The sequence below is a fragment of the Oncorhynchus gorbuscha genome, linkage group LG25 (assembly GCF_021184085.1).
Source record: "Oncorhynchus gorbuscha isolate QuinsamMale2020 ecotype Even-year linkage group LG25, OgorEven_v1.0, whole genome shotgun sequence".
In the NCBI taxonomy this organism is placed as follows: domain Eukaryota; kingdom Metazoa; phylum Chordata; class Actinopteri; order Salmoniformes; family Salmonidae; genus Oncorhynchus; species Oncorhynchus gorbuscha.
The window spans coordinates 17730342-18018699 of NC_060197.1; the positions used below are offsets into that span (position 1 = coordinate 17730342).

A 288358-nucleotide genomic window follows, 5' to 3' on the forward strand; every position below is an offset into this window, starting at 1 on the left:
TTCTCCCCAGCCAGTCCTGTGAAGCTTTTATTAGTGTCCCACTGAGAGGCTATGAAGGGTTACACTGTGAGGGCCGGTGTAGGCCCAGCAGGCACTGAGAGCTAGGGGTTGGGGTAATTGGGTTTACACGGCTCTCATAGCAGGCTGCCTAGTCTGACACAGTGGTTTTTGTGTGTGTATGTACTTGTGTGTGTGGATGCGTTTTTGTTTGTGCGTGTGTGTGTGTCTCGTATGTGTGGTCAGTCCTCTCATGGCCTGCTGTGATGGGGGCCAGGTATCAGGGTGTTTGAAGTGAGAGTGTTATAGACTCATTGATCTGTGGCAGTCTCACAGGAGTTCATTGCTGAGACATGGAAACGGGAGGACTGCTACAATCAATAGACAGATAGAGCCCTGTGGCAGCCAGCAACAGTTTGGGTTCACTCTTCTGATCCAGCTTCTCTCTCCTCTGCTCACAGCCACCACCTCAGGAAATAAAAAAACACTCTTTCTCCATCTCTCCCACTCAGAGGCGGTGGCAGTTGGCCCTGTAACTGAAAGGTTGCTGGTTCAAATCCTTGCGCAGAGCAAGGCTGTTAAACCCCAACAAGTACTCCCCGGGTGCTGATGATGTTGATTAAGGCAGCCGCACCTCTCTGATTCAGAGGGACTGAGTTAAATGTGGAAGACTCATTTTTGGTTGAATGCATTCAGTTGCGCAACTGACTAGGTATCCACTTTCCCTTCCCTCATCAATGTGGGATATATTTAGTTATTTTTGGAAAAAAAATACTGCCCTTTTTAAGGCCCCAAATGGTTTGCTTACCCAGTTCTGCGTCACATGGCCTTATGATTCCTTCCGCGTCGCTGCATTGGCTCCTTACCCAGAGTGGCTGTTTCTCTTGCCCATTAGAATGCATTACCTGATCCCAGCTGTGGCTCTTTAGGACCCGAGACCAGGGATCAGTGTAGACAGGTACTATCCTGGGATCTGAAAGAGCGGAGCGGTCTCAAGGTGGATGGGAATGGAAGCTCATCGACTTGATAAAAAATGCAAGTGTAATCACACTCACAAAGAGTTGTCACCAATCTCCATTCAGTTTAGGTGTGAGCCGAGGACAGGAGCTGGCTGTGTGTGTGTTTATTGTGGGTCAGCGGGTCCCCACGGAACGCGGTAACCGCCTTCAATGAAGACACAGTGAAGCCTGAAAAACGGGAGAGAAGGGAGGAAACCGAACGTACTCTGCGGGTTGGAAAATCGGACAATTACCTTGCTTCATTGCCATGCCGGTCCAGATAGCACCATAATGTATGGGCCATATCAAAACAGTGAGCGAGACTGGGTGGATGAACAACTGTGGTCGAGGCAAAATATCTCTCCATCGGATGCCAGGGGAGAAGAGTGGAGCCAGAGACAATTTTTTATCTCCCCTGCAGTCATTTTTATGTAATAAGCCTATTAAAATGCTGTGGGCGTCTCATTCGTCCCTTGCCCCAGTGACGCATATTTGTCAGCGGAATTGGCTTTGCGGCGCATCCAGCATTATGGAAGACCCTTAGAGAAAACAGGGAAACATGTACTGGTTTCATGTGGTATATTTGTAATTACATCCTGTAAACAATGCCAAGAGAGGATAGGGTTGCCTGCCACAGACAGGGCTGAGTCTGGGGCCTGTTTTTTTCGGACTGTACTTTTGTGTGTGGAAAATGTCCTTCCCTGTTAAAGGAATAACAAGAGAAGACACCCTGAGAATAAATGAACAAGCAACATACATAAACCCACTCCAAAACCTTCACAAGGTTGATGAAGTTTCTTCAAAGTCTACTATAAAATATCTCACTTGCACTTGACACCAACATCACAATCTTCAAAATTCCCTCTTCCCATTTCTGGAAAAAAAAATCATGCTAACAAGCTAATATGAGTTTAAAACCACTGTATCCAAACATTCATACATATTCAATCTTTATCAATTCCTAATCCACATCACAGGTTAGTTACACACATCTTGAGACCTGCAATGGATTACATAATATTCAGTCATTATAAACTCATATCCATACAAGACCCATGTGCTAGTCAAAACGTTCCCCCTAGTCAGCTGGCTTAGTGAGTCAGGGTGGGACTGACATAGCACCTTTTGGTTCCACACAGATATATGTATTATACAGCAAAGAGACGAACCTCAGCCAGTTCATCAGAATCTGACAGCCACAGACACCTTACACCCACAGGGAACATTATAGCACTACCTGATTCACTCACAGCTCAGAGTTGAAATATAATCATGGCCATTCACAGCAACCACTAATGATCTTGGAGAGGTTTCTAAAAGAAAAGGCAGAGCCTCCCACGGTGTTGAGAGTTTAGGTGTATGTGTGTGGTTTCACAGTGGCAGATGATGGATGTGTGTGTGTGTGTGTGTGTGTGTGTGTGTGTGTGTGTGTGTGTGTGTGTGTGTGTGTGTGTGTGTGTGTGTGTGTGTGTGTGTGTGTGTGTGTGTGTGTGTGTGTGTGTGTGTGTGTGTGTGTGTGTGTGTGTGTGTGTGTGTCCTAGAGTTGGCTGATGTTTTGGCTGTAGGAAGCAGCATCTGTCTGATGGCAGTCTGGTGTATAATTGTAACGGAGCTAACTCATTATGATGGCACTCTCACAAAGACATTACCCTACACACTAAGGACAACCCACTGGCAGCATCCCACCCCGCTAGTGAGGGGGGCTACTAGTCTTAACTAAATAACTTCTAAATAGACAAACTGTTGCTTTGTGCCACAGGTGTGACACTTCCTGGGGAAGCAAAATCACTTAGCAACCTCTGATTGCCCATGAGTCTCTCTGCCCTCACATCGTATCACAGTGATATGCGGAAACAGTGATGCAATACTGACAGTCTAGCTAGGTGATTTCTACTTCTACACATTGTCTTCGGATGTCCACACAGAATATCAGTCACGTACTTGATTGAGGAATATAGAACAGATTCCTTCTTTTCTTTCATCTCATTGTGGGTATGGGTCTCCATAATCTTGGAAACCTGAACTAAGATCTTGCATAATTGTGCCAGATATCAGATACTCGCTAACAGTAAGTTCTGGGGGGAGATGCATCAAGTAAGGTACTTGACTGAGAAGGGAAAGCACCATGTGATAGCCTATATATCTTGTCAAAACTGCAACCTGATGCTAATTCTCATCAAATAAATGGGAAGTCAAATACGTGACAAATTGACTTTTTTTCAATTAATGTTATACTTAAAAAAAAAAAAAAAAAGCAGGACATTGTGTGGTTACAGGATGAGGGCTAAAGGGCCCAAACGCAGGACTTTCTAGCACAATTCGGGACAGTTGCTTGCCACGAGAGATTTGATCCTTCTATTATGGTCCCTCTTTCAACACCTCAGGCAAATAGTCTGATCAGCAGGCAGTGAACACTGTAGAGAGACACACAGAAGGACAGCTACACATGTATCAACATAATGAGTGTTCGTTTCCAGTCGGACTTTACGGTCCATATCACAGATGTAAAACTAATGGAATGCAGATCAAGATCCAAGTTCAGAAACTTTATTGCCCATTTTAGAGTAGAAATGGAGATTGGTATTTAGATTTCACGTGGTTTGGTGACAGAAACACTGGTGATGGGACTTGGAATGGTCCGTTAGTAGTGAGACAGTTGTTAATGCAATATGGAGACCCCGGCTTTAATAAAAATTCAACCCAGATGATGCTGCAAGGACCATACAGATTTTATTTTCCAGTCAGTCACACTGGTGATTCAAATAATATTTGAATAGGCCCAACTGTGCATGCACTGCCCATCAGGCAATCCAGACAGACGCAACCAAACACTTAACCATATTTACTTTAAAATATATACTATTGAAGTCACCTACTAATATTGTGTCTAGCAGTGAAAGAAAGCAGCCAACTTCTCTCCTTTTTTTCGTTATTTTTGAGGGGGAGATCGGGGTTATCACCATCAATTATCTCAGCCGCTCATTTGCTGACTCATTCCAAGAACAATTACTAGAGAGGAAAAAGGCAATAAATGAATGGACTTGTATTTTAATTAAAAGGGAGTAGGCTCTTAACAGTGGAAGGGATATTAAATTAGATAAACTAGAATTACACAGCCATGCCTCATTGGCAAAGTATAATGGAGCATAAAGTAAATGATGTGTTCAGGAGGAAAGCCATTGTTGTACTATATAAAGACCTCTACTGAAATTGTGGTGGTGGAGGGAGAGCCACCATCATGCTATATAAAGATCTCTACTGATGTTGTGGTGGTGGAGGGAGAGCCACCATCATGCTATCAAAAGATCTCGACTGATGTTGTGGTGGTGGAGGGAGAGCCACCATCATGCTATAAAAAGATCTCTACAGATGTTGTGGTGGAAGATTTGGGACCACTGTGTGTGTGTGTTTGCGCGTGGGTAAACCTCAAACTCCTAAATCTCTTAACAAAACCAACAGATTCAAATTATGAATAGCGTACCTGACATACATAGCCGCATGAGGCATGATCTCCTCATCACAGTTCCAGTTGCCGTGGCCTGTAGCTGGGATGGGCCGTACAGACCTGGTTACAGATCTTCTTCCCACTGGTCCACCTCTGAGATCACATTGCTGTGCTTCGGAACAAACCGGATCTCCCGCACACGGTGCACCTCCATGAAGGACATGTCAAACTGTGGAGGCAGAGAGGGGAGGGATGGAGGGAAGTTAGGGGAGGGAGGAATGGAGAGAGAGAGGGAGGGATGGATGGATAGAGGTAGGAATAAAGAGAAGGGAGTAAAGACAAGAGGGGATGGATAGAGAGTAGGGAAAAGAGGCAGAAAAGAAGGGGTCAATCAACAGTGCCAAAGATCTCAATCTTTCACTGCCCCAGAAAACAATCTCTTTATCCCCCCCATCACTACTCAGTTCTACTCCACAGACTGTCTGAGAGGAGAGGAGCGATTTATTCTCCATCAGACTTACTTTATGACTGGGCCTGGTTAGTATTCACACCAAGTTTCCCCTAAAAAGCTTTCTGTCAAAACTATGAATACACCTCGTGGCCTCTCACTCATTGTTTCTCTCCTTGGTGGATGGGCTATGCAGATATAACAGAGGTATAATGCAATGAACATCCTACCATCCCGCGTGTGCGTGTGCGTGTAGGAGGATGATGCAAGCTATCCAGAGCACTTTGTAGAATTGGGATATCACTTTGTAGAATTGGGATATTTACGAAAAGTGAGAGAGCAAGTGGGAAGCAAGAGCATGTCTGAATTGAGGTATACCCCGATTTAGAAAGAGCTGTGTCAGCAAACTAAACCATGAGGTGTGCAAGCAAAGTACAGGGAAACTCTCTCCCACTCAATCTCCATCTCTCTGTGAAAGCTGAGTAACCCATGACATGCAGTACATGGGAGTGACTGAGTGAGTAAGTGACTGAGTGAGTAAGTGACTGAGTGAGTAAGTGACTGAGTGAGTGAGTGACTGAGGCATTCTCCATCTCCTCCTGAACTCCTTTTGACTTTCAAAAGTTTTACTGGCTTGATCCATAATACATTACCAGAGATTAATATGGTTTGGAAAAAAATCTGCATTTTCTTAGCAAGTAACTTTGCTAAATCTTCTAACTTTTGGGGGGGAGGGGGTGATATACCCTTCTGATTGAATCATCTTACATCTAATTATCTTTTATGATTGTCAAAATCAATAAATAATAGCAAAACGATTCTCATTAACAACTCAAAGAGTTCCCTACATGGTCATCCTTGTTGGTGTGTCGTATGAGGTGTCAGAGGAAGTCGAGGCGGGAAGCTAGGATGAGGTCCGTGGTGCCATCAGCCAGGTTGGCAGAGGGCAACAGGCAGAGCCGGTCCTGACCTCCCTGGGGCCCTAAACAAAAATTCTGCTAAAGGGCCCTCCTACCTGAACCGTGAGTCATGTAAACCATTTGCCATTGCCACACAGTCACACCTGATCCCCCAGTGCTCCCACTACAATCCCCCCTCCTTTAAAACAGTTTGCTCCACCTGTCAATCTAAGAATAAGTAGACCTATACAGACAAAGGTATAAACAAACAATCTTAATGAATAGAATATTTTCTATAGAATCTTAAGATAAGTTAATATTAACGTGAACATAAATAAGAAATTGTAGAAAATATCAAACATAGAAAATAATCAAATATAACACTGAGCTTTGGCTCTGCTGCCTGGCAATTAGTCCAGTCCTCACAGTATTATACAATTAGCTTTGTCTATACAATGTAAACATAAGCCTATAGGCTCTGGCTGCAGCTGTATGTCTTAAAATAGTAAAATAAAACCTATACAGCTGTGTGATTTGCTTTGGCTATACAATGTAAACATAAACCTATAGGCTCTGGCTGCAGCTACATGTCTCAAAATAGTCAAATAAAACCTATATATCTGTGTGATTAACTTTTTGGTTCCCTCTGCAGTCTGGGCATTTCCAGCATCAGCACCAGTCTATCTGGACTGTCTGGAAGAAGTTGAGAAAGTATGTCACATAGTTAGTTAAGCAGTCATTTACACAAATGCACTTCTGCCATACAATCTTAAATGTCACGAAGAATGTAAACATTTCAATGTTTGAATTAAAATCTTACCATCAAAATATTCCTCTTCTGCACTTTGAGAAAAATCATCAATGATGTCACCATAGGACATGTGTTTCCCCACGTCATGATTTATGCTCATGATGGCCAGACCACACACACGTTCCTGTGACATGGAAGACCTCAGGTTGTCACATTGGACGACGCTGGAGAGACGAAGCATGTATGGGGAGTAAAACGTTTAATACAGAATGGACATGGAACGAGACAGTAACAGCGTCAGCAAACTAATAATACAGACAAAAAAAACAATTAATGCAGAAGCGGGAAACAGAGGGGGGAGCGGGAGCAGACGTGACAGTATCCCCCCTCTAAGGGCGCCACCCGGTGTCCCACCTGGGCGAACCGGCCGAGGCATGGCCGCTGGGGCAAGACGGTTGGGGCTTGGAAACGTGAGAGTCTGGCGAGCCGTGTGAGGCATGGAAGCCCGATGATCCGGCTGAGGCAAGACGCCTGTCAATCCCGCTGCAGAGGGGGAGCCCGAAGATCCGGTGGAGTGTGAAGTTTGATGGGAAGCTGCTGAGCCAACCGAGGCAAGGAAACCGCTTGAGCCAGCCAGGGCGTGAAAGCCCGATGTGCTGGCTTATGCACTCCCGGGTCCATCGACGGCGGAATCCACCCCAACGTCACCAACAAAACAAAAAGCAAACAAAAAAGACTCCTGGACCGGCCAGGCGAACAAGAACTGACAGTCCGGCTGAGGCCCGACGGGAACAGACCTGTCACAGGTAGCTTTTGATGAGCTTTAATTTTGAAAAGCTCCTCTCTGCTGATGCTACTGTTACTGGTAGGGTGACTGCAATTCTTAGGGCTATCCAAAGGTTAGACTAGAGTTCCTCCAGGTTTTTCTCACAGAGAAAGGAAAGCAGTTCAAAGGCAGTCATCTTATCTGATGGAAGATCAGGTACATTCTGAATCTCGTGTGCCAGATCCATTCCACTGAAGGTTAGAGTGTTTTCAGGTTCCATGCAGTGAACCTTTAAAGATTCACTGGACATCTGAGAGGCAGTGCAGAAGTTCAGCAGAACTCCATATTTGGTTTTCACCTGGTTGAGTGTTCCAAAACTCATGAATATCACAGCAGTGACATGAAGTAGTTGACTTGAAGGTTTTTCAGTGCATCAGTCACTGGTTCATCAGCGACCTCCTAGATGAAATGCCTCTTGCTGTTTCTCAGTCTCTTCTCTTTCAGAACATCCTCCACATTCATTTATTCAAAAATGCTTTTGGTTGTTGTCTGGGTCACAGAGAATCCAGTTTCCCGGTATGTAGTGGGGGAGGCCTTTGCATTTGAGATTAAATTCACTGCAAATTTACTGAATTGAGACATATTGGAGGAGCTTGTTCACCTTGTTTGTCATTGTCAGTATCTCACACCATACGACACAGCAAATCAATAAGCGGTAGGATCCAACTTCCTCTGCAAGCACTTGTGCTTCCACTTTGGCCACAGGATAGTTGATCATCTGTCTGGCTTCCAGTAATGTCTCCCGAACCTCAGAAGCCTGATACCTGATTGCATGAACACTTTGGAGCCTACTCTCCCATCTTGTGTCACTCCATGACTTCAGTTATGTTCACGTGTTTCTTAAAAACACTCTTAAATGTGAATCTCTGAATGCTAGGCTTCTGCATCTTTTAAAGATTTGGCAGCATCTGCAATGATAAGGTTTAGAGTATGTGCTCCACATGGGACGATTTCTTTGAGCAGTCTGGCTTGTACTCCTTGGTGCTTGCCCTTCATGTTTGGCCCCATTATCATAAGCTTGCCCTCTGCAATCTTCAAATGGAATCTTCAGCTCGTTCAGCTTATCTAAGATGACAGTGGACAGGTTCAAGCCTGTTGTAAACCTCAACATTCACAAAGCCGAGGAAGTGCTCCTTGATCTCAGGCTTTCCCTTTAAATCCACACTTCTCAGAATAATTTACATTTTCTCCTGGTGACCAATGTCAGGTGTACAGTCCAAGATGATGAAGAAGTACTTTGAGTCTCTTACTTGAGTCACTATTGCTTCCAGAATCTTGTCACTTACAATCTATATCAGCTCATTCTGTGTGCGCTTCCCAAGGTAATGAGCATGTGTCTCTCAATCTTTACTTTTGCTGGGAAGATTTTAAATAATGGGGTCAAATTTGCAAGTAATTCAACCACTTTCGGGAAGTTCCCATTATCTGATTGGAAGAGTTTGTCTGATGAACCCCTGAATGCTAGGCTTCTTTCAGCCAGAGACTGGGTGATACTTATTAAACGCGTAAGGACATCCCGCCATCTCTTTCTTTCAGCCTCCAAAATTGTCATTTGTATCTGGTCGAGAGTCTGTTCCCACTTCGACGCAGATCAAGTTCTCTCCACTTAATCATATTGTTTGTGTGTTCAGGATTACCCTCGTGGTGTTTCAGAATGGCGTTGATATTTGAGCAGTCATTCACGCCTTCCTTTATTATTTTATAGTCTTTTGTAGAAAAGAGCTTACAGCTAAAACAATACACAACTCGCTCAGCTCATCTTTCCCCCATTTGACAGCTGTCTCTGTAATACGCCTGAATGGAAACCTCTTCTAGACTTGTCTTTAGGGTAAAAAAATCCAGTCCTGGTTTGAATGGACCACTGAGCACTAACTCAGTCCTCATAAAGTCTGTTAAGACTGGGGGCCAATCTGCTGGGGCATTTTGTGGAGCAGAAACTGTTCTATTGCGGTTTGAGCTGCTAGTATCTGATGCTGGTTGTACACCTCTGGTTTGTGCTAGTACTGGCTGAGGCTGCCTGTACTTCATCTGGATCTGTGTTAGTACTGGCTGAGGCTGGATGTGGATTAACTGTGCTTGTACTGTCTGATGATCCAGCATCTCCTCTGCTGAGAAACGTAAGCATAGCACCTGTAAATTATAGATAACAATACTAGTATTAATTTGATCAGCTGCCCATTCAAACTGGCTCCCCCAGATTTCCTTTTATATATTTTCAAACATAAAATACTATATATACTATGGCTTGGCTGAGTAATATATGGTTATTATTTACTGAGGGATGTGTTTCCATATTGCCCAGTATGCCCAGCAAATCAACATTTTCAATTCAATATATAAATCAATAGTTAATGTCAATCCATTGCTTTCCATCTTGCATTAGTCCAGAGTTAAAACTTGACTGAGTGACTAGATAATAATTTTCTTGTTTTAAAATGATGTGCGCCGATGAGGAGTACCGTCACTCCCATATATTTTCTGGACTGGTCCCCACAGAGGTTGCTGCTGGAAAGCGCGAGGTTCATTTCGTGCACGCACATATGAACGCATGTTCACGCGCAACACGGTTATCTTTTACGAGCTGCAGTTTATAAACACCATTGTCCGTTGGCGTTTGTCAAACGTAATAAATAGTTTTATTTCACTCTCACTTTTGTTAGGCACAAGTTCACAGAACACAGCCTTGGAAGTGGCTGGCAAGCAAGCAAGACACAGACAGACCAAGAGATGCACTACCCAGCTAGGTTAGCAAGACAGACAGACTAGAGAGAGATGCACTGCAAGCTGGCACATCAACTTAACGTTACTGCTATTTGCTGACATCAAACTTGGAGAGGAGAGAACACAAGTTTACCTGATTGCTGTTCCCACAATTCACTCTCATGGTGTTTTGTTCTCTCTTTTCGTGACCAGAAGGATACTTCCACTTCATCCTCTCATCGAAGTTGTAAACATTGACACCCGCTTTGACACAAGGGGGAGGCGGGCCCTAGCTTAATTTGCAGGGTCCTACTTGCGTAGTGAGTGTATAGGGCCGCCCGGTTCTGGCAACAGGCCTCTTGGGCTGCAAGGACAGGCACAGCTCATGCCGGCAGCGTTGATTGCTAGGAACTTCCCCCGGATCAACCGCCATACACAATCACCGCTCGTCTCTATAAACACGAGGAGTTGATCGATTAAATGTGACATTCCTTTGGGGAAATTCTTCCTGCATTGCTGTGCCAGTAATGCAGGAAGTACCAGCGACTCACTCAATACGGAAGTATTGATAACGTGGATGCTACACTACAGGACTGTTTTGCTAGCACAGACTGGAACAGTCATCGGCTTCATCAATAAGTGCATTGATGATGTCGTCCCCACAATGACTGTATATACATATCCCAACCAGAAGTCATGGATTACAGGCAACATCTGCATCGAGCTAAAGGCTAGAGCTGCCGCTTTCAAGGAGTGGGAGACTAATCCGGACGCTTATAAGAGATACCGCTATGCCCTCAGACTAACCATCAAACAAGCAAAGCTTCAATTCAGGATTAAGATTGAATCCTACTACACCGGCTCTGACGCTCATCAAATGTGGCAGGGCTTAAACTATTACGGACTACAAAGCGAAACCCAGGCGTGAGCTGCCCAGCCTTTTGTGTTCGCTTCAAGGAAAGCAACACTGAAGCATGCACAAGAGCACCAGCTGTTCTGGATGACTGTGATAACGCTCTCGGTAGCCGATGTTAACAAAACCTTTAAACAGGTCAACATTCACAAAGCTGCTGGGCCAGACGAATTACCAGGACCTGTACTCAAAGCATGCTTGTACCAACAGTCAAGTGTCTTCACTGACATTTTCAACCCCGTCCCTGACCCGAGTCTGTAATACCTACATGTTTCAAACAGACCACCGTGTGTACTTAGGCCCCTCCTGTATTCCCTGTTCACCCACGACTGCATGGCCAAACGTGACTCCAACACCATCATTAAGTTTGCTGACGACACGACAGTGGTAGGTCTTGATCACCAACAACGATGAGACAGCCTATAGGGAGGAGGTCAGAGAACTGGCAGTGTGGTGCCAGGACAACAACCTTTCCCTCAACGTGAGCAAGACTAAGAAGCTGATCGTGGACTACAGGAAAAGGTGGGCCGAATAGGCCCCCATTAACATCGATGGGGCTGTAGTGGAGCAGGTCGAGAGTTTCAAGTTCCTTGGTGTCCACATCACTAACGAACTATCATGGTCCAAACATATCAAGACAGTCGTGAAGAAGGCATGTACACAACAGCCCAGTACATCACTGGGGCCAAGCTTCCTGCCATCCAGGACCTATATAAAATGCGATGTGAGAGGAAAGCGCATAAAATTGTCAGAGACTCCAGACACCCAAGTTATACCGCAAGCGGTACCGGAGCGCCAAGTCTAGGACCAAAATTATCCTCAACAGCTTCTACCCCCAAGCCATAAGACTGCTGAACAATTCATAAAATCGCTACCGGAAAATTTACATTGACACCCTCCCTTTTGTACACTGCTGCTACTCGCTGGTGGTTTGTTACCTATGCATAGTCACTTCGCCCCCACTTATTTGTACAGATTACCTCAACTAGCCTGTACCCCCGCACACTGACCGGTGCCCCCCCCGCCTTGTTATTGTTATTCTTATTGTGTTACTTTTTATTACAGCCTAGTTGGTAAATATTTTCTTCTTCTTGAACTGCACTGTTGGTTATGGGCTTGTAAGGGCTTGTAAGTAAGCATTTCTGTCACGGATCCCTTCAGAACTTTCATTGCGCACACCTGTCCCCTATTCCCACTGTTTGTATAAGTGTGCCCTTTGGTTTCCATTGGGCTGTTGATTATTGTTACAATGTCCGTTGGTGTGTGTGAGTACCTGTGCTGTGAGTTTTGGGCTTTCGTGCCCTTGTGGATTGCGCATATGATCACGGGTCTCGTCCCATGTGTTAATCATTGTGCGCGTGTCTTTATTCGGGGTACTCCTCGCTCTTTTGTTTGGGTTTCAACCCTGTGTTTTGTATACGTGTTTGTTTGGTCTTTGTCCCCGTGCTCTAACATGGCACACCGTAATTTGGGACGTAATTTTCAAAAACTATTACGCATTCCTGCGCCTGTCTCCTGAATCATTATTATCAACGTGACAATTTCACTGTAAAGTCTACACTTGTTGTAATTGGCGCATGTGACAAATAAAGTTTGATTTGATTTGTAGAATGCTAGTCAAATTTGTAAGTCGCTCTGGATAAGAGCGTCTGCTAAATGACTTAAATGTAAATGTAAATGTAAATATATACACTCTTGTTGACTCTTTGGGGTACTCTAAAATCAGGAACAGGGCTGGACAAAATATTATGTGTTATTACACTCTTGTGATGCCACTATAGGTAACACCCAGGTGAATCAAAGTCTTCTGCCATTCAATTAGTGGTTGAGTGGTTTAATGGGGGATATACAGTAACTCCAAAATGCCCGAGTGTTTTACAACATTATATCTGATCACAGGGGGAATATATGTGATCCGAGGCCATAAAAGCTTAATTCTTCTTCTTCTTATCTCATATAACAAAATCACAGGAGCTAAAACCTGAACCAACATGAAGTCCAAGGGGATTAAAAAACAAATCATTGGGTATGTGTCCCATTTAATTGGAGGGTAAATGATTAGATGTCTTAAAAACGACCAATCTGATTATCTGACAAAATTTATTGTGGGACTTGGCATTGTCTTAGCTCGGGAACCTCTCAAGTGTCCCTCACACATTAGTATTTTGGGAGGCTTGTTTTCAACGAGGCACCCAGCCGGTGTCTTGCCCCATTGTTTAAGCAGTTGTTGGAGATTTCCTTGCCAAAATGAGCGCAGCAAGTTCCCCGCCAACTCTGATTAGTGGGGTTCGGTCTCCCTCTGTGTGTTTTGTGTGTGCGAGTGTGTGTCCCAGCTCCACAGGAACCTGTCGCCTCAGCCAGCGCTCCAGCCAGCCTCGACAGAGAAGCCTGAAATTAACACCAATTAGAGTCCCAGGAGAGGAGAAAGGGGATCTCTCTGTGGCTCTCAGTAAACATGACTTATCCTCCTATCTGCTGCTCGGAATAAACAAATGCTGGATGAGAAGAGAGTTTCCCATTTCCCAATAGTGGGGACTGTAGTGTGTGTATGTGCGGTGTTAGTGAGTTTGGGGGGATAGATAATGGTTTGTGATGAGAAGAGTGGGCTGTGAGGAGTGTGTGTGTGTGTGTGTGTGTGTGTGTGTGTGTGTGTGTGTGTGTGTGTGTGTGTGTGTGTGTGTGTGTGTGTGTGTGTGTGTGTGTGTGTGTGTGTGTGTGTGTGTGTGTGTGTGTGTGTGTGTGTGTGTGTGTGTGTGTGTGTGTGTTCAACACGAAATAGTCTACTCTGACTGTCTGTAGGGTGTCATGGCAGTGAGGGAGAGACAGACAGACGAGGTACAGACATGGGGACAGGAAGGACATCATGCTTATGGCTGGATAATGGGCAGCTTTGTTAACAGACATGGCAACCGGGAAAAGACTACACACAGCACAGACTTACAGAGGGATATAACCTCTTACCCTTGTCAGAGTCCTCTTCAGCCATCTAGTAGACATGATCCCCTAAGAGGGGCTGCCTATTGTTGGCAACCTGCTCACAGATATGGCACCCAGTTCTGCACTTGACCTTGTCTCTAAGTTTCCCCAGGTTTGTCCTCAGCGGGCAGGAAAGTGACAGTCCCTTCATAATACTGATGGGTCAGGAACATCATTAGACCTGCAACAGAAGCAGTGCGTGGCTTTGGAAATCATGATGGTGACATTGTGTGAAATATTTAGTTTCTCCACTCATTCTTCCCTTTCTCTGTTGGTCATATTTGGAAATTGATTTTTTTTTTCAATTACATAACATAGTAACTAATAATAATACCATTCTTACATTGTTTGACTGCAATTGTAACTACATTTTAATAATGTGGTAATTACATTGTAATAACAATTATAACTCCATTATTTACCTGAGAGATCGTATCTGGAAGGCCCCATCCAGCACTTCCTTTCGCAGTCCGTCAGGAGGTCTCCGTAGAAACCGTATCCGAGCAGCGAGACTTACCTGAGGAAGGTGTTGATGTGACGGACAGAACACACGTCCATGAGTTGGGAGTCACCTGGAGGAGGAACAAACAGAACAGACAGAAAGGGCCTTATTCAACGGGTTGGAATAATGTCACAGAGCACTCAAAATAGAATAGTATTGGAGTCAGAGTCGGGGTGAATTCCAATTCAATATCAGTCACCCCCCCAGTAACAATGCTGCTAATCTCTGTTACTTTCTATGCATAGTCACTTTATAGTCACTTTAATAGTCACTCTACCTACATGTACATATTACCTCAAACACCTCGACAACGGGGCACCCGCACATTGTATATAGCCCTTCTATTGTTATTTACTGCTGCTCTTTAAGTTGTTATTTAAGTTGTTATGTAACGGCGTTCGTTTGTCGAAAGAGAGTCGGACCGAAATGCAGCGTGGTTGTTACTCATGTTCTTTAATGAATAATCGCGATACATGAAATAACTTAATAAATACAAAAACAACAAACGGAACGTGAAACCTAATTACAGCCTATCTGGTGAACAACTACACAGAGACAGGAACAATCACCCACGAAATACACAGTGAAACCCAGGCTACCTAAATATGGTTCCCAATCAGAGACAACAAGAATCACCTGACTCTGATTGAGAACCGCCTCAGGCAGCCAAGCCTATACTAGACACACCCCTAATCAACCACAATCCCAATGCCTACAAAAACCCTAATACGACAACACAATAAACCCATGTCACACCCTGGCCTGAACAAATAATTAAAGAAAACACAAAATACTAAGACCAAGGCGTGACATGTTGTTCTTATCTCTTACTTTTTTTTAAAGGTATATTCTTAAATCTGCATTGTTGTTTAAGGGCTTGTAAAGTAAGCATTTCACTGTAAGGTCTACACCGGTTGTATGTGACAAATAACATTTTAATCAATTTTTTTTTTTAGGCAGAAAAGAGGTGATATGTATCAGAGCCAAAGAAAGATATCATAGCCAATGGGTCTGTCTGGGTCTGGTCAATTAGCACTCACTACACAGTAAATGAGGGGAAAGTGAGAAGCAGACCCTGCCTGGCACTTGAGAGAAATGTTCAGTTTTACTTTGAAATCTCAGATTTTATATTATGGTAATAGGTCTCTATCGACCGTGCACTACCGTTTAGCCGGGGGACAGTAATTTCAGGCATATCTGTCACAGTTTGATAATTCACTATCTGTTGAGACGCACCGACGACACCAAGACAGACTGGTGAGGAGACAGACTTATTTCCTATTTCCATCTCGACAGCTAGACAGCAGACTGATGCTAGGGATGCTTCCCAAATGGCACCCTATTCCCTAATAGGCCCTGATCCAAAGTATTGTACTATATAGGGAATAGGGTGCTATTTGGGATGCAAGCTAGATGTTTTCAGCTGACTCAGTGAACCCTGACAGAGCAGAAAGCAGCCAGGGAAATCAGCCCTGCCGTTTACAGATGGACACAGAGATAAGTACGAAGATGAGTTATCTTCCTCTCTTCATCATTGCTTAGTAATCACACTCCTCCCTTTTCATATTGCTCTTATGAAGAATCTTTGACAATGACACAGCCGACTGACTGGTTTGCTTCTCCAATACTTTCTGAAAAGTTCTTGAATTTAAATGAAAACTTACTGTAGTGCAAAAGACAGGTTTACACTTCCTTATTTCTTACTCAAGTGAAGACATCTGTATGAAGGAAGCCTGGCTGCCTTGGGTGTGTGACTGTGTGAGCCAAGCATGTACTCATGATCAAACAACAAATCTTAGCACCCAGCCAAAATATTCACAGAAGAGAGGAAACTAGCTACTCTCTCAGCTAAATATATCCCTCTGTGGATTTCCAGATTCTTATCGAAGAGATATTTTCTGCAGTTTTGACTCACTTCCTCATTTGAATCTTTCCAAAGCTTCTCTCACTATCTCTGTCTGCCTAACTAACAGACTAACAGTCAAGGTTCAGTCATTTACCTGAACATAGTACCTAGAAAATATGTGATAAGACAATGTGTTGAATTACACACAGCCACTAGGTATCTAAGTAGGTTACCTGATAAAACTGGGGGAACTTGGATACTCTAACCAAGGCTGTATGTGTGCTGTGTTGCTCATATTAGTCAGTGAAAGTCTATTTGATACTGAGAGGTTTTGCTCGCTATCTTACCACATGTCTAATTAATAAATCATTCTTACTTTGAGTTATTATTATCAGCCTCAAAAATTATATAATGATTGATTGATAGGTAACAATATTTAAAAGGTTTATACAGCCTGAGCAGTGGCAGCAGAAGAGGCCACACTTGACTTCATGAAACCTGTCAGTGAGAAACCAACCAAGGCAAATGCACAACAAAAACTGTGATACTGTGAGTCCTTTTCTCTAGATATAGATGTCAACTGGCTTATACTTTGGTGACAAAACATTATTTCACCTTCATCTGACTGACTGGGAAAAGGCTGTAATTCTGGACCCCAGCAGCAGCAGGCACTTGATGCTAAGAAGTAGCATTAACCTATAGAATCACTGAAGCTATAGGAAAGGGAAAGGGGATACCTAGTCAGTTGTACAACTGAATGCCTTCAACTGAAATGTGTCTTCCGCATTTAACCCAACCCCTCTGAATCAGAGACGGGGGCGTCCTTAATCAACATCCACGTCTTCGGGGAACAGTGGGTTTGTCACGACTTCTGTTGAAGTCAATGCCTCTCCTGCGCTGGGTTATGGTAACCCGTATTGTTATTTTGTGTTCACTTTGCTGTCTAATATCTGCTCTCCTGCACCTGACTCCCTTACACCCATTTACGCATACCTGACAGGGTTAACCTAACCAGCCTTGTTCATGGGCAGAATGGCAGATTTTTACCTTGTCAGCTCGGGGTTCAATCCAGCAACCTTTCGGTAACTGGCCCAACGCTCTAAGGCCTAACCAGCTGTGATTTGATTCTCCTCCTCTATCTTCAACCTTAGGTATTGTGAAGTAATGGATTTTACGGTGGTGAAATATATTATTTTAAAAAGTGTCACGCAGCACAACAGGCCCCCTCTTAATGCAGTTTTGAGTGATAGAGTCTTCACAACCCCCCCGTAACTCAGCAACAGCCAGATAACAGAACATGGGAGCTGAAGTTAGCCACTGTGAGAGTCAATCATAGCCATGGCCACTAACAGTTATAACACAGTCTATGTGCTATAACTGGCCTTTACCTGACCTTCTCCCCTTCTTTCCTCTTCTCCTTTTCTCCCCCCCCCCCCCCCCTCCTCTCTCACCTGCAGGGATGATTCCAATGCGGAGCACACATGGAACCATGTCCTGGTTCGATTGGTTCTGGTCCACTCTGGAATCACTCTGGTTCCAGGCAGTGGACAACGTCACTGAACATCCCGTCCCCTCCCACACACACCACCCTGATCAGGGACACACACACCCACGATGCGTGAAAACACTACTTTGAGACCAGCCTTAGAGTGTCTGCTGGTTTTTGTTATTTCCCCTTCAATCTGTGTCCTATTAAGACCTAGACAACCAGGTGAGGGGATTTCCTAAATAATCAGTGACCTTAATTGATCAATCAAGTACAAACCCGTAAAAAAAACCACAGACACTCTGTCCCCCTAAGCTTTCATCTTAATGTTGTTGTTGCATTGATGCTGCCATTAATGTCCACTATGCTCTCAGCAGTCCCCTTTCCTCAGATATGAATGCATTGTGGTTGGACATGGACTGTTTTGTACGGAAATCTTCACTTAGTCTTTTGCACCAACAAAGTCATTTCTGACCGAGATAATAAAGTCTATGCCAGGTGTTTGAAGTGTCTTCCTGCAAGGTCTACAGCTCACCCCTCACATTGCTTCAGATCTACCTCCGTCTTCAAGTGATCCCTGGCATGATTGGCACTCTCCGTAACTATGGCAACAAGTTATATGGTCAGTATTAGAAACCCATGACGAATATCTCACAAGCTTGTCAAGATGTTGCACATACAACACAAAATAGTTAAGCCAAGAATCCTGCACACAGTATTTCTCCTCCCAATGTCTAAAATGAAAAAAAGGTGTTCCAACTAATGGTGAAATGCCCACACCAATTAAAACACCTTGAGCTATGGGGCTGGGTCCAGACTTAAGCCCATGACGGTTCTATGGTCGCGAGCTGCCAATACCCTAGACCAGGGACTGGCAACTCCAGTTCTCGGGAGCCTGATTGGTGTCACACTTTTGATCCAGCCCCAGCTAACACACCTGACTCCAATAATCAATTAATCATGATCTTCAGTTTAGAATGCAATTAGTTTAAATCAGCTGTGTTTGCTAGGGATGGGGAAAGGGTTAAACACCACTCCAGCCTCTGAGGACTGGAGTTGCCCATCCCTGCCCTAGACGATCCTTGATCTTCCCAACCTATGTGATGCCTCCCCCTGCCAGTACCCTAGACCCCTCAAACTCAACTCTGGACCTCGAAGCCAGTTCCAGTACTCGTTTTCATTATTCCCCTCTAATCAGGGTTCACGATTTAGACCTGGCATAACAAGTGGGTGCAATTAATTATCAGGTAGAACTGAAAATCAGCAGGCTCAGGACCTCATAGGGTGAACGTTGAGTACCCCTACCCTAGATGATCCATGATCTTCTCAAAGCATCCCACGAATCATAGATGTGTTTGGAATGGATTCTCATGTTTATCGACTATCACAGCTTCCATTAGTGTTCCCTTGATGGATGGTGCTATAAATAAAACCATATTCTTGGGAGTGGTTGGTGGGTATAGGCTGTTTGCCAAGTCAACAAATAAATATTTGCCGGCCATAAATGCTCATTTGTTATTTAAATGTTAATGTAGGCCCTATGACAGTAAGTCACTGATCACGTCGGTGGAGATGGAGGCTCGGGAGAAGAGTGGTGCTGCTCTCTGCTCGTAAAGCCGCTTCCCACGCTGTTTTCCACCGTAGGGATTGATGTACACTAGCAAGCGTTTCGGTCGGCTGCCTGCAAAGTGAAGAAGAGTCTGGTTTGGTCATTAAAACAGAGGACTCAACATTTAGTTTAACGGATGGTAGTCTGTGACTGTCTGACAACTTCATGAAGTTTTCATTAACCAACAAAACTTTACAGAAATGCTCCGTCATCATCAAACTGAATTCCTCTGACTGATTCTCTTAATGTTCTATGGGAATAAATTGTTGGGATATTGAAGGCTAGATGAGCAAAAAGCATTGGAAAGATACTTCTTTGTAAGATGCTAAATAGTATGCTAATGGTTTGGGTAAATGGTCCCACTTTACACAGACACCACATTTATAGGGTTAGGCCTTCATAGATGTTTCACAAATTATGAACCTTTAAAGTTGGCGTTTGTTTAAAATAGAGCCAGTAAAACAGTCTGCATTGAAAGAGGACATACTGAGTAGTGATAGCTGGTTTTTGATGGTCTAGACCCACTGTTGACGCTGTGCCTCATCCAAGCAATGGAAGATGATGTCTACACCGCCAGCAGGGATGTTTGGTCTTCTCCATGGACTCTATAATTAGAAAAAGGTAAGAGAAATAGAGAAAGAGAGAGCGATAAAGACAGAGACTGAAAAACTGTAAAAAGTCCAGAAGGATTCTATCATTCCAACAAAAAAATGAATTTCTGTCTTGTTAGGGTAGATTAAACAAAACAAAGATTTCTGCCTCCACAAACCATCCCATGCCAGATGATGTATCCCTCCCCTACCTGTGAATGCAGACGGATACAACAGAACTTTATGCTTCCTTCGACCATCGTAGTTTGTTTGGTTTTCTTCTTTGGTCTCTGGCACCAACTATCTCAGACACCAGGAGAAAATGATGGTCTGCTGTAAACGTTAAGAAACAGCACAGAAAAACAGTTTAGTGGCCCATAATAACACATCAATTACAGAAAGGACAGTTTGACCTGCGGTCAGGATGAACAATTCAACGATAACAGAGATATGATATTAAAAGGCAAAGATAACCTGGGGTTAACGTGGGCATATTTTTAGGGTCATATTCCCAGTGGTTGTATGACTTAAATCAAGGAACATTGTATCTGTCTTGGGACCATGTGAATGCTTGGAATGAGCCTTCCTGTTTTGTTGACTTTCCTATTAACAGGCTGTGGGCACTAAAGTTTGCGTCATTGGATGCCAATAAACATCTCATGTGACTGTGACATACTGGGGGAAGGGTGACAGTGGTTATGGCTTTGTTCAAGGGAGTGGAGGGTTTAGACCAGGCACTAGGTGACGTTAATCATCTACCTCATAGTCATACACAGTTACCACCTAACGCTGACATACATAAACGTCTAGGTCTACAGTACAGCCTGACCTGCGTCATGATGAAAGCTTTTGGAGGAGGTTAGCTGACACCATGAAAATGATAGAGGGCAGCAAAAACAACACTTGAAGAATGGGTGTCAAAAGTCAAAAGTTATATCTGTTTGGGAAATATGTTCTGACCATCCTCTCAGGAATATAGTTGATTGAAACCTGCCATTTGTGTGTGTTGTACCTTTTAGTGTTGTGATATAGGCAGTCAACCAACTTACACCCGCTCGGTCAAGTAGTATAACAATTGGTTCTATTTTTATTTTGCCTTTATTTAACTGGGCAAGTCAGTTAAGACAAAATTCTAATTTACAATGACGTCCTACACCGGCCAACGCTGAGCCAATTGTGCCCCGCCCTATGGGACTCCCAATCACGGCCGGTTGTGATACAGCCTGGCTTCGAACCAGGGTGTCTGTAGTAACGCCTCAGGCACTGCGATGCAGTGCCTTAGAACGCTATGCCGCTCTGGAGCCTATATCTAGTCATAATATCACACATTATTCTCAACATAAAGAACAATGGAGCTTTCGAAACATTCCAGTACTGACAATACTAAACAATGCGAAGGGCGGTGTTGCTTGTACATTCTCCAGTATATCAACAGGAGAGGTTATTCTTTAGTCACATGTGGACTCTGATTAGTGAAAGCAGAGAGATGGGATGGGTGACTCGAGGTTTACAGCCCGTCATAATCATAAGGTCTTGGGCTGAATCTGTTGTATCACTGTGACGCTATGGCCCTATGTATGACATGATGGAATAAACCAAACTTTGATTCACTCCACTAAAAATATAATTAAATACATTGATCAAACACTATGCTAGGCTCCTATTTTTTTGTTCAAACAGGTCAAATAAGAGAGGTGCCTGAGAGTCAGTCAGGCCGTCTCTGGGGCACCCCAGTATGAAGACGACAACCCTCACTAAACTGGGTAAGTAGAAAGTTCCACTGGAATAATGGCTGACATTCCAACGGACCCAAAGATGCTCTGCCTTTATATGGCATAACGCCTAAGAACAACAAAAAAATCTGGTCAGCAAGAAACTGTCAAAGTGAGGATAAGTGAACTACAGTGTCACGTGTGCATTGCCCGGCCTCAATCTTCTGTGACTGGGTCTTCCTCTTCAAGATATGTCAGCATTAGGAGCTGATGATTATAGAGCAGACCCAATTTGCGTAAAGCCTCTAATGCAGGCGGCTAAGTAAGGACGGCCTTGAATCACTGGCTTGCACAACTGACTCACCTACCACGCTGAACACACAACCCAATTACTGTTGCTGGACAGTATGTGACCTGACCTGTTGGTGTGACACAGGTTAGAAAACACAGGAGCTTTTTCCACACACAATTCACTGGTCTGGCACAGCTATAACCAAGAGAAGTTGTCTGACAACTACTGTGTATAGAATGCACAGGATTTCGAGATTGGATTGGCACCAAGACCTAACTGGGACCCAGTGTTTTTATAGTCAGGTCATATGGTCAGAAAAAACAACTTAGTCCTAATGAGTACAGTCAAATATAACCAAGCGAAGAAGTGTGAATATTGTCTCATTATATCTGGCTTATACAAACATCCCAAAGGGGGAATTGGCAGTCCTCCAGCTACAACTAAAATATAAAACAAATCCATAAAAAGGTGAGCTGTGTAAAACAAAGCATGTTTTTTTAAATAAAGTACCAACAAAGCAGTTTTTAACCTCAAACCCATTGCTACTTGGCCTGATAATGGGATATTACAATTTCTAAATGATAACCTTCCTAAGTTCTCCTATGTCACCCCGCTCCTCTGCACACTCCACTGGCTTCCAGTCAAAGCTTGAATCATCTTCAAGACCCTGGTGCTGGCCTACGGAGAAGCAGGGGGAACTGCACCTTTTTACCTTCAGGCTATAATCAAAACCTACATTCCAACTCTCTTGGCCCTCCCACCCCTACGGGAGGGCAGCTTCTGCTCGGTCAAAGCTCTTCTCTGTCATGGCACCCCAATAGTGGAACAAGGCAAGCTTCCCCCTAAAGTCAGGACAGCGGTGTCCCTGCCCATCTATCGATAACATCTGAATGCCACCTTTCCAACAAGTCAGTTCATCAAATTTCTGCCCTGGTCAATTGTAAGTGCTGTTATTGTGAAGTGAAAATAATATATAATAATAATATAATATATGCCATTTAGCAGATGCTTTTATCCAAAGCGACTTACAGTCATGTGTGCATACATTCTACGTATGGGTGGTCCCGGGAATCGAACCCACTACCCTGGCGTTACAAGCGCCATGCTCTACCAACTGAGCTACAGAAGGAAAAGGTCTAGGAGCAACAGTTGCAACGCTCACTACTGAGTTCCAAACTGCCTCTGGAAGCAACGTCAGCACAATAACGATTCGTTGGTAGCTTCATGAAGTGGCCGAGCAGCAGCACATGATCACCACGCACAATGCCAAGTGTTGGCTGGAGTGGTGTTAAGCTCACCGCCATTGTACTGAAGCAGTGGAAACGCATTCTCTGGAGTGATGAATCACACTTCACTATCTGTCAGTCTGACAGATGAATCTGGGTTTAGCGGATGCCAGGAGAACTCTACCTGCCCCAATGCATAATTAGTAAACAAAGTTAATATCCGTAAAATCACTATAACTAAATGGTTATAGTCTACCATTATTTGTTATTTTCATTATCCTCCCTCCTCTTGAGGGAGAGAAAGTAAAAAATATACTAAAGGTATGTGTGTTTTTGGTAACGGAACTACACAGCACAAGGTAAACAATTTTTACATAATGACATATAAGTGTTGATATTAGTTGTCAGGGGTTTTACATCAACATTATTGTGTTTGGATGTATTTCTGATACCATTTAAACTTTTTCTGGTAGATTCTATGATCCCTTTTCCCTCCATTCATCCAGAAATCAAAGCCTTTACTTATGCTTAGTTTTACTGGATGGAAAATGGTTGAGAAATGTATCTGTTATGCAGGTGAGTGAGGACCCAAAAGCGACTTAACAGAAACAGAGTTTATTCAAGTCCAAACAGAAAATAACAAATCCTGAATCCTTAACAGGAAATGTCCAAACGGGGATAACATAAATCCTCTAGTTTGTAGAGGGGAATAACAGGATAAGCGGCCACAGACTGCAGGTCCCTTCGGGTAGGGGCAGGCCGTAGCCGACAGAGACACCTGCTCACACGCAGCATCTGATGAAGGCAAAAACACGACAGGACGGAACAAGAACACAGCACAGCAAACAAGGATCCGACAAGGACAGAAGCAGAAACAGAGAGAGAAATAGAGACTTAATCAGAGGGCAAAATAGGGGACAGGTGTGAAAGAGTAAACGAGGTCGTTAGGAGAATGAGGAACAGCTGGGAGCAGGAACGGAACGATAGAGAGAGAGAGGGATAGAGAGAGGGAAAGAAACCTAATAAGTCCAGCAGGGGGAAACGAATAGAAGAGAAAGCACAGGGACAAGACATGACAATATATGACAATACATGACATGTATCTATGCCTGCATTTTCGAAACAATACAGACTCTTAGCTTTCATTTGACACACAATTTGATATGCACCTATGAACTTCATCTGTTGGTGCTCATGGGTCCTTTTCAATGGAAATGCCCTAATGAGTTATTAGCCAGGTTAACACCCCGACTCCCCCGGCCTTGTTTAGTTTACAGATAAGGACATTGACCCTTGTCGTCAGTGTGCTGGTCGAGGGTATGAATCTGTATGTTTGATATTGCTAGGTGAACATTGACCTAAGAGCTTTAGAGGGTTATTAAATGACATTTGGTTCCACTTAGAGAAAGGCCAATGGCAGTGTGCAATGTGCACAGATCCCGTTGAAGGAATCAAAATCGACAACATCCGGTGCAGCTGGAGCGTTCCAAATTCAAATGACAAAATCGTAATATTAAACATTCATGAAAATACAAGTGGGCTCGCTATGTTGCTTTGTATTTTTGTAATTTTGAGTAAAGTACGTTGATTACTCATATCTGCTGTCCTGCGCCTGACTCTCTACACCAGCTACACACAGGACCGTTACATTATACATTTACTTTTACTCTATGGACAATTCCTTCGACCTCATGACTAGGTTTTTGCTTTGACATGCACTGTCAACATTGGAACCTTATATAGACAGGTGTGTGCCTTTCCAAATCTTGCCCAATCGATTGAATTTACCACAGGTCTGAATACTATTTTTTATTTTTACAAATTTGAAAACATTTCTAAAAACGTGTTTTTGCTTTGTCATTACCGGGTATTATGTGTAGATTGATGAGGGACAAGCATAATATTTGAATAGGGCTGTATGGTAACAACATTTTTTTAAGTCAATGGTTCTGAATACTTTCTGAATGCAGTGTAAGCAGAGAATGAAAGCTCTAACAATATTCAATGATTACATTTCTCTAAAACAGGCTACAGGCTACATGTGCACCACCAAGTCAGAACAGTAGGCTTAGTTATGAGGGGGAAAGGGACCAAATTATTAGGGTGAGGCACATGGGCTGCTAACAGATTACTACACAACATACAATTAGTATTACTTTTAGTATTACTTTCTTAGCTACAGTATATAAATTCAGCAAAAAAAACATGTTCATGATTTTTAATAAAAACTGAACACAAGAACAAAAAATAACAAAACGGAACAAACAAAACAGTTCTGTCTGGTGCAGACACATAAAACAGAAAATAACTTCCCACAAAACACAGGTGGGAAAAGGCTACCTAAGTATGGTTCTCAATCAGAGACAACGATAGACAGCTGCCTCTGATTGAGAACCACACCCAGCCAAACACACAGAAATAGAAAACATAGAACACAAAACATAGAATGCCCACCTCAACTCACGCCCTGACCAAACCAAAATAGAGACATAAAAAGGATCTCTAAGGTAACAACGTTGAGACTGGTGTTTTGTGGGTATAATTTAAGGAAGCTGCCAGTTGAGGACTTGTGAGGAGTCTGTTTCTCAAACTAGACACTCTAATGTACTTGTCCTTATGCTCAGTTGTGCACCGGGGCCTCCCAATCCTCTTTCTATTCTGGTTAGAGACAGTTTTCGCTGTTCTGTGAAGGGAGTAGTACACAGCGTTGTATGAGATCTTCAGTTTCTTGGCAATTTCTTGCATGGCATAGCCTTCATTTCTCAGAACAAGAATGACTGTTGAGTTTCAGAAGAAAGTCCTTTGTTTCTGACCATTTTGAGCCTGTAATCGAACCCACAAATTCTGACGCTCCAGATACTCAACTAGTCTAAAGAAGGCAAGTTTTATTGCTTTAATCAGGGCAACATTTTTCAACTGTGCTAACATAATTGCAAACAGGGTTTTATAATGATCAGTTAGCCTTTTAAATTATAAACTTGGATTAGCTACCACAACGTGCCATTGGAACACAGGAGTGATGGTTGTTGATAATGGGCCTCTGTGTGCAAATGTAGATATTCCATTAAAATCTTGTCGTTTCCAGCTAATAGTAATTTACAATATTAACAATGTCTACACTGTATTTCTGATGAATTTGATGTTATTTTAACGGACAAAAAATATGTTTTTTTTTTCCAAAAACAAGGACATTTCTAAGTGACTCCAAACTTTTGAATCGTAGTGTAATTAGTTTATTCGATAAATAACAGTCAAAAGATTAATGAATGTAAAGTCACGACAGTGCCTTTGCATGATAGGCTAGGGCACATATCAAACTTCTCATCCGGTCTTGCTTGACTGATAACCGACATTAGGCTGTGTATCTCTGAAATATGCCACATCTCATCACATTTAGATAAGGAGGAAGGTTCACAGGTTTGTGAGGGCAGGATTTATCAGGCCATCAATGGTCAAGAAGAGTATTCTCAAATGAGTCTGATTAATAGTGATCACGTTACAAAAATGTGCCTGTGCCTTCTAATTGCTTTGTAATATATGCCAAGTTTCTCTCTCAGAATATCATAATGGACCTGCAACTTTGACCTTCTCTACTTCCACTCTGCCTTTCTGCAATTTCTCTTTGATGGATTAGTTTCCTCCCTCATCCAAGGGGCTCTCCATTTTTATGTGGCCTTTTTCAACTTCGCTGGAGCTATGGCATCAATGGTTGTCCTTAATTTGCTATTAAAGTTATCAACCAAATCATCACAAGAGGATTGCAGAATAAGTGGTGGAGTATTATTCATACACTCAAAATCTGTAGCAACTTCAGAGGTAAGATTACGTTTTAATAATGCGTTCAGTATTACACTGTGCTATGGGCAACAAGGTACTAAAAAATACAGGGGTGATTAGATAAAGCAACATCAACAATAGAGGATATGTCAGTTGAAAGCCCCTTGGTAATAACCAGGCCCAGAGTATGGCCGCGTTATTGGTGGGCCAAGTAAACATGTTGGATAAAGTACATAGAGCTCAAAAGATTCATAAATTCAATGGCCTTAGAGACAGTCTCTTTGTCAACATGAATATTAAAGTCGCCCAACACAATGATTTTATCATAGTACTCAAGGACAAGAACTGGAGTACTACCAGACCCTGTCTGTCTCTAAAACTCGATGTTGCTGGAAAAAATCCTGGAACCCCTGCAGTTAGGATGAGTCTCTTTTAAAAAGTGCTGGTTGCTCCCACATCAAATCAAAGAGACATTCCTGTCGTTGGAAAGTTTCTATAGGTACTCGTTCAGGGCAAAGAATCGGGTAAAATGTTCCGAATCCCTTCAGTAGCACTGGAGGGGGCCAGAGATAATTATTTTCTTCCCTGTGCTAGCGAGGGTGTTTAAAAATGTTTGCAGTCCTCCCTCAGTTCCTCAGATCGCCTAAAACGAAGATTGTTAAAACCTATGTGAGTGAGGATGGTGTCAATATTGGGGTAGTTGGCCAGAACCGTGGGCAAGAGGGAGTTGACGTCATGGACATGGGCTCGTGGGTGACAGTGGACCTTTGTTGATCCACAGTTCAATAGGCAGGCCAAACTTTCTCACCATCGAGTTTCCCATGATGGTGGTCGGGATGGAATCCGATGGGGAAGAGACCTGCTGAACTGCGGTGGCTGTTGTGGAGTGTGCCACTGGGCGGCCACCGGCTGTTGGTACATACCCAGGATCCGTGCTGACTCCCGGGGCTAGTAGATCCGTCTCAAGTGGGGGAAAGCTGTTTGATAGCTGGGTCAGATCTTCTCGGATAGATGAAGAGTGGCCAGATTGCCTCCCCGATCTCCCACACCTTGGGAGTTTCCAGTCTCCCATGGGCTGCGGAGTTGAGTTTAACATCTGTCTGTTGGATTGGGACAACGCCACCCGACTCGTCAACAGCTTTGCTATAGGAGGCGGTTTGCCTGGCTTACAGCAAGGTCGGTGTACTTAGAAAGCAGTTTATCCTTTTCTCACAGCCGAGCGAACAGCCAGAGGATCTCTTCCCTAAGCTGCTTGATGGTGGTGCATCTTGACAGTGGTGCAGACAAATCCATGTCTATTTCCCAGTTCCACCTTATCTTCATTGTGTAATTGTGTGGAAAACATCTGACACCAGCTGTGGAAAAAACACCGGTGGGCTAGCACTGCTAGCGTTAGCCTGATCTGTTTTCATGATGCCTAGCAGCTAACTGCTACTTAACAGGAATCCGGCAGAAAAACATACGGTTCCAGCCATAAAGCCTGACCGCGTTGCGGGAATCGGAAACTTGCGGAAACTTTAGCTATGATTAAAAATTATTTAATTAAAGAATGTGAAATGTCAGAATAATAGTTGAGAATGATTTCATTCAGCTTTTATTTATTTCATCACATTCCCAGTGGGTCACAAGTTTACATACACTAAATTAGTATTTGGTAACATTGCTTTTGAATTGTTTAACTTGGGTCAAAGGTTTTGGCTAGGCCTTCCACAAGCTTCCAGCAATAAGTTGGGTGAATTTTGGCCCATTCCTCCTGACAGAGCTTGTGCAACTGAGTCAGGTTTGTAGGCCTCCTTGCTTGCACAAGCTTTTCAGATCTGCCCACAAGTGTTCTATAGGATTGAGATCAGGGCTTTGTGATGGCCACTCCAATACCTTGACTTTGTTGTCCTTAAGCCATTTTCCAACAACTTTGGAGGTATGCTTGGGGTCATTGTGCATTTGGAAGACCCATTTGCAACCAAGCTTTAACTTCCTGACTGATGTCTTGAGATGTTGCTTCAATATATCCACATAATTTTCCAACCTCACGATGCCATTTATTTTGTGAAGTGCACCAGCCCCTACTGCAGCAAAGCACCCCCACAACATGATGCTGCCACCACCGTGCTTCACGGTTGGGATGGTGTTCTTCGGCTTGCAAGCATCCCCCTTTTTCCTCCAAACATAACGATTGTCATTATGGCCAAACAGTTCCATTTTTGTTTCATCAGACCAGAGGACATTTCATATGTCCCCATGTGCAGTTGCAAACTGTAGTCTGGCTTTTTTATGGCGATTTTGGAGCAGTGGCTTCTTCCTTGCTGAGGAGCCTTTCAGGTTATGTCAATATAGGACTCGTTTTTATTGTGGATATAGATACTTTTGTACTTGTTTCCTTCAGCATCTTCACAGGGTCCTTGTTGTTGTTCTGGGATTGATTTGCACTTTTCACACCTCTCCTTCCTGAGCGGTATGATGCGTACTATTGTTTGTACAGATGTACGTGGTACCTTCAGGCATTTGGAAATTGCTCCCAAGGATGAACCAGACTTGTGGAGGTCTACAGTTTTTTTTAGGTATTGGCTGGTTCATTTAGATTTTCCCATGATGTTGAGCAGAGGCTCTGAGTTTGAAGGTTGGCTTTGAAATACATCCACAGGTACACCCACAATTGACTGAAATTATGTCAATTAGCCTATCAGATTCTTCTAAAGGCATGACATCATTTTCTGTAATTTTCCAAGCTGATTAAAGGCACAGTCAACTCAGTGTGTGTAAACTTCTGTGATACAGTGAATTATAAGTGAAATCATCTGTCTGTAAACAATTGTTGGAAAAATGACTTGTATCATGCACAAAGTAGATGTCCTAACCAACTTGCCAAAACTATAGTTTGTGTGGAGTGGTTGAAAAATTAGTTTTATTTACACCATCCTAAGTGTTTGTAAACTTCCGACTTCAACTGTATTTTGTGAATCGTCCAAACCTCTGATATTTTTTTTATATATTACTTTTAGGCCAATTTATGCCACTTGCCCAACGCTCTTAACCACTAGACTATCTGCCTCTATGTACAGGAAATTCTCATCGCTCTGACTGTTCATGTTATTCCGTGTTTAAGTGCTAGTCTGAGCTAGGAAACTAGGAATGTCCGACTTGCTAACTGCTTTTCGTTAATCACGTACTGCGTTCAATGATGTCGGACATTTCCTCTTATTAAAAAACCCCAGAAGAAGCTAAATCAACAGCTATTTAATTTTACTAGGCAAGTCAGTTAAGAACAAATTCTTATTTTCAATGACGGTCTAGGAACAGTGGGTTAACTGCCTGTTCAAGGGCAGAACGACAGATTTTGTACCTTGTCAGCTCGGGGATTTAAACTTGCAACCTTTCGGTTACTAGTCCAATGCTCTAACCACTAGGCTACCCTGCTCTAACCACTAGGCTACCCTGCCTTATCTTTAAAAGGAAGCGTCCTAATAACCAAGGCTGAAAGTATCTCTAGGCTAACATATGGCGCTCTGTTTTTAGATCTTGACAGTAAAATAAACAAGGAGATAGACCAGATGCTTTTCAGCTTTCTGTGTAGAAACCGTACCCATTACACCAGGAAGACTGTTGTAATGAACACTTGGTGGACTGAATTTTCTGGACTTTACTACCTTAAATAATACTTTTAAGATCAATTGAATAAAACAATTCCTAAGAAGACCTACTTCTATGTGGAATTTTATTCCTCACCATGTCTTCTTTACTTTAAGTGGCCTTAACTTCATGTTGGTTTGCAATTATAATATTGACAAAGTTCCAATGAAACTTTCTGCTTTTCATCTGCAGGTTTTCTTGTCATGGTCATAATTTATAAGCATAATTTTTCTCCACACATATATTATATATGGAATAATTGGGATATATTGTATAAAAATACTTATTTGTTTTTAGAATATTGGTTCCGAAATAATATCCTCTTGGTGAGCCATCTTCTAAATGCAGAGGTTGTTTTACTTAGTTATAAGGAATTCTTATCACTTTATAAGTTCCCTGTAACACCTAAAGATTTTGCAATTGTTTTAGATGCCATTCCCTCATGTGCTGCTTTATTATTCAGGAACATGTCAAGACCTGTCCCTCAAAGCCTACCTTCCATTAATCCTGTTGACTCATCAGTAGGAAAGCTTTTTTACCTTTTGGTCCGTTCAACAACAGAGCGATACAAACCTTGTTTCAGTAGGATGTTGTATCCATGACCTTATGTCATGCCTTATTGGAATGGTTTCATTGATAATATCTGTTGGGAAAAAGTTTGGATGTTGCCACACATACCTACTTGTTAACAAAATTGTTCATAAATATTATCCTGCCAACCACTATATGAAGAAGTTTAAGGAAAACAAACTCAAATTGTACCTTTTTGTAATCACCACCAAGAAACGTGTTGCATCTTTTTTTGGCATTGTGTTCATGTAAGGAAACTGTGGAAAGACATTTATAATTGAACACATTTATGAAGAGTTTACACTATTATGGAGAGATGTACTGTTTGTATTCTTACCTACGATAGAAATAAGATGAAACTATTTTATGCAATTAATGTAATTATTATTTTGGCCAAATATCATATTCACAAATGTAAATTTACAAACAAAACACCACCCTTTCTTACCTTACAAAAATACATTGAACTATATTTTAAGACAATTAAATACTCTACTAACAAAAAAGCTGTTAGAATTATAAGTGTATGTATGTCCCTTAAGGTCCTTGTGTAATGTGATATTGTACCCCCTAGCCCAATTGTCCTTTGTATATTATTTATATATGCGTGTGTTACTACATGTACTTCCTGTATTGATTTGTTGTTAATAAAAAAATAAAAGTCGGACATTTTCCGAGTTTCCTATTCCGACTACCATGATAACGCAACATTATACCTCGGCGACATTTGCCGCGTTCACAAAGCTAGTCGGAACTATGAACTTTGGAAATGCCCGATTTGCTGAATCGTTCAACGCGGCACGTAAATAATTTAAACCAGGAAAGTAGTCGGATATGTCCGAGTTTCTAGTGTAGATTAGCACATAAAAAAATGTTATTCATTTTTACATTTGTTTGATTTAATACCAATGTTGAAAAGTCTGTATACATACAATAAGTACATAGACAATGATACCATATGCTAGGGGTAACGTTACAACAAATTACAGATTATACAAAGACCTTAAAAGAAACACACATACTGATTGTTTTAACAGCTTTCTTATTAGAATAATGTAGAATAGTCTTAATGTACTGCTCGAATTCCTTATAGAAATCACGGAAGAGTGTTTTTTTTATTAGTGAATTTACATGTATGAATGTGAAACTTTGCCATTAGCACAATTAGATTTATGAGGTAAAATGCTAGTACGTGAATTCAGAAACTGACAATAGTTGAAAACTGACCGCGTCAACCGCGTCTCAAATCACTTTCGGTAGATCGTACTTGTGATTGGGCGATGGCTAGGAAATGTGAAACGGACCAATCCCTGCAGGGCTTGCTCAGAGGAACCCAGATCCAACATGGCGGAGGGAACTGGGTGTAAATAAACACTCGTTAGACGTTTTAAAAGCTATAGCTAACAACACTCGCAATTTTGTGTATATGACATATTGTACCGGGGAAGTAAAATGTCAACTGACGGAAACAAGAAACAATTCTGGAAAAGAAACACAGCTAAGGTCCCTGGCAGGTTAGTGACGTGTTCCTTCTTGTTAGCTACATTTACTCACTGCTTGATAGCTAGCTACGTTGCACAATTGAATCTGAAAATGCATATCACACTGACTGTAACGTTAAGACATAACCAAGAATGATTTCTTGCTTTATGTTATACTTTATGGGGTTGTCAAACGTGTGCATGTGACAGTGAGTTCAGTGAACATATCAGCAGCCATTTGCTAGCTTAAGGCTAGTATAATTTAGTCGGATAGGTAAACAGCTAGCTTAGCTAACCAGCCTAACATTCCTTGCTAGCCAGTTCGCTAACTTGCTAGGGTTTTCATTTAGCTAGCTAGTAGCCTTTTCTGATTGAACTGACTCGTTGTCAGAGCGTATTGTAAACACACCAACAATGAAATAAGACTACTTATTGAACTTCTTTCTGATGTGTAGCCATGTTTCAAGTAACTTCACATTTAGATTAGCTAGCTAACTTACATGCTCATCAAATAATGAAATGGGGCATCACATTGCCATCTTCTGTTGTTTTCAAATTAAACCTGAGTAAACCAAAGTTAGTCTGCTCATTCATGCTCTACGACTTTGCTCCTTATTGGAGTGCACTTTAACTGAATCAAGGCATTAGTTTACCTTCTGTAGCTCAGTTGGTAGAGCATGGCGCTTGTAACGCCAGGGTAGTGGGTTCGATCCCCGGGACCACCCATACGTAGAATGTATGCACACATGACTGTAAGTCGCTTTGGATAAAAGCGTCTGCTAAATGGCATTTATTATTATTATTATTATTATTATATAGTTGACAGAGATGTGTTATCCACTGTTCACTATAACACACTGTAATACAGTAATACATTCATTCAATAGATTTCTTGTCAAAGCATAGCAATTGGTCACTGTGTTTTCTTTCCTCTCCACAGCATACAACATGTGTATGGGGCTCAACATCCTCCTTTCGACCCTCTTCTGCATGCTAAGTAAGTGTCTGATTAGTTGTACTGTATAGGCCCAACAGTATGTCTGAGTCACAGATGGCACCCCATTTCCTTCTAGTAATGCACAATATAGGGAATAACGTTGGGACATATTCTATAATATTGGGACATATTCTATAATGGTGACTGTTGGTCCTTTGGGGATTTAAGATGGTCATTCAGGTTGAAGTAGTGAACGTACCTGAAAATCCAGTCAATAAACTGGGTGTGTTTAGCACTTTCAGAAAATACTGAGGCCGACGTTCAATGCTATTGTAACTTCCTTAAGCCTCATACAGCGACATTCCGTTTTGGTACCAGAAGTACATTCATTTCCAATGGATCTCTGTGTTTTCCTTGCAGCATTGCATTTCAGAGGCAGTTTCAGTGCATTCTGTGTGGTGCATACATTGTATTTATCGAACATATGCATCAAATTGTATGGCTTGACAGAAATGGTAGCAGAAGGTGAATGTTGAACTTTTGCACAGATATCCAGATGATGCTTCATACCATTTTGTGCGTTGACGCTGTCAGTGTGATCTATGCGTTAAAGCTATTGTAATTACAGAAACACTGCATGTCCTAGTTTGACTGTCTTTTTAAGCACCCGTTTGACTTGATTGAGAATAGGGAATTATGTCCGCTCCACTTTAGCCTGGCTGTCTAACAGTTTAATCAACAATAGCTACATCGTTGCCTTGCCAAGACAACAGCAGATTGGCTAAAGGGCAATTCCACGGTAACAGAATTAAGCTTTGACTGAGTTTCTTTCACTTTCAAATGTATGCCAAACAAAAAACATTGATTCAAAGTTGACCTGACCATACAAATCTATTCACAATGACTATGGTAACGGAATTACGGTAACATCTCCCTTAGGTTTTTATGAGACCACATTTTCCAAGAACTGAAAAATATCGGTTCTGAATTAAGATTCAAAGATGTCTGCAGAAAAATTGTGGTGTCAGCTATGACATGGCACCTTGTTTGAATTTGTTTTATTTTGGTTATTGAACTACAGTCAGTGAGTGGGATTTACACCCGGTAATATAAGTATGGTAATGGCATTACAACATGGCTCCTTGATCTGTACTACACAGAAATGCATAATTATGGATATGATATTGTCCTCATATTTTACGAAGCACAGAAGAGGACAGTCCAATACAGCAGAGTTCAGTAAAGTATAGTACTGTATTCTACTGCCCTAATATTATACTGTACTATTGTATTGGACTGTACTCTATTGTGCTCTACTCACTAATCTGCACTTACTTCTACGATACAGTTGGTTCAGATTTGGTCCAGTCCGTTTTGTCTGGGTGTTAACTTCAAAGGCCAGGGTGTCCTGACCAAATGTGAACTACTTTTCAATGTTCATGAACGCCCGGTGCTGGTCGGTGCTCAGTGGGTGAGGATGCTAGTTAATGTAAATGAAAAGAGGGAAAGAGAGAGGGGTCATGGGTAGGTGTCAGTAAGACATTAACTGGGACTCAGACTGTTTTAACACTTGGTTAGACTACCAGACGACAGAAAGACAAAGAAATTAATTTTGAGCTGAACATAAGTGTGCCAGTGGAAGGGAGGACAATAGAAGGTGACTGTGGTTTGTGACTTATTATTTCCCATTGTAGCCAATTCAGTTGCAGGTATTCCATTACATCATTTTTTTCGTGGGGTTATATGATTATGAGTTTTAATTACATAATAATTAGTAAACAAAATGTATATCAGTAAAATGACTAACTACTGGTAGGTCTACCATTCCTTGTTACTTCTGCTAACTTTCATTGTCCTGCCTTATGAGGAAGAGTAATTTGAAAATATCTTAAAGGTATCAGTTTTTGGTAACAGAAATACAAGGTACAAGACAATATTTCTTAAACTTACTGAAGGTAAGCAATTTCTCCAATACTAATATGATATTAGTTGTCAGGGGTCTATACATCAACATTATGGTCTTTTGATGTATTTCTAACACCGTCGATTACTTTTTCTCGTAGATTTTTATCCCATTATAATTATTATTTAACTTTTTACCCCCCAATATTTGTGATATCAAATTGGTAGTTACAGTCAAGTCCCATTGCTGCAACTCCCGCACGGACTTGAGAACCGTGTGTCCTCTGAAACACGACCCTGCCAAGCCACATGGGTCTCCCGGTCGCGGCTGGCTGCGACACATCCCGGGACCAAGCCCGGATCTGTAGTGACGTCTCAGGCACTCGGGAGGCCCTTTTCCATTTGATTATCCAGAAATCAAAGCCTTGACTATGCTGAATTTTTAAGATGGAAAATGGTTGAAAAATGTATCTATGCCTTAATTTCCCCCAAATATATAGCTTTCAATTGACACAATTTTATATGTGCCTATGAACTTCACATGTCGGTGCTCATGTGTCCTTTTTGATGGAAATTCCCTAAAGCAGAGACAGACTGATACCTAGAAGGGCTTATTTCTCAGGCTGCCTGGCACCGACTATATTTGTTTATGATCTGTCTTATCACCATTTGACATCTGTTTAGATTAACACACACAGATCCAAGTTAGGCCTAATCAAATACTCTATATACGTAACAGTATAATATTCTCTCTGCTGGCTCTCTGGGCTGTGCAGTCCAGTCTAGCACAGTTCTGAATCTCCACCCATCTGCTCACATACCAGTATACCAAGTATATTCTCCCAACTGTTGGTTGTGGGTTGACAAGGAGGGAGCGGAAATACACGAAGCAGCTGATCTTCAGTAATAGGCTTTTGTTGCTTTGCCATTGAGATTAAAGTGCAGCAAGTTTAATCATGTGGTTGATGTCCACAGAGGGGTTTATTTCAGTTACTTGTTATTGTTAGGCTGAGTTCCATAGTTTTATCACCTGTCAGGAGTGGGCTAGTGACAGGCAGAGTCATATTGAACTTGGCTTTGCTTTTGTTATGCTAATGCTTGGTTTTGAATGAAAATAATTAGATGGAAAGGAAGGGTCCCCCCTCCCTCTCTTCTTCCACATGCGCTGTTTTTCAATCTTTGGTGCACACCTGAGTTTCATGGACATGAGAGGAAAAAGGATACATTTCAATAGACTTTTTATTACATTTTCCCCCTGAAGAAAACATCTCTCATACACAAAGGAAGGTTTTCTGTGAGATTGTATTTTTAATTGATTTAATCTCTTCGCAATGATTGTGTACCTTTTACAATAACCATTTTGAAATAATTTAAATAGATGCTGACTCATTGATTGTCCTTGTGGAATGGTTTTGTGGTTGTCTAATTTCTCTCATTATCGTCAGTCAGTTATTTTCAACATTGGCTTGCTGCGTCAACGTGAGAATATCCATCCGTAGCCTGTCAATATCAAAGTCGCACCTGCAGTCTGACTAATATAACTTAAAAAGCACCCGTGCATTTTTGGAATTTAGTACAAGATTATGCTCTTTGGCTAAAGTAGGCACTTTTTGACAAACTGTATTTGGCATTTGAATCTTAATGCCATCTAATGGACAGCAAGGTTGTTTGAAGTTGCCTTTCCAGAGTGAATTTGGCTCCCTGTCCTAATCTTTCATGGCCCTTCTGTTCATCCTTTCTAAGTTTTACACCTGTCCTTCAAATCACCATTATTACCAACCCCTTCCACCTTCTGCAAAAATAACATGCATTTGAAAATACATTAATCTTTTTGGTGCTTTTTGATGTCTTTTTAATGTTTTGGATGACTTCTAGTACCCTAAACTTCTCCTTATGTTTCTCCCTCTCAGTCTAATCAAAGCGGGCAACAAGCCCCAGACGACACCGGGAGGGAAGCCAAAGAAAGCCACCACCTTCCAGGAGTTTGAGAGCATCACCAGCGATGCCTGGGACGTGGGGGACGACGACGACGAGCTACTCGCCATGGCCGCACAGAACCTCAACATCGAGGTCGTCATGGAAACCGCCAACAAGGTGATTCTGTGATGTAAAAACATACACAGCAGTCAGTCATCCTTGGGTGTTTCAAAGGCGCTTATTATGCACTCATATGTCCTTTTTATGTTAACATATAAGCCCTTATAATACATTCAGCTGTTTGTAAGGAGTTCAAAAATGTAATGTATTGTTATTATCATTATGCAGGTTATCGAGAACCACAGCAAGCAGCAGGAGAAGCAGAGACAGGACGATGCCGAAGCGTCAGAGCTGGAGGAGAGAGAGGAAGAGGACGCAAATGAAGAAGAGGTGGAAGAAGAGGAAGAGCAGGGGGAGGAAGGAGAGGAATCAACCCCTGAGGTGTCGTTTGCCTCTGAGCCCAGCCCGCTTGGCGATGGCAGACTTGTGAAGTCACTGAGTGAGGCCCCCATCGGATCACCTAAGGGTAAGTTGACATCTGTCGCACGTTTCTCACTTCTCGGTCTCGCTCTCCCGCTCTCTATCTCTCGTCCTCTCTATCGATCAATCAATCAACAAACAGACAAACAAACAAATGTAAGCTTCAGGTGAGGTGACAGATGCGACTCTCAACTTCCTAACTGTCTCCAGTCTCCACCCACTCCTTCTATACACAATATTTCCTTTCTCCTTGCCTCTGCTCTGAGCCTGTTAGGCTTTTCATGTTAATTTGTAAGTGTAGTAACGGCAGCAGAGGGTGGTGTTTGTGTTGTGCTGTAGGGAATGCCTGCCTGCTGTCTGGTGGTGCAGGAGATAAGAAAGCAGCCCGTAGCCGCCCTAACACCAGTAGTTATCTCCATGGAGGAGACACTGGCTGAGCAGATACTGTCTCGTGTCTGCTCCATTCACCTGTGTTGTTCAGTACACACACACACACACACACACACACACACACACACACACACACACACACACACACACACACACACACACACACACACACACACACACACACACACACACACACACACACACACACACACACACACACACACACACACACACACACACACACACACACACACACACACACGAAGACAGATGCACGTGCACACACATACATACTGCCCCCTGCTCACACACTCCTCTTCCTCCTGTGAGAGACGACATATTATCTCTGATTGTTCTGTTCTCTATTATTGAGTCAACTGTAGTGTTTGGGTAAATTATAAATCATGGTGATAATGCAGTGCCTGTTGAGCTACCCCCTCAATTCTTGTTCTTTGTCTGCATGAAGTGATAGTACTCACACATTCCCCTTTGCATGCTGTGTTCAAACAAAGCTGCCACCTTGAGCTCAACTCATCACATAAAACCGCAGTGTTCATTTTCCTTTAGTCACATCACTATAATCTTGTTGTGTCTATCTGGTAGCTCCTCTCTACCCACTTCTATGCTCTCCCGTCTGTCTAACCTGGCACTCCCCTGTCTCCCTGCCTCCCTACCTTCTGATGTGTTGTTGTTGTCTGCTGCTGTGGTCTGTCTCTGTGGACCCAGCTGCCTAGTCCTATATTAGATAATGGCCCACTGCAAGGCTTTCATTAGGCTTCAGCACCCAGCCTGCACTCAGGCTGCTCTCAGCTAATGGACAGACAGACAGACAGACAGACAGACAGACAGACAGACAGACAGACAGACAGACAGAGAGCGAGAGAGTGGGCTGACCTTGACCCTGCAGCACTCTACACCCTCTCTGGGTCCTCCACTGTCCTCTACCCTCTGCTGTTGGGAAAAAACTAGACTCTGCCCTGTAATTGCCTGTATTCGCGGTTTTCTGTTGCTGGAATGGAGAATGGTGGTATTTGTGTGTGTCTGTTTGACGTGTGACTTCAATGGGTGCTCTCGGAGGAAAGGTGCTTCCAACAGGTGTGTGTGCGTGTTTGTCTGTGTGTTTTTGCGTGTGACCAAGTGTGTGTGCATCTTTGTGTGTGTCTGCGTGTTTATTGTTCTCAGTATCTGTCCCCTCTCTCTGTTTATCCAGATGTGTCGCTCCACAGACAGCAGTCCCTGCCCCACCGGCCCACCATCCCCATGGTGGCTCGTATAGCTGACCAGAACACTTCCGGGACCCCAGCCATGACAGAGAGAGAGGCCTCTCGCCTGGACAAGTTCAGACAGGTCCTGGCTGGACCCAACACTGACCTTGGTATGTTTCTGGATATTAATTACAGATCTAAGATCAGACGCCTGTAGGAATGGTGGTCATAGGGATCATTGAACCCACAACGTTTGAAGCTCTGATATGTGCTTTGTGTAGGAACGTTACCACTTAACCACACAGGTTCACCCCAATCCTGAACTAAACCATTTGGGGGGAAAAGATATCTGATCCTGTATCATTGCTTTGAGTTACAACACCTCTCTATCTCACCTTGCTAAGATAAAGACATCCTCTTTTAAAATTTTTTTGAAAACACCATTCCCAGCTCTGTGGTATTGAACTCCATCTGAGAAATCAAGCAGTGAAACATCTGCGGTGTTCTAACGATGCCATATGAATAGCTGAGGGGGAACTAAACTCTGCCATCTGGCCAGTGGTCACCATGCATAATCCAATGGATTCAAATGATGATTTTAGTTTTTACTTGCTCGTTCTTTAGCTTACTTCTACTGTACTTCTTTGAGATGTTTTTTATTTTATTTATCCTTTATTTAACTAGGCAAGCCAATTAGAGCAAATCTTATTTACAATGACGGCCAAACCCCGGACGACGCTGGGTCAATTGTGCGCCGCTAGATGTGATGCAGCCTGGATGAGATGAGATGGTGCTTAACTTGTGATGCAAGGCCATAATGGGGTAACGGCAGTAGCTTTGGTATAGTTCTTCTATGGGCATTTATATGGCCGATTTGAAAGTTTTATTGGTTATGCTTTCAACTTCTACGGGCTATTCTGTGGAGGATTTTAAAGTTCTATGGGTGATTTGAAGGAGTCTATTCGCTCTTTGACTCTCACTTGTTCTCCTATAAGTTTCAAGGTCTTGTTCTTTGTCAGTCCCCTAATCTTGCAGCATCTGTCTGTCTTATCAGCTCCGTCCTGGAAAGGCATGGGGGCAGATCGCTAGTGAGTTGCATTGGAATTGCTCAGGCGTGTACGCGAGTGTGTACGTGTTGTCAGACTCACTCTTAGCCCTCTTGTACCCTTGATGATTTTCCCTGCAGTCGTCTTTTGTAATGCTCTGAATGTCCTGTGTGATTGTGTGTGTGCTGTCTGTTCCGCCTCAATGATTTCAGCTTCTGTCGTTCTGCCTGAGCCAGAGGTGAAGGTGTCTTGGTGAGGTTATACCTGTGAGGGAGTCAATGCTATTGAGTCATTGTGATAGCGCTGATTCAACCCACTAGCTGTATCCATTTAGTGAGGCTTATTGTCACCAACTGTCTGTCTAGTCTATACAACCTGAGGTGAGCTACAAGTCATGAGGTGGTTCAGGGTTGTGCAGAGACATATGTGGGCGTAGGAGTGGGGTAAGTGACGCGCTGAATGTCAAAAGACCACGTCCGATTTTGAAAGGCAAAGACCATAACAGGTTCACCTTTTTTTTTGCCACCTGTTCCTTTTCAATAGACACATTTAACCTGGACAGCTCATGACTAAAGAAGGGACCACTATATAGAGCTCAGTTGATACACAAACAGTGGCAAGTTTTTTCAAGTTTTAATGTCACATGTACAAGTACAGTGAAATGCCTTTCTTGCAAACTCAAAACCCAACAATGCAATAATCAATACCAGGTGAAATAAGAATATGAAATACACAAAGTAAGTAAGCATACAATATACTGTTCAGTTCTAATACCATATTTACATGGGCAGGGATACTGGAGTGATGGAGGTAGATATGTAAAGGGATTAGGCAACAGGATGGAAGATAAGATAAACAGAGTAACAGCAGTTTGTATGTGAGCGGGTGTGTAGAGTCAGTATAAATGTATGTGCATATTATGTGTGAGTGAGTGTGTGTGTGTGTGTGTGTTGGGGTGACAGTGTGTGTGAGTGTGCATAGAGACAGTGCAAGATTGAAATAAAAGGTAAAAAAGATAGTCTGTGTAGATATCTTTTTATAGCTATTTATCAGTCGTATTGCTTTGGGAGAGAAGCTGTTCAGGAGCCTGTTGGTGTCAGACTTGAAAATAGTCTATGGCTTGGGTGGTTGGCGATTTTCCTAGCCTTATTTTCACACCACCTGATAGAGGTCCTGGATGGATGGATGGGAGCTCGCCCCAAGTGATGTACTGGGCTGTCCGCACAACCCTCTGTAGCTCCATGCAATTGAGGGCGTTGCTCTTGCCATACTAAGCAGTGATGCAGCCAGTCAATATGCTCTCAATGGTACAGCTGTGGAATCATTTTTTTAACTTCCAGAGGGGGAAGCAACACTGTCGCGCCTTCTTCACGACTGCGCGTGTGTGTGCTTGGACCAAGTCTAGTGATTTGGAAGCAGAGGAACTTGAAGTTGTCTACCTGCACCACAGACACCCCATTGATGTGGACGGGGGCGTGCCACCCCCCCCCCCCACTCTGTTTCCTGTCCATGATCAACTCCCCGGTCCTGCTGATGTTGAGGGAGCAGTTGTTGCTCCGGCACCACACTGCCAGGTCACTGACCTCCCTGTAGGCTGACTCATCATCGCTGGTGATCAGGCCAACTACCGTTGTGCTGTCAGCGAACTTGATAATGGTTTCATGCGTGGCCACACAGTTGTGGGTGAACAGGGAGCACAGGAGGGGATTAAGCACACACCCCTGTGGGGCACCTGCATTAAGGGTCAGCGTGGCAGAGGTGATGTTGCCTACCCTCACATTTACATTTACATTTAAGTCATTTAGCAGACGCTCTTATCCAGAGCGACTTACAAATTGGTGCATTCACCTTATGACATCCAGTGGAACAGTCACTTTACAATAGTGCATCTAAATCTTAAAGGGGGGGGGTGAGAGGGATTACTTATCCTATCCTAGGTATTCCTTAAAGAGGTGGGGTTTCAGGTGTCTCCGGAAGGTGGTGATTGACACCGCTGTCCTGGCGTCGCGAGGGAGTTTGTTCCACCATTGGGGGGCCAGAGCAGCGAACAGTTTTGACTGGGCTGAGCGGGAGCTGTACTTCCGCAGTGGTAGGGAGGCGAGCAGGCCAGAGGTGGATGAACGCAGTGCCCTTGTTTGGGTGTAGGGCCTGATCAGAGCCTGGAGGTACTGAGGTGGCGTTCCCCTCACAGCTCCGTAGGCAAGCACCATGGTCTTGTAGCGGATGCGAGCTTCAACTGGAAGCCAGTGGAGAGAGCAGAGGAGCGGGGTGACGTGAGAGAACTTGGGAAGGTTGAACACCAGACGGGCTGCGGCGTTCTGGATGAGTTGTAGGGGTTTAATGGCACAGGCAGGGAGCCCAGCTAACAGCGAGTTGCAGTAATCCAGACGGGAGATGACAAGTGCCTGGATTAGGACCTGCGCCGCTTCCTGTGTGAGGCAGGGTCGTACTCTGCGGATGTTGTAGAGCATGAACCTACAGGAACGGGCCACCGCCTTGATGTTAGTTGAGAACGACAGGGTGTTGTCCAGGATCACGCCAAGGTTCTTAGCGCTCTGGGAGGAGGACACAATGGAGTTGTCAACCGTGATGGCGAGATCATGGAACGGGCAGTCCTTCCCCGGGAGGAAGAGCAGCTCCGTCTTGCCGAAGTTCAGCTTGAGGTGGTGATCCGTCATCCACACTGATATGTCTGCCAGACATGCAGAGATGCGATTCGCCACCTGGTCATCAGAAGGGGGAAAGGAGAAGATGAATTGTGTGTCGTCTGCATAGCAATGATAGGAGAGACCATGTGAGGTTATGACAGAGCCAAGTGACTTGGTGTATAGCGAGAATAGGAGAGGGCCTAGAACAGAGCCCTGGGGGACACCAGTGGTGAGAGCGCGTGGTGAGGAGACAGATTCTCGCCACGCCACCTGGTAGGAGCGACCTGTCAGGTAGGACGCAATCCAAGCGTGGGCCGCGCCGGAGATGCCCAACTCGGAGAGGGTGGAGAGGAGGATCTGATGGTTCACAGTATCGAAGGCAGCCGATAGATCTAGAAGGATGAGAGCAGAGGTGAGAGAGTTAGCTTTAGCAGTGCGGAGCGCCTCCGTGATACAGAGGAGAGCAGTCTCAGTTGAATGACTAGTCTTGAAACCTGACTGATTTGGATCAAGAAGGTCGTTCAGAGAGAGATAGCGGGAGAGCTGGCCAAGGATGGCACGTTCAAGAGTTTTGGAGAGAAAATAAAGAAGGGATACTGGTCTGTAGTTGTTGACATCGGAGGGATCGAGTGTAGGTTTTTTCAGAAGGGGTGCAACTCTCGCTCTCTTGAAGACGGAAGGGACGTAGCCAGCGGTCAGGGATGAGTTGATGAGCGAGGTGAGGTAAGGGAGAAGGTCTCCGGAAATGGTCTGGAGAAGAGAGGAGGGGATAGGGTCAAGCGGGCAGGTTGTTGGGCGGCCGGCCGTCACAAGACGCGAGATTTCATCTGGAGAGAGAGGGGAGAAAGAGGTCAGAGCACAGGGTAGGGCAGTGTGAGCAGAACCAGCGGTTTTGTTTGACTTAGCAAACGAGGATCGGATGTCGTCGACCTTCTTTTCAAAATGGTTGACGAAGTCATCTGCAGAGAGGGAGGAGGGGGGGGATTCAGGAGGGAGGAGAAGGTGGCAAAGAGCTTCCTAGGGTTAGAGGCAGATGCTTGGAATTTAGAGTGGTAGAAAGTGGCTTTAGCAGCAGAGACGGAGGAGGAAAATGTAGAGAGGAGGGAGTGAAAGGATGCCAGGTCCGCAGGGAGGCGAGTTTTCCTCCATTTCCGCTCGGCTGCCCGGAGCCCTGTTCTGTGAGCTCGCAATGAGTCATCGAGCCACGGAGCGGGAGGGGAGGACCGACCCGGCCTGGAGGATAGGGGACATAGAGAGTCAAAGGATGCAGAGAGGGAGGAGAGGAGGGTTGAGGAGGCAGAATCAGGAGATAGGTTGGAGGTTAGGTTTGAGCAGAGGGAAGAGATGATACGATGGAAGAGGAGAGAGTAGCGGGGGAGAGAAAGCGAAGGTTGGGACGGCGCGATACCATCCGAGTAGGGGCAGTGTGGGAGGTGTTGGATGAGAGCGAGAGGGAAAAGGATACAAGGTAGTGGTCGGATACTTGGAGGGGAGTTGCAATGAGGTTAGTGGAAAAACAGCATCTAGTAAAGATGAGGTCGAGCGTATTGCCTGCCTTGTGAGTAGGGGGGGAAGGTGAGAGGGTGAGGTCAAAAGAGGAGAGGAGTGGAAAGAAGGAGGCAGAGAGGAATGAGTCAAAGGTAGACGTGGGGAGGTTAAAGTCGCCCAGAACTGTGAGAGGTGAGCCGTCCTCAGGAAAGGAGCTTATCAAGGCATCAAGCTCATTGATGAACTCTTCGAGGGAACCTGGAGGGCGATAAATGATAAGGATGTTAAGCTTGAAAGGGCTGGTAACTGTGACAGCATGGAATTCAAAGGAGGCGATAGACAGATGGTTAAGGGGAGAAAGAGAGAATGACCACTTGGGAGAGATGAGGATCCCGGTGCCACCACCCCGCTGACCAGAAGCTCTCGGGGTGTGCGAGAACACGTGGGCGGACGAAGAGAGAGCAGTAGGAGTAGCGGTGTTGTCTGTGGTGATCCATGTTTCCGTCAGTGCCAAGAAGTCGAGGGACTGGAGGGAGGCATAGGCTGAGATGAACTCTGCCTTGTTGGCCGCAGATCGGCAGTTCCAGAGGCTACCGGAGACCTGGAACTCCACGTGGGTCGTGCGCGCTGGGACCACCAGATTAGGGTGGCCGCGGCCACGCGGTGTGGAGCGTTTGTATGGTCTGTGCAGAGAGGAGAGAACAGGGATAGTCAGACACATAGTTGACAGGCTACAGAAGAGGCTACGCTAATGCAAAGGAGATTGGAATGACAAGTGGACTACACGTCTCGAATGTTCAGAAAGTTAAGCTTACGTAGCAAGAATCTTATTGACTAAAATGATTAAAATGATACAGTACTGCTGAAGTAGGCTAGCAGGCAGTGGCTGCGTTGTTGACACTACACTAATATAGTCGTTACGTTGAGTGTAATAGTTTCGACAGTGCTGCTATTCGGGGGCTAGCTGGCTAGCTAGCAGTGTTGATTATGTTACGTTGCGTTAAAAGAACGACAATAGCTGGCTAGCTAACCTAGAAAATCGCTCTAGACTACACAATTATCTTTGATACAAAGACGGCTATGTAGCTAGCTATGTAGCTAGCTACGATCAAACAAATCAAACCGTTGTACTGTAATGAAATGAAATGAAAATGTGATACTACCTGTGAATGCGACCGGGTTGTTGAGTTCTATTCAGAAGACGTTGGCTAGCTGTTGTCTAGCTAGCAGAGTCTCCTACGTTAAGGATGACAAATATCTGGCTAGCTAACCTCGGTAAATTAAGATAATCACTCTAAGACTACACACTCTAAACTACACAATTATCTTGGATACGAAGACAGCAAAGACAGCTATGTAGCTAGCTAACACTACCCTAATCAAGTCGTTCAGTTGAGTGTAATAGTTTCTACACTGCAGCTAATCGGTGGACGTTAGCTAGCTGGCTAGCTGGCTAGCTGCTGGGCAGAGCAGTGAAGACTACGTTAGGACGGGTCGAAATACGATAATTACGCAATTATCTTTGATACAAAGACGGCTATGTAGCTAGCTAAGAAGAAATTGCTAAGATTAGACAAATCAAACCGTTGTGCTATAATGAAATGTAATGAAAAAGTTATACTACCTGCGGAGCGAAGTGCCGATGCGACTCACCACCTGAGGTTGTCCCATCAGGAAGTCCATGATCCAGTGACCTTGGGTGTTCAGACACAAATTCATAAGCTTGGTGACGAGCTTGGAGGGGACAATGGTGTTGAACGCTGAGCTGTAGTCATTCTCACATAGGTATTCCGCTTATCTAGGTTAGTGAGGACAATGTGGAGTGCAATTGAGATTGCATCATCTATGGATCTGTTGGGGCGGTGTGCAAACTGGAGTGGGTCTAGGGAGTCTGTGGTGAGGGAGTTAATGTGTGCCATAACCAGCCTCTCATAGCACGTAACGATTACAGAAGTGAGTGCTACAGGGTAGTAGTCATTGTGGCATGAAGCTTTAACGTTCTTAGGAACAGGATTGATTGTGGTCATCTTAAACATGGGGATTACAGACGGGGACAAAGAGATTTTGAAAATTACTATGAATTTGCCTGCCAACCTTTCTGTGCATGCTCTGAGCACGCTCCCTGGAATACCATTGGGGGCTGTGGATTTGAGGGTGTTGACCTGATTTAAAGACCCTTCTCACGTTGGCCTCTGTGAGCGAGATCACCAAATCCTCTGGGTCAGTGACACCAGGCTCAATGTTGTTGTCAAAGCGTGCACAAAATTCATTGAGTTCGTCTGGTAGAGCGGCATCGTTGGGCAGACCATGGTTGGGTCTTCCTTTGTAATCCGTAATGGACTGTAACCACATGCGGCGGGCGGCAGAGTCTGTGTAATAGGATTCCACCTTATTCCTATATTGTTCTTTTTCTTGTTTGATGACTCTGTGTAGGTAGCGGGCCTTCTTGTACTTATTCCTTTCTTTGACCGTAGCATCAGGGATGTCTACAATAGCTCTGTGTGCGGTAGCCCTGTTTAGTTTAACGACAACCTCTGTGTTAATCCAGGGCTTTTGATTGGGGAAGCAGCAAACCCTCACCGTGGGTACAACGTCGCCGATGCATTTTCTAATGAAGCCGGTGACGGAGGTGGTTATCTCGTCAATCAGCACTAGCAAAGCAGTCCTGTAGCATAACCTCTGATTCTGGTGACCATTTCTCAACAGAGTGAATCACGGGTACTTCCTGTTTGAGCTTCTGCTTGTAAACAGGAAGTAAGTCACAATCTGATTTGCCGAATGGCAGACAAGGTAGGGTTTTGTTCTTGTGGGTAGAAAAGCAGTCGTCTAGGACTTTATCACCCATAGTGGCTTTGGAGATGTGTTGATGGAAGTTGGGCATCACGTGTCTTCGTGACGGCAAATTAAAATCGCCAGCAACCAGAAAGGCAGCCTCTGGGTGTAGGTTTTCCTGCTTGTTTATAGCCTTGTACAGTTTGTTAAGCGCCAGCGTGTTCTTTTTATTGGCCTGAGGTGGAATGTATACAGCATTCACGACAACAGCTGAAAACTCCCTCGGGAGGTAGAAAGGTCGGCATTTGACCATCAGGTATTCCAAGATAAATGAGCAGTGGGTCAACACTTCCACCGAGCTGGAATTAACATATCAGTTGGACTTGATGAAGATGCAACCCCCCCCATCAATTTCCCCGACTCCACTGTCCTGTCCTCCCTGTGAATGGAGAATCCATCGAGTTGGATAGACATGTTTATGAAAAACAAAGAATATTGCAGTTCCCCCTTACAAAAATGTACAATGGGAATAAAAATGGCAGGAAAATACCATGGTACTTGCACAAGTACCATGGTATTTTCCTGCCGTGGTAGTGACCAAAAAGCATGAAATTTTTTCAATTGGACTTGCTACCTTGGTACAAATAACAATGGAAAAAATACTATGATTTTGTACTAGCATACATGAATGCATGGTAGTTGTTTACAATGTATTATGATGTATTATGATGTTGTGTGTCCCACCGTTTTTGGGGGGAAAGTGACCAAAAACATAGTAAAATATGGTACTTGGCTAGTCCCGTGTAGCTCAGTTGGTAGAGCATGGCACATGCAACACCAGGGTTGTGGGTTCATTTCCTACAGGGGACCAGTATGAAAAAGTGTGAAAATGTATGCTCTCATTACCTAAAGTCGCTCTGGATAAGAGCGTCTGCTAAATGACAAATGAAAAATGTACTCACGTGATGCAACATTGACTACTTCAAATGCAAAGCGTATGCCTAGTTCCCTCTTAAACCCCTTTAGCTCATAGTGAACCACAACACACTTGGTCTAGTCATGTACCCTCTTAAAACTTGGGACCTGGATAGAGTATGGTGAGAAGAATGCATTCTGAAACCTTGAAGAATTAAAAATGTTAGTTTCTGGTACTTCTCTCATCAATACAGTTTTCAGTTGGCTCTCTCTCATTCAACTGACTTGGCTACTCGTATATGATTCTAAATAGCCAACATACACCTTATATACAAAAGTATGTGGACAAATTCAAATTAGTGGATTCAAATTAGTGGATTCGGCTATTTCAGCCACACCTGTTGCTGACAGGTGTATAAAATCGAGCACACAGCCATGCAATCTCCATAGCCAAACATCGGCAGTAGAATGGCCTTACTTAGAGCTCAGTGAATTTCATCGTGGCACCGTCATAGAATGCCACCTTTCCAACAAGTCAGTTTGCAAAATTTCTGCCCAGCTGGAGATGCCACGGTCAACTGTAAGTGCTGTTATTGTGAAGTGGAAATGTCTAGGAGCAATAACTGCTCAGCCGCGAAGTGGTAGGCCACACAAGCTCAGAGAACAAGACCGCCGAGTGCTGAAAATCGTATGTCCTCAGTTGCAACACTCACTACTGAATTCCAAACTGCCTCTGGAAACAACGTCAGCACAATAACTGTTCGTTGGTAGCTTCATGAAATGGGTTTCCATGGCCTAGCAGCAGCACACAAGCCTAAGATCACCATGCACAATGCCAAGTGTTGGCTGGAGAGGTATAAAGCTCACCATAATTGCACTCTTGATTAGTGGAAATGCGTTTACCGGTGTGATGAATCTAGTAGTAGTCTGACGGACAAATCTGGGGTTGGCGGATGCCAGGTGAACACTACATGCCCCAATGCATAGTGCCAACTGTAACTTTTGGTGGAGTAGGAATAATGGTCTGGAGCTCTTTTTCATGGTGTGGGCTATGCCCCTTAGTTCCAGTGATGGGAAATCTTAACACTACAGCATACAATGATATTCTATACGAATCTGTGCTTCCAACTTTGTGGCAGTTTGGCTAAGGCCCTTTCCTGTTTCAGCATGACAATGACCCTGTGCACAAAGCGAGGTCCATACAGAAATGGTTTGTTGTGGAATAACTTGACTGGCTTGCACAGGGCCCTGACCTCAACCCTATCGAACTCCTTTGGGATGAATTGGAATGACGACTGCGAGTCAGGCCTAATCGCCCAACATCAGTGCCCGTCCTCACTAATGCTCTTGTGGCTGAATGGAAGCAAGTCCCCACAGCAATGTTCTAACATCTCGTGGAAAGCCTTCCCAGAATAGTGGAGGTTGTTATAGCAGAAAAGGGGGGACCAACTCCATATAAATGCCCGTGATTTTTGAATGAGATGTTCGACGAGCAGTTGTCCACATACTTTTGGTCATGCAGAGTGTATACATTCTTATCTCATAGATACATTTTAATGATATAATTCTTATTATTCACTGGGTTGTTAAAAACATGAATGCTGATTGGCTGTCAAAACATTTATTTTTACTGCTCCAGTAACGTTGGTAACCAGTTTATAATAGCAATTAGGCACCTCAGCGCTTTGTGGTATATGGCCAATATACCACGGCTGCGGGCTGTATACATGCACTCCACGTTGCGTCGTGCTTTTGAACAGCCCTTAGCCGTGTTATATTGGCCATATACCACACCCCCTTGGGCCTTGTTGCTTAAACATATCCCTAAAAACACCAAGTTACAATGTTTCCCTTTGTCTATACTATGTGTGAATGTTCGTTGGTCCTGTCACCATGACTATGATAGGCTAGCTTGACTGAAGCTAACTTTACCTGATGTTATCTTCTATGCTAACGGACATTAATTAATTAATTAAACTATCAAAACATCATCGGAAAATGACAATTGGCTATATTATTACAATCAGCTTAACTTGGTGTTTCATACCCTATGCTTTATAACTCTCACACCGTAATGGTAACATTTAAAATATTTTGTTTTTCTGGTGGTTCTCTCACTGACTCACTAACTAGGCAGTCTAGCGCAGGAGCCACTGTACCGAGAGAGAGTGTGAAGAAACCACTAGAGCGAGCAGCTCTCTCTGTGGGCCAAAACAAGCACAGCACCCCTTGACTATAACTTCTGTAAATTATTCCAAAATTCCAAAGATAAGGCTACCAGATCTCACATTCTCCCACATTTCAGGTTGGCAACACAGGGAACCCAAATATGAGCAACAAAAACAGTACTATTAATACAGAAAGTATTTCCCCTTTTTCACAGCAACAGTTTCCCTTTTTCTTTGACATTACAGATAAACTAGGACCAACAATGGTAGCCTGCCTCTGACTTTATTAGAAATTTGCCCATACAGGTAAATAAATTCATCAATATAATGCCAACCAACCTCTTTTGACCTTGTGGGGTTTATTTATTTAAAGCATAATTATATTGTACAACGGTAAATCACAATTAATAAAGATGGTACCGTATGATAATTTTTGGTTGAATTTGTAATGCAGTTTCAAACCATGCTATTTCAATGAGGCAATACTATGGTATTATTTAGGATCATTGCAGTACCATCATACTTCAAAGCTAAAACCATGGTACATTTCCATGATTGACTATATCATGGTATAAGTGAAAGTATCATAGTAGGACCATGGTATATTTTTGCAAGGGCCGAGAGTCTCGTTTGTAGCAAATCTTAGATCGGAGGTCATGTATCTTATTATCAAGTGACTGTAGATTAGCCAGTAGAATGGAGGGAAGAGGTGGCCGGTTTTCCCTTCGCGTTAATCTCACCAGGATCCCCCTCTCTTGCCTCTGTAACGCCGGCGTTTTCCCTTTCGGGTAGCCCGAAAATTACAGAGAGAGCCTAGGGCAGATGAGTCGAATTAGAAGCCGGATTAGGGGTAAGTAACTGCCAATCTGATGTTCAAGAGTTCTTGTCGGTTGTAAGAAATAATAGAGGATACATTTCATGAAAATAGAGTAAAAATAAATGACAAAATAATCACAAAATAGCACAGTTGGGTCTAAGCTTGCGAAACGGCAGCAATCCAGGATGGCGAGGTCATACGAGGATTTAAAGCCATCCATATACCGATGCATGTCTTCATCTGTCTCTCTATTATTCTAGTGTCCTGGGATGAGGATGAGAGAGATGGATGGAGGCCGGGTCAGGCAGCAGGGTACAGTCAGTGATTCTAAGCCTGTCAACATTGATTATACCAGGCCTGCAGTCGGGATCTGCTTTTTAAATGGAGTTGTCGCTCCTTTATTACATATCCAAACTGACTAGTGTTAGCAATATACGTTATTCTTCAATAACACAAACTCCAAAGCAAATCAGGGGGAGAAGAATAGGTTTATTTGAGAAGGACAAATCAAGATGTTATGCTGGGAGGTAGATGTTCAGCCTCTCCTCTCCTCAGGTTTTCTCCACTGAACAAAGGAACAGGATGCCATTTATAGCCCCCCATGTACCGAATGTGGAAGACAACCACATGACTAAGCCTAGATCATCTGGAATGTAATCATGATATTTAGCGCCTTCAGTCCTGATCTTTTGGATTAGGTTAGTTATTTCCTCAGAATGATCAGGAATATAAACACAGTATTCAGAAGATAATCAAGGGCCAAACGATTTTGCATTGCCACAGACGAGATGGCAACCATCTCAGCTGTTATTAACTCAAGACTCTCAGCTGTACTATTAGCTAGGATTTCCAAAGAGCTAGCCTTATTAATAACTTCCCATGCTATTTTAGAAATACCATCAGTGGGAAAATCAATCGCAGAGAATCTCTCCGTTTCTGTAATCCCACATTTATGACTGTGTGAAAAAAGAGAATTCACAGAACATCTTACCCTAGGGTACGACATATACCAAATAACACGACCCTTGCCTCAACTTTGGTAACCAGGAATAGGCATAGGATCTGCAGATAAAGTAAGTCCCATTAGGAGCTATCATGCCATTATTGATGATATTACTGAAGGTATTGGCATAAAAAGTAGTCATAGTGTTACTACTGAGTCAATTCAGCAGACGTTAGACATTCCGCGACCTTAGTACCGTCACAGGCAGATAGCTAGATCTGTTGTCTGATCACACTTACTGTCCTATTTTGACAAACGCATGCGTCCTGGTGCAGTTGATACAAATTCCTAGAGAGTGACCTATTAAAACATAACCACCCAACAGGGCCATGTGTAATAACTAGGTAAGGTGGTCGCTGATTAGTGTCATTGGTAATCTCAATTGATGGAAGGAACTGCAGAACTAGGTACTCTCGCATGTTGATACCCAACATTCTCATCCAAATTATTACCAATAATCACCTTATGCCAATTAACATCTCTCCATATACCCAATATTTCACTAAGGTTAAAAGGAATAGCCTTTCATGGAATGCCTGCCCTTGATACGTTTTTATTTGACCTTTTATGTAACTAGGCAAGTCGGTTAAGAACAAATTCTTATTGACTACTGTGGTATAGTGTAGAGAGAGGGCTAGAAACGTATTGACTCCCCCGTGTCCCTCATCCTGCTGATGCATCGCTGTGTAAGAAATAGAAACACCACCTACTTCCTGTATCATTTCAGGTACAGTCGAGGGATATTGCTGCAGCCTCGGATGATGGATTCTCATAACCTGTAACGAAGGAAACAAAAAAGTGAAAGGACCAGGTCCTGGTTTCAAGAGAGATTGACATTTCACCTAGATATCCCTAATATGACGACTGCGGTGTACAACATAAAAGCTTATCAGGTTCTGATCATCTTACGATGCTTCTTCACCCGAGATTGATTACCAGTCGGGGGACCAATCAGTTCTTTATTCTCCAGGCCCTGCTTTGTCATCGATATCGACAACATTGCAATGAATGACATGTGTCAATCGCGATTTTTCCCTGAACTTTTACTGCTGACCTCGTTATGAGCGAACTTTGATAAGGACCTTCCCATGTTGGCCCTAATGTGTCTGTCACATATTTTTGTACCATCACACACTGTCCCGGCACAACGTCATGTCCCCCTCGGGGGTTATTCCCCATTAGAGAGTTGTATGCAATAGTTAAGCATCGTCTTGTTCAAGTAATGTGGTATCTGTAGGATACATCCGAGTAGCTGGATTACATGGTGTCTTTTCAACTATACCCATGTCCCATAGATCTTTTTACCCACTACTTTAGTAGCATCCATAGCTTCCATGCTAGTGGGATATTGTTTTGTGCAAGGTGGTGCAACACCTGACAAGCACACTGGTTCCATATCCAAAGTTCCACACTCAATGTTCTTCGTAGTCCAAATAGCATGATTCTGAACTATAGATTCCTGCATAATTCTTCATTGGACCAATAGAAATTGATAATGGTTTGGTCTGTTTCATATCTGTCTTCCTCTTCCCCCTACTCCCGTTGCTCTCATCTTCTTGCCCGTGTGCTGAGGACATATGTGTTTTGCTTAAGATAAGGGAAATACAGTGACTTCAGCACCCGTATCTACGAAAACAAATCTAATGCAAAGTTAACCATCATGTTCACGTTTATTCCATCCGATTTCATATATACACCAGCTGAGATGGGATGTAAGAGGGAGTTTATTAGTTTACCTCCATAGCATCTCTGCTGCTGAGCCGGAGAGAGCTTCTTAAATGTCTCCATAAGTGTCATTGGGGCTTTTGTCCTGTTTCCATTTTCCCTTAAACGGACTCTTCTTCTCCTGGCCACTTCTCATAAAATCCCGTTTTCTTTTCCAAGATTCTCGTTGCCAGTGACCAGAAATCCCGCAATAAGGACATACTCCAGGTTTCTCTTTTGCTGAACAAATAATGTTGTTGGTTTCACTCGGAACCTGCACAACTCTGATAACCACGTCTCGTGAATACTTAAAAGTTTTTGACCATTCATCCAACTGTTTTGGAGATGCTGATTTGTGTGTGATCACCGTCTCTAGAGGTTTGTCTTTACTCCCTTTTACAGCCTGTGTTCTGGTTGGCCTAAGACATCGTTCGTCACTGCTGTCAGAATCTGTTGACTCAAGGACAGGCAGTCCTGACCAGTTGCTTGAAACCTGATCTGCCATGCCCAATTCAGTGTGAGAATAGATGGAGGGGACAGAGAGCACACAGGTGGGGTTCACGTCGGACTTTTTCACCCGTGTCTCCTGCTCTACTTTGAAATGGCTTTTTATATCACGAGACAGTCAATTTTATAATCTCTTTCATGCTCACATCCGAAAGAGCTGTTCCACCCTTTCCCAGAGTGGTTTTCTCACTTAACAATAACATTACATTAACGTCAAAAGTTGTATTATGTATATATATCTCTATGTTTATATATACAGTTGAAGTTTGAAGTTTACCTACACACTTAGGTTGGAATCATTAACTTGTTTTCTACTTTGTGCATGACACAAGTCATTTTTCTAACAATTGTTTCCAGACTGATTATTTCACTTATAATTCACAGTATCACAATTCCAGTGGGTCAGACGTTTACATACATTGAGTTGACTGTGCCTTTAAACAGCTTGGGAAATTCAAGAAAATGATGACATGGCTTTAGAAGCTTCTGATAGGCTAATTGACATCATTTGTGTCAATTGGAGGTGTACCTATGGACGTATTTCAAGGCCTACCTTCAAACTCCGTAGCTCTTTGCTTGACATCATGGGAAAATGAAAACAAATCAGCAAAGACCTCAGAAAAAAAATTGTAGACCTCCACAAGTCTGGTTCATCCTTGGGAGCAATTTCCAAATGCCTGAAGGTACCACGTACATCTGTACAAACAATAGTACACAAGTATAAACACCATGGGACCACGCAGCTGTCATACCACTCAGGAAGGAGACGCATTCTGGGTCCTAGAGATTAATGTACTTTGGTGTGAAAAGTAAAAATCAATCCCAGAACAACAGCAAAGGACCTTGTGAAGATGCTGGAGGAACCGGGTACAAAAGTAGCGGTTTGCAGACTACGGTTTGCAACTGCATGTGGGGACAAAGATCATACTTTTTGGAGAAATGTCCTTTGCTCTGATGAAACAAAAATGGAACTGTTTGGCCATAATGACCATTGTTATGTTTGGAGGAAAAAGGGGGATGCTTGCAAGCTGAAAAACATCATCCCAACCACGAAGCATGGGGGTGACAGAATCATGTTGTGGGGGTGCTTTGCTGCAGGAGGGACTGGTGCCCTTCACAAATTAGATGGCATCTTGAGGATGTAAAATTATGTGGATACATTGAAGCAACATCTCAATACATCAGTCAGGAAGCTAAAGCTTGGTCGCAACTCGGTCTTCCAAATGGACAATGACCCCAAGCATACTTCCAAAGTTGTGGCAAAATGGCTTAAGGACAACAAAGTCAAGGTATTGGAGTGGTCATCACAAAGCCCTGACCTGTCGGCAAGAAGTGTTAGCAATTTATGTTATTCTTCAGTAACACAAACTTCAAAGCAAATCAGGGGGAGAAAAATAGGTTTATTTGAAAAGGACAAGTCAAGATGTTCTGCTGGGAGGTAGCTGTTCAGTCTCCCCTCTCCTCAGCTTTTCTCCACTGAACAAAGGAACAGAATGCCATTTATAGCCCCCCAGCCTAGCCTGGGGTTGACCAATCAGAAGTCCTTGCAGTACCACTGGGCCAATGGCCAGATAACCAGTATTCTGCTCCAGACTCAATGTACAGAACGTAGCTCTGAGTTCAGGAGTGACATTTCACAGATTCTAAACGGCTGTTTAGAACTGAAAACCAACTCCTATTTACATTGACAATTCCCTATTGACCATTAGTGTTATTTAGTTTATAGTACTCTCATCCTCTCATTCTCTGCATTGTGTATTTATCTTCAAAATAGTCTTATACTAGCCAGACACATGGTGCCAGCGATGAATTTAATTCAGAGGCCATAATTAAGAGACAGAGAGAGAGGGAGATGGATTGATTGACGGAGAGAAAGAGAGCCTATAGGGAGCGAGTGAACAGACAGTGTGAGACGTGTTGACAGAGACAGATGGTTGTGTTGTCCAGTGGTTGAGGTGGCCGACCTGGTTTTTGTCCTGGTCTCCCCTCTGACATCACAGCATCTGTAGCACTACATAGCCATTGATCAGTCCTTTCACTACCAACGGAGCTCGCTTAAACCTTCATCTCTCACACACTGTCGCTCTTTCTCGCTCAAACCTCATCTCCTCATCCCTTTCTCAATCTCACAGCTATCTATCGGGGGAGACTCTGCCCTCTAGTGTAGAATGACTGCTATGACTCTTGTCCTTGATGTTGGGGGAAGTGTGTGTGTGTGTCAGGTAAGGTGTGTGCATGCGCTTCTTTCTTCAGCCTGATGGATTACAGCCTCGTTTGTGGGTCTAGCCCTCCATCATGTTGTGATTTGTCTCCAGAGTTGTGTGTGAACAACTGACTGACTGCTCCACTCTCACCTGTTTAATGATTAGATGAGTCATGGGAGAGAACAGGGCTGAAACCCTTAGGCCTAAAAGGGAATCATTATTTTTCTTGTCATTCCCAGTTCCCATGCTCCTAATTTTCTTTTCAAAATCTTTGTGATAATCAGGTACTTTAGTTTTTCCAGATGTAATATTTAGTTTTTGTATCTAATTCAAGAAATCATCAGCCATCTGTGTTTGTGGGTGGGTGTGTTTTCATGTTTAGCACTAGTGCAGTCTGTCTATGTCAGGATTTCTGGGTTTCTCCAGACAGAGCAGTGAACCTTGCAGAGGTAGGCAGGCTGACAGCGGAACAGAGCAGGCTTTACAGCACTAAGGCCAGATAGACCATGGCAAGAGCAGGCAAAACCCATTTATCATCACTGAGAACGAGAATATGAATGGATCTCATTCACAGCCTCTCATCTCTTTCATTTGAACTCTGTCTCCCCTTCTCTCTCCCTTTTGCTGTCACTTTCTCTCTCATTCTCGCTATGTCACCTGTTTCTGTCTCCCTCTTTCTAAAGAGATTCGATGTGACATTTTTTTGGGATTATGTGGCTGCAATACTTCCAGTTGATTTGGGCATCCAATGTATGGGACATTGCAACTTAATATTTGCTAGTCAGCCTGCAAAATAAACACTTCTACGATAAATATGACTAATCTAGAAAATACAGTATATATTTCCTGAAAAACGGTGGACATAATTCAGCTCTATAAAAAGATTTGTAGCCTAACATAGTTGTTTGATTTTTGATATATACTGAACAAAAATATAAACAACAATTTCAAAGATTTTACTTTTACTGTTCATATAAGGAAGTCAGTCAATTGAAATAAATAAATGTGGCCCTAATCTATGGATTTCACATGACTAGGCAGGGGCACAGTCATGGGTGGGCCTGGGAGTGCATAGGCCCACCTGGTCGGGAGCCAGGCCCAGCCAATCAGAATGAGTTTTTCGCCACAAAAGGGCAACAAAAAGGACTGAAATACTCCTCAGTTTCATCAGCTGTCCGGGAGGCTGGTCTCAGACGATCCCGCAGGTGGAGAAGCCGGATGTGGAGCTCCTGGGCTGGCGTGGTTACACGTGGTCTGTGAGGCTGGACTTACTGTCAAATTCTTTGTGTTGTGACAAAACTGGACATTTTAGAGTAGCCTTTTATTGTCCCTTTTATTCATAACTACATTGTTGAATGTAAGTGACAACCTTATACTACTACATTACTAACTAGCCAGCTAATTATTCTGTGTCTTAACCAGTCTGATTTCATTGATCTGTTGCACGTTATCTTGAATGGGACAAGTCAGCTGCAACACTTTTCAGGTTAGGAAAGTTGGAGCTAGCGTTTTCAAATTGGGCATGCTGGCTAATATAGAAAAACCTTCAAAATCTACTATTTTCCTTAAGTTATCAAACAACATTTTTACATTGCAATAAAGTAAATGGTTTAAAGTGTCAAAAACAATCAATCAGATTATTTTTTATTTTTTCCCCCAACAGAATTGGTGCGACATCTGAAGGCTTCTCGTTGGCCGCCTCACATATTGAATTCTTTTATAAAATGTTACAATGTTTTACATCAAGGGTGGTCAACCATTTTAGAAAGCAGTTGCTCAACCTGACCTTGATAAACTGACTTTGACGTTTGAGCAGGGCTGGATCAAAAGCCTGAACACCCAGTAGATTTCCAGACCGAGGGTTGAACACGTGTTTTATACAGTTGCCTAACATGTATTTTACTGTGTGTGTGGGGGGGGGGGTTGTTAAGTGCCTTGCAGAACGACAGTAGGCTACATGTGATTAGAGATTAGCCTCCCAGTGTCGATACCCCAGGGTTGTGTGAACGGAAAAAAGTATGAGCATGTATGCACTCACTACTGTAATTTACTCTGGATAAGAGCGTCTGCTAAAAAAAGACAAAAAAAAAAGAAATGTATACTTTCGTAGAGACGCCTCCAATTGTTGGTCTTGGAAATTTGGTTAAAAATATGGAGAAGTCATGAAATTCCATCTGTCAAAATGTTTATGTACCCGGTGCTTTACGTAATAGGTTGTATACAAAGTTAGCATTGAAAATAGCCTAATTTTGGGACCCAATGAGGTCACAGAAGTCACCAGGCTAGGTTTCTTCTGAACCAGAGGGGTATACTACAAAGCAAAGTCCATGGGGTTAGCAAGCTACCTAAATATTTACATTTTTTTGGGGAAATATAAGATTGAAATGGGTGGGCACGTTCTAATTCAGGGGTTCCCAACCTAGGGGGCACCAACGTGGGTAGGTGCGGAGCCTTCCTTGATTTGCCCGAGGAAAATGCGACTCTGCACATGGGGATATCTTTTTGATTTGTCTCTGACATTCAGAATCGGAGATACGACTCTATAAAGTGGAGGAGTAAAAACAAATTAACTTTGCATGGGAAGTATTGTTATACAATGTGTGACTCTGTCGCTATCAATTCATCTAGTCAATTTCTGTTAAACATCATGTATAATTAAATTGAGGGTTAATATAAATGATCATAAAACACATTTGGTAGCGGAATACAATTTGGTTAAATCTGGTCTGCACTTTATTTTTCTTATCCATTTATAATTGTAATGTATTATGATAGCCTACCTAAAATAAATCATGAGTCTGTTTAGACTATGTAGAATTGCATTAAATTAGCTTCAAAACAAAAGTTTCCTACGTCCCTCAAATTAAACAATCAAGCTGAAAGTATTTTTAATAAAGGCTATCTCAATAAACAATAATAATAAGAACGCTGGGAGGGTGTGACATTTTTCAAAGGTGAAAAAGGGGCCCTGGGGGAAAAAAGGTTGGGAACCCCTGGATTGATTGATTCAACAACTTAAAACGCATATATAAGTTGAGCTTTCTTATCAAAGATAGCTGGCTAACTCATTGATCCTGCTTTGGAGTTTACCCAACTGAACCTCCCTGGCCTCAGGCAGGGGTCTAGCTAAGCACTGATTGATAACTGATAAAAATACTGTGCATGGGATGTCTGAAATGGCACCTGGTCAAAAGTTGTGCAATATAGGCCTATGACAAATAGGCTGCCGTTCCAGACACAGACATGAATCATTATCTTAATCTAACCTCCTTTTTTGGGGATAAAATATATCCTCTTTGAAAGAGGAAAGTTAGGCTAGTTCTGCCCCTCCCTGCCTTCTGACTGAAACATTTCTATTTATTATGGATCCCCATTAGCTGCTGTCAAGGCAGCAGCTACTCTTCCTGGGTTCCAGCTAAATTAAGGCGGTTTATACAATTTTTAAAACATTACAATACATTGACTGTGTGCCCTCAGTTGACATCAGAACTCAAAGTGGCATCTAATTCAACTCAATTCTGACATTTTGTTGAAAATGATGTATTGATGTATTTCTCCAGTGTGTATGAAAATTAGATGAAAGTATGATCCTCCAAAATATGGTTTTCTATGAAAAAGTCTTAGAGTTTAGGTAAGTTGTCTATTAAGACGATCATACAATGATGAATACCCTGGAGAGTGGACCGTAGAGTAGGAGCGCAAGACACTCATCCCGCAAAAACATTAACAGCATCTCAATTTTGCAAAGTTGAACCACTATAGTAGCTCAAGTTTCTGTCTGGTGTGGTACAGCATTTCACACACCTCAGTGTTCATTTAAGACCAGAGGCTAAATGACAAGTACTGTGATGATTATGTCTCTCATGGCGATGCCCTAGGCCGAAAGCTGCTCAACTGTAGCTGGTCTCACCAGGCAGGCCCTCAAGTGCCAGTTGTCTCCCTCTTCTGATTGCTAATTCCTTTGTGTGTTATTACTTAGCACACAAAGTCAGGTGTATGGTAACCAATACAAGTTGTTTTTGTTAAGGCTACTCTGAAGTAGGCCTAAGTTCCTAACTGCTGTAGAGCACCAACTTGAGTTGCTTTTAGTGTGTTTGTGTCCTTTCGACTTTATCAACAGCTTTTCATCCCCATTGGAGGAATCCAGACTTGAAAGGCCTCTGGCCACCAACGATGGAATTTTTCCCCAGTTGAACTTATGCAGTACTCAGTGGCTGACGAGCTTCTTAGGAAAGTGTGTCTAAAAGCTGCTGCCTATTGGCGAATGGAACGGGTGTGCTCACATATTACCTTAAAAGACCTTCGCTTGAGAAACGAGAAAAAAACGGCAATAGTACTGTTTGTCCATTTTGAGACGCTGTATACATACACTTCCTCAAAATAGTCTGAATTCATCTAAGATTACTCTTTTTACATTTTAGCCGAGCAGATAATAGTCGCACAATTTTACATCTAACTGGGATGTTTGTTGCAGTACCTCTCAATGAAAAAGTTTGCATGAAAACCAGTCGTCATAATATTCAGTGCATTCGGAAAGTATTCAGACCACTTGACTTTTCGCACATTTTGTTACGTTACAGTCTTATTCTAAAATGTATTAAATACTTTCCCTCCCTCATCATTCTACACACAATACCCCATAATGACAAAGGGTAAATAGGTTTTTAATAATGTTAAGAAATGTAATACAAATAAAAAACAAAAATACCTTATTTGCATAAATATTCAGACCCTCGGCAATGAGCCTTGAAATTGAGCTCCAGTTCATCCTGTTTCCATTGATCATCCTTGAGATGTTTCTAAAACTTGATTGGAGTCCACCAGTGGTAAATTCAATTAATTGGACATGATTTGGAAAGGCACACACCTGTCTATATAAGGTTCCAATGTTGACAGTGCATGTCAAAGCAAAAACCAAGCCATGAGGTCGAAGGAATTGTCCGTAGAGCTCCGAGACAGGGTTGTGTCTGCACAGATCTGGGTACCAAAACATTTCTGCAGCATTGAAGGTCCCCAAGAACACAGTGGCCTCCATCATTCTTAAATGGAATACATTTTTAACCATCAAGACTCTTCCTAGAGCTGGCCACCCGGCCAAACTGCAATCAGGGGAGAAGGCCGTTGGTCAGGGAGGTGACCAAGAACCCGATGTTCACTCTGACAGAGCTCCAGACTTTTGCTGTGGAGATGGGAGAAACTTCCAGAAGGACAACCATCTCTGCAGCACTCCACCAATCAGGACTTTATGGTAGAGTGGCCAGACGGAAGCCACTCCTTAGTAAAAAGCACATGACAGCCTGCTTGGAGTTTGCCAAAAGGAAGCTAAAGGACTCTCAGACCATGAGAAACAAAATTTCTCTAGTCTGATGAAACCAACATTGAACTCTTTGGCTTAAATGCCAAGCGTAAGTTCTAGGGGGAAACGTTGCACCATCCCTACGGTGAAGCATGGTGGTGGCAGCATCATGCTGTGGGGATGTTTTTCAGCTGCAGGGACTGGGAGTCTAGTCAGGTTAGAGGAAGAGATGAACAAAGAAAAGTACAGAGAGATCCTTGATGCAAACCTGCTCTAGAGCGCTCAGAACCTCAGATTGAGGAGAAGGTTCACCTTCCAACAAGACAACAACCCTAAGCACACAGACAAGACAACGCAGGAGTGGCTCTGGGACAAGTCTGTGTCCTTGAGTGGCCCAGCCAGAGCCCGGACTTGAACCCAATAGAATATCTCTGGAGATACCTGAAAATAACTGTTGTGCCAAGCTTGTAGCATCATACCTAAGAAGACTTGTGTGTAGATTGTGTGTAGATTGATGAGGGTAATTTAAAAAAAAAGATTTCTTTAGAATAAAGCCGTAACGTGACAAAATGTGGAAAACATGAAAATGTATGATTCACTAGATTACAGTGTGGTTCAATGGCAGCCATGCAGAACTTGGTCTTCCCATAGTAGAACAAAGACTGGCTGTGAACTCCCCATGAGCCAAATCACAACCAATATAGAGATCTGGTGGCCTGCCTCAAAACTGGCACTAAAACATTTTATTTTACTCAACCTCATTAAAAAGCTGGCATCACACACACTTTAGAGACGAGGGAGAAGTTCAAAAGTTTTTGAAAGTGTCATCTGAAATTAGAATATTGTACGTTGTTAACATCATGAGAAAAGTAGGATCGTTTATAAGAAGTAGGGGAATTTATAATGCAATCAGTTTAAGAAGCCAACCACCTCTCTCTGCAGTGACTTTGAGAGGCCGGGCTAGGGGGGAGTTGACAGGGTCCTTACTGTACCATTCACTCCCCAGTCATCTGCACTATATCTCACCATGGATTCGTCCCAAATGGAACCCTATACCCTATATATGCCTAGTGTGCTATATATGCTTGGGTCAAAAGTAGTGCACTTTATAGAGCGTAGGGTACCATTTGGGATGTAGAGTACATTCCATCGTCCAGAATCCAGGTGGTAATACGGAGGAGTATCTTTTTACAAGACTCCTATTAGTTCACGAGCCTGTCGTCACCAGCTGCTTGTCTCTTCGTCCTTTACCTGAGTTAACAGCACTGTACTCTGCCTCTCACACAGACAGACATAGTGCTTAAGGTTTAGAGCATCAGCTAAAACTTTTACAGCGCCGCATAAATGCGTCAGGCCGGATGACATCCCTGTTAGCCATGATAGTGATGATGTGGAGATAGGCCCTAGTTTATCTGCTGGGGATGTTGTCTTGGGCCCCTGCGTTTGAAGAAAAGGGGATCTGCCTGCCACTGAGATTGTAGCCTCTCCGCCTTTAGTTTTACAGGCCTACACAGGCCTACATCAGAGTGTATCGGGATGTTGCTGGGGATTTTTCTTAATTGGGTTGTTGTCGGCCGTGATAGAAATAGGCCTACGGGATCTGCGGTCACTGTCTGATATTATAGCGTATCACTTTATTAAGTAAGTGTTTGTTTTGTGTTGTTGACATGCTTTTATTCAAGAGAGGGCTATGTTTTGGTGTTTGTTGAAAATAGGGGGCTGTAGTTGATTTGTGGCAACAGGGGAGTCAGTCAGAAGAAGTTGAGTGAGGTGTTTGCTTATTGATGGGTGTTTTTCTACGCTTTTTGGTTGTGTGTGAGTCTGTGAATGTGAGCTGTGTGTGAGGACCTCTTGGCTGTCTGTCCGCCCCATTGCCCCCTCTCCGTCTGAGTAGTGTTTGAATCGACCATGGCTCCGGCTTCCCAACTGACTACCTCACTCAGTCAGCACACAGACTGACAGCTCTCATCTTTCCTGATAAATGGCCTGTCTTGCCTTTTCAATATATTTTATTATATTCCTCTTTTTCACACACACACACACACACACACACACACACACACACACACACACACACACACACACACACACACACACACACACACACACACACACACACACACACACACACACACACACACACACACACACACACACACACACACACACACACACACACACACACACACACACACACACACACACACACACACACATGATTTGGACCCAAATCCAAGCACTTGACTCTCCAGCTGGAGAATGAAACGACACAATCTGTGTTGGGATTGTACAGTACATTATAAACATGGCCATATTTTTAAGGTATTTAGCATCCATTAATTCAACTTCACCCATAGGGATACAGTTGTTACAATGCTTAAACGGGGGGTACATGATGTTACAAAGTACCGGCATGGCCACAAGTGAAACTGTACTGTAGCCAAGACCTGTCCGGTGTGACCTCATGAATAAACCATTAACTCTAGTCTCAGGACTGGGATAGGATAGGAAGTGGTCTCGGGGAGAGAGAGAGTCTATGACATAACATAGTGTTTCCCCTGGGATTTTTCAGCAGCGGTGGGGGGCCGGGGGGGCATGGCCAGTGGTGGTTGTTTTTAACTCATTTTATTCTGCAATTCTACACCCCCCCTTTTTCCCTTTTTTTTGTTGTTGTGTTTTGCAGTTTTAAAGCTAATTTCCAACCAATTTTACACATTTTGCATGGGGCAGAGTATTGCTGTTTTTAAAGGTTATTTCCTGCAAATCTACACATTTTCCATGTCTTAACTATCTGTGTTTGTGATTCCAGGGTTCGAAGCCTGACTGAGTAACCCCCCCCCTTAGAAGAAATAGGCCTACAGTATATTCTATTTGTCATTCGTAGTCTGCGCTGGCATTATCATTTGACTTGGCCTCTATTACCCTGTCCAGGATACGCCTTTCCTCTGTTTCTCTTAGATTAGCCTCATAGCTCAGACACAATCACAATGCTGACTGGCGTGCTTCACACTGTGCTTTCCCCTCATAATTTCACACAGGGCTCTGAGACTTCTGATTTGATTTAGCTCTGGGTTCACGTCTCCAGGGACCTTGTTCCACGTCCCCAGGGACCTTGTTCCACGTCCCCAGGGGACTTGTTCCACGTCCCCAGGGGACTTGTTCCACGTCCCCAGGGGACTTGTTCCACGTCCCCAGGGACCTTGTTCCACGTCCCCAGGGACCTTGTTCCACGTCCCCAGGGACCTTGTTCATCTAGTGCTTCAGGCTTTGCTATTTTATTCTAATGAACATGTGATACATTCTTGAAAAAGCCATGTTTTCTGAGAAACAAGAGATCTCCGGCTCGTAATGAAACAGCATTTGCAATTTTAAGACATGGCTCTAGGAAACTCAGCACGGTTGTTGTTTCCTTCCCCATGTAGCAGGAGCTCCGGATGGAATTTCCTCATCAGTTATCTGACTGAGTCAGCTAGGGAGAGGATGTTAAAGGGACATGCAGACCGCATCTTAAATTACATTCTATAACCTTTTATAGTGCACTCATTTTCAACTGTTAGTGTACTTTTTTCAATCAGAGGGGACCCATGTAGTGCAGTACTTTTGACCTAATCCCTATGCGTGAACAGAATGTAATTTGAGATTTTCCCAGTTTGGATTTTTCCAGCTGCGGCCACCTTTGTCAGTTTCGAGTAGCGTTTCAAAGTGCAGCGAGCACAGAGGGTGTGTTCCGTCATGTTCGGTGATATTCCTCCTGTGATGTATGGCTGCAGCAGGCAGATGCTCTCACACTGCTGGCCAGCTGGTGCCAGGTAAATGTCTGGCCTCCAGCCCTCCCAAACACTGAAGCCTTGCACGTAAGGCCATGAGAACGGTTGTCTTTGGAGATCATTGATGCCGAGGAGAGAAAGTGTATAAGGCTGTGTACGACTCTCTCTCCCCACCGTGAGGTTAATGTCAGTTACGATTGCACACTTCAGGAGGAAGGCGAGATCATTGGGACGCGACCATAGTGTTCTGTGGGCTGTGATTCACTATAGAATCTATGTATGTCAGTCGAGACCCTGGAGATACAGAGAGGAAATATGGATCAATAGCTATGTCCTATAGGCAAGCCTTTATCCTATGCCTACCGTCACTGTGTTGTTGATTTTATATGGTGTATATCTAATAAATGCTTGATTTCTTGCTCCCTTCTGAAAAATGTTATCTTTTAATTTAGTATTTTTTTAACCCAGTTTCCTCTCCAATTTAGTGGTATCCAGTTGGTAGTTATAGTCTTGTCTCATCGCTGCAACTCCTTTATGGACTCGGGAGAGACGAAGATCGAGAGCTGTGCGTCTTCTGAAACACAACCCAACCAAGCTGCACTGCTCCTTGACACAATGCCCACTTAACCCGGAAGCCAGCCACACCAATGTGTCGGAGGAAAAACCGTACGCCTGGTGTGTCAGCATACACTGCACAATGCCCACCACAGGAGTCGCTAGTGCGCGATGGTACAAGGACATCCCTGCCGGCCAAACCCTCCCCTTACCTAGACGGCGCTGGGCCAATTGTGCACCGTCTCATGGGTCTCCCGGTCAGCTGCGACAGAGCCTGGACTCGAACCCAGAATCTCTCTCTTAGATCTCTGTGCCACTCAGGAGGCCCTGAAAATGGTTTTGAATCTCAATGGAAATTAAAATAATTTAAAAAAGGATAAATAAATGAAAAACGAACATGCTTAAGTGGCGATGGTATACAAAGCATTAGTGATAGGCTATACAACGTATTAGTAATTGTATAAGTGGATGCTTGATTTAGCCAATGGACTAATCAAGGCCTTTCCTGTTTAGAACATGCCAACATTTCCCATTGCAATATCTGTCAGTAACACAATACTCTATTGCGTTTGTTTTAGAACTGCCGGGCAAAGTAATTTGGAACTAATCAATATGTCTGCTGTGTTGTACCAATTTCATGCCAGCGTTCTGAACAAGAGTCGAGGTTAGGCCTAAGTCGGAGATGCTTCTGTTTTTACATGGAGGGAGGTAGAGTGGGAGGGATGGATGGGGAGGTGGTGTGGGGGAGGGGAAGAGGAAGCGATGTTTTGCCTGCCGGTGTCATCTCATTTACACTCAAATCAGTTTCCCCCGCTCTCCTAACACGAGTGAAACAATGCACAATATGCAATTACACTGAAGAGATTCTTGTTGAATTTGGATTGGAATAGGCAAGCGGAATGTTAATGATACATTCCTAAACTTTAGTTCGGCTGAAGCGAGGCTCGATGCATGGCCATTTGTGAATTATGGCTGAATGACACCGGTGAAGGTCTTCTGTGCGTCCCAAATAGCATCCTAGTATTCCATTTTATAGTGCAATATTTTTTTACCATGGCCAATAGGGCTCTGGCTAAAAGTAGGGTACTGTATAGGGCAGGGGTCGGCAACAGTTGGCCCGCGAGCAACCGTATTTACATTTTATTTAGCTTTACTGTCCCGCCAGTAATTCAGCCCGAAATTAGTTTAGTTTAGGAAATCAAGTATTCTCAAGTATTTCCACGAATACAAAAAGAGTTATCGTGTGTCAATATAAGCAAGCTATGAAATGATTATTTTAAAATAAAATCTATTTTTAGGTTGAGTTGTGTTCAATTTGCAGAGCGTAAATTATTTTAATTATGTTCCATCCACTCCAACAAAAATCTTCTCACAGCTGAATCTAGTTGCAAACTATAGCAATACTGAGAATTCCCTGCAATTCAATAGGATCTCCATATCTCTCTCTCTCTATATATATATAGGACAGCGGAGTCAATCACCACCTTCCGGAGACACTTGAAACCCCACCTCTTTAAGGAATACCTAGGATAGGATAAGTATTCCCTCTCCCCCCCCTTTAAGATTTAGATGCACTATTGTAAAGTGACTGTTCCACTGGATGTCATAAGGTGAATGCACCAATTTGTAAGTCGCTCTGGATAAGAGCGTCTGCTAAATGACTTAAATGTAAATGTATATACAAGGGCTCTCTGAGTTGAGAGAAGGTTCAATGTCATATCTCTATCTAAAGGTTCCTATAGTTTAGTGCACAGACTAATGCAAATAATTGTAATTCTGTACCTCATGTGCATTCACTGCTATATGCATGTATGTTCAAGGACTCTCATCAAGTGAAGAGAAGTTGTTCATGGTCATATTTCTTTAGGTTTCTGTAGAGTAGTGCACAAACCATAGAACTATAAAGTTATGTACAAAGCAAAACTATTCAGCTAGCAAGTCCCTAATCAATGTCATACTTTTATTTTGTGATAGGAACGCTATCTAGCTCATTTCTGATTGTCCTGTACTGAATATGTAAATGTTCCTCCTATGTACTCAGCAAGTTTCCTCTCAGTCTTTTTGTTATGATAATACTCATCATATCTACAGTAGTCAATGGGTAGAGTAGCCAGCAAAGGGGTCCATGTTGTCAACAGGAAATGGAAATAAAGACCTTTCCTCTTCAAATAGGGGTGTTTTTATGCCCGATTTAGCACCGTCCACTCTCTGAGTTTGAAGTATGCAGTGGACATATTGTGAAAGTATCCAGCGTTAAACCATGGCTGCATCCATCCCAAATGACACCCCATTTCCTATATACAGTAGTACACTGCTTTAGACCAGTGCACTAATGGGCCCTGGTCAAAAGTGCACTACATTGGCTGTGTCCCAATTTGCAACCTATGTGAAGAATCCAGCATAAACAATTTTCTTTGTGGTTTTATAGACCCAGGGGGAGCTCATCTTTCCCAATTTAAAAGTCCAATTTGCACCTCTCTGTGAGATGTATTCACATTAACGCTCGTGGGCCCCAGACCCCGGCCTCCTGACAATGTGGTGGGAAACCTCTTTAAACCCATCAAATTCTAATGTTATGGAAGTCAGAGACAGTGAGGAGAAGCTTTGGGTTTGGAATTTATTTCCTGGCACCCCGATGCCTGTATGTGTTGGATATCAGGGAATGTGGGAAAATATACAGCAATTCAGAAATCTGCATGCTGTTGTCTTTCAAGGAAATATGTTTTCATCTAGATCGACCATATGTTTTGGGTTCATTTTCTGGCATCATGATCTCTGTAGGTGTTGGGAATTCTGAATATTTGGGGGAAATAGGCTGTACAGTAAATATGCATGTCGCTGTCTTTCCAGGAAATATGTTTCCCCCCTGAAGCAAATGCTTTAGGCTGATGCTGTAGGCTTAGTAGTGGAATATGGAATTGTTGACATTTGTGTTTATTTAATTATTCTCTTTTCTTTTGCTTTCTTCAGTCAAAGAATATCAGTGGTCTGTCTTGTATATTCTTTGAAAGTGTCATAATGTAATTCTCTGTCTGTTCCCCTTTCAGAGGAATTACGAAAGTTGAGCTGGTCTGGAATTCCTCGCCAGGTTCGTCCAATCACATGGAAGCTCCTATCGGTAAGTAAGGGTGTTTTCACACACAGTCCTCTTTTAAAAGAATGTTCTCAGTCGTCTTTAAGTGTGTTTTCACCCTTGATCCCTTTCAGACAATTTTTGTGAACTCTGTCAATTTTCTGTGTGTAGTTTGAACACTCATAAAGAACTCAGACCCCTCAAAAGAGAAGAGCCCCCGATGCGAACCGAACTGAGACCATCTCGAGGGGGGGGGGCTTAGCCTACCTAGGGTGTCTAATCAAATGTACATGTTAATAGTATCTTCTGATTACAATTATTATGTCCCATATTTTAACTAAACGCAATCTATTAGCTTCCAAAATGTAAGTAGGTATATCTAGCTGCCGATAGCACATTCTGATTAAATGGCTTGTTCAGCACTTTGTAAAAACCCAGAGTGCATTGAGTGAATGTTGGAAAATGATCTTGGTTCTTTAACATAACAATGTGAATCCAAAGAGGACTCGGTCCACAAAATAGGTGAAGTGAACTGGCAAAAGAGTTGTCCTCATTCAAAGTTTTTACCCCAGAGTTCACATTAAAGAGGACTATATGTGACCCCCCCCGCCCCCGAAAAAAAGAAACCATCTCAGTCCAATTTAATGATCTTTCCCTTGTGGCTATGACCACATCACAGCCATGATACTATTGTCATAACACATGGCGTCTCATGTATTATTGCTTAGTTACTACAGATGGTTTGGAATTCCCATTGTTAGAGCCTATCCTGCCCATGATATACAAGGCAACATGCACATGGCCACATTCATAGAAAGTGCCATTGTTTACATGGTTACCTAGCAACGCACTACTAATTTTACAGATCCACTTTCTCATCTGCCTAGCCGTGCAACTTATAAACTTTATCTCCACTGTAAAAAGCATCTAGACATTTGCAACATTGAAATTCGATCTTCACTGTGCTATAATAATGAACCTGTTGGGAGTCTGGACGAGACAGACAGACACATTTTCTCAGCCAGTTGAAAATCATGGAATCTGCATAGTTTATATGGATATATACAAACAAATGTCAATAAAATAACTATTGAAATGAAATGCAGCTACTTTGCTATCTTTCCAGCTTCAGTCTAAAGTGATTGTGTTAGCTGTGTAGTTGGCCAGCTAGCGATGGGGGTGAGGAGCCTCCATATCAACCCTTTTTTTGCCATAGCAACCTGCAAAGTTCTGGAATGTTAACCAGCTCTCGGGTGACTTTGCTTTACATGGCAGTCAGTATGAATAGAGCTAATGACCAGAGAATGCTTAAAATTGCACTTGGACAACTAGCGTTAGTGACTATAGCATCACATTTTGTTGAACAATTTATTGTTTGGAAAATAATCTTGCTTTTTAATGCTAGTAACCTGTTGTATAAAAGCAATTCTACACCCGAGTCCATGTGTTATGACATTTTTACCATGGCTCTGGTGGCTGTTGTGGCCTCGTATTATTGCTCAATTACATAAATGCTGTAATTGAAAATGTAACACCCAATGTAGGCTACTGCCCCTTTAAGAGCCTGCATTGATTTTGTACCATATGTTGTGATTGTCACCAAATATGTTCTCTTCTCACACTATTCAAACCTCACAATCAAATAAACAGCTTATGAAGCTCTATAGATCACATATTGCAAAATAATTATCTGAACATTGTGTCAGTACAAAACTCCACACACATTTTGGAATTTCTGTGCATTCATGACAATCGCTAATCAATTTTAAAAAACGGCACACGTTTCTTCTGTGAACCTGTACATCATCGTCTCTCTTTTGTGGCACCAATGTGAGGGGTTATGGCAGGGGAAACGGTGTTGCAGTAGCCGAGTCGAGAATAATGACGAGAGAACGTGTGGAGCTTTGTGTTCACATTCAGAGGCTCTTTTGAGTTCCTTTGGAGTGTTCACAAATTGTCTGAAAGGGATCATTCATTTTGTTAACAAAAATTGTCTGAAAGGCACCATGTGTGAAAACACCCTAAAACCATCTTGTCAGTTTTCTCCCAGGCGCTCTCTCTGGCCCTCGCTCTCTCACTCTCTCTGGCCCTCGCTCTCTCTGGCCCTCGCTCTCTCGCTCTCTCTGGCCCTCGCTCTCTCGCTCTCTCTGGCCCTCGCTCTCTCTGGCCCTCGCTCTCTCTGGCCCTCGCTCTCTCTGGCCCTCGCTCTCTCTGGCCCTCGCTCTCTCTGGCCCTCGCTCTCTCGCTCTCTCTGGCCCTCGCTCTCTCGCTCTCTCTGGCCCTCGCTCTCTCGCTCTTTCTGGCCCTCGCTCTCTCGCTCTCTCTGGCCCTCGCTCTCTCGCTCTCTCTGGCCCTCGCTCTCTCGCTCTCTCTGGCCCTCGCTCTCTCGCTCTCTCTGGCCCTCGCTCTCTCGCTCTCTCTGGCCCTCGCTCTCTCTCTCTGGCCCTCTCTCTGCTCTCCTCGCTCTTTCGCTCTCTCGCTCTCTCTGGCCCTCTCGCTCTCTCTGGCGCTCGCTCTCTCGCTCTCTCGCTCTCTGGCGCTCGCTCTCTCGCTCTCTCGCTCTCTGGCGCTCGCTCTCTGGCGCTCGCTCTCTCGCTCTCTGGCGCTCGCTCTCTGGCGCTCGCTCTCTCGCTCTCTGGCGCTCGCTCTCGCTCTCTGGCGCTCGCTCTCGCTCTCTCTGGCGCTCGCTCTCGCTCTCTGGCGCTCGCTCTCGCTCTCTCTGGCGCTCGCTCTCGCTCTCTCTGGCGCTCGCTCTCGCTCACTGGCGCTCGCTCTCACTCTCTCTGGCGCTCGCTCTCACTCTCTCTGGCGCTCGCTCTCACTGGCGCTCGCTCTCACTCTCTCTGGCGCTCGCTCTCACTCTCTCTGGCGCTCGCTCTCACTCTCTCTGGCGCTCGCTCTCACTCTCTCTGGCGCTCGCTCTCACTCTCTCTGGCGCTCGCTCTCACCCTCTCTGGCGCTCGCTCTCACTCTCTCTGGCGCTCGCTCTCACTCTCTCTGGCGCTCGCTCTCACTCTCTCTGGCGCTCGCTCTCACTCTCTCTGGCGCTCGCTCTCACTCTCTCTGGCGCTCGCTCTCACTCTCTCTGGCGCTCTCTCTCACTCTCTCTGGCGCTCTCTCTCACTCTCTCTGGCGCTCTCTCTCACTCTCTCTGGCGCTCGCTCTCACTCTCTCTGGCGCTCGCTCTCACTCTCTCTGGCGCTCGCTCTCACTGGCGCTCGCTCTCACTGGCGCTCGCTCTCACTCTCTCTGGCGCTCGCTCTCACTCTCTCTGGCGCTCGCTCTCACTCTCTCTGGCGCTCGCTCTCTGTCTCGCTCAGTCTCACTGTCTCGCTCTGTCTTGCTCTCTCACGCGCTGTCTCCTCTCTCTTGCTCTCTCACGCGCTGTCTCGCTCTCTCTTTCTCTCTCACGCGCTCTCTTCTCTGTCTCTCTTCTGTCTCTCTCGCGTGCTCTCTCTTTGTCTGTCTCTCTTTCTCTCTCCCTGTGATTCATGGAGATTAATAACGCTCTTTACCTCCATTTAGAAATTAATTGCCAGGCACAAATAATGTATTCACGATACAGAATGTTTACTCGTTATGCTATTGTTGCAGTTTACAGTGACCCAACTATTGAGTGACTTCAGTCTGGTGATCACTTCAGTGTGTGGCGCATTACTTTGAGTGGTGTGACTTTCACATTAATTGCTGTGTGTAGTTAATGTCCCACAGACAATAGCTCATTAAATTGCCTAGGGGTACGGCAACAATTTTTGTTGTCAACACAAATTAGTGTCAGAGGTCCCCAGTTCGGTCTGAGTGGCTGAGATGCAGTGGTGTAAAAGTACTTTAGTAAAAATACTTTAAAAGTACTACATAAGTTGTTTTTTGGGGTGTCCGTACTTTACTATTTTTCACAATTTTTTATTTTACTTCAACACATTCTTACAGAAAATAATGTACTTTTTACTCCATACATTTTCCTTAATACCCAAAAGTACTCATTACATTTCGAATGCTTAGCAGGATAGGACATGGTGTGTATTGGAAACTTTAGGGATGTAATGGGTTACAGTACATTGCACTCTATCTGTGCTTTGCCTCTAAATGGAAGCACCTATTATTTTGCTGGTGATGGTGGCACATTGATACAATATGGCTATCAGATTCAGATTATTCATCAATAACCCAATCCAATATCAGGTTGTGCTGTTGGCTCTCAACGGCTTGGTTTTCTGGGATATTTGATAGGTTCCCTTAGACACCCAGCCTTGTCCCACCAAATGTGTAATATAGGCCTATACTGCACAACAGACACACGAGAGATGCAAGTGATTGTGGTTTGAAAAAAAAATGGAAAGGGAGGAGACAGAAAGAGATGTCTAATCCCTGCAACATGCCATCCCTATCCTCCCCCGAAGGATCCTGGGATATTTGAACACTCCCCTGACCTTTAAATCCTCTCTGTCAAGATGCGGTCTGCGATAGACAGGAGAGGCTCTGAGAATCTATTCTCCACCCTCTACCGCTATTCCATAAACTTGGAGCCACATAATAAAACTTCACTCTCGGCGCGTCCCCTGTGACCTTCTCTGCTCCCGACCGTGCCGTGGATATTCAATTTATTCCTTTCCAGAGGCTGGTTAGTGCTAGCTGTATTACCACCTCTGAAAGAGACAATCAGGCATTCTATGTTGTTAATACATTTTAATGCTGCATCACCACCCATACTATCCCCCCCCCCCCCCCCCCCAGTTGCATTTTATCACCTGACTGCACAAATTATACATAACTGTCTCAATCATTATTAGGAAACGGAAGTAATTATAAGGTAAGAAAACAGTGAATGAGCCCTTTTTATATTCTCGTCATTCTACCTCTCCCTGGGTGATATCTCTATACGCTACAGTTATGTTTAGACTCATCTCTGTCTGTCTGTACCATAAGACACAGAGAGAACTTCAGCTTCCGGCTCTGTGAAAAATAATAAGTGTTTCTGGAATAATGAATAAGAAGCTTTTTAAAGAAGAATCGTCCACTTGGGTTCCAGTGCCTGGAGGGAGTCAATTAAGTGGATTTTCGGTGATAAGAATGGCTAAGCCGCCCGTAGCAATGTGTACACTTTCCTAATGGAGCGGAATTGTTAAATGTTAAGTGCTGGTAAAGTAGCAGCTAACTGGCTTTGTGGTATTGATGTGGCTGCAAGGCCAGATGTGATATATAGCCTAGTGTAGGCCCCATAGTCAGCACAGCATGTTAGCTGTAGCATATAGGCCTATGGATCATTCTATATCAAATCGAGGGCCTTTTCCAAAGCCATTTTTTAATTAGTTGATTTTCATATGCAATGACCCATGTAGAAACTGTATATAGAAAATCATATCTCTGCACTCAGTGCCACTAAACCAGAAAAGTAGCAGATATAACCAGCTTAACTCTAGTACAAACATAACTTTATGACCATTGAGATGCATGAGTCATTTAGTGTCTTGCTTGGGTGGGTGAGAGGCACCATGCCATTGAGTACTTCTCCCCTCAGCCCAGGACTATGTCCCATTTCAGGCTACAGGAAGCCCTGGTGCCTCAGTGTTTGCCATGTTGAGACTGGCACACTGATGCTGGAGGTGCCAATGAAGGACAGGGTAGACAGCAGGTGATAGAAAGGTGCTATCACGGCCCGTGTCTCTGAACGGTCTCTGGTGAGGGACAAACACCTCTGATTTTTATGTAGAAAGTTTGAGAAGCTCAGTTCAGGTGGCTTTTTAAAAAGGACTACTCCAAACCGAATGAAAATAAAATTATACTGGCACCATATGAAATATAATTTCCACCTCCAGAAATTAGCCTAACATATTGAGAAAATGATTTGGTACAACATGGTCCATATTATCAGGTATGCTATTAGCAATAAGCATTATCATCTGTAGCCCAACTGATGCAGCATAGTGGCTATAAATAAATAAGCTGAAGCATGGGGTTGCCTATTTGCATTTACCCTATTGGGCTAATCATTAGCTAGACCCGAAATGTAATCTTTTAACTAGTTAAAATTCATAAATAGGATGCTATGTCCCCCAAAAACTTGCATAAACACAGTGAATTTAACCTAACAGGTAGGCCTACATTAACTTGGTAACCTAGCACCTGGGCTAACATGCCCCCTGCCTGTACTTCTCACAGAAACCATCACCATTTTATCCCCCAACACTTTCCCTGGTTGCCACTCAACTAAAAATGTAAAGAAAATAAATAAAATCAATCCAAATAAACAGATTTTGAGGTAGGGTGGTGTTCCACGCGCTGTGTCACAATTAAATGACTGCACAGAAAACACTGACACACACACACACACACACACACACACACACACACACACACACACACACACACACACACACACACACACACACACACACACACACACACACACACACACACACACACACACACACACACACACACACACACACACACACACACACACACACACACACACACACACACACACACACATATCTAGTTCACCTGTCTCACCTTCATCTGCCTATGGCTCGCTCATCTGTCATCCTGACTCAGACCCAGAGCTCGAGCTCCACTCAATCACCCCACATCGATGCACGCTATTGAACCCCCTGTGTGGTGAGGGTTGGTATGTGTGTTTCTGTCTGTGTTCTTGGTATCCTTCTTCTGTGTCTGTCTCATCTAGCCCTGTGTTTGTGTATCTGTGATTTTGACATAAGAATTAAAACAGCAGGGAATCATCTTTAAACTAGAGCGACGACTCGTCAGGCCTCTGTGGGAGCAGAGGGGGCTGCCGTCACCTCTTGAGGCGCTGTTGTTTTCCTGCAAAATCAATTCTCTTCATCCTGCTGACTTCTCACAACCTACTGCGCACACACACGTACTGTTCAGACTTGAGCAACCCTCCCCAACACTCTACTAAATAGACATTTTTTTTGTTTGTCAGTTCCTCGCTAGAAAATAAAGATTTCATTTAATCCCTAAATTGATTCCATAGGCTTCTTTTTTTCAGAGGGAGAGCGGTGGGAGAACAGGTTGTTTGTGTCAGGTGCCAGCCCATGGATTCACAGAGCGATTAGTGGTGAAAGGAATCACCAGCAAGTTAAAGGGATCTTTAGATGTTTCTTGGCGGGCCAGCTGTAATACAGTAGCCTACTGACTGTCAGCACCTCATAGTTTTACACTCTCCTCTTCCAAAACTTTCACAAGGGCCCGGCTATTGATTCTTCTAATTTTCACAAGTACAGATGTAGTCAAATATATTGGCACCCCTGAATTATTCGGTTCTGTTCTCGAAACCAGTTCCAACCCTTGGCACAGATACCTCTGAACACAACCATAAACCCCCCCCCCAAGCAGCTCCCCCTGCCTGTGTTTCTTACTGTGTAGTTTTAAAGACTGCGGCATGCTGTAGGAGACATTTACAAGCCTATAAAAACCTTGATAAAGTGCAGTGCCTCCCTCGGCTGTGTGTGTGTGTGTTCTCCCTTGTTGACCCTCAGTTCACCCTCCATTAACCTTGGTGGAGGAAACTTTCTCTTCCCTTTATTATGTAAAGTCTGGCAACAGCTGGGGAGACAGCAAGGTGCTCCAGCTCATCTCACAGCTTTTTCTATTATTCTCACAACATCCTCTCCAAAAATAACACCTACAAGGCTATGTACAAACACTCACAAAATAAAAAAAAGAGCACAAATTCACACTTTATAGTTTGAAAAGTAAGTTTGATGAAGATTTGCTTGGATTTGACCACTCTCCTCTCCCATCTTCACTAATGGGGTTACACGGTAGGATTAGGGGTCGATTTTTAATTGGACAGGAGGACACCTCATTTTAGGAATGACACTTTCATTTACCTAACTGTGGTTTGTGTGCCTGCCTGGCTGTAGAGAACATCTGCTCACAACTATGACAGTCCTGACTCCAAAGGAAGAGGCAATCCTCCTGAACCTGCTTGGAACTGACAGCTCGCATTGATCAACATTTTATTACTGTTGACATATATTTTTGTAGGTGAAGAGGAGAAAATTCTAATATTTGATGTGCTCTCTACTGTATCCGGCAAACATACTGCCAGCCCACCTCCAAATTACTATAACCCGTGTGTGACTCACTCAAACTGTGTTTGTACTGTATGACGGAGGGATTTCAACTTTCAAAGGATTCATGTTCTGACTTAACCACTGCTGGAAAGTCCAACATGTTCCATCAATAAAGTAACCCATTTCTCCTCTCTCGATTCACGAATCAAACTTCCACTCGCATCCTGATTTAATGGAGTTTTCAAAGGGATTTAACCCCCACCAAACATAGTTATGCACTGCATATCTCACAGCAGTAGCACTCGGATAATACTTCCGAGTCTCTTCAAATACTTGACCTTCCACTGTCACCAACAATAGAATACCAACCCTCACCTCCTCCCTTTACAGCACATTATAAAGTCAGTGTGATTACATGGATATATGGTAATGGCCCTTACAGCCAGTGCTCAGGGGGCTGCCTGGCACACATACGTCTTGTTAGAGCCATTTTGTTGGGCCGTGGGAGTGAAGAATGGGCACAAGCCTCAACTGCTCCAGAGATGAATGGTTTTCTGGGGCTGTAGATTTCCAGGCAATCAATTACTGAATCACTATAGGCCTAGTCTACACCACCAGGACTTGTCTTTTCTGTCCCAGACATATGGTGTATACTGTAGCTAGATACATTTTCACTGGAGGAGAGGGAGAAGTGTGTGTGTGTGTGTTCAATGTTATGCCACTGTTAGGACATTAACCCTCTCTGCATTAATCTCTGCCCATCTGTTATTGAATGTGGGTTGATATTATTCTCTTCATATGACCAACAACCTGAACAGTTCCCTTTTCAAGTTCTCTTGGCATACTGAAACATTTGCTCATGCAGTGGAAGTGTGTCAGTAGTACAGTGCTCTAACAGGTTGTGTCCCAAATGGCACCCTCATCCCTACATAGAGTAGTGCACTACATTTGCCCAGCGTGAGGCCCACTGGAGCGCAGTCCATTTAGCAGATTTAAAGTGATTGGAAGTTACTGTATCCCTAACGTAGTTCTCACGATGTGTGTAGGTGCATGGGTGTGTGTGCGTCTAGCCTAGACTAGTGTGTAAGCTGGGCTTGTGAGAAGTCATTCTCAACTACACACAAGGCTAGCATGCCTAGCGTGGGCTGGGTTTTTTCCCCCAGTGAATTTATTCAGTCTAGTTATTAGGCTTGGGTGGTATCCAGATTGTCATATCTTCACACAGACCTTGTGCCATACTGAGATATCGGGTAATACTGGCACTGGACACAAAGGGCGCTGTTTTTAAACCTCACTGAGGCTCTGTAATCCAAAGGTGAGCAGTTAGAGGTACATTTAAAAAATCCATAGAGAATGACAACTAAATGCTAATGAGTGCATTGCAAACATTTTTTACAGTCTCTGAACTAAACCATACAAGTAAACAAGCAACTAAAAAAAGTTACTCACAGTTTTCGCCATGCACAAAACAAATCTAAGACAGCAAGGCTCTTAATCGAGCAGGGGTTTCTCTGCTGTTACCAAGTGAAGCTTGATTTTGGAAGAATCTAACCATTTAGCTAGATAGATAGCTAACTAGCTAATACATTGTCAAATCAAATGCACAACTGCAGAGCGTTTAGCACATTTTAGTGCAAACTTGAAAGTTGTGAAAATTCTGTGCGACTTTTGGCACACTTTTACCGTGAACACTGACACTGTACCCGCTTTAAGTTACAGGTATAACAGTGGCCAAGTAGGCTACTGTGGCTATTTTATCATAATATGGGCCTATCAGAGTGGCCTAGCATAAAAAACAATGGAGAAAATGCATCACATAGCATTTTAACATGGAAATAGCTGTCCTGTATTTCATCCTACAGTAGCAGCCAATGTGTGGTGTTCAATGTAGGCCTACATTCCATCAGACTTTTGTAGGTCAAATCAAATCAAATCAAATTTATTTATATAGCCCTTCGTACATCAGCTGATATCTCAAAGTGCTGTACAGAAACCCAGCCTAAAACCCCAAACAGCAAACAATGCAGGTGTAAAAGCACGGTATTGATATTCACCTGTTTATCCACTTGTCTTTCAGACAAGGAGGTGACTGAACATGTTGTGTTTGACTCAAGAAACCACTTTACCACATAAAATGCAATGTTTTTCTCATACCATTATTACAGAGATTCAGGCAAATTATGCTGCCTATTGGCTATAACTTATTCAAGCCTGTCTAAAAATACAACACTTGCCCTTGCAGAACAAAAGCTCTTTATCTGACTTGCTTTTCAAAGATGGCAAAAAAGGCACTTGTTGTGCTCTTGTAGGAAGCAACTACTCCCCCATTGCTGACTAGCAATGAGTTATAACTGGGCTAATAACTCACTTACTTGCAAAGAATATGAACAAATGCACACACCTGGCTACATGCAGCTGTTGGTTTGATCGCAAAACAAACGCATCTATTCACAACCACTCATGCTGTAAACACAGTCCAGTGCAAAGTGAATGGCACAGATCCATATATGTCAATGGTCTATTTACATATAGGGATACTGCAGCCCTGATTGGTTATGGTGCACCGGTCTGTGTAGAGTATGGGCCTGAGTTGTGCCAGTTACAGAGGAGGAACTTCCTGATGCAATTAAGGCCTTGAAGTCCGGGAAAACTCCAGGGCTAGACTGCATAAGCGGTTAAGGCAAGCTAAGGTATCAAACATTTTTTGATGTGCTCAGAGGACCGTTATTAGCGTGTTTTAACCACTCCTATAAAAATGGTAGATAATCAGATACTGAACAAGGTCTGATTTCACTAGTACTGAAACAGGTCCCATGTGGTAAATACAGTGCATTTGGAAAGTATTCAGATCCCCTGACTTTTTCCACATTTTGTTACCTTACAGCCTTATTCTAAAATTGATTCAATTGTTTTTCCCCCCCTTTCCCTTTTGGCAAATTCCAAGCGGGCCGTTATGGCTTCCGTCTGGCCACTCTACCATAAATAGCCCCATGGCTTGGTTTTTGCTCTCACTGTCAACTGTGGTACCTTAGACCGTTGTGTGCCTTTCCAAATCATATCCAATCAATTGAATTTACCACAGATGGACTCCTTTCGGGCAGCAGGTAACTTAGCTTATAGGCATCTTGGGGCATTAACCGAAAGGTTGCTGGATCGAATCACCGAACTGACAAGCTAAACATCTGTCATTCTGCAAGGCAGTTAACCCATTGTTCCCCAAGAGCCGATGACGTGGATATCGATTAAGGCAGTCCCCCCCACCTCTCTGATTCAGAGGGGTTGGGTTAAATGCGGAAGATACATTTCAGTTGAATGCATTCAGTTGAGCAACTGACTAGGTATCCTCCTTTCCAATCAAGTTGTAGAAACATCTCAAGGATGATCAATGGAAACAGGAGGCACCTGAGCTCAATTTCGAGTCTCATAGCAAAGGGTCTGAATACTTATGTAAATGAAGTATTTCTGTTTTTCATTTTTAATACATTTGCAAAAATGTTGAATCCTGTGTGAAGATTGATGAGGAACAAAATGTGTTTAATCCATTTTAGAATAAGGCTGTAACAGAATGTGTAAAAAGTCCAGGGGTCTGAATACTTTTGAATGCACTGTATAAAGATCCAATCAATAAAACAAATTGGAGGCCCCATACACTTCTGTGTTGTGATGCAAAAATTTGCATAGCGCATAGAATTTAAAAGGTATTTTCGGATATTATTCATCCCAATCAGGAAGTTTTTTGTTTTTGTTGACATGGACAATAGATTTGAAATAATATAAGACAAGTACTGGAACAATTGAACACAATGAAAAATCAAGGGAACCAGCCTGGTATTCGAAGCTGACATTGAAAAAGCTTTTGGTAAAGTACGACTGGAATTTATATATAAATGCCTGGAATTTTTCCATTTTGGAGAATCTCTTATACAACGGGTTAAAGTTATGTAAAATAGTAAATATTGTCTACTTCTCAGAAAGTATTAAACTAACAAGAAATATAAGAAGGTTGTCCACTATCGGCATATTTATTTATTTTTTGCCATTGAAGTATTAGCTATTTAAAACAATAATATCAAGGTGCTAGAAATCCAGGGCTTAAATACAAAGGTGTCATTGTACGCTGATTGTTTTCTGACTGTGTACCTGGTACCCCCTGTATATAGCCTCTATACTGTTATTTTATTGTATTTCTATATTCCTATTATTGTTATTTTTTTTATTTGATTTATTTTGGTTTATTTTTAGTAAATACTTTCTTAAGAAAACTAATGTTAACTGCATTGTTGGTTAAGGGCTTGCATTTCACTGTAAGGTTGTATTCGGCGCATGTGACAAATACAATTTTGATTTTCATTTTCATTGAAATCCACAATAGAGGATCTAGATATTTTTTCTAACCTCTGACGAAGGCCTTGAGGCCGATATGTCCGATATGTAAAGCTTAATAAAAGGCAGTGATACTAGCAAGAGCAGTGTGCAGGTTTCTTATTTTTTCTCATGTTATTCAATTGTTACCATGCACCTGCAACAAAGATAGCGCAGATGTGCGAGTGCCTTTTGAATAGAAAGTTAGCAAAAATAGATAAGCTATTGCTACCATGGAACGGAAATACCTGTCTCTTTGTGGTAAAATCACCCTGATTTAACTCTTTTGTCATATCCCAGTTTACCTATTAGCTTATGGCCCTGCCTATACCTAACAACTTGTTTTTTAAATTAAGCAAAAAATGTAATTTTCTTTGGAATTGCAAGCCAGACCAAATTAAACTGGCATGTTTATATAATGAATATGAATTTGGAGGGCAGACATAGTTAAATATTAAACCATTAGAGGCTTCAGTCATCCAAAAGTTATACTTACATCCAAACTGGATCCCTGGCAGACTAGTAAGAATGGCTCACCCCTTGTGGCCTTTTCCCCTTTATTCATATTACAACCTCGCACTTTCGATTATTTGAAAATGAAATCATCTCCAAAATATCTGTATTTTTTAACAAGCCATAGAAAGTTTAATACACCAGAAAAGACAGAACAATTATTTCAACAAATATTATTGTTAAACTCAAATATGCTAACTGATTAAAAACAATCGATCAAAACAGTATCATTTTTTGTAAATGATGTCACACATGCAGCTAACAAGAATATATGGAAATGTCTGCTCTATCAAAAAATTGCGTCCAACTAATTGCAGCATTACTTCAAAAATGGAAGAGGGAAGATGGTAAGGAATCTGTCTGTTGGCCCTGCATTAAAGACCAAAATTGGTTAAAGAAAACTGAGATAAATAAAAAGTATACCAGCTTCATTTAAGGACCAAAACATTGGCAGCTGTGCCATATAGATTTTCGACGGACTGGTTCCATGGTACATGGTTCATAAACATATTATTTAAATTTTTTATTTAACCTTTATTTAACTAGGCATGTCGGTTAAGAACAAATTCTTATTTACAATGTCGGCCTAGCAAAAGGCAAAAGGCCTCCTGCGGGGACGGGGGCTGGGATTAAAAATAAAATAAAAATATAGGACAAAACACACACCATGATCAGAGAGACACTACATAAAGAGAAACACAAAACCAGATTGAAAACTTAGTTCAATTTAAATTATTATACAAAATTCTTGCAACCAATAGAATGTTATATATGTGGGGAGAAACAGCCACCCCAGCTCTACAGATTTAGCTGTGTAGAGAGAGAATCATTTAGTACTATCCATATGTAGCTTGTTTTTGGTCGCAGGTCCAGGAATGGCTGAAGAATTGAATTTACCTGGAGTTAACTCTGCAAATAGCACTGCTGGGTGATCTGAAAAGTCAGTCAATCGATCAATAATATAATAATACTCTTACCAAAAATATTTATCTTTTAATTTATAATCTGTAAAAACTATGAGAATAGAAAGGTTCAGAACTTTTGTTGAACATCACATCACAGTATATGGCAAATCAAAATCAAAACTGGATGGTTTTCAGAGATAGATGGGAGGGGTTGAGAGTAGCTGGAGGATGGGACTAAAAACAAACTAAAGATAAGTCATGTAAGATATACTGTGTTTAAAATATTTATGGTATGTTTAATCTGGAAATAGAATCCTAAGTGTTGTTGTCCATTTAGTTTACTCCAATTAGGGGAGTGGCTCGGGAAAACATATTTTAAAAAGGAGTGGAACTGGCTTCGCGGTACAGTGTTGAGTTTGAAGGACCCTATGCTATTCTAACAGTTCTGGTGTATTCTTCCCAGGGGTACCTTCCTGCCAACACAGAGAGGAGAGAAAGCACGCTACAGAGGAAGAGACAGGAATACTTTGGCTTCATAGAACAGTACTACGACTCGCGCAATGACGAGCACCACCAAGACACATACAGACAGGTAAGCATGCTATCTATGACCACACACAGTCACATTCTCTCTCTCTTTCTCAGTCACTCTTTCTCTCTTTCTCTCCTCCTCCCCCATGTCTTTCTGTATTCCTATATCCACTGAGCCATGCACTCATATATTAAGAGCAGTCTGTCTATCCTAAGCTCAGCTCCTCCATAGTTCATCCATTCCAGTAGTGGGTAAATATAATTCCTCAGCCATCTACAGTTAGAATGGGCTGTCCTGTGGGTGTAAATCCCCAAGCCCTCTTACCAGGCCCTTCCCTTTGTCCCCGATGTGTTCGTTCCCCCGCAGCCCAGACTAGCCAAGCCACTGCCTGTCGGCGGCCACGAGTCTGCATTACAGATCCAGTTATACGGTGATAAGTGGTTTTCCATGCTGCTCTCTTCTCATACATAGCAGTGCCACTATGGAGGCTAGACAAGAATGACCCTTTCTCTCCCTCTCCCCCAAAATTCTCTCTCCCCCCCTCCCTCCCACCTTTGGTGTCAGTCTCTCTCTCTCCTTCACTCTCTGTTTATCAGGGGAATCACTTCTGCTGACACACACGTGTTTTACTACCTTAAAAACAAAATCTATTCAAAGTACAATTTTCCCTAACCCTAATTGTATAACACCAAACCTAACCCCTAATCTTAAAATAACCTTTTCCCTAAGAAGGGGGAATTGTCCTTGTTTTAATATCCTTTTGGAGATTTCCGGTACCCACGAGGTTAGTAATACACACCGCATGCACGCATGATATTTACTATGCGGTGTATTGTCGATATTTACTTTGGTGCGTCAATATTTACTATGCTGACATATACACCCGTTTCCCACTAGAGTAAGATGAAGAGAGAAAAGTCCTCTCTTTGCCTTTAAGAAAATGACTGATATTTACTTTAAAATGAGAGTTTTAGGCTTCCAGCAAACCGAGTAGAAATGTAGTCTCAGCAGGGAGTCTTGAGAGAGTCCTTCTCTCCACTGATCTCAGTTCTGTGCTCAGTGGCAGAGGATGTTCTCTGGCTGATCACAGGCTCCCTGCTGTTCCCGAGTCAGCGCTCAACTTCCTGACATTGGCATTGCAAGACCTCTGTCTGTCTGTCTGCCTGACCTGACGGTCAGCCTCCTGTGACTGTCTGTTCCCCAGTCACTCTCTTCTGTAACTCCTCTCATCTCCCTACAGTAGTCTGTCTGTCTCTCTGTTTTTGTACATGAATCTCTCTCCTTGTCTCTGCCTCTCTCACTCAAGCTCTCCCTCTTGCTCTAACATTCTCTTTCAATCAATCAATCAATGAAATGTATTTATAAAGCCCTTTTTACATCAGTGGATGTCACAAAGTGCTTATATAGAAACCCAGCCCCAAAGAGGAAGCAATGCAGATGTAGAAGCACGGTGGCTAGGAAAAACTTTCTAGAAAGGCACTCCCCGCCCACACTCTCAGGAGGGTACTGTCAGGCACTCTCTCACACATCTACAGTAGTTTTTAGAGTTGACATGTTCGAATCTGTCAGAATTTTCATATTTTCATTTTCAGTCAGACTTCTGTACTGTTTCCTGTTGAATTGTCTCATGTTGTTGTGCGTTTAGCGGAATGTACTGTTTGTGGCAAAACAGCAGGTTTTTTTCCCTCATTTAGGGCTGGGGAAAAACTCCACTGGATATCTGATCAATTGAGTGTGTTGACTTATTTCCTTAGTGTGGGTGTTTTGTGCACGGTCCGTGCGTGTATGCGTGAAGACTGAGTATGCGTGTGGGTGTAATGTGTTTGTGTTAACTGTTTTCTCCACGCCACCAGGTGACAGAGGTAAGACTGGTTAAAGGGGCTGCCGGCCAACCCTCACTGGCCAGAATGACACCGGTCCGGTTCCCGTCTGGTCTGCCCTGTCTGTGTTTGTCCGTCTGTTTGCAGGCTCCAAGTTCTGAACTGGTTGCCGGTGGTTCTCTGGTTTGACGAAGCTCTCCTACACACATAAGTGATGACATGGTGTATTTGCTTGTGCCCTGCACTGACCCACTGTGGTTCTACAGAGAAAACAGGGTTTGGTTTGGAGAGCTTGTGAGACACACTACCCCGCCACCCAGTTCAGAATTATAGCCTAGGAGCTCCAGTTCTCTTCAGTTCTCTGCCGACAATACACGCCCTGGACCCTCCATCCAGTGAATCCACTAACCAGCTCTCTCTCTCTCCTCTCTTCCCTCTCTGTGACGGCGTATTATAACCTCGGCTGCTCTTCTGTTTTGTGATTCCTCTCTCCTCTCTGCAGATTCACATTGACATCCCGAGAACCAATCCCCTTATTCCTCTCTTTCAACAAGCTTCTGTCCAAGAGGTGAGACCTTCTTTACAGAACACACTGACTGCCCTGCCTAACCTAGACCTAGCTAGTGTATGACATCCTGTTCGTCTTATTATACATACAGACACACACTGCACCATGCATGCAATGCATGCACGTATTCTCAAGCATCCTCTTGACTACTGAAGAGTGGAAACAATCTGGTGTAATGAAAGGTTCTCCCGTGTGGTTTTTCTGTTTTGTTTGCACTCTGGTATGAGTCGTTTTTGCACTCTGCAATGAGTATTTTAGAAAACAGATCGTTTTTGTCATTGGCTATAATGGAACGTGTTTGCTTGTGTGTCCTGGATACGTTTGTTCAGTATTTGCGAGTCACACCCCTCTTCCTCAATGTCCTCTATTGGTCTCTACCTCTGTTCCCTTCCCAGACCACACTCCTACCTCAGTGCTATGAGAGAATGCTCATGAATGGGCCAACCGTCCTCACATACACCCACCCCAATATCTATTTTTCTTAATTTAAAGTGTCTCCCTCTTTCTTCGTGTACCTCTCTTTCTCTCACTCACTCCTTTGCCTCTTTCTTTGTCCCTCACCTCTTTCTCTCTCTAGCTGCCCCTTTCTTCCCCTCTTCCTACTCTCCTCTTTCCTTCTTCCTACTGTTTTATTTTTTAATTCCTCAGACACTCTCTCCCTATGCTGCTCTTTTTCCTCATCTCTCTCCCTTTCCTTGCATGCTGGTGTATCTGGCCACAGGCCTGTGTTGAAATATTTAGAGAATTTAATTGGGAATCATTTTTTATTTCTGTCCCGAAATAACTTGTGGTGGTGATGCATGTGACCGCAGAGCTGTCTAAAAATCACACATTTCAGTCTCTCTTAGTCTGTGTACATAGTGCCTATAGAAATCTACATCCCTTTTGAATTTCTTCACATTTTATTGTGTTATTGTGTTATACAGTGCATTCTGAAAGTTTTCATACCCATTCCCTTTTTCTACGTTGTGTTACATTACAGCCTTCTAAAATGGATTAAATAAGTAAAAATCTCTTCCTAAGGGACCTACAGCACTGGACATAAACTTGGCCTCGGTGCACCACTATGGCTGTAGACATGCTGTTCACACATTAGCAGGGATGCTAGCGCCAGAGAGAAGAGCACGTGTGTCCATTACATACATTTCTGTCCTCATGATTTCCCTTGAGGAGGCAATGTAGCAGCGTGGGTGGGAAGAGGAGAAGGACGCGGAGGGTGACGGAGGGGTGAAAGCCTAATGCTCATCCAAGCAAGTTGTGCTTTTATGCATGATCAAATTAAAATAATTCCGTGATGGTGCACTGAATTATGCACAAGCTATTGGATGAAAACATAACTCATCAGTCCTATGATTTTTAGTAGCCTGTTGTCCCTTTTGTAAAATGTTTTTTTCATCAGAGCTGTATTGTAAAGCTTGCCATGTCCCAGGTCTGCAATAGCCAAGCCAACTCCTCGCTACTACATTTTTGGGAAAAATAACATGGAGACCTGGGACCAGGCTTAATGACCACTCACTGTCCTTTATTCCCTGTGCTTGTGGCTTGATGGGCAGCCAGTTCACTGCATAAACATAACACACTAATGTCTGGACCTAACCCTCACACACTGACACTGTTCAACACTGTCCTCTCCTGATCACACACGGACCACTATCTAATCAGTTACCACCACGAGGTCAACATACCTCATCTGTTACTCTGCTGCGTGTCATTTTTTATTGTTGTTGATCAATTCATTTTTGATTACAATATTTTATTATGTTGGCAGAGTCTTTCAGGCTCTTGAATCTCCTATTGGCCTCTCTCCCTAACTCTCTTACACTCACTCTCTCTGGCCATTGATTTCCTCCACCTGGTTTAGTGTCTATTTTCCACCCTCTGATGGGCTTCTGACGGACTGTGGGTGCTCTGGCCATGGATTCTAGCTGCAGGGAGATGATGGGTGAGAGAGAGATGAGGAGCAAGAACATGGGTTGTTTCAGGGAGTGAGAGGACAAAAAGAGAAGACAGACGGTGGGTGACGAGAGAGGGGGTGTGTGTGGAGGGGAGAGCATTAGCGTAGGAAGGAAAGGGAGGTGAAGGGGAAGACATGGATGGGGAGGAGAGAAGGAAGGGTGTGCTGTAAAAGGGAGAAACTCACATTAGCACTCCGCCTTCACTCCCCCTCCTTCTCCTGAAAGCAGGGGGACAGCAGTAGGGAGATGTGAATCCCATACATGTCCATGTAACAGCGTTTTAAAGGGACAACGCCAAACCATACTAGCTAGCATAACGCGCCAGCATCCCAGGCAGCCTACCAACATGTTTTTGGAAGCCGGGGCGATCACAATTTTGAGAAATGTGTTTTATTTAGAAAAATGACAGAAACATGGCGTCCGAGAAAGTGCTCTGCATGTGTAATGCATTGCCTGACATGTCAGAACTCCGGCACAGACTTTCAGGGGCCAGACGAGAAGAGGGATGAGAAAGAGAATGGAAATCCAAGGCTGTATCCAAAATGGCACCCTATTCCCTATATAGTGCACTACGTTTGACAGGAATGCTATGGGACCTGGTCAAAAGTAGTGCGCTATTTTGGGGGGGGGGGTGTAGTGTGCCATTTGGGACGCAGAGTGTTGTGTGGTTGATTTGTGCTGAACTTCAAGCCTCCTTTAATTCTTGGGGGATGACAGCAGCAAGGTGGAACATTAAAACCGAGGCTGTAACGAAGATGGAGGTGTTTGCCTTCCAGAAAAAGATTAGAGAAAGAAGAGAGGAGAAAATTAAAAAGTTTGTGAGCGAGTTCAAAGTTCTCGATCCAGCAGTAGTAGAAAGACAGACGGGTCCAGCACGGCGATGAGACATTTACGTTGATGTTGTCGTGTGCACGCTTCAATTCCATGTCACTGCTCACCGCATATGCATGTCCTATGACTAATTTCCTCACTTCTCTAACACGATCAAACCTTTATGTCAATTTTTATAATTTAATCTGATATTGCTCTTTGATTGACTGGTGGGCATGGGATGGGGCTTTTCTCGGTTGGCTTGAAACCGTCATGTGGCGTTGTTAAAGAAAGTCAAATATATAAAACATAGAAGTAAGTCTACATTATTCACTGTTTTACATGGATTTGTCATCTGTATTGTGTCTGTTCCTATTTAGGTATATCTTAGATGGAGAGATGGCTAGATTGACTTTATCGTCCTTGAGAGGGACTTTGACTTTCACATTAAAACAAGCAAGCTTACTTATTCCTCTCAGTTTACAAATATTAACAAGATAGCTTGCGTATACTGATTCTAGAAAGTAGCTTCAATTTGCTTCTATGTACTGTGCTCTATACATAGTGTGTGTGCTGACCTGTGTATTCCTCTGTCTGTCCGTCAGATCTTTGAGCGTATCCTGTTCATCTGGGCGATCCGCCACCCGGCCAGCGGCTACGTGCAGGGCATCAACGACCTCGTCACGCCTTTCTTCGTCGTCTATGTCTTTGAGTACATCAGTGAGTCCCTCTTCCTCCGTCTTCGTCCTCGCTCTTTGTCCTCCCGTTTCTTCCTCTGTCCTCTTCCTCCCTAATCTTCCTCCCTCCTCTCTTCCCTTACTCAAGGGAATAGCCAAAGCCAAAGACTAGATAGTATGCCGTTTGTACTTTAGTGAGTCCCTCTCTTCGAGCCGCTTCTCTCATTTAAGGGAATTGTCCTCTTTTTTTGCTTCAATCACTGGAGTAGATAGCCAAATACTAGATAGTAGCGTCCACTTCCCTCACTCGAGAGAATACCAAGCCATGAAGAGATCCTAATTTAAATGTTTTAATAGGCTCTCCTCTCACAATAGAGCTTGCCTGGGTCCCTGCTGTATGAGTTTATGTGGTGCAAATTATTTGTGTTATGAATGTTTCATTAAATTGATGACTATGTTCTCTTGTGCTGTGTAGACTGAACTGAGCCGCAAACATTGATTTGCAGAGAGTAACGCATCTCAAATGACGTTTGTGTGCATGGGGGGGGGGTGTATGCACGTGCTTGCACTCTAGTGTGTTTGTGCTTGAATAAATGGCTCCTCTGCCACTCCAGGGGTTGCTCTAAAGGCATGGTGAGAAGTTGGGTTGTGAACCCGAGGGATTGCAGCTGTTTTGTATGCTGAAGCGTGAAACAGAAAATAGTTATTTCTGTTGCTTTTGACTCCCCGCTCTTTCCTTGTCTCTGACTCAGACCCTGTCTCTCTGTCGGTCTGTCAGATACCCAAAGTCTCCTGGCCTGCTTCGCTTTGTTTATATGCATCTTCATGTGCTGCTTCTGATGAGCCTTGAAAGCTTACAAAGCCAACAAACCTTCAAACGTGCTCCGCCTGACACGTAACACGATGGTTTGATGTGCTGTCTGTTGCTTTTCGCTCGTGTTCTTTTGAGAGGTTAAGAGAGCGAGAGGGATAGAGTGATTTTTGGGCGTTCATGCTGGGGAATGAGCAGGCTAATTACCCTTCTGTCTGAGGCTTTCTCTCATGCGCTCGCTCGCTCACTCATTCAAACACACACTCTATCTTGTATACGCACACACAAACTCAGTTCAACTTTTGATGGTGCTGCGTCACAGCTAGCTGGCAGCCATTTGTTATTTCCCAGTATTCTACAGAGCCTAATGAAGGCTGACATTGGAGTGATTGAAAATGCACGTTAAGTAAAGTTTGATTTTATCCCTTTCATTCATTTGTCAGACCGCGTGAACATCGCAGTCTGACTTTATTTAACGTGCTCCCTCTCTCTATCACTTTGGCAAGAAAATAAAGAACTCTCCATCACTGGAGAGAGAAGAAAGAAGTCAGAGGGTTGGAGATTTCAGAGTAATTGAAAGCTGTTAGTGTAGGACATCTCTCTCCGAGTCAGATTCTCGCTGTGTGTGTGTGTGTGTGTGTGTGTGTGTGTGTGTGTGTGTGTGTGTGTGTGTGTGTGTGTGTGTGTGTTTTGTGTGTGTGTGTGTGTGTGTGTGTGTGTGTGTGTGTGTGTGTGTTTTTGGACTTGGCTTTAGTCTCCTGATCTTGTCAGAAAGCTCCACTGACTAGCAGGCCCTGTCTCTCTTTAAAGGAAGTAGATGGGTTTGTACACTCCTAATCACTTTTTCTTCAGTAGCATTTTACAAGGTGTTAGTACAAACTCTTGGGGGACATTACTGTTGAAGGTAATGCTGCTTTCTGTTTTAGCTGATTCTCTCTTATTAAAGGAGGAGGGTGAAAGGAGGTGTGCTAGTGTGTGTTTGGATCTGTTTGTCTGTGTGTGTGTTGTTTTTCAGCAGAGTTTGCAGTAGTTGCAGCCATATCGTGATTCGTACTCACTGGATTGTGCTGGTTGAATACCTGTGTGTTAAAGATGCATAAAAAAAAAATATATATATATTTTTTTTACTTTTTACATTTATTTAACTAGGCAAGTCAGTTAAGAACAAATTCTTATTTTCAATGTCGGCCTAGGAACAGTGGGTTAACTGCCTCAGAGGCAGAACAACAGAGTTTTACCTTGTCAGCTCGGGGATTCAATCTTGCAACCTTTCGGTTACCAGTCCAACGCCCTAACCACTAGCCTACCTGCCGTCCCATGATGACTGGGATGTAATAGAAAGGCCAGTAAGTCATGCTGTGTTGTGCCTGCTGCTGTCAGGTACCATGCATTATAGTGCTTGCCAGCTTGTAGTCCTAAAACCCGGAAATTAGTTACCTCATTCAGCTGCTCCTTCTGGGAAAATGTATGCGGAAAGATTCAGGTTTTTGGGATGAATGCAGAACATAAGGGCTTTAGTTCACACAGGCTTAGGAGATCTACATTTTTTTCTATGAGATATCAGTCAGTTAGCATGACCTTTATGAATTATGAAGCCTTTATGTGCTTTATGTACATTTTTAACATAATAACATAAATGCTTCAACATTCACAAAAGGTGATTTTAGCTGAAGGAGATTCTCATAGAACAAAATCTCCTAAGCCTGTGTTTGGCAGACCTTCTGCGTTTATCCAAAAACTCATAGGCTTTGCCCAAAAATACACCATTGCTGTTGCTCTCTATAGAAGAATAAACCTTTTTTCCGCTCTGCTACACACACACTCACGCACACTTATGCACATACACTTTTGAGAGATGTGTGTGTATGTTTGTTTGCGGGTAGTCAGTAGGCCTACACAATGTAGCTGTAGCATGTTGGCTATATGCTTTTCTTTTGAAGTGTACTGTAATACACTGCTTAACCTGTCACCCTGCTTGACCACTTGGGGCAGTATTGACTCTGTTTAATCTACCTTCAGAAAGTATTCATAGTTAGAAAATTGTACATCATACACTACAGGTGGGGAACTATGGTGAAGTAATTCTGCGTTGAAAGTTGATAAACGTTTGATAACTCCACTTTTGATTAAATGGCTATTGAATGTTTTGGTACACCTACTGGAAAGCTCTTCTTTGTCTACACCCATTCAGTATCGTCTACACCCTCTTAAGCTTTAGCCCGACTTACCTATTTAAGGATTCACATGTGAGGCCATGTGCTAAACAGAGTAAGGTAGTGTAGGAAACAACCAAAGATTTCAAGAGTGAAAGTAATAGCAAAAATACACTTTATCTAGTCCAATAGATGACTGTAATCACCCCCAACTAGGTTCAATGTTACCTAGCTAGTTTTGTATTCTGTACAGGCTTTCTTTTCACTCTGTCAATTATGTTAGTATTGTGGAGTACCTACAATGTTGTTGATTCATCCTCAGTTTCAATTCATCTCAGCCATTCAATTCTGAAGTTTGTTTTAAAGTCACCATTGACCTCATGGTAAAATCCCTGTGTGGTTTCCTTACTCTCCGGCAACTGAGTTAGGAAGGACACCTGTGTTTTGTAGTGGGGTACAGAAATGGGGTACTCATTTCAAAATCATGTTAAACACTATTATTGCAAACAGAGTAATTATTATGTTTTGTGCTGCTGCTATGTTGTGCTGCTGCCATGTTGTGTTGCTACCATGATGTCTTGTTGTGTTGCTACGATGCTGTGTTGTCATGTGTTGCTGCCATGCTATGTTGTTGTCTTAGGTCACTCTTTATGTAGTGTTGTGGTGTCTCTCGTGTCCTGATGTGTGTTTTGTCCAATATATATATATATATTTTTTGCCCCGGTCCCCGCAGGAGGCCTTTTGCCTTTTGGTAGGCCATCATTGTAAATAATTATTTGTTCTTAATTCAATTGCCTAGTTAACTAAAGGTTAAATAAAAATACATTTGTTACTTGTTAAGCACATGTTTACCCCTGAACTTATTTAGGTTTGCCATAACAAAGGGGTTGAATACTTATTGATTTCAGACATTTCAGCTTTTGAAGGATTTGTGAAAATATTGAAAAACATGATTCCACTTTGACATTATGGGGTATGACAAAATAATTTAATTCAAGCTGTAACACAACAAAATGTGGAAAAAGTCAAGGGGTGTCAGTACTTTCTGAAGGCACTGTAACACCAGAGAGAGGTGTTAAAGATGTGAGGAAGTTGAGTGACATGCTGTGTCAAATGTGAATCACAGTTTCCTCTGTCAGGGAAATTATTAAGATGGCCACCTGCACTAGGTGTTTTTCTCTCTCATCAACACCATCTAAATATGTCTATCAGACAGGATCAAGGCTGCTGTTCCATCTCTGACTTCTCGCCTTGCCTTCGCTCTGTAACAACGCTAAACTATCGCTTTTTTTGTGTCTCTATTTTTGTTCCTTTGTTGCTGCTAGTTTTCAAACAAACGTCTATCTTCCTTCCTTTGATGATGCAAGAACTAAGACGTTGTGTTTCATGCAGAAACCAGTGGGTTGTGGAGTATGCCATTTGCAGTGAATAGGCCTACAATTAAGTAGCTTATAGGCCTAGGTCTGGAACGTTTTTGTAGAAACACTAGCCTACATTTACTGTAATACAACGTTAGGTATTTTTTAATGTAAATAATCAATATAATTGAAGACTGGGTGATCTCTGTTCAATACAGGAGGAAAACAAACTGTAGCTCGCTTTCTGGTCACTCCCCTCTATCTAACAGTACACTTCAAGTGACCCTCGTTCTGTACTTTTTCATTACACAAAGGAAAAACCTCAACAAATTTCTATAGACTGTTGACATCGAGTTGATGCGATAGGAACTGCAAGAAGGTCCCTTAGAAATCTAGATTCCCAATGAAAACCCATTGAAAAATAAAAATAAAAATCTGAATGGTTTAACCTCTGGGTTTCGCCTGCTAAATAACATCTGTTCTACTCACAGACATGATTCAAACAGTTTTAGAATCTTCAGAGTGTTTTCTATCCAAATCTACTAATAATATGCATATCTTATCTTCTGGGGATGAGTAGCAGGCAGTTGAATTTGGGCATGCATTTCATCCGGACGTGAAAATACTGCCCCGTCACCAAGAAGTTAAGCTTTAGCCCCACTCATCTATTTAAGGATTCACATATGAAGCCGTGTGCTAAACAGAGTAAGGTAGTGTAGTAAACAACCAACGATTTCAAGAGTAAAATGTGAAAGTAGAGGCAATGTGTCAATACGTGTCAAATACACATGAGTTCAGAGGCCTTGCTTTAACAAAGTTAACCATTTTCACTGTAGTGTCCAAAACGTCTTTCAAGCTGTCAGGCATTCCCTTGGCAGCAAGAGCCTCTCGGTTGATGCTGCAGTGTACCCAAGTGGCGTCAGTAGCAACTGCTTGCACGCGTGTTACCACTCCACTATGCCTCCCTGTCATGGCTTTTGTGCCATCAGTACAGATACCAACAGGAACAGCAGCTACATACATAGTGGAATTCCCGCGAGAGAGTAACGGGTAATGTGATTGGATGTTAATTATTTGACTAGGCTACCTATATTGTGTTTCGCTGAACACGAGATGGTTTAATTTTATTTTTGGCAGTGAAACGAGGCTATTCAGGCGAGGAAGATTTTGTGAAGATTATTTTTTAAATATGTAAAAAAAAATGTGAATCGCATTTTTTATTTTGATTGGATGAAGTTCAGGAGGAGAGGACAGATGAGCTCCGGTCTTTTTCTGATTGTCAGTGTGGAGACTGGAGAGAGAGGATCCGTGCTGTCAGAAGGAAGCTGCACGTGTTTCCTGGAAGATGACCTATGATAGTACTGCTGGGCTTCATACAGGAGCAGTAGTGATGTCAGTACAAAGTCGATGGAAAAGCATAATATAACTTGTGCCTGCCTCTGTGTGAGTGAGTGTAGGGGTCCGATCAGGAGTAATAAAGGGGGCTGCAGCAGGCAGTGTGTCAGTGGGCAGAAGGCAGTGTGCCAGTGGGCAGAAGGCAGTGTGCCAGTGGGCAGAAGGCAGTGTGCCATTGGGCAGAAGGCAGTGTGCCATTGGGCAGAAGGCAGTGTGCCATTGGGCAGAAGGCAGTGTGCCATTGGGCAGAAGGCAGTGTGCCAGTGGGCAGAAGGCAGTGTGCCATTGGGCAGAAGGCAGTGTGCCAGTGGGCAGAAGGCAGTGTGCCAGTGGGCAGAAGGCAGTGTGCCAGTGGGCAGAAGGCAGTGTGCCAGTGGGCAGAAGGCAGTGTGCCAGTGGGCAGAAGGCAGTGTGCCAGTGGGCAGAAGGCAGTGTGCCAGTGGGCAGAAGGCAGTGTGCCAGTGGGCAGAAGGCAGTGTGCCAGTGGGCAGAAGGCAGTGTGCCAGTGGGCAGAAGGCAGCGTGCCAGTGGGCAGAAGGCAGCGTGCCAGTGGGCAGAAGGCAGCGTGCCAGTGGGCAGAAGGCAGCGTGCCAGTGGGCAGAAGGCAGCGTGCCAGTGGGCAGAAGGCAGCGTGCCAGTGGGCAGAAGGCAGCGTGCCAGTGGGCAGAAGGCAGCGTGCCAGTGGGCAGAAGGCAGCGTGCCAGTGGGCAGAAGGCAGTGCCAGTGGGCAGTGGGGCAGAAGGCAGCGTGCCAGTGGGCAGAAGGCAGCGTGCCAGTGGGCAGAAGGCAGCGTGCCAGTGGGCAGAAGGCAGCGTGCCAGTGGGCAGAAGGCAGCGTGCCAGTGGGCAGAAGGCAGCGTGCCAGTGGGCAGCAGGCAGCGTGCCAGTGGGCAGCAGGCAGCGTGCCAGTGGGCAGCAGGCAGCGTGCCAGTGGGCAGCAGGCAGCGTGCCAGTGGGCAGCAGGCAGCGTGCCAGTGGGCAGAAGGCAGCGTGCCAGGCAGCGTGCCAGTGGGCAGCAGGCAGCGTGCCAGTGGGCAGCAGGCAGCGTGCCAATGGGCAGAAGGCAGCGTGCCAGTGGGCAGAAGGCAGCGTGCCAGTGGGCAGCAGGCAGCGTGCCAGTGGGCAGCAGGCAAGAACACCATGATGGTGTCACGCCAAGGAGTTATGGCAGAGAGGTGAGGGGAATGAATGTAATAATGAAGGGAGGAATGAGGTGGGCATTCAGTCCTGTCTGTCCAGAGCTCTCAACTACCTCAAGTCCTGCCTGCTGGTCCTGGCATTGAGGGGAAATAGAGGGACAGTGAGTGACTGAGACGGGCTGAGAGCAGAGCAGAGGCAGGGATTGGAAGAGGCTGTGAGAAGGATAGAAAAGAGTGGAAGTGAGGGGGGAGAAATCAGAGGGAGAAATCCCCCTTATTCGGATCCCCATTAGCTGTTAATTTTTATTTTATATTTATGTTTCTACTTATACTTGCTACCATGATGAGGGATAATCCTGAATGAGTTGTGAATAATAATGAGTGAGAAAGTTGAAGACACAAATATCCCCCCAATAATGCTAACTTCCACTGTTATTGTAGTTGTGAGAGGTTAGCATGTCTTGGGGGTATGATATTTTATTTACAATTAAAGTTACTCCAAAATTACGCTTGGGCACAAAATAATCTGAAACACAACCAAAAAACAGAGCAAATGCATCCAACAAATGTGTAGAGTCACAAGCTTGATCAAGTCATTGTGTGCTATGGATATGGGATCAAATACTTAACTTTATACTACTTTAATTCACATAAGGGAATTTGTCCCAATACCCTTTTCCCCCTAAAATGGGTGGACTATATACAAAAAGTGGTGTAAATACCCTCAAATTAAAGCTGACAGTCTGCACTTTAACCTCGTAGTCATGGTATCATTTCAAAGTGCTGAAGTAAAGAGCCAAAACAACAAAAATGTGTCACTCTTCCAATACTTTTGGAGCTCACTGTGTCCTAAGTGAACCATCACTTATATCAAATTTTATTGGTCACATACACATATTCAGCAGATGTTATTGAGGGTATAGCGAAATGCTTGTTTGTGTTCCTAGCTCCAACTGTGCACTTCTTAAGAAATTGAAAATGATACATTGTGACAGAGCTGTACAAATACATTACTTATCAGGTTTGGATTCAGAATAATAAACCAGACATATAGCCAAGCTCTGACGGAGTCTACACTGTAAGCCGACGCATAGACATGAAGGTTGGTTTTAATAACAGCAACAGAACAGTGTGAAAGAAGACCAAATAAGCTAAGTGAAGATAATCTACCTGCTCTGTTAGCAGTGCTTTCCTAGCAAGTTGTTAGCATGGCTGGTCGGTTTACAGTCTGAGACCAAGCTGACACTGGGCATCTCTGACAAACTCTAAACGGCGCTAATGTTTAAAAAAAAAAGTTTTATTGTGTGTGTCACTCTCAGCATCTGACAGAGGGATTGGGGATTGTAGGCGGAGCAGTCAGGGAAAAACCATGTCGAGAGGGGAAGGAAGGAATACACAGTCAGCCTAAATGATAAACCATGTAGACGAGAGAGAAATACACATATTGAGCTTCAACAACAGCCCTATTGGACTACTCCAAGCAAGCTAAAGATGATCCCTTCCTACTAAGCAAAGAAGCGACTGAAGTCAACAAGCTGTGATTGTGAGTAGTGGGCCTATATTTTGTGATTAAAATGGGAGACTTTTGATGTAATGAATCGCAGTCATAATGTCACTCTTCTTTTTACTTGTCTCTCCATCAGAGTCTTGTAGCTTTAGCCAACTACTTTGTCAGCTACTACCAGGCTGGTTTAGTTTATCCATGTTTAAGTGGTCCGTATCGACTGCGTGAGTATCATGCCTACTGTCTAAAGACACACCACACAGATCCCCCGCTCAACCCACAGACAGCGCAGACACAGACCACTGGCCCTCTGCTCAATGAACAGACCGCACGACGGAGAATCACGCCTACTGTCTGTCAGTTTGGTCTGACTGTGGGTTGAGCAGAGGGCCAGAGGTGTGTCTGTGAATGGAGCACTGGGTCAGTTGGGGGTAGTCTATCTGGTGTCTGTGGGGTGAGCGGAGGTTCAGCTGGCTGTCTGTCATTTGGTCTGTGGATTGAGTTTAGTGTCAGTGGGGTGTGTTGGTTCTCTGTCGTGCTGTCTGTTGATTGAGCGGGGGATCAGTGTGGCGTGTCTTGTTGCTGAGTATTTAATGAGTATCGGTTTGTTCGCAGTCTCCCATCGCCAGGCGCTGATTTTAACGCTTAGCTGATTAACGTTCTTTATTTGCTCTAACGAGACATTAAGTAATTGCCTCTGCAAGGCCACTGGCATTCACTGGAGGTTTCCCTCCCTCTTTCCTCCTCTGCTCTCTCTTATCCCCCTCTTCTATCGTTCTCTGATGGAGTTCCCCATTGACCCAAGTTTGTGTCTAGTAGACTGATGTGGAAGGCAGGGAACAGTGCACACACAGTACTTATTGGCAGTAGTAAAGAAATGTGCATCTGAAGTAGGCCTAGCAATTAGAAGGAAAGACTCTTAACTTTAGTTTTGTTTTTGCCTCTTGCTCTGTTATTTTAAATAGGGTTATTTAGAATTTGTTTTGGCTTGAGCCACTTTTTTTCCGACTTGGGCTTTTCATCTATATTTATTTATTACACACTCCTCATATTTCTAGTTTATTTAAATTTTAAATCATTTTTGTGAAATATAATATACACTATCATACTAATAAGTACAGTACTTGGAATAGTTCGTATCACGTCTTGAAATATTTTCTTCTTTAAGATGATGGAGAAGCTGACTCATTATTCCAATGGCCAGGAACTGAAACACTAGATCTATTTTGAGACTTTCTCCACACATTTTCTCATCATTCCTGATTCCATAAAATGCACTGGAGCCGAGAATGGTTCTGAAAAAACTCCTTGTCAAGATGTAATACATTTTCCATGAATAATAATCACGGTTATTGAATATTTTGGTATTACGTTAATTCCTCTACTATAAAAAGGCATAAATTGGATTTCTCGCCATGAAAAATGGCTCCTTTATCATTTTGTCATCCCGCTAAAATGCACTTGACATGATGCAATTGAGTGTCATCTTTTTTTAAGATACATTTGTTGTTGAATAATCTTCCACTCTTCTGATAGTAATTCAGATTGTAGCTACTGCACATAAAATCAGCAAAAAAAGAAACGTCATCTCACTGTCAACTGCCTTTATTTTCAGCAAACTTAACATGTGTAAATATTTGTATGAACATAAGATTCAACAACTCTGACATAAACTGAACAACTGAGACATAAACTGAACAACTTCCAGTGATGTGACTAACAGAAGTGAAATAATGTGACCCTGAACAAAGGGGGGGGTCAAAGTGTCAAAAGTAACAGTCAGTGTCTGGTGTGGCCACACACTGCAGTACTTAATGCAGCTGATCTCCTCCTCATTGACTGCACAATATTTGCCAGTTCTTCCAGTGAGATGTTACCCCACTCTTCCACCAAGGCACCTGCAAGTTCCCGGGCATTTCTGGGGGGAATGGCCCTAGCCCTCACCCTCCGATCCAACATGTCCCAGACGTGCTCAATGGGATTGAGATCCAGGCTCTTCGCTGGCCATGGCAGAACACTGACATTCCTGTCCTGCAGGATATCACACACAGAGCGAATAGTATGGCTGGTGGCATTGTCATACTGGAGGGTCATGTCAGGATGAGCCTGCAGGAAGGGTACCACATGGGGGAGGAGGATGTCTTCCCTGTAACGCACAGTGTTGTGACGTTGTTGTCGGTGATGCCGGTGATGTCTGTTGAGGGCCTGCCTTACAACAGGCCTACAAGCCCTCAGTCCAGCCTCTCACAGCCTTTTGCAGACAGTCTGGAGGGATTGCACGTTCCTGGTGTATTTCGGGCAGTTGTTGTTGCTGTCCTGTATCTGTCCTACAGGTGTGATGTTCAGATTTACCGATCCTGTGCAGGTGTTACACGTGGTCTGCCACTGTGAGGATGATCATCTGTCCGTCCTGTCTCCCTGTAGTGCTGTCTTAGGCGTCTCGTTAGTACAGACATGGCAATTTATTGCCCTGGCCACATCTGCAGTCCTCATGCCTCCTTGCAGCATGCCTAAGGCACGTTCACGCAGTTTTCATAGCTGTGACCTTAATTGCCTACCGTCTGTAAGCTGTTAGTGTCTTAACAACTGTTCCACAGGTGCATGTTCATTAATTTTTATGGTTCATTGAACAAACATGGGAAACTGTGTTTAAACCCTTTACAATGAAGATCTGTGAAGTTATTTAGATTTTTACAAATTGTCTTTGAAAGACAGTGTCCTGGCTGAGTTTATTTATCAATTAACATCCCACTCAGCCTCGTAGACCAACACTACATCCCAAATGGTGCCCTATTCTCTATATAGTGCACTACTTTTGACTGGGTCTCATAGGGTTCTGGTCAAAAGTAGTGCACTATGTAGGGAGTAGGGTGCCATATGGGTTAGAGCATAATATCTCCCATTCTTACATTTTTATATATATATTTTTTTACCTTGTTTTTCTCCCCAATTTCGTGGAATCCAATTGTCTCATCGCTGCAACTCCTGTACAGCCTCGGGAGAGGCGAAGGTCGAGAGCCGTGCGTCCTCTGAAACACAACCCAACCAAGCTGCACTGCTTCTTGACACAATGCTCACTTAACCCGGAACCAGCCGCACCAATCTGTCAGAAGCAACACCGTGCACTTGGTGACCGTGTCAGCGTGCACTGCGTCCGGCCGGCCACAGGAGGTTCTAGTGCGTGATGGGACAAGGACATCCCTGCCGGCCAAACCCTCCCCTAACCCAGACGACACTGGGCCAATTGTGCGCCGCCCCATGGCTCTCCCGGTCGCGGCCAGCTGAAATTCTTGGACTCGAACCCAGAATCTCTAGTCGCTCAGCTAGTACAGCGATGCAGTGCCTTAGACCACTGCGCCACTCGGGAGGCCCCCATTAACTATACTTCCAATGATTTCTGTGAGACTGCAAATTCATTTCTTAATGGATTCTTCCGTATTTCACACTCTAGAAATGATCCCTCTTCTTTTCCTCTTCTTATCCTCCTCTTTTCTCCTTTAGTGGCAGCTCATCTAGAGTGATGACTCTCTGTTTATCTCTGCCTCAATAACAGGTGAAGTCGGTGGGGATAGTGTTAGTGTTATGTTGTGGTAAGTTTCAAGTTTTGTCACGTACACAAGTACAGTGTAATGTCTTTCTTGTAAACTCTTAATCAAGTAAGCAGTAAGATGTTCACATTGTGTGTAGACTATAGTATAGCTATACATACAGTTAGAGCCTAGTTCTCCCCATATTAGAGGTCTTCACGGGACTCGGGACACGGGACTCGGAAATGTGCCTGGGGCTTTCCCACCCGTACATGTTTTTCATAAATACATTTAAAAAACCTATAGAATCGTTCCAAATGGACTCGTGGACAACTATAAACGTTCCATATAGACCTGGTCGGATCCAGACCCAATCCGAGTGAGGGAAGCAGAAGAAAAGTCATTTTTTAAGCTACTTTTTTTAACCGGAGCTGATACAGAGCGAAAGGAGGGATACAGAGTGAATGGAGGGGGAGAGAGGTGCCTCTCTAGCAGATGGGGGAAGGGCCATACTGTGAGCAAGTGACACAGGGAGCAGGGAGGGAGAGATGAGACACCAACCAACCAAGCACACTTGGTTTAGTACGCTAATAGCTGTCATACAGCTAGATTATCAGATATGATTACTTAGTACCTGTCTTGACTGCATCAAACTGGGAGAAGCTAGTTAAGATAGCCTGCTCGGCTAATTAAGGCAGCATCCCACAGTTACAAATGACAACCAGTCCATTCAGAATATTAAGCAGCAGCCTACCTGTTGGCTTTTGGTCGTTGTAGCCTATCCTTCTCCTTGAACTTATCCGTCATTTTAATTACATCTTCCATTGATTCGATATCTCAAAAATGTTGCAACACACGAGGCTCTATGACTATAGCCTATTTCCGCTTTGATGACTTATGATTGGCCAACAACGACAACAAGCTACACGCGCCATGCTCCTCTCTTGTGTAAAGCAATAGCAGCAGCATAAGTTATAGAATTTCTCTCTCTCTACTGCAGCAGTCGAGGTTGGATCTCTACGGGCCCTTTTGGACAAGTCAGTTACCCAAGACCTGTGACAATCATATCAGCTCCTACCCAGACCTGTGAAATTATTTAGAATTCTGGATCCAGAACTGTTCGGGTCCCGGATCGGGTATAGGTCGATCCGCGAAGACCTGTACCCCACATCTGTCCAATTTATATGTCTATCATCTATGGCTCATGTATTTCTATGTGGCAGTGAGAGCCCTAGATACAGTACTGGTCCACTAGCCAAGCAACCAGCAGGCCGCAGAGAGAACAGCAACAACATCTCTGTGCATCTTTAATGACACTCAGTGCCAGTGCCATTTCAGATACAGCCATAGAAACAAATCTGAAATGCAGCTCTGCTCTCCTCTGCTCTGCTGCTGTACCATCGCCATGGTTACGTGATTGCGGCGCAAGCGTTGGACGTTGGTAGGTGAGTCGTACTGCTGGGTTGGTTGGCTGTAGAGGAGAAGCAGCTGTGTGTGTTGGCTGACTGCGTGGGCTGGGCTGGTGCTAGTCTAGTCCAGTGCAAAGCCTATGGCCGCAGGCAGTTATTTTCATCCTCTAGCTTGTGTCCTTTGTAGGCTATCATATGTTTACTATAGGAGGAAGCCACGCACACACACAGAGTGCATATCTATTTGTTTATTACCACACAATGTGTATTTCCATAAATCACAGATGGATTCACAATGCTCTCTCGCCTCTTTCCCTCACACTGTGTAATTACGCTCCCAGCATCACTTGTTTCTCAGCATCACTTGTTTCTATCTACTAAAACAACTTTGCCAGATTTGACTCTCATATTAATTATCCACTGTTTCAATTACCTACCTGAGAGGAATCTATGTGATAATCATTAACCAACACTAGGTTTAAGAATAGTTGGCATGTGTTAGTCAGGTTGGGTTAATCTAAGTGAGATTACTGATATCTGTGGCTTGTGGCCACTCTTGGCTCTGTGAAGACTATACAAGATGATATTGACACATCTAGATAAGACATACAGGCTTTCATAGACTCCATAACCATCTCTCCACAATGTTGTCAGCTAAGGGAAGCCTGATGAAGAAAATTCAGTTGTGAATGTAACACGTTTAGGGCAAAAATTTATTGTGAAAAACAAATGTTTTTAGACAAACAATCTGGGTACTCGGACTAGGTTGAAGATATACAGTATCACTCAGTTTGGACACCTACTCATTCAAGGGTTTTTCTTAATTTTGTACTATTTCCTACATTGTAGAATAGTAGTGAAAACATCAGAACTATGAAATAACACATGGAATCATGTTGTAACCCAAAAAGTGTTAAACAAATAACAAAATATATTTGAGATTTGTTTCTTCAAAGTAGCCACCCTTTGTCTTGATGACAGCTTTGCACACTCTTGGCATTCTCTCAACCAGCTTCACCTGGAATGCTTTTCCAACAATCTTGAAGGAGCTCCCACATATGCTGTGCATTTGTTTGCTGCTTTTCCTTCACTCTGTTGTCCAACTCATTCCAAACCGTCTCAATTGGGTTGAGATCGGATGATTGTGGAGGCCAGGTCATCTGATGCAGCACTCCATCACTCTTGGTCAAATAGCCCTTACACAGCCTGGAGGTGTGTTGGGTCATTGTCCTCTTGAAAAGCAAATGATAGTCCCACTAAGCACAAACCAGATGGGATGGCGTATCGCTGCAGAATGCTGTGGTAGCCATGCTGGTTAAGTGTGTTGTCAATTCTAAATAAATCACAGACAGTGTCACCGTCAAAGAACCATCACACCACCTCCTCCATGCTTCACGGTGGAAACCACACATGCGGAGATCATCCATTCATCTACTCTGCGTCTCACAGAGACACGGCAATTAGAACAAAAAATCTCAGTTGGACTCATAAACCGAAGAACAGATTTCCACTGGTCTAATGTCCATTGCTCATGTTTCTTTTCCCAAGCAAGTCACTTCTTCTTATTGGTGCACTTTACTAGTGGTTTCTTTGCAGCAATTCGACCATGAAGGCCAGATTCACGAGGTCTCCTCTGAACAGTTGATGTTGAGATGTGTCTGTTACTTGAAATCTGTGAGGCATTTATTTGGGCTGCAATCTGAGGTGCAGTTAACTGTGATGAACTTATCCTCTGCAGCAGAGGTAACTCTGGGTCTTTCTTTCCTGTGGCGGTCCTCATGAGAGCCAGTTTCATCAAAGCGCTGGATGGTTTTTGCGACTGCATTTGAAGAAACTTTTAAAGTTCTTAAAATGTTCCGGGTTGACTGACCTTCATGTCTTAAAGTAATCTTTGCTTATTTGAGCTGTTCTTGCCATAATGTGGATTTATAGGGCTAATAGGGATATCTTCTGTGTACCACCCCTGCCTTGTCACAACACAACTGATTGGCTGAAATACACGAAGAAGGAAAGAAATTCCACAAATTAACAAGGCTCACCTTTTTAATTGAAATGCATTCCAGGTGACTACCCCATGAAGCTGTTTGAGAGAATGCCAAGGGTGTGCAAAGCTGTTATCAAGGCAAAGGGTTTGATATGTTTTTATTTTTTTATTTTACTACATTGGATATGTGTTATTTCACATACAGTAGGGCAAAAAAGTATTTAGTCAGCCACCAATTGTGCAAGTTCTTCTACTTAAAAAGATGAGAGAGGCCTGTAATTTTCATCATAGGCCCACTTCAACTATGTCAGACAAAATTAGGAAAATAAATCCAGAAAATCACATTGTAGGATTTTTAATGAATTTATTTGCAAGCAAATTATGGTGGAAAATAAGTATTTGGTCACCTACAAACAAGCAATATCTCTGGCTCTCACAGACCTGTAGCTTCTTCTTTAAGAGGCTACTCTGTCCTCCACTCGTTACCTGTATTAATGGCACCTGTTTGAACTTGTTATCAGTATAAAATACACCTGTCCACAACCTCAAACAGTCACACTCCAAACTCCACTATGGCCAAGACCAAAGAGCTGTCAAAGGACACCAGAAACAAAATTGTTTGACCTGCACCAGGCTGGGAAGACTGAATCTGCAATAGGTAAGCAGCTTGGTTTGAAGAAATCAACTGTGGGAGCAATTATTAGGAAATGGAAGACATACAAGACCACTGATAATCTCCCTCGATCTGGGGCTCCACGCAAGATCTCATTCCGTGGGGTCAAAATGATCACAAAAACGGTGAGCAAAAATCCCAGAACCACATGGGGGGACCTAGTGAATGACCTGCAGAGAGCTGGGACCAAAGTAACAAAGCCTACCATCAGTAACACGCTACTCCACCAGGGACTCAAATCCTGCAGTGCCAGACGTGTCCCCCTGCTTAAGCCAGTACATGTCCAGGCCCGTCTGAAGTTTGCTAGAGAGCATTTGGATAACCCAGAAGAAGTTTGGGAAAATGTCATATCGTCAAATAAAACCAAGATATAACTTTTTGGTAAAAACTCAACTCGTCGTGTTTGAAGGACAAAGAATGCTGAGTTGCATCCAAAAAACACCATACCTACTGTGAAGCATGGGGGTGGAAACATCATGCTTTGGGGCGGTTTTTCTGCAAAGGGACCAGAACGACTGATCCGTGTAAAGGAAAGAATGAATGTGGCCATGTATCGTGAGATTTTGAGTGAAAACCTCCTTCCATCCGCAATGGCATTGAAGATGAAACGTGCCTGGGTCTTTCAGCATGACAATGATCCCAAACACACCGCCCTGGCAACGAAGGAGTGGCTTCGTAAGAAGCATTTCAAGGTCCTGGAGTGGCCTAGCCAGTCTCCAGATCTCAACCCCATAGAAAATCTTTGGAGGGAGTTGAAAGTCCGTGTTGCCCAGCAACAGCACCAAAACATCACTGCTCTAGAGGCGATCTGCATGGAGGAATGGGCCAAAATACCAGCAACAGTGTGTGAAAACCTTGTGAAGACTTACAGAAAACGTTTGACCTCTGTCATTGCCAACAAATGGTATTTAACAAAGTGTTGAGATAAACTTTTGTTATTGACCAAATACTTATTTTCCTCCATAATTTGCAAATAAATTCATTAAAAATCCTACAATGTGATTTTCTGGATTTTTTTTCTTCTCATTTTGTCTGTCAAGGTTGAAGTGTACCTATGATGAAAATTACAGGCCTCTCTCATCTTTTTAAGTGGGTGAACTTGCACAATTGGTGGCTGACTAAATACTTTTTTTGCCCCACTGTATACAATGTAGAAAATGGTAAAGAAAGAAAAACCCTTGAATGAGTGGGTGTGTCCAAATGTTTGACTCTACATGCCATCCAAGTTGTCACAGACTCTAAAATAATTACTACACAATTTTTCCCAGTTAAGGTAAGCCGGATAAAGCCTCCTGCAGGCTGCCATTAGCAACTAAATTATCCTTATGTGTTCTGTGTGCAATTTTAAAATAATTGGTTCAGTTACATCGCTATGCATATGATCTATTAGAAGCAATTATTGGTTCCATGATTGTTTTTCCCAACAACAAAAAATGTCACACAAAGATTGCAGACTGGAAGCTGTGGTATCTGAACGGCCAATAAGAAGCCGCTTGGCAGATGTAGAGGAGGGGAGGACCTGTGTTAGGCTGATAGTGGAACAGACTCATGGAAACGCACACACACTAAAATCCACCCTTCCACACTCAATTGGGGAATGGGGAAAATCACCATGTATAATGCCTTGCAAAGGTATTCACCCCCTTGGTGTTTTTCCCTGTTTTGTTGCATAACAACTTGTAATTTAAATAGATATTTATTTGGATTTCATGTAATGAACATTCAGAAAATAGTTCAAATTGGCGAAGTGAAAAAGAAAGAAGCTTTTTTCCAAAATAAATAAATAATTAAAACGGAAAAGTGGTGCATGCATATGTATTCACCCCCCTTGCTATGAAGCCCCTAAATAAGATCTGGTGCAGCCAATTACCTTCAGAAGTCACATAATTAGTTAAATAAAATCCACCTGTGTGCAATCTACGTGTCACATGATCTCAGCATATACAGTATATCACAAAAGTGAGTACACCCCTCACATTTTTGTAAATATTTGAGTATATCTTTTCATGTGACAACACTGAAGAAATGACACTTTGCTACAATGTAAAGTAGTGAGTGTACAGCTTGTATCACATTGTACATTTTCTGTCCTCAAAATAACTCAACACACAGCCATTAATGTCTAAACCACTGGCAACAAAAGTGAGTACACCCCTAAGTGAAAATGTCCAAATTGGGCCCAATTAGCCATTTTCAATCCCCGGTGTCATGTGACTCGTTAGTGTTACAAGGTCTCAGGTGTGAATGGGGAGCAGGTGTGTTTGGTGTCATCGCTTTCACAATTCCTCATACTGACTGGTCACTGGAAGTTCAACATGGCACCTCATGGCAAAGAACTCTGAGGATCTGAAAAAAATAATTGTTGCTCTATATAAAGATGGCCTGGGCTATAAGAAGATTGCCAAGACCCTGAAACTGAGCTGCAGCACGGTGGCCAAAACCATACATCGGTTTAATTGGACAGGTTCTACTCAGAACAGGCCTCGCCATGGCCGACCAAAGATGTTGAGTGCACGTGCTCAGCGTCATAACCAGAGGTTGTCTTTGGGAAATAGACGTATGAGTGCTGCCAGCATTGCTGCAGAGGTTGAAGGGGTGGGGGGGATCAGCCTGTCAGTGCTCAGACCATATGCCGTACACTGCAGCAAATTGGTCTGCATGCCTGTCATCCCAGAAGGAAGCCTCTTCTAAAGATGATGCACAAGAAAGCCCGCAAACAGTTTGCTGAAGACAAGCAGACTAAGGACATGGATTACTGGAACCATGTCCTGTGGTCTGATGAGACCAAGATAAACTTATTTGGTTCAGATGGTGTCAAGCGTGTGTGGCGGCAACCAGGTGAGGAGTACAAAGACAAGTGTGTCTTGCCTACAGTCAAGCATGGTGGTGGGAGTGTCATGGTCTGGGGCTGCATGAGTGCTGCCGGCACTGGGAGCTACAGTTCATTGAGGGAACCATTAATGCCAACATGTACTGTGAAATACTGAAGCCGAGCATGATCCCCTCCCTTCGGAGACTGGGCCGCAGGGCAGTATTCGAATATTATAACAACCCCAAACACACCTCCAAGACGACCACTGCCTTGCTAAAGAAGCTGAGGTTAAAGGTGATGGACTAGCCAAGCATGTCTCTAGACCTAAACCCTATTGAGCATCTGTGGGGCATCCTCAAATGGAAGTTGGAGGAGTGCACCAGCTCCGTGATGTCATCATGGAGGAGTGGAAGAAGACTCCAATGGCAACCTGTGAAACTCTGGTGAACTCCATGCCCAAGAGGGTTAAGGCAGTGCTGGAATATGATGGTGGCCACACAAAATATTGACACTTTGGGCCCAATTTGGACATTTTCACTTAGGGGTGTACTCACTTTTGTTGCCAGCGGTTTAGACATTAATGGCTGTGTGTTGTTATTTTGAGAGGACAGAAAATTTACACTGTTATACAAGCTGTACACTCACTACTTTACATTGTAGAAAAGTGTAATTTCTTCAGTGTTGTCACATGGAAAGATATACTCAAATATATTTACAGAAATGTGAGAGGTGTACTCACTTTTGTGATATACTGTATACACATGTTCTGAAAGGCCCCGGAGTCTGCAACACCACTAAGCAAGGGGCACAACCAAGCAAGCGGCACTATGAAGGAACTCTCCAAACAGGTTAGGGTCAAGGTTGTGGAGAAGTACAAATCAGGGTTGTGTTATAATTTCTTTTTATCAGAAACCTTGAACATCCCTCGGAGCACCATTTTAAAATCCATTATTTAAAAAATGGAACGATATGGCACCACAACAAACCTGCCAAGAGCGGGCCGCCAACCAAAACTCACAGACCAGGGAAGGAGGGCATTAATCAGAGAGGCAACAAAGAACCCAAAGATAACCCTGAAGGAGCTGCAAAACTCCAAAGCGGAGATTGGAGTATCTGTCCATAGGACCACTTTAAGCCATACACCCGATAGAGCTGAGTTTTACTGAAGAGAGGTGAGAAAAAAGCCATTGATTAAAGACAAAAATAAGCAAACATGTTTGGTGTTTGCCAAAAGGCATGTGGGATACTCCCTAAACATATGGAAGAAGGTACTCTGGTCAGATGAGACTAAAATTGAGCTTTTTGTCCATCAAAGAAAACGCTATGTCCTCACGCTAACACCGCACATAACCCGGAGAACACAGTGAAGCATGGTGATGGTAGCATCATGCTTTTGGGATGTTTTTCGTCAGTAGGGACTGGGAAACTGGTCAGAATTGAAGGAATGATGGATGGCACTAAATACAGGGAAATTCTTGAGGAGAAACCTGTTTGTCTTCCAGAGATTTGAGACTGGGATGGAGGTTCATCTTCCAACAGGACAATGACCCTAAGCATACTGCTAAAGCAACACTCGAGAGGTTTAAGGGGAAACATTTAAATATCTTGGATTGGCCTAGTCATAGCCCAGAACTCAATCCAATTGAGAATCTTTGGTATGACTTAAAGATTCCTGTACACCAGCAGAACCCATCCAACTTGAAGGAGCTGGGGCAGTTTTGCCTTGAAGAATGGGCAAAAATCCCAGTGGCTAGATGTGCCAAACTTATAGAGACATATCCGAAGAGACTTGCAGCAATAATTACTGCAAAAGGTGGCTCTACAAAGTATTGACTTTGGGGGGGTGAATAGTTATGCACACTCAAGTTTTCAGTTTCTTTGTTTGTTTCACAATAAAAAATATTTTGCATCTTCAACTAACATCAAGGCGGTGGCCCGTTCCTGTAGGTTCATGCTCTACAACATCCGCAGAGTACGACCCTGCCTCACACAGGAAGCGGCACAGGTCCTAATCCAGGCACTTGTCATCTCCCGTCTGGATTACTGCAACTCGCTGTTGGCTGGGCTCCCTGCCTGTGCCATTAAACCCCTACAACTCATCCAGGTTAGCCCGAGGTTCAACAAAACCCCGCTCCTCCGCTCTCTCCACTGGCTTCCAGTTGAATGCCGCTACAAGACCATGGTGCTTGCCTTGGAGCTGTGAGGGGAATGGCACCTCAGTACCTCCAGGCTCTGATCAGGCCCTACACCCAAATAAGGGCACTGAGTTCATCCACCTCTGGCCTGCTCGCCTCCCTACCATTGAGGAAGTACAGTTCCCGCTCAGCCCAGTCAAAACTGTTCGCTGCTCTGGCTCCCCAATGGTGGAACAAACTCCCTCACGACGCCAGGACAGCGGAGTCAATCACCACCTTCCGGAGACACCTGAAACCCCACCTCTTTAAGGAATACCTAGGATAGGATAAAGTAATCCTTCTCACCCCCCTTAAAATATGTGATGCACTATTGTAAAGTGGCTGTTCCACTGGATGTCATAAGGTGAATGCAAATTTGTAAGTTCTGGATAAGAGCGTCTGCTAAATGACTTAAATGTAAATGTAAATGTTCAAAGTGGTAGGCATGTTGTGTAAATAAAATGATACAACCCCCCCCCCCCCCAGGTTATGAGGCAACAAAATAATAATGCCTAGTGGTTGGAGCATTGGGCCAGTAACCGAAAGGTTGCTGTATCGAATCCCTGAGCTGGCAAGGTAAAAATCTGTTCTGCCTCTGAGAAAGGCAGTTTTAACCCACTGTTCCCCGGGCGGCCAAAGACATGCATGGTTCTATTTTGGAATTTGTGATTGTAGAGCTGCAGCACTAGTTTTACCAGCCCTCTCTTTCTAATCTGTAGGCAAAAGGCTAATGAACCCAGATGATCACAACACCAGGCTCTAGGGATGTGTGTGTGTGTGTGTGTGTGTGTGTGTGTGTGTGTGTGTGTGTGTGTGTGTGTGTGTGTGTGTGTGTGTGTGTGTGTGTGTGTGTGTGTGTGTGTGTGTGTGTGTGTGTGTGTGTGTGTGTGTGTGTGTGTGAGCGTGAGCGTGAGCGTGAGCGAGAGAGCGATGGCGTGTGCTTGTGCGCTGCATATATGTAGGGCTGTCCCTGACTTTATAAATCTTGGTATACCGAGTGTCATCTGTTCTTTCAACCAATCAATCAATTGGTCTAAGTTGTATCACTTGTAGGTTTTCATATATAGACATCCTATGTGTTTTAATCAACTATATGCACTGAGCTTGTCTGATGCTTTAAGTGCCCTGTTTGATAAATAATTAAGACTCACAAATGACCTGACCACAATTGATTTGATTGTGCTGGGCAGGACTCAAACTGGCTGTGTTTTAAACAAATGACAGCGAGTGATAGTGTGACGAGCACCCATTGTCGCTCTCTCCTCCCTACTGCACCGTCCACCACAGAACATTAACAGTGTTTATTGCGTTGTGGGTTTTGCTGAAGCTGCAACATAATTACAGCCATTTCTGACTGAAAAGTTATCTTGCCGAAATCCCTCATTTGTTTAGGAAAAACATTCCCTGTGCCCTCAACCCTTGCTTTCTTTACGTGAGGCATATGCATCGCATGCACGTGACCAATAGGGTCTGACCTATAGCATATCATAATCACATCAATAAATTGGTTATAACAAATGCTGAACACTGTAAAACATGTGGCAGCGAAATAGATGCGAATGACATGACAAACTCGAAAGGGGGGGAATGTTTGGTTGCTCAGGGGATAAAGGGGAAGTCAGATGTGTGGAATACATTTTAGTAGTTGTGTAAAGCATAGCAAATATTAAAAACAGCCGAATTTGTGAAATTGTTTATCCGACATGTTGTGGTCTCGATCGACCAACAGCCTATCGATCAAACAATCGACCGGTTGCGTGCGGCTTGGTGCTATTAAACAAACACAGATCCTGCTTGTGTTCCCTGTTTATCTTATTTCTGTATATATATATATATATATATATATGTGTGTGGATGATTTATAAAGCCAGGCACATTTAACTGCAACAGCTATCCAACACGGGGAGAAAGCGCATTTGTATAATATTTTTTATTTGTGTGGCACCATTGTTCTTACCTAATAATAACCATATACAATTTCAGTAGCACATGTCTTAGACTGATGGACCGTGCCACCCAACAGCCTCCACAGTGGATCAGTACACTCGAATCAGACAGGTGCCTTGTAGGCTACACCATGACCATTTTCTTTATTTTTTCTTTATCTCGATTGACCAACAGCCTATCGACTAAACAATCGACCAGTTGACTTATTGGGGTTCAGCCCTAGTGTGTGTATGTGTTTGCTTGTTCCTGTGTACTAGTGTGTGTCTAGCCATACACCTGTATCCCGCTATTAATGGTCAAACACCTTTATCTCACCCTCCCATGGACTGGGCTTCACCTCGTATGGCTGCATCCCTGTTCTCTGGCCCTCTGTTCTCTATTGTCCCTCTTTCTCTCTGGTTCCTGTGTCCAGTCAGTGTGATGTTCAGTGCCTGTGTCCTCGCTCCTGCTCTGTCTCTCTGTCTGTGTGCTTGTGATGCTCAGTGGCCATGTCACCTTGCCTCTGTAGTGGCTGATCACAGGCTACAGCCCCTCTCTTTCTCCTGACGATACGCTTCGACAGATGGCATGGTCCTATCGTTCCAGAGGGAGGGAGAGTGTGTGTTTGTGCAGAGCTTGGGACTTTTCACTCTGCCTATTTAACCCTCATAATCTGACTGCTTACCTATAATGCCCGTAACATACTCTTACTGACACGTTCTTCCTCTCAGCAAAAGGCTCTTATTATTGCATATGAACTACACCTTGGGTTTGTGTGTCATGTTGACTCATAGAAATAGAACTCATTCAGGCTTTGTGGCGTCTACTACTGATGACGTCAGAAACTGAGTGGTGGCCCCGTGACTTGTCTTAGTAAAGAGTGTGTAGGGGAGAGATGTAGAGTGAGTGTGTGGCTGAATAAAGCAGAGAATACTGTGTAGGTGACTCAGATCTCCCAGTATAACAAAGGAAATCATTTGCTGTGCTTCCTTCGTAATGGAAATGCACTACTTTAGCATTGTCCCAGGCTTCAGTTCCTCCAGTGACCACAGGGGGAGCTGTTGATTTGTGGAACAAGTAGTACAGACGAATAGAAACACAGCGCCTTCTTTCTTGTACCCTTGTTCATGCATAGTCTGAGTTAGCCCCAATTCCACATCAACCCCCTTACCCCCAAGACACCTGTACACACTCCTTCCTATACAAGTGTCTCCCCTACCCTCACCTCACTTGAACAGAACAATGTTAAACTGGCCATTAAGACGACCTGGGGAGGGTCTGATTTGTATTAAGGCAGTGGTCACCAAGTCGAGATCTACCACTCAGATAAAAAAAAAACGACTTAATAAAAATAGCTCTGTAGGAATGAGGTTTGTGCAGCAGGTCTAATATGATTGGCCTGCCAATATTGTTCTTCTCAGACCATATTATATTTCAAAACTCGTGCTTGTTGCATCACTTGCTAGGCACAGCTGAGCATAAATTGAAAAAAATTGCTTTTTTATTTTACTGGACTTGATCTGTATCTGATGGTCAGTCTCAGCGGAGGAAAGGAGAGAGCAGCAGAGTGTCTGTCTCTCATGACCCCTGCACTCTCTTTTCCTCTGGTGAGACTGAACAGAGGGGACAGTCTTCCACCTGATGGGGCAACTGGAGTCGCACCACTTTATTTCTGCCTCATGCACGAATTTATGGTGTTTGCATGACCAGAACAAGTGAAATATTCTTCGATATTAAAATAGACACGACAAGCTGCTAATAACAAAAACGGAACATATTGATACACTTGGATACTTCATTCTTTGCAGCTGCAGTGCTGATTGTAGCACAAGTGGAAGTAGGGATAAGCGTATTTTATGTTTTGTAAAAGTGTTGGAGAAAAAAACTGTGACAGTGCTGAATTCTTTGATAGTTTCGTGGAAGCTGTAGGCACGTTGATATGAGCTCTCCTGGTCTGCCGGATAGACGGAGTTTGTCCCTTCAGACAAATTAAACAGTTAAAAATGGGAAGACTTCGCCCATCCGGGGTGCAGGGCTTCTGAATCAAGTGGACCTACTGACAGCAGCGCAAGACAAATAGAAATAGATAGAGAGGAGCGCAAGGCTATATCGTTGGCTTTTCTACAGACATTTTTGGTGATCGACCAGTCGATCGCAATCGACCGGTTGGTGACCACTGTATTAAGGGCTCATGAAAAGGCTCTCCCCAATCTATCCATCCAGCCATTCCTTCTCCCTGTCCATATTAGAGCCTGTCTTCAGCAGTTTGTCTCTTCTCTCTTCTCCCTATTTACCTGAGGGCGGCTGCTGCTCACCTCCCCTGGTGTTACCTGTCAGAGTAGCCACTGAGGACACTCAAACGTAATAGGCGGCTGGCCAGTGATGTGTATAAAGAGAGAATGGTTCGTCAGGTGTGTGAGAGTAGTAGAGTGTGATTAATCAGTATCATCTCTCTCTAGTGTTCCACTCTGTTGCAGTTGTCAAGAATGTGTCAAAACCTACATACAGCCCTCCCTAAAAGCCCACACCATATCTGTCACACACACCTCATGTTCCCCACGCCTCACCTAATCAATCGGGTTATATGTTCATGATCCCATATGGCACCCATCAGCGTGATAACAAATTATATTACACCTGGTCTATATTAACCCAGGTCGACACATGATGGACATGTAGAGGTAATTAGAAGGACGTATGGTTAACAAGGCAACAAATTATTCTATTTTTTCATTTGCTGTATGTATGGCTTATAGGTATTCCTTATGGGAAACATGTTGCGCATGAGAAGATGCATATACAGTTGAAGTCGGAAGTTTACATACACTTAAGCTGGAGTCATTAAAACTCGTTTTTCAACCACTCCACACATTTCTTGTTAACAATCTATAGTTTTGGCAAGTCGATTAGGACATCTACTTTGTGCATGACACAAGTCATTTTTCCAACAATTGTTTACAGACAGATTATTTAACTTAGAATTCACTGTATCACAATTCCAGTGGGTCAGAAGTTTACATACACTAAGTTGACTGTGCATTTAAACAGCTTGGGAAAATTGCAGAAAATGGTGTCATGGCTTTAGAAGCTTCTGATAGGATAATTGACATAATTTTTAATTAAAAAAAAGGAAACCTATTATTCTGACATTTCACATTCTTAAAATAAAGTGGGGATCCTAACTGACCTAAAACAGGTCATTTCTGCTTGGATTAAATGTCAGGAATCGTGAAAAACTGACTAACACAAATGGGACAGGAGATATGCTTGTTCAAAGTCTGGAATTTGGTGTCTGCGATATCATATGTGACTAAAAGAACATAAGTATTAGGGTTTAATATTTTCCAAGTATTTTACAAATGTTACATCCCGGGAATAATTCACCTTTCTTCCGGGTAACCCGGTATTTCCCGCCAAAACCGGAAGTGTCATTGAAAGCATTATAAATCATATAAATATGTCTGGATTTTATTAGAGCTTTCATCAGCATGGAAATTTTAACCTGATGCTTCCCGAGTCTGATGAGACTTATATATTATATATTATATATTATATATTATAGTATATATGTAATATATTAAATACACGGCATATATATTATATATTAAATACAAATATATATTAAATATACTACTCAAAAAAAAAAAGGGAACACTAAAATAACACATCCTAGATCTGAATGAATGAAATATTCTTATTAAATCGTTTTTTCTTTACACAATTGAATGTGCTGACAACAAAATCACACAAAAATTATCAATGGAAATCAAATTTATCAACCCATGGAGGTCTGAATTTGGAGTCACACTCAAAATTAAAGTGGAAAACCATACTACAGGCTGATCCAACTTTGACATAATGTCCTTAAAACAAGTCAAAATGAGGCTCAGTAGTGTGTGTGGCCTCCACGTGCCTGTATGCCCTCCCTACAATGCCTGGGCATGCTCCTGATGAGGTGGCGGATGATCTCCTGAGGGATCTCCTGCCAGACCTGGACTAAAGCATCCGCCAACTCCTGGACAGTCTGTGGTGCAACGTGGCGTTGGTGGATGGAGCGAGACATGAGATGTCACAGATGTGCTCAATTGGATTCAGGTCTGGGGAACGGGCGGGACAGTCCACAGCATCAATGCCTTCCTCTTGCAGGAACTGCTGACACACTCCAGTCACATGAGGTCTAGCATTGTTTTGCATTCGGAGGAACCCAGGGCCAACCGCACCAGCATATGGTCTCACAAGGGGTCTGAGGATCTCATCTCAGTACCCAATGGCAGTCCGGCTACCTCTGGAGAGCATATAGAGGGCTGTGCGGCCCCCCAAAGAAATGCCACCCCACACCATGACTGACCCACCACCAAACCGGTCATGCTGGAGGATGTTGCAGGCAGCAGAACGTTCTCCACGGCGTCTCCAGACTCTGTCACGTCTGTCACGTGCTCAGTGTGAACCTGCTTTCATCTGTGAAGAGCACAGGGCGCCAGTGGCGAATTTGCCAATCTTGGTGTTCTCTGGCAAATGCCAAACGTCCTGCACGGTGTTGGGCTGTAAGCACAACCCCCACCTGTGGACGTCGGGCCCTCATACCACCCTTATGGAGTCTGTTTCTGACAGTTTGAGCAGACACATGCACATTTGTGGCCTGCTGGAGGTCCTTTTGCAGGGCTCTGGCAGTGCTCCTCCTGCTCCTCCTTGCACAAAGGCGGAGGTAGCGGTCCTGCTGCTGGGTTGTTGCCCTTCTACGGCCTCCTCCACGTCTCCTGATGTACTGGCCTGTCTCCTGGTAGCACCTCCATGCTCTGGACACTATGCTGACAGACACAGCAAACCTTTTTGCCACAGCTCGCATTGATGTGCCATCCTGGATGAGCTGCACTACCTGAGCCACTTGTGTGGGTTGTAGACTCTGTCTCATGCTACCACTAGAGTGAAAGCACCGCCAGCATTCAAAAGTGACCAAAACATCAGCCAGGAAGCATAGGAACTGAGAAGTGGTCTGTGGTCACCACCTGCAGAACCACTCCTTTATTGGGGGTGTCTTGTTAATTGCCTATAATTTCCACCTGTTGTCTATTCCATTTGCACAACAGCATGTGAAATTTATTGTCAATCAGTGTTGCTTCCTAAGGGGACAGTTTGATTTCACAGAAGTGTGATTGACTTGGAGTTACATTGTGTTGTTTAAGTGTTCCCTTTATTTTTTTGAGCAGTGTACATTTTTTGAGCCCAACATTAATGACATTTAACGAGCCCGATCCCCCCCCAAAAGTTCAAATGATCTTGCTGTTACCCAATACATATATGATATAGGCTACTGCACATTACGCACGACAGAAAAAGAGAAAATTTCCATAGATGTAGCCAGCAATATGCTCTCTTGAGTACATAAATGAAACCTGCTCCAGCACCAGGAATTGTGCACATCGTTCAAATAATGCTAAAGCAGAAGATAACATGCCACTCTGGTTCAGCACATTGCCTTCAAAGTTACAAGTACAGGCTAGCGAATTGGGATTTTAATTTGGAAATATATTAGGGCCTATTTGTATAATTAGTAGGCTTACGCATACAGTATATAGCTTTAATAATATTTCCCCTAATGTTATTAGCCTACCTCTTTCTCTCTCTATCGTTGCTTCATTCATTCCTCGCCTTTCAACAGGTAAATGCAATACGTTTTGTTGTCCTCATCTTCATCATTCTAATAACGTCCTTTAATAATATAGGACTGGAATTAGAGGCAGATGGCTTTCACTTCTCTTCACAAACATTGAATGTTTATGGGCCTGAATAAATAACTGCTATAGTCTACCGCCATCGCAGGTTCGCTCTTCTTTTGGCTGCCGTGTTTAACATTCATCAAAAATTAGCTTGTGTCCCTCTTCGAATTGTCTATTGGTATAAGAAATGCAAAAGAGCTAAGTAGTGTTTTTTTAATGAGAGGCCAGCGGAGCACAGGTGCTTGCGTATTGCGCATTAGACAGAGGCTATAAGCTTATCATGCATAATCCATCATTATTTAGCTAAATAAAAGGCTAATACCGCATTGAATGTATTACCCGAAAGAAGTAGGCTAGGACATCTATATATAGGATTGTATATCAATCAAGAACAGGATTATCTATTTTGGATGCAATTTAAATAGAGTTAATGGAGAGAGCGAGAAAGACTGAAAGTGCTCACACGTGCATTGATTCAAAGCAACAATTTTCAAGTGATAGGCTGATTACAAAATCTGCAGCGACAATTAAGAAATATATATCTTTGCAATTACAAAATAATATGATCCCCCCCGAAAGCCAGATGGAGATGGGTAAATTAGACAAGACTTCAGTCTTTATATTACCTATCAGAAGAAAAGAAAGTTACCATGATGAGATGATTGGTCTACATGCATTGTGAACTGCGTTGCATACGGCGAGGGGCTGTCTGTTCCCACCCTGAGTGTTGATTCATCATGCAGAGGACTTAGCAAAGCAAGATTTAGACATGACATATCATTTAGCAGGTCCATTTCACGCTATGCTGTTCATATAGATAATTCACTGGTTTCTCAGTTATTCATCCTGGTCAAAGGGAGTGGTTTTGGGCAGTAAATCTCGGTAACCGGGTTCCCACCATTCAACCCTTGTATGTATGTACACTACCGTTCAAAAGTTTGGGGTCACTTAGAAATGTCCTTGTTTTTGAAAGAAAAGCAAATAACATCAAAATAAGTACAGTGTAGACATTGTTAATGTTGTAAATGACTATTGCAGCTGGAAACGGTAGATTTTTTAATGGAATATAAGCGTACATTTATCAGCAAACATCACTCCTGTGTTCCAATGTCACACTGTGTTAGCTAATCCAAGTTTAGCATTTTAAAAGGCTAATTGATCATTAGACAACCCTTTTGCAATATGTTACCCACGGATGGACTTCATTGCTGATGTAGAGCTTCATAATCTGGCTTTTGAAGATATTATGCATGGTTTAGATGATAGGTCTATGTGCAGAGAACATACTGAAAGAGTAAGATGGCACTAAAATTGTTATCAGTATTTTTTTTAAATATAGATTAGTGCTGTATATTTGAATGACTGTGGAGAGTAGATGTAGTTGAATGACTATGGTTGTAGATGTAGTAAGAAGCATCAGTCTGCATAACCACAGCAACTCGCCCAAGCCTCCCCCATTTCTCCTTCACCCAAATCCGGATAGCTGATGTTCTGAAAGCGCTGCAAAATCTGGCCCCCTCAAATCAGCCGGGCTAGACAATCTGGACCCTCTCTTTCTAAAATGATCTGCCAAAATTGTTGCAACCCCTATTACTAGCCTGTTCAACCTCTCTTTCGTGTCGTCTGAGATTCCCAAACATTGGAAAGCTGCTGCGATCATCCCCCTCTTCAAAGGTGGAGACACTCTAGACCCAAACTGCTACAGACGTATATCTCTCTTACCCTGCCTTTCTAAGGTCTTCGAAGCCAAGTTAACAAACAGATTACCAACCATTTCGAATCCCACCGTACCTTCTCCGCTATGCAGTCTGGTTTCAGAGCTGGTCATGGGTGCACCTCAGCCACGCTCAATGTCCTAAACAATATCAGAACCGCCATCGATAAGAGACATTACTGTGCAGCTGTATTCATCGACCTGGCCAAGGCTTTCGATGTTGTCAATCACCCCATTCTTATCGGCAAACAGTCTTGCTTTCTCAAATGATTGCCTCGCCTGGTTCATTAACTACTTCTCTGATAGAGTTCAATGTGTCAAATCGGAGGGCCTGTTGTCTGGACTTCTGGCAGTCTCTATGGGGGTGCCACAGGGTTAAATTCTCAGGCCGACTCTCTTCTCTGTATACATCCATGATGTCACTCTTGCTGCTGGCGATTCTCTGATCCACCTCTACGCACACAACACCATTCTGTGTATTTCTGGCCCTTCTTTGGGCACTGTGTTAACTAACCTCCAGACGAGCTTCAATGCCATATCTCTCCTTCCGTTACCCCCAACAGCTCTTAAATGCAAGTAAAACTAAATGCATGCTCTTCAACCGATCGCTGCCCGCACGTCCAGCATCACTACTTTGGACGGTTCTGACTTAAAATATGTGGACAACTACAAATACCTAGGTGTCTGGTTAGACTGTAAACTCTCCTTCAAGACTCGCATCAAACATCTACAATCCAAAATTAAATCTAGAATCGGCTTCCTATTTCGCAACAAAGCCTCCTTCACTCATGCTGCCAAACACACCCTCGTAAAACTGACCATCCTCGGCGATGTCATTTACAAAATAGCCTCCAACACACTACTCAACAAATTGGATGCAGTCTATCACAGTGCCATTCGTTTTGTCAACAAAGCCCCATATACTACCCACCACTGTTACCTGTACGCTCCTGTTGGCTGGCCCTCGCCTCATACTCGTCGCCAAACCCACTGGCTCCAGGTCATCTACATGTCTCTGCTAGGTAAAGCCTTGCCTTATCTCAGCTCACTGGTCACCATAGCAGCACCCAACCATAGCACGCGCTCCAACAGGTATATCTCACTGGTCACCCCCAAAGCCAAATCTTACTTTGGCCGCCTTTCCTTCCAGTTCTCTGCTGCCAATGACTGGAACGAACTGCAAAAATCACTGAAGCTGGAGACTCATATCTCCCTTACTAGCTTTAAGCACCAGCTGTCAGAGCAGCTCACAGATCACTGCACCTGTACATAGCCCATCTGTAAATAGCCCATCCAACTACCGTATCCCCATACTGTATTTATTTATCTTGCTCCTTTGCACCCCAGTATCCCTACTTGCACATTCATCTTCTGCACATCAATCACTCCAGTGTTTAATTGTTATATTGTAATTACTTTGCCACCATGGCCTATTTATTTACTTTTTCTACAGTATTATTGACTGTATGTTTGTTTATTCCATGCGTAAGTCTGCGTTGCTGTATGTGTCAAACTGCTTTGCTTTATTCTTGGCCAGGTCGCAGTTGTAAATGAGAACTTGTTCTCAACTAGCCTACCTGGTCAAATAAAGGTGAAATACTTGTATTTGTATTTTTATAATGTAAGTAATGTGTGTGTGAATGGGGGTGGAGAGGAAATTGACACATTAACAGGTGTTGTTAGAGAGACCCTCCATGAAGCGCTGAGAACAACCATCTGTACCACTACACTTCATCAAGGAGAGAGACTCCCCAGGCTCTCTTCATGAACATCATTCTCTTATTTTTTTCCCAGTTTAATAGAAGGCCCCTGCTGTGATGCTGGTAGACCCAATTCACTCTTATTTTCTCTCTCTCTCTCTCTCTCTCTCTCTCTCTCTCTCTCTCTCTCTCTCTCTCTCTCTCTCTCTCTCTTTCTCTCTTTCTCTCTTTCTCTCTTTCTCTCTTTCTCTCTTTCTCTCTCGGTACAGAGGAGGAGGTGGAGAACTTTGATGTGTCCAGCTTGCAGGAGGAGACTTTGCGGAACATCGAGGCTGACAGTTTCTGGTGCATGAGCAAGCTGTTGGACGGCATTCAGGTACATGGATTCTCCTTTCCTTTCCGCTGTTTACATTCACTGTGTGCCTGTGTGTGTGCGCTTGTGTGTGTGTGTAGCACCGCCCCAGGAGAGAACGGTTAGGCGTGTGTATATTTATGTGGAGTAGTAGTTCCAGGGGTGCAGTTATGATGTGTGTGTGTGTGTGTGTTGATTTGGCCACAAACATGAATGCATACAGGTTTAGTCACAATAGGTTCCCCTGTGTGTAGGTTAGTTGCTCCCTCCCACCTTCCCCCTCTGTTCCATCTCTTCAGTATTAGAGTGTGTGGTACATATTTTCTTTCTGCACTGTTGCCGTAGCCAAATACAGCCTTTTACCTGTCAGCCTGGTGGCGGGCAGCGTTAAGCATATCACCCAGGGAACTGGTCCGCCTCCTCACTTTCTCGCTCTCTTTGTCGCTTATTGATTTACAGCCATAACATTAGAGCCCCGTGTGTGTGAGTGCGCCCATATGCGTGAGCATGCGAGTGTGTGTTTGGCCTTGATGTAAATGGCCCCATACACAGAGTTAGCTAGGCAGTGGAAGAAGGCAGGTAGGTGGCAAGGCTATATTCTCCATACAGCCATTAAACAGTGTGTTCAGAGCGGAGTGTTGCTACTAGCCACATGCCCGACACTGCTCCCGGGTGTTGCCCGCTTCCACCGGTTTGTCTCGCTGTGGTTTTTTCTAAACACTCGCTAGGGATGAAATGTTGTGTAATTACACCAGGGTGTGGAAGAGGATTCGATTTACTCTCTCAGTCTCTCTCTCTCTCCCTCTCCCTCTCTCTCTCTCGCTCTCGCTCGCTCTCTCTCCCGCTCTCTCTTTCTTGCGCTCTCGCTCACTCACTCACTCACTCACTCACTCACTCACTCACTCACTCACTCACTCACTCACTCACTCACTCACTCACTCACTCACACACACAGATTGCCTGTTTGGCATGAAATACAATTTGTAGATCTTGCCAAAGCAGTATAGTTGTACAGCATTTCAGTAAATACAATGAGGATAATTAAATGTATTTACTTAACCTTTATTTTTATCAAGGAGTCATACTGAGACCAAGGTTTACAGATGAGCCCTGAATGACATACATGACAGAAAATACACACATAAATAGAAAATGCAAGCAGAAAGAAGAACACGGTCATAAAAAACAAGCGCTTTCATCAGTGATACGGTCCTCAATCAGCTTTCTGAATTGCCCTCGAGTCCCCAATATATCAAATTTAAGAACATTTTGAAGATATTTTTTTTTTTTTAAAGATGCAAGAACTTAAAGCTGATTTACCGAACTCAGTAGAGACCGGGTGTGGTAACTAGTATGTCTAAAGTTTAGTAAAGATGTTGGGACTGTTTGTTAAGGGGATTTATAAATTAAAACATAGAAATGTATCAACCTACGTGACATCAAAGAGGGCCAGCCAACTTTCCGGTAGAGAATGCCTCGATGAGCACTAAAATTGTCACCCAGTAATATAGCTCTGTGCGCTATGATGAACAGCAACTAACTGCTTTAATGAAGTGGCAGCTGTGTTCATATACAGTTGAAGTCAGATGTTTACACTTACGTTGGAGTCATTAAAACTCGTTTTCAACCACTCCACACATTTCTTGATAACAAACTATAGTTTTGGCAAGTCTGTTAGGACATCTACTTTGCGCATGACACAAGTCATTTTCCCAACAATTGTTTACAGACAGATTATTTCACTTATAATTCACTGTATCACAATTTCAGTGGGTCAGAATTTTCCATCCACTAAGTTGACTGTGCCTTTAAACAGCTTGGGAAATTTTCAGAAAAGTATGTCATGGCTTTAGAAGCTTCTGATAGGCTAATTGACATCATTTGAGTCAAATGGAGGTGTACCTGTGGAGGTATTTCAAGGCTTACCTTCAAACTCAGTGCAACCTCAAGTCTGTTTCATCCTTGGGAGCAATTTCCAATCGCCTGAAGGTACCACGTTCATCTGTACAAACAATAGTACGCAAGTATAAACACCATGGGACCACGCAGCCGTCACACCGCTCAGGATGGAGACTCGTTCTGTCTCCTACAGATGAACATACTTTGGCGTGAAAAGTGAAAATCAATCCCAGAACAACAGCAAAGGACCTTGTGAAGATGTTGGAGGAAACCGGTGCAAAGTATCTATATCCACAGTAAAAGTCCTATATCGACATAACCTGAAAGGCCACTCAGCAATGAAGAAGCCACTGCTCCAAAACTGCCATTAAAAACCAGACTACGGTTTGCAACTGCACATGGGGACAAAGGTTGTACTTTTTGGAGAAATGTCCTCTGGTCTGATGAAACAAAAATAGAACTGTTTGGCCATTATGACCATCATTATGTTTGGAGGAAAAAAAGGGGAGCTTGCAAGCTGAAGAACACCATCCCAACCGTGAAGCACGGGGGTGGCAGCATCATGTTGTGGGGGTGCTTTGCTGCAGGAGGGACTGGTGCACTTCACAAAATAGATAGCATCATGAGGACGGAAAATGATGTGGAAATATTGAAGCAACATCTCAAGACATCAGCCAAGAAGTTAAAGCTTTGTCGCAATGAGTCTTCCAAATGGACAATGACCCCAAGCATATTTCCAAAGTTGTGGCAAAATGGCTTAAGAAACACAAAATATTGGAGTGGCCATTGTAAAGCCCTGACCTCAATCCGTTAGTACATGTGTGGGCAGAACTGAATAAGTGTGTGTGAGCAAGGAGGCCTACAAACCTGACTTAGTTACACCAGCTCTGTCAGGAGGAATGGGCCAAAATTCACCCAACTTATTGTGGGAAGCTTGTGGAATCAAACCTGAAATGTTTGACCCAATGTAAAAATTTTAAAGGCAATTCTACTAAACACTAATTGAGTGTATGTAAACTTCTGACTCACTGGGAATGTGATAAAATAAATAAAAGCTGAAATAAATCACTCTACTATTATTCTGACATTGCACATTTTTTAAATAAAGCGGTGATCCTAACTGACCTAAAACGGGGACTTTTTACCATGTTTAAATGTCAGGAACTGTGAAAAACTGAGTTTAAATGTATTTGGCTAAAGTGTATGTAAACTAACTGTAGACGTTGCCACTGTAGTCTAGGACTGATAGAAACATCAACTGAATATTCTGTGTTCTACTGTTTAGCGGTTGGCAGTGCCTATTTCTATAGAAGAAGCCCATTTTTATTTTGTATTTATTTATCTTCCATTTTTGCAGGTATTTTGTTTTAGGGGGTACTCTCAGCTTCTTAACTTACTCATCACTATGCTTTAAAAAAATAATGAAATACAGTTCATTTGAGTAGTAATAATAATTGTACATATAATCATATATACAGGTACAACACTACTGCTGTTGTATTGTGTAATCTTCAATAGATACCTTTTAAGATTATAAAAGAAAAAGACGGAATGGGAAATAAACAACCAAATGTATATGCATGATGGTTACACTATTTATTACTTATAAGTTATATATAATGTAAATACTACATGGAATTAATGGTCATGGGATGACTCTTAGGCTATGGCAATCATATACATACTGTATCTCTCGTTCTCTCGCTCGCTCTTCTCTCTCCCGCTCTTTCTCTCTCCTCTCACCTTGCTCACCTCGCTTACTTCTATCATCTCTCTCCTCTCATCGTCTTTCCTGGCCTCTTTGTATCTGTCATTCAGAAGGCGGTCTCTCCTCTCCTTCACTCCAGTCTCTCTCTACTCCAGAGAGGGCCATTTGTATGCTGGTGACTCACCTCTCTTCAGAGGTAGCAGTGCATTAGGATGCACTCCCAGCCAGCTACCCTTTTGTGCTGTTTTGTCCCCTAATTACCGCAGTAACTTATGTGTACAAAGCTGATTCGCACAGGCACTTATGATTTTCTTCATAACTTCACAGTATACTCAGTTATAACCCAGGAATATTCGTACTTAACTTTTACACAGTGCTTAGAGGTGTTTGTGTGTGTCTTTGTGGGGCTGTGTCTGTGTGAGAGAGAGAGACAGGGACTGCCTTTGATTATTGCAGTAGAAAGGAATGCTTACTTTGAAGATTATCTGACACCATAGCATTCTTACATCTCCACGGAATGATATAAGATCGTGATGAACATATCATAATAGGTATTAAGCAGTAAACAACATTTTGTATCACAGCAAATTGCTTTTTTGACATTGATCTTTGGACATTCAAGGACAATACAAAGGATGGCTAACAACACTAAGAATGTGTCCCATATGGCACCCTAGTCCCTACATAGTGCACTACTTTTGACCAAGAAGTGAACTATATAGGAAATAGGGTGCCATTTGCGATGCAGCCTCAATGAGGCTAACAACACTAGATGGCATTGCTCCTAGTATAGAAAGCAGACTGCTATTATTGAAATCTTCGTTTCCTAAAAGCTCTAAAGTAAAATTCACAATAACATCCAGCTTTCAGACAGCTTTCTATAGCTTTCTGCCCTGAAGGCAGTACACCACAAAAACACTGCTTCATATAGCAATGTACAATACTCAATGTGTATCACTTGTCATATTCTCTTTCATTTTGCACCAGCATGCATCAGAATCAAGCATGAGACTAGCTAACTAACCCCATCTTCTGTTTAGCTGTTCTTCTATTGGTCTCCCGCACCACTTGATGCCGTTTACATGTCACAATGACCTGTGTGGAAGCTAACATGCATTTCTTTAATCCTTGCTGTTTATGTTGAGCATTAGGTTTAGAGACAGATGGAGAGACTTTACAGGCTTTGATTCTGCTCCCTAGAGGCTCTTCGTATGGCACTCAATCAACGACACAACAAGACCACTCCTCTCTCTCTCACACACACACACACACACACACACACACACACACACACACACACACACACACACACACACACACACACACACACACACACACACACACACACACACACACACACACACACACACACACACACACACACACACACACACACACACACACACACACACACACACACACACTTGGTGAACTCACACAGCTGTGGGTACACTCACACACATCACCAGCTGTTGTGTTTTGATGACTGATATGTGAGCGGTGCAGCCTAAACCCCTGTGATTCGCCGAAGCGGGACAAGGCACCACGGTGGCGTTTGCTTAACGCCGACCTCGGACCCCTGTGTTGGGCCCTGGGAGACCCCATCTCTGATTAGCACGGCTAGGTGATCTGTAAACAGATGTATGGTGTCAGAGAGGAGAGCAGCTCTCTCAGGGAGGGAAGGGGCCACACAGCTTGCTTGTGAAGCTGGTTATCAGAGTTGGAGTCTTTTAGTTGGTGTTTATTTGACCAAAAGACTAATAAAGTTGCTCTAGTGAAGTGCACTCACCTACAAACACTTGGATTTTCTCTAGGAATTGATCATGTAATTGTATTCAGTAGCAAGACAAAAGAACTGACATACATCCTTAGAAAACACCCTATAAAACATCCAAACCCAAAGAGGGTAATGGCTTTCTAGACCCCCCACTCCTCTGCTATTTAACCCCTGCACTCCCCGTCTCCTCTGTGGCTATTGTAGTAGTGGGTATCAGAGAGAATAAGTTAACGGCTGGGACAGGATGGATAACAAACTAGCTAATTAAGGTGCGAGAGGTGTTCAGGCCCGTAAAGATTGTTTAGAAACCATTAGGGGCAAAATGACGTGCCCCTACCCCTCTCTGCCACACACACATAATTAGATATAGACAAGGTCACAGGAACCACACAGACACACACACATGCACACACACACCCTCTCCCTGGTGCTCCTGTAGGAACTGCTGCTGTCGACAGAATGTAGTAGCATTTACGCTGGGACAAAGGAGCCAAAGCACGCTTTTATTAAATTTCCTAAATAAATAGGTCCCTTATGGGGCCTTGTCGCTAAAACACATTCAGTGATATTAATGAGCCACTTGTTTATATAGCCTATTTTTAACGTGCTCTATAGCTAACTTAACAGAGAAGAAATTGGAAGCATTTACCTCAGAGCCCCTAGAGATTAGTGGTATAAAACACTGTGAAAGCCACTGTGAGAGTAGTATCAGATCTGGAATAGAAAAGGCTTTTCTTTCTGTAATATATTAATAAATTCCTCTCGGCTTGAACTTTAAATGGAGCTTAAATGATTTTCCAGCAACTAGGTTACTTGTCGTTACAATGGCCTTCTTTTTAATTGAGCTTTTCTGTTGTGTTATAAAACTAGTATTGGCGTCTAGTTTTACATGGTTGTTTAAAGTGCCATTTGTTCAGTCTTTCCGAAATCTTCTTGTCTGTCTGGATTAGCTGTTTACCATTTTTTTTCAGTAATCTGCTGCACTACTTAACTAGATGCAGATAGACACACAAACATACAAAGAGGTTAAACACTGGCTAGCTAGCTCCACACACTAGGGTTGGGCGGTATCCAGATTTCCATATCTTCATATTGTCCTTCTCTCACCCCGGGATTTACAGTATTAATGGATTAATACACAAGTAATATCACATTTTCATGGCGGCTGCTAGCTAAATATGCTAACGAGTGCAAACAAAAATAAAGAATTGTAAAGACAGGCAATCCAGCTCATAAATTTGTACATAGGTTTGTACATAGAAGCTACCAAATTATATTTTTTGTGAGTTTGGACATTTACAAGCAAATATGAACAAGCGATATTAAAAATGAACAAAGTTTTGACGCATGCTTGTCTGAAGGAAGAACATTACTGGCTCTGGAGCAGCATGTGTGCACGCTGTGTCTTTGTCAAGATGGCAACGGCAGTTATACAGATATCGCATCCAAAGGGCTTTGACTATGCAAACACAGCAGAAAGCTAACACAATATGAGGCTCTGTCACCTTATTAATTCAGCAACTTACTTGCTAACGTGACCCCTAAGTTTCACTTGCTAGTTAACGCAGAATTCATTTTTTTTCACGCAGGAAAGAAAGAAATAAACACACAAGAAATATCTTGCTGCGTTTTTTAAACGCAGATCTAAAATTCTTTGTATTGTAATTTCTGCTCGGCATCACACAAATGTTGTGCTTCAGTTGCACTTCTCCACGAGGATGAGAATTCATTCGTGAACAGGCATTCTTATCAGCAGACAGCGCTCTAACTGATGTTTAGCTACTTTTCTCCAGTACTTTTCTCAGTGTAGCCAGCCCACCTTTCTCCAGTTAAATCCAAGATGAACTTTAAACAAAACTTTAGGAAGTGTATCTGGCTACATTCTTTCTATGAAAAACATTAGAAACAGGATGACCATACATCATTTTTGCAACAAAAAAAACCTTGCCTTTTCATCATTAGCTCATTTACTTGTGTGGCTGCCAGCCAAATAGCGTTTGCACTTCTGTTGTCATCTGTTGAAAATGAAGCTATTTTCTGACGAATGTGTTGCGCTTATGTATTTTTATAGCAGCGATCTACCTCCCCAAGCAAAGTGAGAAGAATTAGAGCACCACATTGAAGCTGCCCATCAACACCCGTTCGGGGTGGTGTTGTCATCATGTTTGACAGTCTCCTGGAGGGGAAGATGTCTTTCCAAGAAATGGCCATATCACAGCCTGCTGATATGGACAGCCCCATCAAGAGGATCCTCCTGGATGATGTATTTTGGGAGAGAGTGGTAAGCAGCCTGAAACTCCTGAAACCTATAGCGTTAGCCATTGCACGGATTGAGGGAGACTTCCTGTATGATGTTCAGAATCTGCTTGCAGATGTAAGCGAAGAAATCCGTACTGCCCTGCCCACTTCACTGTTCCTACAAGCAGAGGAAACGTGAAGACCTCTGCCTGAAGCCCATCGTGCCACAGTGTCCATGTTGGACCCCAAGTATGGCAAGAGCATCCTGTCTGGTGCAGAGATCAACAAGGCTTATGGTGTCATCACTACTGTGTCTCGTCACCTTGGCCTGGATAAGGGCAAGGTTCTTGGCAGTCTGGCGAAGTATACTTCCAAGCAAGGGCTTTGGGATGGAGATGTAATATGGCAGTTGTGCCAACATCACCCACCTGGTGGAAGGGACTTTGTGGATCTGAGGCATCATCCTCCAAATCCCACCAACATAAGCCGCCTCAGAGCGCAATTTGACCTTTTTAGGGGAGCACACACACCAAAGCACGCAACAGGCTGACCAATACAAGGGTTGAAAAATTGGTGGCCACCCGGACAAATTTGAGGCTTTTTGAGCCTGACAACGAGCCATCCTCAACAAGGTTGGACACAGTTGACAGTGAGAGGACATTTCTTTTTTTTGAGTTTTAATCAGTAATATCTACAGTTGAAGTCAGAAGTTTCCATACATATAGGTTGGAGTCATTAAAACTTGTTTTTCAACCACTCCACAAATTTCTTGTTAACAAAATATAGTTTTGGCAAGTCAGTTAGGACATCTACTTTGTGCATGACACAAGTCATTTTTCCAACAATTGTTTACAGACAGATTATTTCACTTATTATTCACAGTGGTAAGACGTTTACAAACACTTAGTTGACTGTGCCTTTAAACAGCTTGGACAATTACAGAAAACTATGTCATGGCTTTAGAAGCTTCTGATAGGCTAATTGAAATAATTTGAGTCAATTGGAGGTGTACCTGTGGATGTATTTCAAGGCCTACCTTCACACTCAGTGCCTCTTTGCTTGACATTATGGGAAAATAAATCAGCCAATACGTCAGAAAAAAAATTGTAGACCTCCACAAGTCTGGTTCATCCTTGGGAGCAATTTCCAAACGCCTGAAGGTACCACGTTCATCTGTACAAACAATAGTACACAAGTATAAACACCATGGGACCACGCAGCCGGCATACCGCTCAGGAAGGAGACGCATTCTGTCTCCTAGAGATGAACCTTCTTTGGTGCGAAAAATGAAAATCAATCCCAGAACAACAGCAAAGGACCTTGTGAAGATGCTGGAGGAAACAGGTACAAAAGCATCTATATCCACAGTAAAACGAGTCCTATATCGACATAACTTGAAAGGCTGCTCAGCAAGGAAGAAGCCACTGCTCCACAACCGCCATTAAAAAACTAGACTACAGTTTGCAACTGCACATGGGGAAAAAGATCGCACTTTTTGGAGAAATGTCTTCTGGTCTGATGAAACAAAAATAGAACTGTTTGGCCACAACGTCCATCGTTATGTTTGGAGGAAAAAGGGGGAGGCTTACAAGCCGAAGAACACCATCCCAACCGTGAAGCTCATGGATGGCAGCATCATGTTGTGGGGGCGAAGTGAGAAGAATATATGTATGGTGGACATTCCTGCACTCAACATGCCAATTTCACACTCCCTCTTGTGGCATTGTGTTGTGTGACAAAACTGCACATTTTAGAGTGGCCTTTGTTATTGTCTCCAGCGCAAGGTGCACCTGTGTAATAACCATGCAGTTTAATCTGTTTCTTGATATGCTACAGCTGTCAGGTGGATGGATTATTATCTTGGCAAAGGATAAATGCTCACTAGCCAGGAGAAGCTTTTTGTGCATATGGCAAATTTCTGGGAACTTTTACATTATGGGATATACCTATGTGAGAATGCTGTTCATCGACTACAGCTCGGCATTTAACACCATAGTGCCCTCCAAGCTCGTCATCAAGCTTGAGACCCTGGGTCTCAACCCCGCCCTGTGCAACTGGGTACTGGACTTCCTGACGGGCCGCCCCCAGGTGGTGAGGGTAGGCAACAACATTTCCACCCCGCTAATCCTCAACATTGGGGCCCCACAAGGGTGCATTCTGAGCCCTCTCCTGTACTTCCTGTTCACCCACGACTGCGTGGCCACGCACGCCTCCAACTCAATCATCAAGTGTGCGGACGACACAACAGTGGGAGGCTTGATTACCAACAACGACGAGACGGCCTACAGGGAGGAGGTGAGGGCCCTCGGAGTGTGGTGTCAGGAAAATAACCTCACACTCAACGTCAACAAAACTAAGGAGATGATTGTGGACTTCAGGAAACAGCAGAGGGAACACCCTCTATTCACATCGATGGAACAGTAGTGGAGAGGGTAGTAAGTTTTAAGTTCCTCGGCGTACACATCACAGACAAACTGAATTGGTCCACCCACACAGACAGCATCGTGAAGAAGGCGGAGCAGCGCCTCTTCAACCTCAGGAGGCTGAAGAAATTCAGCTTGTCACCAAAAGCACTCACAAAAACTTCTACGGATGCACAATCGAGAGCATCCTGTCGGGCTGTATCACCGCCTGGTACGGCAACTGCTCCGCCCACAACCGTAAGGCTCTCCAAAGGGTAGTGAGGTCTGCACAACTCATCACCGGGGGCAAACTACCTGCCCTCCAGGACACCTACACCACCCGATGTCGCAGGAAGGCCATAAAGATCATCAAGGACAACAACCACCCGAGCAACTGCCTGTTCACCCCGCTATCATCCAGAAGGCGAAGTCAGTACAAGTGCATCAAAGCTGGGTCCGAGAGACTGAAAAACAGCTTCTATCTCAAGGCCATCAGACTGTTAAACAGCCACCACTAACATTGAGTGGCTGCTGCCAACACACTGATTCAACTCCTGCCACTTTAATAATGGGAATTGATGGGAAATTATGTAAAATATATCACTAGCCACTTTAAACAATGCTACCTAATATAATGTTTACTTACCCTACATTATTCATCTCATATGTATACGTATATACTGTACTCTATATCATCTACTGCATCCTTATGTAATACATGTATCACTAGCCACTTAACTATGCCACTTTGTTTACATACTCATCTCATATGTATATACTGCACTCAATACCATCTACTGTATCTTGCCTATGCCGCTGTGTACCATCACTCATTCATATATCTTTATGTACATATTCTTTATCCCCTTACACTTGTGTCTATAAGGTAGTAGTTTTGGAATTGTTACCTAGATTACTCGTTGGTTATTACTGCACTGTCGGAACTAGAAGCAACAAGCATTTCGCTACACTCGCACTAACATCTGCTAACCCATGTGTATGTGACAAATACAATTTGATTTGATTTATATCAGGTTTATTTTTGTTCAGTATGATTTGGCAATCTAAAATACTTTTGCTGACATGGGCTAATTGGCTGACTATCAGTTACTGACATAACAAGAGAGAAACTGGTGATGCACAAATAAGTGTTTAAATTGCACCTTGTGTATTGTACTATTCGAACTCGCAACAGTAAGTTGAGACCTGGGGGGAATTGATCCTTCAAAAGGAGGCCCATCCCTGACATAGCTAGAGCGGTGGATTAAGAGCAAGGTTTGTGTAATGTCTGTCTCACAAGCAACTGGAGAGACCACACACAGACACTCACTTGACTATCTGCTGGGTTAGCTGTGAGCTAAAGGGTCCCTGCCGTGGGAGGCTGGTGCATCCTGCTGGTGTAGCCGGTGTTGAGGCGATGTAGTGAGAGGTGCAGTGGGTTGCTATCCTGTTATTACTGCTCCGGGATGTTTAAAATGAACCGTGACTCATAGCTTCTGCCCGGGTTCAGCTTGCTCCTGTGTGTGTGGGGGTGGCTGTGGTTAGAGCCTAGGGAAGGGTGATGCCAGTCTTTGTTTGGGGGAATATCTCACCCTAGCGCACCCCTGCCAATTAGATTCATTCAACTGTGCCCAGGAGGAGGCGGGGGAGACATGGAGAAGAGCCAGAGCCAGGGAGAGGGGAAGAATAAGAGTAAAGGAGAGGGAGAGCAAGGCTCCAAACATTTTCAGTTGGTGGCACCAGTCCATAATTTGGTTGCACCCATTTTTCTTCGCAGCGTCACGTGATAGAGCAACATTTTATCATCTTATAAAGTTATTCAGTTCTTTATTAAAACGTGTAATCGACTACTGAGATGGTATTCAATAATACCATTTTTTCCCTTTTCATCAATTTTCATCTATTCATGTTTCAACCTAATCCAGTGGGTCATGCATTTTGGGTAGACAATTAAGCTGTTATATTTCACTGTTAAACCAACTCTAAATATACTGTAATAACCACTAATAGCCATATATTAGTCTAAAAGTTAATGTAATCTCCAGTTAATGTAATCTTAATGTAATCTGCAGTTGTAGCCTACCACCCAATGAGGCCTATGCAATCACAATGGCCAATATGCATTTATCACACTCTATCTCAAAGCCATATCAAATCTCTTGGCTGTAAAATAGTTGCAATTGAGCTGATTTTTTTTAAAGTACAGAAAGCTGAAAACCTCCTTAACTTTGACAACAGGATCGCTGTGTTTTCCCCGATATTGGATTTTAAAATGTTATACAATCAGAACCACTTTTTTTCCCTCCCAGAGCAGGCAGACACTTTCATTATAAGAATCATGAGGATAATTTACTTTTCTGTTTGACCAAATCCTGGTTTTAGCCTCCTAAAAATAGGAGGTGACCATGTAAAAATGTGCAGCTCAGCCAATTCTAAATTTAGGTAGGATAATGAAACAATGGGGATGTAAGGAGAAACATTGGGAGCGAGATTCAGGTTGAGGGAGGGGGAGGGAGAGTGGCAGGCAGGAGGGAGGCTGAGGCAGGAGAGACTAAGCGAATGGAATGAGACGGGGAGGGAGTGATTGGGACCTGGGGAGGCAGGGGGAAGAGGGAGTTTTTCTGGCTGACTGCGGCTCTCCCCTACCTTTTTATTGACAGCTGGATGCCTCTTTTTCAGCTCCGCTAGCTACTCAATCACACAGCTGATAGAGAAGCCTGTCACTCATATTCTCCTTGTTTCTGATACACACACACACACAGCCAGCACTCACACTCTCTATTCAGTCCTTTTGCTGACACATCTAACAAATACTCAAACTATAAGACACATGCACATTTAAGTACCTTGCAGACCCCGTTAAAATATGTGAGAGCACTCACAATCAATGAGTCCTAGATTTAGAGAGGTAGGGGGAGAAGAGGACAGGTTCTCAGTGTGAGTGAGATCTTTTTCAGTTAAGCCCATGATTGCTGATTGTTCCCACACAGTGAGGAGCCAGGTTATCCCTGAACACACACTCACACACTCACACAGCCATCTGCCAGTCGGAAGCCGGGGGCGATAGATGGAGAGAAGGTTGATGGAGGTGCGTCAATAGGGCTTTGTCCTCCTCCTCCTCCTGTGTGTTTGTAGGGGTCTGTGTGTGTGCATACAGCCCGGTGTTCAGCAGGTCTATTGTGACTCAGGGTTATCTGTAGCTGTCATCTCAGCAGCAGACGCCTCCAGCGACAGACAGACAAACAGACAGCCAGGCACACTTTCTATGTTGTTCACTTTGTTGATAGGCGCCGACACACACAATAAATAGCCTAAGTCTCCAAAGATTGTGTTTTACATTGTTTAGCCACTAACAGAATAGAAAGGGGAAGAAATGGCTGCCCTGAAAACCTCATTAGCCATGCATCGATCGCGAGAGTCTTGTCATTCCTGGGATGAAAAAGGGAATAGTTGTCATTGTTGGTGAGGGCAGAGACGTGGCAGAGACAGACAGTGACCCAATGGCTCAGTTTTTAGTTGAGAATAACAGAACAGCGAGAAAATAAAAGAAGAAGAACAAAGTGTGGAATGTGGATATTTCCTGCCATTGCCTCAGAGGATCAAAGATACGGTCAAATACTTTATCACAGACAATATGGCTTTGTGGAGATATGGGGAGCGAGAAAGGGAGGAAGAGAGAAGAAGAAGCGAGGGATGGTGTGATGGAGAAAGGGATGGAGAGAGTGTGATTGAGAACGAGGGCAGTACAGAGAGCGAGGGTAGTACAGAGAGAGAGAGGGCAATAGATTTATTTATTTTTATTCGTTATTTTACCAGGTAAGTTGACTGAGAACACATTCTCATTTGCAGCAACGACCTGGTGAATAGTTACAGTGGAGAGGAGGTGGATGAATGAGCCAATTGTAAACTGGGGATTATTAGGTGACCATGATGGTTTGAGGGCCAGATTGGGAATTTAGCCAGGTCACCGGGGTTAACACCCCTACTCTTACGTTAAGTGCCATGGGATCTTTAATGACCTCAGAGAGTCAGGACACCCGTTTAACGTCCCATCCGAAAGACTGCACCCTACATACACAGGGTAGTGTCCCCAATCACTGCCCTGGGGCATTGGGAGATAAAGTGAGAGAGCGCTAGGGAGGGGAAGAATCAGATATGAGAGACAGCATCACACTGTCTTCATACTGAGCTGGACAGTCTAGATCACAGGGTATCATCTGAGTGCTATGGGTCAGGTTAAGTGTACCATATTCCTTACACTTGCGCTGTGGCCTCACTCCGTACTTCCCCAGTGGGCCAGGTATTAAGCATGCTTAGCCTGTTAGAGTTACTAGTTACCTGTCCACAATTGTAATCGGTAAGGTAACTTTTGGACTTCCCAAACTCAGTAATGTAATCAGATTACTTTCAGATAACATTATATTACTAATTCAACATCATCTGTTGCTGGATAAATCAGCGTTTAGAGTTTACATAGCTGGCCATAAATGGATTTTGCATTTGGGTTGGTTATGTAGACTTCTTCTAACCCATTGCTTTATTCTGCAGATATTAATACGATTTGGCCATATCTTTACATTAAAAACCAAAGTCTGTCAGATTTCCAGTCATTACAATTCATTTAATACCTGTTGGTCTTCAAGAATAAGACTTGGACATATGGAATTATAGATTACCCCAATTGTTTTACTTGCGCATAACCCAAAAACGAAAGACTTATTAGCCAGCCCTACTCTGTTGTTTATGATTTTGTTGTCATGGAGGACTGATTGGGCTCATTGCTTTGATTTGAAAAGTTAACGCTGCCCTCGGAGTATCATGTTTTGCACTACCGAAAATTACAATATACAGTACGTGAAAAATGAATGCCATAGATGCATTTACTACATATTTATTATTTATGTTTTTGTTGGTGACACTTTGATGTCTCTCTAATTTGCAGCTGTTTAAGAGTTTGTGCATGGGTCCGTTATGCCCTCCCTATTTACGACTCTCTGCATGAAGCAGTGCTTAGAGTGGACCAGAGAGACCGGTACAGTAGCTACTTCATTAAAGCAGGGGATCTTAAAGCTGACGTACTTATTGGTGCCTGTGGGCTCTGGGTTAGTCTTAATACATGCTTCAAACTGGCCTACTGCTCACTCTCTTAACAGGTAATTGCATTTAGGGACAGAGAAAGAGGGAGGGAGAGCGATTAAGCATATTATGGTCTGTTGACCCGGGGACATGGCTACTGCACGTGTGCAGATGGAGCCAGAAAGTCTCAATCCCTACTCTCTCTAATAAGTCAGACCGTAGCCCATCAAACTAGATATGATCTCACTGTAGTGATTTCAGGGGATTCAGAACACTCACTGTTAATGTGGTTAGGTTAGGGAGATTACTGTCTAGTCTGGCCCTCTAGCTCTACTTTAGGAAAATGGACTGACTCCTGCTGAATGGAGTTAGATGAGGAGTAGAGGTAACTCAAGGGAGCAAGGGATGGAGCGAGGTAAGGAAGAAACGAAGGAAAATGCCTTGACCCGGTACTGCTGTGTACTCCTGAATCCATGCCAGCTATTGAAATATCATTTATATGTGTCAGCCTTCGTGAAATCCTTGTCACATTTTACATAGTGCATTATTTTCTTGAAGTAGCTTCTTTATAGCTGGGCTGTACAGTAGCACTGGAAGGTCACAGTGAAGGGAGAGGTGATGGTAGGCCAAGGTTTCTATCTCTCTCGCTCTCTATCTCTGCCCCCCCACCCTCTCTATCTTTCTCCATCTCTCCCCCCTCTGTCAGTAGTGTGTTGTATCCAGAGGCACTCCTGTATTCATGGCCACAACACTCAGGCACCAGAATGCTCACTGCAGGATGCACAGCTGAGCCTGAAGGTCGGGCAGCAATTGTTTATCGGTTAATTTCTTGCACTCTCTGTCTAAAATGTCTTGCGCTCTCTGTCTAAAATGTCTTGCGCTCTCTGTCTAAAATGTCTCGTCCTCTCTGTCTAAAATGTCTCACGCTCTCTGTCTAAAATGTCTCGCGCTCTCTGTCTAAAATGTCTCGTGCTCTCTCTCTAAAATGTCTCTCGCTCTCTGTCTCGCTCTCTATCTAAAATGTCTGGAGCTCCCTCGGTCTCACACACACACACACACACACACACACACACACACACACACACACACACACACACACACACACACACACACACACACACACACACACACACACACACACACACACACACACACACACACACACACACACACACACACACACACACACACACACACACACGCAGAACACACACACACACACGCAGAACACACACACACACAAAACATTTGTAGTAACTTAAACTTAGTGCTCATGATTTTATCATTTATAAATTCGTAAATGCATGGTTGATCCAAGGCCTGTTGTGAGGTTGCTGCTTTTTGTCCCCGAAGCCCTTAATCAAATCATACATTATTTGATTACTTAAATGTACATTAGGATCAAAACTGGGATTGTATGTACATGTGACTTGCTCCACTATGTTAAGTCCACTTCCAATGACAATTTGTACATTAGGACAAACCTCAAACACATGTGACTTTTCAATTTCCAATTACTGTTCGCCTATGTTATTAGCACACCCATATGCACTCTCTAAATGGAGCTTGTTATATAAAGTTGATTGTACATGTGCCCATTAGATGGATACCATCTTCACTATGCTATAAGGAGACATCATTAGCTCTTCAAGAGCTGTCATCTATTCATACTGTGGCTAAAGGTGACATCAATGGATGTATAATGGTCTCAGTACTTTAAGAGGAACTGAACCAAAAAACGACTTCTCTGGTTGAAAAGCGGCCTATGTGGCATCGGTAGTAGTTGTCATGACTCAGACAGTGGATGAAAGGACCCATCAGCTAGGCAAATGTTTGAAGATAGCCAGACCCCCTCTCTCCCACAGAAGAGGGGAAGGGGGGCTGTGCCGTTCATGATACATTAACACTGGATCGAGTGGTGCCGAGTGGCGCAGTGGTCTAAGGCACTGCTTCTCAGTGCTAGAGGGATCATGACAGACACCCTGGTTCGAATCCAGGCTGTATCACAACCGGCTGTGATTGGGAGACCCATTTCCCTAGCGTTGTCCGGGTTAGGCCGGTGTAGGCCATCAATGTAAATAAGAATATGTTCTTAACTGACTTGCCTAGTTAACTTCTTGAAGCTAGTGGGCACTATTTTTATGTTTGGAAAAATAACGTTCCCAAAGTAAACGGCCTATTTCTTAGGACCAGATCCAAGAATATGCATATACTTGACAGATTAGGATAGAAACCACTCTAAAGTTTCCAAAACTGTCAAAATATTGTCTGTGAGTATAACAGAACTGATATTGCAGGCGAAACCCTGAGAAAATTCAAACCAGGAAGTTGCTTCTATTTTGAATACTCCATGTTCCATAGCCTCCCATTGCTCCATTTAAAGGGATATCAACCAGATTCCTTTCCCTATCGCTTCCTCAACAGTCTTCAGACATAGTTTCAGGCTTTTATTTTGAAAAATGAGCCAGAACAAAACATTGCGTCAAGTGGTCACATGAGTTTTGCTCGGGCAACAGAATTTGGACAGCTATTGTTTTTCCCTCTCCTACTGTGAAAGACATTTGCGGTTGATATATAATCGATTATATATTTTAAAAACAACCTGAGGATTGATTATAAAAAAACGTGACCGCTCTTTCCTGTGGATTTCTGAACATAATGCGACAAACAAACAGAGGTATTTGGATATAAAAATCATCTTTACGGAACTAAAGGAACATTTGTTGTGTAACTGGGAGTCGCTTGAGTGAAAACATCCGAAGATCATCAAAGGTAAATTATTAATTTGATTGCTTTTCTGAATTTCGTGACCTAGCTACTTAATGCTTAGTGTACATAATGTTTTGTTATGGTATCAATAAACTTACACAACCGCTTGGATTGCTTTCGCTGTAAAGCATAATTTCAAAATCTGAGACGACAGGTGGATTAACACAAGGCTAAGTGTGTTTTGCAATATTGCACTTGTGATTTCATGAATATTATTATTTTTTTAGTAATATTATTTGACTGTGGCGCTATGCTATTCAGCGGTTGCTGATGACAATTATCCCGCTTAAGGGATGGGTACCGTCAAGAAGTTAAATAAAGGTTAAATACATTTTTAAAATCCACCAAAGAAAGGCCTTTGTGAACAGAAGACATTTGCCGCCATTAAATAGTACCCGCAAAACACCATTCTCAACGTCAACAGTGAGGAGGCGACTCTGGGATGCTGGTCTTCTAGGCAGAGTTGCAAAGAAAAAGCCATATCTCAGACTGGCCAATAAAAATAAAATATTACGATGGGCAAAAAAACACAGACACTGGACGGAGGAACTCTGCCTAGAAGGCCAGCGTCCTGGAGTTGCCTCTTCACTGTTGACGTTGAGACGGGTGTTTTGCGGGTACTATTTAATGAAGCTGCCAGTTGAGGACTTGTGAGGTGTCTGTTTTATCAAACCAGACACTAATGTACCCTTCCTCTTGCTCAATTGTGCACCGGGGCTCCCACGCCTCTTTCTATTCTGATTAGAGCCAGTGCTGTTGTGCTGTTCTGTGAAGGGAGTAGTACACAGCGTTGTACGAGATCTTCAGTTTCTTGGCAATTTCTCGCATGGAAAAGCCTTGATTTCTCAAAACAAGAATAGACTGACGAGTTTCAGAAGAACGTGCTTTGTTTCTGGGCATTTTGAGCCTGTAATCGAACCCACAAATGCTGATGCTCCATATACTCAACTAGTCTAAAGAATGACCGTTTTATTGCTTCTTTAATCAGAACAACATTTTTCAGCTGTGCTAACATAATTGCAAAAGGGTTTTCTAATGATCAATTAGCCTTTTGAAATTATTAACTTAAATTAGCTAACAACTGTCATTGGAACAGAGGAATGATGGTTGCTGATAATGGGCCTCTGTACGCCTATGTATGGGGTGGCAGATAGCCTAGTAGTTAGAGCGTTGGACTAGTAACCGAAAGGTTGCAAGATCGAAACCCCGAGCTTACAAGGTAAAAATCTGTCATTCTGTTAACCCACTGTTCTTAGGCCGTCATTGAAAATAAGAATTTGTTTGTAACTGACTTGCCTAGTTAAATAAAGGTACAATGTTAATGTTGTAAATGACTGTCTCCACTGTATTTCTGATACATTTTATTTTATTCTAATTGACAAAAAAATATATTTTCCTTCAAAAACAAGAACATTTCTATGTGACCCCAAACTTTTGAACGTTAGAATATATATTTAATTTCTTATCCGAAAGAGCGGTGGTTCATGTACAAAGTATTATTATTCCTTTGAGCGTAAGTTCCATTTTAGTAGGAGGGAACTTTACCTACCCCTCCCTCTCCATGTGTAACAAGCCGTCATATCTTGTTAGTCCACTAGGGACTTTTATCTCATGTCAGTGTGTTTTGTGTATTCTTTGTTAATATTTTGTTGGTAAATAAATTATTTAAATCAATTTGTTTTAGTACTGAATATTCAGAAGGGCTAGCGTTCTTCCGGATCCAATGATTATGCCACGTTCAGAGTGAGATTGAGGTAATAATTGACTGTTATTGATGTAAGATATCTATATATCTTTTGATTTTAATTCGGGCGAAGGTAACTCGTTTAACAACTTCTTCCGTGGTGCCCCAAATTCCTAATGAGTTAATTGCTACATGATTAATTTAATTGAATAACACTTAAACATAGTTAGTTGATAAGGTAAATAACAGTCATCACGTTGATGATTGTCACATCACGACATAGTCATAAACATACATTCTAGTCTCAAAACAGTCAAATGTAGTAATGAGGAGGAGAAAAACAGATGCCAAATCAGTGAGTTCAGCCACCCTTTAAGCCCTGCTGTCTGATATTTGCATTTAGACTGTAAATGTTGCATTTAATCCCCTGTCAGCATGTGTTTATTGGTTGAGAGGACAGCGCAACTCCTGATCTCTCATGTTCTCCCTCTCCCCATCTCTCTGTCTCTCAGTCTGTCCGTCTGTCCGCCCCCTTCAGAATGGCCACAGGGTGATCACGAGCTGTGGTAGCTAGCACTTGAGATGAGACTGTGTATGCTCTGTGTGCCAGTGTCCCTCAGCTAGTATACACAGATGTTTGTTCATATGTCATCATTACTATTCCTCACACACATCCTCTTTTTCTTTATTGAAGTACAGTTTGGTACAACAGTCTTGTCTCTGTTTTTAAGTCAAATCAATAATAGTGCAGCCATCACCTCTAGTAAGTCAGGCCTCACCTTACTGTGAAATTCATCTCTCTCTTTCTCTCTCCTCTCTCTGCTCTCTCACACACTCTCTTTTCTCTCACATTCTCACTCTCTCTCTCTGCTCGCTCTCTCTCCAATCAAGGACAACTACACATTTGCCCAGCCTGGGATCCAAAGAAAAGTCAAGGCTCTGGAGGAGTTGGTCAGCAGGATCGATGGTGAGTGCTTTCTCTCCCTTTCGCTTATTCTCCTGTCCTCTCTTGTGGTCCTCTACTCTCCTGTGGTCCTTTCCCTCTTCCTCTCCATCTTTCTCACCCCTCCCTCCCCTTGGCTTGTCCTCTCCCACTTTCTATCTCCCTCTTTCGATCTGTGTGGTTTCCAGGAGGGAAATCCTGTCTCTGAGCACACCCCTGCATCATATCTCTCTCTCTCTCTTTGTCTGTCTGACCATATCTCTCTTCCTGTATGTCAGAATGATGATTAGTCTGTCCTTCTGTCATAGTGATCACGCGCGCACACACACAGACCCTGACTGCTGTGTGTCATCCCCAATCAGCGGCGGGTCAGTGTGGCTTTTAAGAGTGGTGGCTGGCTGGCGTCTGGTCCGCCGGGGGGAAGCAGAAGCCACCAGAGCATGAGATCCTCTCATTACTTTAAATTACTGAGGTGTAATCAGAATTCACTGGCCATCCTCTCCTCCCACCATGTCCTCACAGAGCAGGATAAGGCCAGGGTGGAGGGAGACCGGTCCCTGCACAGCACAAAGCCAGATCTAGACTCTAGTCCTAGTCCTATACTCCTATACTTTCTTAATATTAGAGAGTTGTAATCAGGATTCAGTGGACATCTTCTTACAGAACAGGGACAGAAACCGAGCCCTGCACTGCACACAGTCAGCCCAGTTCTAGACCCAGATTCAACACCTAGCGCTATACCCTATTGCCAGATCCAGCCCAGACCCCAGGCATTTGTATTCCAAAACGTTCTTATATTTTCTTTCTTCCTGACATCTCTGCTCAGTTTGGACTTGGCTATATTTAACAACCAAATTTATGCAGGGAGGGAAATTGAGTTGGTCTTTTTGGACTAGATAAATGTCTTTAGGTCGCAGGTTAGATTTACCCTCTCTGGAGTAAGAGACTGTTCTTAAACAGATATTGAACTTTACCAGTCCTCCTTGAGAACTTCAGTTATTTTTCTCTTACTTTATCATTTTGAGTTTCCAGTGTTGTTGCCTTCATTTTCTTGATCCTACAGTACATGTCTACTGTAAATTACCGGTAAATACTTATGAATGAACCATACCTTGCCAGGTATTTATTTCTGTGATATTTTTAACAGCTGTTGGGTGGCATTTTCTCTGTTGATTTGTAACAGAGAAGGTAGCCTAGCGGTTAAGAGTGTTGGGCAAGTAAACAAAAGGTTGCTGGTTCAAATCCCTGAGCCAACTTGGTGAAAAATCTGTCAATGTGCCCTTGAGCAAGGAATTTAACCCTAATTGATCCTGTAAGTAGCTCTGGATAAGACCGTTTGCTGAATGACAAAAACATGTTTGTTTTTTAAATTTCCATTTTTTTATATATTTTTTTAAACAATTTAACATATTGCTCATTAATTCAACACGCAGCTCCTTAAAGGTTTGAACCATAAAGACACACCTATACACGCGCACACTTATACGCTCACATGTCTCCTTATAGGTAGAACCAACACTACAAGCAAACTCTGTACTCATTGTAATTAGAGACAAACATTTTCTCCTGGGAATTATTCTAAGAACCCCAAATGTGTTAATTCTTCTGATATTAAAATGACACCCTATCCTCTATATAGTGCAATCCTTCGGACCAGATTTACTCCAGACACCCGAACAGGCCCCCATCCCCGTCATTCACAGGAGAAAGCGACGGAAAAGGTATCGCGGAAGGAGATCAGGGTGCCTTGTGAGGATCCGCCGACGAGTGGCTAATCTGCCTTTGCCATCGGTACTATTGACCAGCGTACAATCACTGGATAATAAATTGGATGAACTAAAAGCACATTTATCCTACCAACGGGACATTAAAAACTGTAATATCTTATGTTTCAACGAGTCGTGGTTGAACGATGACATGAATAACATACAGCTAGCAGGTTATACACTGTATCGGCAGGATAGAACAGCAGCCTCTGGCAAGACAAGGAGTGGTGGTCTATGTATATTTGTAATCAACAGCTGGTGCACGATATCTAAGGAAGTCTCAAGGTTTTGCCCGCCTGAGGTAGAGTATCTCATGATAAGCTGTAGACCACACTCTGCCTAGAGAGTTTACATCCTCTACTTTTTGTAGCTGTCAACATACTACCACAGACCGATGCTGGCACTAAGACCGCACTCAACGAGCTGTATACCGCCATAAGCAAACAAGAAAACGCTCATCCAGAGGCTGCGCTCCTACTGGCCGGGGACTTTAATGTAGGGAAACCTAAATACATTTTTCCTAATTTCTACCAGCATGTGCAACAAGAGGGGGAAAAAAATCTAGACCACCTTTACTCCACCCACAGAGACTTGTACAAAACTCTCCCTCGCCCTCCATTTGGCAAATCTGACCATCATTCTATCCTCCTAATTCCTGCTTATAAACAAAAATTAAAGCAGGATGCACCATTGACTCGTTCAACAAAAAAGTGGTCAGATGAAGCAGATGCTAAGCTACAGGACAGTTTTGCTAGCACAGACTGGAATATGTTCTGGGATTCTTCCGGTGGCATTGAGGAGTACACCACAACAGTCACTGGCTTCATCAATAAGTGCATCGATGACATCGTCCCCACAGGGACTATATGTACATACCCCAACCAGAAGCCATGGATTACAGGCAACATCCACGCTGAGCTGCCCAGTGACACGAGCCTACCAGAAGAGCTAAATTACTTCTATGCTCGCTTCGATGCAAGTAACACTGAAACATGCATGAGAGCATCAGCTGTTCCGGACGACTGTGTGATCACACTCTCTGTAATAACATGTTATTACATCACACTCTCAGTAATTTTATTTTACCTTTATTTAACTATTTAACTAGGCAAGTCAAATTCTTATTTTCAATGATGGCCTAGGAACAGTGGGTTAACTGCCTGTTCAGGGGCAACGACAGATTTGTACCTTGTCAGCTCGGGGTTTGAACTTGCAACCTTCCAGTTACTAGTCCAACGCTCTAACCACTAGGCCACCCCAATAACATGCAGACCACCATAGACCCTGTGCACAAGAGCACTAAGGTATTTGATATTTTATTAGGATCCCCATGTGAGTAAGACCTTTACAGGTCAACATTCACAAGGCCGCAGGGCCAAGCGGAATACCATGATGTGTACTCCGAGCATGCGCTGACCCACTGGCAAGTGTTTTCACTGACATTTTCAACCTCCCTGTCTGAGTCTGTAATACCAACATGTTTCAAGCAGACCAACATAGTCCCTGTGCCAAAGAACACTAAGGTATTTGGTATTTTATTAGGATCCCCATTAGCACCTACTCCTCCTGGGGTTCACATAAAACATAATACAGAATGACATAATAAAGAACATCAACAGCTCAAGAACATATCTACGTACTTTTTTTTAAAGGCACACGTAGCTTACATATCAATGCATACACACAAACTGTCTAGGTCAAATAGGGGGAGGCGTTGTACCGTGAGGTGTTGCTTTGCCTGTTTTTTATACCAGGTTTGCTGTTTATTTAAGCAATATGAGATAGAAGGAAGTTCCATGCAAAAGGCTCTATATAATACTGTACGCTTTCTTGAATTTGTTCTGGATTTGGGGACTGTGAAAAGACCCTGGTGGCATGCCTGGTGGGATAAGTGTGTGTCTCAGAGCTGTGTGTAAGTTGACTATGCAAACAATTTGGGATTTTCAATACATTAATGTTTCTTATAAAAAGAAGTGATGCAGTCAGTCTCTCCTCAACTTTTAGCCAAGAGAGACTGGCATGCACAGTATTTATATCAGCCCTCTGACTATAATGAAGAGCAGAATGCGCTGATCTGTTCTGGGCCAGCTGGAGCTTAACTAGGTCTTTCCTTGCAGCACTGGACCACACGACTGGACAATAATCAAGATTAGACAAAACTAGAGCCTGCAGAACCTGCTTTTTGGAGTGTGGTGTCAAAAAAGCAGAGCATCTCTTTATTACGGCCAGACCTCTCCCCATCTTTACAACCATTGAATCTATATGTTTTGACCATGACAGTTTACAATCTAAGGTAATGCCAAGTAATTTAGTCTCTTCAACTTGTTCAACAGCCACACAATTCATTACCAGATTCAGCTGAGGTCTAGAACTTAAGGAATGATTTGTACCAAATACAATGCTCTTAGTTTTAGAGATGTTCAGGACCAGTTTATTACTGGCCACCCATTCCAAAACATACTGCAACTCTTAGTTAAGGGTTTCAGTGACTTCATTAGGTGTGGTTGCTGATGCGTATATGGTTGAATCATCAGCATACATGGACCCACATGCTCTGTTTAATGCCAGTGGCAGGTCATTGGTAAAAATAGAAAAGAGTAGAGGACCTAGAGAGCTGCCCTACGGTACACCACACTTTACATGTTTGACATTAGAAAAGCTTCAATTAAAGAAAACTTAGAGTTCTATTAGATAAATAGCTCTGAATCCACGATATGGCAGAGGTTGAAAAGCCATAACACATACGTTATTTCAACAACCGGCTATGGTCAATAATATCAAAGGTTGCACTGAAATCTAACAGTAAAGCTCCCACAATCCTATTATCAATTTCTTTCAACCATTCACCAGTCATTTGTGTCAGTTCAGTACACGTTGAGTACCCTTCTCTGCTGAAAGTCTGTTGTTAATTTGTTTACAGAGAAATAGCATTGTATTTGGTCAAACCCATTTTTTTCTAACAGTTTGCGAAGAGCTGGCAGCAAACTTATAGGTCTGCTGTTAGAACCAGTAAAGGCCGCTTTACCACTCTTGGGTAGCGGAATTACTTTGGCTTCCCTCCAGGCCTGAGGACAAAGACTTCCCTCTAGGCTCAGATTGAAAATATGACACAGAGGAGTGGCAAAAGAGTCAGCTACCATACTCAGTAGCTTTCCATCTAAGTTGTCAATGCCAGAAGATTTGTCACCATTGATCGATAAGTCATTTTCCCACCTCTCCCACTCTAACTTTACACAATTCAAACTTGCAATGCTTTTCTTTCATTATTAATATTATTTTTTGCATGAATACAATTTCTCACTGTTCATTGTTGGCATTTCCTGCCTAATTTTGTCCACTTTGCCAGTGAAAATATCATTAAAATAATTGGCAACATCAAATGGTTTTGTGATGAATAAGCTTTTGATGAATGATGGAGTTGAATTTGTCTTTCTGCCCATAGTTTCATTCAAAGTACTCAAGTTTTTTTTCATCATTCTTTACATCATTGATCTTGGCTTCATAATACAGTTTCTTGTTCTTGTTATTTCTCAATTTGCAGTAAGTAAGCCAGTCAGATGTGCAGCCAGACTTATTAGCCACTACTTTTGCCCCATCTCTTTCAACCATACAGTTTTTCCAATTCCTCAAGCTATGGAGCCTTAACAGTTCTAACAGTCAGTTTCTTAACAGTTTATCAATAATTGGAAGAAACTATTTAATAAATTAATCAAGTGCAGCGTCTGGATGCTCCTCATTAATCACATCAGACATTTTTAATATCATCCACACAAGAGTCGTAGCAAAATATGTTGTATGATCTCTTATATACAATTTTAGGCCCAGCTGTTGGAACTTTGGCTTTCCTGGATATAGCCACTATGTTGTGATCACTACATCCAATGGATACGGATACAGCTTTAGAACAAAGTTCTACAGTATTAGTAAAAATGTGATCGGTACATGTGGATTATCTTTTTCATGTAGTGTGTAAACACCCTGCTAGGTTGATTAATAACCTGAACCGGATTACCGACACTGGTTACAGTAAGAAGCTTCCTCTTCATCGGACAGCTTGATGAAACCCAGTCAATATTCAGGTCCGCAGAAAGTAGATCTCTCTGTTTACATCACGTACACTAGTAAGCATTTCACACACATTATATAAAGCACTTGATGGCCTTTAGCTACACCCCAAAAGAAAAGGCTTCAGGTGTGTCAAGTGAACCTGCAACCACAACACTTCAAAAACACTTGACATATGATCTTCTCTAAGCATGACAAGGATATGGGTCTGAATATATAGAGCAACACCTCCCCAATAAGCATCTTGTATAGATGGTATAGCTTTGTATTGCTACTGCTGTATCATCAAATGAATTATCTAAGTGAGTCTCAGAAATGGCTAATATATGAATGTTATCTGATGTTAGCAAGTTATTGATTTCATGAACCTTATTTCTAAGGCTGCATATATTAATATGGGCTATTTTCAGTCCTTTCCCGGGCAGCTTATCAGAGATAGACATAATACTGAAAAGCAAACAAAGCAAGATAAAAAATATATACATTCAGCAGTCCATTAATCAATTGGTGTGTGTGTGGTGTCGGGTTGAAAATACGAAACCATAGGCTTGGCTCTCTCATCCCTGTCTAAATGACTACCGACCCATAGCACTCATGTCTGTAGCCATGAAGTGCTTTGAAAGGCTGGCATTATCCCAGAAACCCTAGACCCACTCCAATTTGCATACCGCCCCAACAGATCCACAGATGATGCATTCTCTATTGTACTCCACACTGCCCTTTCACACCTGGACAAAATTAACACCTATGTGAGAATGCTATTCATTGACTACAGCTCAGCGTTCAACACCATAGTGCCCTCAAAGCTCATCACTAAGCTAAAGACCCTGGGACTAAACATTTCCCTCTGCAACTGGATCCTGGACTTCCTGACCGGCCGCCCCCCAGGTGGTAAGGGCATCGCATCCGCCACTCTGATCCTCAACACGTTGGCCCATCGGGTGCCTGCTCAGTCCAATCCTGTACTCCCTGTTCGCTCATGACTGCCCGGACATGCACGACTCCAACACCATTATGAAGTTTGCCATTGACACAACAGTGGTAGTCCTGATCACCAACAATGACGAGGGAGGTGGTCAGAGACCTGGCCGTGTGGTGCCAGGACAACAACCTCTTTCTCAACGTGATCAAGACTAAGGAGATGATTGTGGACGACAGGAAAAGAAGGACCGAGCACACCCCCATTCTCATCAACGGGGCTCTGGTGGAGCAGGTTGAAATCTTCAAGTTCCTTAGTGTCCACATCACCAACAAAAGGGCACGACAAAACCTATTCCCCCTTGATGTCATAAGGTGAATGCACCAATTTGTAAGTCGCTCTGGATAAGAGCATCTGCTAAATGACTTAAATGTAAATGTAGGAGACTGAAAAGATTTGGCATGGGTCCTCAGATCCCCAGAAGGTTCTACAGCTGCACCAACGACAGCATCCTGACTGGTTGCATCCTGCCTGCTATCCTGCCTGCTATCCTGCCTGCTATGGCATCCTGCCTGCTATGGCAATTGCTCGGCCTCCGACCGCAACGCACTACAGGGGGTAGTGCGTACGACCCAGTACATCACTGGAGCCAAGCTTCCTGCCATCCAGGACCTCTATACCAGGTGGTGTCAGAGGAAGGCCCTAAAAATGGTCAGAATCCAGCCACGTTAGTCATGGACTGTTCTCTCTGCCTCTGCACGGCAAGCGGTACCGGAGCGCCAAGTCTAGGTCCAAGAGGCTTCCAAAAAGCTTCTGCCCCCAAGCCTTAAGACTTCTGAACATCTAATCAAATGGTTACCCAGACTATTTGCATTGCACCCCCCCCCCCACCTACATGTATATATTACATGAATTACATTGACTAACCGGTGCCCCCGCACATTGACTCTGTACCAGTACCCCCTGTATATAGCATTGCTATTGTTATTTTACAGATGCTCATTAATTATTTGTTACTTTTGTTTATTTTTCTTTAGGTATTTTTCTTAACTGCATTGTTGGTTAAGGGCTTGTAAGTAAACATTTCACTGTAGGTGACACATGTTTGGGGCATGTGACAAATACGATGTGCTAATTGGCTGTGGTTAAATACTTTGCACACGTGTTCGTTCGTGCGCGTGTGAGTCCTGGGTTCAAATACTATTTATGGTATTTTAACTACTTTTAAAGACATTTGGAAGTAAGTATATTGATATTTTTTGATATGGGAATGGAAAGTATTGGCATATATTTGAAAATACTCAAATACATTATTCATATACAATTTTTTATACATTTTTTTCAACCGGTAGTCATGCTGAGACCAATGTGTATTTCTCAGTTGAGCCCTGCATTAACACACATACACATTAATAATGCACATCAATATTCACATCAATACACTAAAATAAAAACACAATCATAGAAAACAATCAGCCTTTTGAATTGCCCTAGAGGCATCAATTCATAACCTTTTTGAGAACCTTGGACAAGGAAGCTGCAAAAAAAAACTAAAAGCAGATCAAATATAATAATTTAACAACAATTCACACAAATATAGAAGCTTGAAGCTTTCCACCTTCTCCACTGTGGTCCCGTCGATGTGGATAGAGGGATGTTCCCTCTGCTGTTTCTTGAAGTCCACGATTATCTTCTTTGTTTTGGTGATGTTGGGTGAGAGGTTATTTTCCTGGCGCTACACTCCCAGGTCCCTCACCTCCTCCCTGTAGGCTGTATTGTCGTTGTTGGTAATCAGGCCTACAGCTGTTGTGTCGCCTGTAAACTTGATGATTGAGTTCGAGGCGTGCGAGGCCATGCAGTCATGGGTGAACTGTGGGAGTACAGGTGGAGGCTGAGCACACATCCTTGTGGGGACCCAGTGCTGAGTATCAGCGAAGTGGGGGTGTGTTTTCCTACCTTCCCCACCTGTGGGCGACCCGTCAGGAAGTCCAGGACTCAGTTGCACAGGGTGGTGTTTAGGCTCTGTGCCTCAATCTTAATGATGAGCTCTGAGGGTACTATGGTGTTGAATGCTGGGCTATAGTCAATGAACAGCATTCTAACATAGGTATTCATCTTGTCCAGATGGGATAGGGCAGTATGCAGTGCGATGGTGATTGCATCGTATGTGCATCTTTTTGTGGCAGTAAGTCAATTGATGTAGGTCTAGGGTATCAGGTAAGGTAGATTTGATATGGTCCTTGACTAGTCTCTCAAAGCACTTCATGATGACAGAAGTGAGTGCTACGGGGCGATAGTCATTTAGTTACCTTGGCTTGGGTGCAGGAACAATGGTGGACATCTTGAATCATGTGGGGACAGTAGACTGTGATAGGGAGAGATTGAATATGTCAGTTAACCTCTTGCTCCTACCTGGCACGCAGGCGTCCCATCTAGAGCTCTGGAAATGCAAATGCGCTACGCTAAATGCTAATAGTATTAGTTAAAACTCAAACGTTCATTAAAATACACATGCAGGGTATTGAATTAAAGCTACACTCGTTGTGAATCCAGGCAACAAGTCAGATTTTTAAAATGCTTTTCGGCGAAAGCATGAGAAGCTATTATCTGATAGCATGTAACACCCCAAAAGACCCGCAGGGGACGTAAACAAAATAATTAGCATAGTCGTCGCTACACAAACCGCACAAATAAAATCTAAAACATTCATTACCTTTGACCATCTTCTTTGTTGGCACTCCTAGATGTCCCATTATCACTATTGGGTCTTTTTTTTCGATTAAATCGGTCCATATATAGCCTAGATATCGATCTATGAAGACTGCGTGATAAACCGAAAAAAATTGCGTTTCATAACGTAACGTCATTTTTTAAAATTCAAAAAGTCGACGATAAACTTTCACAAAACACTTCGAAATACTTTTGTAATGCAACTTTAATTATTATTATTATAACTTTAGGTATTAGTACACGTTAATAAGCGATAAAATTCATCAGGAGGCGATGTAACTTCTATAGCTTTCGGTCTCGAAAAGATGTCTGGAGAGAGCTCGACCAAAACATCCGGTCGGAGACCGGAGGGAATTGATTCCCTTGATTCAGTTTGACCAAGAATCAAAGCTGAATCAAATGTCAAGACTCTAGACATCGTGTGGAAGTTGTAGGCACTGAAACCTCGGCCTCATGTAATTCGGTTCACTTTGAATAATTCCTGGAAGTGGCGCAAGGATATTTATTTCCATTTTCAGTGATCAGATTTTCTTGCACTTTTCGATGAAACGCACGTTCTGTTATAGTCACAGCCGTGATTTAACCAGTTTTATAAACGTCTGAGTGTTTTCTATCCACACATACTAATCATATGCATATACTATATTCCTGGCCTGAGTAGCAGGGCGCTGAAATGTTGCGAGATTTTTAACAGAATGTTCGAAAAAGTAGAGGGTCGACTGAAGAGGTTAACTTCTTGACGCTACCCATCCCGGTACCGGGATAATTGTCATCGGCAACCGCTGAATAGCATAGCGCCACAGTCAAATAATAGCCACAGTCAAATAATATTACTAAAAAATATTAATATTCATGAAATCACAAGTGCAATATTGCAAAACACACTTAGCCTTGTGTTAATCCACCTGTCGTCCCAGATTTTGAAATTATGCTTTACAGCGAAAGCAATCCAAGCGTTTGTGTAAGTTTATTGATAGCATAACATAACATTATGTACACTAAGCATTAAGTAGCTAGGTCACAAAAATCAGAAAAGCAATACAAAAAAAAGTTTACCTTTGATCTTCGGATGTTTTCACTCACGAGACTCCCAGTTACACAACAAATGTTCCTTTTGTTCCATAAAGATGATTTTTATACCCAAAATACCGACGTTTGTTTGTTGCGTTATGTTCAGAAATCCACAGGAAAGAGCGTTCACGACAACGCAGACGAATATTATATTCCAAATAATATCCATAATGTCCACAGAAACATGTCAAACGACTGGAGACAATCTTTGAATCAATAAAGAGTGGTCAACAGTATTCTCTTATCCATACCCTTTACCACATCGTTCAACACCAAGGTTGCATTAGGGATGGTGCTATAAACCGGCATGAAACCAGACTGGTGAGCACTTAGAATACATCTCGTAGGAAGGAAGGATTACCAGAATATAGATTTCAGTAGAAAATCACTATCAAACTATTACTCTGATCAGAATTGGATCTGATCAGAATTGGTTTACATTCTGAGTAAATTGCCTATATTCCAATTTTCTATAACAAATTTCTATTAATAAGTTATATTTATACAAAACGAGAACAATGTAGACCGAGCTAAGAGCCTCACCAAAGCACCACAAAATATCCGGTTAGAAAATGTAGTTTTGATATGAATATGACCTGGCCTATGAAGCCACACTTCAATGTAATTCATCCCAGATTTCTCCTGCCATGCTTTTTCATGATCACAGTCCAATAAATGAATGTAATAGAGTTCTGGACTTTCTCAGAAAGTTTTATTGTTTTTGAATAACCCCAAGGCTTTATGGTAATAACGAGAGAGACAGGGGAAACGATAGCAATATATACACATCTAATGAGAAATTTGAACAACACCTTCTTGTTGAGCAAAGCATTATAAGACAGACTTTATGCATATGAGGCCCCCCAAAAATAATTCCTTGCCATTGTGAACCAAACAACCAAAAGCTTTATAAACCAAATAAAATATCATAAAAGCATTAAGACAAATTAAAATTATGAAGAGTATTTTCCAAAATATTTGAGTGTTTAATATCCTAAATGAGATGAATTATGGAAGTCGGAGTCTATGCTATTCTCAATCCAATGAGGAGTCAAAAACTTAGGCTTCAGCTGAGGAATGCTTATGAAATTAAATGAGTAGTTGACCTATGCCTATTTCCATATAATTCTAGCAATGTACTTACAATGCATATAGTAGCCTAGGTTTAATAAGAGAAGAGGATGAGGAAAAAATGCTAATCAGTTTATAATTTTCCAGCTCTGAGGATAGCAGAGTTGCTCTGCAGCCCGTGATGACATCCCAGCACAAGACGCACTGCTAGCGAGGCTCGTTGACTGTGTCACTCGCTCCATCTGCACACTTTGGCAGACAAAGCTAGCCAGATAGGCCTAGGCTACTACACATCTCTTTCGTGTCACAGCTCCACCAGAGTGAAATAAGCTATTCGAAAAGATTTGGCTCAGCTAAATGTATTTTGCCAATGTCATGATACTTCTCGTCCTTCCAATAGCATGCCAGCAAATGCGTAGCAGTCTTTCTTTCTTTAAAAAAATTGAATAAATGAGTTTGTACGTTATTTTGGATGGCTGCTAGAGGGAGATAACATCGTCTATGGCAGGGATGTCAAACATTCCATGGAGGGCCTATTGTCTGCTGGTTATAGTTTTTTCCCCTTTCAATTGAGACCTAGACAACCAGGTGGGGAATTCCTTACTAATCAGTGACCTTAATTCATCAATCAAGCACAAGGGAGGAGCGAAAACCCGCAGACACTTGGCCTTCCGAGGAACGAGTTTGACACGTGGTCTATGGGCAAGCGCATAATTTTTTTCCATATCACTACTATGTACTTTACACATTTTCAGTCACACTTTTGACTGATGGTGTTACAGACCTTTTATTTTGTGACTTCAGCTTTCAGACAAGTAAAAAAAGCTGTCCTACTTGTTCAAAGGACAAGTGGCTAAAAAAGTTAATGTCAAGCCCTGGTTGTTGAAAATGAAAACATATTCACTAGAAGTTGACTGATCTTCCAACGAGCCAAATGGCGGCTGGGAGAGGGAATAGTAGTCGACTGACTGCCCAGGGTCGATTTAACCAGCATTTCTTAAAATAAAAAGCCTGGAGAGATAAAATGGGGAAAGCATCACTTGTCTTATTTTTCTCAGTAATGATGCCAGTGTCTGACACAACTTGCTTATGCAGGGAAGGAGATGAATTGCCACGCTTCACTGCATTTTCCAAAATGTAGATGGATCACCAGCAGAGTCTGTGATATAACTTAGAAAGTAGCTTGATTTAGCTTTCTTAATTTAGGAAGTACACCTATTTTTACATTTCCATTTATTTATTTCCATTTTTTCCATTTATTTCTACATTAGGAAGTACATGCACTCGAACCAGGTCTGTTTGGTATTTTAAATAATGTATTTCGAAATATGTTTGTGAAAATACTTTAAAGTAGTAGGCTATTTATAGGAAAGTATTTGAAAATACTTGAATACTTCCAATATTCCAGTTGATTCAGGCCACAACAACTTAAATACACAGGAAATAACAAATAATCAAATACACGTGCGTGTGCATATCAGTTTGTGTGTTTGCCCATGCATGTTTATGTGTGTGAGTATGTCCTCGTACATGTATGAGTTGGTGTGGATTGATTTCCACCTCTGCGTAACTAGATCCATTAGGGCTGTTCCAGGGGAGATGTTATGCAGCACCACTGTGCCAGCTCTCTGCTAGCTGATTAAACCTGACACAGGACATGGCTCCAAGGGGGTCATTTTGGGATAATGGCACAGTGTAACAACAGTCCTACAAAGCCCAGAGTGACTTAAAAATAACCACATAACCACCATTCCACACTGGAATTTACATTTTGAAAAGAGGAAATTGTTCAGAGTGCAGAGAACAGCAGGGCACAAGAAAGAAAAATAGAGAAAAAGGGGAAGAGAAAGGAAGAGGAGGACATGGAGCCAGTGAAGAAGAAGAGAGAGAAAAAGGGAAGATGGGAAGAAAGCATCAGATTCAACAGCTGTGGTGAGGAGACAGATCAGTGCCCTTGCTACATTCCCTTCCTTCAGAGACACATATCAGCCTTAGTCTCTTGCTCTATGTGGTACACAACCCAGTTTGTATTTGATCCTATTACCACGGTGTATTTTTCCCCTACCACAGTCTCTGATGTTATAAGGTTGTGTGCTAGCCAGGGCTGGAGGTGTACCACTGAAAGATGGCCTTCCCAGATTGGTGCTACTTGATGGGCAGTGGCCCTGATGTTCAGACATGTACCTGAAGCACACCTCTGGCTCCTCAGCCATATGGCTCTACTCTGTCAGGTGACAGAAAGGAAGGAGCTATCTTAGCACCACAGGGACATCACATAATCTGACCAGCCTTCCCTGACATAATGTCTGTAAGCACAGCGGAGCGTCTGGACGCGACAGAGAAAGATGGGAGTGGAAGGAGGGCGCGGAGGTGGTGTGAGAGAAAGACTTAAACTGTCCGTCACTCGTGATGCCATCAGCAAAGACAGATTGTGGTCATACAGCTGAATAGCCACATCATGCTAGAACAGCAACCACAATATCTGCCCAGACTACATTGTATGAAGAGGTATTTTCTAATTTGGCCCCTGTAATTATATTAGATACTAATGATGCTGCATTTTGTAGGGCTTCTCAAGGTGCCTTACGAGTTGACAGTGTAATGGTGAATTGATCTCACCTTGCATTGTCCTTTGCAGTGATGCTGATAGATTAAATTACATGCATAGCAAATATGTGATGACATGAGAAACTGATCCCCACCTGATGATGATGATAATACAGAAACTGATCTGTGTTGTTGTGTTATACGGCCTCCACAGAGTCTTGTAATTCCTTATACCTTGGCTGATCCAGTCCAATTTGACTACATGTGATGGAGGGGAGAGGTGGTGAAGTGGTGCTGATCTCACCCCAGTGTCTGAGTGCATAAACGCTTCGTCCTGTCCTACCCTGTGACTCGTCTGCTCTGTATCAGCGGCTCAGGTCCGTCCTTCAGTCTCTCCCTGCCTGCCCTTCAGCCCAAACACTGCCAGCTCACCTGCCTTTATCTCCCTCAAACAGAGAGCAAAGGAGAGAGAGAGTAGAGCGAGCGACTAGAAAGAAAAACACAAACACACCGTGGGGAAAGAGAGACCAGAGAGAGAAGAGGAAACAGAACAGAGAGGAATAGAGAGAGAACAGAGAGGAATAGAGAGAGCGGGAGGGCACAGCCCTCCCTGGACCCTCAACCACCCACACTTGCCTCTCAAATCGGCAGGGGTGGAGAGAGGAAACGGTTTGGCACGATGCCTCAAGAACTCTCCCTTTTCTCTGCCTCTGTGTAGCACTAGGTCCATAGAGTACAGTAGCCTATATAGCAGAGAGCATAGTCTAGGCTGGAAGACCTGGAAGACCAGGTGTGTTGAATTTATGCAATCACTGAACTGATCAATTAGCTCAGTTGGTCAGGTGTGGTGCCTAGATGGAACAAAATCATACAGTACCTGTGGCACTCCAGGAACAGGGTTGCATACCCCTATTCTAGTATAACCAGGTCTCTGCTTACCGTACTATCTCATCTGTACATCTCCGAGCAGAGAGGCAGTGGGAGCCAATGGGTCCTGTCCCCCTGTAGCAGTTTCCTGCTTCCTCGAGCTCTGTTATTACAGGCCTGCATTATTACGGGGGAGGAGAAGTGGAGGGATGAGGGGTGGAGGGGTACCTGCTGTACTCCCCCCTCATTGAATATCTAACTTTATACTATATTATTTATTGCAGACTTCCACAGAATGTGAAGGAGCAGGGAGCGTATACTTTATAGGCGCACTGAGGCAGATGAGTATGTTGGAGATTCGCTCCGATTCCGTAATGTGTTCGAGGTTATTCAAGCTTGGTATATTCAAGGACAGACAGTTGTATAAGAGTTGATTTGCCAGGATGATATGGCGATAGCTGGTATGAAAGACGTCTGCTTTTGTAACAGCCTGGCTGCCTCGTGACCCATGTGACTACACAATGAGCTGTGTCTTTGAGAGCTGGTGTCAGCCATGCTACTCTTGTAAGGGTTCGAAAAGAACATTGCATGCCATTCAGACATTCATGCCTTTGTACGTGTGCACTACATCTAAAATATGTAAGTCCCTCTGGATAAGAGCGTCTGCTAAATGACTTAAATGTAAATGTAAATATAGGCTACAGTGTGTAGAGATGTATAGATTCCAGCTGAAGAGGCTTACAGGGTTAAAACGGAATATGAAGAGTACATTTTACCACTTCTGACTAAGACCGGGGTTGCGTGAACCCTAACCGTGTGTGGGACTGTGCGTCCCTCAAATCTCCTCTTCGTCCTCCACATGGCATTCCTCTCTTCTCTCTCACGGCCTAATCTCCTCTCCACACAACACAGCAGGAGTAATACACATCTCTCCTCCTCTCTATCCTCATCCTCCTTTGTGTGGGGCTGTGTTTCTCTAAAAGACAGAGGCTGGTGTGAGGCTATTACAGAAATGGGAATCAGATCACACACAAAGCCCCCCCCCCCCCCCACAGCATCGATCTCCCTCTGTTCCATTTCCTTTCTCCTTCTCTCTGCCTCTCTCTGGGCTTTGTTTACGTTTGACCGACTGATGCAGGGACGCGGCAGCTTGTCTCCTCTCTTCTCTCTCTGCTCTTTAGAAATACACTCCCGTGGATGGATGGATGGATGGCCTGGGCCGTGTGGAGCTATAGAAAGGAGTCGATGCCAATGTGTTCACTCACTATAGCTTTAGAAATCAGTCACTCATGCCATTGTGTTCACTCACCGCACAGTAGCCGCCTAGGGTCACTGCTGTCTGTCATTAGCTGCCTGACCAGGGTGTCGTGGTGGTCGAGATTGCACATTTTGTTTTGTGCTTTTTTTTAACAACGGGGTTCATAAGTTGATTGATGTGTTGATTAGATGGGTATTAACATGTTATATGCTACAAGGAGTTTGTGAAGAGTAGAAAGATGGGCTCCTGTATGTGCAGTACAGTATGGAAGCTATGTACTAATTTAAGTTATCTATATCTCTTTGAAGCAGAGATAAGGTGGTGTGTGTGTGTGTGTGCATATAGATGTGTGTTGTGTTCGTCCCTCCACGTGATCGATGACAGCCCCCTATCTCGTCCTGTCATCCCCCATGTTCCCCTACTCCGTCGCGGCCCACACTACCATCCTAGCTCTCAGGCCCTTTAAACAGAACCAGGCATGGAGATGAGTGCATTCACAGTTCAAATGAATGCGCTGAGGTGGTAGTGCACAGGGTGTGCTCTAGATAAATGAGGAGGAGAAAACGGTCACCTTCAATCCAGGAGAGAACGGACGGGAACAAAAACCTAGTTTAAGCCAAAAGGGGAGGTCGTTTTTTTAATGCGTTTAGCCTACCACAGCTAAAGATATCTTTTATGCTCACTTTTCATTTTTCTACTTGAGTTGATGTTACAGGTGACATTAGTCAGTGAGTTAGACACCGTTTTCCGGAGGTGTTGGGAAATGCAGACAGGTATTGAGGTTTATGTCCATTTAGTTATGATTGGCTGCTCCATCAGTTGGACCGTTAGACTGTTGAGTGGTAGTGTAGCGTGAGATGACTCTTGTCAGACATAGAACACAAGGTAAGTTAACTCTCTAGTCACTTAGTCCTGATCTGGATGCGGAGATCCTCCTAACCTATTGATCTTTTCTCTGAGGCCCTGGGATTCCCCCCTTTGACTCTATAGCTAAAACAGAGCCGTCTCTAATCTGTGGAACTCTTCACCTCTCCACCCCTGGCTGCCCCTGCTCCCCTCATTATGCAATTAATTTAATCCCCTCTACTCAGGAGCCAAAAGGCAGATCCGTCGCCGGGTGCTTTCAGTAACAATCAGGGGTTTCGCTCTAACTAACGACACATTATTAAACGATAGCCCCATTTTCTTATTGTGACACTAAAGCGTGTGATTTCTACCAAATGTTCACCGGAAGCTACAGTCTATCTGAAATATTAAAGCTGATCTAACCCCTAAAATGAATTTATATATATATTTTTTTTATGTGTCTCTCTGTAAGGTGTGTACATTGTTCCTCATCTCTCTCTCTCTCTGTTCCTCTCTCTCTCTCTGTTCTGTGTGAATACAGAATACATTCAGGGTTCATCAGCATGGAAATTGCTAAAGGTGAATTTATTTATGCAAATGAAGGAGAAAAACCGCATGGTTTCTGCACTCTGAATCATGTACATGTAAGACTCCCATGGTTCGATTGTTGAGGCAGAAGTATGAATAGAATTAATGGAAAACAGTTGACTAGTGTATCTATGAAGAAAAACCTTGTATGTTTCCTTTGTTTGAAGATGTTAGATGGTATTATTCCGTGTGTATGCGCATGATTGTGTGTGTGTTTGTGTGACTGTGCGTACTTCCCTGCGTGTGTCTTTCACACACTCTCTTAAGTATGCCTGTGATTACAGGTCCATGGCAGAGCTTTATGTTCTGACGTCAAGTCTCTGCTGTGAGGATTCAACCTGCAGTCACCCCACCTTTGATCTCTCTGCCTCTCCTCTGAGCTCCTCTCATCTCCTCTGGACCTCTCAATCCACCTACACATGACCTATTGATTCACACAGGGCCACAGAGCTTTGCTTTCCTCTACCGTTTTAGCAGCTCTATGCATATTGCTATATTGTTTACCATAAAAGCAACTCAAATATGCATTAATTCATTGGCATCAAAAAATAATGTGTTTATTGTGCTTTGAAGAGATTTGTGAGAGTATGAAGGAGTTCTTCTTTATAGCTGGATTTGACTTTGATCTTGGACACTGGAGTCCCTGGTCGATGGTTTAAATCATAGTCGTCAGTGCTGTAACCCTGTGTGTGATTGAAGGATGTACTGAATGACGCGTTCCTGATGTTGTGACAAATGCCATCACTAAGAGCACAGAGAGAAAGAACTGGTAGCCTGGCATACAAACACTGTCATCCTGGGATATAGAGTACAGACACACCCACACACACACTCAAGAATATAGGATACACCATTTTGTGGTTTGTCTTATCAATCTCCTTATGTAATCAACTTTGCCTGACACTGAAACATGACAAGGACTACAGCAGAGCTGTCACAGACGCAAAAAGACACGCTGTTTGTATGCCATGGAAAATGACTTCTATAGAGTACTGTCAGAGTACTGGAGGTCTGGTAAAGTAATAGAAAAAGCTCAGCAGAAAAACGGAAAACGTAGCTAAGAGGGAGGGAGAGGGGGGGAAAGAGAGAAGTAAAGAAAGAGGAGAGAGATGAGGGACAAAGAGCGTGCACGAGAGCGGGAGAGAGAATGCGGAAAAAGAGGGTCCCTGCTCAGATGTAATTATTGGATAGATGGAGGAGAGCAGAAGTCAGGGAGAAGTGTGGAGCTCAGCAGAATGCATCTCAGTGCCATCACTTGTCTTTTCTCTGACCCCTGACCTCCAACTGTCCTCCCGCAACCCAAATCTACCTAGCAGGCCCTGCGCTGCCAGTCGGAGTCTGCCCAGATGCTAAATTCGCTACAAAACTCTCTACTAAACAAACAGTCCTGCTAAAACTTGCATCTTCTTTACCATATTATAGTCTGACTACTCGCAAACAGAATTCATGAGTTAATTACCACTGACTTTGATTTTGATCTGGTAAAGTACTTTTTGGGGCAAACAATTTCAACCACAGGCTTGACTGAATTCACCCTCAACCAAAAAAAAAAAGCAGTTGCTTCCCTCCTCCCTGGGTTTGTAACGGTGTAAAATAATGTTCTCTATTGCAGAAAGAGAGGGAGCAGAAAGAGTGGTTCCGTAGTACTGAAGCAAACATTAATAATCTTACTCTCTCTTCCTTCCCCAGCTATAGCAGCTGTTCCTCTCTCCTACTGGCTCTAGAACAGATAAACAATAACTAACTAATTAACTTCCAGGGGACCAGGAGGAACTCAGACAACTCTCTCTCACTCACTCACTACTCAGTCTCTCTCTGTGTCTCACTCACTCACACTCTCTCCACTCTCTCACACACACATAGTAGGATGGTTTCTCTAATCTTCTTAACATTAGTCTTAGCCTGGTACCAGATCTGAGTGTACTTTAGCCAAGCCATCTCCTCTGACTACATGTGAGAAGTTTAATTTCAAGATGTTTTATTTATTTATTTCCTCTAAAGTGTTTGTTACTGTGATTTATTCACTGTTAATGAGGGTAGGCCTAAGTTGTTTACGCAGGAGCATAGCTATGTGATAATTAAACTGTGGAGACGAGAGCGAAAAAGGGGAAAGTGTTCACTGTTTACCTCACCCTCTGAGAGTGTTTGTGTGGGTGTGCGTGCGAGAACGAACTAATGTGAAGTGTCTTGACATGTGTCGGGTGACAAACGAAGTGAATCGTGATGGGTACAGCAGGGGTCACGTTGATGCGTACTTTTCTCCGGGTAGTTAGAATGCAAGATGAACTTCATGCAAAACTTTAGGAAATGTAGCTGGCTACATTCTTCTATGATAAACATTTCTGTTTGGAATCGATGGCCATGAATGGTTTTTGCAAAGAAATACCTTGTTTTTTTCCCTGTAAGCTAACGTACTTATGTGTGGTGAAAATGAAGCTATTTTCTGCTGAATGTGTTGCATTCATTTATTGTGTGTGAAGAAAAACTAGTTGCACTCCCCTGGTCACTCTGTTGATGCAAACAAACTGATTAGCTGTGTCAGAGTCTCAGATTTATGCACACTAGAGGTCTTCGCAAAACCACCTGTACCCAAGACCTAATCCGGGACACGAGTCGTTCCGGACACAGAACTGTAAATAATGTAACGGGTCGGATCTGATATGATTGTTGCGGGTCTCGGGTATGTGTCATTTTAACTGACTAGTCCGGAAGGGCCCGTACAGATCCCGAATGTGACTGCTGCAGTAGAGAGAGAGAGCGAGAGACATTTTATCATTTATGCTGCTGCTCTTGCTTTTCACAAGTGGTGTGTGATGCTTTGTAGCTTGTTGTTGGCCAATCATAAGTCATCAAAGTGGCAATAGGCTACATTCATAAAGCCTTGTGTGTGGCAAAAGTTAGGAGATACACTACATGACCAAAAGTATGTGAACACCTGCTCCTCGAACATCTCATTCCAAAATCATGGGCATTAATATGGAGTTGGTCCCTCCTTTGCAGGTATAGCCTCTACTCTTCTGGGAAGGTTTTCCACTAGATGTTGGAACATTGCTGCGGGGACATGCTTCCATTCAGCCACAAGAGCATTGGTGAAGTTGGTCACGGATGTTGGGTGATTAGGACTGATTCGCAGTCTGTGTTCCAATTCATCCCAAAGGTATTAAATGGGGTTGAGGTCAGGGCTCTCTGCAGACCAGTTCTTCTTGACAAACCATTTCTGTATGGACCTCGCTTTGTGCACGGGGGCATTGTCATACGGAAACAGGAAAGGGCCTTCCCCAACTGTTTGCCTCAAAGTTGGAAGCACAGAATCGTCTACAACATAATTGATGCTAGTCCATGGAAACCCACTTCATGAAGCTCCTGACAAACAGTTCTTTTGATGACATTGCTTCCAGAGGCAGTTTGGAACTCATTAGTGAGTGTTGCAATCGAGGGCAACACTTTTTACTCGCTACGCGCTTCAGCACTCGGTGGCTCTGTTCTGTAAGCTTGTGTTGCCTACGACTTCGCGGCTGAGCCATTGTTGCTCCTAGACCTTTCCACTTCACAGTAACAACACTTACAGTAGACTGGGGCAGCTCTAACAGGGCATACATTTGACAAGCTAACTTGTTGGAAAGGTGGCTTCCTATGACGGTGTCACGTTGAAAGTCACTGAGCTCTCCAATAAGGCCATTCTACAGTGTTTGTCTATGGCTGAAATAGCCGAATCCACTAATTTAAAGGGGTGTCTCATACTTTTGCGTATATAGTGTATCTAATCAATGGAAGATATAATTAAAATTTCGAAATGAAAAGTTAAAAGAGAGGTATAGAATACAACGACCAAGAGCCAACAGGTAAGGCTACTACTTAATATTCTGAATGGAGTTATTTTTAAATGTTGGATGAGAAAGCGCATGTACTGTACCCTCAACCCTTAAACTAGCTTCTCCCGGGTTTGATGCAGTCAAGACTGGTACTACTTAATCATATCTGTTGATAAATACCCTAGCTGTATGACAGCTATTAGTCTACTATAGCACAAGTCGGCTTGGTTGGTTGCTGTCTTTCGTCTCTCCCACCCTGCTCCCAGTGTCAATCGCTCCCAGTAATACGCACGCTTGCACGCAACACACACTGATATAATGCTGTCTTTCTCCCTAGCTCTATAGGAGCTTTAATGTTCGTTGAGAGGTCCACTGACAGCTATGCAATTACTGCTGTATTGTTTGACCGCCCAGCCATAATCGGTGGAAAGAGAATTTTGTGTGCGCTGTGGATATCAGAAGATTATCAGCGGCTGTCCATGTGAACCGTGCATGTGTGTGTTCATCAGTGTCTGACGGGCGTGTGTGTGCATACTGTATGTGCGTGCGTTGATCATTGTTTGACGGAAGTGTGTGTGTGTTTCAGTTTAACGAGTCTGTGTGTATTCGTGTGTTTCAGAAACGGTGCATGTCCACATGCAGCAGTATGAAGTGGAGTATCTCCAGTTTGCCTTCCGTTGGATGAACAACCTGCTGATGAGAGAGCTGCCGTTACGCTGCACTATACGCCTCTGGGACACCTACCAGGTACAAACACACGCGTACGTACGCACACATACTGTGCGCGCGCAGGAACACACACAAAACACTCACATGCATTCACACAAATTGTCACATTTCACTCACTCACAGCCGCAACGTGTGTGTATTATTCTCCCATTGTGTTCCTTCATAAGACCCTATCCAGCGGAGGTCATCCATCTCTGTCAGTCCTCTCCTCTGTGGCCTGTGCCTCTGGCTCTTTATCTCTCAATCTCTCTCTCGGTCTGTCAGCAGCTCAGAGCAATGAGCCCGTGCCTCAACACCACTGAACTATTACTAAACAAAAGCCTTGTTAACAAACCATCCTTTATAACTCCCCGACTTCTTCCCATCCCTCCCCTCAGATTGTACGACCTAGCTAGCCTCTGAAAGGCTGCAGTAGGACAATGGTGCAGAACTCTGTGGCTTGGCCCTGAAGGGCCACAGTGTCTGCTGCTTTTCTGTCTGACTATAAACTGACGGTTGACTTCTATAAACTGGCGGTTCGTCAATGACATGAGTTGATCCATGAAGTATCGCGGAGATAAAAATGACTGCGGCACTGAAGGACTGGTTCCATGTAGGAAGCAGGTGTATGTGTCCTGCATTGTGTTCCTTTGCCTCAGCAGTGCATCATCTAAGGTAGCCTGTTATCTTTTTTAAAATTTTATTTTGTTTTATTGTACATGTGCTCCAGAGGGAGCTGCTTAAAAGCTAGTACACCCTAGGCCACAGATAGGTTATCTAACAAACATCTCTCCTTTGTTCCGCCACGTACCGGTATAATACACCATGCTACAGCACAGCACTGAGCCAGGGAAGGCGTTTTGTAAGGACATAAAAACACAGCACCCTCTCTCTATTCTACTTCCTAATTAAACCATAAAGTGTTACTGCCTTTGGTTATCTCCCAAATGGTTACTCCCTATGTCTGACCAGATCCCTATGGGTTCTAATCAAAAGTAGTGCACTATACACTGAGTATGCAAAACATAGACTGACCAGGTGAATCCAGGTGAACGCTACGATCCCTTATTGATGTCACTTGTTAAATCCACTTCAATCAGTGTCGATGGAGGGAAGGAGACAGGCTAAAGAAGGTTTAAGCCTTGAGACACGGGTTGTGTTATGCGTGCCATTCAGAGGGTGAATGGTTCAGACAAAAAATGTAAGTACCTTTGAATGGGGAATGGTAGTAGGTGCCAGGCGGACCGGTTTGTGTCAAGAACTTCAACCCTGCTGGGTTTTTCACGCTCAACAGTTTCACGTGTGGATCTAGAATGGTCCAAAGGACATCCAGCCAACTTGATACAACTGTGGGAAGCATTGGAGTCCATATGGGCCAGCACTCCTGTGGACCGTTTCGAACGGGCCGTTATCATGCACCTGTCGGAACAGGGACACGATAAAAAAGACGTCATCCGTTTGCACTTGAATAGTGAATTCAGGACGCTTTTCCTGCAGTTCATTTTCTTGCCAGCCAGGTAGGCTACTCCAGTTGTATATTAAGCAGTGTGCTTAATATTAGGAAAGTTTTAAACTAAATATATAGTAGGCCTAGCCTATAGGAAGCTGATGGGATCCTTCTTTTTTTTAATAGAGGCCATCAAATCTCTGTTTTCTCAATTACATGGCATAGTCTATAGAAATGTTGCACAACATGGGTTTATAGGAACACTTATTTAATTCCAGGCATCAACTTCTGGCCCTTCTTTGGGCACTGTGTTAACAACCCTCCAGGCAAGCTTCAATGCCATACAACTCTCCTTTCGTGGCCTCCAATTGCTCTTAAATACAAGTAAAACTAAATGCATGCTCTTCAATCGATCGCTACCTGCACCTACCCGCCTGTCCAACATCACTACTCTGGACGGCTCTGACTTAGAATACGAGGACAACTACAAATACTTAGGTGTCTGGTTAGACTGTAAACTCTCCTTCTAGAACCATATCAAACATCTCCAATCCAAAGTTAAATCTAGAATTGGCTTCCTATTTCGCAACAAAGCATCCTTCACTCATGCTGCCAAACATACCCTTGTAAAACTGACCATCCTACCAATCCTGGACTTTGGCGATGTCATTTACAAAATAGCCTCCAATACCCAACTCAACAAATTGGATGCAGTCTATCACAGTGCAATCCGTTTTGTCACCAAAGCCCCAAATACTAACCACCATTGCGACCTGTACGCTCTCGTTGGCTGGCCCTCGCTTCATACTCGTCACCAAACCCACTGGCTCCATGTCATCTGCAAGACCCTGCTAGGTAAAGTCCCCCCTTATCTCAGCTCGCTGGTCACCATAGCATCTCCCACCTGTAGCACACGCTCCAGCAGGTATATCTCTCTAGTCACCCCCAAAACCAATTCTTTCTTTGGCCGCCTCTCCTTCCAGTTCTCTGCTGCCAATGACTGGAACGAACTACAAAAATCTCTGAAACTGGAAACACTTATCTCCCTCGCTAGCTTTAAGCACCAACTCTCAGAGCAGCTCACAGATTACTGCACCTGTACATAGCCCACCTATAATTTAGCCCAAACAACTACCTCTTTCCCAACTGTATTTAATTAACTTGTTTATTTTGCTCCTTTGCACCCCATTATTTTTATTTCTACTTTGCACATTCTTCCATTGCAAAACTACCATTCCAGTGTTTTACTTGCTATATTGTATTTACTTTGCCACCATGGCCTTTTCTGCCTTTACCTCCCTTCTCACTTCATTTGCTCACATTGTATATAGACTTGTTTATACTGTATTATTGACTGTATGTTTGTTTTACTCCATGTGTAACTCTGTGTCGTTGTATCTGTCGAACTGCTTAGCTTTATCTTGGCCAGGTCGCAATTGTGATCCTGGACAACACCCTGTCGTTCTCAACTAACATCAAGGCGGTGGCCCGTTCCTGTAGGTTCATGCTCTACAACATCCGCAGAGTACGACCCTGCCTCACACAGGAAGCGGCGCAGGTCCTAATCCAGGCACTTGTCATCTCCCGTCTGGATTACTGCAACTCGCTGTTGGCTGGGCTCCCTGCCTGTGCCATTAAACCCCTACAACTCATCCAGAACGCCGCAGCCCGTCTAGTGTTCAATCTTCCCAAGTTCTCTAATAATAATAATAATAATAATATATGCCATTTAGCAGACGCTTTTATCCAAAGCGACTTACAGTCATGTGTGCATACATTCTACGTATGGGTGGTCCCGGGGATCGAACCCACTACCCTGGCGTTACAAGCGCCATGCTCTACCAACTGAGCTACAGAAGGACCACGTCTCTCACGTCACCCCGCTCCTCCGCTCTCTCCACTGGCTTCCAGTTGAAGCTCGCATCCGCTACAAGACCATGGTGCTTGCCTACGGAGCTGTGAGGGGAACGGCACCTCAGTACCTCCAGGCTCTGATCAGGCCCTACACCCAAATAAGGGCACTGCGTTCATCCACCTCTGGCCTGCTCGCCTCCCTACCACTGAGGAAGTACAGTTCCCGCTCAGCCCAGTCAAAACTGTTCGCTGCTCTGGCTCCCCAATGGTGGAACAAACTCCCTCACGACGCCAGGACAGCGGAGTCAATCACCACCTTCCGGAGACACCTGAAACCCCACCTCTTTAAGGAATACCTAGGATAGGCTAAAGTAATCCTTCTCACCCCCCTTAAAATATGTAGATGCACTATTGTAAAGTGGCTGTTCCACTGGATGTCATAAGGTGAATGCACCAATTTGTAAGTCGCTCTGGATAAGAGCGTCTGCTAAATGACTTAAATGTAAATGTAAATGTAAATTGTAAATGAGAACTTGTTCGCAACTTGCCTACCTGGTTAAATAAAGGTGAAATAAAAAAATAATAAAAAACAGCTATGAGGAGCTGACTCAGTGCGCATCAAGTAACCCTATTCCACTCAAATTCAGGGTCTCACAAAGTGTTTGATTTGAATTTTGTCGCATTTGCATTCATGCCAGAGTGATTAGAGAGACAACAGGGTGCTGAGTACCCACTATTAGCCATTGGTTGTTGGCAAGTTTGGTAGGCATCAGAGTGCCGTTTTGGAGAAGCCTAGTTACTGTCGTAACTCCCCTGTGGCGATCTGAAGGATCAGGTTACAGTGAATCCACACTACAGCATGATCTCCCTCTCTCTCGTAGAGGGGGAGAGCAGGAAGTCTGCTGTTTTATGGGCGGTCATAAAATACGCTGCCTCTATGCTCTGTAGTGTTCAAGATTTGAATGTAAACGGTGGAACACAGAGAGACACTTGGACATCAACAGCTTGAATAATTAAACAATATTTATATTTTTGAGAATGTGGGAGTGGTCCGTGGACACTTAAGGGACAGTCATGTCGAGTGTGTTTCATTTGGTGATCTCATGAAGGACAGGAAACACACATACAGTTGAAGTCGGAAGTTTACATACACTTAGGTTGGAGTCATTAAAACTCATTTTTCAACCACTCCACAAATTTCTTGTTAACAAACTATAGTTTTGGCAAGTCGGTTAGGACATCTACTTTGTGCATGACACAAGTCATTTTTCCAACAATTGTTTACAGACAGATTATTTCACTTATAATTCACTGTATCACAATTCCAGTGGGACTGAAGTTTACATGCACTAAATTGAGTGTGCCTTTAAACAGCTTGGAAAATTCCAGAAAATTATGTTATGGCTTTAGATGCTTCTGATAGGCTAATTGACATCATTTGAGTCAATTGGAGGTGTACCTGTGGATGTATTTCAAGGTCTACCTTCAAACATAGTGCCTCTTTGCTCTGGATCATGGGAAAATCAAAAGATATCAGCCAAGACCTCCACAAGTCTGGTTCATCATTGGTAGCAATTTCCAAATGCCTGAAGGTACCACGTTCATCTGTACAAACAATAGTACGCAAGTATAAACACCATGGGACCACGCAGCCGTCATACCGCTCAGGAAGGAGACGCGTTCTGTCTCCTAGAGATGAACGTACTTTGGTGCGAAAAGTGCAAATAATCCCAGAACAACAACAAAGGACCTTGTGAATGCTGGAGGAACCGGGTACAAAAGTACCTATATCCACAGTAAAACGAGTCCTGTATCGGCATAACCTGAAAGGCCGCTCAGCAAGGAAGAAGCCACTGCTCCAAAACCGCCATTAAAAAGCCAGACTACAGTTTGCAACAGCACTTGGGGACAAAGATCGTACTTTTTGGAGAAATGTTCTCTGGTCTGATGAAACAAAAATAGAACTGTTTGGCAATAATGACCATCGTTATGTTTGGAGGAAAAAGGGGGTGGCTTGTAAGCCAAAGAACACCATCCCAACCCGTGAAGCACGGGGGTGGCAGAATCATGTTGTGGGGGTGCTTTTTTGCAGGAGGGGCTGGTGCACTTCACAAAATAGATAGGAAAATGATGTGGATATATTGAAGCAACATCTCAAGACATCAGTCAAGAAGTTAAAGCTTGGTTGCAAATGGGTTCTCCAAATGGACAATGACGCCAAGCATACTTCCAAAATTGTGGCAAAATGGCATAAGGACAACAAAGTCAAGGTTTTGGAGTGGCCATCACAAAGCCCTGACCTCCATCCTATAGAAAATGCGTGGGCAGAACCAAAATTCACCCAACTTATTGTGGGAAGCTTGTGGAAGGCTACCTGAAACGTTTTACCGAAGTTAAACAATTTAAAGGCAATTTTACCAATACAAATTGAGTGTACGTAAACTTCTGACCCCCTGGGAAAGTGATGAAAGAAATACAAGCTGAAATAAATCACTCTCTCCTATTATTCTGACATTTCACATTCTTAAAATAAAGTGGTGATCCTAAGACACTGAATTTTTACGAGAATTAAATGTCAGAAATTGTGAAAAACAGAGTTTAAATGTATTTGGCTAAGGTGTATGTAAACTTCCGACTTCAACTGTATATATATTTTACATAAATGTATATTATTTTATATATATATTTGTTAATATATTTTATCATGCACATCTCATTCTCTCTTTCTGTCTCTCTCTTTCACACACACACACACACACACACACACACACACACACACACACACACACACACACACACACACACACACACACACACACACACACACACACACACACACACACACACACACACACACACACACACACACACACACACACACACACACACACACACACACACACACACACACACACACACACACACACACACACACACACACACACACACACAGAGAGTAGCTCTGGAGTGGCCCTGGCTTTTTACTTGGTTCTACTAATCAGCTACTTCCTTAAGGTCGTATGAGGACTTTAGAATTTAGCTGGTGGTCAAAACTCTCCAGCCTTATCGACGAGCCACACAGAATTTGTGCGCCCTTGGGTGTGTGGTCTGACAGCGGCCGTGGCTTTTATTTTGTTTACCTCAAGGCTTTAGAGAGAGGGAGGAAATTATGAAGGGAGAGATGGAGGGCTTCCTCTGTACCTCTGTATCCACCACTATCAGACCCTGCCATTGATTTAGATGCTTGTTGACGTATGTACTTTGTTGTTGTGTGCTCTCTTGTTAGGATAACACCAGGATTCAATAATAGCAGGATATTACTTATTGCGTCTCTAAAATGTGTGTCTACATTATGGGATGTAGAGGAAGCTGACCCTCCTCTCCTGATGACTCACTTTAATTACCGTGGCATCAACGTCTTGGTGGGGCGCTCTGAGGGTAGAGGGGTGTAATTGTGTACCTATACACTTGTTCTCCTTCAATTACCGTTCTACCCCCTTTATTGACTGGGAGAGAACACACACACACACACACACACACACACACACACAGGCAAAGTGAAGGTTGTAGATTCAGTCAGAGAGCATTATGACACGTAATAATAAAGCAAGATGGCAGGAGAAGCCCCTTAGTGGCAAGATAAAGTCACTGACCATACAGTAAGTGGTAAGCCTGTAAACTCTCATGACGTTGTTATGAAGTTTAATACACTCTCAAGATCACTGTTCTGACTGCTTATGAACTCACCCAGTCAAATTCCCAGGTCGTAATCCCAGAGAGCAGCAGTCAGGAAGGCCTCAAATGTTCAGTTTTTATGAAGTCAACACTGAGCTGCTGCCTACCAAAAATTAATTGCAAAATAAAACTCAATTGATTTCTACCTATGAATTATTCGTAGTAAATCACATAGCCTACTTTCTCTAAAAACACTTCTGAGCCGTGGCTCTGCAGGCCCTGGCAGAAATGAAGTATGTGCTGCCTGTACTATGGATCCACTGATGATGGGTTGGGATAAGGAATAACTGTCTAGACTTCATTCTTGCTGATATGAGTTTTTGGAGGTTTGAGTGGTGAATGAGTGGAGTTTTTCTAATCAATGGTCGGGCCTGCAGGGAGTGACCGTGACATGAATTAAACCCTGAGTGGTTGACCTTTTGGGCTAACAACCTCGGTTGTTCCCCTCAGTTATGACCGTAAGATCACTGCCAACAACCTGTCTACAGGGACCTCTCAATCTTCCACTTGGCTCTTCATCTCCAACCCCCCTAGACACACACACACACACACACACACACACACACACACACACACACACACACACACACACACACACACACACACACACACACACACACACACACACACACACACACACACACACACACACACACACACACACACACACACACACACACGCGCACGGTACGCATACTCGGCACACACTTGCACGCACGCACACGGTACACATGCAAGTCTCACACCCACACACACTCTAAAATGTAGGGAAATGATAAAAAGCTGTGTCTTCTCTCTCATTGAGAGAAAATGTCTGCTACTGCATCAGTGATTAAAGACAACCCCTGTGTTCTCAGATGTGTGGTTCTGCCATCGTGGGGGTTTATATCCAAGTAGGGTCTACAGTGTAGAATTGATCCCTTCCCCAATCATTTTGAGTAGGAGGAAAACAACTCGTGAATGGGGCCATTTTATGTCTGGGCACAAAGGTAATGTGCAGTGCCTTCAGAAAGTATTCACACCCCTGAACTTTTTCCACATTTTGTTGTGTTACAGCCTCAAATTTCAAATAATTACATAGAGATTTCATGTCACTGGCCTACACACTGTATCCCAAAATGTTAGGGATTATGTTTTTAGAAATGCTTACAATTTCTAAAACATTTAAAGCTGAAATGACCGAGTCAATAGGTATTCAACCCCTTTTGTTGTGGCAAGCCTAAATATGTTAAAGAGTAAAAATTAGCTCAACAAGTCACATAATACGTTTCTTGTACGCACTCTGTGTGCAATAATAGTCAACATTAGTTTTTTAGTGACTACCTCATCTCTGTATCCTACACATAGAATTAGTCCAGTAGTTAATTTCAAACACAGGTTCAACAACCAAGACCCCATTGGTAAATTTTTTTAAAGCAGACATTGAATATCCCTTTTGAGCATGGTTAAGTTATTAATTACACTTTGGATGGTCTATCAGTAAACCCAGTTACTACAAAGATACAGGCGTCCTTCCTAACTTAGTTGCCAGTTAGGAAGGAAACCACTCAGAGAAGCCACTCAGGGATTTTACCATGAGGCCGATGTTGACTTTAAAACAGTTAGAGTTTAATGGCTGTGATGGGACAAAACTGAGAATGGATGAACAACATTACTAATCCACAATCCTAACCGAAATGACAGAGTGAAAAGAAAGAATCATGTACAGAATAAAGCATATTCCAAAACATGCATCCTGTTTGCAATAAGGCACTAAAGTAATACTGTGAAAAATGTGGCTAAAAAATAAACTTTTTGTCCTGAATACAAAGAGTAATGTTTGGGGAAAATTCAACACATCACTGAGTACCCACTTCATATTTTCAAGCATGGTGGTTGCTGCATCATGTTACGGCTATGCTTGTTGTCGGCAAGGACAAGGGAGTTTTTTAGGATAAAAATAAAAGGACTAGATCTAACATTCCTTGACATTTCTGCTGTCAGCATGCCAATTGCACGCTCCATCAAAACCGGAGTCATCTGTAGTATTGTGTTGTGTGATAAAACTGCACATTTTAGTGTTGCCTTTTATTACCCCCAGCACAAGGTGCACCTGTGTAATGAGCATGCTGTTTAATCAGCTTCTTGATATGGCATACCTGTCAGGTGTAAGGGTTATCTTGGCAAAGGAGAAATGCAAATATTGTCCAATCCAGGTGTACAAAGCTCGTAGACTTACGCAGAAAGACTACCAGCTGTAATCGCTTCCCGAGGTGCTTCTACAAGGTATTGACTCGGGTGTGAATACATGTAAATGAGATATTTCTGTATTTCATTTTCAATAAATTAGTAAAATGTAAAATGTTCTAAAGACATGTTTTCACTTTATTATTATAGGGTATTGTTTGTAGATGGGTGAGAAAGTATATTTAATCATATACCAACAAAATGTGGAATAAGTCAAGGGGTCTTAATAACTTCTGAATTCACTGTATGGTTTATATAGTAACCCAGTAACTAAATTGAAGACTAGGCACTGAGATTAACTTTGAAGTTTAGGCTGTTGTAGCAAGGTTGAGAAATGATTATCAATAATTATACAACTTGAAAAAGTATACCATAAAAGAGAGTTTAAACAGATTAATTTCCTCAACAAAACCAAAAAATAGAATGCAATTTTTTTTGGTGTGCCTAAACAGCCGGAAAAAGACTCCCCGAAGTCTAAAACGAATAAAAACATCACAAAATCTCGTCAAAACACACTATATATACCAAGGTATGTGCATACACCTTCAAATTAGTGGATTCGGCTATTACAGCCACACCTGTTGCTGACAGGTGTATAAAATCGAGCACACAGACATGCAATCTCCATAGACAAACATTGGCAGTAGAATGGCCTTACTGAAGATCTCAGTGACTTCCAACGTGGCACCGTCGTAGGATGACAACTTTCCAACAAGTCAGTCCGTCAAATTTCTGCCATGCTAGAGCTGCCCCAGTCAACTAAGTCCTGTTATTGTGAAGTGGAAAAAAATCTAGCAGCAACAACGGATCGCCACAAAGTGGTAGGCCACATAAACTCACAGAACAGGACCGTAGAGTACTGAAGCGCGTAGCGTGTAAAAAATAATCTGTCCTCGGTTGCAACACTCACTACTGAGTTCCAAACTGCCTCTGGAAGCAACGTCAGCACATTAACTTTTCGTAGGGAGCTTCATGTAATATGTTTCCATTGCTAAGCGTCAGCTGGAGTGGTGTAAAGCTAGCCGCTATTGGTCTCTTGAGCAGTGAAAACATGTTCTCCGGAGTGATGAAACAGGCTTCACAATCTGGCAGTCCGACGGACAAATCTGGGTTTGGCGGATGCCAGGAGAACGCTACCTGCCCCAATGCATAGTGCCAACTGTAAAGTTTGGTGGAGGAATAGTGGTCTGGAGCTGTTTTTCATGGTGTAGTTCCAGGGAAGGGGAAATCTTAACGTTTCAGCATACAATGACATTCCAGACAATTCTGTGCTGCCAACTTTGCGGCAACAGTTTGGGGAAGGCGCTTTCCTGTTTCAGCATGACAATTCCCCCATGCACAAAGCAAGGTCCATACCAAAATGGTTTGACGTTCGGTGCGGAAGAACTTGACTGGCCTGCATGGAGCCTTGAACTCAAACCCCATCGAACACCTTTGGGATGGATTTGAACGCCGACTGCGAGCCAGGCCTAATCTTCCAACATCAGTGCCCGACCTCACTAATGCTCTTGTGGCTAAATGGAATCAAGTCCCTGAAGCAATGTTTCAACGTGTAGTGGAAAGCCTTCTCAGAAGAGTGGAGGCTGTTTTTGCTGCAAAGGGGGGACCAACTGCTTATTAATGCCCATGAATTTGTAATGAGATGTTCGATGAGCAGTTGTCCACACACATTTGGTAGAGATTGTGCATATACACTCCATTATTGAACTGTTTCAGCTGGGAAGCATGCGGACGCCTTAACTCACCATGAGGAAATCTCAGTAGTGTCCGAATTAGCCCACTTTCACACCTTAATATTTAATCTCCTGCTGAGCCATTATGGCCTTTTGACAACACAGCAGGACCTCACTGTCTTTGTCTGTTGCTCTCACTGGGGCATGTTTGTCTTGGAGACCTCTGCTTCTCGCCTCTTCTTTTCCTTTATGCCTCCCCTACATTCTCCATCAGACTGGGAAGGTTTATACTGTATTTACAAAGGCTGCTCTCGACATGCTTCCAAAGATAAATTCGGTCACACAAGGATAAGAGCGTCTGCTAAATGACTTAAATGTAATGTAAATGTGGTTCAGAGGGGATTTCTTTACATTATTGGTTATTGTGTCAGGAGGATGACATAGTTCTACCTTTCAAACCTGAGAGTCTGTACACGTATACGTATGTAGAATGTCATGTATAGAATGTTGTCCATTGAGTGGCAGCATAAGTGTGCTGTTGCACAGTTCGTGCTTGTTTTCATGAACGCCAGAGAAAGTGCAAAGCAATGTCAGAGCATATGTAGTTATTGGTTAGGCTGGTGTGTGTGTGTGTGTGTGTGTGTGTGTGTGTGTGTGTGTGTGTGTGTGTGTGTGTGTGTGTGTGTGTGTGTGTGTGTGTGTGTGTGTGTGTGTGTGTGTGTGTGTGTGTGTGTGTGTGTGTGTGTGTGGTCAATGTGAGCCGCTGAGCCTCAACAGGGCTGTATTGTGCCATTAGAGCAGCAGTATGTCAGGGGAGGGTTTAACCTGTGTTGAAATTCTCTCTCTGTAGTCAGCCCATCTGCTCTCCAACACATCCTCCATATGTAATGCCATGTGCCCGTATGCACTCACAAGACCTTCTAATTCATTATCGTCGCCTGCTTTAGTTGCTTTGTAAATGACACACATATGCGTGTAAATTACACAGTCTAACCACATCCATGTGGGATTATTCGATTTGTATCAGGTTGGTATTGGCCATGCCATGACTGCCGTGCCATCGTGTGCGTTTGTTGCATGACTGCCATGCTGTGTAGTCATTGGTTGGGTCCTGTATCTGCTCTCACAGGTAGTTACTGTCACGCCCTGACCGTAGAGAGCGTTTTTTGTCTCTATTTTGGTTTGGTCAGGGTGTTATTTGGGTGGGCAGTGTTCAATGTTCTATGATTTTCTATTTGTTTGGCCAGGTGTGGTTCTCAATCAGAGGCAGCTGTCTATCGTTGTCTCTGATTGAGAACCATACTTAGGTACCCTCTTCTCCCACCTGTTTTGTGGGAAGTTAACTTGGACTTTGTTCAGGGCACGTAGCCCAAAGCTTCACGGTTTGGTTTTGTTCTTTGTTTTGTCGGCATCATTTCTAATAAAGAGAAAATGTACACTTACCATGCTGCACCTTGGTCCAGTCCTTCAGCCAGCCATGACAGTTACCGTGGACAGACCTGGAAGTGGAAACGCCTGCAGCCAGCCCTAGGGCTATTACCATGTGTGTCAATATGTGTGTGTGTCGCGTTAATGCAGGCAGGATCAGGACACGGCATGTACAGCCCTTAGGGGTTCTGCTGCTGACCGCTAAAGTACTTGTGGTGGTTCTGCCACACATCACAGGTCAAATGTCAAACAGGCGACATAATGCAGCGGCCCTCCACAGCTGTTCACACAGAGAAGTTAATGTGTGAATTACCATTGTATTACCAATATGACTGGCAGGACTGAAATATAGTAAATATGACTTTTGAAGGTGGCCTTTGAGTGTGTGTGTGTGTGTGTGTGTGTGTGTGTGTGTGTGTGTGTGTGTGTGTGTGTGTGTGTGTGTGTGTGTGTGTGTGTGTGTGTGTGTGTGTGTGTGTGTGTGTGTGTGTGTGTGTGTGTGTGTGTGTGTGCCAGAGAGAAAGACAAAGTGTGTGTTTGCATGTAATGGATGTTCATTCATGGCTTCTTCTCATACCCATACCACACACCCACAATTACCTCACTGTTCCTAAAACCCCTCACACACACATTCACACTGTTCCTACCCTTCCTTCCCTCCACGCTCCACTCGTCCCTGACAGAGGGGTGTCCAAATTATCCTTGTTGCACAGAGCATGAAATTAGCAAGTGGCTCTGTGTGAATGCATTAGCAAGGGGGTGTTAGGGAGCAGAAAGCCCCCCCCCCCTTTGTGTAACCAGGAAGATAGAAACACGGTATGCATGGTGCAGAATGTCTGCCGCTACATAGGTCTGGGAGTTGCCAGGGACCTGACAACACGATATTATCACAATATTTAGGTGCCGATACGATATGTATTGCGATTCTCCTGATTTTATATCTATTGCAATTCCATTTCCCCCCCAAAATATTTCTCAACACATGTCCGCTGCAGAGGAACAAGCGAGAGCCATGAGAAAACGATTTGTGCTCAGTCATGGAAATGAGTGCTGAAAACAAATTGGCTCTCTATTTTTTTTTAAAAAGGAGAACAAGCTGTGAAGGAAAAATACTGGAGTTTTGGTACGATAATGTCAAAAACGATACGATATATGGTCAAAAATAATATCCCGATATGCAACCGGATACATTTTTGCCCCCCCATCACTACTGCTACACTGCTCCATTGTAAAGAGCCCCAAGGCAGGGAGGTAGATTCCCTCCTCTAGAACTATGCCTATGTGTGTTGTTGTCGAGCAAAACTGTTTGTGGAAGGTATCATATAGGCCTATTTGGCAGGGAAACTGTGAAGCGAGCTGTGGCCAATTGCTTGTTTCTGTTTGTTTTCTGTTTGGTTTTCTTTAATAATAGACGCAATGTTGTCCGTTTGCTGCTTTTCATGAAATCATGCGTACCTGTTCTTTATATGGCCAGAAACAACTTTGTTCATATGGGCAGAAGAGAGTTAGGTTTAGGCAGAACTGTGCTAGCTGTTGGAACGGTTCACAGCATATCTGCCCTATTCATAGGTGGCGTCTCCAATAGAAGCTTCCCCTAAAGAAAATGACAAAAACAGTATATAATTACTTCTGTCTTTCCAAAAAATATATTACAATCCTTCAAAACACTACACCAGAGAGGATGATTTTGCCACAGATTATCATTAGCTTATTTTCGAACAATAGCTGCAGATTCTTTTAAATCACAAGGCCAGGGCATTTCCTAAAGGCGTGTGAATTGGGCACCGCGCATAACATGTCAAATAGATGATTGTTGATTTGCGGCTGTCAGTGAAATGCATCTAAAATAGGCCTAGGTCTATCGTAATATTTCAAAATACAATCGCTGGAAAAACACAAAAGAGAGGAGACAAAGATAAAACTAGAACCTGTCTTTAGGGAGGCCATAAAATTTGCTCAACTCGCAATAAGCTATTTATTGAGCGAACAGTAGGTTATCTTATCGGGAGAGCATCAGCCATATCCCCGGTGAGTGCGCATATTCACTGTCTTTATCATTGGGTGAGTCCGTGCTCCTGAACAGTTTTCTTTTAGGGCAATTACCTCATCTGGGCTTGATGGACGTCAAAGCCTACGACATGTGTCTCCCCTTTTCATCGGCCTCAATTAGATGGATGCGTTCACGACAATGTCGTTCTCACTTTTTCAGTGTCGGCAGAGTAGTCTGCCCTGTCATTGTTGTGTATTGAACAGGCTGCTATTATCTCCGGTCGTGGAGAGCAAAGTGTCGTAGAATGTCTGCATGAAATATCCTACAAACAGTGAGTCAGTTATATTATTAGCCTAATTTCTGGACTATCCAATCTACTCATCACATTAGGGACTAGTACACTATCTTACTGAAAATGCGATGATAGATGCATGGAATACTTATCATTAAAGATAAAACAAACAAAACATCATTTTTGTTGTTGTTGCTTCCCCGAACTTGAAACTCACACGCTGCCAATGGACCTACTCTAACTTGAAGTGTGAGTGTTATCCTTGGCAATGGTATAGCCAACATTTGTCTGTTCAGATTTGTATTTATTTATTTTCCTATATTTTGGTTGACTATATTGTCAGAGATTGCTGTAATGTTTTACCTTATTACGTTATGTCTATCCAGAGAGGGAGAGAGAAGGAAAGAGAGAATGACAGATGGAGACTGCAGGGCTTACAGAGAAGTAATGAGAGAGATGGAGAGAGCGCAACAGAGATATTGAGGGAGATTGAGTGAGGAAGAGCGAGTGTATACCTCTGCAGGGCACAGGAACGGCAAAATGAACCTCGGGGATGTGGCCCCAGCCCCTTTACCCCTCCCCTCCAGGCCCCCAGGGGCCTCCTAATGATTGGCTGATTGGTGACACAGAGAGCCAATCCCCAGCAGGCACAGACAGGGTTAGAGGTGGGGTCAGCCACACGGCCCCAAGCATCAATACTTAATCTGTTCTGCTCTCTCTAAAAAACAGAACTCTGCCGCTTCGCTCACTCCATCTCTCTATACCTCTCCTCTGATGCACCGCTCTCTCAATCTTTCTCGTCCTCTCTCCTTCTCTACACCGTTCTCTCTTTCACTCTATCCCTCTCCTCCACGGCCATGTTCGCTTCATCCCTCTGTCTCTCTGTCCTTTTTTTCCTATGCTGTAGACATACAAACACACTGACAAGCTTTCACGTGTGAGGACACACACTGACACACAGAACCCAACACGCACTGTAAACACCTTGCTGTGCTTCCACATTGCTCTGGTCTGCAGTATGCTGCAGCATTTCGCCAAGTACTAACCCCCTGTGTGTGATGTGTTGCTGCTGAACTGACTCTGCACACACACACACACACACACACACACGCACACGCACACGCACACGCGCACACGCACACACGCACACACACACGTCCTTCCCATGGATGTCCTCTGTCTCACTCAGGATACAGCAACAGGCCTTTTGTATATTTGTTTTCTCAGCAGGAGTTTTTCCCCACACACAGGCACACACACATCACCCACTACCTCAACTCTCCTGGTTACTCTCACCTTCAGGGTTTGAATCCTGGTTATCAGTTTTCCACAAAGAGCCGACGTTTTTAGTCCCACATCAAATAGGACTAGTTAAGGTTGTGATGAGAGACAAGACCGCTTGCGATACAGTTTGGAGCGCCTGACTCCCTGACTCTGCACCTCTCTCCTGATCACATAGAGAACCTCAGTACTGTACACCATGTCTGCAGGTCAGGCCCACTCAGACAAACCCATGCCTGTCTTCTCCAATACTGTGACTCTTGACACCGGGACTGGCACCAGGAATAACAATAGGGAAGGAGATGGAAGCATACTGCACACTATAGAGAAACTTGAAGTCAGTAATTATCAGAGGGTGTACTGTAGTCTTTTAGTGTGAAGACTTATATGGAGGATGAGGTAGTCTGTATGAAAGGCTGAGGGTGGAAGATAAAGTTGAATGGGGGGATATTGAGCGAGAGCGTGAGGTGAGATATAGACCCAGATGAAATGTTGGAGAACATGGGGCTGAGGTAATCACAAGCGATTGGTGATCACGCTCTCACTCCCAGAAGTCCCTCTGTTAATAAAGTGTGTCGTGTGTGTGTGTGTCGCGTGTGTGTGTGTCGCGTGTGTGTGTGTCGCGTGTGTGTGTGTCGCGTGTGTGTGTGTCGCGTGTGTGTGTCGCGTGTGTGTGTCGCGTGTGTGTGTCGCGTGTGTGTGTCGCGTGTGTGTGTCGCGTGTGTGTGTCGCGTGTGTGTGTCGCGTGTGTGTGTCGCGTGTGTCGCGTGTGTGTGTGTGTGTCGCGTGTGTGTGTGTGTGTCGCGTGTGTGTGTGTCGCGTGTGTGTGTGTCGCGTGTGTGTGTCGCGTGTGTGTGTCGCGTGTGTGTGTCGCGTGTGTGTGTCGCGTGTGTCGCGTGTGTGCGTGCGTGCGTGTGCGTGCGTGCGTGCGTGCGTGCGTGCGTGCGTGACTGATTCCTACCCATCAGCTGGTCAGATTAAAGCCGTGAGTGTAGACCAATAGGCAATCATCAGCCAGACCATAACTCACTCTGCAAAACACTTCACTCTCTCCCTCTTTTACTCACTCACTTTATCTCTGTTTTTCTTCCTTCGATCTCTGTCAGTTTATCTGTTTCTCTCTTTATGCCTCAGTCTATCGGTGTCTCTCTCTCTCTCTCTCTCTCTCTCTCTCTCTCTCTCTCTCTCTCTCTCTCTCTCTCTCTCTCTCTCTCTCTCTCTCGGTCTCTCTCTCTCTCTCTCTACTACTCCGCCCTGTACCCTCTCTCCTGTCCCCTGCCTGAGTGATTGACAGGGAAGATGAGGTGTGTGTTCTGCCATGTCTTAGCTCTCTCTCTTCAATCTCTCCCTCTATTTTCTAATTCCACCACTCCTCCTCCATCTTCATCTCTCCTTCTCGAGAAGCTGAATCCCAGTTATATTAGCGTTTTATGCAAGACCTTTCTCCCAATCTAGCCTACATTCCACGCTACATGTATTGGCTAGTCTAAACTTATTTAACAGACATGTCCTTATTGAGTGGAGGGGCTGAGGGAGATACCGAGGGGCCGAGGGAGATACCGAGGGGCCGAGGGAGATACCGAGGGGCCGAGGGAGATACCGAGGGGCCGAGGGAGATACCGAGGGGCCGAGGGAGAGAAAGAGAGGGTCTGAGATGGAGAGAAAGAGAGGGGCCGATGGAGAGAGAGAGGGGCCGAGGGAGGGAGAGAGAGAGGGGCCGAGGGAGGGAGAGAGAGAGGGGCCGAGGGAGGGAGAGAGAGAGGGGCCGAGGGAGGGAGAGAGAGAAGTGCTGAGGGAGAGAGAGAGAAACGGAGAAACAGGCTGAGGGAGGGATGGAGAGAGGGAGAGAGAAACGGGCTGAGAGAGGAAAAATAGGAGAGAGAGTGGCTGAGAGGGAAGAAGAGGAGAGAGTGAGAGAGAGAGTGGCTGAAAGGGAAGAATAAGGGGGAGGGAGAGGCTGAGAGGGAAGAGGGAGAGGCTGAGAGGGAAGAGGGAGAGGCTGAGAGGGAGAGGCTGAGAGGGAAAAGGGAGAGGCTGAGGGAAGAGGAGGGAGCCTGAGATGGAAGAAGAGAGGAGTGGCTGAGAGGGGAGGAGAGAGAGAATTGCTGAGAGGGAGAGAGGCTGAGGCTGAGAGAGGCAGAGTTTGGCTGAGAGGAGAGGCAGAGTTTGGCTGAGAGGAGAGGCAGAGTTTGGCTGAGAGGAGAGGCAGAGTTTGGCTGAGAGGAGAGGCAGAGTTTGGCTGAGAGGAGAGGCAGAGTTTGGCTGAGAGGAGAGGCAGAGTTTGGCTGAGAGGAGAGGCAGAGTTTGGCTGAGAGGAGAGGCAGAGTTTGGCTGAGAGGAGAGGCAGAGTTTGGCTGAGAGGAGAGGCAGAGTTTGGCTGAGAGGAGAGGCAGAGTTTGGCTGAGAGGAGAGGCAGAGTTTGGCTGAGAGGAGAGGCAGAGTTTGGCTGAGAGGAGAGGCAGAGTTTGGCTGAGAGGAGAGGCAGAGTTTGGCTGAGAGGAGAGGCAGAGTTTGGCTGAGAGGGGAGGCAGAGTTTGGCTGAGAGGGGAGGCAGAGTTTGGCTGAGAGGGGAGGCAGAGTTTGGCTGAGAGGGGAGGCAGAGTTTGGCTGAGAGGGGAGGCAGAGTTTGGCTGAGAGGGGAGGCAGAGTTTGGCTGAGAGGGGAGGCAGAGTTTGGCTGAGAGGGGAGGCAGAGTTTGGCTGAGAGGGGAGGCAGAGTTTGGCTGAGAGGGGAGAGGAGAGGCTGGCTAATAGGAAAAAGGAGAGGCTGAGATTGGCTAATAGGAAAAAGGAGAGGCAGCGATTGGCTGAGAGGGAGGGGCAGGAGAGTGGGAAGAAGAAGAAGAGGAGAGAGTGGCTGAGAGGGAAGAGAAGAAGAGGAGAGAGTGGCTGAGAGGGTGGCTGAGAGGGAAGGAGAGAGAGGGAAGGAGAGCGTGGCTGAGAGGGAAGGAGAGCGTGGCTGAGAGGGAAGACAGGCTAAGAAAGAACTAGAGTGCAAAGATGTATTTTGGGACGGCAGGTGGTTAGAGCATTGGGCCAGTAACTGAAAGGTTGCTGGATCGAATCCCTGAGCTGACAAGGTAAATATCTGTCGTTTTGCCCCTGAACAAAGCCGTTAATCCATTGTTCCCCGGTAGGCCTTCATTGTAAATAAGAATTTGTTTTTAACTGACTTGCCTAGTTAAATAAAGTTTACATTTAATCCAAATAAATGTTTTGAGAGCAAAGGCACAAATTTGGAAGGCATAAAGGACAAGGAAAGTCATAGAGAGAGAAGGAGAAAGAGCATCCAGTGCCTTTTCTTTTATTGTGGTCATTTATTAAGGTCCCATTCCCCCGAGGAGCAGTGAGAGAGAAACAATTAAAATGATCCACGAGTAGACGCTGCTGCAGTTAACTGACACTTAAAGGAAAACTCCACTTAAATGAACTTTGTTTTTATTCATTCTTCTTCTTGAAAACGTGACTGCTGACATGCACAACATTTTGGGACTGTATCAATCTAATTTTATTTAGCAGATGTTATTGCCGGTGTAGTGAAATGCTTGTGTTTCTAGCTCCAACAGTGCAGTAGTATCTAACAATTCACAACAATACATACCAATCTAAAAGTAAAATAATAGAATTAAGAACTAAATAAATAATAGGATGTGAAATGTAGGAGTGGCATTGGTTTCCGGTGGTATGTAATAGCACAAAAAAAACTCTTTGGGTTAAAAATGTCAGAAATAATGAATATAAAAAATACTGCAAAGTTGCTTCGGAGCTAAAAGCGTCTTACTCCGTATCAACAGTGGACTAATGAAAAAGATACCAAAATATAGTGTATTTTTTCCTTTAAGGTGTACCCAGGCATCACTGCCATGTATAATTCTAATGATGTATGATTACACCCACTAGTCTAGTTTACCATTTAATACTGTCTGCTTATTGAAAGTGACCTCTAGTAGGAAGTTAGAGCGGTTGGATGATGAAGAAAGACTCAAAATGAATGGTATGGAGTAGACTCCCGAGTGGCGCAGCGGTCTAAGGCACTGCATCTCAGTGCAAGAGGCGTCCCTGCAGTCCCTGGTTCGAATGCGTCACATCCGGCCGTGATTGGGAGTCCCAATAGGGCGGTGCACAATTGGCCCAGCGTCGTCCGGGTTTGGCCTGGGGTAGGCCGTCATTGTAAATAAGAATTTGTTCTTAACTGACTTGCCTAGTTAAATTAAAGGTTATAAAGGAATAATAATTGATAGTAACTCATGTGAAGCTACCATATCACATGCTTCATAATTAGAGGTTGACGATTAATCGGAATGGACGATTAATTAGGGCCGATTTCAAGTTTTCATAACATTCGGAAATTGGTATTTTTGGGCGCCGATTTGCCGATTTAAAAATATATATATATATAGATTTTTTTACACCTTTATTTAATCTTTATTTAACTTTGCAAGTCAGTTAAGAAAACATTCTTATTTTCAATGACGGCCTAGAAACAGTGGGTTAACTGCCTCGTTCAGGGGCAGAACGACAGAGTTTCACCTTGTCAGCTCGGGGGATCCAATCTTGCAACCTTACAGTTAACTAGTCCAGCGCAATAACGACCTGCCTCTCTCTCGTTGCACTCCACAAGGAGTGTTACGCAAATGCAGTAAGCCAAGGTAAGTTGCTAGCTGGCATTAAACGTATCTTATAAAAAACAATTAATCATAATCACTAGTTAACTACACATGGTTGATGATATTACTAGATATTGTCTAGCGTGTCCTGCGTTGAATTATAATCTGACTGAACATACAAGTATCTAAGTATCTGACTGAGCGGTAAACATTCATTCAAACAGCACTCTCGTGCGTTTTGCCAGCAGCTCTTCGTTGTGCGTCAAGCTGTTTATGACTTCAAGCCTATCAACTCCCGAGATGAGCCTGGTGTAACCGAAGTGAAATGGCTGGCTAGTTAGCGCACGCTACTCGCTCTGAGCCTTGGGGTGGTAGTTTCCCTTGCCCTGCATGGGTAGCGCTGCTTCGATGTGGTGGCTGTTGTCGTTGTGTTGCTGGTTCGAGCCCAGGGAGGAGTGAGGAGAGGGACGGAAGCTATACTGTTACCCTGGCAATACTAAAGTGCCTTTAAGAACATCCAATAGTCAACGATTAATTAAATAAAAAATGGTATAGAGGGAAATAGTCCTATAATTCCTATAATAACTACAACCTAAAACTTCTTACCTGGGAATATTTAAGGGTCATGTTAAAAGGAACCACCAGCTTTCATATGTTCTCATGTTCTGAGCAAGGAACTGAAACGTTAGCTTTCTCACATGGCACATATTGCACTTTTACTTTCTTCTCCAACACTTTGTTTTTGCATTATTTAAACCAAATTGAACATGTTCCATTATATACTTGAGGCTAAATTGATTTTATTGATGTATTATATTAAGTTAAAATAAGTGTTCATTCAGTATTGTTGTAATTGTCATTATTACAAATACATAAAAATAAAAAAAAATAAAAAATTGTCCGATTAATCGGTATCGGCTTTTTTGGTCCTCCAATAATCGGTATCGGCGTTTTTTCATAAAATGTACATAGCATAGATGTGTTGGAATTTCCATGCAGAGAAGTGATTTGCTTAGCTGTTGGCTTAGTCGATGTTCCCTACACAGCTATATCCATATTAACAGTCTGCACTCTGCAGTGTGTCAAACCTGTGTATGTTTTAACCTCAATGTGAAGGGAATGTTTCCACAGCCGTACCTCCAACAGTTAGTTACCCTTGAAGAGCACTATCCCTGTCCTGTCTGTCCTGCCTGTTTATTGGCTTGAGGAAGGAACACAGCCATTGATTTTCATTACGTTCTCTCCGTGTCTGGCATAAATGACGGCCAGTCGCCCCTCGCTGTGAATACGCAAATATCACCCTCGCCCTGTGCTTTGCTTCACTGTGCTGCGCCACTGAACTGCAGCACGCCAGGCCCGGAATGGAGAATGTAATTTTTGAACAACCCCCTCTTCTCCAGTGAGAACAGCATTAGTCCTGACTATTTACTCAGGAAAGTGGGAATAAGTTCCTTTCCTTCAGAGAGTCTTTGAAATGGCGCTGCGTCTGTAAGAGACGTCCCAGGGAAGTTTTGTAGACACACTGGTGGAACTAATCATAAGCTGGCCCAGTCCGACCCAATGTGGTTATTGGGTTATTGCTTAGTGGGAGCTGGTCTCTCGCTCCCAGACACACACAGTATGCACACATTATATCTCTCTGCTCCATCTCTCTGCTCCCTCTGTTTGATTGTTGATTTTGGCTGAGATAATATGCAAATATACATACAGTTGAAGTCAGAAGTTTACATGCACATAGGTTGGGGTCATTAAAACTCATTTTTCAACCACTCCACAAAGATCAAAACTATGGTTTTGGCAAGTCAGTTAGGACATCTACTTTGTGCATGACACAAGTTATTTTTCCAACAATTGCTTACAGACGGATTATTTCACTTATAATTCACTGTATCACAATTCCAGTGGGTCAGAAGTTTACATACACTAAGTTGACTGTGCCTTTAAACAGCTTGGAAAATTCCAGAAAATTATGTCATGGCTTAAGAAGCTTCTGATAGGCTAATTGGCATAATTTGAGTGAATTGGAGGTGCACCTGTGAATGTATTTAAAGGCATACCTTCAAACTCAGTACCTCTTTGCTTGACATCATGGGAAAATCAAAAGGAATCATCCTTGGGTCCAATTTCCAAATGCCTGAAGGTACCACATTCATCTGTACAAACAATAGTACGCAAGTATAAACACCATGGGACCATGCAGCCATCATACCTCTCAGGAAGGAGATGCGTTCTGTCTCCTAGAGATGAACGTACTTTTGTGCGAAAGGTGCAAATCAATCCCAGAACAACAACAAAGGACCTTGCTGGAGGAAACGGGTACAAAAGTATCTATATCCACAGTAAAACAAGTCCTATATCGACATAACCTGAAAAGGCGCTCAGCAAGGAAAAAGCCACTGCTCTAAAACCGCCATAAAAAAAGCCAGACTACGGTTTGCAACTGCACATGGGGACAAAGATTGTACTTTTTGGAAAAATGTCCTCTGGTCTGATGAAACAAAAATAGAACTGTTTGGCCATAATGACCATCGTTATATTTGGAGGAAAAAGGGGGAGGCTTGCAAGCTGAAGAACACCATCCCAACCATGAAGCACGGGGGTGGCAGCATCATGTTGTGGGGGTGCTTTGCTGCAGGAGGGACTGGTGCACTTCACAAAATAGATAGCATCATAAGGGAGGAAAAATATGTTGAAGCAATATCTCAAGACATCAGTCAGGAAGTTAAAGCTTGGTCGCAAATGGGTCTTCCAAATGGACAATGAATCCAAGCATACTTCCGAAGTTGTGGCAAAATGTCTTAAGGACAACAAAGTTGAGGTATCGGAGTGGCCATCACAAAGACCTGACCTCCATCCTATAGAAAATGTGTGGGCAGAACTGAAAAAGTGTGGGCGAGCAAGGAGGCCTACAAACCTGACTCAGGTTCCAACTTATTGTGGGAAGCTTGTGGAAGGCGACCCGAAACGTTTGACCCAAGCTAAACAATTTAAAGGCAATGCTACCAAATACTAATTGAGTGTATGTAAATGTCTGACCCACTGGGAATGTGATGAAAGAAATAAAAGCTGAAATATATCGTTCTCTCTACTATTATTCTGAAATTTTTACCAGGATTAAATGTCAGGAATTGTGAAAAGCTGAGTTTAAATGTGTTTGGCTAAGGTATACATAAACTTCCGACTTCAACTGTATGCAGTTAAGTTGACTGGATGTTGAGAGTTTGTGAAGACCAGTATTACTGTAAGCACTTGAACATATTGTTCCATTACCATTCCTTTAGTTCTTCAGTCTGTTTTAAGAGCTTTAATTATCTTCCCCTAGATAGCCCTTTAGATGAGGGCTATCCAGGGCTATAGAAGAGGGCTATCTCAGACTCGCTCTCTCTCACTTTAATTCCCCTCCTTTATTTAGCCCTGTAAAAGCCGGCCTGGAAATGTAATGAGCGTCTGAAAGAAGGCAGGAGAAAAAGTAAAGGGCAAATTTAACAGGGATTTGTCTTACAGCTTCTAGTCCATTGTAAATTCTCTGATTGTGACAGAAAATATTTAATATCTTCTGTCTTTCTTTCTTTTTCCTGTCTTCTCTCGCTCTGCCAGGCAGTAAGTGTCCAAATTCCCACTCTGAGTGTAGATTTGTCTTCCTATCAAACATAATGTCAAGGTAGAGTAGGCCTAAGTGGAGAGATGTAGATGCAGTGCACTGGGAGGATGCTACAGTATTATCTTCGCTGTCGCTCCACTGCTGCTAACGCCTGATATGTTAGAAAATGTGTTTTGTTGTGTAATTCTCTCTCTCTCTTTGCAGGCTGAACCAGAGGGATTCTCTCACTTCCATCTCTACGTGTGTGCTGCTTTCCTGGTGCGATGGAGGAAAGAGATTCTGGATGAGAGAGATTTCCAGGTAAGAGAGAGAAGGATGGAAATGTATGTTGTCATACCTACATCACCTTTTTCTGAGGTTCTGGGTGAGAAAAATACCACACTTAATAGTGGTGTTTCCATCACTTTATATTTGAAAGAGTGAGTGAGGTCTCACTCTATTCCCATGTTGCTCTATTTAAAAAATTGTGTAATTTGGGCTTTGGTCATTTGGCCACAGATGGTGCTGTTTAAAAGTAGTGCACTGTTTATACAGGGAATAGAGTGTCATTTGAGACTGTGCCACTAAGTATGAATGTGAGTCCCAGTAGGGCTGAACAGAGTGTGCCAGCCAGTGTTCTCTTCCCCCCCAGCACATCCCAGACCAGCACCACGCTCATCATTAACTACAGGGATCAGGGGTCACAATGGCTGCATTAGTGGGATGACAGCAGCAGCTGCTGCAAGGTGACATTGGCATGAGGCAGAAATCAGACTTTGGGCCCTTTCCCCTAGTTCCTCTCTTCTATTCTCTCCGTTTCTCTTATTGACGGGTGTATCTTCTCTTGTCTTCTCTCAACCACACTCTGAAGAGTTTTAGGTCAATGAGTGCTTCTTCAACTTTAATAAGACCCGTTTCGAAGTTCTCCTTTGCTCTACCTCCTAGTCCCTCATTAACCTTCCTCTCCCTCCTTTTCCCTCCCCCTCTTCCTTCTTCCTTCTCTGTGCAAATTGAATTGAAACTGGTGTGTGGTTGAATATGCAGAGGTTCAGTGGTGCATGCCGCGAGGGGCTCTGTGTGTCGGTGTGTGTGTGCACACGTGTGAGCATGCGCCTGTGTGTATGTGTGTCGCAGTTGATTTATAGTGTTTACAGTGCCCACTGATTTAGTATTATCCCTGCTGCACGGCTGCACCACACACACACACACCTTGGCATGCAGACTGCCACCGACGTGCCAGAGGCCCTAACACTCGCATCCATCTATCCTCCTTTCCTCCTCCCCTGGGAGAGAGAGGGGGAAGAGAGGTGGCTCTCTTTTTCTCTGTCTTTATTTCATCACTCTCTGTACCTCTCCCTCCTTCAGACCCTCAGTGTTCCTCTCTCTCCCTCTCTCTCTCTCCCTCTCTCTCTCTCTCTCTCTCTTTATCCTTTTCTCTCCCTTTTGCTTTTGCTCATTTTCTTTTGCTCTCTCTACCTCCATTCTTCTCTCTCTCTCTTTAGCTGAACATGCAGTGCATTTGGAAAGTATACGACCCCTTGATTTTTTTCCACGTTATGTTACAGCCTTAGTCTAAAATTGATTCAATTTTTTCCCTCATCAATCTACACACAATACTGCATAATGACACAGCAAAAACAAAAACAAAATGATATCACAACAAGTTTGGAACACCTGTATTTGGGGAGATTCTCCCGTTCTTCTCTGCAGATCCTCTCACGCTCTGTCAGATTGGATGGGGAGCGTTGCTGCACAGCTATTTTCAGGTCTCTGCAGAGGTTCGATCGGGTTCAAGTCCGGGCTCTGGCTGGGCCACTTAAGGACATTCAGAGACATGTCCAGAAGCCACTTCTGTGTTGTCTTGGCTGTGTGCTTCGGGTTGTTGTCCTGTTGGAAGGTGAACCTTTGCCCCAGTCTGAGGTCCTGAGTGCTCTGAAGCAGGTTTTCATCAAGGCTCTCTCTGTACTTTTCTCTGTTCATCTTTGCCTTGATCCTGACTAGTCTTCCAGTCCCTGCTGCTGAAAAACATCCCCACAGCTGCCACCACCATGCTTCACCGTTGTGATGGTTCCAGGTTTCCTCCAGACGTGACGGTTGGCATTCAGGCCAAAGAGTTCAATCTTGGTTTCATCAGACCAGAGAATCTTATTTCTCATGTTCTGAGAGTATTTAGGTGCCTTTGGCAAACTCAAAGCGGGCTGTCATGTGTGTTTTACTGAGGGGTGGCTTCCATCTGGCCACTCTACTATGAAGGCCTGATTGTTGGAGTGCTGCAGAGATGGTTGTCCTTCTGGAAGGTTCTGCCATCTGCACAGAGGAACTCTGGAGCTCTCAGAGTGACCATCGGGTTCTTGGTCACCTCCCTGACCAAGGCTCGTTTCCCCTAATTGCTCAGAGTGGTCAGCTCAAGGAAGAGTCTTCCATTTAAGTCTGATGTTTGCCACTGTGTTCTTGGGGACCTTCAATGCTGCAGAAATATTTTGATACCCGTCCCCAGATCTTTGCCTCCACACAATCCTGTCTCGGAGCTCTAAGACAATTCCTTCGACCTGATGGCTTGGTTTTTACTCTGACATGTACTGTCAAATGTGGTAACTTATATAGACAGGTGTGTGCCTTTCCAAATCATGTCCAATCCATTGAATTTACCACAGGTGGACTCCAATCAAGTTGTAGAAACATCTCAAGGCTGATCAATGGAAACATGAGCTCAGTACCTGAGCTCAGTTTCGAGTCTCATAACAAAGGCTCTAAAAACCTATGTAAATAAAGTATTTCTGTTTTTAATCTCTAATAAATTTGCAAAACTGTACAACCTGTTTTTGCTTTGTCATTGTGGGGTATTGTGTGTAGATTGCTGAGGATTTGTATTTATTTAATCCATTTTAGAATAAGGCTGTAACGTAACAAAATGTGGAAAAAGTCAAGGGTTCTGAATACTTTCCGAATGCACTCTATATATATACAGTCACCACTGATTTACACCCATACCTTACACCCACTATGAAACCTCAAGAGAACATCTATACCTTTTTGACTATAGAGCTACGGGCCATATTCACTTTTCTTCTTACTTAATTCCATACAGTACTGTATCGAGTCTACTTGGAATGGGATGGAGGTTTGGCATTTCCCTCTGGGGATAAGTGTGATACCCTGCAGAGAGATAGGCATCAAAGAGAGGTATAGGCAGAGAAAAGAGTGAAGTGTGATTATGAGAACTGAAATGAGTGTTCAATCTAAATGTGTGGATTGGCTATACAATGAGTCACCACGGCGACCGTGTTACAGGATGAGACTTGGGTTAATGCCGATGTGTGCGTGTGTGTGTGTGTGTGCAAGTCTGTGTGTATGTGTGGCTGACATTCTCCCTGTCAGTGTTCTGTGCCTCCTGCTCTGACAGTTCTTTGACCATCTGCAGCCCCAGCTAGCCAATCCCGTCCTCTGTACTGACCACTGATGTCTTCTAGGCCAGGCCTATTCTTGGCAGAAAGGCTGGTAATAAGTTTGACCTAATTGGGCAGCCAGGCAGCGGAGGACCAGAACTTGACATTAGACCCGAGTTCCCCTCCCAATCTCAGGTCCATTATTTAGCAGGCAGGCAGGGGAGGACCAGAGACCAGACTGTACCTCCTTCCATCATCCCAGGCCGAGGCCTGCTGTCCAGGCCAACCTGCCTCAAGCAAACCCACCCCAGTAATAGGGCTTTGATCCCATGAAAAACAATCCTACCTCTGGGCTTCTTCCCTTCAAACTCACATCCAAGACTGTGTCTTTGGCTCCAAGCTAACTAACTCACCCTAGTCTTTGGCTTTGCCCCTATTAAGTGGCTTTGGCTTTGACCTTAGCCTCCATCAAACCGACCTCAGACTCTAGTTGATAGCCCCAGGAAATCCCCCCCACAGTGGGGCTGGTCCCCACCAGCAGCCCACCCACCCTGACCCAGCCCAGCTCCAGGCCTTGGCACCATCTCCACAGGTTGGCCAGGCCTCAGTCTGCTCCATTACTCCCACACCCAGTATGTCTCTCTCAGCAATGACCTTTCGTCTGGGTCTTGTGATTACCATCCAGTGTCGGTACAGACCACACTAACTCCCACTATTTTGCTTTCCTCTCACACTACTGTACTCTTCTGGTAGCTCCAAGCTACTCTTGTCCAAATTTTCTGACTGAGTCTCAAATGGTTCTCTTTCCCCAATATAGTGCAGTACTTTTGACCAGAGCCCTATGGGCCCTCGTCAAAAGTAATGCACTATAAAGGAACGGGGTACCATTTGAGACATACACTCTTCCTCTCTCCTCACTGGACTACAGCAAGGCTCAGTATTGATGGAGTGAACACTAGGGCCCCCCTGGTAGGGTGTAGCAAGTCATTGACATTATGACTGATTATTAAAAGAAAACAGGCTTCAGTAATCCATTATTCACTGCTTCCTTGTTGCGTGGTTGGATTGTGGGGTCATTCCAATGCAATTCAACTCAATGCAGGATAGAACATTGAATCGACTCGGAGTCTAAAGGGTTATTGCATCCCTCCTCCACCTCCATTAAACTGAATGACCCATAGAGGAGTTATGTAATAAGTGCAGTGCATATAGTGATGCCATGGCTCCGTACCCAAACCGTTCGTGTGCGTGCGTCATTGTGCGTGTTGAATTTGTCCGCCCACACCAAACGCGATCACGACACGCAGGTTAAAATATCAAAACAAACTGAACCAATTATATCAATTTGGGGACAGGTCGAAAGGCATTAAACATTCATGGCAATTTAGCTAGCTAGCTTTCAGTTGCTAGCTAATTTGTCCTGGGATAAATGTTGAGTTGTTATTTTACCTGAAATGCACAAGGTCCTCTACTTGGCAATTAATCCACACATGAAACAGTCAACCGAATCATTTCAAGTTATCTCTCCTCCTTCCAGGCTTTTTCTTCTCTTGACTTCATATTGCGATTGGCAACTTTCATAAATTAGATGCATTACCGCCACCAACCAATTTGTAAGTCGCTCTGGATAAGAGCGTCTGCTAAATGACTTAAATGTAATGTAAAATGTAACCTATTTCGTCTTTCAGTCACCCACGTGGGTACCTGCTTCTATAAACCAATGAGGAGATGGGAGAGGCAGGACTTGCAGCGCGATCTGCGTCAGAAATAGAACTGACTTCTATTTTAGCCCTTGGAAACGCAGACGCTTGTTGGCGCACGCGAACAGTGTGGGTGCAATAATTGAATAACATGTATGTCTACATTTATTTTGCAGCGCATGCAACGCAAGCGGTGTAGTCAGCCTGTTAGCCTGGGGGGGGGGGTAATGACAACTTCCTGTGGTTCACAGACCTTGTTCTGGTCAGCCACTCTAATCACTGAGTATATTCGTATAGCTCCCAAGAGCACTGCTTGTGACACAAAGTGCATTGGGTTTGTGTGTGGGTGTGCGCACATGCATGTGCAGACACAGAGTTAGTTTTCTTGTTGTGTGTGTTGACAGAGAGTTGAAGAGTTCACCACTCCTCTCCACTGTGCCTGCCATCTGCTCTCTTCTTTCTCTCCTCTACCCCTCTCGCCTCTCCCCTCCTGGCCCCCCCTGCAGTGAGCCACCACAGGCCACAGACAGCCAAATGTCAGAGCCCGCTGGCATGTACTGAGGCCAATATGCAGCAAATGAGCCCTCATTATCTATTTGTTTATCACATAATGGGAAGCCTTTTCTAAGGCTAATGAAACAGACACGAAGGCTGCAGCCCAAAATGGTACCCTATTCCCTTTACTGTTTTTGAACAGGACTCTGGTCAAAAGTTGTGCACTATGTAGGAAATAAGGTGCCAATTGGGATTCATCCAAAGATTGTTTTTCCTTCCAGCCTTTGATTAGCGATTACATTTCCCCTGGCCTCTGGTTTCACAGAAAATGATGTGATGATATAACTTGTCTACAAATCAGGACAGAATCTAGGCCCACCATCTTGTAATGCATCCTGGACATTACCTTAAAGCTAGAATCCTTAATTGGAGAAATCCTGACATGTCCGTTTGGGATATTACAACAACAAAGAAGTTCCTGCAATCAATGAACACTGTTTTTTTTTTTTAAACCTCTGACATCATCGCACGCGCGATAGAACAGCAGAATATGTACCGCAATATTTTTTACCATGCTGCCGGATGCTCCTCTTCTCCGTTGAATCAACACAACAAAAATTATAACAAAGGCACTGGGGCGAAATGATCTTTATTGCAGGATATAACCTGTGCTTATACGGCTTATATACAGGCGCTACTTAAACAGCCATTCCTATGCTATCCTCAGAGCATCATTAACCAGTCTAAAGTCAGCAGTCTACAAGCAATCTAGTGGTAGCTGCTGTCTTAACTGTCCATTACTTGTCCGATACAGATGTCTTTGTCCTGCCATACACCAGGGGCTGGCTCACCTGACACCTCCCACACACCTTCGCTCCCAGCCTAGCCCTGTACAGAACAGAGTCGTAGGCCTCTGTCACCCTCTCTATCTCTGTGTGTCCGTCTCTTACTCTCTTGTGAAAGACACCTGTGATCTTTGTGACCAGTGTAACACGTTTAAATGTGGATAGATGGGGTGAGGGAGAAAGAAAATAGAAACGGGTCTAATCAATCTTCCACTGTTTGACTTGATTTAAATTGAGTTTAGCCTCTAATGGTGAGGGCTTGGAGTTGAGACGCTGTCGTGCAGGGGTTGTTGTATGGCTGTTCCAGGGTTCTGTAATCTGTATCTGTTCACAGTTCTACATCACAGCCCTGGAGCACTTACCCTGATACACACTTACAGTCGTCGAGCAATGGCACATACATACACACACACACACGCACGAGATGACCCTTGCAGCTCCAGCAGCCAATCAAACGTGTGAAGCAGAAAACTTGGAACTAATGCACTCTTATTATCGACATCATACATGAGTGCAGGCTTTAATTATAAAAGAGAGGATGTATGGCCATGTAATAACCTACATGCCTCACTCACACTGTATCATTCATTCCCTTAATATTAGACTGCAGTTGCCATTTACATTTTCTTCTGCCATCAGGTTTATAACACTTTATTTTTAATTGTTTAAATAATATTTGTCAACTTTTTGGACAATACAAAAACAATAGACAACTCAACATTTACATACACAAATATGAATGACCTCACACTTACTCAGACCACATGTTCCCACTGTAACTTCACCCATCCTGCCCGTCTCACAATAACAATTTCTCATTTCTCATCCCCTGGACATCACCAGTGTTTGCAATACTTCATGCCATCTAGCTTCGAACTGCACGATACTGCCTCTCTCTGTAGCCCAAGTTTTTTTAGTATTTAGATAATAATGCATTTGATTTATCCACTGTCTTGATTTCCAGTTTTTTTGCAAACTTTTTAAAAATGATTGATGACAAAAGTACAGTAGGTCCAGCCAGTCTCACCGCACCCTCATATGCCATGTCTTAAAATTTATATTGTAATTAATTGATATTGTAAAACAGCCAACTCTAACTCCGCCCATAAATTTACATTTACATTTAAGTCATTTAGCAGACGCTCTTATCCAGAGCGACTTACAAATTGGTGCATTCACCTTATGACATCCAGTGGAACAGCCACTTTACAATAGTGCATCTAAATATTTTAAGGGGGAGGGGGTGAGAAGGATTACTTTATCCTATCCTAAGTATTCCTTAAAGAGGTGGGGTTTCAGGTGTCTCCGGAAGGTGGTGATTGACTCCGCTGTCCTGGCGTCGTGAGGGAGTTTGTTCCACCATTGGGGAGCCAGAGCAGCGAACAGTTTTGACTGGGCTGAGCGGGAACTGTACTTCCTCAGTGGTAGGGAGACGAGCAGGCCAGAGGTGGATGAACGCAGTGCCCTTATTTGGGTGTAGGGCCTGATCAGAGCCTGGAGGTACTGAGGTGCCGTTCCCCTCACAGCTCCGTAGGCAAGCACCATGGTCTTGTAGCGGATGCGAGCTTCAACTGGAAGCCAGTGGAGAGAGCGGAGGAGCGGGGTGACGTGAGAGAACTTGGAAGGTTGAACACTAGACGGGCTGCGGCGTTCTGGATGAGTTGTAGGGGTTTAATGGCACAGGCAGGGAGCCCAGCCAACAGCGAGTTGCAGTAATCCAGACGGGAGATGACAAGTGCCTGGATTAGGACCTGCGCCGCTTCCTGTGTGAGGCAGGGTCGTACTCTGCGGATGTTGTAGAGCATGAACCTACAGGAACGTGCCACCGTCTTGATGTTAGTTGAGAACGACAGGGTGTTGTCCAGGATCACGCCAAATAAATGTTGGACTTTCTAGCACTGTTCGTTTTAGAGATGACTCAGTCGTTGTGCTGTAAAAATTTAGATTTTTGTCTCTTGTATAAACAATTCTGTACATTAGTTTATACTGGATTAAGCATACATTTACTGTCATTTAGTTTGTTGTGTTCTAACACTCACTCCATTATGTGCCCATATCAGTTATTTTTAGGTGTTGGTTCCAATAGTTTAGTTGTATAGGCTTTCTGCAATGTTTTGTGTATCTTATAACTAGTTTGGTGTGTATTCGTTGGTTTTGTTGGTTTTGATAAACTTCTCCTTAATGCAACCGCTGTGTCAGATTTCAAAAAAACTTTACAGAGAAAGCAAACCATGCAATAATCTGAGTACAGCCTTTAGACAACAAAGCAGCCAAAAGATACCTGCCATATTGGGTAGTCAACCTTACTCAGAAATAGCATTTAAAATGTTCACTTACCTTTGATCATCTTCATCAGAATGCACTCCCAGGAATCCCAGTTCCACCATAAATGTTTGATTTGTTTGATAATGTCCATCGTTATGTCCAAATATCTTATTTTGTAAACAAATCCAAAAGTGCGTTCAGGTCTCGCCAAACGACGGACGAAAAGTTCAAAAAGTTCCGTTGCAGCCCGTAGAAACATGCCAAACTAAGTATGGAATCAATCTTTAGGATGTTTTTAACCTGTTGCGTCGAGCAATCCCGTATCCGGGAGCGTAATTATAGCCTCCAGCTCATTACCATAACGCAACGTTTCCTATTCATGAAAATCGCAAATTAAATTAAATAAATATATTGAAACACAAGCTTAGCCTTTTGTTAACAACACTGCCATCTCAGATTTTCAAAATATGCTTTTCAACCATAGCTACACAAGCATTTGTGTAAGAGTATTGATAGCTAGCATAGCATTAAGCCTAGCATTCAGCAGGCAACATTTTCACAAAAACAAGAAAAGCATTCAAATAAAATAATTTACCTTTGAAGAACTTCGGATGTTTTCAATGAGGAGACTCAGTTAGATAGCAAATGTTCAGTTTTTCCAAAAATATTATTTGTGTAGGAGAAATCGCTCCGTTTTGTTCATCACGTTTGGCTAAGAAAAAACCCCGAAAATGCAGTCATTACAACGCCAAACTTTTTTCCAAATTAACTCCATAATATCGACAGAAACATGGCAAATGTTGTTTAGAATCAATCCTCAAGGTGTTTTTCACATATCTATTCGATGATAAGTAATTCGTGGCAGTTTGGTTTCTCCTCTGAACCACATGGTAAAATGCACGCAGCTGGAGATTGCGCAATAATTGCAACGGGGGACACCAAGCGGGGCACCTTGTAAATGTAGTCTCTTATGGTCAATCTTCCAATGATATGCCTACAAATACGTCACAATGCTGCAGACACCTTGGGGAAATGACAGAAAGTGTAGGCTCATTCCTTGCGCATTCACAGCCATATAAGGAGACATTGGAACAAAGCGCATTCAATATCTGGGGCATTTCCTGTTTGAAATTTCATCTTGGTTTCGCCTGTAGCATCAGTTCTGTGGCACTCACAGATAATATCTTTGCAGATTTGGAAACGTCAGAGTGTTTTCTTTCCAAAGCTGTCAATTATATGCATAGTCAAGCATCTTTTCGTGACAAAATATCTTGTTTAAAACGGGAATGTTTTTTTATCCAAAAATTAAAAGAGCGCCCCCTATATCGAAGAAGTTAACATAAAACGTAATTAATGTTCCACCTGGACAATTCCTTTGTCTGTACAAATGAAGTGGAGCGTAGCTACCTTTCACATGAGCGCTCCAGACCGTTGCTGTGGCACTATGCCAGACCACTCACTCAAAGAGCCCTTATGAGCCCCTCCTTTAGAGTAGAATCCTCAAAACATGTGAGGTGAAACATAACTAATATCACCCTGTATCTTCAATGGGGGCTGAGTTGAAAACTTTTTCTCAGGTTTTTGCCTGCCATATGAGTTATGTTATACTCACAGACATCATTCAAACAGTTTTTAGAAACGTCAGTGTTTTCTATCTAATACTAATACTAATAATAATATCATCTGGGACAGAGAAGGAGGCACGCTATTCATCCAAAAGTGAAAATGCTGCCCCCTATCCCAAAAAGGTTAAGTTAAGAAAATATATCTTCTTCTTTACCTTGTAAAGATTTTCTATGGGCTTTTTCTAAGATACTGATTTATTTATTTTTCTTTCATTTTAATTTCTATCTCAGATTTAACTTTTTCAGAATATGAAATTATCATTCCCTAATGTATGCCTTAAAAGCATCCCAAATTATATGGCTGGTGGGGCTCTACTTGGGGAGAGTCGGTTCACCAGCACACTGAAGTGAGGTGAATGGAGGCATCACACTTACTTCAGAGAAGTTTCTGATGCCCTCCTAGACCCCTAATAGGCAGTGTAATGAAACAACAATAGAGACAGAAAAACAACAACATTTTGTAAGTAATTAAATGAGAAGAAAAAGGGTTCGATTGGTTAAGCAGGTAAATGACTAAGTGGAAACTAGCAGGCAGAACGTTCTCTGAAAATGTTCTCTACTGATCCACCTCAGGTGGCTGGGAACCGTTGCGACTGTAACTGGTATACCGCTCTGTCTGCCTCAATAACTTACTTGACACCAACTCTCTCTCTCACACACACAACAACTCTCTCTCTCTTTCTGTCTCTCTCTCACGATCTCTCTCGCTGACTCTCACTCACTCTCTCTCTCTCACACACACACACCAACTCTCTCTCTCTTTCTGTCTCTGTCTGTCTCTCTCATACACACACACACACACACACACACACACACACACACACACACACACACACACACACACACACACACACACACACACACACACACACACACACACACACACACACACACACACACACACACACACACACACACACACACACACACACACCAACTCTCTCTCTCTTTCTGTCTGTCTCTCTCATTATCTCTCTCACTGACTCTCTCTCTCTAACACATGCACAAACTCTGCCTCTACCTCTCTCTCTCAAACACACACACACACTCAATGTGTTGTTCAGGGCTCTGGAAGAATTGCAGAGTGCCCGAGGTGCTGTTTTCAGAAGGCTGAAGCACTCACTGCCATTCTACATTACCACCATACACCAACTCTCTCTCTCTCTTTCTGTCTCTGTCTGTCTCTCTCATACACACACACACACACATACCCCTAGATACTCCAAAAACATTGACTAAGAGTTTGACTCTAACTGGCTCACAGTAGCGCTATGCGAAGAACTCTTGATCCGTCCAACACTCTGGCCTGTAGCTGTATCAAGGGATAAAGTGCACAATCATGTTTTGCTAAGAATTACGAGCATCACAAAGTTGATGTCAAGGCTATCATATCAAATTATACTCAATGGTGCCTTTCCATTTGGACCAGTCAGCTAGTGACAAAAGGTCAAGTGGACAGAAGAGTGGGGAGCCTGTTATGTTTCTTTCCTAGAATTCATCAAATTTAATTGAGGACCAAATGTTTCATGTAGCATGAATAGCAATGGCTTCGATACAGCCGCCATGCCATTTCTCTATGATTTCATTATTATCTGGTATTGAATAAATGCTTGGAACGTCATTTGGATAGTTAATTCCAGCCTGACTGGCATGTACACATAAAGCTCTTTGTTTGGTGTAAATCAAAGATCACAATGTCACTGTGGGAAACAGACATGGGCACACACACACACACACATAGACACTCTTAGCAGAGAGGGAGAGAAAATAGTTAGACTTTATGTGTACTGAGTGTATAACTCTATACTATAGCAATATTGGTGCTACTTCAATGTCTGTAGGCCTATACTTTTGAGTGTACACAGTGACTTCAGAAAGTATTCACATCCCATGACTTTTTACACATTTTGTTGTGTTACAGCATGAATTTAAAAATGATTAAATGTAGATTTTGTGTCACTGATCTACACAAAATACCCCATAATGTCAAAGTGGAATTGTGTTTTTAGGAATTTTTACAAATTCATAAAAATTGTAAAGCTCTCTGTCTTGAGTTAATAAGTATTCAACCCCTTTGTTATGTCAAGCCTAAAGAAGTTCAGGATTTATGATTTTGTTCTGAATACAAAGTGTTATGTTTGGTGCAAATCCAGACGAACACATCGCTGAGTACCACTCTTCATATTTTCAAGCATGGTGGTGGCTTCTTCATGTTATGTGTATGCTTGTCATCAGCAACGACTATGGATTTTTTGCTGATTAAAAAAAAATGTAATAGAGCTAAGCACAGGCAAAATCCTAGAGGAAAACCTGGTTCTGCTTTCCAACAGACACTGGGAGAAAAATGTACCATTTAGCAAGACAATATCCTAAATCACAAGGCCAAAACTACACTGGAGTTGTTTTCCAAGACAACATTGAATGGTCCAGAGTGGCCTAGTAACAGTTTTGATTTAAATTGGCCTGAAAATCTTTGGCAAGACTTGAAAATAGCTGTCTAGCAATGATCCACAACCAACTTGACAAAGCTTGAATAATTAAAAAATAATAATAATATGCAAGTATAGTACAATCCCGGGGTGCAAAGAGACTTACCCAGAAAGACACAACTGTTATCACTGCCAAAGGGAATTCTAACATGTATTGACTAGAGGTCGACCGATTATGATTTTTCAACGCCGGTACCGATTATTGGAGGACCAAAAAAGCAGATACCGATTAATAGGACAATTAAAAAAAATATATATATATGTTTTGTCATAATGACAATTACAACAATACTGAATGAACACTTATTTTAACTTAATATAATACATCAATAAAATCAATTTAGCCTCAAATAAATAATGAAACATGTTCAATTTGGTTTAAATAATGCAAAAACAAAGTGTTGGAGAAGAAATTAAATATGTGCCATGTAAGAAAGCTAACGTTTCAGTTCCTTGCTCAGAACATGAGAACATATGAAAGCTGGTGGTTCCTTTTAACATGAGTCTTCAATATTCCCAAGTAAGAAGTGTTAGGTTTTAGTTATTATAGGAATTATAGGACTATTTCCCTCTATACCATTTGTATTTCATTAACCTTTGACTATTGGATGTTCTTATAGGCACTTTAGTATTGCCAGTGTAACAGTATAGCTTCCGTCCCTCTCCTCGCTCGAACCAGAAACACAACGACAAAAGCCACCATCGAAGCAGAGCAAGGGGAACAACTACTAGAAGGTACAGAACGAGTGACGTTTGAAATGCTATAAGCGCGCGCTAACTAGCTAGCCATTTCACTTCGGTTACACCAACCTCATCTCGGGAGTTGATAGGCTTGAAGTCATAAACATCGCAATGCTTGACGCACATCGAAGAGTTGCTGGCAAAACGCCCGAAAGTGCTATTTGAATGAATGTTTACGCGCCTGCTTCTGCAGGTGTTGGACTAGTTAACTGTAAGGTTGCAAGATTGAATCCCCCGAGCGGACAAGGTGAAAATCTGTCGTTCTGCCCCTGAACAAGGCAGTTAACCCACCGTTCCTAGGCCATCATTGAAAATAAGAATGTGTTCTTAACTGACTTGCCTAGTTAAATGAAGGTATATAACACATGCACTAACACACGGACACACAGGCACCTACGCACGGACACACAGGCACCAACACACGGACACACAGGCACCAACACACGGACACACAGGCACCAACACACGGACACACAGGCACCAACATACGGACACACAGGCACCAACGCACGGACACGCAAGCACCAACGCACGGACACACAGGCACCGACACACAGGCACCAACGCACGGACATGCAGGCACCAACGCACGGACACACAGGCACGAACGCACGGACACACAGGCACCAACGCACGGACACACAGGCACCAACGCACGGACACACAGGCACCAACGCACGGACACACAGGCACCAACACACGGACACACACACTAACCACCACAGACGGGTGATTGATTGCGCGCAACTTTACCAACAGCTATATTTATCAGGAGGTCCTGGGTTTTATGGATAATATACACAATGGGCCACATACGTTAGCAGGGGAGAGAGAGAATGAGAGAGAAGCAGGGAGAGAGAGACACGCAGGGGGAGGGAGAGAGAGAACGATGCAGGGAGAGAGTTTATACAATTACATCCACAGTATTATCTTGTTTTTTTCCATTCCTTTCAGTAAAAGCCTGTGTTGAGTGGAATCATAGTGCCGATGCGAGAGACTCCATTAACAGAGTGTTTTAAAGCCAATTTACAGGGGAGGCCCTGCCTCTAGCTCTCTCACTCTCTCCCTTCCTCTCTAACTCCTTTTCTCTCAGTCTCTCCCTCCCTCCCTCCGAGTGAGTGAATGAGTGTGTGCCGGCGTGCATGCATGCGCACGGTGATTCAACAAGCTACACGTAGTTTAAATGAGTTTCCACTCTCAGCCAAAGTTTGGACAAAATTACATGTTTTTTGATGAATGGTGGGGGCATTGTATTAATCAGGCAGAAGTTTACACCTTCTCATCTTTCAGTGTAGAGGTCTTAATAGACTCACAGCCATAACTCACAGCAGCCAGCAGCTAAACGACAAGCATCCGACACGCTCCACACATCAATCTCTACTCCCAAAAGAAATGGAAATGATGCTCCTTTTTTTGAGAGAATTTGTACACATACTAGGCCTATAACTCTATTGGCACTTGCTGGACTTTTAGAGATAGAAATGGGGGGGGGGTTACATTTAATTTATTATTTAAAAAAAAAAATTGCCCTTGATTGAATGAAGGTTTTTGTATATAAAAAAAATCGCAAATGTATTTTGGGTGTAGAGATTGATGTGTGGAGCTCATCGGATGCTTGTCAGGCATCGGATGCCTGGCTGTTGTGAGTTATGGCTGTGAGTCTATTAAGACCTCTACACTGAGATGAGGAGGTGTAAACTTCTGCATGATTAAGATAGGACTCGCCTGGTAGTTGTGATAGAACAGGTTGGGAGGCTGCCTCATATGTTGCTGCCATCACAACCATATCGCACGGTGCTCGACAATATGATACAGAGATTGAAGTATCGTAGCACTGGCTTTTCTATACCACCCGGAGAGAGTATACACTTAAAATGATATACAGTTGAAGACGGAGGTTTACGTACACTTTTGCCAAATACATTTAAACTCAGTATTTCACAATTCTTGACATTTAATCATAGTAAAAATTCCCTGTTTTACGTCAGTTAGGATCACCACATTATTTTAAGAATGTGAAATGTCAGAATAATAGTAGAGAGAATGATTTATTTCAGCTTTTATTTATTTCATCACATTCCCAGTGGGTCAGAAGTTTACATACACTCAATTAGTATTTGTCAGCATTGCCTTTAAATTGTTTAACTTGGGTCAAACATTTCGGGTAGCCTTCCACAAGCTTCCCACAATAAGTTGGGTGAATTTTGGCCCATTTCTCCTGACAGAGCTGGTGTAGATGAGTCAGGTTTGTAAGGCCTCCTTGCTCGCACAGGCTTTTTCGGTTCTACCCACAAATGTTCTATGGGATTGAGGTCAGGGTTCTGTGATGGCCACTCCAATAACTTGACTTTGTTGTTCTTAAGCCATTTTGTCACAACTTTGGAAGTATGCTTGGGGTCATTGTCTCATGATGCCATCTATTTTGTGAAGTGCACCAGTCCCTCCTGCAGGAAAGCACCCCAACAACATGATGCTGCCACCCCCGTGCTTCACGGTTGGGATGGTGTTCTTCGGTTTGCAAGCCTCCCCCTTTCTCCTCCAAACATAACTGGTCATTATGGCCAAACAGTTCTATTTTTGTTTCATCAGACCAGACATTTCTCCAAAAAGTATGATCTTTGTCCCCATGTGCAGTTTCAAACAGTAGTCTGGCTTTTTAATGGTGGTTTTGGAGCAGTGGCTTCTTCCTTGCTGATTGGCCTTTCAGGTTATGTCAATATAGGACTCGTTTTACTGTGGATATAAATTGGTCACATACACATGGTTAGCAGATGTTAATGAGAGTGTAGTGAAATGCTTGTGTTTCTAGTTCTGACCATGCAATAGTATCTAACAAGAAATCTAACAATTTCCCAACAACTTCCTTTATACACACAAGTGTAAAGTAATGAATAAGTATATGCACATATAAATATGATGATGATAGGCAAGATGCAGTAGATGGTATAGAGTACAGAATATACATATGAGATGAGTAATGTAGGGTATGTAAACATTATATAAAGTGGCATAGTTTAAAGTGACTAGTGATACATTTATTACATCCAATTTTTAATTATTAAAGTGGCTAGAGATTTGAGTCAATATGTTGACAGCAGCCACTCAATGTTAGTGATGGCTGTTTAACAGTCTGATGACCTTCTTTTTCAGTCTCTCGGTCCCAACTTTGATTCACCTCTACTGACCTTGCCTTCTGGATGATAGCGGGGTGAACAGGCAGTGGCTTGGGTGATTGTTGTCCTTGATGATTTTTTTGGCTTTCCTGTGACTTTGGGTGCTGTAGATGTCCTGGAGGGCAGGTAGTTGCCCCCGGTGATGCGTTGTGCAGACCTCACTACCCTCTGGAGAGCCTTACGGTTGTAGGCGGCGCAGTTGCTGTACATGGCGGTGATACAGCCTGACAGGATGCTCTCGTTTGTGCATCTGTAGAAGTTTGTGAGTGTTTTTGGTGACGAGCCAAAACAGCCAAGGTGCTGTTGCGCCTTCTTCACCACACTGTCTGTGTGGGTGGACCAATTCAGTTTGTCCGTGATGTGTACGCCGAGCAACTTTAACTTTCCTCCTTCTCCACTACTGTCCCATTGATGTGGATAGGGGGGGTGCTCCCTCTGCTGTTTCCTAAAGTCCATGATCATCTCCTTTGTTTTGTTGACGTTGAGTGTGAGGTTATTTTTCTGACACCACACTCTGAGGGCCCTCACCTCCTCCCTGTAGGCCGTCTCATCGTTGTTGGTAATCAAGCCTACCACTGTAGTGTCATCTGCAAACTTGATGATTGAGTTGGAGGCGTGCATAGCCACGCAGTCATGGGTGAAAGGGAGTACAGGAGAGGGCTGAGAATGCACCCTTGTGGGGCCTCAGTGTTGAGGATCAGCGGGGTGGAGATGTTGTTTTCTACCCTCACCACCTGGGGGCGGCCTTTCAGGACCCAAAGTCCAGGACCCAATTGCACAGGGCGGGGTCGAGACCCAAGGTCTGCTTGCTGCCCCAATAGGAGGTGATATAGATACATTTGTATCTGAAGATGCTGTTTCCTCCAGCATCTTCACAAGGTCCTTTGCTGCTGTTCTGGGATTGATTTGCACTTTTTGCACAAAAGTACGTTAATCTCTAGGAGACAGAACGCGTATCATTCCTGAGCGGTATGACAGCTGCGTGGTCACATGATGTTTATACTTGCGTACTATTGTTTATGCAGATGAACGTGGTACCTTCAGGCGTTTGGAAATTCCTCCCAAGGATGAACCAGACTTGTGGAGGTCTACAATTTTTTTTCTGATGTCTTGGCTGATTTCTTTTGATTTACCCATAATGTCATGCAAAGAGGCACTGAGTTTGAAGGTAGGCCTTGAAATACATTCACCGGTACACTTCCAATTGACTCAAATGATGTCAATTAGCCTATCAGAAGCTTCTAAAGCCATGACATAATTTTCTGGAATTTTCCAAAGTGTTTAAAGGCACTCACCCTGCATTCTCCATCAGTGATATACAGTATACGTGTTGAGACTTCTTTGCAGTATGATAGTGCCTGCCCCTGCATTCTCCATCAGTGATATACAGTATAAGTGTTGAGACTTCTTTGCAGTTTGATAGTGACTGCCCCTGCATTCTCCATCGGTGATCAATAAACTCCACACCAGGGTGCCACACGGCTCTGATGCTGACGAGGGGCTCAGTCGATTGTTTTTTAATCCGTACTCACAAATGTCCTAAAAGCAGTTATCACTCCCCACGCCAGCGGCCTGTGGTGCGGTGGTCTGCCTTGCTGCCAGACCTGTCTTTGGCCCTGCAGTTTATCAGTGTGCATGGCTGCATGTCTGGCTCGGCCCGGACCCACCACAGTGAGCCAAAAGCGCAGCTAAATAATTAAACTGCTTCTTTCTGGCTCCTGCTTCGCTATGTGCCACCTGCGATACGGACAGGACTCAATAACCATAGCTGCCTCCTCATTTCAGTGATTTCCGAGAGGCTAAATAAATAAATGTCATTATTGCCTTACATAAGAGCCAATCGGAAAGCAGTGAGAGCAGCGGAGATAGATTTGGCTGAGGAGCTCTCTTAGGAGGTGATTTGGGGAAGAGAGACCGGGACACAAGGACAACTTGGAGAGACGGGGTTGTGAACATTTACCTCTACTGGGCCTGTGACGTTTACTCTAGGTCTGTGACTTGGCTTTGCGTCTGTGACTGTGTGTCTGCTTGCGCCTTAATCTCGGTTAAACCAAAGATAAAATTTTGCGTAATGTGTTAGTCCATTATGATCCCCAGGAGCACTGTCACACACACACACACACACACGCACAGACATACGCTAAGCACACACACACAGTCCACCCTCTATCCATCTATCCAATTTGATCTCTCGTTAGCTCTGTGGGGAGAAAAGACAGCAGAGTCCTTTTTAGACATACCAGGCTTTTCATTTAACTTAATACAATCTGAGCAACATCCAGGAATGTCCTATTCAGTGTGCGGAGAGCATTTTGAATCAATGGGTCTTTGGATTACCTTTTGTGCAGGTGCTTGATTCCATAGAACTGTACTTTGCGTAAGTGGTCGGCTTGAAAGGCTTTGTACTTCCTGAAGAGGATGCTTTAACAAACGGACCCATCGTTTTCTAAACGTTATGCATTTTTGCCACTGGCCTTGCTTCTTTAGAGAGGCTGTTCAGATGTTTTTGAGTCTTCTGGGGGGCCTCTATTGATGCTGTTTTGAATGCGACTTAAAATATTAAGACACACAGATATTGTACCCCCTTCATTCTGAAGTGCCCCTCCTGTGTTAGTAAAGTGATTTCTGCAGCAGCTTGTGAGATGTGTGTAATTAAGGTCTATTAAGCTCATTAGCGGAATATAAATGATAGCCAACAGCTGGTCATTAGAATGTTTAAGTCATTAATGAAGGACTCTCACCAGCCAGTCACCAGGGAGGTGGTTTTGACTACTGGCTTATTCTACACATTAGGTAGGACACTGAATACCAATGAGTTGTCCTATTGAATATTCTCTGGTCCATATACTCAGTGAGGTTGGGTATTAGGCCTGGCTCGCTGTCGGCATTCCAATTCATCCCTAGGGTGTTCGATGGGGTTGAGGTCAGGGCTTTGTGCAGGCCAGTCAAGTTCTTCCACTCCAATCTCGACACACCATTTCTGTATGGACCTTGCTTTGTGCATGGGGGCATTGTCATGCTTAAACAGGAAAGGGCCTTCCCCAAAGTTGGAAGCACATAATTGTCTAGAATGTCATTATATGCTGTAGCGTTAAGATTTCACTTCACTGGAACAAAGTGGCCTAGCCCGAACCATGAAAAATAGTCCCAGACCAATGCCGGAGTCCCAGAGTCCAATGCCGGAGATCTTTACACCACTCTAGCCAATGCTTAGCATTGCAGATGGTGGTCTTAGGCTTGTGTGCGGCTACTCGGTCATGGAAACCATTTCATTAAACTGCTGACGAACAGTTCTTGAGCTGATGTTGCTGCCAGAGGCAGTTTGGAAGTGTTGCAACTGAGTGAGTGTTGCAACTGAGGACAGACGATTTTTACACAATGTGCGCTTCAGCACTTGGCGGTCCCATTCTGTGAGCACTCCGTGGCTGAGCCTTTGGTGCTCCTAGATGTTTCCTCTTCACAATAACCCCACTTACAGTTGACCGGGGCAGCATTAGCAGGGCAGAAATTTGACGAACTGACTCGTTGGAAAGGCGCCACGTTGAAAGTCACTGAGCTACTGCCAGACCTGTAACTTATTCTTTAAGAGGCTCCTCTGTCCTCCACTCATTACCTGTATTAATGACACCTGTTTGAACTTGTTATCAGTATAAAATACACCTGTCCACAACCTCAAACAGTCACACTCCAAACTCCGCTATGGCCAAGACCAAAGAGCTGTCAAAGGACACCAGAAACTAAATTGTAGACCTGCACCAGACTGGGAAGACTGAATCTGCAATAGGTAAGCAGCTTGGTTTGAAGAAATCAACTGTGGGAGCAATTATTAGGAAATGGACATACAAGACCACTGATAATCTCCCTCGATCTGGGGCTCCATGCAAGATCTCACCCCGTGGGGTCAAAATGATCACAAGATCGGTGAGAAAAATCCCAGAACCACACGGGGGGACCTAGTGAATGACCTGCAGAGAGCTGGGACCAAAGTAACAAAGCCTACCATCAGTAACACACTACGCCGCCAGGGACTCAAATCCTGCAGTGCCAGACCTGTCCCCCTGCTTAAGCCAGTACATGTCTGCTAAATGACTTAAATGTAAATGTAATGTCCAGGCCCGTCTGACGTTTGCTAGAGAGCATTTGGATAATCCAGAAGAAGATTGGGAGAATGTCATATGGTCAGATGAAACCAAAATATAACTTTTTGGTAACAACTCGTCGTGTTTGGAGGACAAATGACAATGATCTCCCCCCCCCCCCCGGGCAACGAAGGAGAGGCTTCGTAAGAAGCATTTCAAGGTCCTGGAGTGGCCTAGCCAGTCTCCAGATCTCAACCCCATAGAAAATCTTTGGAGGGAGTTGAAAGTCCATGTTGCCCAGCAACAGCCCCAAAACATCACTGCTCTAGAGGAGATCTGCATGGAGGAATGGGCCAAAATACCAGCAGCGGTGTGTGAAAACCTTGTGAAGACTTACAGAAAACGTTTGACCTCTGTCATTGCCAACAAAGGGTAAATAACAAAGTATTGAGATATAAACTTTTGTATTGACCAAATACTTATTTTCCACCATAATTTGCAAATAAATTCATAAGAAATCCTACAATGTGATTTTCTGGAATTTTTTTCTCATTTTGTCTGTCATAGTTGAAGTGTACCTATGATTAAAATTACAGGCCTCTCTCATCTTTTTAAGTGGGAGAACTTACACAATTGGTGGCTGACTAAATATTTTTTGCCCCACTTAACAAAAATATGAACGCAACATGTTAACTTCTTATGGCTAGGGGCTTCGCTAGCATTCCACTGAAAAGGCAGCGTGCGAAATTCAAATATATATTTTTTGAAATATGTAACTTTCACACATTAACAAGTGCAATACACCAAATGAAAGATAAACTTCTTGTTAATCTACCCATCATGTCCGATTTCTAAAAGGCTTTACAGCAAAAGCACAACATATGATTATGTTAGGTCATAGCCAAGTCACAAAAACACACACAGCCATTTTTCCACCAAAGATAGGAGTCACAAAAAGCAGAAATATAGATAAAATTAATCACTAACCTTTGATGAACTTCATCAGATGACACTCATAGGACTACATGTTACACAATACATGTATGTTTTGTTCGATAAAGTGCATATATTCTTATCGGCAGACTCAGTAGCCTCGGTTTTTCTAATGACTGCCTTGCCTGGTTCACCAACTACTTTGCTGACATAGTTCAGTGTGTCAAATCGGAGGGCATGATGTCCGGTCCTCTGGCAGTCTCTATGGGGGTACCACAGGGTTCAATTCTCGGGCCGACTCTTTTCTCTGTATATATCTATGATGTTGCTCTTGCTGCGGGCGATTCCCTGATCCACCTCAACGCAGACGACACCATTCTGTATACTTCCGGCCCGTCCTTGGACACTGTGCTATCTAACCTCCAAATGAGCTTCAATGCCATACAACACTCCTTCCGTGGCCTCCAACTGCTCTTAAACGCTAGTAAAACCAAATGCATGCTTTTCAACCGTTCACTGCCTGCACCCGCACGCCCAGCATCACCACCCTGGATGGTTCCGACCTAGAATATGTGGACATCTATAAGTACCTAGGTGTCTGGCTAGACTGCAAACTCTCCTTCTAGACTCATATCAAACATCTCTAATCCAAAAGCTTTCTATTTCGCTACAGAGCCTCCTTCACTCACGCCGCAAAATTACCCTAGGAAAACTGACTACACCAGTATCTCTACCTGCAGATGTTCATCTGATCATTTATCACTCCAGTGTTAATCTGCTAAATTGTAATTATTCACTCCTATGGCCTATTTATTGCCTACCTCCTCATGCCTTTTGCACACAATGTATATAGATATTTTTTTCCTACTATGTTATTGTCTTGTTTATTGTTTACTCCATGTGTAACTCTGTGTTGTTGTCTGTTCACACTGCTATGTGTAACGGATGTGAAACAGCTAGCTAGTTAGCGGTGGTGCGCGCTAAATAGCGTTTCAATCGGTGACGTCACTTGCTCTGATACCTTGAAGTAGTGGTTCCCCTTGTTCTGCAAGGGCCGCTGCTTTTGTGGAGCGATGGGTAACGATGCTTCAAGGGTGACTGTTGTTGATGTGTGCTGAGGGTCCCTGGTTCGCGCCCGGGTATGGGCGAGGGACGGTTTAAAGTTATACTGTTACATATGCTTTATCTTGGCCAGGTCGCAGTTGCAAATGAGAACTTGTTCTCAACTAGCCTACCTGGTTAAATAAAGGTGAATTAAAAATAAATTAAAAATAAAAATATTTATTTCCAAAAATCTTTAGTTTACATTGGCGCGTTAAGCTCAGTAATGTTTTGCTTCCAAAACATCCGGTGATTTTGCAGAGAGCCACATCAGTTCCCAGAAATACTCATAATAAACATTGATAAAAGATACAAGTGTTATTCACAGAATTAAAGATAGACTTCTCCTTAATGCACCCGCTGTGTCAAATAAAAAAAATAAAAAAAACTTTTCACCATGCAATAATCAAGAGTACGGCGCTCAGAGACCAAATCAGCCAAAGAAATATCCACCATGTTGGAGTCAACATTAGTCAGAAATAGCATTATAAATATTCACTTACCTTTGATGATCTTCATCAGAATGCACTCCCAGGAATCCGAGTTCCACAATAAATGTTTGATTTGTTCGATAAAGTACTGGGCGCGTTCAGCCCTGTAATCCACCTTCATGAGGCGTGAGCACTAGGTCCAGAAAAAGTCCAAAAGTTCCGTTACAATCCGTAGAAACATGTCAAACGATGTATAGAATCAATCTTTATGATGTTTTTAACATATATCTTCAATAATGTTCCAACCGGAGAATTCCTTTGTCTGTAGAAAAGCAATGGAACAAGAGCTACCCCTCTCACGTTAACGAGTGTCACAAGTTTGTGGCCCCTCCTTTACAGTAGAATCCTCAAACAAGTTTCTAAAGACGGTTGACATCTATTGGAAGCCGTAGGAAGTGCAATTTGACCCCATAGACACTGTGTTTTCGATAGGCCAAGACTACAAACCTCAGATTTCCCACTTCCTGGTTGGATTTTTCGCCTGCCATATGAGTTATGTTATACTCCCAGACATCATTAAAACAGTTTTAGAAACTTCAGAATGTTTTCTATCCAAATCTACTAATAATATGCATATATTAGCAACTGGGACTGAGTAGCAGGCAGATTACTCTGGGCATGCTTTTCATCCAAATGTGAAAATGCTTCCTCCTATCCCAAACAGGTTTTAAGTGTTGGTCCCATGTTTCATGAGCTGAAATAAAAGATCCCAGAAATGTTCCATATGGACAAAAAGCTTATTTCTCTCAAATTCTGTGCATAAATTTGTTTACATCCGTGTTAGTGCGCATCTCTCCAAGATAATCCATCCACCTGACAGGTGTGGCATACCAAGAAGCTGATTAAACAGCATGATCATTACACAGGTGCACCTTGTGCTGGAGAGAATAAAAGGCCACTCTAAAATGTGCGGTTTAGTCACACAACACAAAGCCACAGATGTCTCAAGTTTTGAGGGAACGTACAATTGGCATGCTGACTGCAGAAATGTCCACCAGAGCTGTTGCCAGATAATTAAATGTTCATTTCTTTACCCTAAGCTGCCTCCAATGTTGTTTTAGAGGATTTGTCAATACGTTCAACCTGCCTCACAATCGCAGACCACGCCAGCCCAGCTTCTTCACCTGTGGGATCGCCCCTACCACGCCTACCATCTGACCCCTTTCTGATACAGAAATAAAACCCTGTTACAGAAACACATTTGTTATTTGCAGAAGGGTCCTGATAGGCCTACTAAAATCCTAAACACATTGTAATGCATTAATAAAATAATTAAAATAATTATAAATAATAAATAAATAAAATAATTTCCTACCAGGGACTGTAGTGACACATCTTGCACTGAGATGCAGTGCCTTAGGCCGCTGCGTCCATGTTTGTGTGTTAACTTTTTAACTGTACTAGAATGCTTAAAAGGCCGCAAAAAAATGTAATATCGGTTATTGGTATCGTTTTGTTGGGCAAGGAAAATATCCTGATAATACCAGGTTCTGACCAATAGATGAAACTGTTCTGCTATCGGGTGATAATTTTTTAAAGAATACCCCTCCATTGTTAAAGGGATAGTTCACCTAAATTACAAATACATGTTGTTTTCTAACTGTAATCAGTCTATGGAGCAGGTATGACAGCAACCCATGCTTTGGTTTTGTTTACCTGGCCATTGTTTCAAATGCTAACTTTTTAGTGTTAATGGCACAAATCCAATGCAAGTCGGTGGTACTTATATTAGCATTTTTGTGCTCCATATCCAAATCATGGGAAGCAGTTGATAACATTATTTTAAATTTCAAGCATTTTTTTTTTCAGTCCCACAAAAAAACGCCATCAAGGCACCTATGCAAAAAAAACTCACTCTGTCACTCAGAAGCTTCTCTTTCCTGTGTCTGCCTGCCATCTAGTTTTCTAGGCTATTTAAAGATACTATAATTATCCCGTTTCACATTGGATTTATTTACAACAATAAGGTAAGATGTGATTTGAATTCGGGTGCCGCTGCGCACACAAGGTTGTTAGCTAGCTCTGGTCCAAGGAGTTGAGCTAGCCTCAGCGTTGAGCCAACGTTCCGATGTTCGTCCTTGTTAGGATATACTTATTTGATTCAGTGAAGTAATGATAGGCCTAATAAAATACTAAACACATTGTAATGCATGTCCACCCCACCTCCATGTCCACCCCAACCCCGCTGCATTTCAGTCACATCTCACTCCCTACACTTGTCTATCGAGCATGCAAACAGCTAGCTTGCCTGGTTCATAGAAACCTGCTCTATCTGCACACATTTTTGAGTAATTTAATGAGGTAAATGTAAAAACTGTTGATTTCACAAGTTAAGAAAGGAACTATATGAACCAGTACTTTTTTATTCTGGTTCAAACCGGTTCAGAATTTTATTATGCTGGTCAGAACAGTGGAACTGAATGAAAAATATATTGGTTCTGTTCAGAATGAAATGACACACAGCAGATTGTTAAATAGAATTACTCGCTGATTAAAAGTGTAAGTGTGTTCCTCTTGCTCCTCTGAGCTGATTGTTTCGCTACTGTTGCCCCTGGCGACACCTTCACATTCACACACTGTAATGTTCACAGAGTGGTGTGCCCTTCTCTCTCACTTGGTCCTCGCTGTCTTTCTGTCTCGCTCTCTCTCTTTGTGGCCATATCACTTATTCTCTGTCTCACTGCACTCCCCTCTCTCTCTGTTCCCCTCTCTCTCTCTCTGCCCCACAGGGTCTGATGATCCTGCTGCAGAACCTACCCACCATGCACTGGGGCAACGAGGAGGTCAGCGTGCTCCTGGCCGAGGCCTACAGGCTGAAGTTTGCCTTCGCTGACGCCCCCAATCACTACAAGAGATGAGTCTGGCCCATGTGGCCCCTGACAGTTAGCTACTGAACCCCTGACAGAGGCCCCCTGGAGGACGGATGGACCCCCTCCTCGGCAGTCCACGACCATTGCTAATAGTAGATTAAAACAAAAACCACATTTAGGTCCCAAATGGCACCCTATTCTCTACAAAGTGCATTACTTTTGACCAGAGCCCCAAGTAGTGCATTATGTAGGGAATGGGGTGCCATTTGGGAAGCATCCAACCAGTGCTTCTTGGTATGTGTGTACCTTTCCAACCGACTGTTCTTCTTAACTCCTCTTCTCTTTGTTCTTAACAATGAAATTACATTTGTGCAACACTGCAACAACATCAATGCCTGTCCCACCGAAGTAGACACCAACCAAAAAAGAAAGACCTCCAGTCAGTATGATAATAGAGATCTTGCTGCAGACCCATGGATGACTGTTCTAGACTGTCCTGTACTGTACTATTTGTCCCTGACTGGCCACAGCAGCCTCAACATGTCCCAAGACCTAATTGTAATCCTGAACTAACCCAGTGGGGGGGGTGAGCGAGACCTTCTGTACTAAGTTGATATCTGTCACGTTTAATTCCTAAGGGAACTGAGGACACACACGTCATCATTCTAGTCATCCCTAGCTGGCATTGAGCTCTTCTCTCATCTCATGCTTTCAGTTTAAGACAAGCGGTCAATCCCCCAGAGACAAGTGGGGTTTTTAGTTAAAAACAGAAACACAATTCACATAAAAGGCAATAATTAGCTAATAGGGAGATCAGAAAGTATGTATTATTATGGATGGTTTCATTCTGACTCTGACATGGTCCGCAGGGCTGGTCTAATAATATAAGGTCTAACAACACTCTCTGAACTCTATTGTATTATGTCAGATATTTGTCGGTTGGCTGCGGGAGGGACGAGTGTCGCGTGACTCTGCCTGACTTACGATCGTCTCTGAACCTAGGACTCACTACCTAACTCGATCAGTCTAACAGTTAGACATGTTGGCACAGCACTATGCAGTGGTGAGCAGTCACCTTTTAGGCCAGGAGATTTCCCAGTTAGGTCACATGGTCTGAAAAAACAACAACTCCAGGCCGTAGCCCTTTACACTCGTAACCATATACGGGTTGATAATGGCAGATTTGGGCATTAGTAAACAACTAAATTGGAACGCAGTGGCTGTACAGTAACGTGCTATACATATCAGAGCTCTTGCTCTGCGCTTCATCGCTGTATGGGTTTTTGACTGACAGCCGTTCTGAACTTCAGCACCTCGCGTGACCTTGTTGTGAATGAGAATGTGTTTTCAGTCAATTTACCGGGTAAAACTGAAAATTGCTGTACATTTTTATGACAAGTGAGGCATAGAGGATTATAATAAATACCGTTTTGTCATGCAAGCAAGACAAACACCCATGAGTTGAAATATGCACTTCACATTTCATATATAGTGTCAACGTTTATGATCACTATGTTTGATATACAGTTACAAGATGGCATGGTGTCATACACTGCGTTGTTCTGAACAGAATGAGCCTATGTTTGTCTATTGTGAAGAGAATTTGCCACGGCAGACGCACTTGAATGCACTCAAGACTCCTTTCTTTGCGCACCAAGATTATCATCTGTTTCCCTGAATTACATTGTGAAAGCAAGTAATATCACATTTTATAACTTAGCTAGTCATTTTGGCAGTAGAACAAGCTTTCAAATGAGGCCCACCTGACCCAGATTGCGATTTATAATGGACTGTTTTTGGACTGCGTAAACAACAACAGTAATTGTGTGATGATGCGAATGCAGGGTTGTGTTCCAAACAAAACAACTACAAGTGTATTTGCGCTAGTTCCTCAACGGCACAGCTAGGAGAGCACCTTATAGTTGAAGACAGTGCTTTGAAATGTGGACACTGGAGAGGTATGTGGCCACAAGGAGACACCAGTTAGTCCTCGCTCTCAAACCCTTGTAATCGTTTTGTCTTATGTTGCACCTACCCCACATTTTCCAGGAATGTTCTTATCATGTTACTGAATATATCCAGAGTATTTTCAGATTTTGTTACCAACAAATGCAATGAAAGTACAGTAAATGTAGAACGCACATAAAATCAAGTGTAATCATTTTCCCATAAACTCCTAACTGTTCCCTTTCAATTGCTACCATGGTCATGCATATGCTTTTCATGTTTCTTCTGTAAGAAAAATTCAATTTAGCCCTATCCATATTGTCCGATTTCAATGAGTGTAAAGGGTTAAAAATGACTCCCCAAAACACAGAAATAGGACCACGAGTTTTTTTTTTTTCTGGTCAGGCTACGTGGTCAGGCAAAACTCCTGGACTACGACAATTTGTAACTGCTCATAGCCCAGAACTAGGGCCCATAGTTAGATTTTTGGAAAAGATCAACTAAATTGCTGACATGGGTCATTGTACCCAGTCCAGTAGCTTTGTTGGTTATTCAGTCTATTCATAAACACTTACTGACTGAGGGCGTTAGGGTGTAATACATTAACTCTCTCCGTTTGCCTTCACTTGACTGCTCAAACTCAACTCCGTTCCACTCCTGTTTTTCATTGTTCCCCTTTAATCAGGGACTGATTTAGACTTGGGACAACAGGTGGGTGCAATTAATAATCAGGTAGAACAGAAAGCCAGCAGGCTCTGCACCATGTGGGGTAAGAGTTGTATACCCCTTGTGTAGAGGATTGATACATGATGTAAATTAGATGTTGAAATAATATGTACAACTTGTATCATCAAAAAACATCCTGTCAGGTAAACACTGAATATCAATAATTGTTGCATGAGCCCCTCGATGATGTGTGTTGTTGATATGTGGGGTTGGGAGTGTATGTATAGATGGGGCAGCTTAATACTCTCAGTATTTGAACTTCCTCAGCTTCTTTTGATCATGTCGGTAACGTTTTTGCACTCCATGTTAGCTCCAGGCCCAATTTCCTATTCTCATATTGATTAGAAATTTAAAAAACTGCACTTGATAAAAGTACATTTTCTTCCCTTTTTTTGTACGAAATATATTATTTGCAATCCGCTTTAAATATCAGTCTCTCTCCTCCCTTTTTTACATACTGTTTACATGAGCCTGTTAAGTTGTGCCTAATGTAGAGAGAGCAGATCATCATAGATATTTATTTTACCTTAATTTAAGCTCCTCAAATGAAACAAGGGATGTTTTTTCAGTTGATGCGTTCACTCTCTGTGTTTGCTAAGCCATGACAGTGACTGCATCCAAAATGGCCCCCTATTTCCTATATAGTGCACTACTTTATGGGCTCTGGTCGAATAGGGTGCCATTTGGGATGCAACCAGTGAGTACACAGAATCACATTGGTAAGTCTAGCAGCTGCCTTCTCTGTTATCCTTATGTGTTTCAACTTGGTTTGATGCTCCCAACAAACCTTAGACACACCTTCTGTAAAAGTCACAAGCCCTTGGTTACCATGTTTACTGTGGTGACCAGGTGTCCATCTGCTGGTTGGAGCCCTCGGACACACATACTGGACATTGCGGTCAGCATCTCATGGGGCATGACCTAACATGTTTGGTCTCCCTACTAAAGCTTTTTTTTAAGGCTTGAATTTCACTCTTTCTTTTGTTCAGTTTCTTTTCAGAGATGTTAATGTTTCTGACCAAACTAAGACTGGTCCTCTTTCCCTTCTGACTTCTGACTAAGACATCTGAAAGTGTGAATCTCATACAGTGGAGAGGGATTGTGATTATTATTTTTTTAAATGTATGTGTACAGAGCAAATTAATTTTGAAACAAAGATCTGTAAATAGAAAAGTGTAAATAAATGCTATATATGACCAAACTGTTTGTATATATTCATGGATGTAAACACGTTGTACTATAATATCAAATCTGAATAGCATGCTTCAATATATACGACTCCGCGTTGCGTTTTGCATAAGAACAGCCCTAGCTGTGATGTATTGGCCATATACTACACCCTCTCTGGCCTTATTGTTATTATAAACTGGTTACCAACGTAATTAGAGCAGTAAAAATGCATGTTTTGTCATACCCGTGGTATACTTAAGCAATAAGACTTAATGTCGTATGTGGAATATGGCCAATATCCTACGGCTTAGGGATGTTCTTGGGCACGACGCAACACCCTTTGCCGTGGTATATTGGCCATATACTACAAACCCCTGAGGTGCATTATTGCTATTATAAACTGGTTACCAACGTAATTAGAGCAGTAAAAATAAATGTTTTGTCAAACCAGTGGTTTACGGTCTGATATAACGCTGCTGTCAGCCAATTAGCATTCAGGGCTCAAACCAACAATTTATAATATCAAATAAGATTAGAACTGTATATATTCAACACCAGAATTATCCAGTGGTTTCAAGTCTCCATACCACAATGAAAACATGAAAATTACAAGTATTTACGTTGTTATTTAAATGACTTTCACCTCGGCTGAGGGCACTTCAACCCAGGCATGCCTAGCAACTGCATAAATAAGGGCTGTAATAGCTTCTGCATTGTTTGCCTAGACTGTTGTATTAATAACTTCTGTATTATATGCGTGTGGCTGCTGCTCCCCACACAGACGCACGCACACGCACTGTCTCGGCTGGTAAACAGGTTTGTTGTGATCCTGTGGAGTGGTGGTGGTAATTAGGCCCTTTTCGTGCGTGTAGGGAGTCCCTCGTTCTCTATCTCTCCTTTTCCCCTCCCTCTCTCTCATTAAGCTAACTGATGTTCACAGTAGCAGGAATTTAAAAAGTCATTAGAATCACCTGGACTTCCTGAGTCGCTCACACATGGTACAGGTGGCATGGGCCGAGATGGGACTCACAATGACCCCCTTTTACGGAGGTAGATTCGGCTGTAGGGCATGCACACTGCTGTACAGAGCAGAGAAATATAGAGTTTGGCAAACGTTGTTTGAGATTGATGATGGCTCAAATACCACCCTACAGTTGTACTAATTTGTACAGTGGTAAATAGGAAGTAATTTGGGATTTTGCCTTCGAATTATAATGGTGGTTGGAGTGTTTGTAATGGATTAGTCTGAACTCTGTAGCTGCAGTATGTCTATGGCTCTACATGCTGTAGCTATGTCTACAGAATGTCTCCATAGAGAGACCGCAGTGCACAGAGAGCTGTCCATACTGTACAGTACATAAGGTTGCCATGGTTATCATCAGTGAACTCTGCTTTAGTGCTCCTCCAGTCTGTAATGAAAAATAATATTAAATATAGCTGTGAGCAGCAATGAACAGGGGTTCACAGGATGACAAAGGACATGCGATCAGATGGATAATAAAGCAAGCCCTCTATCATGTAGGAATTATTTTCCTTTATGTGCAGTCATGGGTGCATTCGGAAAGTATTCAGACCCCTTGACTTTCTCCACATTTTGTTACAACACAGCCTTATTCTGAAAATTGACAAAAAAAATTTTATCATCAATCTACATACAATACCCCATAATGAAAAAGCAAAAATGGGTTTTTAGACATTTTTGCAAATGTTTATCAAAAATCAAACTTATTGACGTAAGTATTCAGACTGCTATTTAGCTCGAAATTGAGCTCAGGTGCATCCTGTTTCCATTGATCATGCTTGAGATGTTTCTACAATTTGATTGGACATGATTTGGAAAGGCTGTCTGTATAAGCTCCCACAGTTGACAGTGCATGTCAGAGCAAAAACCAAGCCATGAGGTCAAATTGTCCATAGAGCTCCGAGACAGGATTGTGTCTGGGTAAAGGTACCAAAACATTTCTGCAGCATTGAAGCTCCCCAAGAACACAGTTGCCTCCATCATTCTTAAATGGAAGAAGTTTGGAACAACCAAGACTCTTCCTAGAGCTGGCCGCCCAGCCAAACTGTGCAATCAGGGGAGAAGGGCCTTGGTCAGGTAAGTGACCAGGAACCCGATGGTCACTGACAGCTCCAGAGTTCCTCTGTGGAGATGGGAGAACCTTCTTAAAGTACAACCATTTCTGCAGCACTCCACCAATCAGGCCATTATCGTAGTGTCCAGACAGAAACCATTCATCAGTAAAAGGTAAATTACAGCCCACTTGGAGTTTGCTAAAAGGCACCAAAAGAACTCAAACCATGAGAAACAAGATTCTCTGGTCTATTGAAACCAAGAACGCAGGAGTGGCTTCGGGACAAATCTCTGAATGTCCTTGAGTGGCCCAGGCAGAGCCCAGACTTGAACCCAATCGAACATCTCTGGAGAGACCTGAAAATAGCTGTGCAGCGACACTCTCCATCCAACCTGACAGAACTTGAGAGGATCTGTTGAGAAGAATGGGAGAAACTCCACAAATATAGGTGTGCCAGCTTGTAGCCTCATACCCAAGAAGACTAGGCTGTAATCTCTGCCAAAGCTGCTTCAACAAAGTGCTGAATAAACAGTCTGAATACTTATGTAAATGTAATAAATAGTTTTTAACATCTATGAACCTGTTTTTGCTTAATCATTATGGGGTATTGTATGTAGATTGAGGGGGGAGGCACTGTGGAGTGGGTTTACAGTGGTTTAAATGGGCCCATATATATTTTTTTAAGTTAAGACATGTACCATGGGCCTACATTCCAAATTTGGTGTCATTTGGTCCTATGGTTCATGCAAATAAGATTTTAGAAGTATTTTTAGCATATTAACATCTGTCTTAATATGCATCTACAGTGTGGCAATCTCTTAATGCATCAACGGTATTAACTCTTTAGGGACTATTGTGATGAGTCAAAATATCACATTTGGCGTGAATTTGACTTAGCCCATGAAGGTTTTTTTATTATTATTTTAAGCATTAGCATTACATAGTGAGAACAAAATATTTGTTAATAGTTTCCTTAAACTTATCATGGTAAAGTATTTGTTTAGCCTACAACGTTTCTAGTTGATAAGCCATTGTGAAGTGGATTTAAATGGACATGTAAAATCGGCTTTCCAGATTTATTAAAAAACAATCCCTTAGCTTCTCTCAAACTATGTTAAGAGATGGGCCTACAGATCGAATTTGGTATTATTTGGAATGGCTTATGGTTCATAAGGCATTTGGCTTCTGATCCCGGAGTTGCCTCTTCACTGTTGACGTTGAGACTGGTGTTTTGTGGATACTATTTAATAAAGCGGCCAGTTGAGGACTTGCGAGGTGTCTGTTTAGACACACTAATGTACTAGACACACTAATGTACTAGACACACTAATGTACTCAGTAATACACTAATGTACTCTTGCTCAGTTGTGCAACGGGGCCTCCCACTCCTCCAGTTTGTGCTGTTCTGTGAAGGGAGTAGTACACAGCGTTGTACGAGATCTTCAGTTTCTTGGCATTTCTCACATGGAATAGCCTTTATTTCTCAGAACAAGAATAGACTGACGAGTTTCAGAAGAAAGTTCTTTGTTTCTGGCCATTTTGAGACTGTAATCAAACCCACAAATGCTGATGCTCCAGATACTCAACTAATCTAAAGGCAAGTTTTATTACTTCTTTAATCAGCACAACAGTTTTCAGCTGTGCTAACATAATTGAAAAAAGGGTTTTCTAATGATCAATTAGCCTTTTAAGATGATAAACTAAGATTAGCTAACACAACTTGCCATTGGAACACAGGAGAGATGGTTGCTAATAATGGGCCTCTGTACGCCTGTGTAGATATTCCATTTGAAAAAAACAGCCATTTCCAGCTACTATAGTCATTTACAACATTAACTATGCCTACACTAGATTTCTTATCAATCTGATGTTATTTTAATGAACAAAAATGTACTTTTCTTTCAAAAACAAGGAAATGTCTAAGTGACCCCAAACTTCTGAACGGTAGTGTAAATACAGGCATTATAATTCTGACCCATATGAGCAGCAGTTCGGGGCAAGGTGTTAGGGTTAAACTAAGCATAGTTTACAAATGTATCCAGAAAATAAATCAACTCAATTTGTGTGGTACGGAATGATTTAATGAGACCCGGGTTTGCGCAGATTTACTAATTATGCGACGTTCAGAATGAGACTGATGAGGAAATTAATTAATTGGTGACTGCTATGAAATCGATAGTCTGATATTCTTTGAGTTGATTCGGGAAACGGTAGCTCATTAAACAAACTTTTCCCGTGGTGCCCCAGGTTACTGAGTTAATGGTTACCTGATTTAATTAAATCATGTAATTATAAACAGTTAATTATTTGATAAATAGCATGTCATCATATTAACAATAACAATGTCATGACACTAGCCACTGGACTAGTAGCTACCAAAATGCAGTACCCACTTGGGTAATGGTACGGCAGTCACAAGGGGCCAGAAAGCACAACACACTTCAATAGTAATTCAGGAGTTGCCTTATAACTTAGTCCTCCATACAGTTATGGCCATCTCTGTACACCTCTGTATTTGGGCTTCTCCCCATCCTCAACCACCGTACAGTATGCATAATCAAAACATTGCATGCTAGCTAGCTGCAATTGTATCAGTGTTCTTACGTGCACACACCCACACACAGTTTAGTGCTACTCTCCAGTCACCAATAGACTTGTATCTATGCTCTGACATCCTCCCATTGCTTCTGTCGCTCAAAGATCTGCTTCAGTGAACACTGCAGCCTGTTCCCTTCTCCTTTTTCTTTCAAGTGGAAACACAGTGCCCCTCTTGTACGCTCACAAATGTCCCCTTCAAGGCTGAAGCAAATATCAAGCCGTGACAGACATGACATAGGCTATCTAGACCCGGGGTTATCAAACCGCTCCTCTGGGACCCCCAGCCAACGTATTCCAGCGCTAGCACAGCTGACCAAATTTGTCAGCTAATTATCCAGCCCTTGATCAGGTGAATTAGTACAGGGATACAACAAAATTGTGAAATGTCTGGTGGTCCCCCAGAGGAGGTTTGAAAACCACTTATCTAGAGTGGGCAATGTTACAATATGAAAAAGACTAAGGCCTACAAACGAATGCTCCTGATGGCATGGTATGAAGTCATAACACGGATGTTGATGAGTTTGAGTTGAGTTTAGATGTGTAGTTATTTGTAAAGTAGACGCTTATTAATACTGCTACAGAGATTGGATTAACAGCAATTAACCAATGTCAACACATATAGTTAAAGTAAGCACTCTCTCTCTCACTCCTCCCATCTTCCCCTATGCAGTAATGTCTATTTTTACTGAGAAATTATTAAGTAAGAAAGGCTTTACAAAGAACAATGTAACATTCTATCTAACTAGCCACACATCAAAGTTTTGTCCTTGAGATTCTGATCCTTTGCCTCACGCTATAGGCTATATATCTGCTGCTGTGCTGGCTGGAATTGTTGCAGGCTTGGCAGCCCTAAGTCTTGCAGTGATAAAGACAGAATGGTTTGATGCTGCCCAGCCAGCTCATGTGGAACACATAATTGCCTTCGAGGGATAAGCCCCAGCCCCGGTCTGAGCCCTGGACACTCATTCCCTCCTAACGCCAAACGTCACAACCACTTATTCAAATGACAGCTCAATGGAATAATAACGTGCTAGCTTGGCGCATTTACCCCTAAAGAACCGCATGCTTGGACTATATACACACACACACAACTATGATGATAATGTGTATGTGTAGCAATGGTGGGCTGCTCAAACATATTCTCATTCTCTTCTCTCTCACACGCATAATGTAGGCTACAGTAGAAGCTCCAGCAGCCACGTTTGAATACGGAGAAGCTAATTATTAGCGAAGTGCAGACGTAATTTATGACTCAGCAGCCCTGCTTTCTGAGTCTCTGCCTGCGTACCAAGTGGCACTACTTTGACCCTGGTCAAAAGTAGAGCACGAAATAGGGAATAGGGTGCCACCTGGGATGCAGCCTAGGACAAAGTGCTCAAAGGCATGAGCCTGCATATACTTGGGTGGGCAGAGTGAGTGAGTTGGTTGGTTGGGCTAAGTTGTCCAAGGAAGGTGTGTCATGTCTCAGCATGCCCTCTCGATCCTCTATCCCTAACACCCCTCCCCTGCCCTTCCTTGTCCTGACCCATCAGACTACAGTGAAACAGCCCCCCCCCCCCCCCCCTCCACACACACAGCCTGGGCTGTCCTATATCCTCCAGAAATCGCAGTATTATTTATCAGGAAGCGCTGGGAGTGAATCAGAGCCCTTTTGTCTGCTTATTATGCGGTCCGCCTCGTTAGCAGACGTGATTTAATATTAATCTTGTTTTCAGAGCAGAGCCCCTCTCGCTGCTGCATTTTCATACAGGCAGGGAGAAGCATGGCGGCCAAGGAGAGGATATGGAGCTTAGGAAGAAGCTGAGCATCCAGTGTTTTTGAACCTTCACAACGAAACCAAAACACAAAGCGTAAGAAGGCTGATGCCCACTGAAACAGTTAGCTAAGCATCTGTTTGTATAATGTACAATGTGTATTGTAGAAGTAACCAAACCCAACCAAAGCAGGAGGGAATGTGCTGCCCACACAGAATAAGGCAGCTGTTTGTTCTCTTTATTGTAGATGTTTAGTGTGAAAGGAAGTGTTTGGAAAGGAGCAACACAGGGGTAGGCATATGCAATGTTTTGCAATGTTGCACCCCAATGAATAAGCAAGTGGTGTTTGACTGATTGTAAGGTCAAGGGCCATAATAAGAAGCTAACACATAAAAAGTTAGTTTTTGGGCCAGGCCTCGGAGGTGGAAGCACAAAAGGAAATATCTTTGGGCCAAAACACTGGTGCAAAGTCTGACAAGGGAAACCATAATATTGCCAAGCATTTGTTTATTATTGTAAAAATCATTGTTGATGTAATTCAGATTATTCCCCTTCTAATCAGGAGGCTCTGAAAGCCCCTGGCAGTCTCTGAACTCCCTGGGTCCTCAGTGCCATGGTGGTGATGAGCTAATACACATTAGCCTAGTTGTGAGTGTGGACTACACGGTTCCTGTTTAAGACCCCTCACTGAGCTGAACAAGGCACTGTGTTTCCCAGTTGTATTTCATTGTTTTACTGCTAATTGACTTAAACAGATGCCAAACCCCCAGTCGAGTAACTCTGCTCTACTTAGCTTTAGCCTGCTGTTTGTAGTTGATTGTTATTGTTATTTTGAGTTGCAACTCTCCCCTCTCCTTTTATAGCAAATACCACGCAGGTATTCGCTCTCTCTCGCATTCCCTCCCTCCCTCCCTCTCTTGCCACAGAACGTTCCATGCGTTGGTAGAATCATAGACCTGCCTACCTGTTACCGTGGTCCAAGTCTTGGAGTTTGTTGTTATGGCGACCATATAAAGATTCCTTACTGTCTGTATTGATTTATATGCTGGATGAACAGGAGTGTGGTCACTGCATCCTCCTTTCATAGCACTCTTACCATCTTAGGCCCTGTTAAAAATGTCAAGATGTATTGATGAATATGTGTGTCGGTCTCATGAAGTATAGATTTTCTGATTAGTTTAGCTGCCTTGTGAAGCATCTCACTTAGCAGTACATGTTTGTGTGCGTCCCAATTGGCACTCGTTTTAACCCAAAGTAGTGCACTATATAGGGAATAGAGTGTCATTTGGGATGCATCCTCTATAAATCTGGGAATCCTCTGGGACAGGATTCTCTGTGACGGACGCATCACAAAAGCATCCCGCTGACAAAACCATGTATCTCACATGTAGCACAGCTGAGAACATCCTCCCACAGGATCAGATACTTGAATCATAATACAAACCCACTGATCCAGAGGAGCTCCGCTTACCCACATGCCTTTACGTCAAGCACATAGACATAGGTCTATTAGCATGTTGTAGTGATAGAAGTCTAGGCATATGTTGCTCTTGAAGTTGGTTTGCACTTTCGCAGTCTAAATTGTGTATGAGAAGATCAAATTTGCCACCAAACAGATTCCATCACCATGAATTGCATCACTATGAAACTAATACACACAGTCAACAACCATTTAGGATCATGTGTTTATTCATAGAATCCTTGAGTGGTGTGTGTGCAGTAGGCCTAAATCAGTGTAGTCATTATTCAGCTGTCTTACAACACACGCACGCATCTGTAATACATATTATGCATTAATATGGGTAAATCACATCTCTGATCCATGCAGCAGTAGAATCATGTAAAAATGTATGTCATCTCTGTACTCAGTGTGGGGCCTATGAATGTTGTATATGGAATCACTTCTTCTGAATTAACATTTCAATAGGCTGTGTAAATTGAGGATGAATGCAGGGAGGGCTGGGTGGATCCGTCTCCTCCTGACTCAGCTCTCCTGTGCCGCTTTACCCAGGGAATGAAACAGGATTAGCTAGATAGCCCAACCGAGTACCACAGCAATATAGCTAACGCAAGGCCTGATTCATACAGAGGTGATCACACACACTTCAGACTGAGAAGAGGCATGTTTCTTGAGGTGCAGAGCCAGAGAGCAGCGCTTCATGGTGTCATCCATGCTTCATTCATAATAAGAGCAGAGGCACGCTGCATGAGGCACGCTGCATGAGGCACGCTGCATGAGGCACGCTGCATGAGGCACGCTGCATGAGGCACGCTGCATGAGGCACGCTGCATGAGGCACGCTGCATGAGGCACGCTGCATGAGGCACGCTGCATGAGGCACGCTGCATGAGGCACGCTGCATGAGGCACGCTGCATGAGGCACGCTGCATGAGGCACGCTGCATGAGGCACGCTGCATGAGGCACGCTGCATGAGGCACGCTGCATGAGGCACGCTGATGTAGAGGGGCTGTTGAACTCCCACTCATGTAGACAATGAAATGTGAAAGAGAGCTACTGTGTATTGATGTCACAGAAAGTGGGGCACTTAGTTTTCTATAAATGTACTTTTCCATTCATAAAACTAAGTGTTCACTTTTCTGCTCCACATTTATTTTATTTTTTTATATACGTGGCCTTCACTTGTAACCATGCTTCAGAGGTGACCTGTGTTCCAACATGCAACCCTTGTGGGGTGAGATTCTAAAATCCGAGCCACAGACTTCTGCATATCATACACTTCATTTTATGTATATAATGTACATACATAAAGGCCGTGTTCAAGAGTATCAAACACATGATGTATCATAGGTAAATTGTGACTGACTGATCTACAAATAATATTGAGTAGATATTTATGATGCAAGATGATTTGTAGATTAGTCAGTCTTGACTCACCTTTAAAATCGGCTGCAATGTGGAACGCTCCCAAAGTATACAGTAAAACATTGAGTATTAAATATGTAACATACAAGGTCCCATTGTGTCATTAAGAGATTCTCAGTTGGTTTTGCTAACTCCTCCTACCTCTGTCCTCTCCTCACCTCTTTTTTTAAGTTCAAAAGTGATTGAGGAGAGGAGGCGAGGAGAGGAAATGTGGAAGAAATGCGCTTGTATGAAATTTGACTTTCCTTGTCCACTAGCCCATCAGGCAAATTATGTTTACAGAGGGGATTGGGGAGAACGGGCTCATGGGTTAGAACGGGCTCGTGGTAATGACTGGAGCGGAAGGGGTGTATTGGTGTCAAATACATCCAACACATGGTTTCCAGGTGTTTGATACCATTCCATTTGCGCCATTCCGGACAATATTATGAGTGTTCTCCCATCACCAGCCTCCTGTGAGAGGGGGAATACCAAAATATGTGTAAAGTGGTCAAAAATAATTTTGCTAGTTGTACTGCAAAAGTAGTTAAATTGGTAGATATTGTGGCACACCCACTAACCTCAATGTGCAAATGTGCTCTATGGTCCTGCCTGACAACAAAAAGAACAGTTACACTTGCCTATTTTAATCAGCTCTAAAGAAATCATTCCCTAAACTCAATAAGTGCAGAGTAATGCCTGGCCAAAGGGGGGTAGGCCGAATAAGCTCATGTAAACAAATATCGCAAACTCTGATATTGCTAAAATATTGAATGCAGGTAGTCAATTGTCTGCACTACATACACAATGAAACAGAATTAGGATATCTTAATGATTCTTGGAATGTAGACCAATAACACAGAGATACAATATGCAGAACTTTCCGAGTCAAATTTGCTCTCATTCAGTGATGTATGATCCTGCCTGACAAAAATACATACAGTTACATATGTTTTATGATGTTGTGGCTATTGTAATATAATCGGCTCTAAGGAAAAGAAGTGGGTTGAGAGTGAAAACTGTCATTTCTTTTTAGTCAAAGGTTCCTCTGTAGATTTGACATTACACTGTACCCAAACCGGCCGCGTGCGTGCGTCATCGAGCGCAAATAGATTTTGTTCGCCCACACCAAACACGATCACGACATACAGGTTAAAATATCAAAACAAACTCTGAACCAATTATATTAATTTGGGGACAGGTTGAAAAGCATTAAATATTCATGGCAATTTAGCTTGTAGTTGCAAGCTAATTTGTCCTATTTAGCCAGCTTGCTGTTGCTTGCTAATTTGTCCTGGGATATAAATGTTGAGTTGTTATTGTAAATGAAATGCACAAAGTCCTCCTACTCCGACAATTAATCCACACATAAAACGGTCAACCGAATCGTTTCTAGTCTTCTCTCCTCCTTCCAGGATTTTTCTTCTTTGGACTTTATATGGTGATTGGCATCTAACTTTCATAGTTACCATGACGACCGACCAAACTAGTTCATCTTTCAATCACCCACGTGGGTATAACCAATGAGGAGATGGCACGTGGGTATCTGCTTCTATAAACCAATGAGGTGATGGGAGAGGCAGGACTTGCACCGCGTTCAGTGTCACAAATTGAACTGACTTCTATTTTAGCGCTTCGCAACGCAGACGCTCGTGTGCGAGCAGTGTGGGTGCAATAATTGAATAACATGTATGTTTAAATTTATTTTGTAACGCACGCGATGCAAGCGGCATGTTAGGCTCAAAATCCGTTTGACTCCAAATCTATTATGGTGTACAAATTTCAATATGGCTGCTACAATGCCATTAAATTGTGGTTTTAATCACCTGTATATTCAGTTGAAGTCAGAAGTTTACATACACTTAGGTTGGAGTCATTAAAACTAGTTTTTTAACCACTCCACAAATTTCTTGTTAACAAACTATAGTTTTGGCAAGTCAGTTAGGACATCTACTTTGTGCATGACACAAGTCATTTTTACAGACAGATTATTTAACTTAGAATTCACTGTATCACAATTCCAGTGAGTCAGACGTTTACATACACTAAGTTGACAGTGCCTTTAAACAGCTTGGAAAATTGCTTTAGAAGCTTCTGATAGGCTAACATAATTTGAGTCAATTGGAGGTGTACCTGTGGATGTATTTCAAGGCCTACCTTCAAACTCGGTGTCAGTTTCTTGACATCATGGGAAAGTCTAAAGAAATCAACCAGACCTCCACAAGTCTGGTTCATCATTGGGAGCAATTTCCAAACGCCTGAAGGTACCACGTTCATCTGTACAAACAATAGTACGCAAGTCTAAACACCATGGGACCACGCAGCTGTCATACCGCTCAGGAAGGAGACGCTTTCTGTCTCCTAGAGATGAACCTTCTTTGGTGCGAAAAGTGCAAATCAATCCCAGAACAACAGCAAAGGACCATGTGAAGATGCTGGAGGAAACAGGTACAAATGCATCTATATCCACAGTAAAACGAGTCCTATATCGACATAACTTGAAAGGCTGCTCAGCAAGGAAGAAGCCACTGCTCCACAACCGCCATAAAAAAGCCAGACTACGGTTTGCAACTGCACATGGGGACAAAGATCGTACTTTTTGGAGAAATGAATCAAAAATAGAACTGTTTAGCCATAATGACCATCGTTCTTTTTGGAGGAAAAAGGGGGAGGCTTGCAATCTGAAGAACATCATCCCAACTGTGAAGAACGGAGGTGGCAGCATCATGTTGTGGGGGTGCTTTGCTGCAGGAGGAACTGGTGCACTTCACAAATTAGATGACATCATGAGGGAGGAAACTGATGTGGATATATTGAAGCAAAATCTCAAGACATCAGTCAGGAAGTCAAAGCTTGGTCACAAATGGGACTTCCAAATGGACCATGACCCCAAGCATACTTCCAAAGTTGTGGCAAAATGGCGTAAGGACTACAAAGTCAAGGTATTGGAGTGGCCATCACAAAGCTCTGACCTCAATCCTATGGAACATTTGTGGACAGAACTGAAAAAGCATGTGCGAGCAAGGAGGCCTACAAACCTGCCTCAGTTACACCAGCTCTGTCAGGAGGAATGGGCCAAAATTCACCCAACTTATTGTGGGAAGCTTGTGGAAGGCTACCCGAAACGTTTGGCCCAAGTTAAACAATTTAAATATCATCTGAAATAAATCATTTTCTCTACTATTATTCTGACATGTCACATTCTTAAAATAAAGTGGTGATCCTAACTGACCTAAGACAGGGAATTTTTACTAGGATTAAATGTCAGGATGCGCTCCAGCAGGTGTATCTCACTGATCAAACACCTCATTTTGGCCGCCTTTCGTTCCAGTTCTCTGCTGCCTGTGACTGGAACGAATTGCAAAAATCGCTGAAGTTGGAGACTTTTATCTCCCTCACCAACTTCAAACATCTGCTATCTGAGCAGCTAACCGATTGTTGCAGCTGTACATAGTCTATCGGTAAATAGCCCACACAATTTTACCTACCTCATCCCCATACTGTTTATATTTATTTACTTTTCTGCTATTTTGCACACCAATATCTGTACATGACCATCTGATCATTTATCACTCCAGTGTTAATCTGCTGTGTTATTGACTTGTTAATTGTTTACTCCATGTGTAACTCTGTGTTGTTGTCCGTTCACACTGCTATGCTTTATCTTGGCCAGGTCGCAGTTGCAAATGAGAACTTGTTCTCAACTAGCCTACCTGGTTAAATAAAGGTGAGAAAAAAAATTAATGGTGAAATACTGAGTTTAAATGTATTGGCTAAGGTGTATGTAAACTTCCGACTTCAACTGTACATGTTTTAAATGAGAGACATCTTTTAGATTTGTGTACTGTACTCAATACTATTTTTGTGTAATTTAACTATGTTGGAAATCCAATAGGCCTGTCATAATTGCACTCAAACACCATTGTCTGGATATGGCAGACTGCTTGGCATGGCAACACTAAGTATTCTAAGTCACAAGCCACTTTGAGGATCAATTAGGCAACTCGGACTGTGGTACAGTTTGTAGCTCCAGGATTGGGCTCTTCTGTCACCTCCTTATCATTTAGAAGTAAGCTTTGGTTCATTGCTTGTCCAATATGGCTGCTTGAATCCAACATGACCTTCCGCTTGCTCACTGCATTCGTGATGCACATTGGGATGTTCCGGTGCACTCTTATGCTGTTTGGGTTGAGCTGGCTGGCATGTTCACCAACCTGGCTGTCTGCCCTGGAGTTAACTTATATGCAACCACATATGATGACAAGCAAATAAGGCAGGTATTCACTACAATAAAACAACATAACCTGACACGCATTGACAAGAAATGCAATCAACTTAGTGGGCCTTCACATGTCATAGGTATTGTGCCTATGCAATGTCAATGCCATCCTGAATCTCCCAGTCTGCCATGGAGTTGCCGTACATGTTGACTTGGTAACATTATGGGGAGGATCCAACCACGTGATTATAAGCTCATGTGGCAGGTGTTCACCACATTGAACCAACACACCTCTCCAATTTAAATGCCATCCTGCATCTCCCAGAACTGTCCTCGATAGGCCCACTCCACCATCAGTCCCCCCTCTGGCAGTTAATTTACATTTACAGCACTCACTGTCAAAAGAAGGCCAAGAAAATCATCAAGGACATCAGCCATTCGAGCCACGGTCTGTTTACTCTGCTACCATCTAGCAGACAGAGATGGTACATGTGCATCAAAGCCGGGACTAAGAAACAGCTTCTACCTCCAGGCCATCAGACTGTTGAACTACCCAGCTACTTGCCCAGTACACTACCCTACACTTCGAGACAAATGCCCCATGTATATAGTCATTGAATGCTGGTCACCTCATATTCTGTTTATATACTGTTGTTTATTGAATGTGTATATACAGCAGTGGCGGTCCGTGCTGTTTAAATCACTACGGGATCGTGTCCCTTCACCGGGACGGTTGAGCTAACGTGCGCTAATGTGATTAGTATGACATTGTAAGTAACAAGAACATTTCCCAGGACATAGACATGCCTTATATGGGCAGAAAACTTCAATTATTGTTAATCTAACTGCACTGTCCAATTTACAGTGGCTATTACAGTGAAAAAATACCATGCTATTGTTTGAGAAGACTGCACAACAATAAAAAACTTTAATCACAGCAACTGGTTTGATACCTTCACCTCTGAAGTTAATTGACATTCAATAGTCTTGCTCTGATTTGTCAGTTTTGTTTGATAAAATCCATTTTATATTAAAATGTAAGAATTTGACTTCTACAGTTTGAACCCCTGCTGTGTCTAGCTCCATTACCCACCCTGCCATCGAGATGTGTGAAAGTTAGTGTATGGCCTAATGATCCACCATGTATGACATTCCTGGGTGTATAAACTTAAATGTTGTATTACCATATAATTGTTGTATGTGCTCTATGGTTATGTACTTGAACATGTATCAATTGACCAATTCTACACATTTGGGCAGACTTGATACAAAATATTGTCCAGTATTGAAAATGCTTCACTGGATCAAAATGAAACTTTGCACACACACACTGCTAAATTGCACCTAAACTGCAATAATACATTATGGCCTTTCTCTTGCATTTCATAGATGATGCAACAACAACAAAAAGAAAAACACACGTTTTTTTGTTTGCATTAACTTTTACCAGATCTAATATGTTATTCTCCTACATTAATTTCACATTTCCACAAACTTCAAAGTGTTTCCTTTTAAATGGTATCACATGCATATCCTTGCTTCAGGTCCCGAGCTACAGGAAGTTAGATTTGGGTATGTCATTTTAGACGAACATATATATTTAAAAAGGGTCTGAGCCTTATTAAGATGAGGGAGGACATTTTTTTCATGAGCATGGCCTAATTTCTGTTACAGAAATTGGATGAGACTCAATCATATCCCATTCACCCAGTTCAATGTAACAGCGATAGGTTTAGGCTACATGATTCTCAAATGTTCCCTATTACCCATCATGAGGTTGCTACAATCCATCATGAGGTGACAGACAGTGACGCATGGACAGACAGTGACATTCAATACCACCTTGCACACTCTTGACTGCATCTAGATGATATAGGATGTAATCAGTTGCAAACAAGAGTTTCTATTGGACAAATTGGGGTATGTTTATCCCCGTTTTGTTCCATTTAGATAATCCTTTTTCAACAGAATCGGTGGAAGGAGTTCACCCCTGATCACATGTAAATACAGTTCACCAGGCGAAAAAACCTTTCCAAGCCAAACAGTTACACACAGCCTACATTGTTTTTTCCATATTAGCTAAAGTAAACTCATAATTAGCATAGCTAATAGATCTAACATGTTAGTAAACCCGCTATAATCATGCAGTAAGGCTACAGTGTACAGGTCAGAAAGCACTTACACCGGCGTGCCCCTGAGGCAATAAATTAGTAATACCAATAGCTTACCTTGACTTGGAAGAGTTCCAGTGTTGTGTTGGAAAGTCATAACCAGCTAGCTAACATAACATCCCTCTGTTTGAGAAGGGTGTCTCTGGGCTAAACTAGCTGTAATTGCTAGCTAAGTAAGTGAAACTGAAAGTGAAAAAAATGACAATATTTCTCTCTTGCTTCCCCCTTCATATTGAAAAAAATGACTTTGTTCAAAACGGTTCAACTATTGTCTCTTTCTCTTTGAGTCAACTATTCACCACATTTTATACACTGCGGTGCTAGCTAGCTGTAGCTTTTGCTTTCAGTACTAGATTAATTCTCTGATCCTTTGATTGAGTGGACAACATGTCAGGTCATGCTGCAAGAGCTCTGACAGGCTGCAGGATGTCCTTCAGAAGTTATCATAATTACCATGTAAGTCTATGGAAGGATGTGAGAATCACGATCCTCCTAGGTTTTGTATTGAAGTCAATGTACCCAGAGGAGGACGGAAGCTAGTTGTCCTCCGGCTACACCATGGTGCTACCCTACAGAGTGCTGTTGAGGTTACTGTAGACCTTTGCAGACTAGTGTGTTTTAATCAATTATTTGGTGACGTGACTATATTTAGTATAGTTTTATCTAAGAATAATAACTTTAAAGTTTTTTATTTCAATTTTTATGAAATTCACTGAGGAGGATTGTCCTCCCCTTGCTCTGAGGAGGAGCCTCCACTGATGTACCTGCCACATTAAGGAAACGCCAACATAAAGTGTGTTTGTCCACCACAAGGCAGAACAGCTTCAATGTACCTTGGCATAGATTATACAAGTGCCTGGAACTCTATTGGGGGGATGCGACAACATTCTTACATGAGAAACTTTAAAAATGTGGCTAGGCACCGTTCCAGAATCTCCCATGAGTGTTCAATTGGGTTGAGATCTGATCTGAGATCTTGCACATTGTTTTCATGCTCATCAAACCATTCAGTGACCACTCGTGTCCTGTGGATTGGGGCATTGTTATCCTATGGGGGCATAGCTATGGTAGCCAAAATAATGGCCTGCCTAGCATTTTTATACATGAACCTAAGCATGATGAGCTGTTAATTGCTTAATTAACTGAGGAACCACTCCTATGTGGAAGCACATGCTTTCAATATACTTTGTATCCCTCATTTACTCAAGTGTGACCATTATTTTGGCAGTTCCCTGTATAAACTGTATTCTTGACATATCTCATCCTAATATTCCGACTACTTTACATACAATTTTCTTTCCAAATTACATACTGTATAGTATTCAGACCCCTTAACTTTTTCCACATTTTGTTATTTTACAGCCTTATTCTAAAATAGATTAAACACTTTTTGCCCCTCATCCATCTACACACAAAACCCCATAATGACACAGCAAAAACAGGTTTTTAGAAACTTTTGCAAATGTGTTAAAAATGTCAAAACTGATATCACATTTACATAAGTATTCAGACCCTTTACCCATGACTTTGTTGAATGACCTTTGGCAGCAATTACAGACTTGAGTCTAGGATGCTACAAGCTTGGCACAACAGTATTTAGGGAGCTTTGCCCATTGTTCTCTGCAGATCCTCTCAAGTGCTGTCAGGATGGAGGGGGAGTGACGCTGCACAGCTATTTTCAGGTCTCTCCAGAGATGTTTGTTCGGGTTCAAGTCCGGGCTCTGGCTGGGCCACTGAAGGACATTAACAGACTTGTCCAGAAGCCAGTCCTGCAACTCCAAGTGGGTTGTCATGTGCATTTTATAGAGGAGTGGCTTCCGTCTGGCCACTCTACCATAAAAGCCTGATTGGTGGAGTGCTACAGAGATGGTTGTCCTTCTGGAAGGTTCTCCCATCTCCACAGAGGGCCTCTGGAGCTCTGTCAGATTGACCGTCAGGTTCTTGGTCACCTTCCTGACGAAAGCCCTTCTCCCCCGGTTGGTCAGTGTGGCCCGGGCGGCCAGCTCTAGGAAGATTATTGGTGGTTCCAAACTTCTTCCATTTAAGAATGATGGAGGCCACTGTGTTCTTGGGGACCTCCTATGCTGCAGAAATATTTTGGTACCCTTCCCCAGATCTGTACCTCGACACAATCCTGTCTCGGAGCTCAATTCCTTCGACCTCATGGCTTGGTTTTTGCTCTGACATGCACTGTCAACTGTGGGACCTTATATAGACAGGTGTTTGCCTTTCCAAATAATGTCCAATCAATTGAATTTACCACAGGTGGACTCCAAGTTGTAGAAACATCTCACTGATGATCAATGGAAACAGGATGCAGCTGAGCTCAATTCCAAGTCTCATAGCAAAAGGTCTGAATACTTATGTTAAGAAGATAGTTACATTTTGAAGAACCTGTTTTCGCTTTGTCGTTATGGGGTATTGTTTGTAGATTTAAAGAGGATGTTTTTTATTGAATCCATTTTAGAATAAGGCTATAACATAACAACAAATGGAAAAAGTGGCGCCTGAATACTTTCAGGATGCACTGTAGATTCTGGATTCTGACATGCTCACACTAAAATATCTACTTTGGATTGTTAATTGGACTCGTTCTGTCATTTATTTTTTAGATGTTTTGTTATTTGTGTATTTGTATTGTATTTGCTAGACATTCTACTGCCCTGTTGAATATAGTAACATAAGCATTTCACTATACCTGCTATAACTATGAATCTGTAAATCTGTGAACACGACCAGTAAATGTTGATTGGATCAAATTATTTCAGGGATCATTTATTTCAGTTCATGAAACATGGGACCAACACTTTACATGTTGCAGTATTTTTGCTCATTATAATACAACCAAATTATAAAACGACAATAAGATTGTACCTTTCTTGTAACTGTTAAAAACATATTTGTAATTTTGTGTTAGAGAAAATGTGTATATTTTCTAAAGGTCTCTCTCTCTCTCAATGCTTCTGTCCTCATCGCTGTGAACATCTCACCAAGGTCAGCTTGGCCTCCTTAACTTGTTAGGAACTCACCTTTCATCTCATATTAGTCTATGACAAACAGAACTTTTTAAATTTTATTTAAAATCTCTTAATTATTTTAGATTAATGTCTATAAATCTATCCCTGGTAGTGTTACGTAGAGGCAACTACTCTCTCCTGCTGCGCTACGATGTATGGATTGCAGGCATGTGCTTGGCCAGTGGCTGTGATGTAGGGTTCAGCCAGGAGTTGAACCAGTCGAAAGAGCGAATTAAATCGTAGGAGGGACATCCCAGTTTCAAGTGGTTTCAGATTTCACAACCAATATCACACAGGCTCAGAAAATATACTACTATGTCCATGGGAGCCAGGGCTATCGCTCAATGCATTTTGATCTACGGTGTCCACAGATCGATTTATAAGCGGAAATGTCGGTCGGAACCGGTACCAGAACCACAAAGGTCCCCTGAACAGGGGACTTTACATCTAAAAGATTTTAAGACATCCTAATGCTGTTTGTTTGTGTATGTAGGGCAGACAACTAACTACTTGTATTCCAAATTTGTGCAATATTAGAGCTTGCAATATTGGGTTACGTAAGTTTATGTGGCCCATCTCCCCCTCCACCAAGGCATTATTCTGCACATTTTTTGTTTAGTGGGTGTGTCACAATATCTATCAATTTTACCACTTTTGCAGTAAAACATTTTTTTTTCACAGTCATCCATTTCTTAGATGGGAGACATTAGAAATGTGAAAAAACATGGTTGTGTTTTTTTCTAACTTGGGTGGGAGTATGTCAAAATGTTGGAAGCCTTGCCACTAGCCTAATATTGCATTCATTCTTCTAAACATGACTTTCCTTTGGATCATAATGCAGACTAACCCCGAGCAGGGAACATCAACCCTTATTTGATTTCTTGCTGCTGGGTTATTAAAATTGTCTGCATATTTCTTTATTTCTTGCTGGATTTTGGGTCTGAACTGAATAAAACATTTACTTTTATTTGAGTACAAAGATATTGTTGCTCAACTACAGCAGACTTAATTTAGCCTCCTTTGTGTTTCTATTAACAGTGCTGAGTGCTAAGTAAACTCAACTAGTGAACCTCATTCTGTCCCATCACTATTACCAAAAAAAGACTAGCTGTCCCTTTAACATGCTGGCTTCGTCCTAAACTCTAGCTAATTGTGTCAGAGTGTGTTCTGGCAGTGTTTCAAAGCGCTTTTCATGTCCTAACCTTCTCTGGCTGAGTTGACGACTGAGTAGTTAGGAGAGCCACAGCCCAGGCATCTCTCTGGTGAGTCCAAGCTCTTCTTGTTTATTGGAGAGAAAGAATTGGGCTCCCATTGAGTCTCAGCTCGCTACAGAAATGTTAATTAGGCATTGAACCTTGTTCCGGGCAGCAGACCTCTCTTTCCTGAAGCTTCTGCCGCTCCGCTAAGCTAAGCGTGGTGGGCTGTGGGGACTATGTGTTTCTATAAAGGCCATTACTTCTACCACACACAGGCTGTGGATACTGGTACACATAGAGGAAAATACACAGAGAGAGGAAAGGAGGGGATGGGATATTCTAATGCGTTGGTTGCTATGGTCCCACCTGTTTACTCATTACACAGAGAGAGAGAGAGAGCTACACTGAGTGTACAAAACATTATGAACACCTGCTTTCAATGACAGACTGACCAGGTGAATCCAGGTGGAAGCTATGATCCCTTATTGATGTCAGTCAAATCCACATCAATCAGTGTATGATGAAGGGGAGGAGACAGGTTAAAGAAGGATTGTTAAGCCTTGACACTATTGAGACATGGATTGTGTTATGTGTGCAGAGGGTGAATGGGCAAGACAAAAGATTTAAGTGCCTTTAAATGGGGTATGGTAGTAGGTGCCAGGCAACTTGACACAACTGTGGGAACCATTGGAGTCGTGTGGAACGCTTTCGATGCCTTGTCGAGTCCATTCCCTGACGAATTGAGGCTGTTCTGAGGGCAAAAGGGATGGGTGCAACTCAATATTAGGAAGGTGTTTTTAATGTTTTGTACACTCAGTGTATTTTGATTCAACTCCGTTGTACAGATCAGTGAAGTTGTTTGAGCAGGTACCAAAACTTCTGTTGCTCCACCTGTTGTTTTCTTTCTCTAGCGGTTCACCACCATCCCCCTCTCATCTCCTCCCTCCCTCCATCTATAGAGCATCTATGCTGAATTGACTTCTCTCAACGAAAAGATTTAAAAGAGCATTTTGCAAATGTTCCAGTTGGCAGCCTACTAGGCAAAACAAATTAGGAGTTCACAACTTCAAAAGAGCTCCCCACAGCAACCCCCTCGCCCCAGCCAACGGTGGTTCTTTCCAAAGACAGACAGGCAGCCAGGCAGTGAGAGGGTTTTTAATAAGCAGGAATCTCAATCAGAGGCCCTGCAGAGTAAAACGGTGGATATGAATCTACTGTGTGGGATGCCCGCATTTATGGGTAAGCATGCCCAGCACTCCCCAACATACAATATTTCCAGTTTTTAAGATGTTAATGGTGAAAACCTTAGTAAAAAATGTTGTGAAGTGATAACAAGCTACTATTACATTGAAGAAAATCATAAACGTAACATGTAAAGTGTTCGTCCCATGTGTCATGAGCTGAATGTCCACCAGAGCTGTTGCCAGAGAATTGAATGTTCATTTCTCTACCATAAGCTGCCTCCAACTTTATTTTAGAGAATTTGGCAGTACATCCAACTGGCCTCACAACCCCAGACAACATGTAACCATGCCAGCCAAGGATCTCCACATCCGGCTTCTTCACCTGGTAGAGACTGAGACTAGCCACCTGGACAGCTGATCAAATCAAATTGTATTGGTCACATACACATGGTTAGCAGATGTTATTGAGAGTGTAGCGAAATGATTATGCTTCTAGATCTGACAGTGCAGCAATATCTAACAGGTAATATCTATCAAGTCCACAACAAAACCTAATACACACAATCTAGTAAAGGAATGATTTAAGAATGTATAGATATAAAATATATGGATGAGCAGTGACAGAGCTGGCTGGAGAGAAACAGTATATACATATGAGATAAGTAATGCGAGATATGTAAACATTCTTAAAGTGGCATTATTAAAGTGATGAAACTGTGGGTATGCACAACCGAAGAATTTCTGCACAAAGTGTTAAAACTGTGTCAGGGAAGGTCATATACATGCTTGTCGTCCTCACCAGGGTCTTGACCTGACTGTAGTTTGGCGTCGTAACCAACTTCAGTGTGCAAATGCTCACCTTCAATGGCCACTGCCATGCTGGAGAAGTGTGGTCTTCACGGATTAATCGTGGTTTCAACTGTACCGGGCAGATAGCACACTGTGTATGGCGATGTGTGGTCACGTTGTGAACTGAGTGCCCCATGGTGGGGGTGAGGTTATGCTATGGGCAGGTATAAGCTATGAACAACAAACAAAATAGCATTTTATCTATGGCAATTTGAATGCGCAGAGATACTGTGAAAAGATCCTGAGGCTCATTGTCGTGCCATTCATCCGCCACCATCACCTCATGTTTCAGCATGATAATGCACGGCCCCGTGTCGCAAGGATCTGTACACAATTCCTGTAAGCTGAAAATGTCCCACCTCTTCCATGGCCTGCATACTCACGAGACATGTTAGGGATGCTCTGGATCGACGTGTACGACAGTGCATTCCAGTTCCCACCAATTACCCAGCAACTTCACACAGCCATTAAATAGGAGTGGGACAACATTACACAAGCCACAATCAAGAGCCTGATGAACTCTATGCGAATGAGATGTGTCACGCTGCATGAGGCAAATGGTGGTCACACCATATACTGACTGGTTTTCTGATCCACGCCCCTACTTTGTTTTTAAGGTATCTGTGACCAACAGACACACATCTGTATTCTTAGTCATGTGAAATCCATAGATTAGTTCATAATGAATGTATTATTTTCTTATATGAACTGTAACTCAGTCAAATATTTTGTTGCATGTTGTGTTTATATTTGTGTTCAGTGTGGTATAAGTGTTAGAAGTCTTGAACAGGTGTCTATATAGAGAAAGGCTGAATGGCTTTCATTTGATTGATGTGTCTCTAAAGCATTGAAGCGCAGCATTTCCCAAAGTGTAAATCTTCACTCTTACACAACAAGCCTGAGAGTAAAATGCCTGCCATTACTCATGTTTGTCGTTACCTTGTTTACTTTAAGACTTTACTCTGGTATTATCTATCTAACTCTCTGTTAAAAGGTCAGTGATTCTGGGATGACAGGGCATCGAACATTGTGTAGCGACACGAAAAGTAGGTCTCCTCTGAGCGATTGGCATCGCTCTACATTGCCTGTTGACCGTGCACAGGGAGTCATTGAACGTTTAAATGTTTGTCTGACGTCGTCGAGGTTCATTCACAGGATAAAGGTCCATTTTTAATCTGCTGTAGATGATCCATCTATATATGATCTAGCCAACGCGACTGTAGTGGTGTATGCTTTTCCCATACTTATAATGTTGTTGAAAGTTATCCACATTTATGCCCTGATGCATTCTGGGTGACTCATGAACCCTTGCCATATACAGTATGAGCCATATCATTCCCATGGTCAGACCTCCAACCAAGGCCATTGGCCCAACCCATCCAACTAGGCAGGGCCACTCCGGAAATAAGTCCTTACTTTATTGTTATTCTTGAGCGTTTTGTAATAGTGTTTTTTTTATAATGTAGCTTGGAACCCCGTATTATCCCGAGCATTTTTTACATTTTTTTTAACATTTAAGTCATTTAGCAGACGCTCTTATCCAGAGCGACTTACAAATTGGTGCATTCACCTTATGACATCCAGTGGAACAACCACTTTACAATAGTGCATCTAAATATTTTAAGGGGGAGGGAGGGGGGGTGAGAAGGATTACTTTATCCTATCCTAGGTATTCCTTAAAGAGGTGGGGTTTCAGGTGTCTCCGGAAGGTGGTGATTGACTCCGCTGTCCTGGCGTCGTGAGGGAGTTTGTTCCACCATTGGGGAGCCAGAGCAGCGAACAGTTTTGACTGAGCTGAGCGGGAACTGTACTTCCTCAGTGGTAGGGAGGCGAGCAGGCCAGAGGTGGATGAACGCAGTGCCCTTATTTGGGTGTAGGGCCTGATCAGAGCCTGGAGGTACTGAGGTGCCGTTCCCCTCACAGCTCCGTAGGCAAGCACCATGGTCTTGTAGCGGATGCGAGCTTCAACTGGAAGCCAGTGGAGAGAGCGGAGGAGCGGGGTGACGTGAGAGAACTTGGGAAGGTTGAACACTAGACAGGCTGCGGCGTTCTGGATGAGTTGTAGGGGTTTAATGGCACAGGCAGGGAGCCCAGCCAACAGCGAGTTGCAGTAATCCAGACGGGAGATGACAAGTGCCTGGATTAGGACCTGCGCCGCTTCCTGTGTGAGGCAGGGTCGTACTCTGCGGATGTTGTAGAGCATGAACCTACAGGAACGGGCCACCGCCTTGATGTTAGTTGAGAATGACAGTTTGTTGTCCAGGATCACGCCAAGGTTCTTAGCGCTCTGGGAGGAGGACACAATGGAGTTGTCAACCGTGATGGCGAGATCATGGAACGGGCAGTCCTTCCCCGGGAGGAAGAGCAGCTCCGTCTTGCCGAAGTTCAGCTTGAGGTGGTGATCCGTCATCCACACTGATATGTCTGCCAGACATGCAGAGATGCGATTCGCCACCTGGTCATCAGAAGGGGGAAAGGAGAAGATTAATTGTGTGTCGTCTGCATAGCAATGATAGGAGAGACCATGTGAGGTTATGACAGAGCCAAGTGACTTGGTGTATAGCGAGAATAGGAGAGGGCCTAGGACACCAGTGGTGAGAGCGCGTGGTGAGGAGACAGATTCTCGCCACGCCACCTGGTAGGAGCGACCTGTCAGGTAGGACGCAATCCAAGCGTGGGCCGCGCCGGAGATGCCCAACTCGGAGAGGGTGGAGAGGAGGATCTGATGGTTCACAGTATCGAAGGCAGCCGATAGGTCTAGAAGGATGAGAGCAGAGGAGAGAGAGTTAGCTTTAGCGGTGCGGAGCAGTCTCAGTTGAATGACTAGTCTTGAAACCTGACTGATTTGGATCAAGAAGGTCATTCTGAGAGAGATAGCGGGAGAGCTGACCAAGGACGGCACGTTCAAGAGTTTTGGAGAGAAAAGAAAGAAGGGATACTGGTCTGTAGTTGTTGACATCGGAGGGATCGAGTGTAGGTTTTTTCAGAAGGGGTGCAACTCTCGCTCTCTTGAAGACGGAAGGGACGTAGCCAGCGGTCAGGGATAAGTTGATGAGCGAGGTGAGGTAAGGGAGAAGGTCTCCGGAAATGGTCTGGAGAAGAGAGGAGGGGATAGGGTCGAGCGGGCAGGTTGTTGGGCGGCCGGCCGTCACAAGACGCGAGATTTCATCTGGAGAGAGAGGGAGAAAGAGGTCAGAGCACAGGGTAGGGCAGTGTGAGCAGAACCAGCGGTGTTGTTTGACTTAGCAAACGAGGATCGGATGTCGTCGATCTTCTTTTCAAAATGGTTGACGAAGTCATCTGCAGAGAGGGAGGAGGGGGGAGGGGGAGGAGGATTCAGGAGGGAGGAGAATGTGGCAAAGAGCTTCCTAGGGTTAGAGGCAGATGCTTGGAATTTAGAGTGGTAGAAAGTGGCTTTAGCAGCAGAGACAGAGGAGGAAAATGTAGAGAGGAGGGAGTGAAAGGATGCCAGGTCCGCAGGGAGGCGAGTTTTCCTCCATTTCCGCTCGGCCTTCCGGAGCCCTGTTCTGTGAGCTCGCATTGAGTCGTCAAGCCACGGAGCGGGAGGGGAGGACCGAGCCGGCCTGGAAGATAGGGGACATTTAAGATATATATTACCTTCAATGTTATCTGGTGATCAAGCCGTCACTGTTTTGTGATTATTGGTGTCGTAAAATGTTAGCTAACCGGTTAGCAATTAGCATGGTTGACATTTCAGTGGAAATACTACTATTATCAGCATTTTGATGTCTCATAATTTATTTTTACAGATAAAATGTGTGTTTTCAGAAAGTAGATAACAGTTTAATATTAAAATATAAATGAGCACGAATAATAACATCAACTAAAACATTCAGTGACGTGCATTGACAAAAACAAAGAAAACACTGTGTTCGAGTTTGTGTGTCAGAGATGCACTTGGAAAGTACAGGAAGAAACACAGAAGGTGGGTTGAATAAATATACAGTACTAGTCAAAAGTTTGGACACACTTACTCATTCCAGTTTATTTTTTAAATATGTATTTTCTACATTGTAGAGTAATAGTGAAGGCATCAAAACTATAAAATAACACATATGGTATCTGTAGTAACCAAAAAAGTGTTAAATAAATCAAAATATATTTTATATTTGAGATTCTTCAAAGTAGTAGTCACTCTTTGTCTTGATGACAGCTTTGCACACTCTTGGCATTCTCTCAACCAGCTTCATGAGGTAGTCATCAAGTCATCAAAACCATCAAGCGCTATGATGAAACTAGCTCTCATGAGGACCGCCACAGGAAAGGAAGACCCGGAGTTACCTCTATTGCAGAAGATAAGTAAATGAGAGTTACCAGCCTCAGAAATTGCAGCCCAAATAAATGCATCACAGAGTTAAAGTAAAAGACACATCTCAACATCAACTGTTCAGATGAGACTGAGTGAATCAGGCCTTCATGGTCAAACTGCTGCAAAGAAACCACTACTAAAGGACACCAATAATAAGAAGAGACTTGCTTGGGCCAAGAAACATGAGCAATGGACATTAGACCGGTGGAAATCTGTCCTTTGGTCTGATGAGTCCAAATTTTAGATTATTGGTTCCAACTGCCGTGTCTTTGTGAGACACAGAGTAGGTGCACGGATGATCTCTGCATGTGTGGTTCCCACCGTGAAGCATGGAGGAGGAGGTGTGATGGTTTGGGGGTGAATTTCTGGTGACACTGTCAGTGACTTATTGAGAATTCCAAGCACACTTAACCAGCATGGCTACCACAGCATTTTGCAGCAATACACCATCCCATCTGGTTTGCGCTTAGTGAGACTGTCATTTGCTTTTCAACAGGACAATGACCCAACCCACCTCCATGCTGTGTAACGGCTATTTGACTGAGAAGGAGAGTGAAGGAGTGCTGCATCAGATGACCTGGCCTCCACAACCTCAACCCAATTGAGATGGTTTGGGATGAGTTGGACTGCAGAGTAAAGGAAAAGCAGCCAACAAGTGCTCAGCATATGTGGGAACTCCTTAAAGACTGCTGGAAAAGCATTCCATATGAAGCTGGTTGAGAGAATGCCACAAGTGTGCAAAGCTGTTTGAAGAATCTCAAATATCAAATATATTTTGATTTGTTAAATACTTTTTTGGTTACTACCGTAATTGCTGGACTATTAAGCGCACCTGAATATAAACCGCACCCACTGAATTATTAGAAAATATGTATTTTGTACATAAATAAGCCGCACATGTCTATAAGCCGCAGGTGCCTACCGGTACATTGAAGCAAATTAACTTTACACAGCCTTTAAACGAAACACGGCTTGTAACAAAAATAAATAGGCTTTAACGAAACACGACTTGTAACAAAAATTAAACAGTAGCCTACCAAGAAAGTCATTGGTCACTATCTTCCTCCTCCTGTGCACTGAAACCACTGAAGTCATTTCCTTCGGTGTCGGAGTTGAATAGCCTCAGAATTGCTTCATCCGATGTTGGATCGCTGCCCTCTTCAACACGCAGCAGTCCAGCCTTTCGAAACCCGTTGATGATAGTGGATTTTTTGACAATGCTCCACGCTGTCAGCAGCTCTATTTCCTTTTCCAACAGCCAGATCGATCACCTTCAACTTGAAAGCTGCATCATATGCATTTCTCCGTGTCTTTGCCATGATGAGGGTGACATGATGAGGGTGACAAAATGACTACCGTAATCAGAATGATGGGAAGTTTGAGTCCGCTCGATTTACGTCACATTATGTGACGGTGCTCAGTTTTTTGGCGGCATGAATCTTGTGAAAGCGGGAAAAATCCCAAAATTAGCCGAGTCATTGTATAAACCGCAAGGTTCAACGCGTGGGAAAAAAGTAGCGGCTTATAGTCTGAAAATTACGGTGCATGATTTCAAATGTGTTATTTCATAGTTTTGATGTCTTCACTACTTTTCTACAATGTAGAAAATAGTGAAAATTAACATAAACCCTTGAATTAGAAACTTTTGACTGGTACCATATATACTGTATTACATTTCAGAAATGTATTTTTTTAACAAATGAAAACAAACAATTCAATCTCAACCTCCATCCCAATATTGTCACAGAAATCACGATAAACATCCAGCTCCATCGCCAACTCTGGATCCCACTGCACACACCTGTTGCGGAACTAATGCTGGCAGAAGTCACAGCACTCCCATGGCACATCGGACTCACAGTCCTGCGGGGAGCTTACAGATGGATCATGCAATAAGATTGATTAACATGGTTTGCAAATGTAGAAGTACTAGAGCAACAATAGTAATTGATAAAGCTGAGCGAGACAAAAACAAACAGATGATGAAGTACCTGAGGGTGGTGGCGTGACAAAGGTGGCCGGTGGCGATTTCCTCTTCCCTTTCTGTGCTGCAGTTGAGAGTAAAAGTAGTGTCAGACAGAGCATGTTTCTTTTTTCCTTTTTTTTTACATCATCCACTGGGTGAAGCTGCAGAAGTTTTGGAGGATATGGACGGTAGATACTGTATGTAAAGATAATACATATTTTTTATAAAACAAATAACAAACAGTATTTTTTTCAGAATTTAACATGTGGCGGTGGCTGTATTCAAATTGCAGGGGGCAGGGACACAAGACAAGCCTGCTGTGGTGGTGACCAGGTGAGATGGAGGAGGCAGTTGGTCCAGAGGAGGCCGCTTCGACAGGGGGGGCTGGTGTGCATCGTGGTGGTGGTGGACGAAACCACCGACGGCTTGGAGGAGCTGGTGTTGGTAGTGGTGGTGTTGAGGGGCCGATGGTGGTGTGGCCAGGAGAGCTGTCACGTAGCCTTCTTCTACAGCTGGGGGCTCCAGCGGCTCCTACAGGTGTTGCTCACAGGGAGGCACTGGCGGTGGTGATGCAGCTGTCAGGAGTGGTTCCAGTGGGAGTCCAGCAGAGGCGATGGCATCGATGGTCTTTTCCATGGCAGCCATCTCTTGTGCCTTCTTTGTTCTGAGGGCTGCCCGACCCTCTTTCTCCTCTGCCTCGGCCCTCTCCTTCTCAGCACTCTCCTGTCACTGGCACACATATTCCTCCCCAGAGAGGCATGTGGTGACCACAGGGAGTATTCTGTATTGGTCTGGGACGATACTTCAGGACGGTAAGGATGTGCCCCAGGTCCTTCGCTATGGTCTTCTACGGCTAGGCCTTGAGCAGGGGCTGAGGATGGAGAGGGTGTGCTGGTCGACGGCACAGTGCTTCTGGTTTCAGGAGAGGCTGTGCTGTGACCCAGTAGGGACCGAGATGGGATTCAACAGGATCCTTCAATGGCTGAAGGGTCCAAAGGGAAGAGGTCACACTTCTTAATCCCTTCCATCACATAGAGCATGTCCTGGCAGCGCTGGTATGGGTAGCAGAATAATCTGGTAAATTCTGATTTGTTTACCATGTCGGAGTAGTCGAAACGGCTGAGGTTTCCAGCTACCTTGGAGAACCAGTCTTTAAAGGGACAAAGTATCTCACGTCCAGATGCTGCAGGACATGGGGGTGTGTGGTGGTAGACAAAGAAGCATGACCCCTTCCCCTAGTGCCACCGGGAGCACCACCGGGTCCATGTAGCTCCTGTGCCCATTGAAGAGGAGAAGGAGAGGGTGTTCCTTTACTGCATGCTTAATGAAGTGCTGACACCACTTCCTGAAACAGGTCCCTGTCAATGTAGCTACTGTTGGACCTTCCATGCAAGGCTTGGGGGGGGGTGTCCTCCCCAGCTGTGTTGCAGCAGGCGAGCACTGTGATGTACTCCTTGGTCCCCGGAGCCTGCTGGTACACATGTTTTGCGCTTCGGTGAGCCAGCACTTTGTGCCTGCTCTGGTCGCTACGAAACACAGACTCATCACAGTTATAGATTTGTCTGGGTTTTTCCCTCAACCCACTCTCCTCCAAGTGCTTCTCACAAGAAGTGGAGAAGGTGTCCAATGTTGGACGGGTGGCACACTCATCTTCTCCCTGTCCAGGGTGTCCGGCCTCCTCATGCTCAGGTTCTTGTGCCTCCTCAACATTTCCCATCACCTCTTCCCCAGTGGTGGGATTGCTCCCCTGGGTGCCTAAACCTGGAATAGAATAGGAATTGTCCATCCAGGATGAACATTTTAATTTTGTGATCACCATACACATCCACCTTTACGTCACACACATTGAGAACAGTCAGTCCAGCATTCTACATGCATGTACACATAGAACACCAAATACCTGCTTATTTTGTCGGTGTATTTCATCAGCCTCTGTCTGGTGAAGGGGAACCCCATGGCAGGCACAGTAGATACAGCACTACACTATTTAGTCGCAAAACATACTGTTATTTTCCAGTTCATTTACATTTTGAGCTCAAGGTGATTTAGTCCTCCAACAGCTAGTGTGTCCGAAGTTAAGGGGTGTCTGATGTTGGGGGAAAATGTGCTATAATTCCTGTTTTCACTCATTGTACAGTATATCTATTTCTGTATTCCTTGTGCTCATTCACTTTACCAAACCAGCTATAGCTTCAATTGTTTACAGCTAATGCATTACTGAGCCGTAAATGGACATTCATAACCTACGACCTTTAGCAATATGCTAATGCATCCTAGCTGACACATCATGAAATTACATAAACGAATCATAGCCGTCATTAACAAGGCAACATCTCTGTAGCCTATTTGCTGCAATTTGTGTCTGTAATTTCATCCTTTCATGTGAAATACCCACCATATCAGCAGGGCTTAGTGTTCAGTGATCAGAGACGCGTTACATATTCCCCTCATCAGCGAGCAGCCAGCCAACCATTAAGTGTAATGTGCAATTAAATATTTATTTGAACATGGCTAGCTAGGTTCTATTACATTTACATACTCAACCCATTGTCAGCCATCCAGTGAAGTGCGTTTGTCTGCTTATGAATTCATATTTTCCTGACAGCCTCTCTATTCTTCTCTTCACACTACCACCAGTCCATTTATATATATATATACTTTATATATATATATATATATATATATATATATATATATATATATATATATATATATATAAATATTGGGGGGGTGTAGGCCTGCTGTACTGTACGTCTGTGTGGGTGGTAGTGTGGTAGTGGAGAATAAGTGCTGTTGGAAGCCATGCTGTTTGTCTGGACTCACGCTGAGAGAACGGATGGTGAAAGAACGAGCTTAACAGACACGCTGAGAATATTGTGCATAAAACATTCATGTTTGACAGTGTAATAACTAGCAGACTTTAAAGGATTCATTGCCCATTTTCTTGGAAAGGGTTAAGAAAGATTTCAATTAAAGCAGCCTTTCTACAACAGAATGCCAACAACAATATCTCAGCTCTCTTGAAAAATAGATTCACAATACAAAGATGCGACACAGATTCATAAACATTGAGATCAGCTAAACATACAAGAGGCTTTGGTCTGAGCGGGTTCTTGTATCATGATGTTTGTACACTGCAGTCTCACAAAGTCGACCGTTCTACGTACACACATTCCAGTAGCTCTAGAGCTCAGAAAACCCTTTGGCTTGACTACTGTAGGATCCCAAGTGCAGCTTATGGGGTACCCATCTCTCTCTCTCTCTCTCTCTCTCTCTCTCTCTCTCTCTCTCTCTCTCTCTCTCTCTCTCTCTCTCTCTCTCTCTCTCTCTCTCTCTCTCTCTCTCTCTCTCTCTCTCTCTCTCTCTCTCTCTCTCTCTCTCTCTCTCTCTCTCTCTCTCTCTCTCTCATTTTTAAAAATCTTTCTTTATAAATGTATCACACGCACACACAGAGGGGTGCCATTCAACCCCTCCCAGCCTGCTTTGCTCTGCTCAGGCTCATTCTCGTGCATGGCTCCACTGGAGCCCCTGCTGCCTAGCTCAGCTGCATAAGAGGCTCTCAACACATACACTCACTCACTCACACTGTGCAAAAGAGGCTGTGACTGCTGGGTGCCCCTTCCATCACACACACAGTCACAGCGAGCGTCAGGCTCCCCTGCCTGTACACACACACACACAGCGGCCATTGGGCTCCCCTGCCGGAGTCACAGGGAGTCACTCTCAGCTCATTACCACCAGACCTAATGGAGCACAACACACACCCTGGGATCACACTGGTAAATCGACCAGTGCATTGAGCACCTGGGAGGTGCGTGTGTATGTTTGAGGGGGGATGAATGTGTTTCTTTTTGCCTGTGTGTGTCTGATTTTCAGCTCTCAGGAGGACAGTTCCCCGGGTGCCGAAGACGTGGATGTCGAGTAAGGCAGCAGAGGGCTTGGGTTAAATTCATTTGAATACATTCTGTTGGACAACTGACTAGGTATCCCCCTTTCCCTTTCCCTGTCATTTGATTGATATGGATGTCTCCCCAAACCCTGTATGTGTTATCTTAGTGTGTGTGTTTATGTTCAATACACACCCCGTCCTCCTCCCTTTCTCTCTCTTTCTCTCACCCTATCGCTCTCTCTCTCTTCTCTTCCTCTCACACACACCTCTGAGCACAAGGTAACTCTAGGTTAGGAATCAGGAGATGGGAGTGATTATTGACACACACACACACACACACACACACACACACACACACACACACACACACACACACACACACACACACACACACACACACACACACACACACACACACACACACACACACACACACACACACACACACACACACACACACACACACACACACACACACACACACACACACACACACACAGGGGTTAAACTGGGTCGGATCCTGCTGTGTCCGTGACCAAATGAGAGCTAGGAGGAGCTGATGCACCTTTTGCTAAAGAATTGTTGTCCACATTTAATTTTCTTCAGCCAACAAAATGAGTAAGCAACAGCAAAATCAGAGGTGCATTCAAATTACAAGGAGAGAAGTATGCATGCCCAGTTACTGTACAATATTCTTAATGCAGTAACGGGAAAATATTGCCAAGGTGCAGCCATTTCTCTCTCAGGCTGATACAGAGAGTCTCTGTAATGCTCTCCTGTCTGGTCTACCCAAGAAAGCCATTGGTCAAATGCAAAACATACAGAATGCTGCAGCACGGGTTCTGACCAAGACCAGACGGAGAGCACACATACACTGGTTTGGCAAATCTGACCATAATTCTATGCTCCTGATTCCTGTTTATGTAACAGTATAACTTTAGACCGTCCCCTCGCCCATACACGGGCGCAAACCAGGGACCCACTGCACACATCAACAACAGTCACCCATGAAGCATCGTTATCCATCGCTCCACAAAAGCCGCGGCCCTTGCAGAGCAAGGGGAACTACTACTTCAAGGTCTCAGAGCAAGTGACGTCACCGTTTGAAATGCTATTTAGCGCGAACCGCTAACTAAGCTAGCCGTTTCACATCCGTTACATTTACAAGCAAAAATTTAAACAGGAAGCACCAGTGATTCGGTCTATAAAAAAGTGGTCAGATGAAGCAGATGCTAAACTACAGTACTGCTTTGCTAGCACAGACTGGAATATTTTCTGGGATTATTCCAAAGGCATTGAGGAGTACACCAAATCAGTCACTGACTTTATTCATAAGTACATCAAGGACGTTGTCCCCACAGTGACTGTACGTACATACCCCAACCAGATACATGGATTACAGGCAACATTCGCACTGAGCTAAATGGTAGAGCTGCCGAGTAGGAAGCTTATCGGAAATCCCACCGTGCCTGCCGACAAACCATCAAACAGGCAAAGCGTCTATACAGGACTAAGATCGAATCGTACTGCACCGGCTCCGATGCTCGTCGGATGTGGCAGGGCTTGCAAACTATTACAGACTACAAAGGGAAGCCCAGCCGAGAGCTGTCCAGTGACACGAGCCTCCCAGATGAGCTAAATAACTTCTATGCCTGCTTTGAGGCAAGTAACACTGAAACATGCAGGAGAGCATCAGCTGTTCCGGATGACTGTGTGATCACGCTCTCTGCAGCTGATGTGAATAATACCTTCAAACAGGTCAACATTCACAAGGCCGCAGGGCCAGACGGATTACCAAGACGTGTACTCTGAGCATGCCCTGACCAACTGGCAAGTGTCTTCACTGACATTTTCAACCTCTCCCTGTCTGAGTCTGTAATACCAACATGTTTCAAGCAGACAACCATAGTCCCTGTGCCCAGGAACACTAAGGCAACCTGCATAAATGACTACCGACCCGTAGCACTCACGTCTGTAGCCATGAAATGCTTTTAAAGGCTGGTCATGGCTCACATCAACACCATTATCCCAGAAACCCTAAACCCACTCCAAATTGCATACCACACCAACAGATCCACAGATGATGCAATCTCTATTGCTCATCACTAAAATATGGACTAAGTACAGGAGGGGGCTGTGCACGCCCCTTGGGACTAATCCCTCTGCAACTGGATCCTGGACTTCCTGATGGGCTGTCCCCAGGTGGTAAGGGTAGGTAACAACACATCCACCATGCTGATCCTCAACACAGGGGCCCCTCAGGGGTGTGTGTTCTGCTCCCTCATGTACTCCCTGTTCACTTACTATATTGTATTTACTTAGGGCTAGGCCCCTTTTTTTCTCAATTTCCGCCTGAATGACATGTCCAAAGTAAACTGCCTGTTGCTCAGGCCCTGAAGCCAGGATATGCATATAATTGGTACCATTGGAAAGAGAACACTTTGACATTTGGTGAAATATTAAAATAATGTAGGTGAATATAACACAATAGATATGGTAGGAGAAAATCCAAAGAAAAATCAACCAGAATTTGTTTTGAGATACTATGCTCTTATAATGGAAAGTATACTGTATAAGTTTACATTGCGTTCCATGTCTGAAATGTGCTGTATAAACAAAGCTTTATTTGATATGACTACACGTATTTTTCAAATCCCCCAAAATTTGTAAAATGCACCATTTTAGAACCTGGGATTTTAGCAGCTGTCTGATTTATGTGCGTTAGCACTCGCCAATGGCGTTGCATGCAGAGGGAAGACCGGGGCGAAATGTAACACGAGTCAGGTGTAACAGATCGGCCTACATTATATTCACAGTAGGCCTCCATGATCCTGGTGCCAGTGGAATGTTTTTTGTTGTTGCGACATTCAAGTCATCAATATGATATACTTTATAGTTTCTGATCTAGCTGATCTAGCCAAGTGGGGTAAATGCAGATGGGCAACCCTCGACCTATTTATTTCTACCCACTGTGCTGCATCAACTGGGTTTACATCAGGTGATAATCCTTAATACTAAATAGCACACCTGCCAAGGACCAATATGTCATTGGGCCCATTTCTGGGGAGGAAATTATGTTTTAGATCTCTGCATGGGTGCTTGATTTTTAACAAAAAGTTGGGGGATGCAGCTGACCGTTTGCTTCATTGCTGAGGCATGTCGGCATCATTTTATTTTTAATTCATTTTGTAGTAGAATGTCCTTTTAAAAGGTCACCAGAACTGATTCTCACAGTCATTCTCTCCCTTAAAATTGTAAGTCCCTTCATAACCTGTAATATGCTGTGATATGTGCTTTTGTCAGTATATATTGTTTAGGTTAGTATATTAATAATATCCCCCCCGAACGAGGGAACCCTCACCTCCCAAATCCCAATTTATCCACTGCACACAGTGCTGTAGGCCATTTCACAGCAGTCCAAGGCAGCCTGTCAAACCCATGAACCCAGGGCCCAGACAAATATCTATGTCTCTTACATCACCCTTTCCCTACAGCCGAATGAGCGATATTTACATTAAACAACAATCTTGTTGAAATTCTATCAATATTTCCCCTGCAGCCAAAACATTTCCAGGAAACATTTTTAAAAATGTGAATGCATCATAACTGGTACATTGGATCTCCTTAACAAATATAGCTACCTCACATGGTTTATGGTTATTGCGTACCGATGTTGTGTTGTGTCCATTATTGCGGCGCCTGGCCAGTTGGCTGGCCTCTGGCTAGGTGGCCACAGGAAGAGAAAAGAAGGAAGATATCAGGGAGCCAGGAGTCTCATTGATTAATCACTTGAAGGCACAAATCTGTGGGTAAACCATGCGTGGGTGGTATCATTTCCACGCAAGTGTGAAAGTTATCAATATGAAAATTTGCTTGAGAGTGTGCGTAAATGTACCTACAGTGCCAAGTGGTAGAATAAGGGAACTGTTTGTTAAGCATAGAATGGGGGAAAAAACCTTCCTAATATTGTTGCACCCTCTCAGAACAGTCTCAATTCGACAGGGCATGGACACTACGAGGTGTCGAAAGCGTTCCACAGTAATGCTGGCTCATGTTGACTTCAATTCTACCCACAGTTGTGTCAAGTTGTCTGGATGTGGTGGGCCATTCTTGATACACACAGGAAATTGTTGAGGTTGAAAAACCCAGCAGCGTTGCAGTTCTTGACACAAGCTGGTGCCCGACGAACTACTACCATACTCGGTTCAAAGGCACTTACATTTTTTGTCTTGCCTATTCAACCTCTGAATGTCACACATACACAATCCATGTCTCAATTGTTTAACCTGTCTCCTCCCCTTCAGCTACACCGATTGAATAAGGGATCATAGATTTCACATGGCTTCACCTGGTCAGTCGATGTCATGAAAAGAACAGGTGTTCTTAATGTTTTGTATACTCAGTGTATGTTGAAAATGTGTGAAATTGTGTGAGTAATCATTAAATCATTTTTAGATGTAATTGTATATCAATTGTGAATTGATGCAACATATATTGCTTGACATGCTATATAATTTGACCACATCAGTGCATTTTTTAAGATAATAATATCAAGTACAGTAATTTGTTAAATTAGAGGTACGTGTGAAAGTGAAACCATTGGTTAAATACTATAAAAGACTGACATAATGGGAAATTGAATGAGAGATGGCTGATTTTGCTATGTTTTAAGGCACGCTGCATTTCACTGAGAGCAGGATTTTAGAGACAGGTGCTACTTTTGCTGCAGAAAGTACAGATTGGCTCAAAAGATATTGTTTCCCAATTTAAGACTTTAAAAAATCAAACCAGTGCCCTTCCGGTGCACCTCCAAGTGCTATCCACCCTCTGGGTTTTTGGCAACGGGCACTTTTCAGAGAGAGCTTGCTGGTCAGCATCTCACAGCCCTTGATAAACCAATGCTTTGGATGCAATCATCATCAAAACGAACAGTAACACACAGTTTCCATACAGCATTGCACAACAGGCTGAAGTCAAGAGGGGTTTCTTTGCCATGATGCATTCAATGGGTTCACAAATATGAACGGAGCAATAGACGACACCCACATCATCATAAAATCAGCATCCCAAAAACTCTTTGTGTGCAGATGATAGGTTATGTGATGCGCAAAAGACGCTGCTGAATGTGGTGGAAAGGTGGCCAGGTGAAAAGCATGACTTTTTCTGCAGAACAGCAATGGTGGCTTATATGCCTTACAGGAGGGGGCTGTTGAGGATGGATGGCTTATTGGTGAGTGTTGTCTTCTCATTTGAAACACATTTTCCATTGCTAAAGCAACTTGAGTTGTGCTATTGGTTCTCTCTTTGTAGCTATATTTTTATTTTTACTGGTCAAGCCACAACTGAGCTAGCAAAATACAACCTTTTGGTTGTAGTGTCAATCTCTGACACTTGTACCTCTTAGCTTTTTTTGTTGTTGCGCTCTTATATTCCATTGTACAGCGTTGTATATTTCCTACAGGCTTTAAAGGGATTATTTTGACGATATATGGTTAATTAGGGGCGTTTCGAAATGCAAATAGCCAAGGTCGTACATGAGCACTGAGGCTGAGGAAACAATTGATATTTATCAATGGTAATCTCCTTCCGGTGTGCGTAAGAGGCTAGTAGAATTGTTTGATAAATCACAAATTTTCTATGCGTATAAACATTCTCAACTCCATTTGTAAAGAATAGTTTCTACGCAATATTGATAAATGTGGCCCTTGGAGAGGGCAGCCCGAGCTCTGAGTCATACCCATGCCATGCAATGTATACCCATGTCAGCCATTGTTGACTGTTGTGTTACTGGTAGACTAACATGTCGCCGACCCTGTACCCTACTGTGTCTTACCACCATGCTACGAGAGGACTTCTGTCTGTCCATTCCAGACCACAACAAGAGACATTAAAGTGGTTGTCAATGTCAATCACTCAGCAGACATGCCGAGTCCCTTTCCAGCTCCCTATATCCATCTCTCTCTCTGTCTCGCTTGTGCGATCTGGACCTCTCTCTCCCTCTCTCTCTATCCCCCCCACAGTATCTTTAATGTATGTGTCTATTTCTATGCGGAACGTTTACATTATGTAATTATTATGTTTACTCAGTGTGTAATACATATGTATCTGTGCATGTGTGTGAATGTGTGTCAGAGATTTGATGTATGTGCATATGTTTATTATTAGATTTGCATGTACTGTGTGTATATCTGTCTGTGTGTGTATGGTTTCCGTTCAGTTAACCCTGCAGGCCATATCAGTCGTTTCTCTGTCTATCTATATCTGCAGTGGCCAGTCATATCTCCAGGGTCCTCTTCTCTGCATCATCAGATCAATAGGGCTTAGCACCCATCTTTGCACAACAATACACTGTAAAGGTCGAGTTTGCACTGGCAGGTAATGAAGGACCTTCAGAGGCAAACCCACTGACTGCTCTGCAGACAGGGAAGCAAACATACTGTATGTCATTACACGTGGTATGGCCAAAGCGGGAATCGAACCCATGATCCTGTTGGAGAAATGTGTTTTTCAGTTATACAATAAATGATACAGTACAACACAAGCTTTCCTCCTTCCAAAAAACCCATGTCAGCATCTATACAGTATCTCAAGCATGCAGGGGGGGGGGGATCTCTGATGACTGGCCTTCATTTTCTTTTATCACACACCTCATTCTCGCGTTCTCCAATTATCTCTCTCTCTCTCTCTCTCTCTCTCTCTCTCTCTCTCTCTCTCTCTCTCTCTCTCTCTCTCTCTCTCTCTCTCTCTCTCTCTCTCTCTCTCTCTCTCTCTCTCTCAATCAAACCCAGTAGCCTGCCAGATACAGTATCTACAGTACATATTTGTCACCATCCATTACTTACAGCCGAATGAGCAATAATCACATTAAACAACAATCTTTTAAAAATTCTATCAATATCTCCTCCTGCTGCCCAAACATTTCTAGGAAGCATACAAAAACAGTGAATGCATCATAACTGGGACATTGTTTCTCCTTAACAAATATAACTACCTCACATGGTTTATGGTTATTGCCTACCGATCTGTGTTGTGTCCGTTGTTGCGGCGCCTGGCCTCTGGCTGGGTTGCCACAGGAAGAGATCAGGAGAAAGCAGCCTTAGCTCGAAGCCATAATCATGTCATACACTGTATACCCATTTCAGCCATTGTTGACTGTTGTGTTACTGGTAGAGTAACATGTCGGCTACCCTGTACCCTACTGTGTCTTACTACCACCATGCTACGAGAGGACTTCTGTCTGTCCATTCCAAACCACAATCTCTCTCTCTCTCTCTCTCTCTCTCTCTCTCTCTCTCTCTCTCTCTCTCTCTCTCTCTCTCTCTCTCTCTCTCTCTCTCTCTCTCTCTCTCTCTCTCTCTCTCTCTCTCTCTCTCTCTCTAAAAACTGGACGACGCTGGGCCAATTATGCACCACCCTATGGGACCCCCATCACGGAAAGTTGTGATAAAGCCTGGAATCAAACCAGGGTCTGTAGTGACGCCTTTAGCACTGAGATGCAGTGCCTTAGACCGCTGCACCGCTCGGGAGCCCTACACACAGTATCTTTAATGTATACGTACGTCTACGCCGTACGTCGTACGTCTATCTATTTCTGTGCATAATGTTTTACAAATATGTATCTGTGTGTTTGTGTCAGAGATTTGATGTATGTGCATATGTTTATTATTAGATTTGCATGTACTGTGTGTATATCTGTCTGTATGTGTATGGTTTCTGTTCAATTAACCCTGCAGGTCATATCAGTCATTTCTCTGTCTATCTATATCTGCAGTGGCCAGTCATATCTCCAGGGTCCTCTTCTCTGCATCACCAGAACAATAGGGCTTAGCCCCTATCTGGGCACAACAATGCACTGTAGAGGTCAAGGTTGCACTGTCTGTCACTGGCACTGGCAGGTAATGAAGGACCTTCAAAGGCAAACCCACTGACTGCTCTGTAGACAGGTAAGCAAACATACCATTACATTAGGGCACATTTTTATATGAGTGGCCAAAGCACGATCCTGTTAGGGATATGTCTTTTACTGCTATACAATAAATTATACAGTACAATACATGCTTACCTCCTTCCAATGTCAGCATCTGTACAGTATCTCCTGCCTGCATGTTTGACACTCCTTGTGTCATAAAATATAGAGTGAACTTCATGTTTGTCTGAGAAAAGCCCCAAGAGAGCCAGAGAATCAGGTTTCTGCTATGTGCTCCTGTAATGCACAGCCAACCTGCTCCTCAGCACCTCAGGACTCCTACGAAAAGTATCTAATTCTCTCTCTCTCTCTCTCTCTCTCTCTCTCTCTCTCTCTCTCTCTCTCTCTCTCTCTCTCTCTCTCTCTCTCTCTCTCTCTCTCTCTCTCTCTCTCTCTCTCTCTCTCTCTCTCTCTCTCTCTCTCTCTTCTCTCTCTCTCTCTCTCTTAATATTAAGCTCTCTCTCTTTCTCTTCGTCTCTCTTTCTCACACACACACACACACACACACACACACATACATTTATACAACCCTCCCCCACCAACAAAATCACACACGAGTAGAGCAAAGGCTGTGCGCAAACTTTGGGATCTTTAGCCATGGGAAGAAAGGTTCAGTAAAAGTCAGATCCGCAGCCACTCCGTTGGGGTTATTACCCGTGGACCAGGCCACCACGGCAGGGTGGCTTCAATAGCTATGACATTTAGCAGAGACCCTAGCTCCATGTCTCATACAAATGCCACCATGCGCTGGGCGACGGGGATATTACTGCTGGCATGTGTGGAAAGGTTAATAAAGTCCATAAGTGGGCTCAGATCCCTGATCATATCCTATAAGCGGGGTATTTTTCATAATGCTCTCTAATTTGATATTAGCCCAATGTCAGGGGACCAACCACATGAGGTTGGTGGCACCTTAATTGGAGAGGATGGGCTCGTGTTAATAGCTGGAGCGGAATTGGTCGAATGGTATCAAATGCATCCAACACAGGGTTTTCCACGTGTTTGAGGCCATTCCCTTCGCTCCGTTTCAGTCATTATTATGAGGCATCCTCCCCTCAGCAGCCTCCGCTGGTGGATCCCCAGCTGAATTAATGCTAATTAGGGAACATCATGTAAGGAGGTGCTGGTTAACTACAGGAAAGTTGTTAGACGATGGTGAGAGTATAGGAGCTAGCTACATCCACAGCCACTCCGTTGGGGGTTATTACCCGTGGACCAGGCCACCACGGCAGGGTGGGCTTCAATAGCTATGACATTTAGCAGAGACCCTAGCTCCATGTCTCATACAAATGCCACCATGCGCTGGGCGACGGGGATATTACTGCTGGCATGTGTGGAAAGGTTAATAAAGTCTATAAGTGGGCTCAGATCCCTGATCATATCCTATAAGCGGGGTATTTTTCATAATGCTCTCTAATTTGGTATTAGGCACAGTGTCAGTGGATTCCCATCTGAAGTAACACTAGTTAGTGAACATTGTGGTAGGAGGAGTTAAATACAGGAGAGCATTTAGACGTTGGTGAGAGGAGAGGAGCTAACTAGAGGTAAAGAATGGCTGGATCTATCAAGATGTATTATTTTCACAGTAGTTTCACCGTGTTAGTGTGTGTGCGTGCGTGTGTGTATGTGTATGTGTGTGCACATATCGGCATGTGTCTGTGTCTGTAAACATCCCCTCATCTGGGATAGAGCAAACAAGCTTGCACAAAGCAATGCCATCCCAAAAGCTCTGAGTAACACATCATAACAACACCGATTGTTCCCAGCCAGTCACACTGCTTCAGCGCTCTCAACGAGAAAATGACAGCATAATCAGATGCAGTAGTGAAATATTAATAGTTAAATGTATAAAAAAAATCTATCTTCTCTGGTGACACGAAGCAGCTACAACAGTATCATGAACTACAAATATAATATAGTGGTGTAACCCCTTTGCTGTGCTAAACGATGTAGAACCCATCAGGACATACAGGGAAAGAAGCATTGCGTTGACCCAGAACATTGATCTAAGGTCAGTTTAGGTGTTTTCCCTCCTTGATAGTTAAGGTTAGGGTTGGTGGAGGGGAAACTGACCCTAGATCTGTGCCTAAGGGATCTGTGCCTAAGCAGGTCAGGTCTGGTAGAGGAGGAGAGGAGAGGACTTTTCTCATGTCCTACTGGCTATAGGGGAATATTACTGGATTAGGGCTGCTAGTAGAGTCCCAGTGTTTACAGTATATTTGTTCAATGGAGGAGAAGAGAATGAAGAGAGGGAGATGGAGGAATGGGGGGGTGGGAGGGGTTTAGGCATGGATGTTGGCTGAAGCGGAAACATTTGAGCCTCTGGCAGAAGAGAGAGAGAGCCATCAAACTGCCTGGGTTCTATCTCTACCCAGTGACTCACCAGTGCTCGAGCAGGCCTCAGAGTGGGAAAAGAGGCGCTGAGGGGAGAGAGACGCAGTGGAGACCAGGAGAGACCGGGGAGAGGTGTAGGCAGGGATGTGGGTGGAGATGGGGAGACCGGGAGAGAGGGGGAGGTGGGGAGAGGCATGTACTGTATAGTCCCTGTCTTACTGTTCTTAGTCTGGTGGCTTCATTTCACTAGGAATTCATTGTGGGAGAAGAACAGTTTCAAATAAAAATAAGTAATCCAGCTTTAATTTTTCCTTTTGTGAGAATGAAAACAAGTCAGTTACTCAACTCCTACCAAAGAAAACAGGAACATTTTCAATGTCCATTCACTTATATTGTACAATAGCCCTTTTCTAAAAGTCTCTGGAGGTTCTCTGGGTGAATGCTGTGTTGTTGAGTTCTGACCTCCATGCTCAGCCAGAGCAAACAGGATTCTCTGCAGGTGATGGCACAAACGTACATAGTGCAGCTTTAACTACTCTTGAATCAGAATTACTCTACCCCTATAATCTAAAAGCTGACCTTAGATCAGGCACAACAACCCGAACCTCTAAACCAATCCAAATATTTTTGAGGCCAGCACTACAGACGACTATATGGGTCTAGGACTAGTAAAGGCCCAGTGCACTACTTTTGTGAGAAAAAAAGATGATTAATTATCAATTAATAATAAATTATTATTCATTTTTATATGTAAACATTTTTATATATAAGCAAAAACATAAACTACATGAACGTGCCTTAGGCATGCTGCAAGGAGACATGAGTACTGCAAATGTGGCCAGGGCAATAAATTGCAATGTCCGTACTGTGAGACGCCTAAGACAGCGCTACAGGGAGACAGGACGGACAGCTGATCGTCCTCGCAGTGGCAGACCACGTGTAACACCTGCACAGGATCGGTACATCCGAACATCACACCTGTAGGACAGGTACTGGATGGCAAAAACAACTGTCTGAGTTACACCAGGAACCCTCAATCCCTCCATCAGTGCTCAGACTGTCCTCAACAGGCTAAGAGAGGCTGGACTGAGGACTTGTAGGCCTGTTGTAAGGCAGGTCCTCACCAGACATCACCGGCAACAACGTCGACTATGTCGCTGGACCAGACAGGCCTGGCAAAAAGTGCTCTTCACTGACGAGTCACGGTTTTGTCTCACCAGGGGTGATGGTCGGATTCGCGTTTACCATCGAAGGAATGAGCGTTACACCGAGGTCTGTACTCTGGAGCGGGATCGATTTGGAAGTGGAGGGTCCGTCATGGTCTGGGGTGGTGTGTCACAGCATCATCGGACTGAGCATGCTGTCATTGCAGGCAATCTCAACGCTGTGCGTTACATTGAAGACATCCTCCTCCCTCATGTGATACCCTTCCTGCAGGCTCATCCTGACATGCTCATTCTGTGCGTGATTTCCTGCAAGACAGGAATTTCAGTGTTCTGCCATGGCCAGCGAAGAGCCCGGATCTCAATCCCATTGAGCATGTCTGGGACCTGTTGGATCGGAGGGTGAGGGCTAGGGCCATTCCCCCCGGAAATGCCTGGGAACTTGCAGGGTCCTTGGTGGAAGTGTGGGGTAACATCTCACAGCAAAAACAAGCAAATCTGGTGCAGTCCATGAGGAGGAGATGCACTGCAGTACTCAATGCAGCTGGTGGCCACACCAGATACTGACTCTTACTTTTGAGTTTGACCAACCCTTTATTCAGGGACACATTATTCCATTTCTGGTAGTCACATATCTGTGGAACTTGTTCAGCTTATGTCTCAGTTGTTGAATCTTGTTATGTTTGTTTCAAATATTTACACATGTTAAGTTTGCTGAAAATAAACGCAGTTGACAGTGAGAGGACCTTTTTTTGCTGAGTTTATATACATATTTTATTCCGATTTTTTTAGGGAGTACTTGTCACGTCCTGACCTTAGTTCCTTTTTTATGTCTCTGTTTTAGTTTGGTCAGGGTGTGAGTTGGGGTGGGCATTCTAGGTTTTGTAGTCTAGGTTTTGTATTTATATGTGTTTGGCCTGGTATGGTTCCCAATCAGAGGCAGCTGGCAATCATTGTCTCTGATTGAGAACCATACTTAGGCAGCCTGTTTTCCCACTATGGGGGTGGGTAGTTGTTTTCTGTCTTTGTGCGTCTGCACCAGACAGAACTGTTTAGTTTGTTCCGCTTTGTTGTTTTTTGTTCTAGTGTTCAGTTTCTTTATTAAATTTATCATGAACACGTACCACTCTGCACCTTGGTCCTCTCCTTCCAACAGCCGTTACACTACTGCAGCACCCCCAGCACCCCTACTTCTTGCGGCTATGCTCAGAGTGGAGTAGGAAGAGGTTAAAATTGCATGCGTCTGTCTGGGATGCTAGGTTGTCGGGTCTGATTTGAGGTCTGATTCACTGTCTTAATCATGATCCCTCAGGGCTGGACTTCATGTTACCAAAATAACCTTCTAACTCCATGATGCCTTCTGTTGACTCTCAATCTGGCACGCATGCACACACACACACTCTGGCACGCACACACACAGACACACAGAAATCCCTCTCAGAAAACATCATTATCTACTATCTCTAAGTGATTTATTTTGTTTGATTTTGTGTTAAATCAAATTCCGTAATACATCAGACAAGCAGGATAATTCATTAATTCATTTTAGGACTGAAACCTCTCTGGCCCCTTTCTTCTATCTTCACAGGCCACTAACTGAGCCCCAAATGGCACCCTATTCCCTGTATAGTGCTCTACTTTTGACCAGGGCCCATAGTGTATTATAAAAGGAATAGGGTGCCATTTGAGACGCATCCTCTATGTAAATATGAGCCAATGGGTTTGGAGTTTTCCCATTACCCTCAGCTCACCTCCCATCATCCTCCATTTGGACTGAAGATGCTCAGACGGCTTGTCTTATAAAGATGTAACGGACACACACACACACACACCTGTATTCACACACTCACCTGAGCTCCTCGAATATTTCTTTCACTCTCTTTCTCTCGAACTATAATCATTTACAGGCCATGTTCTGTGGCTTATTGAGATTACTATTATGCAGCTGTCCGCTCTCACTGCTCTCACTGCTCTCTCACTTGTCTAACCTCGCTAATACAATGGAAAACGGTGGGATTGAGCTGTACATTTCTACTCCATACCTGTCAGACTCAGAGACGCTAATAGATACATTTTTCTGGAGCTCATTCATTTAGATTTTATGACTTCAGGTCATCGGGTCATTGTGGAGGGTTGGTTGTGGAGGTTGACCGATTATGCTTTTTAAACGCTGATACCGATACCGATTATTGGAGGACCAAAAAAAGCAGATGCTGATTAATCTGCCAATTTTTATTATTTATTTGTAATAATGACAATTACAACAATACTGAATGAACACTTATTTTAACTTAATATAATACATCAATAAAATCAATTTAGCCTCAAATAAATAATGAAACATGTTCAATTTGGTTTAAATAATGCAAAAATAAAGTGTTGGAGAAGAAAGTAAAAGTGCAATATGTGCTATGTAAGAAAGCTAACGTTTCAGTTCCTTGCTCAGAACATGAGAACATATGAAAGCCGGTGGTTCCTTTTAACACGAGTCTTCAATATTCCCAGGGAAAGAAGTTTTAGGTTGTAGTTATTATAGGAATTATAGGACTATTTCTCTGGATGTTCTTATAGGCACTATAGTATTGCCAGTGTAACCGTATAGCTTCCGTCCCTCTCCTCGCTCCTCCCTGGGCTCGAACCAGGAACACAACGACAACAGCCACCCTCGAAGCAGCGTTACCCATGCAGAGCAAGGGGAACAACCACTCCAAGTCTCATTTGAAATGCTATTAGTGCGCACCCCTCCAACTAGCTAGCCATTTCACATCGGTTACACAAGCCTATTCTCGGGAATTGATAGGCTTAAAGTCATAAACAGCGCAATGCTTGATGCACAACGAAGAGCTGCTGGCAAAATGCACGAAAGTGCTGTTTGAATGAATGCTTACGAGCCTGATGGTGCCTACCATCGCTCAGTCAGACTGCTCTATCAAATCATAGACTTAGTTATAACATAAAAACACACAGTAATACGAGCCTTAGGTCATTAATATGGTCGAATCCGGAAACTATCATCTCGAAAAGAAGACGTTTATTATTTCAGTGAAATACAGAACAGTTCCGTATTTTATCTAAGGGGAGGCATCCATTAGTCTAAAAGTTCCTGTTACATTGCACAACCTTCAATGTTACATCATAATTACGTAAAGTTCTGGCAAATTAGGCCGCCCAAACTGTTGCATATACACTGACTCTGCATGCAATGAACGCAAGAGAAGTGACAACATTTCACCTGGTTAATATTACCTGCTAACCTGGATTTCTTTTAGCTATATATGCAGGTTTAAAAATATATACTTCTCTGTACTGATTTTAAGAAAGGCATTGATGTTCATGATTAGGTACACATTGGAGCAACGATACGCACCGCATCGATTATATGCAACGCAGGACACGCTAGATAATATCATCAACCATGTGTAGTTAACTAGTGATTATGGTTGATTGATTGATTGTTTTTTATAAGATAAGTTTAATGCTAGCTAGCAACTTACCTTGGCTTACTGCATTCATGTAACAGGCAGTCTCCTCGTGGAGTGCAATGAGAGGCAGGTGGTTAGAGCGTTGGACGAGTTAACTGTAAGGTTGCAAGATTGAATCCCCCGAACTGACAAGGTGAACATCTGTCGCTCTGAACGAGGCAGTTAAACCCACCGTTCCTAGGCCATCATTGAAAATAAGAATGTGTTCTTAACTGACTTGCCTAGTTAAATAAAGATTAAATAAAGGTGTAAAAAACAACAAGAATTGGCTAAATCGGTGTCCAAAAAAGCGATTTCCGATTGTTATGAAAACTTGAAATCAGCCCTAATTAATCGGCCATTCCGATTAATCGAGCGACCTCTAGTTGGTTGAGTCAATGTCACTCAACAGAAGGGGACTGGTAAAGAGAGAGGAATAAAGGTTCATATCCACATTAGTGTGAAGAAATGGCTCTGTGAATTTTTATTTCAATAACTGAGGTGTTTCAATATCACTCAGATAATATCTTCTGCGTGGATGACGGGGTTGAGCTATTTTCCTCCTCAAATCACAATGTGCATTATCATATGCAGTAAGCTGTAAAGGTCAAATCTGTTTTTCAAAACCCTGAACGTGTCACTTGGTAAGCTTGGAGCAATGTCTGTTTTCTTTAGTTTTCTTTAGAGGTGAGAATAATATCAATATTTTAGGTTATTTTTTACCCTGGCTGAGAAAGTTTCCCTCAAGCCCCATACCTCACCACCTGAGTATGTGAGTTTGTGTGTGTCAGAGAGAGATACACACAAACACTGGGTCAAACCTTACCTCTGAATGCACTTGGAGTGTTTTCAAATTACAGAGTCAGTAGGAAAATGTACTGTATCCTCTCTCTCTCTCTTTGTGACGTTTTCCAAAAACTGTTAAATATCTGCTCCGAATTCAGATTCAAAGATGTCTGCAGGAATAATGGGGTGTCAGCTATGACATGACACGTTGAGTTAAAAAAGTATTAAACACAGTTAAAACACAGGTCAAAGGCCGGCGGCAGAGGTCTGTATTCCAGGGCAGAGTCAATAAGGTACAGAGCAGCAGGCAGGCTCGGGTTCAGAACAGGCAGAGGTTCGTAAATGGGTCAGAGTCAGGCAGGTACAAAATGGCAGGCAGAATGGTCAGAACCGGGGAAACTAGGAAAGAGAACTTGAGAAAGCAGGGAGATGGGAAAACACGCTGATAAGAACTAACAAGACAAACTGGCAACAAAAACAGAGAACACAGGTAGAAATACACTGGGGATAATGAGGAAGATGGGCAACTCTTGGAGGGGGGTGGAGACCAGCACAAAGACAGGTAAAAAAATCTGACAGCAATATCTTCCTTTGTAGCCAATTCAATTGCAGAAGTTTTAATCAAATAATAATTCATAAGCAAAATTGCTATCAGTGAAAACCCAAACTAATTGATAGGGCTACCTTTACTTGTTACTTCTGTGAACTTTCATTATCAATACTCCTCATGAGGTAGGAAAAAATGAAAGTATCTTAATAGATAGATACACTGCCTTCGGAAAGTATTCAGATCCCTTGACTTTTTCCACATTTCGTTAGGTTACAGCCTTTTTCAAATTTGTATATATTTGAAACAATACCCCATAATGACAAAGCAAAAACTGTTTTTTATTTATTTTTGAAAACTTATTAAAATTAAATAACAGAAATACCTTATTTCAATATGTATTCAGGATGTTTGCTATTAGACTCAAAATTGAACTCAGATGCTTGAACTTGAACTTTGTTTTCCATTGATCATCCTTGAGACATTTCTACAACTTCATTGGAGTCAACCTATGGTAAATTCAATTGATTGGACATGATTTGGAAAGGCACACACCTGTCTATATAATGTCCCAAAGTTGACAGTGCATGTCAGAGCAAAAACTAAGCCGTGAGGTCAAAGGAATTGTCCGTAGAGCTCCGGGACAGGATTGTGTCAAGGCACAGATCTGGGAAAGGGTACTAAAACATGTCTGCAGAATTGAATGTCCCCAAGAATACAGTGGCCTCCATCATTATTAAAAGGAAGAAGTTTGGAACCACCAAGACTCTTCCTAGAGCTGGCCAGACGGAAGACACTCCTCAGTAAAACGCACATAACAGTCCGCTTGGAGTTTGTCAAAGGCACTTAATACTCTCAGAACATGAGAAACAAGATTCTCTGGTCTGATGAAACCCACTAAGATTGAACTCTTTGGCTTGAATGCCAAGGATCATGTCTGGAGGAAACCTGGCACCATCCCTACAGTGAAGTATGGTGGTGGCAGCATCATGCTGTGGGGATGTTTTTTGATGGTAGGGACTGGGAAACTATTCAGGATCGGGGCAAAGATGAATGGTGCAAAGTACAGAGAGATCCTTGATGACAACCTGCTCCAGAGCGCCCAGGACCTCACACTGTGGCGAAGGTTCACCTTCCAACAGGAAAACAACCCTAAACACAACGCAGGAGAAGTCTCTGAATGTCCTTGAGTGGCCCAGCCTGAGCCCCGACTTGAACCCGATCGAACAACTCTGAAGAGATCTGAAATTAGCTGTGCAGCAACGCTCCCCATCCAACCTGACAGAGTTTGAGAGGATCTGCAGAGAAGAATGGGAGAAACTTCTCAAATACAGGGGTGCCAAGCTTGTAGTGTCATACCAAAGAAGACTCAAGGCACAATCGCTGCCAAAGGTGCTTCCACAAAGTTTTTTATTTATTTTTTATTTCACCTTTATTTAACCAGGTAGGCTAGTTGAGAACAAGTTCTCATTTGCAACTGCGACCTGGCCAAAATAAAGCATAGCAGTGTGAACAGACAACACAGAGTTACACATGGAGTAAACAATTAACAAGTCAATAACACAGTAGAAAAAAAAATGGCCAGTCTATATACAATGTGTGCAAAAGGCATGAAGAGGTAGGCGAATAATACAATTTTGCAGATTAACACTGGAGTGATAAATGATCAGATGGTCATGTACAGGTAAAGATATTGGTGTGCAAAAGAGCAGAAAAGTAAATAAATAAAAAACAGTATAAAAACAGTATGGGAATGAGGTAAGTGAAAATGGGTGGGCTATTTACCAATAGACTCTGTACAGCTGCAGCGATCGGTTAGCTGCTCAGATAGCTGATGTTTGAAGTTGGTGAGGGAGATAAAAGTCTCCAACTTCAGCGATTTTTGCAGTTCGTTCCAGTCACAGGCAGCAGAGTACTGGAACGAAAGGCGGCCAAATGAGGTGTTGGCTTTAGGGATGATCAGTGAGATACACCTGCTGGAGCGCGTGCTACGGATGGGTGTTGCCATCGTGACCAGTGAACTGAGATAAGGCGGAGCTTTACCTAGCATGGACTTGTAGATGACCTGGAGCCAGTGGGTCTGGCGACGAATATGTAGTGAGGGCCAGCCGACTAGAGCATACAAGTCGCAGTGGTGGGTGGTATAAGGTGCTTTAGTGACAAAACGGATGGCACTGTGATAGACTGCATCCAGTTTGCTGAGTAGAGTGTTGGAAGCCATTTTGTAGATGACATCGCCGAAGTCGAGGATCGGTAGGATAGTCAGTTTTACTAGGGTAAGCTTGTCAGCGTGAGTGAAGGAGGCTTTGTTGCGGAATAGAAAGCCGACTCTTGATTTGATTTTCGATTGGAGATGTTTGATGTGAGTCTGGAAGGAGAGTTTGCAGTCTAGCCAGACACCTAGGTACTTATAGATGTCCACATATTCAAGGTCGGAACCATCCAGGGTGGTGATGCTAGTCGGGCATGCGGGTGCAGGCAGCGATCGGTTGAAAAGCATGCATTTGGTTTTACTCGCGTTTAAGAGCAGTTGGAGGCCACGGAAGGAGTGCTGTATGGCATTGAAGCTCGTTTGGAGGTTAGATAGCACAGTGTCCAATGACGGGCCAAAAGTATATAGAATGGTGTCTTCTGCGTAGAGGTGGATCAGGGAATCGCCCGCAGCAAGAGCAACATCATTGATATATACAGAGAAAAGAGTCGGCCCGAGAATTGAACCCTGTGGCACCCCCATAGAGACTGCCAGAGGACCGGACAGCATGCCCTCCGATTTGACACACTGAACTCTGTCTGCAAAGTAATTGGTGAACCAGGCAAGGCAGTCATCCGAAAAAGCGAGGCTATTGAGTCTGCCGATAAGAATATGGTGATTGACAGAGTCGAAAGCCTTGGCGAGGTCGATGAAGATGGCTGCACAGTACTGTCTTTTATCGATGGCGGTTATGATATCGTTTAGTACCTTGAGTGTAGCTGAGGTGCACCCGTGACCGGCTCGGAAACCAGATTGCACAGCGGAGAAGGTACGGTGGGATTCGAGATGGTCAGTCACCTGTTTGTTGACTTGGCTTTCGAAGACCTTAGATAGGCAGGGCAGGATGGATATAGGTCTATAACAGTTTGGGTCCAGGGTGTCTCCCCCTTTGAAGAGGGGGATGACTGCGGCAGCTTTCCAATCCTTGGGGATCTCAGGGGTTGCGACAATGGCGGCAGATAGTTTCAGAAATAGAGGGTCCAGATTGTGAAGCCCAGCTGATTTGTACGGGTCCAGGTTTTGCAGCTCTTTCAGAACATCTGCTATCTGGATTTGGGTAAAGGAGAACCTGGAGAGTCTTGGGTGAGGAGCTGCGGGGGGGCAGAGCTGTTGGCCGAGGTTGGAGTAGCCAGGCGGAAGGCATGGCCAGCCGTTGAGAAGTGTTTATTGAAGTTTTCGATAATCATAGATTTTTCGGTGGAGACTGTGTTACCTAGCCTCAGTGCAGTGGGCAGCTGGGAGGAGGTGCTCTTGTTCTCCATGGACTTCACAGTGTCCCAGAACTTTTTGGAGTTGGAGCTACAGGATGCAAACTTCTGCCTGAAGAAGCTGGCCTTAGCTTTCCTGACTGACTGCGTGTATTGGTTCCTGACTTCCCTGAACAGTTGCATATCACGGGGGCTATTCGATGCTATTGCAGTCCGCCACAGGATGTTTTTGTGCTAGTCGAGGGCAGTCAGGTCTGGAGTGAACCAAGGGCTGTATCTGTTCTTGGTTCTGCATTTTTTGAACGGAGCATGCTTATCTAAAATGGTGAGGAAGTTACTTTTAAAGAATGACCAGGCATCCTCAACTGACGGGATGAGGTCAATGTCCTTCCAGGATACCCGGGCCAGGTTGATTACAAAGGCCTGCTCACAGAAGTGTTTTAGGGAGCGTTTGACAGTGATGAGGGGTGGTCGTTTGACTGCGGCTCCGTGGCGGATACAGGCAATGAGGCAGTGGTCGCTGAGATCCTGGTTGAAGACAGCGGAGGTGTATTTGGAGGGCCAGTTGGTCAGGATGACGTCTATGAGGGTGCCCTTGTTTACAGAGTTAGGGTTGTACCTGGTGGGTTCCTTGATGATTTGAGTGAGATTGAGGGCATCTAGCTTAGATTGTAGGACTGCCGGGGTGTTAAGCATATCCCAGTTTAGGTCACCTAACAGAACAAACTCTGAAGCTAGATGGGGGGCGATCAATTCACAAATGGTGTCCAGGGCACAGCTGGGAGCTGAGGGTGGTCGGTAGCAGGCGGCAACAGTGAGAGACTTATTTCTGGAGAGAGTAATTTTCAAAATTAGTAGTTCAAACTGTTTGGGTATGGACCTGGAAAGTATGACATTACTTTGCAGGCTATCTCTGCAGTAGACTGCGACTCCGCCCCCTTTGGCAGCTCTATCTTGACGGAAGATGTTATAGTTGGGTATGGAAATCTCTGAATTTTTGGTGGCCTTCCTGAGCCAGGATTTAGACACGGCAAGGACATCGGGGTTAGCAGAGTGTGCTAAAGCAGTGAGTAAAAAAACTTAGGGAGGAGGCTTCTGATGTTGACATGCATAAAACCAAGGCTTTTTCGATCACAGAAGTCAACAAATGACGGTACATGGGGACATGCAGGGCCTGGGTTTACCTCCACATCACCCGCGGAACAGAGAAGGAGTAGTATGAGGGTGCGGCTAAAGGCTATCAAAACTGGTCGCCTAGAGCGTTGGGGGCAGAGGATAAGAGGAGCAGGTTTCTGGGCATGGTAGAATATATTCAGGGCATAATGCGCAGACAGGGGTATGGTGGGGTGCGGGTACAGCGGAGGTAAGCCCAGGCACTGGGTGATGATGAGAGAGGTTGTATCTCTGGACATGTTGGTTGTAATGGGTGAGATCACCGCATGTGTGGGAGGTGGGACAAAGGAGGTAACAGGGTTATGCAGAGTGGATCTAGGGGCTCCATTGTGAACTAAAACAATGATAACTAACCTGAACAACAGTATACAAGGCATATTGACGTTTGAGAGAGACATACAGCGAGGCATACAGTAATCACAGGTGTTGAATTGGGAAAGCTAGCTAAAAACAGTAGGCGAGGCTAATCAGCTAGCACAACAAACAGCAGGTAAAATGGCGTTGACTAGGCAACTGGGCCGACAGATAAAACAAACAAGCAGAATGGAGTACCGTGATTAATGGACAGTCCAGTGTGCGTCAGCTATGTAGCCAAGAGATCAGTGTCCAGGGGGAAGCGGTGGATGGGCAGGGAAGCTGGACTGGCGAGTGTTATCCAGGTTTAAAAAGAAACTAACAATGACTAAATAGCTTGTAGCTAGTTAGCTGGTTAGCGTCTGGAGGTTCTTGAGTGAGTCATAAAAATAAAATTAAAATTAAAAGTAATAGCGATTCCGTATCACAGTGGGTGAGGCAGGTTTCCGGAAGGTATAAACAAAAAAATAAAAATCAAAAAGAGATAGAAAGTAAATGGGTTCAGAGAGTGTTTGGGACGCGGTGATTCAGACGGTTAGCAGGCCTGTGCTATCAAGCTAACAGTTCGTAGGGAGATAGCGAGCAGGGAGATAGCGAGGGCTAGAGAGTTAACCTTTGGGGGACGTCGCGATGGGGTGAGTCTGTTTATTCCTCTTCATGCGGTGACATCGACAGACCGGTCGTGGGCCCGGGTAATTGTAGCCCAGGAGTATGCTACAGGTGCTCTAGTACGCTAGGTGAGCTGGAGACACAGCGTTTCAGAAAGATCGCGGGCCTTGGCCAGCAGATGGATCTTTGGCGATGTCGCAACGGAAAAGCCTGTTGAAACCACCTCGGACGATTATGTCGGCGGACCAGTCGTGATGGATCGGCGGGGCTCCGTGTCGGCAGTAAAGGGTCCAGGCCAATTGGCAAAAGAGGTAATGTTGGACCTCTTCGCTAGTCGGGAGATGGGCTTAGCTCGAGGCTAGCTCAAGGCTAACTGGTGCTTGCTTTGGGGCAGAGACGTTAGCCAGGAGTAGCCACACGGATTGCAGCTAGCTAGTTGCGATGATCCGGTGTAAAGGTTCAGAGCTTGCGGTAGGAATCCGGAGATGTGGTAGAGAAAAAAGCAGTCTGATATGCTCTGGGTTGATGTCGCGCTGGTGTCCTAGTTAGCTTTGAAGACCGCTAGCAGTGGCTAACTGAGTACTAGCTAGTAGCTAGTTAGCTGGCTAGCTTCTGATGGGGGTTCCGGTTCTAAAGTATAGAAAAAGCAGATCCGTACCACATTGGGTGATGCGGGTTGCAGGAGAGTATATTCAGCCTATAGTTGGAAAGTGAGATTAAAATATGTACAAAATATATACAGAAAAAAAACGAGGAAAAACTATATTTACACCAGACAAGACGGGACAAGACAAAACACACGTCCGACTGCTACGCCATCTTGGATAGTACTGAGTAAAGGGTCTGAAAACTTTTTTAAAGGCGCAAACATTTCTAAAAACCTGTTTTTGCTTTATCATTATGGGGTATTGTGTGTAGATTGATGAGGATTTATTTAATTTAATGCATTTAAGGCAGTAACGTAACAAATGTGGAAAAAGTCAAGGGGTCTGAATACTTTCTGATGGCACTGCATGTGGGTGTTTGGTAATGGAATTTCAACGTACATGGCAATGTTTCTTAAACATATAGAAGGATCAAATGATCCTAAACTTAAGTGTTGATATTAGTTAGGGCTCTTCAACATTATTGTGATTTGAAGTATTTATAATACCTTGCAATACTTTTTCTAGTATGTTTTCTAAGACCCTTTTCCATCTTTTGACATGAAATCAAAGCTTTTTCTTATTCCCTTATTTTTAGGATGGAAAATTAGTTGGGGACTCATGGGTCCTTTTACATGGAAATGACTGTATACACTTGCATCAGTAGTAGTGGTGGTGGTGGAAATGATTGGTAATGTAGAAATAACACAATATAATTCCTGTAGTAGAATATTTCCCTTCTCCCATCTCCTGTGACCATATGGTCCCATATACAGTTGAAGTCGGAAGTTTACATACATTAGCCAAATACATTTAAACTCTGTTTTTCACAATTCTTAGACATTTAATCCTAGTAAAAATCCCTGTTTTAGGTCAGTTAGGATCACCACTTTATTTTAAGAATGTGAAATGTCAGAATAATAGCAGAGAGAATTATTTATTTCAGCTTGTATTTCTTTCATCACATTCCCAGTGTGTCAGAAGTTTACATACACTCAATTAGTATTTGGTAGCATTTCCTTTAAATTGTTTAACTTGGGTTAAACGTTTTGGGTATCCTTTCACAAGCCTCCCACAATGAATTGGGTGAATTTTGGCCCATTCGTCCTTACAGAGCTGGTAAAACTGAGTCAGGTTTGTAGGCCTCCTTGCTCGCACACGCTTTTTCAGCCAGCCGTAGTCTGGCTTTTTTATGGCGGTTTTGGAACAGTGGCCTCCTCCTTTCTGAGCGGCCTTTCAGTTTATGTCGATATAGGACTCGTTTTACTGTGACAGAACGAGTCTCCTTCCTGAGCGGTATGACGGCTGTGTGGTCCCATGGTGTTTCTACTTGCGTACTATTGTTTGTACAGATGAACGTGGTGCCTTCAGGTGTTTGGAAATTGTTCCCAAGGATGAACCAGACTTCTGGATGTCAAAAAAAAAGAGGTCTTGGCTGATTTCTTTTTATTTTCCCATGATGTCAAGCAAAGAGGCACTGAGTTTGAAGGTAGGCCTTGAAATACAACCACAGGTACACCTCCAATCGACTCAAATTATGTCAATTAGCCTATCAGAAGCTTCTAAACAATGGCATAATTTTCTGAAATGTTCCAAGCTGTTTAAAGGCACAGTCAACTTAGTGTATGTAAACTTCTGACCCACTGGAATTGTGATACAGTGAATTATAAGTGGAATAATCTGTCTGTAAACAATTGTTGGAAAAATTACTTGTGTCATGCACAAAGTAGATGTTCTTTCCGACTTGCCAAATCTATAGTTTGTTAACAAGAAATGTGTGGAGTGGTTGAAAAACGAGTTTTATTGACTCCAACCTAAGTTCCTGTAAATGTCTGACTTCAACTGTATGAGGAGGACACATCTGCATATGGAATGAAGCCCTAGAGACATGACCAGAGCATATTCTCTTTCACATGAGACTCAGTGAAAGAGCAGGGAAATGCTGTGAATCGATGCAAGGCTTTGTAGTTTACTAAACATATAGGAATCCTGAGCACATGCAGGAAAGTGTTGTGACACGATGCAGAGCTTTGTAGCATAAATAAACCTATAGAGGTCCTATCTATGTGTATATTTCTATGAAGAGACCTGACAAGAGAATATATGCACCATTGTGGCCTCTAAAGGAATTTTCATTTTAGTTCTGCGTGTTAGATATCTTCTTTGAGTGAGCTAATGAGTATCTGCCTGTAGGTTTAGAGAATTAAGGAAGAATGGTAACTTATTACTTGAACTATATGTCATACCAACGTCATGATATTGAGGAATTTGCCTACAGGTATAGATAGAGCTTTAATTAATCTACACCATTTAGATGACACGTACTGTGTCATAGGCCAGGGAAGGCCAGGAGCATGTTATGATCCTATACAGTATGCTAGATCATATAAAAACGGCAACGCTGCTTGATACTGAAGACGACAAAAACAACAATTCCTTCATGTTACATTAGAGTAATTTAGCAGACAACTCTTATCCAGAGTACCTTAAAGTAGTTACGCATTTCATACTTTTTCATACTGGTCCCCCGTGGAGAATCGTACCAACCACTCTGTTGTTGCAAGCTCCATGTTTAATCAACTGAGCCACACGGGCCATGCTCTACCAATTGAGCCACGCATTTTTTTTTCTTGGTTCATTCTTTATTCATGCAAACATACAGAGGTATCTGAAGCCGTCTGAAAAAAAGAAATGACTTGCGTGATGGGTTTCATATTGTGCCTGCAAATTAGGAGCAGTTGTCGGACACACCCCGCGCACTCCACAGATTCTCTTTATTTCTGTGTCATTTTAATATTTAATTGGTGAGCTTTTCCATAATACACGCTCCATAACCAGAGAAGAGGAAGCAGCACAGCTGTCGAGCGCTGGAGGGTGAAGCGGCGACACACACACACATACGCATGCAGGCACGCACACACAGACGCGCACACGTGCACGCGTGTAAACAGCACACACACACACACACACGTTCTCTCGATTTCACTATCCCCCCTCTTTAGTTTTCACTCTCTTGCTTTGTCTCAATTTCATTCCATATTTCTGCTTCTCTCTCACACAAACACATGGGCGCATATGCACGCACACACACGCTTATAGAGAACTTTTAGGATGGATTAAAGTAACAAATATGATAAAGAGATTTTTCACTGTTCTGATTTTTTCCCATATCATTATTCATTCCTCTGCTGTTTGCGAAACATTTGAAACAAGAGCAAAACTTCCAAATGATGTTAAGTTGTTTTTTGGCAGTGGCATTTTGGCAAAGAGGACAAATCAATACCAGAGCTACAAAACCCACTGAAGAGGAACTAAATAGGCATTTCACTTCACATCAAATCCTCATAAATAAGATTTTCTCCATAAAATATTCCCTGCGTCAACATTATCAATCATTTTTGGAGTAACAACGAACCAACTGAAAGTATAATTTAAAAAAATATGCTTTAAGTGAGAAGTAAGCATTTGTCTGAAACCAAAAAAGAAAGGAAATTCATGATGTCTACTCTACCAAGTTTTTCCAGCACACAGCTTTGTGTCACGTTCTAACCTTTATTTCCTTTGTTTTGTCTTTATTTAGTATGGTCAGGGCGTGAGTTGGGGTGGGCAGTCTATGTTTGTGTTTCTATGTTTTTTCTATTTCTGTGTTTGGCCTGATTTGGTTCTCAATCAGAGGCAGCTGTTTATCGTTGTCCCTGATTGAGTACCATATTTAGGTAGCCTGAGTTTCAATGTTGGTTTGTGGTGTTTGTTTCCCGTGTCAGTGTTTGCCACACGGGACTGTTTAGTTTCCATTTCACTTTGTTATTTTGTATTTGTGTCATGTCCAGTCTTTTCTATTAAAAACATGGACACTTACCGCGCTGCGTATTGGTCTGATCCTTGCTACACCTCTTCAGACGAAGAGGAGGAAATCTGCCGTTATACTTTGACCTACTACAGTAGGTCTGTTGGTCTATTGTACTTCAAATAATGTGTATACAGGTTGCTTAGCATTAAAACCTTATCAAATAGCCAAATTCTGCACCCACAATAATGTAATTTGTACTGCATACAAGTTAAAGTATTGGATTCTTCACACACCACACTAATCCCATTCCACTACCCTTTAAAGCTTTTTTAAAAGTATTTGAAAGCAAGCTTTGCTTTTATACTTACAAGACCATTATGCTTGATTGAGTGAGCTGTTTTTTTCTTGCAGTCATGTGGTGCCTACCTGTATTTCCATAAATCTTTATTTCAACAATACATGTCATTTTTTGGTTACTAGGTATCAACATAACAACCATTAGCTTACCTGTGTAACACTGACATACTTTTTGAAAACATGGTCCTGTTTGATCAATTTCTGTGCTGATCAATGGGCAGTACTGTATATTTGAGGTGGGACCAAGTCACTATTATTTGAGTCACAAGCAAATCATAAGGTTCAAGGGTCAAAAGTCAAGTGCCAAGTAGAATGGGTCGAGTCTCGATTCAAGTTCAAGTCGTGCATTCAAGTCAAATCTTTTTTTCAAGTCAAAAAAAAAAATATATATATACAGGCAATGACTTATTCAACGACAAATCTTTGTCTATTTATTGAGGCTTACCAAACAGCCCTTTTCATTATTTTGTCTACAACACATTTAGATTATGTAATAATTATCTTTAACAACAAATTCCAAACGCGAGCTTCATAAGTAAGTAATACACTAAAAAAAATGTTGACATACCAATAACAGTAAGTCTATGATAGTAATTATTGCTTGATTGACAGTATCCTGGTCCAATTAGAGGGCCGAGTTAAGTATTAACTTAAGGGGGCTGAATAATTTTGCATGCCCAATTTATCAGTTTTTTATTTGTTAAAAAAGTTTGAAATATCCAATAAATGTCGTTCCACTTCATGATTGTGTCCCACTTGTTGTTGATTCTTCACAAAAAGATACAGTTTTATATCTTTATGTTTGAAGCCTGAAATGTGGCAAAAGGTCGCAAAGTTCAAGGGGGCCGAATACTTTCGCAAGGCACTGTATAGGGAAAATGTGATTATCATGTAGTAGTCTAAACCTATCGATGTTACTTCAACAAGCATTTCTCAACGGCTGGCCATGCCTTCCTCCTGGCTACTCCAACCTCGGCCAACAGCTCCTCGCCCAAGCCTCTCCAGGTTCTCCTTTACCCAAATCCAGATAGCAGATGTTCTGGAAGTGCTGCAAAACCTGGACCCGTACAAATCAGCTGGGCTTCACAATCTGGACCCTCTTTTTCTGAAACTATCCGCCGCCATTGTCACAACCCATATTACCAGCTTGTTCAACCTCTCTTTCATATCGTCTGAGATCCCCAAGGATTGGAAAGCTGCCGCAGTCATCCCCCTCTTCAAAGGGGGAGACACCCTGGACCCAAACTGTTACAGACCTATATCCATCCTGCCCTGCCTATCTAAGGTCTTCAAAAGCCAAGTCAACAAACAGGTCACTGACCATCTCGAATCCCACCGTACCTTCTCCGCTGTGCAATCTGGTTTCCGATCCAGTTACGGGTGCACCTCAGCCACGCTCAAGGTATAAACGATATCATAACCGCCATCGATAAAAGACAGTACTGTGCAGCCTTCTTCATCGACCTTGCCAAGGCTTTCGATTCTGTCAATCACCATATTCTTATCGGCAGACTCAGTAGCCTCGGATTTTCTGTGGGCTGGCCCTCGCTACATATTCGTCGCCAGACCCACTGGCTCCAGGTCATCAGAAAAGTCCATGCTAGGTAAAGCTCCGCCTTATCTCAGTTCACTGGTCACGATGGCAACACCCACCCGTAGCATGCGCTCCAGCAGGTGTATCTCACTGATCATCCCTAAAGCCAACACCTCATTTGGCCGCCTTTCGTTACAGTTCTCTGCTGCCTGTGACTGGAACGAATTGCAAAAATAGCTGAAGTTGGAGATTTTTATGTCCCTCACCAACTTCAAACATCTGCTATCTGAGCAGCTAACCGATCGCTGCAGCTGTACATAGTCTACTGGTAAATAGCCCACCCGATTTTACCTACCTCTTCCCCATACTGTTTATATTTATTTACTTTTCTGCACTTTTGCACACCAATATCTCTACCTGTACATGACCATCATCATTTATCACTCCAGTGTTAATCTGCAAAATTGTAATTATTCGCCTACCTCCTCATGCCTTTTGCACACAATGTATATAGACTCTCTTTTTTTCTACTGTGTTATTGACTTGTTAATTGTTTACTCCATGGGTAACTCTGTGTTGTTGTCTGTTCACACTGCTATGCTTCATTTGCAGTTGCAAATGAGAACTTGTTTTCAACTAGCCTACCTGGTTAAATAAAGGTGAAATATATATTTTTAAAAATACGTTGAACTGGGGGAATGGAATATGAACAGCAGTCATCCAATATGCTGGAACGCGAAGCGAGGCGGCCATCTCAGTCGGCGCCGGAAGAGGGCCACCATTGTTCCTGTTCCCAAGAAAGCTAAGGTAACTGAGCTAAACGACTACCGCCCCGTAGCACTCACTTCCGTCATCATGAAGTGCTTTGAGAGACTAGTCAAGGACCATATCACCTCCACCCTACCTGACACCCTAGACCCACTCCAATTTGCTTACCGCCCAAATAGGTCCACAGACGATGCAATCTCAACCACACTGCACACTGCCCTAACCCACCTGGACAAGAGGAATACCTATGTGAGAATGCTGTTCATCGACTACAGCTCGGCATTCAACACCATAGTACCCTCCAAGCTCGTCATCAAGCTCGAGACCCTGGGTCTCGACCCCGCCCTGTGCAACTGGGTACTGGACTTCCTGACGGGCCGCCCCCAGGTGGTGAGGGTAGGCAACAACATCTCCTCCCCACTGATCCTCAACACGGGGCCCCACAAGGGTGCGTTCTGAGCCCTCTCCTGTACTCCCTGTTCACCCACGACTGCGTGGCCACGCACGCCTCCAACTCAATCATCAAGTTTGCGGACGACACAACAGTGGTAGGCTTGATTACCAACAACGACGAGACGGCCTACAGGGAGGAGGTGAGGGCCCTCGGAGTGTGGTGTCAGGAAAATAACCTCACACTCAACGTCAACAAAACTAAGGAGATGATTGTGGACTTCAGGAAACAGCAGAGGGAACACCCCCTATCCACATCGATGGAACAGTAGTGGAGAGGGTAGCTAGTTTTAAGTTCCTCGGCATACACATCACAGACAAACTGAATTGGTCCACTCACACTGACAGCGTCGTGAAGAAGGCGCAGCAGCGCCTATTCAACCTCAGGAGGCTGAAGAAATTCGGCTTGTCACCAAAAGCACTCACAAACTTCTACAGATGCACAATCGAGAGCATCCTGGCGGGCTGTATCACCGCCTGGTACGGCAACTGCTCCGCCCTCAACCGTAAGGCTCTCCAGAGGGTAGTGAGGACTGCACAACGCATCACCGGGGCAAACTACCTGCCCTCCAGGACACCTACACCACCCGTTGTTACAGGAAGGCCATAAAGATCATCAAGGACATCAACCACCCGAACCACTGCCTGTTCACCCCGCTATCATCCAGAAGGCGAGGTCAGTACAGGTGCATCAAAGCTGGGACCGAGAGACTGAAAAACAGCTTCTATCTCAAGGCCATCAGACTGTTAAACAGCCACCACTAACACTGAGTGGCTGCTGCCAACACACTGTCATTGACACTGACCCAACTCCAGCCATTTTAATAATGGGAATTGATGGGAAATGATGTAAATATATCACTAGCCACTTTAAACAATGCTACCTTATATAATGTTACTTACCCTACATTATTCATCTCATATGCATATGTATATAATGTACTCTACATCATCGACTGCATCCTTATGTAACACATGTATCACTAGCCACTTTAACTATGCCACTTTGTTTACTTTGTCTACACACTCATCTCATATGTATATACTGTACTCGATACCATCTACTGTATGCTGCTCTGTACCATCACTCATTCATATATCCTTATGTACATGTTCCTTATCCCCTTACACTGTGTATAAGACAGTAGTTTTGGATTTGTTAGTTAGATTACTTGTTGGTTATCACTGCATTGTCGGAACTAGAAGCACAAGCATTTCGCTACACTCGCATTAACATCTGCTAACCATGTGTATGTGACAAATAAAATTTGATTTGATGCTGTAATAGAAATAAGGCCATGCTCATAAAAAAAATATATAAACTTCAACGGCAGCACCGACAGCCACTGCAGCTGCTAGCCTGCTGTTAGCTAGCTGATGCTGTTGCGCGGCAACCAAGTGGCTGGTACCTGGTTTAGAACTCTGAGATACAGCTGAAAAGTTGTTAGCATTAGCGGAAAGTAGAAATGCTACAAAAAAGTAGCACATCAATGGTTCTTAATGGACAAAAATGAACATGTTGAGAGCGATACATTTAATATAAACGTTTGCACCTACCAGATGTGTAAAAAGTACCCAATTGTCATACTTGAGTTAAAGTAAGATAGCTAAATAGATAATTACTCAAGTAAAAGTGAGTCACCCAGTAAAATACTACTTGAGTAAAAATCTAAAAGTATTTGGTTTTAAATATAGTACGTATCATAAGTAACTTTAAATGCTAAAATATACTTAAGTATTAAAAGTGACAGTTGTAATATGCATGTGTAATCATACTGAATTTTAATTGGATGCATTTTACCGCCATGTCATACTGTGTTATGATTGGTTAAGACCACCCAAATGGTTAGGTTATGGTCAGTTTGATCCTGGTTGGCAATACGTGAACATGCCAGTTATAGCTAGCTAATAAAGAGCTATGTTAAGAAATATCCTGTAGTACTGCATTATATTATTTTATACAAAGTGTACAAAACATGGTGTCAGAGTAAAAGGTCTTAAAATATGAATTTTTCTGGAGTTCCTTTACCTCGAATGGACTGGGACTCTACAAACTTACCCAAATGCATGGCGTATGTACAAACAGCATGTGAAGCTAATGTTCACGGGTCCTCTGAAGGACAGAGGAGAAGAGGAAAAATGCAGCTACCTGCTCCTTTGAATCGGTGAAAAAGGAGAGATATTTACAACACATGGACACTTACCGAGGCTGAATCAAAGGTACTGAAAACATACTATGATCGTTTTGAAGCATATGTTGCGCCGAAGACCAATACGATATTCGCTAGGTACAAATTCCATGAGAAAGTACAGGGAGCTAGCGAGTCTTTTGAACAGTTTGTGACAGAGCTGTGTCTGCTTGTGAAAGATTGTGATTATGCAAACAAGGATGAGATGGTCAGGGACCGTATTGTATTTGGAATACACTCACCGTGAGTGAGAGAGAAACTTTTTAATGTTAGGTCTGACGTAACGCTGGACAAAGCCATCGAAATAGCCAGATCTCACAGGCTCAGATGAAAACCATTTCGTGCGGCAGCACGAGCGCATCACATGAACAAGCAGTGCACGCAGTCAGGCAGACATCTAAGCACACCTCCAGTGCACAGAGAGCGCGTTTTAGAACGGAGAGAGACATAACTCCAAAACAGAGTGACACAGACTCAAAACGCCCCAAAACATGTGGATATTGTGGATACAAAGTGCAAGGTGAACAAGGAAATTGCCCAGCTAAAGGTGTAACAGTATAATTTTAAACCGTCCCCTCGCCCATACCCGGGCGCGAACCAGGGACCTTCTGCACACATCAACAACAGTCACCCACGAAGCATCGTTACCCATCGCTCCACAAAAGCCACGGCCCTTGCAGAGCAAGGGGAACTACTACTTCAAGGTCTCAGAGCAAGTGACGTAACCGATTGAAACGCTATTTAGCGCGCACCGCTAACTAAGCTAGCCGTTTCACATCCGTTACAAAGGCAAACAATGTACTAAATGTGGACAATGGAATCACTTTGCAAAAGTGTGCAGAGCTTACCATGGAAAAACAGTACACACAGTGAGTGAATATGAAATGTCAATCAAAGAGTCAAACACTGATGAACGGTTTATTGATTCAGTAACACAGAAAAGTCAAATATCAGAGACAGAGCAAGCCTTTGCTGACATTGAGATAGGAACACAAGGCACAGAGCTGAAGTTCAAACTAGACACTGGTGCACAAGTAAACATTATTCCCCTGAATAAGTACCACAGCTTGACATCCGAGTGTGAGCTGCAGCCCACCACGCGCAGACTGACTGGTTATGGTGGTGAACAGCTCCCTGTAAAAGGCACATGCACTTTCAAATGACACTAGAGCACCTGCAGTGCTAGGTCTTAAAGCATGTTTAGACATGGACCTCATCAAGCTAGTTTTATCAGTGACAGCACCAGTAGAGGCAGACAATGTACTGGAGGAGTTTGCTGATGTTTATAAAGGAATAGGATTATTCCCAGGAGAATGTACCATTCACCTTGACCCAGATGCAACCCCTGTGGTCTACCCACCAAGAAAGATTCCCCTTGCTCTCCGTGCCAGTCTGAAGAAAGAGTTGGAGAGCATGGAGCAATCTGACATAGTCACCAAGGTTACAGAACCGACTGACTGGGTAAACATCTTAGTGGTGTTGGAGAAATCACGCACAGGCAAGTTCCGAGTATGCCTCAACCCAAGAGACTTGAACAAGGCTATCAAACGCCCCCTTACCCTTTACCAATGCTAGATGACATCACACACAAGCTAGCGGGAGCACACTACTTCAGTGTCATGGACGGTAGATCAGGCTACTGGGCTATCAAGCTCACAGAAGAGTCATCTAAGCTCACAACATTCAACACACCGTTGGGACGATACAGGTTCCGTCGCCTGCCTTTTGGGATTATCTCAGCCCAAGACGAGTTTCAGCGAATGACCGACGAAGTGTACGAAGGCCTCGACAGAGTTGTGGCCATTGTGAATGACATCCTTGTCTATGGTCGAACCAAAGAGGAGCACAACCGAAACCTCCTCGCAATGCTGCAAAGGTCCCGCGAGAGAGGAGTCCGGCTCAAGCCCAAGAAGAGCACAGTCGGCGCTACAGAGGTCAGCTACTTCGGACATCTTCTCACAGCGTCTGGAATCAAGCCAGATCCACAGAAGATCTCAGCCATAAAATAAATGGAGCCACCAAATAACCATGCAGAGCTGGTAACAGTGCTTGGAATGGTCAACTACTTAGCCAAGTTTGCACCCTGTGAAATCAACTACACTCAAATCGAAAGGGAGCTCTACGCCATTCTGTTCGGATGTAAATGTTTCCATCAGTACATATATGGACGACAAGTCATTGTGGAATCCGACCACAAGCCCCTTGAGTCAATTATGTGGAAACCACTAGCCGCAGCCCCGCCAAGGCTACAAAGAATGATCCTTCAACTACAAAAATACGACTTCACAATCACTCACCGTCCAGGCAAAGACATCCCTGTCGCTGACACACTCTCCGGGAAGTTTCTTACCTATAAGGACAGCAGCCTCAGTGAAGGCATGGACATGCAAGTGCACACTGTGTACAGCAACTTACCAGTTAGTGACACAAAACTGAAGGAGATCCAAGCAGAAACGAAAAAGGACTCTCAACTCGCACAGCTGAGGAAAGTCATACTGGATGGATGGCCTGAGGAGAGGAGAAAATGACCTCACAGCGTCTCAGAATTCTGGAACCATCGTGATGAACTATCACAGATCAACGGAATAATTTTCAAAGGAGAGAAGATCATTATTCCTACCAGTCTCAGAGAAGAGATTTTGACAAAGATCCATGCTGGACACATGGACATGGAAAAGTGCAAACGGAGAGCATGGGACATTTTGTTTTGGCCCGGAATGTGCAAACAAATAAAGGACATTGTTGGAACGACGCCCCTCAAACACCAAAGAGCCAATGTTACCTCACTGTATCCCAGACCGACCCTGGCAGGTCGTGGCAACAGATCTGTTCACCTGGAACAATGAGGACTACATCCTAACAGTGGACTACTACAGCAGATACTTCAAACTCGACAAGCTTCACAGCACCAGATCAGCAGCTGTGATACACAAGCTGGAAGCAGCCTTTGCCAGGCATGACAATGTAGAGACTTTAATATCTGACAATGGGCCCTGTTACAAATCAAAAAAGTTTGAATCCTTCACAAAAGCATGGAAGTTTACACATGTCACCACAAGCCCACATTACCCTCAAAGTAATGGACTTGCTGAAAAATCTGTGCAGATTGTGAAATCACTCATGGATAAAGCAAAAGCAGACAAGAGAGAACCCTACCTCAGTCTCCTTGAATACTGCAACACTCCAGTTGACAACTTCAAATCACCAGCCCAGCTGTTGATGAGCCTCGGCCTTCGCTCAATCTTTCCCAGCACCAACCAGCAGCTGCAACCTGAGGTCGTCAGCTACAAGGAAATGCATGGAAAACGCGCACAGAGACAACAACAACAAACGCGATACTACGACAGGTCAGATACACTACTGCCACCATTGATCAACAGAGAGTCAGTTAGAATTCAGGAGCATAGCCTCTGGAAGCCAGCAGTCGTCATCCAGCCAGCTGACACTGAGCATTCATATCACATCCGCACCGCAGAAGGAGCGGTGTACCACCGCAATCGTTGTCACCTACTTAACACAAAAGAACAACACACTGATGAAATTAACTGTTCCCCTGAAAGAGAACGTGATGGACAAAACACACACACACAGCACGACATGCACCATACTTACCTGCAACACCACAAGAACTGTTGACTGACATAGAAGCATGCTCAGCATCATATTGCACAAGGTCAGGAAGAGAGGTCAAGACCAGAGCTGTCCTAGACCTGTGAAATGTCAAAGGGTGTAGATGGATCGCTGCCCTAAAATAGTTCCAGACTGTAAACTTGTTATTGAAAGTTCACTTGAAATGATTTGTATTTGTTTGAAATGTTAAGATGTTATTTCTACAGTGAAAGCTGAGTTGCTGAGAATCCCTTGTCTGAAAAGTAACAGTATGTTGGATTATTGTTTCAGAGTCTGTTGATTCAGTTGGTGTAGTATGCAATATAAATGGTTACTTACCTTGAGTTCAAAATACAGAGCATGTATTTAAAAGAAACCCTTAAAATATGTAAACATTTTTATTTTGTTTTAAAAGAAGGGGATGTAATATTCATATGTGTAAACATACTGAATTGTAATTGGATGCATTTTACCGCCATATCATACTGAAAAATGCGAAAGTATTCGGCCCCCTTGAACTTTGCAACCTTTTGTAACATTTCAGGCTTCAAACATAATGATATAAAACTGTATTTTTTCTCTTCAGCAGGGACAGGGAAGATGGTGAAAATTGATGGGAAGATGGATGGAGCCAAATACAGGACCATTCTGGAAGAAAACCTGATGGAGTCTGCAAAAGACCTGAGACTGGGACGGAGATTTGTCTTCCAACAAGACAATGATCCAAAACATAAAGCAAAATCTACAATGGAATGGTTAAAAAATAAACATATCCAGGTGTTAGAATGGCCAAGTCAAAGTCCAGACCTGAATCCAATCGAGAATCTGTGGAAAGAACTGAAAACTGCTGTTCACAAATGCTCTACATCCAACCTCACTGAGCTCGAGCTGTTTTGCAAGGAGGAATGGGAAAAAATGTCAGTCTCTCGATGTGCAAAACTGATAGAGACATTACCCCAAGTGACTTACAGCTGTAATCGCAGCAAAAGGTGGCGCTACAAAGTATTAACTTAATAAGGGGGCTGAATAATTTTGCACGCCCAATTTTTCAGTTTTTTATTTGTTAAAAAAGTAAGAAATATCCAATAAATGACGTTCCGCTTCATGATTGTGTCCCACTTGTTGTTGATTCTTCACAAAAAGATGCAGTTTTATATCTTTATGTTTGAAGCCTGAAATGTGGCAAAAGATCGCAAAGTTCAAGGGGGCCGAATACTTTCGCAAGGCACTGTGTGATTGGTTAAGACGACCCAAATGGTTAGGTCATGGTCAGTTTGATCCTGGTTGGCGATACGTGAACATGCCAGTTATAGCTAGCTAATAAAGGGCTACGTTAAGAAATAGCCTGTAGTACTGCATTATATTATTTTGTACAAAGTATACAAAACAAAAGTATTCATAATGTTAAGCTGAGCAGAAGGCACCATTTACATTTTTTTAAATGTACGAATAGCCAGGGGCTATCTCCAACACTCGGACATTATTTACAAATTAAGATATGTGCTTAGTGAGTCTGCCAGATCAGAGGTAGTAGGGATCACCAGGAATGTTCTCTTGATAAGTGTGTGAATTGGACTGTTTTCCTCTACCGCTAAGCATTCAAAAAGTACTTTTGGGTGTCAGGGATGTATGGAGTAAAATGTGCATTATTTTCATTAGGAATGTAGTTAAGTAAAAGTTGACAAATATAAGTAGTAAAGTACAAATACCCCCCAAAACTATTTAAGTAGTACTTTAAAGTAGTTTTATATAAGTACTTTGCACCACTGGCAAATACAAGCATTTCGCTAGACTCGCATTAACATCTGCTAAACATGTGTATGTGACAAATACATTTGATTTGATTTGACCTACAAACTTTGTCAATCAGACATTTTTTTAAGTCCAATGGTCTAGGTAGGTGCAGAAAATACTCTGAAAACTAGATAACTAATGACCCTGTTAAAAAAAAATGTTAAAAAAATCTGGTATGTGGTTCTCGGTAACTGCCGGATGGCTGATGAGGAGAGGCAGGGAGTTTGTTGTGTACCTCCAAATTGATTTGTGAATTTTCTTTGTGATTGGTGTCATATCAGCTTTGAGATGATGGTAGGGAGATTTTAAATTTACATTGAGCTTCAACCAATGCCATAATATTGGGGGCTGCCACAATAATAGATGGAGATA

At 43.3% G+C, this 288358-nt stretch overlaps 1 protein-coding gene across 2 annotated transcripts; it reads left to right on the forward strand.

The window, feature by feature from the left end:
• The first annotated feature begins 31950 nt into the window (after positions 1-31950).
• Positions 31951-215624, forward strand: LOC124013699 (TBC1 domain family member 22B-like). Of its 2 annotated transcripts, XM_046328130.1 has the most exons (14): positions 31954-32704; positions 33612-33668; positions 37421-37604; positions 37776-38013; positions 39568-39732; positions 69500-69570; positions 83811-83939; positions 86202-86267; positions 89638-89752; positions 121974-122080; positions 142501-142576; positions 164712-164839; positions 189138-189233; positions 214965-215624. In XM_046328130.1, exons 1-14 carry the CDS (start codon positions 32643-32645, stop codon positions 215091-215093), a joined length of 1623 nt encoding a protein of 540 aa, XP_046184086.1. In that variant the 5' UTR covers positions 31954-32642; the 3' UTR covers positions 215094-215624. The 2 variants fall into 2 exon arrangements, with proteins under 2 accessions (XP_046184087.1, XP_046184086.1); XM_046328131.1 differs by lacking the exons at positions 164712-164839; positions 189138-189233; positions 214965-215624 and adding an exon at positions 142861-143618 and having other exon boundaries at positions 31951-32704.
• The last annotated feature ends 72734 nt before the right edge of the window (positions 215625-288358 follow it).

Bases quoted from the DNA above. Each gene is read 5' to 3' on its own strand.
- LOC124013699 (XM_046328130.1), top strand. From the start codon at position 32,643: ATGTCAACTGACGGAAACAAGAAACAATTCTGGAAAAGAAACACAGCT. The intron at 32,705-33,611 runs GTTAGTGACGTG...TCCTCTCCACAG, and splicing joins ACAGCTAAGGTCCCTGGCAG to CATACAACATGTGTATGGGG. The intron at 142,577-164,711 runs GTGAGTGCTTTC...CGTGTGTTTCAG, and splicing joins GTTGGTCAGCAGGATCGATG to AAACGGTGCATGTCCACATG.